The 203,623-nt window shown below is 59.3% G+C and overlaps 5 protein-coding genes across 23 annotated transcripts; 4 read left to right on the top strand and 1 right to left on the bottom strand.

Moving 5' to 3' along the window:
* The first annotated feature begins 65,862 nt into the window (after positions 1 to 65,862).
* Positions 65,863 to 147,826, top strand: NOTCH1 (notch receptor 1). Its single transcript, XM_053282216.1, is given in 38 exon segments — positions 65,863 to 66,329; positions 74,996 to 75,077; positions 105,347 to 105,609; positions 106,538 to 106,876; positions 110,606 to 110,728; positions 111,045 to 111,278; positions 111,886 to 112,041; positions 112,736 to 112,921; positions 113,858 to 113,971; positions 117,140 to 117,253; positions 119,134 to 119,367; positions 119,953 to 120,063; positions 120,151 to 120,343; positions 120,865 to 121,010; positions 122,162 to 122,275; positions 123,670 to 123,789; positions 126,229 to 126,381; positions 127,383 to 127,611; positions 128,033 to 128,234; positions 129,136 to 129,289; positions 129,591 to 129,775; positions 130,514 to 130,646; positions 131,857 to 132,111; positions 132,475 to 132,587; positions 133,073 to 133,163; positions 133,166 to 133,422; positions 133,424 to 133,641; positions 134,344 to 134,476; positions 134,478 to 134,716; positions 134,718 to 134,789; positions 135,832 to 135,980; positions 137,617 to 137,833; positions 140,226 to 140,316; positions 141,007 to 141,172; positions 142,162 to 142,457; positions 143,058 to 143,205; positions 143,327 to 143,424; positions 143,915 to 147,826. Coding segments are annotated over 38 exon segments (7,650 nt in total). The 5' UTR covers positions 65,863 to 66,238; the 3' UTR covers positions 145,346 to 147,826.
* Positions 147,827 to 149,389: 1,563 nt separating this feature from the next.
* SEC16A (SEC16 homolog A, endoplasmic reticulum export factor) lies at positions 149,390 to 179,619 on the top strand. 9 transcript variants are annotated; one of them, XM_053282201.1, is made up of 33 exons: positions 149,390 to 149,685; positions 149,983 to 150,074; positions 152,747 to 156,423; positions 158,273 to 158,409; positions 158,575 to 158,663; positions 159,802 to 159,931; positions 160,656 to 160,851; positions 161,336 to 161,510; positions 162,120 to 162,262; positions 163,194 to 163,255; positions 163,755 to 163,893; positions 164,702 to 164,944; positions 165,711 to 165,808; positions 166,277 to 166,358; positions 166,550 to 166,667; positions 167,489 to 167,600; positions 168,295 to 168,400; positions 168,772 to 168,912; positions 169,180 to 169,293; positions 170,245 to 170,449; positions 170,770 to 170,985; positions 171,186 to 171,274; positions 171,714 to 171,761; positions 171,937 to 172,107; positions 172,259 to 172,333; positions 172,544 to 172,600; positions 173,119 to 173,230; positions 173,743 to 173,886; positions 174,343 to 174,440; positions 174,698 to 174,772; positions 175,446 to 175,505; positions 177,107 to 177,169; positions 178,018 to 179,619. In XM_053282201.1, the coding sequence occupies exons 3-33, from the start codon at positions 152,824 to 152,826 to the stop codon at positions 178,084 to 178,086; spliced, it is 7,167 nt and encodes a 2,388-aa protein (XP_053138176.1). In that variant the 5' UTR covers positions 149,390 to 149,685; positions 149,983 to 150,074; positions 152,747 to 152,823; the 3' UTR covers positions 178,087 to 179,619. The 9 variants fall into 9 exon arrangements, with proteins under 9 accessions (XP_053138176.1, XP_053138175.1, XP_053138177.1 ...); XM_053282200.1 differs by having other exon boundaries at positions 149,390 to 149,694; XM_053282202.1 differs by lacking the exons at positions 149,390 to 149,685; positions 149,983 to 150,074 and adding an exon at positions 150,352 to 150,478 and having other exon boundaries at positions 171,189 to 171,274.
* Positions 179,620 to 180,284: 665 nt separating this feature from the next.
* On the top strand, positions 180,285 to 189,126 carry INPP5E (inositol polyphosphate-5-phosphatase E). 5 transcript variants are annotated; one of them, XM_053282098.1, is made up of 11 exons: positions 180,297 to 180,546; positions 181,504 to 182,438; positions 183,012 to 183,135; positions 183,360 to 183,421; positions 183,770 to 183,894; positions 184,045 to 184,164; positions 184,528 to 184,635; positions 185,306 to 185,467; positions 186,178 to 186,293; positions 186,778 to 186,914; positions 188,225 to 189,126. In XM_053282098.1, exons 2-11 carry the CDS (start codon positions 181,639 to 181,641, stop codon positions 188,355 to 188,357), a joined length of 1,887 nt encoding a protein of 628 aa, XP_053138073.1. In that variant the 5' UTR covers positions 180,297 to 180,546; positions 181,504 to 181,638; the 3' UTR covers positions 188,358 to 189,126. The 5 variants fall into 5 exon arrangements, 3 of the variants coding, with proteins under 3 accessions (XP_053138074.1, XP_053138073.1, XP_053138072.1); XM_053282097.1 differs by having other exon boundaries at positions 180,299 to 180,546; positions 183,360 to 183,457; XM_053282099.1 differs by lacking the exons at positions 186,778 to 186,914; positions 188,225 to 189,126 and adding an exon at positions 186,006 to 186,110 and having other exon boundaries at positions 180,285 to 180,546; positions 183,360 to 183,457; positions 186,192 to 186,273.
* Positions 189,127 to 189,843: 717 nt separating this feature from the next.
* PMPCA (peptidase, mitochondrial processing subunit alpha) lies at positions 189,844 to 197,244 on the bottom strand. The gene is made up of 13 exons (XM_053282108.1): positions 197,120 to 197,244; positions 195,578 to 195,780; positions 195,262 to 195,341; positions 194,836 to 194,918; positions 194,576 to 194,670; positions 194,142 to 194,242; positions 192,834 to 193,097; positions 192,214 to 192,306; positions 192,003 to 192,121; positions 191,114 to 191,204; positions 190,872 to 190,934; positions 190,425 to 190,569; positions 189,844 to 190,288 (listed from the first exon to the last, which is right to left on the bottom strand). The coding sequence occupies exons 1-13, from the start codon at positions 197,164 to 197,166 to the stop codon at positions 190,119 to 190,121; spliced, it is 1,554 nt and encodes a 517-aa protein (XP_053138083.1). The 5' UTR covers positions 197,167 to 197,244; the 3' UTR covers positions 189,844 to 190,118.
* On the top strand, positions 190,565 to 203,394 carry ENTR1 (endosome associated trafficking regulator 1). Of its 7 annotated transcripts, none has more exons than XM_053282107.1 (10): positions 190,565 to 191,009; positions 198,345 to 198,502; positions 198,650 to 198,887; positions 198,965 to 199,089; positions 199,182 to 199,556; positions 200,895 to 200,968; positions 201,213 to 201,324; positions 201,999 to 202,061; positions 202,336 to 202,475; positions 202,838 to 203,394. In XM_053282107.1, the coding sequence occupies exons 1-10, from the start codon at positions 190,961 to 190,963 to the stop codon at positions 202,929 to 202,931; spliced, it is 1,428 nt and encodes a 475-aa protein (XP_053138082.1). In that variant the 5' UTR covers positions 190,565 to 190,960; the 3' UTR covers positions 202,932 to 203,394. The 7 variants fall into 7 exon arrangements, with proteins under 7 accessions (XP_053138082.1, XP_053138077.1, XP_053138075.1 ...); XM_053282100.1 differs by lacking the exon at positions 190,565 to 191,009 and adding an exon at positions 195,833 to 197,310; XM_053282106.1 differs by lacking the exon at positions 190,565 to 191,009 and adding an exon at positions 197,696 to 197,921.
* Positions 203,395 to 203,623: the final 229 nt, after the last annotated feature.

Below are 203,623 nucleotides of genomic sequence, written 5' to 3'. Positions count from 1 at the left end.
GTGAGACGCAGAACAGGCCCTGCAGAGAGAAGCAGAATGCATCCCTCCCCTCCCCTCCCCGAGGGGGCACGGCAGCAACTTTGGCCAAGGGCCTCCCGAGGAGGAGGAGGAGGAGGAGGAGGAGGAGGAGGAGGAGAAGCAGTGGCCATTCAGGAGGCAGGTCCGCCCCGTCTTCATTCCTGCCCCCTCCTTCCCCAAGTGCTCTGCCTGGAACTCCAGAGTCAGGGCATATCATGGGCTCTTCAGGGAATCTGCATCACCCCAGCAAAGCCAGCCCTGCTGACAAGGGATCTCTGCCTTTATTTTATTCACTACTTTACACATCATCAAGCTCATGAAGGAGAGGAAAGCTGGCCTTGTGGCAGCAATTGTCCCCTTTGCTAAGCAGGGTCCACCCTGGTTCCCATTTGAATGGGAGACTACACGTGTGAGCACTGCAAGAGATTCCCCTGAGGGGATGGAGTTGCTCTGAGAAGAGCACCTGCCTGCTTGCATGCAGAAGGTTCCTAGTTCCCTCCCTGGCAGCATCTCCAAGATCAGGCTGGGAGAGACTCCTGCCTGCAACCTGGGAGAAGCCGCTGGGTGGACAGTACTGAGGTAGATGGACCAAGGGGCTGACTCGGTATATGGCAGCTTCCTATGTGCCTATTAGTACTTTCTGGGAAGAGAAAAGGGGCAATTTACAGCCATCCTTGCTGGAATTTGATGCCCACTCACATGGGCTAGTCTGGACACCTCTGTTTTGTGAGGAAATAAATAGCACCTCTGGTGCCGAAAAGGGGATTTCCGATCTGCAGCTCTGTTATTAAGAAGGGCTAATGGCTGTGAACAAGCTCAGACCGTGCAGAGGCGGGCTGAGAAGAGGGGCCAAGGAGGCCGATGCAGCCGGTCCTAAAGAGCCCGGGTGCAGCGGTGGGGGGGGGCTTGGCTTGCCCCTCCTGCAGCTCCTCCCCTCTCTCTTGCTCTTTCTCTCGCTCCTGCTCTGCCAGAGCGCAGCTCCCCCCTGGGTAGAGGCCTCCAAGCAGAGGCTGGCCAGACACTTCAACCTGGGAGAAGCCGCTGCCAGTCTGTGAAGACAATACTGGGCTAGATAGACCAAGGGTCTGACTCAGTAGATGGCAGCTTCCGGTGTAACTGCTGGAGACGCTCCAGCTCTGGACTCCCTGCACTGGGCAGCAGGTTGCCCTAGAGGGGAAGCAAGCGATGGTGCTTTGCCAGCACGATAGGAACCATCTCCTTCCCACCCCGCCACACACCCTGCTCACTGTCTGCCAGGGATGGGGAAATGCAGGTCCCCACGTCACCAGCTTCCCAGCTGCACAGGAGCAGGGAGACCAGGGCCAGCAGCAGCCCCCAGCTCCTGCCTCCCGGGGGGGATGCCTGGTCTGGCCATGGGCAGTTTGGGGAGGACGGCCGGGTCCCAGCTCCTTGGCCCCGGAGGCTGCCCACACCGCCCCCCCAGGCCAGGCCTTGCGTCCCAGGCCCAAGCAGAGCACAGCCCCGAGGCGGGCCTCCCTAGTCCGGGCTTCGGGCCAGGCAAGCAGGAAGCCGGCCTGGGCATCGGGGCAGAGAGGCCGCCCGGCTGCATCAGAGAGCAGCTGGGCACAGGCCGCCCGCTCGCTTCGCTGCTTCCCTCCTCCTGCTTCTCACTCTCTCGCGGGAGCAGCAGCTCCAGGATTCCAGCCGTCAGGGCAGGGGCCGGGCTCTGCCCAGGCATGCCCCACCAGTGTGCTGGGCCCTCCCGCAGCCTGCCCTGCCCTCCTCCAGACTGGGGGATGCTGTGCAAAAAGGGCCCCCCCCCCGTGGTCTCCCTTTGCTTACTGAAGGCTGGGGGGGGGGCTTCCACGGCCAGGCCTTTCCCCTCTCCAGCTGGAGAAACGGCTGGCTGCCCCTCCTTGCCACCTTCTTGCCTTCCACACACAGGACTTGGCCTACTAAAGGGAGTGTGTGTGGATGTCTCCACCTGCAAATGCCCTTTCCCGCCTCTGGCTTTGCCCTCCAGAAAGAGCTGCGGTGCCCACATCCTGAGGGGGTCTTGATGCTCTCTCACTCCTCTCACCTGGCCATGGAGTTAACCCCTCGCTTGCAGGCTGGTTGTTCACTGAGTTAAGAAACTGGTCTCCCCGGAGCAGAGTTCCCTCTAAGGTGTGTGCACATGTGCGTGCGCTCACAAGGTTTTGGATGTCCACTCAGTCGATTTTAGATCCTGCCCTGCCCTGAGGCTCACTGACCTCCCACCCCGACCCCTCTGAAACCTCTCGTACCAGCCTGCACTGCTCTCTTATGATCTCGTGCTCACTGGAACCCTTTTCTCTGACACACCAGCTTCCTATATGGAGAGGACTTTCCTTTTTTGAATGGAGGCACATTCAGGCCTAAGCCACCCACTGGATCTGTGATCAGGAGGCCTCGAGAGAGAGAGAGAAGGGGACCTTCTCTCTCTTCCCCCACATTCTCAGGGATCACCCCAAAGCAGAGCCCACACCTTCTGCCTCTGCAGCTCTGCCATCCTGTCCTGTGTGGACTCAGCACCATAGAGAGCTCCATGGGAGAAGTTGCTCCTACAGCAGCCAGAGGTCGACTGCGGCCTTCAAGATCTCTGGGGCCAGATTCCACCCTTGTGTCCTGGAGGTTCGGCCCTGCCTGGATGACTCGCCTTTTTGCCACCAGAGGTTGGCAACCCTGCTGAGGAGGGGCTGACCCAGTGACCAGGGCTCATCTTCAAGGGGTCCCTCCCCGAGCTTCTAAGAGCCACAGTGAAAGGGATGCTCCAGCTCCAGGCGGCCCCATCGCTTGGTTCCTCGTGTGCTTCCAACAGGCTTTCTTGGCAGAGTGGAGGAGAGCTGGCCTTGTGGTTGTGTTGTGTTGTGCCGTCAAGTTGGTGTCAACTCTTGGTGCCCACAGGGCCATGTGGTTGTCTTGAGTCGAATCCAGGAGGGGTTGACCATGGCCTCCTCCCGCACAGTCTGAGATGATGCCTTTCAGCACCTTCCTATATCGCTACTGCCCGATAGAGGTGTTTCCCCATATTCTGGGAAACAGACCAGCGGGGATTCAAACCGGCAACCTCTTGCTCCCTAGGCAAGTTGCTTCCCTGCTGTGCCACTAGGTGGCTGGTTTTGTGGTAGCAAGCAGGAATTGTCCCCTTGGCTAAACAGGTTTGCATTTGACTGGGAGACTACATGTGGGAACACTGTAAGAGATTCCCCTTAGGGATGGGGCCACTCTGGGAAGAGCTCCTGCCTGCTTGCATGTAGAAGGCTCCAAGTTCCCTCCCTGGCAGCATCTCCAGATAAGGCTAAGAAAGACTCCTGCCTGCAATATTGGAGAAGCTGCTGCCAGTCTGTGAAGACAATGTTGACCTAGATGGGCCAATGATCCAATTCAGGATAAAGCAGTTTTCTATGTTCCTAAGTTTTATGCCTCTCCGGACTGTGATTTGAACACAGGTCTGGGCACAAGACCACTTAGTGCAGTAAGCATCTTCTTCTCCTCGACACAATCAGCTGCTCCTTGTCAAGAAGGGAGGTTTTGCTTTTCCGCTACTTTTAGGGAGGAATTCCTCACGTCATCTTTGGCGGTGTCTGGCTGTCTGTGTGAACTGGAAGTGGTCTTCCCACTTCTGCTTCCAAATGCATGCATCAGAGCCTCCCTGAAGAGGCCTGGGAAGGAAACCCATCTTGACCTTGAGGGCAGCATCAGCAGCTTCCAGGAAGAGGGCCCTGGCTGTCCCCAGATCTTTTGCAGCCAGCCACATATCCTGAGTGGGGCGGCCCAGGATTCCTTCCTGCATTGCAAAGGATTCCTGTGTGGACAGCCCTGCATGGCCTGAGAGTTGTGCATCTTTGCAGGCCTCCCGAGAAGAGATGAGACCCGTGTGTGTGTTTGCTTTCCGATGTGTAGATTTCACCATCAGCCTCAAGGCTGTGTACAACATGAAATATACAATGATCTAAGAGCAATAAGAAACAAAAATAAAACCATGCAAAATAAAAACAAACACTGCATCAGCAGCATCGGAAAGAGTAAGCAAAGCCCGCGAGTTACAGCCAGGCCCCCTCGCTGCAAAGACCTGCATAAAGACCTCCCACCCTGATATCTGGGATTGCCCCACATTGGCCATGGCTGGCATTTAGGAGAATCCCTCTTTCAGGTCATGACCTTGGATGACAAGATGTCCAGCCCCAGAGACACTACAGCAGCCAGCAAGGGGACTGTCAAGCCACTGAGATCTGTTTCTGCGGGGTTCCCCTACACTAGGCCTCCCCCCAGCTGTTTTGGGACTACAAATCCCCAGACACAGTGGCCAATAGCCAGGGATTATGGGCGTGGTAGGCCAACCTCTGCAGGGGGGCTGGAGTTGAGCAGGCCTGACCCAGGCAAATAGCGGCGGGTGTGCAAAGACATTGACAGAAAAGCCGTCCATCTCCTCCTTCACCATGAGCTCCGTCCAGATAGGCTGACTTTGGATTGGGTGGTTTGATTTTGCGATAAATTCATCCCAGGGAACTGAAGGCCAGGAAATCTGGGGTCAACGAAAGGAAGTTGTTAGGGGGATGGGGCAAATGCATCCCATCCTTCACTTGCCTTGCCCATATGCTGCCCATTCCTCTTTTATTAGAAATTGAAGTCAACAGCACACGCCGCCTGCACTGTTTTTGACCATGGCAGCTGTATTTATACTGCTCTGCTTTAATGCTACCACTAAGCCTAATTTGTGTTTTCCCAAAGCACATGGAGTCATTTTTTAAAAACAAGTTACCATAATTAAGCAGGCACTGAATATTCATTGGCTTCAGGGGTGGCCAACTGGGAGGGCTCTCTAGCTGTTGCTGGACTACAACTCCCATCATCCCCTGCCACCATACTTTGTGGTGGGGATGATGGGAGCTGTAGTCCAAGAGCAGCTGGAGAGCCTCCAGTTGGTCACCCTGGGTAGGAGATGCAGTCAATAGACCAAAACTCTGCACTCCATAAATCACAGAATCTAAAATGGAAAACATTTCCCCTCAAAACATGATGCTTCTTTTGCACCGTCTAATCTGCTGTTATTGCATGATGCTCCCACTAATTATTTTGTTATATTGAGGACCTCTTGCTGACATTTTGGGCCCACCTGGCCCCAAATTAGACAAAAGGTCTAATTTAGGAACATAGGAAGATAGGAAGCTGCCTTCTACTGAGTCAGACCCTTGGCCCATCTAGCTCAGGATTGTCTGCACAGACTGGCAGCGGCTTCTCCCAGGTTGCAGGCAGGAATCTCTCTCTCAGCCCTATCTTGGAGATGCTGCCAGGGAGGGAACTGGGAACCTTCTGCTCTTCCCAGAGCGGCCCCATTATCCCCTGAGGGAAATATCTTCCAGTGCTCACAAATGTAGTCTCCCATTCAAAGGCAATCATGGGTGGACCCTGCTTAGCAAAGGGGGCGCTCAGGACGCTTCATGCTTGCTAGCACAAGACCGAGCTCTCTTCCCCACAGGACACTCTTAAACTGGCATTTGATAGCTGCTTCCCTCAGACACACGAGGAACTCTGAGGTACTCGTTTGGTTGGAACTGCAGAGAATGCTGTTCTGTGCCCGGAAGAGGAAGGCGACGGCCTTCTTCGCCCAACTGCCAATAACACGGGAGATCTGCGGAAGGGCTCGCCTTGGCACCCCAAAGATCCTGCAGCCACTGAGGCCAGCTGTGAAGCAGCCAACTACCCCGCCGGAGGGTTCCAGGTCTCTCTTTCCGCCCTTCAGCCGGCTTGGAGCTTTCGGAAGAGAACAAGTCTTGGGCGCACATCCAAGACTGGGAAATCAATCAGGGGCCAGCCTGAGCACGTCCTAAGAATGACGAACACACAATGGCTTCAATGTGCCTTTGCAGGCAGGTACCTCCGCCACACACATCAGCAAGGCCTGCGTTGCAAAAGCGTGCTTAGTACACGGAGCCTGCGTTTGACTCAGGGACCCCGTCAGCTCACCTGCCTCTCAGGTGTGGGGCCCCTCCTTGTTCAGAACAAGTGGCCCCTGCAGACCTGGGGTGTCCTCAGCCGGCGCAGTTCCCCCCCCCCCCAACCGCCACGAAGAAAAGGTGGCTGCCAGCCGCTGAATTTGGGCTCATCGTGAAGGCTGAGTTTCCAGCATAGACGGAAAGGAACCACCACACAGTTCCCACATGGTCATCATAAGAACATAAGAAGAGCCCTGCTGGGTCAGGCCCAAGAAGGCCTCTCTAGTTCAGCCTCCTGTTTCCCACAGTGGCCCACCAGATGCCTCTGGGGAGCCCACAGGCAAGAGGTCTGTTCATGCCCTCTCTCCTGCTGTTGCTCCCCTGCAACTGGTATTGAAAGGCATCTTGCCTTGGAGGCTGGAGGTGGCCTATAGCCACCAGGCTAGTAGCCATTGATAGCCCTGTCCTCCATGGATTTGCCCAAGCCTCTCTTCAAGCCATCCAGGCTGGGGACTATCTGTCACCCCATCCTGAGGCAGAGAATTCCATGGGTTAATTATGCGCTGTGTGGAAAAGTGCATCCTTTTGCTGGTCCTAAACTGCCTGGCCTTCAGTTTCATGGGATGGCCCCTGAGTCTGTTGGAGATGAACTTCCAGTGCATCGACCTTTTGCACCAACTGTCCTAATGACCACGAGGGGCAACGGGAGTAGAGACAGTGAGTGAGGGTCTCCCTATCTGTCCCTACTCTATGACCCCTGAACTGACTCTACAGCACTTGCTGTGCTCAGTCACAATCCTTCCTTTCCTCCTAGAGAGCAGATGGGAACATCTCTCTCTCTCTCTCCTTACCTATCCACTATGTAGTCCTTTAGATTAGAGATAGGTCTTTCCTGTCTAAGTGTATTTAACCAATAAATATTTAGTGTTTAGTCACACAAGGATCTCCATGTATTTTCTCTAAACAGCTGCAATATCCAAACCATCCTCTGCTACCTACTCTGTCACTGGAGTGTGTGCTCATTCCTGAGTGCTCTGCTGTTTCACCTATTGTGGGTAAAAATCAACCACCTCTAACAGATTCTAGTAGTGCAAGAGAGGGAGAGAAATGTCTCTCTGCACCCAGCACAAGCCTCTCTCCTGCCCTCGGCTTGCAAGCACGGCCGGGAAGGGTTTTGCTCAGGCATGTCCCTGAGAGCTGGGCCCAGTGGCTGCTACTGCGCACGGAAAGGGAGATTTCTCTTTGTGGGGAGGCATCCCAAGCGGACAGATTAGCTCTCTCTCTCCCTCTCACACACACACACAACACAAACACACAGCCTGGGTGTCGAGGCCTTCCCAGAGCGCCAGGGCCTTGGCCTTCCATCCCTGGCTCACCCTGATGCAACTGGAACTCCTTCCCTGCAATGGCTCCCTGCAGGTGAGGGAAACCTGCTTTAGCAAGCCTGCTGTAGGGCAGCTGCAGCACCCCCAAAGGACAGGAGGGTGCAAGTTGGTTGCCCATGAGGGTGCCCGGCACCCGCTCTCCTGCTTTCAGAGGAGGAAGGAGGGAGGGAGGGAGGCTCACCCACTCAGCTCTAAATGGCCACAGGTTGAGGTGACCAAATCATCCTCAGTCAGAGGGCCACAGACAGAGAGACTGTCTCTTTACTGGCCGGGGGGGGGGGCAGCCCCACCCCCAAAGAGCAGAAATCTCCGATTTGGCCCCAGCGTTGACTTGGGCCTCAAGCAAGACAAAGAATTGGTGGGCTCAGGGAGTGGCGGGGGGGGCACTTATTTCTTGCCTTTGCTCTCCATCTCCCTGAGATATTTGAAGGGGTGTGTGTGTGTGTGTGTGTGTGTGTGTGTGTGTTCCAGAGCAGGGCTTTTCATGATCCAGGGTTCTCAAGCCCAATCAGACTAGAGGCAGGCCTTGCGACTGGGGATGATGGGAGCTGTAGTCCAGCAACAACATCTGGGGGCCCCCGCTTTGAGAGCCCCGGTTTAGAGCATGTGCATCCGTACCTTGTCCGAGCCGAGCGGCGAGAAGGGCACGAGACACACACACAGCCTTCCGGTCTTTGCTGTGCTTTCAGGCTGAGCCACAGCGAAGGCACGAGGGTGCCGATGCCCTCGATGCTGCCGCTGCCGCCGCCGGAGGCCACACCTGTCCTTCCCTGGAGAGAAAGCCACCCAGCTCTTCGGCACCTGCCCCCTCCCAGAACGGACGCATCCACCTGCGAGTGCAGCACCTGGCCAGAGGCCAGGGCTCTGGTGGCTCCACAAGACGGAGCTGTTGCGGGGAGGAAGGGCCGTGCCGGATCGTGCTGCCGCCTCGGGAGGCCTCGTGCCTGCAGCCAGCCTGCAAACTGGCTCGGCAGCCTCCTGCCAGGGAGGCGGGATCCCCCCCCCACACCCCCACCTCGGGGCCTGGATTCCTGGCATGTCGCACTTGTCTCAGCCGACACAACCAGCCCCTGCCGGAACCCGGAGGCGGCAAGAGCGGGGTGAGCTGCAGGCGGAGGTGGGGAGAGGCCTCCGTCCGCCCTGCCGGTGGGAGGACCCAGGGGCGGGTGAAGGGAGGGCTGCAGGGGGGGGGGTCTGGACTGTGGGTTAGGGTCTCGGGGCTCCTCTCCTCAGGAAAGAGGTGGCGGCGGCAGGCATCTCTTTTGACAGACGCTGGGCCAGCCACAAGGCAGCTAGTGAGCCCCTGAGCTGGCGGGGGTGTGTGTGCTAGTGGGAACCAGACGATGCCTGCAGTGCGCCCCCCCCCTTATAACCAGGAGCCAAGCAGGCACCAAGTGGGGGCTGCAGTCTGGAAAGAGGCCTCCTCGCGGCCCATTGGTCAATATCCTTCTGCTTTCGCTGTCCCCGCTTCCTCCCGCAAAGCACTGGCGCTTCACAAGGGCCCCGAGCATCCCTCCCTTGGAGATGGCTGGACGACCAGGCCTGGGGTCACAACAGCCGGGGACCCAGTGCTGAGGAGAACCCTGGCTCACCGGCCTGGGTGCCTTCCAGGTGGCCCGCCCTCACAGTGCCGCTCGCGACGGCTCCTTGAAGTGTGTGTCCGTATTGCCTGTGTTTTGACATCGCAGCCCCTGCGTTGCAAGGAAGGTGCCGTGCACATTTCTGACGCCTCCTTTCGGATTGTGTCTTTGCACTGTCGTGCTGCAACCGTGCAAGGCCGTTGCAAAGAGAGAGAGAGAGAGAGCTGTGTTTGCCCATTGTAGGAGTCCTGTCCCCCACTTACAACGGATCGCTAATGCGCTTTGAATCCGGCTCCACAGAACAGTGCCGTTTACACTGCTTTTTGCGGTGTGAGGCTCATAATCTGGGAAGCGGCCTGGTCCAGAAGAACGACAGAGCCCAGAGTTCCGTGAGGGGAGGGTGGGAAGCGGAGTCTTCGGCCGGCTGGGGGTGGGGTCTGCTGCGGGGTGCCCCTTGCTGCCCGTGACTGCCAGCACTGTGCAAAGCTGTCCAGAGCTCTGGGGAGTCCAAGCCTCTCACCGCAGGCCAAGGGGGGCTGGAGCTCACCCGCCCAGGAAACATTGCCCGAGGACCTGGAATATCTTCCCTGGTGCGTGTGGAGCGAGCCTCTCTTGCAATTCCTCAGTGGGGAGAGGAATTCATTCATTCAACCACCACCACAACAAAGGATATGTATATACCGGTTTTCAACAAAAGTTCCCAAAGCGCTTTACAAAGATAAATAAAAATCAATCAAGATGGCTCCCTGTCCCCAAAGGGCTCACAATCTAAAAAGAAGCATAAGGCAGATCCCAGCAACAGCCACTGGAGGGATGCTGTGCCAGGGACGAAGAGGGCCAGTTGCTCTCCCCCCGCTCAACAAAGAAAAATCACCACTTCAAAAAGGTGCCTCTTGGCTCACTTCACAGGGGCATTCATGCATCCATTCGGTTTATAAACTGCCTAATAAAACCTCTCTAGGCAGTTTACATACAACGCAAAAGTCTGAAAACAACCAACAATGAAAACAAATAAAAACAATCAACATCTATATATAAATTAACTAAACATCTGAAGAAATGTGAGTGTCTTGAGGGCTTCCTTAAATGCATTCAGAGATGGAGAAGCTCTTCTTCTGACAGGGAGCTCATTCCAAAGTCCTGGGGAGGCCGCAGCGAAGGCTCAGCTCCGGGTCACCACCAAACGGGCCAGTGGCAACCTCAACTGGACCCGGCCCCTTGGTGCTCTCAGTGGGCGGCAGTGCACAGCAACACTAGTTCCCCCCACGCTCCCTTCCTCCGTCTGATTGAGTGATTGATCGATGAAGTGCCATCAAGTCGGTGTTGACTCTTAGCGACCACAGAGATGGATTCTTTCCAGGACGATCTGTCTTCAACTTCATTCTTCCATCGACTGCTGCATTAACCTTTGGCGCTGTATACAGATGCTGGGGTCGAAGTCTGAGCAAGTCTCGAGAGGCGGATCCTGACACAGGGCAGCATATCGGACAGGCTGGCCTAGCCCTCCGGGTCCCCAGGCTGCGCTTTCGGAATGACAGACTGACACACAGAACAGTAGCAGGCAAAACGTGCCCAGCTTTCCTGATGACACACCGTTCAGCAGTAAAATGCTTCAGTTGGCCGGATCATTTTGGACACTGCCTAGAGACGTACATATCAGGCGGTATGAAATATGATAGCTAGATAAATAAATAAATAACACATAAAACAGCTTGCACAACCCTCCCACAACAGGCAAATGCAGCTTTTTTATTATTTGCAACGCACATGCAACGTCATAGGGCGAAAACGCAAGGATGAAATCCGAATGAAGGCATCAGAGATGTGAATAGCACCTCGCTGACAGGGCAGGGACTGCGATGTCGAAATGCAGGCAGTACAGAAGCACACTTATTGCCCAGGAGCGACACTGGGGCAGTGTGCAATCTGGAAAGCGCCCAGGTGTGGAGCTGAAGTCAGCCAGGGTGGGGACCCAGAGGCTGCTCTGGCTGTGTGTCTGTGTGGGCTGCTGCTTCAGGCACAGGAGCAGGGCTAGGAAATGGAGCTGGTTGCCTTACTAGCTCGGAGAGCGATTATCTGTCTCGCTTCAGGGAACCTTGGCATGTCTGCTGGGGAGCTGGCAATGGGGCCCTTGCTTCTTGCAGAGGGTTGTAAAAGGAAGGAGGGCCCCCCCACCCCCCGGGAGGTCCTGGCCAAGCCCAGCAGCCTTCAGGAATCAAGAGCATGACCTGGAAAACACCCTGCACTCTCCCCTACAGATGGACACTGCAGGGCAAGGCCCATAGCAGCGGGGTAAGCCGAGCAAGCAGTCTCTCCAGAAAGTTCACTTGCCCCCTCCGGGCAATGAGGAACCCCTGACTGGTGTCCCAGGAGCCTCACCTTTACTCAGAGCTTGAGGACCCCCCCGCCCCCGCCCCCCCCGCACCCACTGCCTGGGCTAGAGCAAGAGTTCCTGATCTTGAGTCCCCCCCCAGATGTTGTTGGTATCATCATCCCCATTGCTGTCCCTGGGAACACACCTGGGCTAGAGAAGGAGAACGGAGGCTCCGGTTTGAACCAAGCTCCCCATCTTCACCCTCAAGGCAGGTCGAAGTTGCTGACTGGCCAACGTCAAGGCTGAACTCCGGTGCCGTTTGAAGGGAGCCCCCCTCCTTCTCCATGCACACCTGTGTCAGACAGGTGCAAAGGTGAGTTCCAGACAGGCACACACCGACAAGTTCTGAGTCATCCCAACATGCCCCTGCTTTGTGTTTCTGTTTAATTTCTCCTCATTTTTGTTCCAAGTAAGAAAATACCCATGGGATTTGAAAATCTGGCACGTTGAGGCCTGAAGGCTCAGTCCTCCCAGGGATGATGCAACACCCCCCTCGCTGGGGGGCCACCGTCCCTTGCTGCTTCTTGGCTTCGCTGATGGCAGCAAGACAGCAAGAAGGCTGGGGGGGGGGGCTGAAAGGGTCTGACATGGTACACCCGAGAGGCAAAAACACCCCCCCCACCCCCACCAGAACCCAAGAATGGTCACCCTGGGACTGAGCACTGTCCCGTCCTGCTCAACGGAGAGCATCAGATGTCTCAGGGCCAAACTACACAGATGCACCTTGAGAACATGGTCTGAACCCCAGAACAGAATTGGCCTGTTCAGAATTTAACGATGCACAGGGCCCAGCCCAGCCCAGGAGGCACATGGTGCGCGGTTTACCGTAAGCAGCGGTGTGTTGGAGGGGCCAGAGAGGGAGATGTGAAAGAAAGAACTCAGGAAGGCTCCTTTTCCTTGGATCAGCGGCCGTGTTCCCTGCAAGACGGAATCCCAGATGTTGTTGACTGCCGTTCCCAGAATCCCTAGCTGCAGTGAGCTTTGGCTGAGACTGCTGGGAGTTGCAGTCAAGAACATCTGGGATGTTCTGTTAGTTAGAGGGAACCCTGATCAGCAGCCACAGGAACTCTCTCTGGGGAAAGGGGTGGCTGTGGTGGGGACCGTTTCCCAGCACGGACAGCTCTCCCCCTAAGGTGACCCACAGACGGGGAAAAAGGGGGCGGCTGCTTCTGTGCTGATCTGATCCGAAGGGACCGGCAAGTGCAGCATTCCACAGCACAGAGATATCGACGTCCTCAGCCTGTCTTATCAACCCCCTTCAGTCGCTCCTGCAGAAGACACAGCCACAGCGGTTGGCTTAAAAGCTGGCAAGCCTATGAGGCGGAAGAGGCCTGAGCGTCCGTTCAGCAGGAGCAGATGGCTTGCTTGCCTTTGCTGTTGCCTGCCAGGGGCCGCCGCCCCCCCCCCCCCGAGAGGCACCCTTTCCGGGGCTCCCCACGTGACCATGATTCACGTCCCGTCAGAGGCCTCCTCCCCAGGCTGCCTCGGCACCTTGCGCGTGGGAACTGCTGGCCAGCCAATCTGCCACCTCTTTCCGCGCATCCTGTGCCAGTGAGTCACACAGGCCAAGCAGCACAGCCTCCTTCCGCGCGGTTTCCCCTCGCTGCCACCTACCTGCTTCTGGAGGTGTCCCTGTTGTGCTGCCTCAGCCTCCCCACTCCCCGGAGGGCAGAGGCCTTCCAGGGGTTTGCTGTAGCGCAGGGATGTGCCCCAACTGAGGGCCGTGCACTGGTCCGGCGCCCAGGCAGTTTGGACACGGTCCGGAGCGGTTCGGCATGTGGGGAGGGGAGCGGGGAGCAGGGGCCTCTCTTTCAAAGGAGGGCAGGCCTCTTCCTCCTCTCTGCTACCACATGCAGCAGCTTCTTGCTGGGGCAGAGCTTGTCCCAAGAACCCCCATGTGGCACCGGGACACTGCACATGGTGTCCGCGTAAGCACGGGTGCCATTTGTGTGGTCAGCATGGTGTGTGTCCTGGGAACGGAGGAAGCAGCCATGGACCGAGTCAGACCCTTGGTCCATCCAGCTCAGGATTGTCTGCCCAGACTGGCAGCGGCTTCTCCAAGGCTGCAGGCAGGGATTTCTCTCTCAGCCCTCTCTTGGGACCTTGTGCAGGCAAGCACGTAGATGATCTTTCACTGAGCTACGGCAGATCTTCCGGAGCGCTCACACAGTACTCTCCCCTCCAAATGCAAACCAGGGCAGACCCTGCTTAGCAAGGGGGCCCATTCGTGCTGGCTGCCCGCAGACCAGCCCTCCTCCCCAAAGGTGTCCTGGCCCCACAGGCGGGTTCCACGGCAGGAAGCTTCATGTGTTGGCAGAGAGCAGGAAGGGCCTGATCTCCGTTCCCCAAAGACCCCGCTGCCCACTGCCCGCCCGCCCCTCCAGCACCTCCCTCCTGCAGTGCGCCTTGGATCTGGCTCTCCTCAAATAGTTTGAGTAAATGGCATTAGAGTGATTGGGTTAAATAACACTTTCTGTGAAATGAGCTGTATTGTGTTGTTTCTGTTATGGGTAATTGACCTTAATAAACATTCATTCATTCATACATACATACACATGCAGATATAGGCTTTAGAAAGATCTCTCCCCCACCCCACCCCGCTTTGGCTAGAAGGAAAACACAGAGGCATGCCATGTGAATCGGTTTCAAAACAAAACCCCCCTACGAGAGCAGAGGGGAGGGGCGGCTTCCCTCAATGCCGCAAGTGGGATTCGAAGTGGCTTTGCTCAACGTTTACCCCGAAGCCTGAAGCCAGGTGGGAAGAACTCCCTGGGGGCCCAAGCTGAGAATGCTTGCATCCATCCAAGGTGGCCCTCGGCACCTTCCGCGTTTGGAGGCAACTGTGCTGAGTGGGCATGGGGGGGGGCGGGTTGGAGGCCGACTCTGCTGTGCAGGGTCTACAGACGCCCCCAGCAGGAGCTCGGCCACAGGCCAGACTCTTCTGCCCCTTGAGTCAGACCACTTGGCAAGGCTCCCTTGGCAGATCCGGTCCAGCTGTGCTGCTGGCGTGGAGGAGGAGGAGGAGAGCTGGGCTGGCCTTGTGGCTGCCGGCAGGGATGGCCCCCTTGGCTGAGCAGGGCCTGGTCTGCCTCTGGGTTGGATTGCGTGGGGGGCTCCTACTATCAGGGAGTGGCATCTACCAAGATATTCCCCTGAGGGGAGGGGGCCCCAGCTCAGAGGCAGAGCATTTGCTTTGCGTCTGCAGAAGGTCCCAGGCAGGCAGCGTCTCCAGGGAGGCCGGGAAAGCCTCCAGTCGGAACCCTGGGAGAGCTGCTGCCGGTCAGTGTGAACAGTGCTGAGCTAGATGGGCCAAGGGCCAGACTCTGTATACAGCAACCTCCTGGGTGGCTGCGCGTTTGACTGCAACATGCATCCGCCTTTGCTGACGGATGAATCCTGAGAGTTGGAAGCCATTCCCACTGTGACGGAATCTGGGATTGGCATGGTTGTCATTCATTCCCACCCAGGTGGCCTTGGGGACCTTGTGGGAAGACGTCACAGGCCGCTGCCGACTGAGCAAAGAGGCACCGTTTTAAAGTGGCGATGTTTTTATGATTTGGCAGTGGGGGGAGCAACTGGCCCTGTCCATCCCCAGCACAGCATCCCTCCAGGGGCTGTTGCTGGTGTCTCTCATATGTTTCTTTTTGAGATGGTGAGCCCTTTGGGGACAGAGAGACATTTGATTTATCGATGGATCGCTATGTAAACCGCTTGGGGGACTTTTGTTGAAAAGCTGTCTATCAATATTCGGGGGCTGTGTGTGTGTGCTGGTCCATGGGCCACCAGAGAAGAAGAACCCCTTCCGGTCTCATGGCTGCCGAATGGCCTCTTCCTTCCCATCAACATGACCCAACAGGAGGGGGAGAGCAGGAGCAAGCGGGGGGGCGGGGGGGCGCGTTCCGGGCTCACTTTTCTTGCCCCTGCAGTAAAACTCCCCGACCTTGGGAAATGGCAAGGAAGGGTTCACCTGCCGAAGGAAAGTGCCAGGTTCCCACAGGATTCAAAATGAAATGGATTCAGGCCAAGACTTTCGACGTGAAGATTTGTGGCCCCAGGGCATCCTTGTAACGTTGGAGGGAGTGGGAGGCTGGGGTGTGTGTGTGTGTTGTTTTTTAAGGGGGGAAATAATACAGTCTAGTTGGCGGGGGGGGGGTGCAGCCAAAGGACATTTTCTCAAATAATTTGCTGCTCTTGCATCAGAGGCTGTAATTAGTCAGACGTGCCTCCACGGGCGGGCGGCTGCCCGGCAGTGGGCTGCCACCTCCCCAGTTTGGCAAGAAGGCAGCTTCGGGCTTCTTCCCCTGCTGCTTGAGCGTGCAGGCAGCATCCTGCGAAGCCAGCCAGTTCGTGCAGGGCTCCGTCGGCCCTGGGGCCAGCCGGGTCTCCGACACCCCCCCCCCCACTGGGACCGGGCTGGCACCGTCTCTCCTTTCTGCAGCCCCCTGGCAGCCTCTCGCCCCAGGGGAAGAGGCCCCTCCCAACAGGGGGCAGGAGGAGCGAGCCCTTCTGGCCCCTCTCCCGCGCTGCCAGGTTGCCGGTTCGACTCCCCGCTGGTACTGTATCGGGCAGCAGCGATACAGGAAGATGCGGAAAGGCATCCTCTCAGACTGGGTGGGAGGCAGCCATGGCCAGCCCCTCCTGTCTTCGACCCAAGACAACCACAGGGCTAGTCTGTGGGCGCCAGGAGTCGGAATCGACTCGACGGCACACTTTCCTTGGTTCCCCGTAGCCACCTGCATGTGAATGTCGGCTGCTGCCTGTGGGAGGGAGTCTCTGGGCTGGCCGAGGCTCCTGCTCCGCCCTGCGCCTTGAGCTCGGAGGCAGCAGCCGCAGCAGCCTCCCTCCTCGCCTCCTCGCCAGCGGGCGGCTGCCTGCAGAGGCCTCCCGTGGCCCAAGCAGCAGCCAGGGCAACCCCCAAGCCCCGGCCTGGTCTAGACCTTCTGCGTGGGGCGAGGGTTGCGACAACATCCGGCCGGCATCTCCCTCCGCCTTCCTCTTTCCCGGCACGCAGAGGAGGGCTCAGGGGCGAAAATGGGGAAGAGAGAGTGGGGTGACCCAGGTCACCAGGCCACGGGGCAGACTCGGGAGGAGCCGAGGCAAATCACACGCACCTTCCTCGTTGTCTGGAGAACTCAGGGGGTGCGGGGCTCCCTCCCTTTGCAGCGGCCACGGAATGGCACCTCCCACCCCCTCTGGAAGTGGGTCCGCTCCATGGCCTTCGGGCGGAGTTCATAAGAACAGAAGCACAGCCCTGCTGGATCAGGCCCAAGGAGGCCCATCTAGTCCAGCATCCTGTTTCGCACAGTGGCCCACCAGATGCCGCTGGGGAGCCTACAGTCAGGAGTTGAGGGCATGCCCTCTCACCTGCCATTACTCCCCTGCAACTGGTACTCAGAGGCACCCTGCCTCCGAGGCTGGAAGTGGCCTACAGCCCTCCGACTAGTAGCCATTGATAGACCTCTGCTCCATGAAGTCATCCAAACCCCTCTTAAAGCCATCCAGGTTGTTGGCTGTCACCACATCCTGTGGCAGAGAGTTCCACAAGTGGATCACGCTCCTGCTCAGGGGTGCCCAAAGCCCCTCTGCTCTGCCCCCGCCTCCTCCTCGGGGAAAGGCGGCCAGTTGTGGTGCACAGCACACATCCCTGGAGGATGGCTCCCCACAGGGCCAAGCGCTGCCTGCCGTCTGCAGCCACGGGTCGGGGGGGGGGGCTCCCACCAAGGTCTGCTCCAGGCCAGCCCAGCAGGAGTCGGCTGGCTGCTGGGAGCTGTGGCTTGCTTCAGGGCCCCCCCTCCGCTTCCTCCAGCATCCATCCAGAGCGGGGTCTGCTACCACCACCATTGGTAAGCCTGCTTTCCCACAAAGAGTGCTCCACGTGGTTTACATCGGGAGTGGGTGCTAAGCAAATGTCCCCAAAGGGCTCACCGTCTCCGCAGAAACAGGAGCGGCCGCCCGCCCGCCCGTCCCTCGGTCCCTCTCCCACTGCTACATACAAAGAGTCTCACCTGTCCTGGCCCAGCTAGCAGCAGGGGTCCCCTGGGCTGCTGCCTGCGGCGTCTGACGGGCCACCCCGTTCTGCCTGGTTGCTCCCGAGTCTCCCTTTTCTGTGGCGGGGAAGGAGGACCTTGAGGGAGGCTGGGTCCTTGGGCGGGGCTGGAGGATGCCGTGAAGGGCACAGCTGCCCCACAGGCCTGGCCAGGTGCCTGCTTTTGCCACAGCCAGCAGGGTATCCCAGCCTGTCTCCAGCTGTGTGGCCTGCTGCCGCCAGGGGACCCCCCCTCCCTTGCCCCCCGCCAAGTTGAGTGGGAAACTGTGAAGTTGCAGGAGGAGAGACAAGCCACCCGTGGTGGTTTTTTGGCTGGGGAGGGCCAAGGAATTCCAGCCAGGACATCAAAAGGAGCTGAGAGGACGAGGTAATGCAGCGAGGAGGAATTATCGGCATTATCACCTTCCAGCAGCCCCTGGAAGTCGGTTGGATCAGGATCTCGGGAAGGGAGTGCCTCCCCTCCTCATGATTCATCAGTGGGAGAGGTGTGGGAACGGGGGGGGGGGAGAGAGCAGTGTGGTCCCCCCCCCCCGAGAGCAATGAAGCAGGAAGGAGACACCCAGAGAGAGGCTTGGAGTGAGAGGCCTGCTGGGGGGGTGAGTCACGCCACACGGCTGGCTGAGAGTGTGCTCACTAACTCAACGGCTCTTTAAGAAATCATTGACTTGCCCTCCGGTTAAAAAAAGGCAGCACCAACCAGACACACCTCGGGATTAGGTAACTCGGCCCTGGAGGGCCCAGCCTCCCCCGGGAAAACAAGGGCACCTGCCCTGGCACCCCCAGGGACTTCACATAACGCCGCCTCCTCCGAGCGGAACACACACAGGTCCTGGTGCTGGTGGCGGCGTGGGCTGAGTCTGCAAACCGGGAGCCCACTGTCACCCCTGGCTGGCCGCAACAAGCGAACGGCATGCAGGGTAGCCAGGGCGGGTGGACGGACGGAGGCACATCTGCCTGGAAGGCTGAGAGGGCTGCTTTTGTGGCCAGGGCCCTCTCTGGCCCAAGGGTGTTGCCGAAGAGCCCGGCCCCCCAGCTCCACCCCTCCCTACTTTCTCCATGATCTCCCACACTCGGAGGGGCCTCTGGGGAGAGGGGCGGACGCGGGCCCCCTCTCCCTTAGCGATGGCCCTGCTCTGCACCCCCCCCCCCCACATGCAGAATGAAGAGGCTGGAGACACAGAGCACAATATTGCCTGGAGGGAGAACTACCCCGCTTGCGGGACACTCCGTGGTTCCTGCCTCGCACTGTCACCACGCTTTTGAAACAAAACCTGCGCTGTCTGTTTGACCACGGGGTGGAGCCAGGGCTCTTAAGCAGGGAGGGGGCCCCTCTGGCCAGTGGTTTCCTGAGACAATTGCACAGCCAAGGGCACAGCCAGGAACTCTTTTGCAAGACTGGTTGTGCGCTCTCTCTCTTCTCTCTCTTCTCTCTCCCTCTTGCACAAAAGGTTGTGCAAGAGGAGGCTGGAATGGCCCAAGCCGACTAGTCAACACGAGCTCCAGTAGCCTTCAGGGCAGAGCGACCAGACCAGGGACTCGGTGGGGGGAGCAGCCCCTCTTCTTCCCCTTTTCAGCGCAGGAAGTTGACAAGGTCAAAGCAGCCTCTCGGTTCTCGACAACACGGTGGCAACAGCAGCGGACGGGTCCCAAATAGGAAATGCTGAGCCAGGGAAGGAGAGGCCTGAAAGTGAAGCTGGCCAGGAGGCCGAGCTGGGGCAAGAAGTGGCCGCACGCCTCTCACTCACCCCCTTGCCCAGGAGCCCTGTTCCCAAGGACACCCCCACACAGCCCCGAGCCCCTCGTGCTGCCCCACGGAGGGCAAGCTCTCCTCCACTTTGCCAGCTCGGCTCCCTGCCTTTCGCCCCTTTGGAAGGGAAGAGGCCTCTGCAGACGGTTGTGGTGCTGATGGAGGGGATTTCTGCTGGGGGGCCCTTTCGTGAGGCAAGCTGAGGTGGCCCCCAGAGCTCCCTGCAACGGGGTCCCCGGATGCTGTTGGCTACCCCTCCCATTCTCCAAAAGCTGTTGCAGCCCGAGTCAACCACCTTTGGGAAGCCCTGTGTGGCAGGGAACAGGCAGCAGGTGGCTGGGGTGCCAGTGGGGGGGAGAGAAGCCTTCCTGCCCCCCACTTTAGAAAAGGGGCACTTGCAATGGGGCGTCCTGCCTCGGGGCCGTGGAAGTCCTGAGCAGCGGCTGTATTTATGCATCCCTTTTCAACAGAAAGTCCTTAAAGTGGTTTGCCTAGAAAGAGGAAGCAGAGGACGCCTTCTCCTCAAGGGGACCCCAGTCTCAAAAGGAAGGCGAATTAGGCACCACCAGCAGCCTCCTGGAAAGGCACTGCACTGGTGGTGCTGGAGAGAGACAATTGCCCCCCCACCCCCACTAAAAATAAGAACTCCCCCCCTTGAAAAAGGGCTTCTCGGCTCCCTCCCCATTTCTCTTGCCCTCCTCCTCTGGGCCTGTCCCCGCTTAGCAGCGGCATCCTTTTCAAAATGTGGGGCCAGAACTGGCCCCGGATTCTGAATGAGACCTTAAAAGGGCAGGACAGTGGAGGGGGGCATTTTGCAGGCTTCTTCCCGTGCAGAGGTGCCCCTAGGTAATTTTGGAGCCTGGCCCTTTGGAGGCCACCCCACCACCACTGCAAGTGAAGCGTCATTTTCTAACACGTCATTTTCTAACACGTAGGTTCTGGAGGGCACCAACCACACCACCCAGGTGACACACTAGGGAGAACTGGCGGGGGGGGAGGGAGTGTGGAGGCCCTAGACTTCAGCCCCACAGTCCTGGGGCAAGAGCGCCTCTGTTCCCATGACCAAAAGGTGGGCAGGGCAAGTGCTCCCCATTTCTGATTGTGTGGTTTTGGGTTGTGTGGTCGTGTGCCGCCCTCCTCAGCACCTCAGCCCAGCTGTTCAACGAGGCCAGAGGGAAATTCCTTCCCAGTGTGAATCTCCCACCCGGTCACTGCCCCTCCCTCCTCCCTAGGTTTTTCCTCGCACACGGTCAAAAAGGCTTGCCCGAGCCCCGTCTGGGGTTGTGAGAACCAGCCTTCCCTGCCCCTGTCCCAGGCTGCACTTAGGCTTTTCTTTTTAGCAGCTACAGAACTGGTAGCCAAAGGCTGGTTGTGTCGCTGCTGCCGGCCCGGTTTGATCTCCAGAAGCAGTCTCTTGGCTGGGCCTTCTGCTGCTCCTGGGTCCTCCATGAATGGCCCCAGCCCGGCTTCCTTCCCAGGGATGCCGTGCGGTGTGTGTGTGTGGGGGGGGGGGACAGCATCGATCCCTGCTCACAAGCCTAGTGCTGGGAGAGAGAAGGAACGCCTGCACTCTCTTTCTTGCTGACAGATGTTGTTTTTCAAAGCCACGTTGTAGCCCAGAGGTAGCCAATCCCCAGCCTGCGTCCTTTGAAACGCACCAATGGGGAGCCTGCATCAACCTGTTGGTGTCACCTGCTCCCATTACTACCTGCCACAGGTACGGTCTTGCAGTGCCGGGGGTTTCCCTGCTGCACTGAAGGCAGAGGGGAGCTCAGGGAAGGGAGCACACAGCCACACCCCACCGTGGAAGCAGGGCGCCAGCCAGCCAGGGGGTGGATGGCAGCCGGGAGGCACAGGAGCGAGGGGTGGTGTGTTTTTTAAAGAGCAAAGGTGGTACGTGCCGACCGGTTTGCCAGCCCTCGCCTCGCCTGATGCTCTCATTTCCAGGCCCTTTAAAGAGGCACGTGATGTGCACTATTAAACATAATTGCCTTGCCGAAAGAGCAGGAGGGCGTTGCCTCCGAGGAGGGCAAGTGTGCCTCACCCAAAGGTAGCAACATTTGGAGAGCTGGGGATACACGGCCAGCGCCAGCAGAAGCAGAGGCTTCTTGCCGGGTTGAGGGGGGGGGGAAGCAAGTACATTCCCTTCTACCCCTCTGGCCCATGGCAGTGGATGGAAAGGTTCAGAGAAGGCTGCATCTCAGGCGCCAGCCAGTTGCTGAGCTCCTTAGCCAGCTGCAGTCTATCACCAACCCGCCATTGTGGCCAGCCAGCAGTGCTTGGCACCAGTGCTCCCTGGATCAGGGGTTCCCAGATGGCGTTGGCTACAGCTCCTGTAATTCCCAGCTGCAGGGGCCTTGTGCAGTCAACAACATCTGGGAATCCCTAATGCGGGGAACACTGCCTGGCACCTCCGGCTCCCCGAAGCCAGAGGGGCTTGCTGTCAGGTTGGACAGAGGCAAACCTCGCCCTTGTCTAACCTTCATGCTCATATTTTCACCCGAGCCAGAGATGGCCCTTGCTCTATGCCCTGGAACGTGAGGAGAGAGCAGGACCCCTGAGTGCATGCAGAGTTCTTCCCCTTGCCACCACAGCCAGCCCCCACACATCTTAGCACAGGAGGAGAGATCCCAGACCCCCACTCCCTGCATCCCCCGTCTCTCTGAGGCTGGAGGAGGAACTCTGTGGCCTGCTCTGGCAAGCCCCCCCCCCCAGGCTTCTCCAGGTCCTACTGGGAACAGGGCGCATAGCACCAGCTCCTGCGACTGGCAGGATGCAGCCGCCCGAGGAGTTTGGTCCTCGTCTCAGCAAAACAGCCGCCCTGCAGTGCCTTCTTCTCATGCTTCTTTTCAGCTCTCACTTTCCCTCACAGGAGCCCTTCAAGGGGTGGGGGAAGTTGGTCCACTCCGGGCCTGCCTTCGGGCTTGTTTTGCATGTTGAGTGCAGCACACAGAGACCGCTGCTGGTAGGTCGGAGGGGAAATCCTGCTTCAGAAGTGGAAATTCTGGTGCGCGTGCAGGCAAATCTGATGAGGCAACAGTGCCGCTGGCACCCAGTGGGGCCGACCTCCTGCCTCTCTGGGCCAATCAGAACCCGCCCCCCACAGGGACGCTGTGGAGATGGAGACCACAGAGCCTGCCTGCCCCCTTGCACCCAATGGGGCTCTGCTTCTGTCACCGGAGCCCTGACTGAAGGCGAGCCCAGTGCCCCCCCCCATTTTGGAATGCAGCCTCGACACCGAAGGAGACGGGGGCCCAGACCAAGTCCCGGCAGGGTGTGCTGGAGGGTCAGCTCCCATTTTGGCCAGGGCAGCTTTAATGCACATGAGGGAGAGGTCGAGGCGGGCAGATCAGGACCTACTGAGAGGTCTCTGGGTGAGGTTCAGCAGTCGGACTGCAAAGGCATCTTCCTGAAACAACCCAGCTACTTAACAATGGCAAGTTAAAGGAGAAGTTGCCATGACCAGCTTCATACTAATTGCTTCGATCTCAGGATTCCTCGTGGTGGGAACAGGAGTACTATTTGGCTGCCTGTGGCCAGGTCTTGGAAGAGCTCCGGTGATCAGTTTTGGAATGTTGTGCTAGAATCCCTGGTCTTGAGAGGTGCTTGCACGTAGTCGTCATACCTATCTATCATGAGACTTGCTGGGTGACTCTGGGCCAGTCACTTCTCTCTCAGCCTAACCTACTCCACAGGGTCGTTGTGAGGAGAAACTTAAGTATGTCGTACACCACTCTGGGCTCCTAGGAGGAAGAGCGGGATAGAAAATGTCAAATAAATAATAATAATAAAATTATACTGCCCTTCATCCAACGGCAGTGTACAACAATCTAAAAACATCACACTATAAACACACACCAAAATAATCAGATTAATGACAGCATAACAGCAATCACTAAAACAGTCCAGGAGCAGAGAAGAGCTATACCCCTAACGACTGGATCTGCAAGAAAAGTAAGGGCCCCCTCCCCACACCCACCGATGCATTGAGCCCCTAACCATTATTGGCTCAATGGTGCCTCTGAGAGGTTCTGCCGTTACTGGAACTGGGTTGAGCCCAGGCCGATCATGACCTCTGTGCACTGCCCTGCAAAGAAGCGTGTTTGTTTGCCTGCAATAAAAAGTGAGTAGGCGCTTGTTTCTTCCTGGAACATGGAATCCTCTTCCAAACAGGTCACGGGGGGGGGGGAGGTAACTGAGTCTGAGCCCCCGAGCCTCCATTTTGCTCCTCCTGGCTGTCTCCAGTTGCTGAACCCTGGGGGCTCCGTTGAAAAAAACAGATGGATCCAGCAAGCCTGAAGGCTGCCCATGCCTGGAAGAGACCCTGCAGAGGGAAGACTTTGATGCACGCCACTGCCTCAAACCACTACAGCATAGCATAGTGGTTAAAGCATTGGACTAGGACCGGGAAGACATGAGTTCGAATCCCCCTTCAGCCATGAAACTGACTGGGTGGCTCGGGGCCAGTCATGTATCTCTCAGCCTAACCTACCTCACAGGCTTGTTGTGAGGATAAAAATAACTATGTCCACTGCTCTGAGCTCCCCGGAAGAAGAGTGGGATATAAATGTAAACAATAAATAAAATAAATGTCTTTATCTGCAACCCAGTTGCTGGAGTTCAAGTGCAAACTTGGTGGGAATAACTGGCATTTGTCATTGTTGCTCTTTAAAATGTGTACATTTTTTCAACAAAAGAAGTGCTTGGTGAGGCAGGGCCTCTATTTTTTGCTCTGCCAAGTGCTGTGGCTCAGCGTGAAATAAGCCACAGAAAATAAAATAAAAAGGGAAATCAGCTTCTTGATGGTGATGCTTCTGGCCACCCAAGGGATGCGGTGTTGGAGGCAGGATGCTTCAAGAGAGCCAAGCTTCACAGGGGATAGCTGGGGGTGTTTTCTGAATGTGTTCAAAACAACCCGTTGGGTCGTGGGCCGTGGCCTCCCTCGATGGCTATAATTAGCTGTCAGGATAAGCGCTGGGGAGAAAATGCGCTCATGTATACCATCTCCTGGAAAGAAAAGGCGGGCCAGTGTCCACCGTACTGCACACACTTCCGGAGGGAGCCCGTCCAACGCGCAGAAGACTGCCCCTTTTGAGAAGCCGTCAGGGCGAGCTCATAATCAGCACGTTGTCTGTGGCGCCGCGGCAGAGATAGTGTGGGGTCATTGCTTTCTGTGGGGAACGCACATCTGTTCTAGTTCAATCACCTTCCTTCACTGGAGCAACGGAACGCCGTTTCCGACACACTTGCCAAAAAGCAGCCCAGGGGCTTTTTGTTCCCACCAGAATCTACGCCTCGTTGAGGAAAACACATGTCCTTTTCGTTATTTTTTTGAAAAAATGGGGATCTTGCCGTTTAGGCTGTGAAGTCAGCCTCCGCTTGGGGACCAGGAGGGCAGTGGAAACCCTGACTCCCGTGGCAGAGAATCTGCGCCTTCTCAAGGCTGCAGCCGGGTTAATCGCGTCGGTTGTGGCTACAGGCCTCTTTGTTCCCTTGGGTCGTCGGGGAGGGGGCTCTGTGCATGCGCTTATGACCAGCCAGGGCCTTTTTCTTCGTGGCCCCTCCCCTGTGGAACAGTCTCCCCAGAGAACCCACCCAACTAGCACTGGCTGCCTGCCACCAAAGCCCTTTTACGTCTGAATCCGCTGCTCACTTTTGTGGCTGCTTCCCCAGCTTGCTTTATTACTGTTTGCACGTTACTTTTCAGCAAAACACCCCCAAAGCCCCTCAGAGTCCGTTTTAAATGCAGTTAAGCACAATCATATTAAAACAAAAATTAAGAGCAGCAAAAAGCAGGAGCTGCAAAAGAACACAAATCAGCAGAGAAGAGGAAATGTTCCTTCTTCAGGGACACCAAAACATCAAGCCCCCCCAAATGTTCACCCAGACAAAGTGACCTTCACTGGTTTACGAAAGACTGACCGGGAAATAGGGGCAGTCATCGAAAGGGGGTGTGACTGAGACACTGGGGCGAGGCGGGGGGACCATGGCCAGATCTGCCTTCAGCTGGCCCCTCACTCGGCCATCCGGGAGCAAGGCTGAGTCCAGGAGCAGCTACACACGATGAAGCTGATTCTTCAGAGGAGTGAGGCGACTCCATCCAAACTGGCTTCAGACCTATCGTTTATCTTTGCCATCTTCTTTTTGGAGTATGTACACAATTTGGACATTTTTATTGGAAACTCAGCCTGCAAGTGGTGTAAACAGATAAATCCATTGCTGTTGCCATGCTGTTGCAGTATTAAAGCATGCATCAGATGTCCTCTGTCATTTATCCTGACATGAGCCCAGCAAAGGAGGCCATTAGCGGTCCTGTTGTATACCTTGAGAAGTGACAGGTGATGTCCCTGAAGAGTTGAATCTATTCCTGAGACCAGCCTGCTTAGCCTAGAACATCTGAAGCGAGGGGGAGTTTGAAAGGGACACCCACCACCCGAAGGCAGGAGTAGACACCGCCGCCTTCCTGGGTGCTCCGAGCTCAGATCCAGCCCCCTTCCCCAACGGGAGGGTGAGGTGGGCAGTTCAGGGGGTGGGGCAGGGTGGGAAGAACTTTTGACTCAGACACCAGGTGGCCCCGAGCTGCCAAGCTCTCCCACCCCAGAACGTCCAGAGGACCCTGCCTTCTGGCCCAGAACATAAAGGTAGGGCCGTGTCCTTGGCCCCATCAGAACCCAAGGACACAACCCTGCCTTCCAACCCTGAGTCAAAAGAGTCCCTTGATGACCTGCCCGCTCAAGTAGAGATCCTGGCATACTGCCAGTGCCAGTGCTTAGAAAATCAGGCAAAGGCCCTTTAGGAAATGGAGCCTCCCCTAGGGAAAAGAGGGGGCCGCTTCCCTCTGCCTGGGCAGCAGCCATAAAGATGAGCAGGCTGCCCCAAGCAGCCACTAGAGTGCCATCCCTCTCAGGCGGCTGGACCCAGCTCTCCTGGGCTCCTGCTCGGAGCTATCCAAGGTCCTGACCTCTTTCCTCGGGGAGCTGTCCGGGGTCTCTCTCTATCCCTCCCAGATCCCTGCCTCAGTGGAAACACCAGCTTGGCCTAGAACAGGCTACTAGGGTTGCCAGTGTTTTGACTGGTCTGTGCTCCTGGGCCTTGGATAAACAGTGCCTCTGCAGACATTTTCATTCACCCAGGGGGAACAAATCTACAAAGGAGGAGTGGGACCATTTGGCAGGCCCTATGCCTGACCTACATGTATCCAGCTGAAGGTCAGAAACAGGAACACAGCCTCTGTGTGTATAACTGTGTGCATTTCATCTACTGGTAAAAACAGGCAGGGTTACCAACTGGCCAGGAAAGAAAACAACCTGTCTTGCTTGTGTGCTGTTGAGAGAGTTTTGCTATGCAGAAACCAGCAGGTGAGGTGTTTCAAGGCCTGGCACTCGACATGCCCACCTGCTTGAAGGGCCCGTGTGGAGGGATGGTTCAAAAGTCTACATATATGACATATAAGATACCCATGCAAAGTGCTGCTGTTATCAGGGATGTGATGTTTAGCTGATTGATTGGATGTCTTAACTTTAGGATTCCCAACTTTGATTCCCCAAATGTTGTTGGACTACAACTGCCATCATCCCCAGCCACAATGACCAGGGGATGATGGGTGTTGTAGTCCACCATCATCCAGAGCCCCAAGCTTGGCAACCCCTGGATTGATCAATTCCAATTTTTTTTATTGATTTTAAAAGGTGCCCAGGTTAACTGGAACAGCAGATGTTTAAAAGATTTTTTTTTTTTTTAATTGTTGTTGGTGCGAAAATGGTGCCAGTGACCAAGTGAGAAGAGGTATTCTCCTGTCTCTCCCACAAGGGAATCCCTCTTCCAAAATGATGCCTCCCTTCATCTAAACAACATCTTTTCTTCTTCAGAGTTATTGGTGTATGCAAATGTATGCACATTTAATTAATTGGCTGATGAAAGGGTACATGACTCATTAGTGAGGATTTCCTCAGCTCTGTGACAGAGCCCCAGTTATGACGACTAGCTTCTGGGGGGCTGCCCCTTTGGGCAACAGAACGTGGCCGGATCCTGCCTCTTGCAGCATGTGGAACAGGTCAGCTGGCCAGCCTGCCTTGTATGGGAGTCACAGTTCACAGGGCCAAAGGAACAGTTGCTCAGCCAAACTCTTCTGGGCTTTGTGCATTGTGAATGATGGACACCTCCCCGCTGGCCAAAGCTGCCACTCACATGGACAGCAGGCTTGGCTTGGCGTGGCGTGGCCAGCTGCATCTGCCTCTTTCCAGAAATCCTCTGGGACGGCTGGGCATGAGAATGGCGCTGCCTTGGACTGGAGGGTGGTGGGCACCCAGGACGGGCACCACACCACTCTTGGGCCCATTGGGCGGCCTCCTCATGATGAGCACTCAGGGCTGTGAGCGGAAAGAACCGCCCCCAAGCTCAATGTATCCACAGCCAGGATCTCTCCCTCTCTCCAGGGTCTGTTCTGTAGTTCTGCATTCCAGCCAGCCCCAAGCATGATCAAAATGAAAACAAACGCTTGCCTTTGTGTGCCTGGTTTCTGTTTGGGACTCGAGGAGGCTGCAGTCCAGTTCATGTGGATCGTAACTGACTGGGAGCCTCTCCAGCGGCACCCATCCGAGCAAGTACGGCGAGGACCGGACTGGGAGTCGCAGGGTTCGAACTAACTTGTGCCGTTGGCTTCAGCGGGACTCAGTAGAATCCCAGAACGTCCGGGTGGGAAGGGTCCCTCCCTGGAGGCCTCCTAGTCCAACCTCCCCACCCCCCACCCCACCCCACACACACTCAGGGCAGGAAATTGCTACAGCAGACACATTTCCGACTTGAGCTGAATAGGCAGGGCTGGCTCCAGGTCTGAGGGTGTCTCTTCAAATGGGAGGCTGGCTTTTATGGGGCAGAGAGTCCTGCAGGAGTGAGCAGCAGCAGTGGGACTGCCCCCAACCCCATGGCCCAAGGTGGCTGGCACCCGAGGCAAAGCGCCCGATGGAGCCTTGCCCCACACCCCTGGCAAGCTTTGGAAGTGCTGAACCAGCAGGGCCAGTGACATCGTGGGCTGTGGGCCTCCCCAGGCAGGGCTGGGCAGCCCCCTGTTGGGGGTGCTCCAGCTCTGGAGTTCCTGCAGCAAGTGGGGGGGTGTGTGTGTGGACTAGATGGCCTCCAAGCCCCCTTGCAACTCCCGGATGCGATGATTCCAACTTTTGTTCTTGCAGTCTATGCAGCTGAGGCCGACACGGCAATATTTTTTGCAAGCTGCTTTGGATTCCTTCCTTTAAAGGAAGTGGGAAACAAATCTGAGATAAATCCTGACAGCAAGTAGTAGCCAAGCCAGAGTGTCTGTGGTTTTGAGGTTTCACCGCCAGAAACGGGGCCGTTGGACCTGGCCTGAACGATCCGTCTGGCTGCAGTGAGGCACGTTTGCAGCCAAGCCCTAATAAAGCTCCTCTTGAACAATTAGCAGTCTAATCAGCATATTTTGAAATGAAATCATTTGCAGATGATCTGGAAATGCCTCTAGGACCAGGAGAGCTTTCTCATTGCAAAACTGAGGAGCAGAATCCCGGTTCCCTGAAAGCAGGAAATCCGAAGAGCACCACTGCGCTGATTCTTGGCACTTGGAGCATCCAGACGATATGTGCAACTTGGACCTTTCATTATGGTAAAGTCGGTCCCTGTAGTCGTTGGGAGTTTTGCTTTCTTCCAGCCAATATAAATTCCTCAGCAACAGGAAAGCAATCACTTTGGGTCAGGGTAGGTAAGCTTTGGCCCTCTGCCTGTTGTTGAACTACAAATCCCATCATCCCCAGCCAGGAGCTGCAGTTCGGCAACAGTGGGAGGGCCAAGGGTTGCCTAAAGGTCAAGTGTGCCGTCAAGTCAGTTCCGACTCCTGGAGCCCACAGAGCCCTGTGGTTGTCTTTTGGGAGAATCCAGGAGGAAAAACAACACCTTTTTAACGCCGGATATACGACATCCTAGCTCTATATCGCAGCAATGGAATTCGAAACAAGGCCTTGGCAATGTGGACAGCCCCCTGCTGTCCGTGTAGGGACTGCGTTGTCGACGCAGGAAGTGTGGAAGCCCGCTCCCGAGATCTGCCGTGACCCCGTTGCAGGGTCTAATCTGGAAAGCGCCCGGGGGAGAGCAACTGGCCCTCTCCGTCCCCAGCACAGCATCCCTCCAGTGGCTGTTGCTGGGGTCTATCTTAGGTTTCTTTTTCAGATTGTGAGCCCTCAGGGGACAGGGAGCCCTCTTATTTATGTATGTATATCTATGTAAACCGCTTTGGGTTTTCAACAAAAGTAAACCACTTTTTGTTGAAAAGCGGTATATAAAGATCCGTCATCTTCGTCTTCCAACTTGAACACTCTGGTCAGCAGCACAGCCAGGTCCACAGGGTGTGTTTTGCATGAAGCCTGTCATTAGCCGTGGTGGGCTTCGCTTTCGTTCTACATCAAAATCGTTAGAATGTAAAAGCGAGATAGAGACCACTGCAGCAGAGTCGTGTGTGTGTGTGTGTGTGGCTTTCACCCGACCCTCCTGCCATGGTCCCAATCCAGATCGGGAGGGGGGGGGCTGCAGCTGCTGCTTGTCAGAGACCAACACCTCCCTCTGCAAGTAGTTCAAAGCACAGCAGAATGCAAAGCCAGATCTCCAGCAAGTCTCCGCTGGGTGCCTTCTTGTGTCTCTTCCGTTCAGTTCACCAGAGGCAAGAGGTCCAAATGCCACTCTTGGGGAAATGCATGCATACTGATGCCGTGGGCATGTGGGAAGCAAGCAGCCCTCCTCGACTCTCTTGCATTGCTGCCATCCCCGGAGAAGGGAGTCCCAGAGCAGGGGAAGCACCAGAAATCCCACACTTCCTCTCGCTCCCTCCAAAATCTGCTGGGAACTTGGGGAAAGAAGAGAGCCTTGTGCAAATCCATCAGGACCCGGCCTCTCTCCTCCCTACCCTGGCCCCTCCCAGCCCCAGCCCCCTGCATCCTTTCCTTTGTAACTGTCCAGAGGAAAAACGGCCTCATGCTAGCCTACGACTTCAAGCCACTCCAGCCGCCCACATGCTCCAGAATCAGGGGCCCGTGGTGGCACAAATGCAGTGACGTGAATGCACTGCCCTAAGTGTGCATGGGGAGGAGCAGAGAATACAGCAGGAGGATCGGGTGGCTCCTCCAAGAACTTGCGCCTTCATTTAAAAAAGAAATAAGCTTCTAGTCATCTAAGTCCTCATTGGTAAACGCCACCTAATGGCCCAGCGGGGAAGTAACTTGCTTAGGGAGCAAGAGGTGGCTGGTTTGAATCCCTGCTGGTGTGTTTTCCAGACTATGGGAAACGCCTATATTACTGGGCAGCAGCGATCTGGAAGATGCTGAAAGGCCTCATCTCAGACTGCGTGGGAGGAGGCCATGGCAACCCCTCCTGGATTCTAGCAAAGAAAACCCCAGGGCTCTGTGGGCGCCAGGAGTCGAGAGCGACTCGACGGCACACCTTTACCTTTTTACCTCATTGATAGAGAAGAAGTACTTGAACTGGAGCAAGGCTGGCCAGAACATGGCAGTACGAAACAATCAGGTTAAACAGGCAAGTACATTTGGGTCAAACTTACAAACCGCAAAAGCAGTCTGACAACTGGGCGTGTCGTTGTGGTCATCTGGCCGGCCAGCTTTCCTGCACCTTTTCCCAAGAAGAGCAGGACAGGCCCAAGAATTCCGCTGCCCTGTCTGTGTGGTCATCAAGGCCTGTCCTCTCCTGGGTGTTTTGCAGCAGTCTAGCCACAAGTGCACAGTGGTCCCAGGCATGGTGAGGACAGACCTGAACCGGCCTCCCTGGAATGGCAGTGCTGAGCTGCTGCCCTCCAGATGCTGCAGAATCCTGTGGGGATGCAATGGCGGCAGGAGGGGGGCAGTGAGTGGAGGAGGAGTGCCGGCCACCCCGTGGCTGCTCCGTGCTGGGCCCTCCCGGCCTCCGGCCCTCTTGCCGTTGTCCTGCCCGGGTTGGAATCTGGAATTCGGTTCTGCACAGCTGCACATTCTCCCCACCAACTGGTCCCTCCCTGGTATGTCCCTTAAAGTGTCTCTCCTGCCCAGAGGAGGACGCGAGAGAGCAGCCCACATCCGTTGTCCCCACTGCAGGCCATCTTAATCGTCTGCCCCCAGAGGAAAAGGGGGGCAGCAGGGTGTGGGTCCGGCCACATCTTCCACTTGCAGCGGCAAACTCCCACCAGCCCCTCCGTGCCTGCCCCAGTCTTTTGGCTTGGGGCGGGGGGCGCGGGGCGCGGGGGGCGTTGTCCAGACAACAAGAAATCCTTGTTCAGTTCGGGGGCTGCCGCCGACCGTGGCTGTTTCCCACAGTGCCTTTGCGGGGCTGGCTCTGCTGCGAGAGGCTGTCTGGGATTTCTCAGGCCGGAGCAGCTGGAGGGAGAGGGAGAGGGCGAGCAGGAGAGGGGGCTGCAGGAGAGGAAGAGGGGCCCCTCCGGTGGGCCGTGTCCATGGCGGCTCTTGGAAGCAGGGCTTGGACGGGGGCAGGAACTCTCTGGAGAAGCCAAGCGGGAAAGCAAGAAGTGTGGGAGCCAGCAGGAAGAAGGCTCCTCGGCAGGCAAGGCAGAGAGCAGCCGCCGCCGCCGCTTCACGGAGAGGGAAGTGAGGACGGCCGTGTGGCCGGCAACGGCTTGATTCCCACACCCAGGCGAGGCCCACGTCTTGAGGGTTGCTGATGCCTCCCCTGCCCTTCCTCCTGGTAGCTCACACACGTGGGACACGTGGGATGGTGTTGTCCTCACAACCACCCTGTGAGGCAGGCTAGGCTGAGAGGAAGCGGCTGGCCCAGAGTCACTCAGGGAGCATCCAGGCTGAGCGGGTGGGGCCCAGGCCTCCCCACGCCCAGCCCGGCACTCTAACCCCACCACCACCACATTGTCCCTCTGCGAGAGCTGGCCTCCCGTGGTTTAAGAGCAAAGGAGGTCCTTTCAGTTAATGCTAGGAAAAGGGAACTCTTCTCTATAATCAAAACTATTCACTCTTGGGACCAGCTGCACCATTTGAACCAGCGGGCTGCGTACTGACTGTGCACCAATCGCCTATCCATGCACTTGTGTTTACGGGGATGTGCACCAGAGAAAAGAGGCATCCTCCACCAGCACACCCCTCAGAGGCTTCAGGGAACTGAAATTTCTAGCAACATATGCGGGCCTTAAACACACACACACACACACTGGCATTGCCCAAATAACAAAATATGGAGTGGGTGTTACCATGGACAGGTACTAGCCAATCAGAGCTGCACCTAACCAAAAGGGCCCATTGGAGCAGCCGGAAATTGCAGAGGAGGGGGAAGATCGGGCATCTCTGGGGCCGTCTCCCAAGCCCCACCGGCTCCTTGTACCCCCCCCCGCCCGCCCCACCAGGCCTGCGCCAGCCATGCCTTCAGAAGCAGCAGCAGCAGCAGCAGCCCCCCTCCTAAGAGGAGGAGGAGGAGGTGGCGGTGTTGATTCAGCTGCCGCCCGCCGCGCTTGTATCTCCAAAGGTCTGCTGTCTTTTTTCCAAGAGGTGCCTGGGAAAGGAAATGATCCCAAGGCCCGCAGATCTTGATGGCTCCAGCCCGCCCGCCCGCCCGCCACCTCTTCAGGGTGATAACAAATCCAGGGCTTGCCTGGCTCCTCCAGCCGGCCTGGATGGCGGACACACCCCTTCCAAATCAGGGTGGGAGAAGGAGCCTCCCCGCCAGCCCCAGGGCGCTGAGGAGAGCAAGAAAGAAGGTGGCCTGTGGGGAGGAGCGGAGGGGCCAGCCAGCCCACTCGGCCAGCACCACGCTCCCCCGCCCCCGCCCCCGCCTGACCTGGAGCAGGGGTCCTCCCACCTCCAGGTCCCCGGCTGCCATGGCCTGGGTGACAGGAGCCGTAGCCCAACCACACCTGCGGAGAAGAACTCCTGGCCTAAGCAGCAGCACCTCTGCCTGCCAGCTGGGGTGGCCGGCAAGCCCCCGGGGCGGGGTGATGGCCCTGAGAGTTGCAGTCTGGCTGAGAGCCACAGTGGCCAGGAGTTCCTGGGGCCAGCAGCGCTTGGCACGGTGTGGTGGCCACTCTGGCCTCTCCGCAAGGCAGCCCGGCTCAGTCAGCTCCCCCACCCGCCCACGGGTGCCCCCGCTGGGCCTTGAGCCCCACTTCCCAGGGGAAAGCTGGGCTCCCGCTGAGCAGCGCCCCTCCTCCCACTCCTTGCGGGGCTCCCACCACCTGGGGCCCCCCCAAATCCTCTTTAGTCTGTCCCAGGTAGTGTGGTTACCAGGCTGAGCATGAGGAGGCTTAATTTTCAAAGGCCTTGAGGTCCAGGCTCCAAAATTACCTAGGGGCACCTCTGGCAAGGAGCTTCATGTGCACCAGACGCCTGCTTGAACCAAGGTATGGAATCTGCCCATGTGTACAATTGCCCAGTTCAACAACAACAACAAATGTTTATATACTGCTTTTCAACAAATGTTTCCAAAGTCATTTACATAGAGAAATAACAAGCAAATAAGATGGCTCCCTGTCCCCAAAGGGCTCACAATCTAAAAAGAAGCACAAGATAGACGTCAGCGTCACTGGAGGTGCTGTGCCTGGGGTGGATCGGGCCAGCTGCTCTCCTCCTGCTCAGTAAAGAGAATCGCCACGTTAAAAGGTGCCTCTTTGCCCAGTTAGCAGGGGCCTGGACTTCCAAGGAGGACTTCCTCTGCTCCTCCTCACCCCAGTCCTTCCATGGTGGTGCTGGGAGCCTGTGAGGTTCCTTTGGGAGCCCGGAGTCCGTGCCTGAATGGGGCTCCAGTGGCGAGGCCAAGCAAGGTAGGGAGGAGATCAGGTGGAAGTGAGTAGGCAAGAAGGCAGGCACCATGTGCAGAGGTCCAGGAAGAGGAGGAAGAGCAAAGCCGGGGTATTCTAAGCAAATCAGGCCCTGTGGCTGTCATCAGATTTGCCTGCCTGCCGGGGCTTCCTCCACAGAACAACAGAACTGCCGAAACCTTGTTTACACCTAGCCCGAGGAGGAAGAGATTTATGCAACTCCCAGGTTTGCATAGCACACTCTGAACACTGGTTGGTCCTCAACGGGCAGCATCTCCGCTCATTCCTTTCACGAAAGCAGCTGCTCCAGATTTCCTCTTGACTCTCCCAGGACGTTTATTGCCAGAGAGCTGTGTTTGCCGTTGCAGGCGCAATCTCTGCTGCCCTGCAAGCGTGACTCTCACAGGCTTCTCCTCTGGCTTCTCCAAGTCACCACGCGCTAGCGTTTCCCCCCCTCTTTCTTGCCTTTTCGCTGGCAATCGTGCCATTAAAGCCTTGATCGTTTCCAAAACCTTTCTTGAGGAAAGAGTTGCCATCCAATGCTGCCTAAGCGACACGAAGCAGATTTTTAGATTTCTCTGCAGGGGGAACATCCTGTGACTTCCGAGAGAAGTTTAAAAACACAGCGCCAATAAGACTAGTGAAAAATTCCTTAGAAGAGTTCCACACCAGCCCGGCATGGATGTTCTTTTCTCCAGGGTGGAGAAGAAGGGGGAATGCTGACATGGAGAAGGTCAGCCACCAGATTTCCCGGTGCCCCCTGGGCCCCAGAAGTCTGTAAGAAATGCCCCGGAACCCACTTTGTGGCGCTGGGCCAGTCACTTCTCTTTCAGCCTAGCTTACCTCACAGGGTTGTTGTGAGGAGAAACATAACCATCTCTGGGCTCCTCGGAGGAAAAATGGGATCTAAATGTATAAACACAAAACAAGACAAGAAAGATCTGCCCCTCCAGGTCCTCTCTCTGGGTGCACAGCAAGGCTAGCGGGCTCTCCAACGGAATGGCACAAGCACACCCTCTGTTGTGTTCAGAGTTGCCCCTGAATTTCACCCCATGAAAGTTCCTCTTCTGATTCATGTCCCAGGAAAAGATGGGACCCTTTTGCTAAGACTGGAGGAGCTGCTCAGGGCAGCAGCTGGCCCTAACAAGCGAGGGGAGCCCCCACCTCCCTCTCTCTCCCCCGCATCCTTTTGTGCCCCACCACCACCACCAGCAGTCCATTGGGACAGGCCCCGGCTGCCTTGACTGGTGCACATCTTTCCTTGAACCCTGCCAGGTCTGAGGAGCCAAGGGCTGCTTTCCATGGAAAGCCTCACTGGGCGTGGGGGGGTGGATTTCTGGTGGGGAAAGAGAACCACGTTTAAGGAGAGCAGGCAGGGGGTGGGACTAGCAACCTCCCGTGTTCATCCCTCAGGAGCTGGGGGCCCGTGTTCTTTGAACCCTTTCGCTCAATTAGAGCTACGCCCCTGTTCCAGCGCTAAGGCTCTCGGGAGACCAACCTCCCCTTTGCTGGTCCCCTTCGCTAAGCAGGGTCTGCCCTGGTTGTATTTGAAGGGGAGACTAGAAGTGTGAGCCCTGGAAGAGATTCCCCTTCTTAGGGGATGGAGCCGCCACTCTGGGAAGAGCAGAAGATTCCCAGTTCCCTCCTTGGCAGCAGCATCTCCGAGAGAGAGACTCCTGCCTGCTGATAGCCTTGGGTTTGGAGCAAGCAAGTGCCCACTCCGCTGCAGCCCAACCCCAGTTGTGACCCCACGGCAGCCCCAGGGCTCTGCCTTCCCTCTCCGGCCAGTGACAGCTTCCAGGCTTCCTCCTCCTCCTCCTCCTCGCAGCTATCAGCCTGACGCCATGACAGGGCCTTCCGAGGAAACACAGCCCCACAATGGATGTCTATCGCGGGGACCCAACAGACGGCCAAGGGCACTGATAGCCCGCTTCCTCCTCCGAGAGACTGTGCGGTTCCAGCGATGACTCCAGGGCCGGAGAAAGGGAGCAGGATGGCCAGAGGGCCGGAACATAAGAAACATACAGTAGACACCATCCACTGGAGGGGTGCTGTGCTGGGTTGGAGAGGGCCGGTTGCTCTCCCCCTGCTAAATACCAGAGAACCACCCCTCGAAAAGGGGTCTCTTTGCTCACTTAGCAGGGTTCGCTAGTGGTCCCGGCGAGGGTCTTCTGTTGCAGGGGACATTTTCCTCTCCCCACAAACGACACCCAGAATGCGAGGTCCAAAGAGGACCACCCCTTGCTTTGACAGAGCAGTGACTTTGAGTTGCGGCCAGGGAGCTTCTTTGGCTGGCGAATCCGCTCGCTCGGGGCCACCATTCCAGCGACTGCGCCCCACTCCGGTTTCCGTTCCGCTCCCCCCTCCGCCCCCCCCGCTACATCTGCACATGTTGAGACTCTCTCCAGGGCTGCTGCGAGGGCTTCGGCAGGTGTTCCAGGTTTCCACCTGTTGACTCATGTTTCACTCCAAGAACACACAGCCTGGAGACAGGGACTTGGAAGCGCAGTGGTGGGAACCGGCCTCTCTCTCCGGTTCCACAGAGCTCCCGGGATAGGTCTGGGCAGATTCCGCTCAGCAAAGAATATTTGCCCTCCAGGAGCCTTGTGGGTTTCCAGGCGTGATGTGAAGAGAGGGCTGGGATGAGGGAAGTGGCTGCTGGTCAGGTCGCCACCTGCCAGCCAGGGTTTGCACAGGAGGGCTTTTCTCCAGGGGTGGGGCATAGGAAAAGCCTCTCCCTGGGCGGCAGCAGAGGCCTGAAGGCGGCGGGGGGGGGGGGGTGGAAGGGAGGGAGAGCCATCCCAGGGACTGGGTGCTGCAGGGGGAGCTGGGGAGCCTGGGTCCCCCACGGCTCAGCACCAAAGGGTCTCACTGGGTGGCCTTCTTCTGCAGCTCCCGGCCAGGGGAAGAAAAGAAAAAAGATTATGAAAGATCTGCCACCCAGGATGAGCTGTGAGGATCGATGGCCAAAGGATTCCAAAGCATCTTGAAGGTGCTATAGACCTTAGGAGGCGACTCAGAGTAAATGTGATGCATACCGGAGCCAAAGAAACACCCCAACTCCACATGTACACTGATGGGGTCCGAGCGATCAGTAACTGACCAGGAGAGAGATCTTGGGGTCCTGGTGGACAGCTCATTGGAAGTGTCAGCGCTGTGCACGGAAGCTGTGAGAAAGGCCAGTTCCATGCTAGGGATCAGTAGGAAGGGGACTGAAAATAAACATGCTAATATTACAGGGCCCTTGTACAAATTGATGGTGTGCCACATCTGGAGTACTGTGTGCAGTTCTGGTCACCGTACCGCGGAAAGGACGTTGTAGAACTGGGAGAGGTGCAGAAGAGAGAGGGCAACCAGGATGGTCAGGGGCGCCTGCAGCCCCTTTGCAGGTGCTTTCCAGACTAACCCCTATAACAGTGTCCCAAACATATCTGCTGCGTGTGCTTCCTGTGTTGTGGCACCAGAGTCCCTACGCGGTCAGCAGGGTGCCGCTCACATTCCGGATGCCTCGTTTCAGAGTTTATCGCTGCGATTTAGTGCTATAACATTGTATGTCCGTTGCAAAAAAAATAGCTGCCTTTTCCGTTGTAGATTCTGGGGGGTCATTGTCAATGCGATCTTGCCAAGTCGAAGCATTTTACCCCTGTTTAGAATGTAACCTGGAAAGTGCCTCTATGAAGAGCAGCTACAACGTTTGGGAGCTGTTTAGAGCCAAGGGGACTGATAGGGGGACATGACTGAGGCATTTAAAAAATGCCTGGTATGCAGACAGTGGGGAGAGAGAAGGTTTTCTCCTTCTAGGGAGTCATCCCATGAAACTGACTTAGGGCCGACAAAAGGAAGTGCTTTTTCATACAGTGCATCATTGATCTGTGGAATTCACTGCCACGGGATTTGACACTGACCACTAGATTTAGCTGGCCACCTAATGGTGCAGCGAAATGACTTGACTAGCAAGCCAGAGGTTGCCAGTTCACATCCCCGCTGGTCTATTTCCCAGACTAAGGGAAACACCTATATCAGGCAGGAGCGATATAGGAAGGTGCTGAAAGGCATCATCATCTCATACTGTGTGGGAGATAGCAATGGTCAACCCCTCCTGTATTCTACCAAAGACAACCACAGGGCTCTGTGGGCACCCGGAGTCGACACCAACTGAACGGCACACTTTACCTTTACTAGCTTTAGAGAGCTTTAAAAGAGCATTAGACAAATTCACGATCTATCCATGGCTACTAGCCAAGGTGGCCAGGGACTGAGCAGGGCCCTCCTGCAAAGTGCAAATCAGAACTTTCCTCAGGAGGGCCTCGGGCCAGTCACTGCCCTGTCGCCTCGCAGGGCTGTTGTGAGGGGAAAGCAGTGAGGACCCCCCACTGCCCTGAGAGAGGGTGGGAGGTGATGCCCCTCAGCGTTAGGCTCTGGGCTTCTCTTTCTTTTGTAACCTGGAGGAGGTTTTCCTTCACATGGAGGCAGCATTGAGGGAGGGAGGCTCTGGAGTCACCTGGAGATGCGGGCACCCAAGACGGGCGCTCTGTCTGTAGCAGGGGCGCCATGGAGGGACCTGGGCCAGCTGCCAGTCAAGCCCACGCGAGGCTGCAGCAGGAAGGCCGATTGCTAGCATGTGGCCAGATCCTGCCATTCCAAATCGGGGGGGGGGGGGGGGCTAATGTGCATATTATGTAAAGAGGCTGGAAAATCATTTCTGAGCAGAAGAGAGACTGCACATTTTGCTCTACAACTCCGCTTCTACAAGGCCTGGAGCTTAGCTTTCTTGCTTGCTTGCTTTTTTTAAAAATGAAAGCTGAAATCCGGGCAAATCTGGGTGGGCGAAGCAATCTGGGCGAGGTGCTTAAAATCCAGGTGAAATCTGGACTTCCGAGGGGCCTGGCCACTCTACCGATTGCCCACGGCTGCTTCCGAGCAGAAGCCAGTAGCCACTGCGGAGCCTGGAAGTTCTGTGCAGAGGCCTGCCTGGGTCCTTTCCTGCCTGCCCCCAGCCAAAGGCAATGCAGGCAGGACTCCTTCCCGGGCAGGCGGGGGGGGGAGGCCTGGAGGGGCCTGAGCAGCAGTGGAGGCCCTCAAGGGTGGAGGGGACTTTCCTTCCCGGGAGAGAAGCTCCTTCTGCTTGAACATGGCAGCAAGGAGGCGCTGGAGGCCCAGTTCTGTCATTTGAAATAGACCAGGGTCTGGGCAGGGGATGATGGGGTTTGTAGTCCAACACTGTCCGGGTCTTCAAGCCTGAGAACCCCTGGCATAGATTCACCCAAGCCAAGGAGGAGAGCAGGGAAGAGAGAAGAAACAATCCTTTCCCCCAACTGGCCATGCAGAGGTGAGAAAAGTGGCACCTGCCTGCAGAAATCCCCTCTTCTCCTGAAAGCGGCAGAGAGCCTGCAGTTCTGCGTGATGCCTGGTCACCCTCCCTGGGCAAATGCCTTCTTTCCTCAGGCACACCCAAATAGTGTGTGTGTGTGTGTGTGTGTGTGTGTCTTTGATTCTGCTTCCCTGTGGATGGGGAAAGCCTGGTTCCTCCCTCCCACCACCTCCACCAGTGACCCCATTAAAAGCTGGCTGGCTCCCCAGGCAGTCACGAAAGCCGTCGTCTGACCCCCCCCCCATTCCCTTCAGTGCTCCCCACACGGCACTTTCAGGTCCCCTGCATTTGCAAGCGGAGGGGGGCATAAGCAAGCAGGCCCGTTTTATTTCCTCTCCATCCACCACCCCCCCCCAGATAATAGCCAGGAGTTGGATTTAATGAGGTTAGCCAACTCCGGGCTGGCTGGCAGCGTCCTCGCCCTGCAAGCTGATGGCGAAGGCAGCGGTGGCGGGCAAGGCGGCTGGGACAATGGGGGCCTTTGTCCCTCCGGCTCCAGGCCTGTCTGCCAAGACTCGGTGGAGCTGAATGAGGCCTGCTCCCACCCTGGCTGGGGAGGGGGTGTGCCTTGTCCTCTTTCCGAGATGCATCTCTCACCCGTCTCATGCAAAGCTCCGGAGAGCTGGCAATTCACACCGAAGTCACAACACCCGCCATTCCAGAAAGCACAAGCAACAAAATTGCAAACCCGTCAAAGGTCCTGAGCAGCAGCCATGATGACCTGACCGCAGCTCCCACGGCCTGCCTGGAGAAGAAGGGGTCTCTCGGCTGCCCCAAAGGCCTTCAGGGACACACTTCCGTAAAGCTCCCTCCGAAGGGCTGTTTCCCAGCCCCAAAGCCACCACCAAACAGGCCCTGCTCCTTCCTGAGGCCACCTTGACCCTTCCTGAGGCCACCTTGACCTTGTGCAGCAAAGACACACAGAGCATGCCCCCCCCCCATTCTGTATCTTTTCGCAGGGAGCGGTTTATCCCATCTCAACCGCAGGCAAAAATCCCTGAGGATCCTGGCTGGTCCTTGGGTGAGGCTCTGCCCTCCGTTGCCCACCACGTGGAGCGAGATGGCCTTTGCCGCCGTGACACCCAGGTCCTTTGGCCCCCCCCCCCTCACCTTCCAGCGATCTAGGAAGACCTGCCTGCTTCAGAAGGCATTTGGGACTGGGGACTTGGAAAGATGCTGAAACTCAGTCCTGCGCGGGCTTCCCTTCTCTGTCAGTCTTTCTGCTGCTTTTGCCTCTGAGGCTTCTGCTGTCCTGCTGAATTCGTTTCCGGTGCTGGGGCCTTGGGAACATGTGAAGCTGCTTCATACGGAGTCAGACGACTGGTCCAGTGGGCTCAGCATTGTCTACACTGACTGGCAGCAGCTCTTTCAGGCAGGAGTCTTTTGCAGCCCTACCTGGAGATGCTGCCAGGGAGTGAACCTGGGACCTTCTTGCTGTTCCACTGAACTGCGGCCCCATATCTTGCAGTGCTCACGCATGTCGTCTCCCATCCAAATGCAAGCCAAGGCAGACCCTGCTTAGCAAAGGGGGGCGTTCATGCTCTCTCCCACAAGACCAGCCTCCTCCCCTTCCTCCCCTCTCAACAGGATAAGGCCGCTAAGAATGCTTGCAAGGTGCTACTTGCTCTGGAGGGGTCAGACCCTCTGCCTGAGAAGGAGTGCTGGGTAGCTCCAAAGCTTGCATACTTCCTGGGCCAGCAGAGCTGCATGTCATCATCAGAGGGGAGCTCATGAAGGAAAGGGGGGAATGGAAAGGGCAGGCTGGCCCTGTGGCAGCTGCTCTCCTCTCTCCCACACCCTTCCTCTTCCAAGGCCCCTTTCATCTTCTCTAGGGCCAGGCAGATGACAACACTGCTCCACCCAAGCCAAGGTGGTGCCTTCTGCAAAGGTCAGCTTCGGGGAGGTGCCTCCGAAGGGAGCCCTGAGGCCATGCGGCTGAGCAGACCTTTGGAAGGAAGGAAGGAAGGAAGGAATGGGGCTGGCTGGCTGGTCTGGAACTGGGCAGAAGGAAGCTCCCTGAGCCACCTCAGGACAGCGTCTGTTTCCAGGCAGGAGTCCCTCTTCTGCAAGACTGTCTCAGCTCTCAGGCCACTGGAGAGACCTGCCTGCCTGCCTGGGATGCCTAGTGCCAGGCCAGCCCCCTCTCCCCGGTGAGGCAAATGTCCGCCCCCCCCCCGCCCCCACTTCTCACTTACCCGTCAAGATGCCTCTGCTTCCTGGCATTTGAAGCCTGGCCGGAGGGGGGGGGCTGCTTCCCAGTGTGACTTTTCGCTCTGGGGTGAGAGCTGCTTTGAGGAGGGCAGCCCAGGGTGTGAGGATCCCAAGACGCCTGAGCACGGGGGGGGGCTGCAAGTGTGCTCCTTCTCCCTGTCTGGGGACTGGGGTCGTGTGTGTGGCTGTGGACCCCCTGGCTACACGGCCAGAAGCATCGCCACTGCCCAGGAAAAAAGGGCCCCAGCCCAGAGGGCCAGATGCCGGGAGGCCACATGAACTGGGCTGCACAGAGGATGCCGGCTGCTGGCTGTCATGCTGGGAAGCGATGGAGGAAACTTCGCGGTCTAACTTTGAGGGCAGGGCAGAGCGAAGCAGACTGCCCTCCTGTCTGGGGCCAAAGCTCAGCCCTCCCCGTTTAACTCCCCGCCCTCCTCCAGCCTGCCAAACAAAAGCTGGGTCTCCAAAGGCTGAGGAACCCTGAACAAACGAAAAGTAGGGGGAACAGCAGGCCTTGCCAAGTAGAGTTGGCTGGGCAGATCTGTGGAGGAGAGATTCAGGAGAGAAACGGGAGCCTCTCCTCTTGGCAAGAGGCCTGGCCCGCTGGGGGGCGGGTTGTGAGTCTCCACCTGGGCACAAGCCACGTTTGCCCAGCTGAAATTGCATCTCCTGTGAGCACCAGGCTGACGGATCAGGCGCCTCCGCCCAGATAGGAGAGAGGGCCCTTCTCACCCTCTACAGTTACAAACAGAATTCTCCCCGGCCGGGTTCTGGAATGTGCTTTAAAGTGATTTAACTTGGGATCCTCCATGATACATCCGGTGCTCCTGCTGTCCGAAAGTCAAGAGGGGTTTCTGCCCGGCCGGCCTCTTTGCACTCAGGGCTGTGCGTTCTGGGTGTCGCGAGAAAGTCATGCAAAGAGCTTTCTTCGAGAGCAGCCCTGGTTTGTGCCTCTTTTCCTTGAGAGGGATGATGAGGATGCCGGCTGAGCAGGATCCAAACCGAGGATCCCAAGTGGCAGGACACACTTGTCTCTGTTGGCTGGTGGGAACCCTCAAGGCATGTTTCAAAGTTAAACATCAGTCTCTGCTGCGCTATTTTTCCACTCCACACAGAAAGTTCCACATCCTTTTCATTCCTCCCCTGCAAAGGGTTCCACAACCAAAACAAATGACTGCTACAAACCGTTTTCTCGTTTTATCTCCCATTATTTTGGTAAGCAGAAGCTAACAGTAAGTGTGTTTGTTGACTTTCCTGCCCAAGTGGAAATAAACACAGATTAGATGAAAGTAAAAGCGGAAGTATAAAGGAGCCCACTCCTGAATGTGCACAGAGGATCTCTCCATCTCAAAAGCCACCCCAGGATACCAGACAGCAGGCTGTGGGTCTCCAACTCTTGCTGGAGTCGGCCTCCAACATCCCCATCAGCTCCTCACCACCTTAAGGCCAGCTGGGAAAGCTCTGGTCTTGTGTCTCTTTTGACAACAAGCCCATGGATGTAGGAAGCTGGTGCTTCAATTTCTGCCTTGTCTGCTGCATAGTTTGGTTTGTATCAATCCCAACTTTGTTTTGATTGAATGCAGTGCAGTGGCCACACACAATTAAACCAATCTCGTTCTTGGGAAGGTGTTGAGAATTCTCTGGATTCACAAGAAATGTAGCCCTTGTAGTCATGAGACACGGGGTGGGGGGGGCACCCCCGGGCATTTTGGTCACAGCCTCCCCCAGAGAGCGTTGCCCAGAGAGAGCCACCCTAAGAGTGGGTGGCTCACCTGACCTTTTTCTCCTAGAGGCACAGGACGAAGATCTCGCAGAGGGCAACTCCATTCAGACAGGAGAGCTGCTAAGGTCTCCGTCCAGAGCTGTTCTCCCAGGGGAAGCCCTTGAGTGGGCGGCTGCCCCCATGGTTATGGGTCCCCCTGCCACACTGTCATTCTCTTGGGCTTGAAGCCCAAGGATCATCAGTGAAGCTTCTACTTGCATTGCTTAACCCCTTCCATTTGCTTTCTCCTGCCCGATCTCCGGCTGCCGAACGTCAGTCTGCTTGTTTGAAAAGCCCTTCGGGCAGGCCCTCACCGCTGGCCTTAGGCAAGCCTCCAGGGAAGGGGGAGCCTGTTCAAAGCTCTCGTGCGCTGAGCAGGGGCTCAGGGATCCCAGAACCTGGGTCCCCAACTCTTGCTGGATTACAACTCCCAATGGCAGGTGGGGACAATGATGGGAGTTGTAGTCCCTGCGAAGTCCCTTGTTCCAACTCTCACATGCTCGTGCCCTGTGAGTTTAGGGGCAGCAGCACCTTCTCCGCATTTGACCTTGGAAGGCCGTGATGGTGGCTTCTTCGTTAAGCTGCGTGGCAGTCCTTAAGTGAGGCCTCTCGCCGCATCACTTGAGCGGCAACCTAGTCTGGGCCCAGCGGCGCTCTCTGGAGCAGCCACACGTCAGCGGCAGGAGCTCTGGGGAGCGTGGCCAGCATAGCAGGAAGGAGAGCCCCCAGGGGCTGCGCCCTTCTCCCCGCTTACAGTGAACTTGTGGGGTGTGATTGGGGGAACTGGTGACCTCCAGCCTCTGCTCACCAAAACACCCCCCCCCCGCCCTCAGAACACTCCCAAAGCTACTCTGCAAGACTTGGGCATGTGCAGAGATGTCCCAGAGCAGACGTTGTCCGTGGATGCCCCAGCAAGGAGGTTCAGCAGCAGTCATTCCCTGGGGGTGGGGCCACAAGTGGCAGAGTCCCTGCTTTGCGCCCAGAAGGTCTCAGGTTTGATCTCCAGGGAGGGCTGGGAGAGACGCCTCCTGGACACCTCGGGGAAGCCGCTGCCAGTCAGGGTAGGCAATATTGATTGAGCTAGAGATGGACCACGGGTCGGACTCAGCAGAAGGTTAGGCAGCTGCCTAGGTTCCTCCATTGGTGTTCAGGGAAATGCCAAAGGCTGTTCTGATGGGGAGGAGAGCTGGTCTTGTGGTCGCAAGCATGACTTGTCCCCATAGCTAAGCAGGGTCTGCCCTGGTTTGCATATGAATGTGAGGCTTGATGTGTGAGCACTGCAAGATATTCACCTCAGGGGATGAAGCTGCAGAAGGTTTCAAGTTCCCTCCCTGGCTTCTCCAAGATAGGACAAGATTTTTATTTATTTATTTATTTTAATAGGACAAGATTTTTTAGGGCTGAGAGAGATTCCTGCCTGCAACCTTGGAGAAGCCGCTGCCAGTCTGTGAAGACAATAGTGAGCTAGGTGGACCAAGGGTCTGACTCAGTATATGGCAGCTTCCTATGTTCCTATGTTCCTATGGGGTTGATGGGTTCACCATCTGGGAACCTGAGGGCAAGCGACAGCTGCTCTAAGGCTACCCAGCTAAGCCATGAGCAAAGCAGGACTGAGCACCAGAGAGCCCGGCTCCCTGGACCGGCCAGGCAGACCATTTCATCTCCCACCTCGGCTTGATTTTTCAGCTGTGTGAAGTGGAGCCACCAGCAGTTTCTCTTGCAGAAGCCCTCCGGGTGAAATTACGGAGTGTTTCTCCACTGGCGGAAGGAAAAAAACCTCCAGAGGAAACCCTTTTCTTGTGCAGTTGTGAAATGAAACAAAACCCAGCATCTTGTTTATTTCCTGGTTCAATTGTGTACCGGGGGGGTGAGGCGGTGGGGGGGTGCAAAAGAGGCCAGGCCTGCCCTCCCTCCTTAACTCTCTCGCTGCTGCTGCTGCTGCTGCTGCAGGCTCCTCCGGGGCCCCCACTTCCTGCAATAGAAGGAGGAGACCCGGCGGCTGGGCCCCCTCCCCTCCCCTCCTGATTTATGCTCAATATGAAAACCTGGAGGGTCATAAATAAAGTCCACTGGCGTGTGAAGTCTGGGAACCAGGAAGTCAGCTCCTGCCCTCCCCCCACTCCCAGCCCCCAGCCGCCCCAGGCCGAACTCAGAAGGCGCCTGGCCGAGCAGCAGGAGGAGGAGGAGGAGAGGAATTCTGCTGCCACCGGCTCGGGCCCGGACTCCCTTCTGCGCCCAGCTTCTGCAACCCACCCTGCGGAGAGGAAGTGTGGCCAGCCGTTCTGGGTCTGCCAGATGTGGGGCTTGCTAGGGTTACCAACAGTCCCTTGTTAGCAGGGACGTCCTTGATTTCAGCTGCAATCAAGTGGCACAAACCTTACGTGGCGCAGCAGGGAAGTGCTTGACTAACAAGCAGGAGGTTGCCGGTTTGAATCCCTGCTGCTGGTACTAGATCGGGCAGCAGCAATAGAGGAAGAGGCAGAAAGGCATCATCCTCTCACAATCATCCTGGTCAACCCCTCCTGGATTCTACCAGAGAAAACCACAGGGCCCTGTGGGCGCCAGGAGTCGACACCGACCTGACGGCACAACTTTACCTTTACCCTGATTTCAGCCCCAAATTGGCTCCAACCAGTTACTTCCACTAATAATTAAATAATTAATGGGGAGGCTTGCTGGCCTTGTGGCAGCCAGCATGAATTGCCCCCCTTTGCTAAGCAGGGTCCTGGTTGCATTTGAACAGGAGACTACATGTGCGAGCACTGGAAGGTCTTGCCCGGAGGGGATAATGGAGCCGCTCTGGGAAGAGCATCTTGGTCCCAGGTCCCCTCCCTGGCAGCATCTCCAAGAGAGGGCTGGGAGAGACTCCTGCCTGCCGCCTGGGAGAAGCTGCTGCCAGCCTGGGTAGACAAGACTGAGTTAGATGGAACAAGGCTCTGACCCTGTAAAAGGCAGCTTCCTAGGACATGAGCCCCCTTCCCCTTCTCCATCCCTACCAGAGTGCTCTGTGGTTCTGGAGGACTGCAGGGTTACGTGGCCAACAGCCCCATGCTGGGGACATTAACAAAAACATTAACATGAGCAGCCATCAAGGACTAGACTAGTGTAGCATCCTCCAGGTATCAGGATCATAGAACTCATGCCAGCGATGATGGCTAGAGAGTGCTGCTCATGGCTGAAACGGATTTCAAACTTACTGGCTTCTCTTTCCAGGAGCAAAATGACATCGCACCCAGTTTGGCTGGCCATGGTTAGAGCAATAGGCAGAGCACAGACGCCATGATTTGTGTTGCAACTGGCTCAGGCATTTACACGGGGAAAGGGGTGAACGCCGCACAGACAGCACCCAGGTTCCTCCACACCCTGCCTGACGTCCCTTACTCGGGCAGTGGGATGTTGGCAGCCTCCGGGGCTTCGGAGACCGTCTGATGCTGCTGGAGTGTCTCCCCGGAGCAAGCCAAGGCTTCCATTATCTGCCCAATCCTTATCAGGGGCTGCCCCAGGGACTAAGGCCAGGCGCCAAAATGCTGCTTCCCATGATACCTGCCCCGCCCCTTGGGGGCCAGCCCCTTTCCAGAGGGGCCCTTGCAAGCTCTGGGTCTGCTGCATGGAAGGGGCAGGGAGGAGGGCGGGTTGCCAGCAGTGCTTCTTGGCAACGGGTTTGGAGAGAGGGGCTCGCTGCAAAGCTGAGCACTGGGTCTGAGCACTCCCAGGAGGTGCCCCGGTGGCGCCCCCACAATCTGCTCTCAGAGGAGGGAACGGCCTCATCTTGGCTCCTGAAAGGGCCATCCCCTCAGAACCACTCCGTAGGGTTGGGCCAGTATTGCCTTCAGATCTCCTTCAGAGGCCCTCCTAAGGGTGCCCCTGCCAAACCAGCTGAGGTGGGTGGCTACCAAGGAGAGGGCCTTTTCGGTGTTGGCACCCTGTTTACAGAACAGCCATAAAGTGAGGTGGCAAGGAAAGGAGACCCCCTCATCTCACACAGGGGAGGGACCGGGGTCTCACTGATGGGACAGATAAGTAGGGCATGAAATATCTTGATCAAGAAATAAAGATGATTCCGATCGGAGGAGCAACTGTCGGGGCGCAGAGTAGGTGTGCATGTCTCCTTGGAGTAAGACTGGAGCAGAGATGGCAAACTTGAGTCATCTCTAGCCTGGGGCCCGAATCATCCACATCTATTACAGATGGTCCAAGTGTATCAGGAAGATCATCCCCGCCCCCAGCAATGAGGGGTTCAAGATATGGGGTGCCTGTGTGGATGGCGCACCCAGAGAGGTCAAGAGGCTTCTCGAAAGATCTCCCCGCAAAGCAGGCTGGCTGCAGGCTTGTTGAGGAGGCAGCCATATTCTGAAAGGTGCAGGAAGTGCATCTCCAGTTGCATTGCCTCCTTTCTGCATGTGCCAAAGAAATGGAAGGATTTTGTTTTGAACCGGCGGCTCGGCCGACATTTCTTGGTAGGGCTTCACAAAGTCGCCGGGCACATCCCTGCCCGAGAGGCTGCAGCAGATGGTGTGCTCTCTGCACGGGACAGCCAGTGGCTGGGCCCAAGGGGGGGGGGGTTCTATTGCCTGGGATTCCACAGGGCAGGGGCCTCTCCGGATCTTGCATGAGGCCCTTTGCTTTCCGAAAAAGAGCATTTCAAGCCCCACAGAAAAGGGGCAGTGGCAGAAAGAGGGACAGAAATGTCCTTTTGTTCAGCCCACAAAGGGGCTTTGAGCGGTTTATCTGTTGGGCAGCAGCAGCAAGAGGAGGGAGACCTTTGGGTGGTGCCAGCAGCAGGCTTCGGTGTCAGAGGAGGAGGAGGAGGAGGGAGGGCAGCCGGGAAGGTGCTCCGTGCCTCCCAGCCATGTGAAACAGGAGCCCGTCCATCAGATCAGTCTCCCGATAACAGACAATGATCGCTCCAGGCATTCCTTCTCTTGCGCAGACTGACGGGGTCCCAGTGAAGGACTCCCAATGAAGGACTCCACCTGGAGGGAGCCGGAGCAGCCCGGTTGCCAAAAGGCCCCCCCCCGGCACAGTTCTCGCCGGCACCAGGGTGGCAACGAGCCCAGGGGGGTCACAACTTGCCATGCAGGGGAGGCAGCATTGGGAGCATCATGAGCTTGAGGCTCCTCTGATGGGAGTATCGTCCTCATGACCCTGGCCGCAAACTGGCCCCTCTGGGCTCAGGGGAGGCAGAAGCCCAAGGACTTCATGGATCCATTCTGCAGGCTGCAAAGAGCCACGAAGGGGGGTGCGTGAGCTGAAGGGCCTCGCTGGGGCTGGGCGTGAGCTTTTGACATCAGGAGCAGCCAAAGGTTGCTCACCGGAGCTTTGTGCGGGGGGGGGGAGCATCTCCCCTCCCCAGGCTTGGGGCTTTGCACGGCCTGCTCCTTCTCCCTCCACCCTGTCACCTCGCAGGGCTCAGCCACAAGGGAGCTCCAGGCACCCCTGCACAGCGGAGGACGGTGCCAGGTGAATCCCAGCCCGTCCTCCTTGGAACGGCCGTAGCTCAGAGGAGGGACTGGGAAAGACCAGCCCTTCCTGGAACTCCGAGAAGCCGCTGCCAGCCAGTGCAGATAAGACTGAGCTCGATGGTGGCCCAGCGGCCCCGCCTGGACCCTCCCTGCGGTGCCACATGCACACATGGCCAAAGAGCACACGGGATGTATGGGGGTGCTTGGCTCTTGGGGGCGGAGGTGCTGCGGCGGGCACCTTCCTCTGTGGGCACCGGGCGGACCCTTGGCCCTTTCCCCAGTCAGGCTCCTGGGCATCAATCCCTCCCAAGCCGCCCAGAGCTCCCTTTCCCCTCCCTCCTCCGAGATGGACAGAGTGACGGAGGGCAGTCCTGGCAGCCTTGTCCTGCAGCAAGAGGGAGGGGCCCCCTCTTCCGCCCCCCCCGGGGAAAGGCATTTCCAGGCCTGGGGGGTGGCCCCGAGAGCAGCTGAGCACATTCCGAGGGGGGGGGCGGGTCCCACATGCAAGCCCTGGAGGTCGAAGCGGAGGCTTGAATGTCTGCCTCTTCAGCAGGACTGCCAGCCCGGCTGCTGCCACACCAATTAAGCCGGGGTGGGGGGGCCTTGACTGCACCCTCCTTGTAGTCCTGCCTGGGGAGGGAAGCAGCTGCGGTGCTAAGTGGGGACTGGAAGCCAGCATGTGGCCGGCCCCCTCTGCGGCCCAAGGTCAGCGGCACAAAGCTGCCCTTCTGGAGTGGAAGGTGGTGGCGGGTTCTCGTTGGACGCAAGCAATCTCTGGGTGCAACCAGGCAGCACGACCCTGAGGGGAAGGGAGCATCCTCAGATTTGCCCGTTTCCAAAAAGTGTACGAGGACACCTCCATCCTGCTGAGATTGCCCCACCGGCCAGGCCAGAGTGGGCGTGTGGACCCTTCCCCAGCCGGAATCTCTGACTCCTGCTCTGCCGGAGGAAACAGGTGCCTGCCCCTAAGGCTGGGTGTGGAAGTTGTCACTGGGGGGACGGCAGAACTGGGTGGGGAGGGAGGGCTGCCCCCCTGCCCCGGCACAGGGCAGGGGAAGGTGCCTTCGATGGAGTCAGACCCTCGGTCCATCTGGCTCCGTCGTTTCCAACTCAGGACTGCACACCAGCCTGCAGGTGTTGGGCTCCAACTCCCATCGCCCCGGACTTCAGGCCCCTGGGGCTGGGGCTGATGGGAGCTGTAGTCCAAACGCGGCTGGAGGGCTGAGGTTCTGCAGCCCTGCCTACTCTGACTGGCAGCAGCTGTGGCAGGGGTCTCTCCCGGCTCTTCCTGGAGTTGCTCATGCTGCCAAGGAGTGGACAACCTGGGGCCTTCTGCATGGTGAGCAGATGCTAGTCGATGGCACTATGGCTGCATCCCCGAAGGAGAATCTCTCGCAGGAGCCAGCGCTCACATGCAGCCACTCATCCCAATTCAGACCCTGCTTAGCAAAGGGGCCGATTCATGCTCGCTCCCCAAAACGTGTCCGGCTCCACCGCATTACACTTTCCTACTCAGCAGGAAATCTAAGGACGGTTATAGGGATTCTAATCTGCTAACTTAGGGGTGTCCCAACCTTACATCCCTGGTGGTTGTGGGACTACAGCTCCCATTGTCCAGCATTTGGGCTGGGGATGGTGGGAGTTGTATTCCAGCGGGGACAAGAGGTTGGGCATCCTTGAATTAACTGACTGAAGTTTGCATAATTTGCATGGAAGTAAAAGAAGAATTCTGAAGACGTGAAGTCTTTGTTCTGAGATGATGGAAGTGTGTGTTGCAGCTGGAGCCATCCTGGAAGAGCCCCCCCGCCGCCCACCCCAGCAGGAGACAGAAGAGGAATGCCATCTTGGGGGTGGGGTGGGGAAGTGCCAAAAAAGGGGGGGAAGACCTTTCTGCCCCTGTCCCAGAGGGAGCCAAGGCCTCTCTGTCCCGTTATTCTGGGCACATGGAGAGCTCCCACCCAGCCTCAGAGAGAGGGGCTGAGGCTACTAGTGGGAGCTTTAACTTTGGATAAGTGCTTATTGGGGGTGTGACTTTTGGTTCTGCCTCTTTGGGCTGGGGTTGTTTCTCTCCCCCCACCCTCTCACTTTCATTAGCCCAGGGCTTTGATTGCATTTGAGTTGTTGTGATCGACTGTGTAAGCCACCTTTGAGCTTTCCTTGGAACTGGGCAGGCGGGAGGAGGATCGAAGCCTGTCCGAACCCAACAAGCTGCCCTTGGCTGACCTCCTCATCCTTCCCTGCTCATCTCCAGGGGGTCCGAATATATGGTGAGTGGAAGGAGTTCTCCTCCTTAGGGTGGGATCTAGGAAGCTGCCTGGCCGAGTCAGACCCTTACTCCATCTCGCTCAGTGTTGCCTACACAGGCTGGCAGCGGCTTCTCTTTGGGGTTGCCAACCCTGCATAATTGGCCTGGAGTCTCCAGGAATCAGCCATCTCCAGGGGGCTCTTGAAAGCAAGCCTGGAGGTTTTCAGGGCTTGAGGTGGTGAAAAATATTGGAGGAAAATATTCAGGGGGGAAAGGAGAACTTCCAGGAACAGCTTCAGTCAGAACGTGGCAGCCCTGAATGTGGCAGACACAGAGGTTCTGCTGCCCCACTGAGGTGTGATGGCCCACTTTTGGTGCTTCTGGTTGTTGTTTTTTTGGGGGGGGCAAATGGAATGCAAAGAGCCAGCTTGGACAGAAGGCAGTGGGGAGAGAGGAGTCAGCCCTACCCACCCACCCCGCCCCATCCTGCTCTCGCCAGCCCCCCAGGAGAGGAGTTGGTATTTTTACACTTGCTGGAGCAAGTGCGCCAATTGGTAGAGCAGGCCTGGGTTGCAACAGATGACCGGGGCGAAGGAATGCCAAGAATGTCTTGTGAACACAATCATCTTTGGGAAGCCAGTGCCCAAGGTCAACACTCCCTGGCTGCTTCTAATCCAAGCTGAGCCTGCAGGGTGGACTTTCTTCTGCCTTTTTGTGTTGCTTCTCACAGAAATAATCCCTGAATGCTGGAGCTGCCCCGGCACTGAATCCAGAAGGCGTTTCCTTTCCTGGTTCACACCCTGTCTCCTTCCCATTCCGATGCCATTCAAAACAGGTTTCTTGCAAGCGTGCTCCGTGCATCAGAGGATGGCCAGAAATGTCACAGCACACACCAGTCTGCTGTGCAAAGTGCACACAGGACAACATAGGGGTCTAGGAAGCTGCCTTATGCAGCGTCTGGCCCTTGGTCCATCTAGCTCAGTCTTGTCTACCCAGGCTGGCAGCAGCTGTCCAAGGTTTCAGGCTGAGGAGTCTCTCCCAGCCCTATCTGGAGATGCTGCCAGGGATCGGACCTGGGACCTTCTGCATGCCAAGGAGATGATCTACCCCGAGGGGCAGCCCCATCCCACTTTCTTTCTAGGGTTTGTATTTGTCGACAGCTGACCTTTGGAGGCCTTTGATGACTAGTAGTGACTCCAAGTCAATGGAATGTATGTCACACCCCTGACAGCTTCAGTTCCTCCAGCCAGAGAAATGGAATGGTTGAAAAGTCTCCCATCATAGGCTGGAGTGATGCCACCACAGTGGGAAGCTGTTGGGGCAGAGCTTTGCCACTTTGGGCTGGCCAGAGATCTTAGCCACCGACAAGGGCCAATTGCACTGGGGCCACCAGCCCGGCCTTCACAGAACGCTGCGATCTTTGCCAGGTGGGCTCTGGTGCTTCACGCCTCTGCTGCTCCAATGGATTAGCAAGCTGGGCGAGGATGCATAGATAGGGCAGGGAGCCAGGAGACCCCCGGAGTCCCCGTAGCTGGGGCTTCTTCTGCTGGGGGACTCCTGTTGGGGAGGTCACTCTGCTCCCACTCGGATTCTCCCAGACTGGCTGCAGGAGGCCCTCAAGTGTGGCCGAGGCGAGCAGCTGTGGGGGCCAGGGGTCAGGGGGCCGTTGGCTGGTCCAGGAGCCCTTCAGCTAAGCAGCCTTGGGTGTCTTCTTCAGAGAGGCGGTGAGGGAGGCAGCCAGAGCAGGGTGGAGACGAAGACAGCTGGATCCTGTCCCAAAGGTACCTGCCAAGCAGCAGGAGGACATAGGGACATAGGAAGCTGCCATATGCTGAGTCAGACCCTTGGTCCACCTAGCTGAGTATTGTCTTCACAGACTGGCAGCGGCTTCTCCAAGGTTGCAGGCAGGAGTCTTGGAGATGCTGCCAGGGAGGGGACTTGGGGCCTTCTGCTCTTCCCAGAGCGGCTCCATCCCCTGAGGGGAATCTCTTGCAGTGCTCAGACATCCAATCTCCCATTCAGACGCAACCAGGGCAGACCCTGCTTAGCTATGGGGACCAGTCAAGCTACCACAAGGCCAGCTCTCCTCTTCTGCTGGCAGGAGAGCTGCCTGTTCCTCTTGGAGGGGCGGCCAGCCGGAGAGCCAGGCAAGCGGAGGCAGAGCCCTCCAGGAGGTCCTCCTCGGGAGTGGGGAGCGTGTCCCAGCCAGGAGTCCACCAGGGTCAAGGATGGACACGCTGCTGTGGCACCTGGCAAGGGCCAGGAGGGAACACCCTCCACGTCACGGTGGCATCTGCCGGGGAAGAGGCGCCAGTTTCGGTGGGTGCCACTGCTTATGAGGCACCGCTCTGCCACGCTCACCTTCTTGGGAAAGTGTCCCTTCCCACAGAAGCAGCTCTCATTAAAAGGCCCCAGGAGGCAGGGAGGAGTGTGTGGAAGAACCCAGTTGCAGCAAAGTGATTCCCATGATGCAAAGGGGAGCCTCTCGAGTCGAGACCCTGGAGTGCTGCCAAAGGAGACGGGATTGAGTCCCAGAGGGGAGAGGCGGTGTCATCCTGCACCCCAGCAGGGCACAAAGGCGGTGGCTGTCCTTGGTTTGTCCCCAGGGCCTGGTATTCAGAGGTAGACTGCCTCTAGACCTGGAGGCTCCATCTGCTGTCCTCCCGTTGAGTGAGTCAGGGGTTCTCAGACTGGGGTCCCCAAAGCCTACAGCGCCCATGATCCCTTTGGCCACCGTGGCTGGGGGTGGGCATGGGCGTTCTGGTAGCACAACAGCTGGGCACCTATGGCTGAGAACCCCTGCCTGGCGTAAGGACTGCATGGCTCAGCTCCAGCCTCGGAGAAGTGTGGGGACTTGGCAGAGAATGGCATTGCTGGATGGAAGAGTCAGGGCTTCCAGAACGGGAAGGATTTCCGGAGAAGCCAGCCGGTGGTGCCAAACGTCACCCAAAAAGGACCGAGCAACGTCTGGACGGCCTGACATGTCATGGGGACGGAGGGGGCAGCTGCCCCGGGTCTGCCAGATGCCCTCCGGAGGGCCCTGGGGTTGGTGCACTTGCTGTGGTGAGGCGCCTTCCGCGGCACCCAAGGTCACAGTCAGAAGCCCCGGCTGGCTCCTTCCCAGGCACTTCCTGGACCCTGCAGGAGGAGGAGGAGGCCACTCAGCCATCCCGTAATCGGATTAGGTGGCCTCCTCTCTCTCTCTCTCTCTCTCTCCCACCTAATCTTGTCAGGAGGGCAAGAGTCAAGTCCGAACAAAGGGGGGCCTTGCTGGGAGGGACCCGGCAAGCCTCCCCCCCACCCCTCCTTCTGGGCCCTCCCCTGCACTCATCCTGGTGCTAGAGGGGGTGATGGGGAAGGGGGCGCCCCTCCCTCCTTCTCGGGGTGGCTGGACAGAGCGTCTCTGCAGCTGCCCTCCGCCTGCTGAAGTGGATGCTGCAGCCTGCAGATCACAGCCACCCCTGGTGGGGTGGGGTGGGGTGGGGTGGGGGGCACAGGACCCTGAGACCAGCTCTTTGCCCACAAGCAGAACTGACCATTTCCCAGCCCCCAGCAGCCAGGAGCGGGAGGAGGCGATCTGCACACCTGAGGCTGGTGCCTGGTGACCTTTCCGGAGGCAAGTCAGAGCCCCAGCGGGGGGGCGGGGGGGCGGGATGGACTCACCCCAGAGGACTTCAGCCTGCCTGGCAAAGCACTTGGCTGGAGTTCTCTTTCCTGGGGGGACAGGGGGGTTGCTTTGAATCCAAGAGCAGGCTGGTGTTGACGCATGCAGAGTGGAAGGGACCAGTCCTGGGACCAGCATGATGGGACTTCTTGAGTCCAGGGAGAAGGATAGTGAACATTGTTACTTGGTGATGACCATTAGTTCTGTGCCAACCAAGAGCGACCATCTTTTGATACTTTGATTCTTCTTCTTCTTCATTTCTTCTTCATTTCCTCTTCTTTTCTTCTTCTTCTTCTTCTTCTTCTTCTTCTTCTTCTTCTTCTTCTTCTTCTTCTTCTTCTTCTTCTTCTTCTTCTTCTTCATTTCTTCTTCTTTTCTTCTCCTCCTCCTCCTCCCCCCCATGCAGGCTTTTTGGGGCTTGTGATCATTCGGGGGACCTGGGCAGCTCTGCATCTCTGGGACACAGCTTCTTCTTTTCTTGAGCTCCCAGGCTGACTCTTGTTTCCCCCTGGACAACCCTGCCCGTCTTGTTTGTCCACCGCTTCCTGTTTATTGTCTCCCCTAACAAATGGACTTTGATGTCCCTTTTTGTTCTTTTTGCATGCAGGGCTGTTTCCTGCATTGCAGCGAGGCCTCCTACTATGTGTGTGCGCTGTAGTGCCAGACTGCAAGGGTTCGAGCGCATCCACCTCCTGCACGTAGCTCAGTGGAGAAGCATCGGCTTTGCATGCAGAAGGTGCCCTCGGTCCTTTCCTTGCTGGCAGCATCCCCAGGAGGCTTGACGCACAGGGCTTCTGCCTTGCATCTCCTTCAGAGGGGAGCCTGCGTATTCACACACCAGCCAAACTTACCCCGAAGTCCCTTCGAGATTCTTGGACCCACTCGCTCCACACACAAATCGGGCTTTGTGATGTGAATTCTAGCTTATCTCAATGTATTTCCAGATTTTTGAAATGCTGGTTTTAAGCTAATTTTTCTGAAAATGCCCGGAGCGAATAAGGAGAGGCACTGATGTAGAACCATTAGCATGATAAGAGGGATGTTCTCTTTAGACATGGAGATATCGGTCTTTAGGAAGCTCACTCTCTCTCTCCCTGCCCCCATTGGCTAGAAGGAAAACACAGAGCATGCCATGTGAACTTGTCTCCAAACAAAACATGAGAGCAGAGGGGAGGGGCGGCTTCCCTCAATGCCACCAGTGGCATACTTCAAAGTGGCTTCGCTCAACATTGACCCCACAGCATGAAGCCATGTACACTCAATTCCCAGGCAGGGCTGGGAATGGAGGCCCATCTGAGACCCTCGAGAGCAGGACCACCAGCCATTAGAGGCAATGGCGACCCAGAGGGACCATAGGGCCACCTCCTCTGGAGCAACAAATGCTGCAGACCCCTCTGTGGATTCCAAAGGCCTGGAGGATCTCTAAAGCAGGTTTAGTGATGCTGTTGGTGGGACCGTTGGTGGGACATTCACAGAGAGGCTCGTTCACATCCTTCTGACAAGTTGTTCATCCTTTCTTCTTAAGGCACCCTTGAGCGTTGGGAAAGAAGCCGTTGGAGGCCCTTGCCTGGGCATGCAGCCGAGGAATGGAGCTGACGACTTTCTTGGCTCTTTGGCGGCTGCCAGCAGTGGATAGTTGCTGCTGTGTTTTGAAAGGAAGCACCCAATCCTGCCGTTCCCACACACCTGGGATTTCCGTCTCCACCAATGGAAGTGTTTAGACGGCAGGCTCAAAAACAAATATCGTTCAACAAATATCCCTACCCCCCCGTTCCCTCCAAGTTCACTGTACTTTGGTTTCCACCAGTTCCAGGAGCAGCCAAAGCCAGGCATTCCCAGCCTTGGGTTCCCAGATGTTGAACTACAATGCCCATCATCCACAGTCCCATGGCCTTCAGATGATGGGAGTTGTAGGCCAACACCATCAGGGGAACCAAGGTTAGGAACGCCTGGCCTAGACCAGTACTTCCTAAACATTTGGTAGCTGATGAGCCCCGCTTTTGCTGAGTTAAAACTACTGTAGAGTCACCATTCAGAGGCTGCATTCACACGTAACGCAGAACCACGATTTTGCTCACCACTCCCACCCAGCTTTCCTGTCCGCATTCGGATGAAATGGAGAGCAGGCTCTCTGCAGTCAGGGAGACTGAAGAAAGGAGGGGGAACTGGCGGTGTGGGCTTGCTTCTTGCTTGAAGGACAGCCCGCACAGCCAATCACGGCCGGAATGAGGGAGCAGCGTCCTCTCTCAACTCCAGCTGAAGCTAATGCAGCCTCCAGTGCTGCATTCAGATGAAACACTCTGCAACTGGAACCCAGTTATGAGCAGCGAAACCCACTACAAACCAAGGGTTTGAATTGGAGTTTGCAGAGCTCAACCTTGTGTCACTTTAGAAACGAGACTGGAGTTGCATTGGAGAGGAGAGCTGGTCTTGTGGTCGCAAGCATGACTTGTCCCCTTTGCTAAGCAGGGTCTGCCTGGTTTGCATATGAAAGGGAGACTTGATGTGTGAGCACTGGAAGAGATTCCCCTCTTAGGGAATGGAGCTGCTTTGGGAAGAGCACCTAGGTTCCAAGTTCCCTCCCTGGCAGCATCTCCAAGATAGTGCTGAGAGAGATTCCTGCCTGCAACCTGGGAGAAGCCACTGCCAGTCTGTGAAGACAATACTGAGCTAGATGGACCAATGGTCTGACTCAGTATATGGCAGCTTCCTATGTTCCCATGTTCCACTCGGATGTTAGGGAGACCTGTGGTCTCTGCAACTCCAGTTCCATGTTACATGCAAATGCGGTCAGACTTTCACCTGAAAAGAAGGTTTGTTGATTGAAATGTAGTAGAGTAAGAATTACCCTCCAGGTGATGATGTCGGGGGGGGGCAGGGGCCAAGCACCCCTCCCCCCAGACAAATAGCTCCCCTCTCATTCCTGGAGCAGTTGTGCCTAAACTGGAAATTAAAAGAAGGTTGCAGTCCTAAGGATGAGGGTGAAAGGAGGGACCTCCTCAAAGGGCAGGGGAAGCCGGTGCACCACTGCCCAGAGCTTCACCACCAGTGCAAAGATGTGGCAGATGACAGACCCACCCCCTCCCCCCCCAGCAAAGGCGGCTTGGAAGGGGTCAGGCCAGAGCTGGGACTCACGCCATGGGCACCCTCTTCTGTGGGTGGGAGCTGGTACTGAGTCTTAATGGCCCTTTGCTGAAAGACCTCCTTTAAGCTTCCACACACCTCTCTTGATGCATCTTTGTCTTCTGTATGAAGATGTCACCTTAAGAGGCGCAGCAGGGAAATGCTTGACTAACAAGCAGAAGGTTGCCATTTCAAATCCCTGCTGGTACTAGATCGGGCAGCAGCGATATAGGAAAATGCTGAAAGGCTTCATCATCTCAGACTGCGCGGGAGGAGATGGCCATGGTCAACCCCTCCTGGAGTCTACCAGAGAAAACCACAGGGCTCTGTGGGCGCCAGGAGTCCACACCGACTTGACGGCACACTTTATGACAGATTCACTGATCACTTACAGTCAGAGATATGTGTCCCACCACGGCTGGCTTTCCCCCAGAACCCCATCCTTGCTGTTTCTCTTCGTTCTCTGCTGGTCTTTGTGCCTCCAGAACGCAAGACAGTCCAAGTGTATTCAGGAACATCCAGGGCCATTTTCTTTTGTGGCTCAAGTGGTGATGCCTGGCGTCTGCTCCTGCTCAGAAGTGGGGCTGCCCATGAGATGCCAGCCTGGCCTTTGCGCATCGGGTCAGAGATCCATTCATCCAGAGAGACCGGCGTGCGCTTCGGCAACGTCTGTTTCGGAGACTGGTCAGATGCTCAGCCTCCCGGCAACAGATCCTGGCTGGAATAAGGAGAGCCTTGTGGAAGGGGCGTGTGTTTTCCATGCCATTTTAATTAGCAGCAACCACCGATAAACAAAAATGTTGTTCCTGCAACTCATCATATGACATTCCATTGAAAATCAACAATGTGGCTTTTAAACTTATTGCAGGGATGGGATCAGAATCGCTTAGAGCTCCTTTAAATTTAGCATGTTTTAATTTTATATCCGGGAAAAGCATACGAATATCTGAACAGCCTGGCTGGGGCAGACGCCAGCATTCTTTTTCTGGCAAGGGCAAGCCAGAGGCCTCTAGGGCAGGCTGGTTAAGCTGAAGTTCTTCAGCTGTTGCTGGACTACAATAAAATGTGGCTGGAGGTGATGGGAATTGTAGTCCTACAACTGTGGGAGAGCCTCAGCTTGACCACCCCTTCTCTGGAAGCTCATTGTCCTCAACACCTGGTATTCAGAGGTAGACTGTCTCTGAATAGGGAGGTTCCACTTAGCTGTGGCTAACTGTGGACAGGCCTAATTTCCGTGAATGTGTCCAAGCCCTTTTTTAAGCCTTCTAAGCTGGTGGTCCTGGTCATGTGTTGTGGTAGCAAATGCCATAAATTAGTTGCCAGTTTGGTGAAGCAGGGCATGCTTTCCTCTGTCCTGATGGGAAGGAGGGAAACCCAGCGCTTAGCCACCTGGAGAGATCCAAGAGAAAGCCTCCCGGGAGGATGGAAAGCCCACCAGAACATTGCAAACCAAAAAGATTTGGTTTTTGCAGCCAACATTGCAGCCAAAAGACACACAAGAGACGTTCGAAGCCTAATTCTGGGGACAGGGCTGTAGCTCAGCGGAAGAGGGTCTGCTCTGCATGCAGGGAGTCCCAGGTTCAAATCCTGGCAGGAAGGACAGGAAAAGACCCTACTGGCGGCGGCTGCTGCTGCCAGTCCGTGTGGACAAGGAGCCATGGTCTATCTCGGCACAACACAGCAGCCCCGCAAGAAGAGCCCTGAGGCTTCCAGCTGGTGATTACAGAGAGCAGCCAGATCAGGGGGCCCTGCGGATGGGGGCCATGGCAGGCAGCAAGGGGACTCTGACTCTCTCACGGCCCCAATCTTCAGAGGGCCCGGTCCGGCTACTGACCCCGGGGCGGGGGGAGATCCCATTGGCACCCAAGGGTGAGCTAAAAAAGGTCCCGTAGCCTCTAGATGAGGAGGACCATGGTGGTGGCAGCGGGGCAGGGTTAAAGCCTCCCCCCCACTATGGCCCCACTCCCTGAGGGGCCTGAGCCAGCAGCTATGAACTAAAGAACAAATGCCAGTCGGCCCCAAGGCTTGGGTGGCTGGCAGAAGCCTCTTGGCTGTGTGCTGCTGTGTCCTTTGGTTGATGCTGCTGCTGTGAAAAGAGGTGGAGGCAATTGAGAGGACTACACAAATAGGACTCCAAGGTCTCCCCGCTTGCCCCCTGCAGCCGTAGGATGCTGCTGCAGGCAGGACAGACAATTCAGCCTGCTTGGCCCCCAGGCCCTGGCCCCTGCACAGCAGCTAAGCTCCCAACACGGCCTGTGCGAATCCCCACTGCAGGCTCAGGTTGTGTACTCTGGCACTGAGCAGCTGAATATCTATGAGGTCAGACCATTGGCCCATTTAGCTTGGCACTCTCAACCCTGACTGGCAGCAGCTCCCCGAGATCTCAGGCAGAGGAAGGTTTTCCCCAGCCCTCCAGTCTGAGATCCCAGGGTCTGAGCCTTGCCATCTGCATGCAGCCCCCGTGCTTCCACACAGAGCAATAGCCACTCCCAGAGCCCATGCTTTTGCAAAACCCCTTATTCCTTGAGCCCACTGAAGCTCTCTTTCTGGGCCTGTCTGAATTGAAGAAGGCGTTTTCTTTAGCGGCAGCAAAGGCTGCCTCTGTGGGACCATATGTGGGTGTCAGGTCAGGGCTGTCCTTATAGAGCCCAGTGAGTGGGTGGGGCTTCCAGTTAATTCTAAAGTGAGTTAAAAGAGCAGGGCCTGGGGCGGTCGCCCTGCTTGCCCTGCCCTAAGGACAGCCCTGTGTTAGGCCATCCGAGATCCCTCCTGAACTTGGAAGGCTTCAGCCAGCCAGAGCAGGCAAAGGGATGCAAAATAAATAAATAAAATAAAATAAACCCAGCTAGGGAAAGCAAGGAAAATCAAGTTTGACGGCTGCCTTTTGGGGTCCCGCTTCCAGCATGCCAAACCTTTGCAAGCAAAAATATGGATTGTGATGATAAAGAGATGAAAGTGACAGGGATGGAAGAGCCTTCACTGCCCGCCTTTGGGTGGCTGTCGGAGTGCAGCTGAACCCGCATTTGCCAGTGAAAAGCGGCTGGTTCTATTTAAATAGCCTGGGGCAAATTTCTCACTAAACCAACTTTCCCACGCTGGGACTCTCCTCAGCCTGCACATTTTGGCAATTTTTTGTTCCCTGAGCTGTCAGGACAAAATATATAAGCATGCTGGTTTCACTTAGAGGGTTTTTTTTTCCTGCCCCTCGGGACATGAAAATAATTTACAGATGTGTGTTACCTGTTTATATTTGCATTAAGTTTTCCTTAGTGAACATATTTCCTAGCTTGCAGGAGCAAAAAAAAAAAAAAAAAGATCCCACGGTGGTTTTTCTTATCCGTTTTATTTTAATTTGCACAAAAACCCTAATTTTGTTTTTAAAAAAACCAAAAAGACATCCAACCCCAAGCCCAAGCCCAAGACATGTTTAAATGTGTCCGGGCGGGGGGCGGGGGAAGTTGCAAAGAACAACGAATCGTATGGAGGCTTGCCAATGTTCCATTAAGACAGACTGAACAATCGTTTATTTTTAAATGCCTAAAGTCCTGCTGTTTTAACCCAAAACATCAATTCAAACTGCTCTTTTTATACAGATGGCCCGGCACTCATGCTCATAAATACATCTCTCCAAAGCATCTTTTTTCCCCTTTTTAAAAATTAAGCATATATGTGAAAAAGTGTGCAGCAGTGGTGGGGTGCCTAACGAGGCAGCTCAGGTTTCTTCTCTGTCTGTCCAAGAGCTGCGCTGCTGCCTGCAGGTTGGCCATTCATCAGGTAGAGCTGTGCAATGAACTTTACACACAAACCCCAAGTGCGGAGAAAGGCACATTTTAACAAGGGTCATCAGGGACCTTCTTACAACTCTCCATGTTCTCTGTGGCAAAGAAGCTCACACTGCTCTCTTTCTCAAAACAAGCCCAGGCAAAACTCTGAACGGTATTTTAAAATCCAGAGACTAGAGATGGCGAATAGCACCTGGCCAAAGGCATTCTGGGAAGGGGGCTGAGGAGGGAGAGTGTAGAGGAAGCAAAGAATAAGATTTGTGTGCAGGGTGTGGGGGGAGACAGAGAAAGCTGCCGTATAGTGAGTCAGACCATTGGTCTATCGAGCTCAGTATTATCTTCACAGACTGGCAGCGGCTTTTCCAAGGTTCCAAGGCAGGAGTCTCTCTCCAAGCCCTATCTCGTTGGGGATGCTGCCAGGGAGGGAACTGGGAACCTTCTGCTCTTCCCAGAGCGGCTCCAGCCCCTGAGGAGGGGAATCTCTTCCAGTGCTCACACTTCTAGTCTCCCATTCATATGCAACCAGGGTGAACCCTGCTTAGCTAAAGGGACAAGTCATGCTTGCTACCTCAAGACTAGCTGTCCTCTCTAAAAAGGACGTAGGAATATAGGAAGCTGCCATATACTGAGTCAGACCCTTGGTCCATCTAGCTCAGTATTGTCTTCACAGACTGGCAGCGGCTTCTCCCAGGTTGCAGGCAGGACTCTCTCTCAGTCCTCTATCTTGGAGATGCTGCCAGGGAGGGAACTTGGAACCTAGACGCTCTTCTCAGAGTGGCTCCATCCCCTGAGGGGAAGATCTTCCAGTGCTCACACTTCTAGTCTCCCTTTCATATGCAACCAGGGCGGACCCTGCTTAGCTAAGGGGACAAGTCATGCTTGCGACCACCAGACCAGCTCTCTTCCACTTCAGTCTGTCCTGTGTGGTGTGGTCACCTGGCAGAGCATGATGATGCTTAATTTGCAAAATTACCTAGGTGCACCTCTGCCGGAGACTCAACCCTCAGCTCTGCTCCCGAACCTCCACGCCCATCTCCTTGGCCAGTGTCTGGGCTGCCAGCTTGGCTCCAGGTGCCCCCCACAGCTGGACGGCTTGCCTAGTGCCAACCCTGACTGGCAGCCAACTCTGCCTCCCGCTATGAGGTCTGGAGGGGCGGGCGGGGGGGAGGCTCAGCCCTGCTGGCAGCGGCTTCTTGCAGCTCGAACCCTGAGCCAAGCACTTCCTCTCTGCACCTTCAGCCACCCCCTTCTCAGCAATATGGGGAGGATCCCGGGGCATCCTCACAGGGCTGCTTAAGGAGGATTGGGGAGATGGCGGAGAGCAGGAGATCCCAGCCTGGGGTCCCCTCCCCTGGTGTCGCTGGACTACAACTCCCATCACCCCCAGAGGCCTTGGAGGGAGGGGTAGTCCAGACCAGGGACACCTGGGGGCCCAAGGTGGAGAGCCCACCGTGCTGTGGAGAGAGCAGCGCCCCCGGCTTGAAGGGTGCGATGATACACCAAGGAAGATGTACCCCCGGCTGGCAACTAGCCACACTGGCAGGCCCCTTGAGGAGGGGAGGGGAGGCCAAGCGGGGGTCCGAGCCACTGGCCTGGAGGCCGTCCCTCCTCGGAAGAGAGCGCAGCAGCAGCAGCAGCAACCACAGAGGGGGAGCCGAGAGGAGAGGGGGGCCGTGGCTCCGCGGCAGAGGGCCCCAGGCTCAGCCCCTCAAGGGCGGCCCTTTCGCGAGGCAAGGTGAGGCCGTCCCTCGGGAGGAGATCGCTGGGGTGCCACCCCCTCTGGAGCAGCTCTTGGGGGGACCCCCCTGGCCCTTGCAAGCCTCTCCTCACTGTGCACTCCCCGCCCCCCCGCTGCAAAACAACCAAGAAGCACAAGGAGGGGAGGGGAGAGGCTGCCGGCAACCTTCCCCCCCACCCCCCGTGTCACTTTCAACACTTGCAAGGGGGGTCCGTTTGGGAGCATTTGGCCTCACCTCAGGCGCCGCCACCCCGGCAGGGTCTCCAGGCAGGGATAGAATGCACCAGCCTACCGAGTTGCCTGGGGGGCTGGTGAGGGGGAGCACTCGCCGGCCGGGGGGGGCGTCTCTGTGCCCCGATGCCAGCCAGGCCCCTTGCGCTGGCCCCAGAAGCACATGGAGGCAGTGGCCGCAGGAGGGAGGCCCCCTAGCTGGTGCCCAGACCACACCCTGCTCCGCCGTGGCCCTGCCCCTGCTCTCTGCGCAGCCCCCCTCCAGCCGGCCAGCCCCTTCTGCCCCACTCCATCCCCACTGCGGTGCTGCTCTCCCCATTTCCTGACCTCCAGAGGAGCTCTCTGGGCGGGGAGGGGGCCTGCCAGCCCCCCTCAGCTGGTGGTGCCAGACTACGGAGTTGCTGGGACTGGGGAGGGGGGGCCAGTTCCCGGATGGGGCCTTTTCCTTTCTTTTAACTGCCCCCCTGAGAGGCTGAACTTGCCTCCCTCTTCCTGGAATCGCTTCCAGTTGGGCAGAGACAAAGCGGGATGGCGAGATTTCCTTTTCCCTCTCTAATTCTCATTGAAACAGAGGGAAGTAGGAAGTGGGGTCCCCCAGGGGTCGGTACTGGGACCAGTGCTCTTTAACTTGTTCATCAGTGATCTAGATGTTGGGGGTAAGCAGCAAAGTGGCCAAATTTGCAGATGACACTAAACAATAGGGTAGTGAAATCCAAAACAGATTGTGAGGAGCTCCAAAAGGAGTGGGTGACAAAATGGCAAATGCGGTTCAATGTTGGCAAGTGTAAAGTGATGCCCATTGGGTCGAAAAACCCCAACTTCAAGTTTACGCTGATGGGATCTGGGCTGTCGGTGAAAGACCAGGAAAGGGATCTTGGGGTCGTGGTGGACAGCTCGTTGAAAGTGTCTGCTCAATGTGCAGCAGCTGTGAAAAAGGCCAATTCCATGCTAGGGATCGTTAGGAAGGGGACTGAAAATAAAACGGCTAATATTATAATGCCCTTATACAAAACTACGGTGCGACCACACTTGGAGTACTGCGTACAATTCTGGTCACCACATCTTAAAAAGGACATTGTTGAACTGGAAAAGGTGCAGAAGAGGGCAACCCAGATGATCAGGGGCCTGGAGCACCTTCCCGATGAGGCAAGACTACAACACCTGGGGCTTTTTAGTTTAGAAAAAAGACGACTGCGGGGAGACATGATAGAGGTCTATAAAATCATGCCTGGAGAGGGTGGACAGAGAGAAATTTTTCTCCTTCTTTCGCAACACTAGAACCAGAGGTCACCCCAGGAAACGGAAGGTCGGGAAATTTAGGACTTTAATTTAAGAGGAAGTACTTTTTCACACAGTGCATAATTAATCTATGGAATTCCTTGCCATGGGATGTGGTGATGGCCACCAGCTTGGACGGCTATAAAAGGGGCTTAGACAGATTCATGGCGGCGAGCACTACGTTAACCTCATCTTTTTGCTCGTGTGTTGCTGCAGCGTGCGGCAACACACGAGTAGACCCCCGACCAGGAGGCTGCAAGCAGCCTCCCAGGCTCGGGAGTCTCTCCAGAATGCCCTGCACACTCAGGAGGGGCATCCTGGAACGTCCGGGAGCCATGTGGCCCCCGATCCCTGCATCCCACGTGACGGAGCCGGCATTTGTGTGGGCAGCCGATCCAGCCACCCAGGGCTGCCGCTTGATTGCCTACGGAGAGAGTGGGCTAAGCCCGATCTCCCCGCAAACCCCCTTACAGCTTTTCACACTGATCGTGTGAAGAGCCTCAATGTGTATGAGCACTGTAAGGTATTCCCCTTTGGGGAGGGGGCCTCTCTGGGAAAAGCAGAAGGTCCCAGGTTCCCTCCCTGGCAGCATCTCCAGGATGGGACAGAGAGAGACTCCTGCCTGCAACCTTGGAGAAGCGGCTGCCAGTCTGGGTAGACAATACTGAGCTAGATGGACCAATGGTCTGACTCAGTATATGGCAGCTTCCTCTGTTCCTAAAGTGGCCGCTTGCTTGAGAAACAGCAAAGCTCACTGGCCTACATGATATGCTATGTGTGTGTGCATGAAGTTGCAGTGTCAAACTGGCCAACAGCAACTTCATTTCTGGGAAGGGGAAAGCAGGTGGAGGCAGCAGAGAGGTGCCTGGACTGCCCCTAGTCCATGCCCAAGCGGCTCGTACTGGGCTTAACCTGCGCTGCCTTTGGCGAGCCCGTGGTGGCAGGGAGTTCCAGGGCCGCGGTCAGGGGCGGGGCGCTGAGGCGCTGCGCAGCGCCGGCTGGCCCCCCGAGGCATCTTCCCCCCCGCCCGTCGGGCTTCCCTCTCTTTGGAAGGAAGGGGCGGGGGCGGAGCAGGGGACGGGGCCACCCGGCAGGCCCCTCCCCAGCTCCCTCCGCCCCGCGCGCGCCCCCGCCCGCCAAACTTTCGGGCAAGCAGCAGCCGCGAGCCGCGCGCGAGTGGAGCTGCTGCCGCCTCGACGGAAACGACTCCAGCCCTCAGCCCGCCGCCTCTTTGCGCCCTGCGGCCACTTCGCACCTGGCGGCTGGGCCGGGCGGGGCGCGGCGAGCGTCGCTGACAAAGGGCCCGCTCCCTGCCGCCGCCGCCGCCGCCACACACTCGCAGCCGCCCCGAGCCGAACAAGGCAGCCGCGCGCCACTCGCCTCCTTCCGCCTGCTGAGCCGCCCTGCCAGGGACGGACGACGACGGCGCGCTCGCCCGCCCGCCCGCCCGCCGCGCCTTGGGAAAGTTGGACGACTTCGCCGCGGGACCGGCGCGCGGGAGGAGCCGCTCCGTCAAGCGCCGGGATGCGGCGCTGCTGCAGCCGCCGCCGCCGCCGCCTCCTCGGAGTCCCGCTGTGGGTGCTGCTGCTGGCGTCGCTGCCCGTCCTGACGCGAGGTATGCGGGGCGAGGAGGCGGGAGGGCAGCCCAGCCCGGCGGCGGCGGCGGCGGCGGGGTCTCGCGAGGGCCGGGCCTGGTGGAGCCTCCCCGAGCAGCGGCAGTGTGCCTCAGGCGAGCGGCGCTGCTCTCGCGCCCTGCCCGGCGAAGGGGGGCCTCTTCCTGGGAGCGCCGCTGACCCGCGCTTCACCCGGAGGAGAGCCGGGCTCCTGCGTGCGCGCCGCGCGGGCGTGTGCCGGAGCTGCTCCTGGGCGGGTGAAACCGAACAGACCGGCTCGGCGGGCGGGCGGGCGGGCGGGCAGGCAGGTTGGCTGGCGAGGGCTTCCGGCGAGGAGGCTTCGCCTGCGCGGGAGAGCGGAGAGAAGTTCTGCGCCCTTTTGGTGGGCGCGCGCGCGCGCTGTGCGGGGCGGGGGGCGACCGGGGGCCCTCCTCGGCCATCCCCACGGCCCACTCGAGGGGTCTGTGTGTGTGTGTGCCTTGCGCGCGCGGGGTGTGTGTGTGTGTGGTCTGAGGAGAAGCCTCCGAAGGCGGGGCGGCCCCAGCACTGCCCTCGGCGGGGAGTCGGACCGTGACTGCCGCCTCTCTGCAGCCGCCCGGCCGGGTCTCGCCGGGCGGGCGGGCAGGCGGGCGACTCGAGCGAGCTCGGCTGGGCTGGAGTCGCCCGCAGAGGGCCGGCTCGGTTGCGCTTGCGCCCCGTGGGAGGGGGTGGCCGGGCCGCCCGGCCTTTGCCAGTGCCTGCGAAGGGGCCGTGGGAAGCTCTCGCCCGGGCACCGCCCCCCCTTTCATTTCTGCCGCCTTGGGAAGCAATGGAGATGAGGCCGATTTCCTGTATTCGGGGCAGCAGCAGCAGCGCCGCCGCCGCCGCGTTACATTCTGGGGGAGGCTGTCAAGAGCTCCGAGGCTGTTGGTGCGCCGCCTCCTTCTCTGGAGGGCGCAGGGATCTTGCGGGGGGCCGTGGAGTGGAAACTTCATCGAACCTCCAACTTCCAGCCCTGGAAGTTTTCTCCAGCTGGGAGAAGCGGCTCCTCTTCAGGCATCCCCTTCCTCCCTGCAGCGTGTAGAAAGGGGTGTGTGCGCGCGTCGGGGCCTCCTTGAGCAGTCACAATTCTGTGTTTTGCTTTGGTTCTTGCAGGCAGAGCAGACATTCCCTGGTACTTGTCACTTATGGGAAAGGACAAGCGGGTGGTAGGAATTTCTCCCCCGGTTCGTGGTGGAGGGTCTTGCCCTTCCCCCTCGAACCCTGTCGGTGTGGTTTGGTATGCTTAGGGAGCTCACCCAACTTCTGCTGGGAGCAAAGCCGAGTTCCCTGCAAGAGGGGTGCCCAGATGTTGTTGACTGCAACTCCCAGAATCACCCGCCAAAGGCTGTTGCCGCTGAGAGCAATGGTTGCAGTTGTCCTCATTTGGGGACTGCAGGGGACACTGCTGCAGAGGAGTCTGAGATGGGTTCAGGGCAAGAAGAAGCCCCCACCCCTCTGAAGAACATAAGAACAGCCCTGCTGGATCAGGCCCATGCAGTCCAGCATCCTGTCTCCCCACAGTGGACTCCGAGAAGCCCACAGGCCAGAGGTGGCGGCCTGCCCTCTCTCCTGCTGTGGCTCCCCTGCAGCCGGCATTCAGGGACATCCTGCCTCTGAGCCTGGAGGCAACCGATAGCCACCAGGACTAGTAGCCATTGGTAGGCCTGCCCTCCTTGAGTCTGCCTTGGCCCCTTGGAAAGCCATCCAAGCTAGTGGCCATCACCACATCCCGTGGCAGAGAGCTCCGTCGATTATGTGCCGAGTGGGAAAGTGCTTCCTTTCGGTCGGTCCTAAATTCCCTGGCCGCCACTTTCATGGGAGGACCCCCGGTTCTGGGGTTGAGAGAGGCGGGGTGGGGGGGGAAAGAGAGATTTCCCTCAGTCCACTCTCTCTGCTCCATGCATCGTCTTGTCCACCTCTGTCCTGTCTCTCCCCGTAGTAGTTGCCTCTTTTCCAAACGGAAGAGCCCCTGCAGATGCTGCCGCCGCTGTGCCTCTCACCCTGACCCTCTGCCCTTGCCTGACTCCAGCAGGTCTGTTTCTGATGCCGCCACCAGTGCCTTTGCTAGGCTGAGCTGCAAGAGGAGCTCTGCTCTGGCCCGTTTCTCTCACATTGGTTCACGCTGAGGGAAGGTCTGGCGCTCTGATGCCAGCCAGCCGGGCCGGGTGCCGGAGATGCCAGTGTGTCTGTGCCAAGGTGAGGCGAGGCCGGTCATGCTCCTGAGTGCACGAGCTTCAGCCTGCAGCAAAAGAAGCCAGTCTCCGGTTTGTGTTTGTCGTGTGTCACCCAGCAAGGATGCAGCCATCCCTCCCGGAGGCCGGCCGGCCGGTGAGGTCTCTGGGGACATCTCTTTGCCCACCTGTTGCCCAAGTAGATGCGTGGCCATTTTAAGCCAGTGGGGAGACCTGGGTTCAAATCCTGGCTGAGATCCCCCAGTGAATGCAGGCAGGCTTCAGACTGTGGCATGAACTGCAGCATCCTCCCGCTTGGGGTTGCCGTGAAGGTCTTCAGAGTGGAGGTAGGGCTAGCTGGCTGGCTGCCCCCCAGAATACATTCCCAGTGGTGCCTGGCAGCTCGAAGGTTCTTGGCAATACCCTTCTGAAGCAGTCTCCCCTTATATTGGGTTGCTCTGGGGAAGCCTTGCAGGTGGGACACACAAGGTCTCGCACACACCTGTGTCACGTGGATGCCCTGAAACCAGGAAAAGAACTGTTTCTAGCCCCTGCCCCCCACACCCAGGGGCTGTGCCTGGTCACCTGGGAGTGGCTCTCACTCACCCCAGGCGAGTGTGCCCTGGCTTCGTGGTGGCCACGAGAGGGTGGTCCTCTAGAAAGAGCGGCCTGACTTCATATATTGGAATGCCATTGGGACAGAATGCATCGGGGGGGGGGTTATCCTCCTAACAGCCCTGTGAGGTAGGCTGAGAGGCAGTGACCCAGTGAGGGGGGCGGACTGCATGAAGGATTGGTTCCTTGGGCCTTGGGTTCCCCCCAGCCAAGCTCTCCTCGGGGCCTGGGGAAGAAATGCCTCCATCCCTGCTGAGCTCTACAGAGACCCACTTGGGCATGGCACGCGTGGCCTCCTGAAGCCCCAGTGGGGGGCCATGTGGAGCTGGCTCCTGCTCTCAGGGGCCAGAGAGTGTCCTGGTGCTCAGGGAGCGGAGCCATGTGCAGTCCACTTTCTGTGAGGGAAGGGAAGTTGTCTGTCTGTCTGTCCGGGGCTGAAAGAGCACAGAGGGTGGCAAGTCCTGCTCCTGGGAGGAGGCAGGGAGAGCCAAGGGACACGGACAGGGTGTGAGGCAGAAATCCTGCGCGGGAGGGGCTGGAAACAGGGTGGCTTGAGCCCTGGGCACCTCCATCCTGCCACATGTGGCTTCTGTGACCTGGCAGCCCTGGGCGGGGGCAGTGATGGGCCAAGACCACCCTTGGGGGTGGGGGCTGCCCATTGGCTGGAACCAACCAGCCCCTTCTTTGGCTGGGGGCTCCCCGTCACTTCCCCCTGGCACTGCAGACCAAGCCATGCACCAGCTTTCCATTGCCTGAGAGAGAGCCTCCACTCTTGCAGCGGTCTGTTCAAATGTGGGGTGTGTGTGTGTATGTGCACACGTGCATGTGTGAGCCAGCTCACCGGAAGACCTGCAGGGCCTTTGAAAAAGTCTGGGCCCCCAGTCTCGAAGGAGGAGGAGGGCGGCTGCCTCAAGTCAGTGGCCCTCGGGTGCTGTGCTCTGGCAGCCTCTTCTTAGTCATAACACTGCAGAGTCATTTTGGCCCTGCCTTCCGGGAAGCGGGGGGGGGGGAGGAGGAGCCCCCCCTTGTCCTTTTGGGGCTTGTGTTTGGTTTCACTTTGCCTCTCCAGGCTGCAGTCCTAGCCACACAGTCGAGTTTCGGAGGCGGGGTGGCGGGTTGGAGTGTGTGTACATACGTATGTGTATGTGTGTGAGTATACATGGCAGTGCCGTGGGGGGGGGGGGCGGGCAGTCTGAGGGCTCCAGTCTGGCTCAGTTAGAAGCAGGCAGGTATGGCGTCCCGAGGAGCTGATCTGGCCCTGCAGTCAATGCACGGAGAGGTCTCTTTGGCCTCCGACAATGGGCGGCTCTGATTTCCCCCCTTTGTGTGGGGTGGGGAGAGGGCTCTGCTCTGCAGCTGTTGCTTTTTCCCACGGGGAGCGGGGAGGGGCTGTCCTCCCCGTCTGCGGCGGCTTTACAACTCTCTCTTCTCCCCTCCCTGGCAGCCCCTCTCCTCTCCCTCTTCGAAATAATGAATCTCTGAGCAGCCAGACGGTTCAGGAGTAGCTTTGTCAGTCCTGTGCGTCTCTCTTTCCCCCGCCCTCCTCCTCCTTGAGAGCGGGATGGAGGCTGCATGTCTGTCCTCCGGAGAGAGAGAGAGAGAGAAAAGAGGCGAGAACTGGATAGCTGTGAATCAAAGCGAGATCTGGTTTCCTCCCAGCCTGAGGAATGAGGATTTGCTCGGAAGCCTGCAGCGTGGCCGGGTGCTGGGACGGTCTTATCCAGCTCTAGCCTTGGTCCATGGGAGCTGAGAACGTAGTGAGCATTTAACTTGGCTGAGTTCAGCTTTGGGGCTCGGTCTGTTGTTGCAGCTTCTTGAGGCCGGAAACCCACTTCCGTCTTGTGTCCCTCCTCTCGGTAACGCGGTCCGAGCAGGACCTGGGGTCGAGTGGCCGAGCTGGGCCCACCTCGCAGAGGACTGAGCTGAAATGAAATGGGCATATATTTCATTTGTTTGTAGAGAAACTCCGTTCCCTCGGGGCAGTGCTTAATCTAGCTTGATTTCACCCTCTCTCTTTTTTCTCACAACAGCCCTGTGGTGTGGGGTAGATGGTGGGGAGAGAGAGATGCACGCCCAGGGAGAGCTGCACTGCTGCATGCGACGCATTCTCCGCCTAGTTGCACACACAGCCGTGAGAGCAGAGCATCCATCCGCCCCTGTGTCCCTCCAGTGGGGTGCGTCACTGGCATCAGAAGAAAGAGCCACCAGCTCTTTTCTAGTAAACCATTCCCTGCTTGCTCGTCTGGAGGTGAGCCTTGCTCGCCGCAGGTGATCAGATGCATATCTGCCTTATTATTTATACAGTGCCCTCCACTTCCTTGGTGTGTAGTGGGGGGAGGATGCGGGAGGCAGGCTCTGCCCCAAAGACCTTTCAGCTTGCTGGACCCCACGGGCCTGCTCTCCTGCATGCTGGCAGCGAACACGTCGCCCTCTCAATAGTCCTGTGAAGGAGGTTAGCAGCACATTCCTCTTGTTTGCAGAGAGAGGCTGCCTTGCGGCTGAAACGGGACTCTGAGGCCATTCCTGGAAGGACAGCACAGCCCCGGCTGCCCAGCCTCTTGTGTGGAAGCCGTGGCTCGGGTGTGTCTGCTGGGAAGCCATTGTGGGGGATGGCCCCTGACCGCCCGCTGCTGTTGGTTCCGCGCCCCCTCCTCGGAATCGCCACGCCTTCTTCGGCCCTGGTCCACATTCCTTGGCAGAACCCTACCGATGCTGCAAGAACGACTAAGGCAACCTTGCAAAGAGTTTTCTAACCCGGAGCCCTGGGGAAACCCGAGTTCTGCTGTCACCCAGGAATTTCGACCCTTCCCCAGTTTTTGCAAAGAAGGCTTGGCCGCTACACGCGGGATGTTGACTCCTCCTCCACACGCTTGGTTGCCAGCTCTTTCCAGAAGTTGAGAAACCTCGAAAGTCTTGGCTGCTAGCAGAAAGGTCTAAGGCACCTGGGTGCCAAGGATTTTTTCCATCCTGGAGCAGAACTGGGAAGCTCTTTGCCGTGTTGCGTGGGGGTGTTTGCAGTGCAGGAAGGGTTTTGTGTCTCTGTTTGCATGCACGGTGCATGGTTGTCTCTCTCTCTTGGGACACTCACCGCAGGAATCCCCTTCCTTCTTCTGGAAGAAAGGAGCATGTCTTCTTCCGAAGGACCCGTCTTCACAACACTTTGTGCTCCCCCCGCCGCCGCCCCAGACATCTTTCGATGACGGCCCACCCAGCAGTCAGAGAATGTTGTGCCGCTCGGTTTCGCTTTGCAGAGCCGGCCCTTGTGCCTCTTTCTAGTGGTTTCTCTTCAGCAGAGTTGACTCTGAGATCTCTCTGCTGATTAACCCAACCGTGGCTTGTTGCCCTGCGCCTTGCAGGGTTGCATGCTGTGCTCTTGCTGGCATATGCCGCAGGCCCTTCTGGGAGGGCTGCGTCTCCCGCCCCAGAATCGGGCACTGTAGAATTGGCCGTCCTGAGAACCCGGCGGGCTCCTTGTGGAGGCTGCGGGGACTCTTGAATGGGCAAAGGTGTGGGCAGGCCTTCCTGGGGCCGTGGGGCAGGGCAGGACCCTGGAATGGCTCCCCGCGGCTTCCTGCCCACCGGTCAGGCTCCTGAGGCCCTGAAGCGGAGCTTGGAGAGTGGAGCACATTGTGCCAACCTGGCTCCCCAGGTGTGGTGGGCCGCAAGGGGCCTCCACTCCCACTACAGCCAGCAGGGGTGACGGGCATTGTAGGCCCACCACACCTGGAGACCCCAGGCGGAGAACCCTTGGATTTTCTGTTCTAATTTCTTTGTACAGTTGATCATTTCTATCAGGAAGCTGCCTTGTAGTATGTCAGACCCTTGGTCTATCCAGCCCAGAGTTGTCTACCCAGACTGGCAGCAGCTTCTCCAAGGTTGCAGGCAGGAGTCTCTCTCTGTCCCATCCTGGAGATGCTGCCAGGGAGGGAACCTGGGACCACCTTCTTCCTCTTTCTTTGCTGCTGCTGCTGCTACTACTAGGTAAAGGTAAAGTTGTGCCGTCGAGTCGGTGTCGACCCCTGCTGACCAAAGAGCCCTGTGGCTGTCTTTGGTAGAATACAGGAGGGGTTGACCATTGCTATCTCCCACACAGTATGAGATGATGATGCCTTTCAGCATCTTCCTAGATCGCTGCTGCCCGATAGAGGAGTTTCCCATAGTCGGAAACAGACCAGCGGGGATTCGAACCGGCAACCTCTGGCTTGCTAGTCAAGCCATTTCCCCGCTGTGCCGTTAGGTGGCAGCGGCGGCGACTACTACTATTATTTATATACTGCTTTTTGGTTTACATAGGAAGATAAATGAATAATTAAGATGGTTCCCAAAGGGCTCACAGTCCTAAATGGAAGAGAAGGTAGACACCAACAGCAGCCCCACTGGAGGGATGCTGTGCGAGGGTTGGAGAGGGCCAGTTGCTCTCCCTCTGCTCAGTGTAAGAGAACCACCCACTTAGGAGGTGCCGCCTGGCCCAGCTAGCTGGGGCTTGCTAACTGCCTGCCAAGGGCGCCTTCTGCATGCCAAGCAGATGCTGAGCTGCAGCCCCCTCCCCATTGACCCTGGCTGTGGGTCTCCCCTGGCTTCTGCTCAGCGCCTGTCCATGTGAACAGGCGTCTTCCATGCCTGTTCTGGTGGCATGAAACCAGACGCCCAGGAAGCCCCCCAGAAGAGTCCCTCAGTGAAGAGCCCTCCCGGTTGACACAGAGCTCCTTCCACAGGGCCTTGGCTGCAGCAGCAGAAGATGGCGGGCCATTTGTCACCGTGGGGTGGGGTGGTCTGCAAGTCTGCGGAATGCCCTTGCTACCCAGTGGGCCTGACCTCCTACAAGTTAACCCTCCATCCGGACTGCCTGAACTCCAACGGAATTGCTGTGATATCAGATTGTGGTTCCGTATCGCACAGCAGCACGGGGCAGCCATCAAAACGAAAATCTCCTGGGGCTGGCTGAGGGGGGCCTGGCGTGTGGGTCGCGAGAAGTCGCCGTTCTGTTTCGCGCTGGCTGGGGCTCACTGGGAGCCTAGTTCTGGGCCCCACATCTGGACCCTGATATCCTGGCTCAGAGAGGAGGGTGGCCAAGATGGCGAGGGGTCTGGAAGTCAAGGCCCAGGAAGAAGGGGCAGTTGAAGGGGCTGGCTGTGTTTAGCTTGGAGTTGACTAAGCCCCCGCTTATGACGGCTGCCTTCAAGCATCTGAAGGGACATCATGGAGGAAGAGGAGGAGGGGGCTTGTTCTCTGTGACTCCCGAGGGCAGGACTAGAGCCAGTGGGTGGAAATGACAAGGACGCAGATTTTGGCTAGACATTAGGAGGGATTTTCTCTGACTGCAGTAGCTGCTAGACAGTGGAACAGCCTGCCACAGGAAGCTTCTCAAACATGGTTGGGGAGCCATCTGCTGGGGATGCTATAGCAGTTTCCTGCACTGAGCAAGGGGGCAGACTATAGGACCTCAAAGGGCCTCCCTCCCCAGCGCTGTGATTCTCTGGTGGACTTTGCATTTGTTTTGAAAATGGGTTTGAGAGGCAGAGGTCTATTTCATCGTGGATAGATGATTGTAGCGCTGGGGTTTCAGCCGGTGCCCAGCTCAGTAGGTGGCTTCGAAGCAGCCCCCGGCTCTCAGGCTCAGTTCCTTGTCTGTAAAATGGGCATAAGGCTCTGTTACCTTGTGGAGCTGTGTTGGCATTGTGAGGAAAGACAAGACGCATAATTGACAGAGAATGGCTGTACTTGCATTTAACATCAAACCGTATGGAAACGTTAGACCGGCAGCTCCGTCTATGACAGCAAACTGTGTGATCTCCCCCCCACCCCCCCACTGCATCCCGTGTGCCATTTCTCTGGGCTAACTCTCTGTGCTCTCCTTGCAGGCTTCCGATGCAGCCAGCCCTTTGAAAACTGCTTAAATGGAGGGAAGTGTGAAACCTACCCCAACGGAACCGGAGTGTGCTTGTGAGTATAACACGGCACTTTGCAGAAGTGGCCATTCATGTACACCTGGACGGGTGGGGGGGGCACTGGAGGGGGGACGGGACTTCTTCTTTCTGTTTCCACACGAGGGATGCTGTGTGGCTTGCTGCCTGGCGCCGTTTTTGCCGAGGGAGTGGGGGCGAGCTGGCAAGAGGGTTTGTTTCCTGTCATGGTGAGCGGACTCTACGAAAAGGTCGGCGGGCTTCTGCCGGGCACAAGGCCGGCTGGAGGGACCTTTGGAGCCCTTTCTGACTCTGAGGGCAGATCCTGGCGCTCTGGAGCCCCACTGGGGCCTGACTGGCGCTTGCTGTGGTGTGGAGGCTCCACTTGTGTGATGCGGCAAGGATGTGCTGGCCAACTGTGGTCCTCGGGGTGTTGTCTCCTCCCCCCCCCACCCCGTCTTTGGCGAGGTGCGCTCTGGATGTTTCCAGCAGATACGTGGGCAGAGTTCAAGCGCAAGGAGTACCCTCCAGCCACGGCGTAGGGAGGCCTGAGCCTTGAGAGCTGGGCTCAGCGCCCAGGCCCCCGAGTTGCTTCTCTCTGGAATGGGGACCCTACCGCCTGCCTTAAGGAGCCCTTCTCGGGAGACAGGAGAGCGAGCGCCTCCCCGCCTGGCCCTGAACTTTCGGGCTGCTGTGGTGGCATCGGACTGCCTGCCGAAAGCCAGCCAGAGACGCAGGCGCCGAGGCGTGGGGGCGGTTCTCAGGGCAACGGTGCCAGAGCAGCCCCCTGTCCGCAAGCGCGGCTGTCCCGTGGGATGGTGGGGGGGGGTCTGGGGGGAAAGGGCTGGGGTCCGTACGGAAGCTGGGCTGGGCGGTGGGTGCCGTGAGATGGTGTCTGCTGCTTGGGCTCTTTGATGATCAGAATAACCAGAGGAGACTGAGATGACTCTGGTCCGCCAGGAAAGGTGGTGGCGGCAGGCGGGAACTCGCCGTTTCGTTTCCCCCCTCTGTGATGAATCATTCCTGCCAAGGCGGCTCTCTAGACCTGTCTCGAGGAGGCGTGAGCAGAAAGCAAGGGGTGTGCCTGTGACTTCAGACAGGAAGCAAGAGGAAGGAGCAGCCGCCGCCCTCCGGGTGTCTTCTCTAAGCCCTGCCTGCTGGTGCCTTCGCGGGACACGCAAGGGGCCGCCCCTGGCCCTCGCTGGCTTGTGTGTTTCTCCACAAATGGCGGGACCCATGGCGATCCTCCCGCCAGTGCTCCTCCGTTGCTGGGCTCATTGACACCAGAGAGCGAGAGCAGTTAGCCAAGTGGGCGCAGTGGAGGGCAGGAATCCCCAGCCTTGGGTCTCTGGGTGATGTCGGACGGCAACTCCCATCACCCCTGCCCCTGTGGCCAATGGAGGGTGGGAGTTGTAGCCCAGCCATAGCTGGAGGCCCGAGGCTGGGAGCCCTGGTGGGGTGTGCTGCCGTGGAGGCCACCGGGCTGGAAACGAGCCCTTGGCGTCTAGGAGGCTCTGGTGAGGTCACCCCAGAGACGCATCCGGCAATGCAGTCCTGTGGAGGGCAGGGGCCGCTGGTCTCCATCCTGGGAAGCCCAGCAGGTGCTGGGAGCGAGCGGTTCCTGTCTGCCCGGGCGGAAGGCTACAGGCCGCTCATCTCGCCGAAGCGCTGCGGTGAAGATGCGCTGGCATCTGCCCCAGACAGAACCTGGGGGCCCAGTGTGGGGCTTGCAGGGAAGCTGCCGAGCCCTTGACCTTGCCGTTGACCTCCTCCACCCAGGCCCACAGTGCACAGAGGCCAGTTGGGCTGGCCCCGCTCCCTTCGTGTGCCTCAGATGTCTTCCGTGGAAGAGCGAAAGGTAGTGGCCCCCTTGGCAGGCACCAAGCGGGTTGGGTGGAACTGGCATCGGGCTGGGAGCGGTTCTGCTCCGCCTCGTAGAGGCCAAGGCCGCCTCGGAGCCTTCCGAATGCTGCTGCTCCCCCCCCCCCCCGATGGCATTTCTGATCCCAACTGTTGAATGGCAGATTTGGGGCTGGGGTGTGTGTGCTAGTCTGCTCCAGTTCTTTCACTCTGGCCCCATTTGGCGTCTCCTGCTTGCCCAGGGGAGGGAGAGCGAGGAACCTTCAGCAAATTAATCGGGCACAGGAGCAATTTAATGGACAAAGGGTGGACTCCTTTGTGAGGCACTAATGAATGCACGCCACAGTCCCCCCCCCTCCCCACAGAAGCCTTACCAACGCTTGACGCTCTAAATCTTGTTTTCTTTCATTCAAAGAGCGACAGCTGGGATTCGGTCGAAATTCGGCAGCTATTGTTGAGGGAGGCAGATTAATGCTATGTGACTAATCGCGGAGGGCTTCCCAGAATGCATAACTCTCTCCTCTTCTCATCCTGCCCCCCCCCCGCACACACATGCCCCATTTCCCCCCCTCTTCTGGTCATTCTTTCTCTCACTCTTTCTTCTCTTTAAAAAGCCCCCTTGTATCTTTCTGATTTACATTGGATGTACAGATGGCAGTGGAATCTAATTAGGTGTGATGCGCGTGAGCTCTCTCTCTCTCTCTTGCGCGCGTGCGCATGCTCTCTTGGAAAAATTGCTGCGGAGCGGTCCCACTTGTAGAGTTCAGGGGGAAGAGAAGTTTTCAGGGGCTGAGAGATGTCAGGCGTTTCCTTCTGGATTACCACTGCTGTATTTATGCACTGCTTTTCCACAACAAAAGTTTTCAGAGCTGTATACATGGAGAAATAAGAATAAGGAGAAAACGGTCCCCAGTTCCCAAAGGGCTCACAGTAGAAAAAGAAGCCCCGGGGAGTTGACAGCAGCTGCAGCTGCCACAGGAGGGTGGCTGGGCTGGGCTGGGCTGGGCTGGGCTGGATAGGGCTGGTTGCTCTGTCCCTGCTTTAGTAGGAAAGACCGGCCAGTGCCAAAGGTGTCTCTTGGCCCAGGGAGCAGGATTACGGGTCCCCAAGACAGCCTGGCCATCTCTGCAGAACGCGTTCTTCTTTGCAGCAGCCTTTGGGGGCTGTGGTCTGCAAGCCTCTTCCTCCGAGGTGGTGCACGACTAAGCAGTCACGAGGAGCATTGCGTGGCTGTGGGTGGCATTATGGAGGACTTGGTGTCTGCAGCACCGCCCTAGTCTGTCCAGCCGGGTATCCGATGCAGCCGAATATTTCCCCACGAGGAGGAACAACACCTCCCTGCATTCCTTCTGCCTCCATTGACTCCTCTGTACGAACAGCAGTGGGCAGTTGTGTCTGTGCTGGGTTGGCTGCACCTGTTTTGTGCCATTCAAGAAGGAGCTTGGCTAGGAAAGCCGTGCAGGCTGCAGGCACGGATCCAGCCAGCCTGTGCAGCTTCCCTGCGCCAGAGCTGGAGTTGGTGGATCTTGTCCAGACCAGCGCCTCTCCGAGTCAGCCTTGGACGGAGCAGAGGGCCTCTCCTCAGGGGAGCGAGAAGCAGCAAGCTGCTCGGCATGTGTGGCAGCGCGAGAACTTGGGTCGGGGTGTGTTTCACCCCAGAGAACCCACGAGGAGGAATAGCTGTTGCTTGCTCTTCCGTGCAGCGCTCTCCAGAAGCTACGCATCTTCCCATAGCTGTGGCACGTACTCATCAGAAGCTGCCTTATACTGAGTCCAGCCCTTGGTTGGACTCAGCGGTGTCTACTCTGACTGGCAGCAGCTCTCCAGGGTTTCAGGCTCAGGGGTCTCTCCCAGCCCTACCTGGAGATGCTGCCAAGGAGGGAACCTGGGACCTTCTGCATGCAAAGCAGATACTCTGCCACCGAGCCGTGGCCCCATCCCCTCAGGGAGAAAGCCTTACAGTGCTCCCAGATGTAGTCTCCCATCCAAATGCAAGCCAAGGCAGACCCTGCTTAGCAGAGGAGACCATTCATGCAGATCTCCTCCCCAAGGATGCCATAGATTCCTTTTGCTGCCTTGTGAGTGTTTCTGAGTCCCCGAAGGCAGACGGGAGCCGCCTTGTAAATACCCACTTGCCTGGCCACTGGTAGCAAAGAGGCAGGTTAACGTGGCAAAAGTGGTTGCGTCCTTTTAGCTGCCCCCTTTTAAAAAACTAGCTCCGCTGCAGAAACTGGCGGTGCTTTGTGGCCCAGGAGAAGCAGCGGCCACTCTCAAGATGCCCGTCCTGGTTGCCTGGAGAAGGTTCTCCGTTTGCTTCCCAGGCGAGCAGCTCTGAACTGTCAGGCGGTTCTGCAGTGGGTGGTCCTTGCAGACATCGGCCCAGAAGCGCTCAGGGCTTGAGAGCCTCGATAAGGAGATACGGGCGAGGGGCGGGCATGGTTTTGTGCCAGCCATCGCTGCTACTGGCGGGTTCAGTTTTCTGCCACCAAAGTGTGGGTTTGTGGTGGCGAGTGTTAACGGCAGCTTTACCCAGGGGGCCCCCTCCCTCACGCGAGGCAGATTTTCCCAGCCCGGATGAAAAGCTTTCTCGGAGGATCATGTAGCCTTGCAGTGATAGGTACTCATTAAACCTTGGCATGGCTCTGCCCTGGGACTGGCACCCCGCCCCCCCGGCCCCCCCGCAGCTGAAAAGGCACTGGGCTTTCTCCGACTGCGGTGACACGGGACGCCACTTTCCCAGGAACTCCCTGGCTTAGTTAGAAGCAGATGGTGCCACTGGAGGGTGCCTGAGGATTGAGGCAGGACTGTGTTCCTCCGGCTCCCACAGGAGGGCTGGCTGCCGCTTCCTCTGGCCCGTCGTCACCGGGCTTGTTCAAGAGCGCCTTAAGGCAGAGCCCCCTGAGGTGGTGGGGGCCAGAGGGGCTTGCAGGAGGAAGAGGAGAGGGGTGCGGGCGAGAGCAGCGTGCGGCCATCCCCTCGTGGCCCGCCCTCCCTTTCTTTCTTTCTTTCTTTCTTTCTTTCTTTCTTTCTTTCTTTCTTTCTTTCTTTCTTTCACATTTTTTATCCCGCTCTTCCTCCAAGGAGCCCAGAGCGGTGTACTCCATACTTAGGTTTCTCCTCGCAACAACCACCCTGTGAAGTAGGCTAGGCTGAGAGGGAAGTGACTGGCCCAGAGAGTCACCCATCAAGTCTCACAAGGCTGAATGGGGATTTGAACTCGGGTCTCCCCGGTCCTAGTCCGGCACTCTAGCCACTGCACCACACTGGCTCTCTCGCTTTTGTAACGCTCTGGGCTGGGGTCGCTTTTACAAGCCTCTCTTGCTTCCTGGGCCACGGGAGCCAAACTTTGCAGTAGTGCCGTCGAGATGGAACGTCTTCCCAGCCTCCCGATTTCCCGAGCCCTCGTGTTCTGGGAGGAGAGCTGGTCCTGTGGCAGCGAGCTTGAATTGCCGAGGCCACCCTGGTTTGCATTTGAATGGGAGACGACAAGCCTCACCCTCTTATTTATTTATATTTATTTGGGGACTTTTGTTGAAAAGTGGTATATAAATATTTGTTGTCTTCCTAGGTTTTGTTGTATTCCTGTAAGAGGAATTCCCCTTAGTGGGTGGGGAATCCTCTCTGGGAAGAGCCCCTGCCTGCTTGCATGCGGAAGGTTCCGAGTTCCCTCCAAGACAGGGCTTGAGAGAGAGAGACTCCTGCCTGCAGCCTGGGAGAAGCCGCTGCCAGCCTGGGCAGGCAATACTGAGCTAGGGGGACCAGTGGTCAGACTCGGTAGACGGCCGCTTCCTGTGGGCTCTGCTTCTCTCTAGGGTCTGGGCAGGAGCAGCAGCCTCTTGCCAGCCGCGGCTCTGTGGGCGGAGAGTGAAGAAGCGTTCCAGGGCCAAGAGGCAGAAGGGGCAGGTGGCCCAGGGCGGGCAAGGGCGGCTCCTGCTCCTTTGGGGGCCTTTGCTTTCCGGTCCATCCTGCGGGAGCCACCATTGTGAGGAATGGGTGGGGGAGAATGGCCCAGGGGGAAGGGAGCCCCTCCATTGCTCATCATAGCCAGAGACCCTCCCTCTCCGTGGGGCTGAGGGGGCATCTCGGCCCAGTTGCTGGTCCAAGCAACAGGGAGATGCTGATAGGAAGGAGAGGTTGCAGGTGAGACCGGACGGAGTGACGTGGATCGGGCCCGGTGGACCAGCCATTTTTCGTCCCCCAGTGTGTGTGGCATGGGCGGGTGGAGGCCCAGTTGTCCAAAGGTGGCACAACTGGGCTTGGTGGGAGACTTCCAGGCTCGGGACTGTCGTCCTGGTCCTGTTCTCAACGGCCTCTCCTGGCGGCTGCTGGCGGTCCCACCGCCCTTGCTGCTGGGCTGCTCTGCTCCTGCCAGGTCGCCAGCTTCTGGTGCCAAGCGCATGGCTACCCTTGCCATATGTGGCAGCGGGGATTTGAGAGTGGGCAGCGCTGGGTGGGGAAGGCTGGGCAATCTTCCCCTTCCTACCCCAGGGCCGTTGGGCGAGGGCCCTGCTTGGCATGGCGGTGGTGTGCGCCATGGGATCTGGGGCCTCTTTCGGAAGCCTGCTTCCCGTGGAACTCCCTGCCCAAGGACGCGTGCCTGGCCAGCTTGCTCACGGCTTTGAAGAGGCTGGAGTCTTGTCTTGGGGGTGTTTGGGGGTTTGTGTTGCTTCTTCTGCATTGTTGTTCTCACATTCTTCTGCTTTTGTTGTACTGTGGTGCTCTAAAGAGCATTAGCTACTTCAGGAGCCCGAAGGGCTGTGTGAAGGTGTTGCAAGGATCTCCCAGATCTCCCCAGGCACCCTGAAATATCAGCAGATATTCTGATGCTGGCAGGAGCCCTGTGGTCCTTGGGGGGTGGGGTGCATCCGTGGTGTTCTGTCTGGTGGGAGGCGGCCACCTTTTGGGACTCTGTGGCTCTCACTGAACTCTGTGGCTCGCACAATGGATGTGTTGCTTTCCTGGGGTTTTAGGTAAGGCTGATCGGCCTGGGGTGTGTGGAGAAAGGATCCAGGGAGAGAGGAGAGAAGCCTTGGGTGGAAAGGACTCCTCTGGTGGAAGGCAGAAATCCAGAGGCACAATCCGGTTGGGTTGGGTTGGTTGCTTGGTGGTTTCTCTGACTTTCTGTGGCATGGAGGTTATGCAACTCCTGAGGTCATGGTGGCTGCCTTTAAAGGACGGGAGTTTGTTTCTCCTTGCCCGCCCCCTTACTTTAGCCTGGCATGATTTCTATGGACTAACAAAAGGGAGGAGGGGGAAGGAAAGCCTTGCGCTGGACAGGAAGAGGGTGGGGTGTTGAAACAGCCGGAGGAAGTCCGTAGAGGAAGAGGAACGGGCCAGCTGGGACCCTGCCGTGGTTTGGGTCCTTCTGCTCTTCTGTGCCTGTTTGTTTGCAGAAGAAGGGTGTGTGTGTGTCTGTCTGTCTGTCTGTGGCATTTGCATGTTGTAGATGGCAGCGGCATGGAGGGTGAAAGATGCTGCTTCAAAGCACCGCCGTTTGCCTTGCAGGCGCGTTCCGTGCCGGCTTCCAGGAAGTGGGCTCTGTTCAGCAAATCCCAGCTCCTCCGCTCCGCCTTCTGTGCCCCCCCCCGGAGTGTGCGACTGGAGTCCAGCAACGGTTCTCAGCCTTCCGGGCTCCAGGGACCCTCCCTGCCTGCATCTTGCCGAGGACTTGCAGGCCTGTCTTGGAGGCACACGCCGAGTTCCTCTGGGGCACAGCTAGCCCTCCCCTGGGGCTGCGCACGGTGGTGAGGCCAGAATGGCGGTGCTGGTCCTTCTCTTGTTGGAGGAACCTCCTTCCTCACCGCTGCTGCTGCTGCTGCTGCTCCTCTTGGACTGGAGGAGCCGCCAAGGGGGTTGCAGGAGCCCCCGAGCAGCGCTTAGCAGCCATGTCCTGGCGCCTTGAGCTTCTGTGGAATTTCTGCCCAGGGCGGGGAGGCCGAGCTGGGACCAGCACCCTGGGATGCCACGGAGGAGAAGTGAGTGACCCCCGCGGTTGGGGCAAAGGGGCACCTTGGCAGGGGCTGCCCGCTTCTGTTTCGCAGCAGGGGGCAACAGCCCCCCCCACTTTGGCCCAGCACCTGCTCCCCCCCCCAGTGGCGGCAGCTGCTTCACATGTCTCCCTTGGGCCTCTTTTGTCTTTTGCTTGCTGGCCCTTTGGGGACCATTAACCATCCTTTCATTTCTTCTGCTTTGGAGCTGCGTTGGGGCTGTTTAGTTTAGAAAAAAAGATGACTGCGGGGAGACAAGATAGAGCCACTCCTCCTGGTGCAGGGGGGCAGCTGGCAGGGCTGGGGAGAAGGCAGCCCCCCCCCCCCCCCGCCGAATGTTGGGCTTGGGCATTGCTTGCCTTTTGCCACGCTTGGAAAGAGCTCCAAAGTTCAGCCCGGACACTTATTTACTGACTTCCTTAAAATATTTTTAAATCTAGAAAAACCACTTACACAACGCACTGGAGCAGTGTGAAAGCATAAACAAACATGCTCCAGTTGCTAAATAAAGCCGGTCTTGCCAGGGCTGTCAACACTGACAAGGGTGTAGGGCTTGGGGCCAGTCAGCCAGTGTGGGGCCCCTTCCATTTGATTTTGAGGGGGGGGTATAAGAGAAAGGCCCAGGGTGGTCGCCCTGCTTGCCCTGCCCCGAGGACAGCCCTGGGCACTCCTCTGATGCGCCCCTTCCCCAAAAAACAACCTTGGACGGGAGGGGGGCTCTTGATGAAGACCTCAGCTGGGGGGCTGGGTACATTGTGCATGTGGGCCCAGGAGGTCCTCGCGGTCACTTGGTCCCCCATGATGCCCCTCAAAGCAACTTCCCCAATCCCACCCCCAAATTTACTTGCCTGCACAAGTTTTAAAAGTTTTGCACTAACTGAAATTTCTGGACAGTAGTGCATTGCAGTCATCTAATATAGCTGTGACTGATGCATGGATCACTGATTCTAGATCCGATTTTTCTAGGGAAGGCTGCAGTTGGCAAATCAGTGGAAGTTGATAAAAGGTGCTCCTGAGTCACCTGCTACCCAGGGCCAACATGGTGTCTAGGAGACCCCAGGCCCAGACTGCATCTTCAAGGGCACCAATGGGATCCCTAACCAGCTGTGCCTCTGTTTTTGTCTGGATTAAGTTTGTTTGCTGCACCCAGCCCAGAACGGCTGCTGGGCACTGGTACAGGGTTTCTGTTGCCTCTCGGGGATCAGCTGGTGGAAATGAGAAGTAGAGCTGGGAGGTGTCAGCATCCTGGGGTCACCCCACTCCAGACCTTCTCGGGGCTTCATGGAGGTGTTGAACAGCACAGGGGATGCAGTGGAGCCCTGGGGCACCTTATGAGCCAGCGGCCCTTGGGCAGAGCTCAAATGCCCCAGCATTCCCTCTAAGGTGTGTGCGCACCCTCACATGTTTTCTGATGTCTGCTCAGTTAATTTTAGATCCTGCTCAGGTTGAATGAGGAAGGCCCCACTCTGAAGGCAGATGGTGTGCAGGCACACACGGCCTTGATCCTGCTGCCCAGAACAAAACTTATTCTGCACACAGGTGGAAAAAACTGGAGAGACCACTGCCCAGCACTACCCTCTGGGTGCAGCCCACCTGCCAGCAGTGGGAAGCAAGGGCTCCCTGCCTAATCCCTTGCCCTGTGTCCAGGGCCCCTGCATTCCTGGTGCCCCCAAGAGCCAGCTGGATGTGTCCCCCTCCCTCCCAACCATCAGGGGGCCAATCCTTGGCCTGCAGCTAGCCTGGCCGCCCTAGCCCATCCTGGGGCTCTGCCGTCGTCTTTGCTTCTGCGTTGCTTTCTCTCCCTCCACGGTGGCTCAGCAGAGCTCTGGGGGGTAGCTTACGACAAATAGATCCAACAGCTTGAAGGAAATCTAGAGCCGTTCTGCAATGATGGTGAATCAAGCAGCCAAGCACACACAATCATTGATACACATGCCTATTATGCACACAATTCTCAGCACTGGCGGCTAAGTTGCCTGGGAGGAGGTGGTGCTCAGGCCACGTCTTCAAAGGCTCTGTGCCGAAAAGGAGCCTTGCAATGCTTCCCTAAAATTGGAGGCAGGAAATGCCTGACAAAGGTGGCGCTGCTGGCATATGGGATTTGGCTGCCGGCCTCGCTGTTTGGAGAGCCTTGTCTGGGAGTGGTTGCTCCTGGAGGGGACCCTGGAGGGGCTGCAAGAGCAGGTGTGCGTGGCCGGCCCCCTCCCCAGCCCTGCAGGAAGTTGGGGCCGTGGCATTCCTGAAGGCTGCTTGTAAATCAAAGGTGATGGTGACCCAAACAAAGAGGGGGCCTTGGAAAACAAAAGGCTTCCTTGCCTGAGTGCTGGAGAGACCTTTCTGCAAACCCCCATCTCCAGGATGTCTTTTATGGGGGTGGGGGTGGCTTGGTGGCTTCCTGCTTCCTCCAGTAGCTTCAGCCATTCAGTGGTGTGTGCTGGTTAGTGGGGCTGAGAATTAAGAGCACTCCTCATATTTTGGTGAAAAATCCCAGCGAGGGAGAGCCCACCACAGCCAAAAAGAAAAAGACCCCTCCTCTCGTATCTCCCTCTCTCCCCTTAGCCTTCTCTTCCCCAGGATAATCGTAAAGACGCCTCTGTTCACCTAGGCTTTTAATTAAATATTGTTTTAATAGTTTTAATACTGTTTTAACAATTATTTAAAAGAAATTGTAACGTTTTAATTTCTTGTTTTTGTTCTAAGTCATGTTTTACTTTTTTGGTTTTTACTTTGTTGTAAACTGCCCGGAGACATATGTTTTGGGCAGTATAAAAGTATGTTAAATTAAAAAAATAGAATAAACCATTCCTCATAGGACTTGGTTTCCAGACCCTGCCCCATCTTCGTTGCCCTCCCTGGACCTGTTCCATTTTATCAACGTTGTCCTTAAAATGCAGGGCCCATTTTGCTCTCTTGTCAAGCAGGATGTTTTGGAGGCTTTGTCAGATGCTTTGCTGAAACCAAGATAGACTATGTCCATGGCATTCCCATGATCTACTAAACATAGTAACCTTAAAAAGGGGGGAAGATGTGAATAGTCTAGCATGACGAACTCTTCTTGACAAATCCGAGTTGGCTCCTACTAATCACCACCTTCTTTTGTAAATGCTCACAGACTGGGTGGCTTAATAATCTTGCCAGATATTGACGTCAAGCTAAGCAGTTTGTCATTTCCTGACTCCTCCTCCCCGCCTCCTTTCTGAACACAGAAGCTCACTCATTCTCCAGGAGTTCTCGGAGACTGCAGACAAGGCTCTGAGCAAACCCTCAAGTTCCTTCAGGAGCTGCCTGGGATGTAATTCATCTGGCTCTGGGGACTTGAATTCATTGGAAGTGGCCCCGTCTTCTCTTAGCATCTCTTTACCGGTGTTCCCTCTAAGGTGTGTGTGTGTGTGTGTGTGCGCGCATGCGATCACCCTTTTTAAATGTCTGCTCAGTTAATTTCGGATCCTGCCCAGGAAGGCCCCACTCTGAACGCACATGGTGCACACATGATACTGCCGCCCAGAACAAAACCAGTTCCGCATAACATTAGAGAGAACCCTGCTCTTCACCCATCTTGAGTTTCAGGTCTCCTTTATTTGTTAGTGCAGGGCTTCTGGAACTTGTGGACCTGCAGATGCTGTTGGATGACAACACCCATCATCCCCTTTGGCTGTTGTGGTGGGGGGTGATGGGAGTTGTCGTCCAACAACATCTGGAGACTCAAGTTTGGGAAGCCCTGCATTAGTCTGCCGGTTGCCACGTTTTCCTCGTGGGAGGAGACGGATGCAAAATAGGGAGACCAGCAGCTCTGCCTCCCTTCTATCACAGTTTCGCCATCTTCTCCCAGCAGACTTGTCCGAAGAACCCTTCCTCTGCTTTTGGTCTCCGTCCCAAGCGTTGGTTTCCTTGACGCCATCTTCCATGAAGCCTTCTCCGCTTCGGTTTGTGTGTTTCTGCGACTCCTGTGGACCCCAGGGAAGATGCAGGCTGGGCATTGGCTTAATGCTGCTCCAAGGGCCGTTGCTTTGCCGGGCAAATGCAAGATTGCCACTCGGTGCCCTGGGCAGGGAGCCAGGGGAGTCCCGGCTTTCTAGAGGGTAGCTGTTTGAGATGCACGTTTAGGATTGCAGTTTCCATGGTACACTTCTAGGCATTTCTATTTTAGCTATACGTAAGAGACCAGAGCTGCACAACTTCAGCCCTCCTGCAGGTGTTGGACTGCAACTCCCATCATACCTGGCTACTGGCCACTGGGGATTATGGAAGTTGTAGTCCAAAGCAGCCGGAAGGCTGAAGTTGTGCAGCCCAGTAATAGGTGAAGAAGTACCAGCCTTTGCTTCGGGAAATGGAAATGGCTTTTCCAAGTCCCAGAACAGAATTCTGTCTCCCCTGAGTGGCTCCTGTGTCTTCTCGATGGCCCTGTACCCAGTTCAGCTGCTTTGCAGGTGTCCCAACACGGCAGTGCTAGGAAGTTCCTGGCAGCAACTTCGCTGTAAAGCGCGGGGTGGCTAATCCACAAGCACGTGGCCAGCATTAGCACTCCAAAGCCACATCTGGTGAAGGGTTGGCTGCTCAGTTAGACAGCTGGAACTAGCTTGGGGAGAAGCTCCTGTCCTGCCCAGTCCAGAGGGCGGGTTCCTGGGCATGAAGCAGAAGGCAGACGCCAGCCTAGCAGCCTCTTCCTTACTTGGGCCCAGGAGCTTTCATGGGGCTGGGCTGCACATGCCAGTCCTACTCCAGTAAGCCAAGCACCCAACAAAGTCACTTTGATTTTATTAGCTTCTGTCCTGCAAGATCACGCTACACCGGCCTTCCCAAGCAGAAGTTCTCCAGATGTTGCTAAGCTACAACTCATTGTGTCTGGGGACACTTGGAGTTGCGCCATTGGAGTTGGCAACCCCCGCGCTAAACTATTCCCTAGATGTTGATTTGACACGGGCTCGGCTTGCTATTCTCTGCTTACATGATCAAGGTTAATCCAGTGACCTAGACCAGGGTTAGGGTGGTGGTACTCTGGCTATGGCTGAACTATGACTCCCATAATCCCCAGCCATAATAACTTGTAGCTGGAGGTGATGGGAGTTGTAGTTCAGCAACATCTGGAGGACCACCAGTTGGGAACCCCCAACACAGACGAAGTAATTCTCCTAGAGTGACGTACACCCACAGGAAGACCGGCAATATTAATCTGGTTGCTACTCTGTCTGCGAGCTGCTGAGACGGCACAGACTAGGCCTTGCTGTCCAGCCTGATGCGAGAAGACTGGAGATTTGCTAGCCAGGAGGCAGCTTAATAGGGGGAAATGGGCCCATTTCAAAGCAGAGTGCTCTTCCCTGGGGGGTGAAGCAACTGTGGCTTCTTCCTATGGTGAAGTGCTTTCTCTCTTGAAGCATGATTCCCAGATGTTGGAGAGGAGAGCTGGTCTGGTGGTCGCAGGCATGACTTGTCCCCTTAGCTAAGCAGGGTCTGCCCTGGTTGCATTTGAATGGGAGACTAGAAGCCTGAGCACTGCAAGATATTCCCCTTCTTAGGGGATGGAGCCGCTCTGGGAAGACCATCTAGGTTCCCAGTTCCCTCCCTGGCAGCATCTCCAGGATAGGGCTGAGAGAGACTCCTGCCCATAACCTTGGAGAAGCCGCTGCCAGTCTGGGTAGACAATCCTGAGCTAGATGGACCAAGGGTCTGTCTCAGTATGTGGCAGCTTCCTATGTTCCTTTGTTGGGCTGCGGCCAGGTGGGGCGCCCTTAAACTGTCTCCTGCCCCTAGCAGAGCTCCTTGGTTTTGCTGGGGCGGCCACCTCCCGGCTTCTGGCCTGTTTCTGTGGAAGGCTTCTTGGTGCCAGCGGATGGTCTCCGGGTTTGGCCAGAGCCAAGACTGCTGCTCCTGGGTCTCTGCTTGACTTCCTTGGGGGCCGAGGGCTTTGCTACCCGCCTCAAAGGCTGCTGCAGGTGTGATGGACTCTGTGCTGTTGCAAAGGCGGCTGCGGGTCCTGGGCTGGTGTGAAAACCTCCCGAGGCCCACAGCAGCCGCTCTTCTGAGCAACTTTCTGCAGGGGTGTTTTGCAAAGTGTGTGCATTTGGGCAGCGGGGGATTTGGCTCTCGCTCTCTCTGAAAGAATTGACACCACTTGGAGAATCTGACAGCCCTTGGCTCTCTTCCTTGTTTGGCCGGGGCATTCGGAGGGGGATCGGCCTTGTTGCCTTCTCACCCTTCCCTGCTAGCAGCCTTTGGAGCTTCATCCTGCCTGAGCAGCTGCACTCCTTAGAGCCGCGTATCGGTCCGAAATAGGCAGGGCTGCGTGGCGGCTGGCCAAAAAAACAACCTCCCCAAACCTAATCAATGTGGCACCAAGAATCTTTGCACCCTGCACATTTATTTTATTCAGTCTATATACTGCCCTTCCTTAAGCGGCTTGGGGTGGTGCACATTAAAATCAAAAGCACACGCAATAAAACAATTAGAATTTTAAAATCAACCCACACATTTAAACCAGATTAAAACTCATTAAAATGACAATTAGAATGAGATATCATTGAAAGCCAGGCGAGAAAGATGGGTTTTTGCGGCACTCCTGGCAGAGACGCCTGCAAGGGACGGACTGCACGTGCCTCTGCCGACTGCCCCTCTGCCCTCCTTCTGTCCTGTGAGGCAGGGCGGCTGCGAGACGTCCCAAAGTCACCCAGCCCGCTTCGTGACTTGAACCCGAGTCTTTGTCGTCAGCATCCAGGCTCTAATGCCTGCCGGGTGGGATTTGGGCGTATTTGCAGGGGGGCAGTGCCCACCCGCTCCTTGCAAACCCAGGGGTGCTCAAGCTGGCATCCCTCGTTTGAGGGCGTTGGACTACAGTGCCCAATATCTCCAGCCGCAATGGAAGCTGCAGTCCGACAGCATCTGGGGACTCCAGTTTAAGAACCTCTGCTTTAACCCATCGCCACCCGCCTTCAGCTGGGGTCAGAGTGGGGCCTTCCTGATTCAACTGAGCAGGATCTAAAATTAACTGAGCGGACATCAGAAAACTTGTGAGTGTGTGCACCTGCGCACGCCTTAGAGGGAACTGTGCCCCAATAGTGGCCAGGAGTCCCAGTAGTGCAAGCTCTGCCCCATGCCTTCCTGCAGAGGGCTGGACCCCCAGGTGATTTCTGTCTGATTTTAATTCCTTCATGGCCTCTCCTGTAGCAGACACCTGGATGCTGAACGGAAGGGCCACCTTCGCTGGGGTGCAGAATCTGCACTGAGCAGCTGGCTCAGTTGAAGTGTTGCTGCAAAATATTCCGCAGCTTGGGGAAACGGGGAAAGCTTGCAGCCCAGCTTCTGTGGGGGAATGGAAAGTTGTCAGTTTGTCTGGGATGAAAACTCACACAGAGTGGGGTGGGAAGAAGTGCTGGGATCAGTGTTCCCTCGAGCAGGGAATTCCAGATGTTGTTGACTACAACTCCCGCAATTCCTAGCCAAAGGCCATCACAGCTGGGGATGCTGGGAGTTGTAGTTAACAACATCTGGAATTCCCTGCTCGAGGGAATGCTGCCTGGGATGCACAAAAGCTAAGAGAGGAGAAGTCTCAGAGGCTGCAGGAAGGTGTGGAGCGAGGAAAAAGGACCTGAAGGAAAGGAATGAGAGTTTTGAGGAATTAGGTGCATAATTCATGCGAGAATGGACTTAACTGGAGAGCCGGCTCTGAGGAATCCCGCAGGGCTGAAGATGAGGACGGGCTGTGTGCTGCCGGGGGTGGAAAAGAGGAACAAGGTGGCTGAAGGAAGTGGGGGCCCAGTCAGCAGTGGCGACCGGAGCAAACCGTGCATGGAGATGCTGAGGCAAGCAGGATGGGGCAGAGCTACACCCCCCGGGGTTTAGAGGCAGAAAGGGCAAGAAGGAAGGAAGTGGGTGGGGCCGGGGGCCTCTGGTAACCAGGGCTGGCGTCCCCGGGAGTCCCCCTCTCTGCCAGCTGGGCAGCAACGGGCACCTGCCAAGGTCTGTGCTGTTTCCAGGAGAGGCCTTCCTTTTCTGGCGCTGCGAGGGCAGGAAATGCCTCCCAGGCGCTGCACGCAGGTTGTGTGGGCGGGGGAATCTCGGTTGTGCGGCTTGTTCCGATGCCGAGAAGCCACTGCCGCCGCTGCCCCCTCCGCCTCCTGACCCCGGCTGCCTTTCTGCTTGAACCCATTCGGAGGTCAAATGAGGGGACGTCCATCGCGTCGGCTCAACGTCCCCCACGAATGGCTGAGAGAGGACGCAAGGAGTCGGGCTTTAACGGGGAAGTGTCATGCTTGGCTGGGTTGCAGCCATGTTGTGGGGCATCCGCCGATCCTTTCTTCACGGGTTTTGCCCCAGGCTTGTTGGGGTTTTTGAAAAAACTGTTCACTCTCAGGAGGCACCCACAGAGCTGGAGCAGCACTGCCCCACTTCAGCCCCCCAGGAGCCGTGGGACTACAGCTCCCATCACCACCGCTGGCAAGGGAAGGAATCTTGATCTCCCTACCAGAGAGAACAGGAGCTGTGACTGCCGCAAGGGCGACCTGGGAGAGGTGGCAAATGGCCTTGAGGTGCTCCTTCCTACACAGAGACTCAGACATCCACAAACCCACTTGCCAGCTCGCCAGGGGCGAGTGCGACCAGTCCACTGGCAAGCAGGACACCCAGCAGCACACAGAGGGGGGCTCATTTCCACTGCCCTTTTGGAGAAGGCCAGAAATCCCTTTGGAGCAGTCGGAGAAGCCTCCCCCTGTTTCTCTAACCCCTCCGTCTCCCAGCACAAATAACGAATTTCCTCCTTCTCTCCTAAGCACTCTGCTGTGAGAAAAGGGTCGGCGGGAGAGTGGGGTTGGTGGCCACCACAAATATGATGGCTAGCTGTCAGGAGCTGAGCCCCCATGTGTGGGTCCCTGCTGCTGCTGCGGCTTGTCAGAGGAGAGGAGCTGCTCCTGGCCAGACCTCAGGAGCTCTGCAGGAAGGTACAGAGGGCAGAGAAATCCCCTGGACAGTGCCCTCCTTGCAGGAGCAGGAAAGTCAGAAGACGCTCAGCGCTGCTGCTGGGGAGGAGCAATCAGGATGCGGCCGCCCCCAGCTGCCTGGACACGGGTTGCCATCCCAGGCTCCACGGAACAGGGTGGAAGACCCTTGGTCCCCCACAGATTCAAGGAGTCCAGCCACCCCCCCGAGGAGGAGGAGGAGACGTGTGGGGCTGGTGGGGGTGCCTCTGCTGAGAGGGACAGAGGCAGCTACATGAAGACCAGAGGGGTCCTTGAGGGAGGGCCGTGGTCTTGGCAGGACACGCACCCAGGGCCTCACGGAGAGGGGGCACAGACCTGTCAGGCCCACTGGCTGCTCCCTTTCCCTGCTGGGATGGATGATATATCCAGAAGGAGCCCCGAATGGAACTTGAGAGACACACAGCTCTTGAGGGGGGGGGCGCACTGGGGGGTGTTCCTGCTGCCCTCTCCCTTGGAGGCCAGGGCACAGGGAGAAGCAGCTGGCTATGAAGGAGGCGTCACCGGGAAGCGCTCGGATGCTTGGCCTGGGCTAGTGAGAGGAAGGGCCTGCCCTGGCCACAGACTGGTTGCCCCTCGCGAGGCCTGGGAAGAAGGAAGGGGACTCTACGCTGTGGCCCGAGGGGGAGAGAAGCCCAGGACCAAGCGCCAGGCCCAGGCGTGTGTGTGCCGAAGGTCAGAAGCGGGGCAGAGGTGGTGCTCATTCAGAAGTATGCCAGAAGCGGCTGCAGAGGAGGTGAGACCCCCAGTTTCCGATGACTCTACAATGTTTCTCAACCTTTTTGGAGTCAAGGACTGCTAAATTCTTCGTGCGGAGTTTCAAGGACCGCTACATTCTTTGTGCGCAGTTTTCCGGACCACCTGTTAGTAAAGGGGTTTCATGTTTATCTATTAGTACTATACTACAGGCATGCACAACTCAAATGACCTGGTGGGCCAAAACTGACCGTGACTTGGCTCATGGGGGCTGATTTTTAGCGTGCTGATTTTTAAAGTAACACTTAATATCAATCAATTAATTAAATCAAATTAAAGTGAAATTAATTAAAATGAATTTAATCAAAATTTAACTTTTGAAGTTCTAGAAGGCCAAGATTAATTTGAATTAAAATAAAATAAATTGAATTAATTAAAATTTCTAATAAAATAAACACAATAAAATCTGTACAAAATCCCTGCCCTTTGCCATAAGCCCCCCTCCCTTTATGCATAGTCAAATCAGCTTTCCTTTGACTGGCTGGAACGCAGTAGTCATCTTGAAAAACTGCCCCTCTCATTGGATGGCTCCTAAAGCGCATGCAAATGAAGAGCCTCCCCTCTTCTCTCCCCCATGTGTATTACTGTGATGAGAATTTTCAGACAGTAACTTTACACGTCTCTTACTATAAGCAAATAGTTCCAAGCCCCCACCCCTTTGTATTTATCATGGGGCAAGATTCTGCAGTTCCACCTTTGAGCTAAAGAGAGTTCTGAGTCTTCTTGGATCTGTTCTGGGCGGAGGGAGGGAGGGAAAGGAAGCAAGAAAGGCTTTGGAGGCACGGACCGGCACTCAACTCTTCGCGGACCGGCACCGGTCCCCGGACCGGCTGTTGAGAAACAGTGCGCTACATGAACACACACACAGTCTGGGAAGCCAGATGACGTTGAAACCCTGATGCAGGCAGGCAGCTCTGACCTGATGGACGTCACCAACATCTGGTGGGATGGGGCTCTTGGTTGGCGTCTAGAGCTTGGCTGGCCAGGATTGAGCAGGGCGAGGTGAGGAGCGGCCCCCGAGGCGAGCCCTGACGCCTCTGAGGATGGGAGTCTAGCGAGAGAAGCCCCAGGCAGAGTGGAGCACGGGCCCCCTGGCCAAGCAGAAGGCACGGGGGAGGCTTCCCTGGGGCGGGAGCAGAGGCCCCCCTTCCAAGAAGGCAGCTGGTGCAGCTGGTGATGGCAGGCTTCCGTTCTCTTCTGGCAGCAAACCCGGCTGAGAGGGGCTGGTGCGGGAAGCCCTTGGCCGGCCTTGCTGGCGACTTGGGAAGGCTCCAAGGCCCCTGCCTGGCATCTCGGAGACAGGGCTGGGGGCAGGGTTCTCTCTCCTCTGTGTGCGGAAGGAGGTTTGGTCTGGGCGACGGCATCAAGGCAATGTGTGAGCACCATCTGCATTCGGAGCAGGGCCTTCCTGATTCCACCTGGGCAGGATCTAACATTGAGCAGACACCAAAAAATCTGTGAGCAGCACACACCTTGGAGGGAACCCTGGCCGGGAGTGGCTCGTTACAGCCACTAAGCCCTCCAAGTGGCCACCCCTGCCAGTGGCATCTGTCTGAAAGTTGTCACTCCCCTTGTGACCAGAGCCCTTTCTCCGGCCTGGCCGCCTGGGGGCGATCCACTCTCTGTGCAGCTGGGGCAGCCCATGAGAACGGGGTGGGGTGGGGGGCTTGTGACAGGAGCGCTGCTTAACTACCCTCCTCGAGTAGCCGGAGCCTGCTGTTCCCCATAAAAGGGGGGTTCCTAAGAGACACCGTGGAAGAATGCCGGAGGGCAGAGGGGCCCCCCTCAACCCGCCAGAAGTTCCTCTTTAGCTGCAGTGGTTGAGACAAACCCTGGCGGATGGAGGGTTTTCTCCGTGCTCATGCTTGCTGTTGGCTGGATCTCTTTGGCTGCCCTCGGTGCCGTTGGCTTCCTCCTCTCAGTTTGATGCACAGTTCAGGCAGCGGCTTTGCAGGGCTGGCTTTCTGCTGTGGAAAGATCCAGCAGCATTGGAACCCGCCTCCAAGACCCAGTTTGGCTTCTGGGAGGAAATATGCCAAGCCTGGCCAGCTGGCGAGACGGGTTTGGGGAGGCAAAACATTGCATTCTCTGTGCTCTGCTAGGCTGGAAAGGAGGCCACATCGCTCTCCATGGGGAGAGGGGCTTGAGGGGGCTGCTGTGGAAGCCGGGATGGGGATGCTGAGGATGTCAGCAGCAAAGGATGCTGGGAGATTGGCTGCTGCATGGAGGGGGCTCGTTTTGGAGAGGTGGTGGGGGAAGGAGCAGGGCCCAGCCTCTTCTCTCCCGGCCCCGGACAGCCTGTCTAAGTCTCGCCTCCCTTCCCCTCTCCTGGGTTGTGACCCCTCGCTTGGTGCTGCCAACCCCCTGCACTCCCAAACTGTTCCTTGAGACCTGCAAACTTGTTCCCCCTTTTTTTAAAGCAAGCAAGCGAACCATCTGCAAGGATAGCCAGTTGGGCACCAGGCAGCAGAACAGACCCAGTTAACATCAAGAGCCTCCAAAACAAAAGGTTCTTCTTCTCCGTAGAGATGCAAGTGATCGCCCTGATCCCTTCTGCTGGCAAGGCAGCCGGGCCTCTGTTGGGAATGGGACTTGGTCCCTGCCCCATTGAAAAGCAGCCCCTTTCTCTTCCATTCAGAAACAGCATCTCATCTTGCCTTGCCCATCCATGTGGCAGCGCTTCTGTCTTGCCTGCAGGAGGTCCTGGGTTCAGTCCCTGGCAGCCTCTCCAGGTACGGCTGGGAAAGATCCCCTGAGCCTGGGACCTTGGAGAGCTGCTGGAGTTGGATGGACCAAGGGACTGACTCGGCAGGAGGCCACTTCCGGTGTGCCTGGGACTCCTGTGGATGTCAGAAGTCTTGTGTCGCAAGCTCCAGGCTTGCCTCTGCTCCTGTGGCTAGGCTGGGCCTGCCCTGAGCCAAGCAGCTGGTGCTGGTCCTCCTCCTCTCAGAGAGTCCTGGCCAGCCAAAAGCCACCGGGGCTTCTTGTGGGAGTCTCTTTTCAGGACGCCTCTGCAGAAGAGTCCCCCGTGCACTTGAGCTGGTGTCCGTAGGGACCCAGGGCAGCTGCTTCAGGGTCCTGGTCCAGAGTGCATCTGCGGGGGGGGGGGGGGGGAGGGAGCTAGAACTTGGCTGCAGCAAGCTGGTGGCCCAGCACTCTCCGTCCCAGTAGGGCTGGCTCCCTCGACCTTGGATATGGGCTAGGCCTGGGGGGTTGTGGCCCTGAGGCCCCAGCTGCCGTTGAGCCACGCTGCCCGTCATCCAGAGGTCTCACACTTGCCTGTCCTTCCCAGGGGCTGATCCCTGTGTCTTTCGGCGTGGGTTGATGCTCCGTTGGCATTGGCCGACCAGTGGCTGTTTGACTGCACAAGCTCGGATTGTATCTGTTCCGTTGATATCCACCCCAGCAACGGGGAGGCACCCCTGGGTTTCCCCAGCCATCTTTGGGGGGCCGCTGTTGCTTGCAGGGGACAGGTGCAGGGGGAGTGCTTGTTCTGGGTTTATTCAGGGTCACGGTTCCTTCCTGGGGGCTTTTGCCAGGCAGGGTTGCAGGAGAGAAGCAGCATCTCTCCACCCTTTCCCCCCTTCGTGCCCCCTTTGTGGTGGTGGAGCTCAAGAGGAGGCTGTTTGTGGAGAGCAGCGGTTCCCTTCCTGAAGGGGGCCATCAAATCCTGGCTGATCGGTTGGCTGGCCTCCTTCGCCTTCGGGTGTAGGAAGCCCTTGCCTGGTTTCCCGGCGCTGGGGCCTGAAGCACGTCCTCCCCTTTTAATCTTTAAACCCAAGAGCCCTGCCAGGGTGCCTTGGATGATTTCCAGGGGGCAGCCAATGATGCTCTCTATTGACTTTCCAAACCGCTTCAAACTTTGAGCCTTCCGAGCTGGGATGGGGACCAGTCAATCATTAAGCGCTGCAGATAGGAGGCTGGCCGGCCAGTCCATAAAACAACCCGGGCGGCCTTTCTCATCTCCAGCAGGTGAGACCTGCAATCAGCAGGGAGGGCCAGCTGTCAGCTGCAGCCTCACCTGGGAGCCTCCCCTGTGGTCAGCAGGGAGAGGAGTGGGGGCCCTGTTTAATTAATGCAGAGGCAGGGGGCCTAGTGAAAGCCCCTGACCTTGTTCCGAGCAGACTTTCCCATGGCTGCTCTTGCCACGGGGAGCCGAGGGGGGAGGGAAGAGGGAGCAGTTATGATTCCAGCAGGCCAGACCAGGGCCGCCGGAGACGGGGAGGGAGCGGCTGGGTCTGGTGCTCAGAGCAGGGCCTTCCGAGGGCTGGCAGGCAACTGCTTCAGACACTGGGGACCAGCATCTGGGAGCGGAGGAGCCATGGACGGCTGCTGCAGAGCATTTGCCGGAGGCTGCGTCCCTGGAACCTTCTTCTCTTCCCTGGCTGGCGGTGGGCATTTGTGGAAGAAGCAATGACTGAAGCTGCTAACCAAGATTGAATGTCCAGAAATAACATGACCAGCCCCCTTTTTTAATAACAATCCTGCAGCTTAGGGCTGGTTGGATAGGATTTGACAGTGTTACGCATGCAAACTTGTTCAGATTTCTCCCGCCCCTTGGTTCGTTCATAGGGGGCCCAAGTGGTTGGCTCCTTGAGCCGCTGGTGGATTGCTGTGGGGTGGCCGCGGGTCACTCCCCCCCCCGTGTCTCTAGGCCATGGGTCAGAAAAGCAGCCTCCATTGCTCACACAGACACGCCTCCCCCAGATGTCAAGACCCCAGATGTGCTGGAATCAATCCGAGTCCTCTGGAAGTCAGGATCCCGACCCAGAACGGCTTCAGGCGACATTTTGTGATGAGGGAGCTCAAGCAAGACCAGCCCGTGTTGAGTAGCTCAGCCCCTCCCTAACCCACACGCCCCGTTGCCTTTTATCTCTGCTGCGGTCCAACACGCTCTTGACCTCCATTCCTACTCGCAGGTTGAAGAACAGATCCGCGGCAGACTTTCCCAGCGGGAGGGGGGGCTCTTCTAAGGGGAGTCAAGCCCGGGGGTGGGGGTGCCTCTGGAGCATTGGGGCCCCCTGGGTAGGCTTCTGCTCTCTCGGGAACGGGGGCGGGGGTCTGGGAACATGTCAGCCCCACTCTTCCCCCTCCAAATCCCAGCCGCCTCTTAGCTCTGGGTTTGCGCCCAACTGGCGTTGATCTTCTCCTTAGTAATGTGGGGAGGGGGGCTCTCTCTCTCCCCCCCTATTTTGGGAGGGGGAGAGGCCGAAGAAAGTGGAGGGGGCGGCGGCCACCCCCTTTGCGTGGCATCTGTCCCTGGGGTGGCAGATGGGAGCTGGCGGCTCTGAAAGGAGACCGGCAAACCTCCTGAATCAATCGGGGGGTGAAAGGTCAGTGGACCATCTGCCTGGGGAGCTGTTTGGGGCAGCATTTCTATAGAGGGAGAGCGCAGGCAAGACAAAACCTGTTGCTGGTAGGGTGGCAGGAAAGCTCCAAAACAGAAATGCTGGAGGGGTGGAACAAAAGCCGGGGCGGGGGGAGGCGTTTGTCAAGCAGACTCTGAGCACCCTCCTGCAGGCGGCTGCCTCTGGCCCTACGGACACCCCCCCACCCTGGGGACTCTGGAATGTGGTGGTGGTGGGTCTCCCTCGGTGGAGAAAGCAACAGGCATCCCTCTGGCTCGAAATGCCTGCGCTGAGAGGTGGCCGGCAAGGTCTGTGCCTTCCGCCTGTTGCGATCCAGTGGGCCCAGCAAAGGGCCGTTCTTGCAAGAGACCCACCGAAGAAAGAGAGCCGGCGGCTGTCTAGACTTGTGTGGCTACCGACACCCATGAGCCATCGGGATGGACATGTGTACCGTTGGGGAGAACTGATCCCCTCCTGGGGCTTTTGGAATCCACCCTGATGGACCTACGATGGCCTCGGGGTGGCATGGATGGGGTGGGTGGGTGGGCAGCTCTCCGTGGCCCGGGGTGGGGGTGGGGAGACGAACCACAGATCCTCTTCGGCGGAAGGCAGTTGGGCATGTTCGGCATCCATTTAAGCCCCTTGAGAGTCCCGTGGTGAGTCAGGAGGAATCTCGGCATGTCGGCATGTGATCAGCGGCAAAGTTGGTTGCATGGAATCATGTGATGAAAGTGGCCCAGATCCAGACAGGCAGGGCTCTCCACCGCCTGGCTGGTTCCACGCAGTGGCATGTTCACATATCTCGGGTCCTGTCTGGTTCTGAGGACTCTGCAGCCGCCTGGTTAGAGGCAGACCGGCAGCCTTGTGCCGTGCCTTGGCGCACTTTCATGAGCTCCAGCAGTCCTGTGGCCTGTAGACCAGTGTTCCCGCTACTGGGGATTCCCAGATGTCGTTGACTACAACTCCCAGCATCCCTGGCTGCAGTGGCTTTTGCTTGGGGATGCTGGGAGTTGTAGTCAACAACATCTGGGAATCCCTGGGAGAGGGAACCTTGCTGTAGAATGGGGGCCCAAGCCTTGGGCCCCCAAATGTTGCTGGACTACAACTCCCATCACTCCCTGCCACCATTTGGGAACCCAAGGTGTTGGGAGCCCCTGCTGCAGACTCCGCTGCAAACCCAGAAGCCCCTGGCTCAGGCTTGCTGCTGCTTCGAATTCACGTGGGGGCCTGAAGCCATGAAGCCATGCCTGCACAGTGAGTGGCCGGCCAGCAGCCACCTCTGGTAGCCGCAAGGCACGGCAGGCCCCCCCCCCCGCCCCGGATCCCGCAGGCAGCCCAAACGAGGGGTTTCTAGAGCAGTGTTCCCTCGAAGGCGTGTGCGCTTGCGATGTCTGCTCAGTTCATTTCAGATCCTAACCCTGCTCAGGTGGCATCCGGAAGGCCCCCCTCAGACTGCATGTGCCTTGAAACTCATTCCGCACACAGGTGAAAAGGACCGGAGAGCAGAGTGCTTGAGAGCCCTGGCGGGGTGGTGCGGAGAAGGCGGGAAGGGTGCCTGCTGCCTGGGAGGAAGGATGGCGGCGTGGAAAGATGGGTCTTGCTTTTCGGCCCCTGGCTTCTGCTGCTGACTCCTGGCTGCGGAGAGCATGTGGTGAGCCAGCTGGGGGCCGACACCCTGAAATGTCCGCACGTTGGGTGCCGTGTGTGGCTCCACGGCCGGCACCCTCCTCCCTCCCCCTTTGCCCTCTGACTGGCTGAGCCCCCCCAGAGGCAGGCCAGCGCCAGGGGGGCGACCTTCTCTTTCTGCTCTCCTCCCGTGGCTGAGAGTCCATCCTGAAAGGGCCGGCGCTGGTCCTTGACTAGCCCGGGGCCTTGCGCGCTGGGGCCGGCATCCCCCCCCCCCCGCCGTGCCGGGCAGTGCTTGTTCTTGCAGAGTGGGGTGCCTCCTGTCCCCAAGCTTGGGCAGGCAAGCAGCTGCTCTTGCCCTATGCAAAGGCTGCTGCTGCCGCCGGGGGACATTCAAGCCAGCAGCTTGTGGGGAGGGGCGAGTCTCGCTGCCCCCCACGGGTGCAAAGGAAACGGATGAATAACGCAGGCGGTGGCAGCAGCAGCAGCAGCAGCAGCGGAGGGCTTCCACGCTGTGCAGCAGCCGCTCTTCCGCCGCCTCAGCTGCTTTTTCCTCTCGTGGGCAAGCCGCCCACTGCTTTGTGGAAAAGGGTGACTCTCCCACCACGTTTCTGGGGCCGCCTCTCCTCCCGACTGCCATGGGGTTCGGAGGCAGCAGTTTTCCACCCTGCTCCCTCACGAGCCTCGCCACGCGGCAAGTACCTGGCCGTCGGCGAGGGCTGAGACGGCACCGGCCGCGGTCCTGGCCCTTCTCAGCCCCGCCTGCCTTGAGAAGAGCCTCCTCAGGAGCCCTCCGGCACACGCAAGGTGCTCCCGGGAGAAGGGCGGCAAATCGGGGCCGCTTGCACGCGCCTGGAAGTGCCTTGTAGCGCTGCCCCAAGCCGGCCGCGTGGGCCACTTGCCCGTGTGGGCCAGCAGCAGCTCCCCGGAGCATGTCTGCGGTGTGCTCACAGTTGCCCATTGATGCGCTGTGAGAGTCTATTCAGCTTGCAGACGTCTTGGCGTCCCCCTGCAAGGCAGCCTCCTGCATGCCGAATATTTTGTTTGCACAATGTGAGCTTTCAGAGAGGAGAGGATGCCGGGCCAGCGGGGCGGATGGGGAGAGAAGGAGGGCCCGTCCCCGGGCCTTTGCTCACTGGTGGCCATGAGCAGTGGCCCCACACGCCTTCACCCTCCCTCCCTGTGCCGCTGGGAGGGGCAGCCCTGGGTGGTGCCCCTGTTGCCAGAGAGAGAGAGAGAGAGAGAGAGAGAGAGCCTGGCCCAGCCGGCGCCCGCCCACCCGCCCTCCCTCCCCTCGCCAGCCCATTGGCTGAGGGCCGGTCTGCAGCTGCTGCCCTTTCATTGGGAGGCACACCTGCTCCCAGCAGCAGCACCCCTTTGTCTGCCCAGCAGATGCCCTCCTTTTGTCATGCCCATGTTTCCTTTCATTTGCTCTGGGTCCTGCCATCTCATTAACGGGAAATATCCTCAGAGCCCGGCAGATTCTCGCACAAGCCCCCAACAATGAAATCAGAACGGGGTTGGAGGCTGGGGGTGGGGACAGGCAACCCCACTTCCCTTTCCTCTCGGAGGGGGGGCATTCTGGGGGTCTGCGGCTGGCGATCTGAGGTCTCCCTCTTAGCTGCTGCTTGCTACGAGTTTGCTCCTGCCTTGGCTGGTTTCATCTGCGCCGCTGCTCCTAAAGTATATACGGCTCCACGGCAGTCTTCAAGGTGCTGGCAAAGACCACCCCAATTGGAGCACCTCTGAGTCCCGCAATGATTTCAGTGGGAGCTGTCTGGAAAGCAGAAAAGGCTGGAAGCAGGACCTTGGCATCCTTCCATGTGCTTAAAGTTGCAAGAGCCGAGCAATCAAGGCTGAGCTCTTTCCGTTACGCGGCCTGGCAGAAGGGTGCCGGGATCCCCCCCCCGCCCGCCCCGAAGCAAATAAGTAACAGCTGCACACATACTGTGCAGCGGGAATAAATGCTCCGGGGGGGGGGGGGCGCACAGGGCATTTTCACACACCACACAGCCCAAAGCGGCCGTTGTGGTTGGAGATGATGCGAGATGCAATCCAGCCACGTCTAGGGACCCAAGGTTGGGAACCCCGTTTTAGAAGATGGGGCTGGAATTCCTTCTCCTCCTCTTCAAAGTGTGGTGGGCAATATTTCGGGCATCTGGGTGTTGTGCTTCACAGCTCTCCCTCCCGCCAGCCACCTTCCAGTGTGTGGGGTCCCAACGCAACCCTCTAGCTGGAGAGCATTTTGCTCTTTGTAGGATGAAATGCAGGTGGGGAGCGAGCGAGAGGACAACCCAGTTCCCTGGCCACAGTGTGCCACGTGTATGCAGGGAGACTTCCCACACTGGCGACAAAGTTGGGTGCCCGAGTCTGGAGGAAAGGGCTCCTTCGGAAGCTGGGCAGAGGCGGCTTCCTCGCCACCATTGTCCAAAGCATCAAAGTGATCTGTTCCCTGCACAAGCAGGGAACTCGCCTCCCCTGCTTTGGGGCCATCGCAGCTGGGGATGCTGGGAGTTGTAGTCAACAACATCTGGAATCCTCTGTTAAGAGGGAATGGTGCTCCTGGTGCCGCCTCTGTGGGAGAAAGGACCGTCACAGCTCACCAGCTAGCAGAATGCGCTCCTGGGGTAGTGAGGATCTCGCTTCTCCTCTCCAATTCCGTTCTTTGCCTCAAGGCTCCAGGCTTGCTTTTTGTAAAAATGGAGCCTTGTGACTTCATGGACTTGAGGCCCCCTGGATGTGGCTATGGAAAGGCAAATGCTTGCCATGTGGCCGTAGCCATGCAGCAAGCCAGTGCGTCGACTCCATGGCTGAATGGACAGGGACATGTGCGAGCATTCACTCCTGCTCCTGCTCAAAGCAGACCGGTTTGTCTCTCTGACCAGTTGCTGCAGCAAGTGGGGTGGGTGTGTGCAAGGAAGTAACACACTGCCATTTTTTTTGGTGTTTATTTTAATGAGCCAGTTGGCAGAGACCCTTTTGGCTTCTGGTAACAGATGGTCAGGCCAATGGCCACTTGATGGATAGGCGTGCTGTTTGAAGGATGAAAGAGAGAGGAAGAAAACCCCCAAATGCTTAGATAAGAATCTTGCATGTGTCCGCCTTGAGGAGGCTGGCCGGCCCCATCCTCTTGCTTCTGAGCATAAAAAACCTTTGGAAAGGGGTTTTGTTTCTCTCTTCAGGCACAGATGAAGCAGTTGTTCTGGTGGGTTGTAATGGAGCAGGCAGCTGAGATTGGCATTGTCTGCCTCCAGACCCACACAGAGTGCCTGTAGACAAGGGAAACGTGGGACCCTCCTCGGACTTCTGCCGAGTTTAGGGTGCTGTGGGAATTAGGCCCTGCCTGCACGTTTCCCAAAATATTGTCACAAGGCTGAGGGCTAGAAGCTATAGAGGCTCCACGTGATTTCAGAACAGGTGGTTCTTCAGTTGATTTTCAACAAACTCGACACTCACTCACTTCTGTTTTGTTCCACTGTTGGTGAATATATAAATCTTCAAGAAGTGACTTGATTTTCCAAAAATTCAGCAGATACTTCCCCTTGAAAATAAAATACATTAAAAGCTATTTTAAGGAGGGACGACAGTTTTTAATTAAAACCTGAAACTTGTGTATTCTGTGCCAAATTATAGAGTGCTGCATGAAGTTAGGCATGGAAAAAGAAGTTACTGGCCCCCATGGCTATGTGTGGTCATTCATGAAAGTCCTAAAAGGAGGCGAAAAAGTGTGGTCATGGCTTGCCAAAGGGTTGGAACCCATCAGGAGCTCCAGTGAATGGTGTGCAAGAAGGTCCCCCCACTTGCTATTTCCCCCTCTGCCCCTTTTATCTGTTCCTATTCCCAGAGATGTTGGTTTTCTGGGGGTGGGGGAATTCACATGCAAATTTCCGCCTCATTTGCATAAAGTATGCATTAATTGTTTTCTAAAAAATTACTATACACATTTTCCTGATTCCCTAGATTGTGATTTGATCTGGCATGTCATTTAACCTGTTTATACAGTTAAAAAATACCTCTGCCATTTCCACTCGCTGCATCTCAAAAGTTTTTCGAGCAGCCAAGCAGAAATTCTAGAAATTGAAAATTTTCCACAGAAAAAATTAAGTATGGGATTTTCCCTCCAGAAAATGTTCTGTTTTTGAAAATCTTCTGCAGAAAACTTTCCACCCCAAATTTCTTCCCTTTCAACAGCCTCTTCCTGCCTAAATGCCCAGACATTCTGCAAAGGTCCTTGTTGGGCAAGTCTTAATGTGTTTGAGGTGAAACAAGCCACATTAGTTCCAAAAAGCAAACTCCAGCAGGGAGGAGCAGCCCTCTGGCACAGAGTGGCATCTAGGCTTCCGGCTCTCAAGCCACCATGGCCAAACTGGTAGCCCTGTCTGTTTTGCCCTCTGCACATCGGCTTGCCTTTGGAAGCCTTCCGTGCGCTGCTGGCTGAGTGTGGAAGCCACGAGGGCGAGATTCTCTCCTGGGTGCCAGGCTGTTCTCTCGGCTTGACCTTGGGGAGGGAACGTCCTTGAGATCTGGGGGCTGGGTGGCCCTGAGTAGTCCTGGGAAGGGTTGGGGGAGCCGCTGGCCCTGGGACCGGGGGGGGGGCTCAGGAGGACACCATACAGTACAGTACAGTACAGTGAATATTTATATACCGCTTTTCAAGGAAAGTTTCCAAAGCAGTTTACGCAGATATGAATGAATGAATGAAATGGATGGAGAGAAACGCTCCTGGACTGGAAGTCTCCTTGGGAAGCCAGCACTCTGGACAGTTGACTGATGAGTTACAATTCTTTAATGTCAGGGCACAGCAGGCACCCGCTGGGAGGGGGAACCGCAGCTGCCATCTGCAAAGATTCCCTGGGTGCCCCCCCACCCCGCTCCTTTAGGGGCTGAGGCCTGGCTCTGCTTGGGCATGTGCAAGGGCTTCTCTTGCTCTGGCAAACGCTTGCGGTGTGTTACACAATGCAGCTGACCGGCAGTGAGTTGGGGGGGGGGCACAAAAAACAGCATGGTGTGCAGTTGTGCAGGGGTGACCCGCGCTGCTGGAAGACCTGGTGATGGTCACTGCCTCTGGGCATCTTTTCAAGGCTATTCCTAGTTCTGGCAAATTCATAGAGGAGGGGGAGGGGTCTGCCATGGAACCTCCAGCTACAAGTGCAGTGTACCCCTGTATACCAGTTGCTCTGCGGGCAAGCCCTGAAGGGGGGCTCTTCCCTTTTATGCCTGGCTTGTGGGCTCTTCGGAAACATCTGGCTGGTCACGGTTGGAAAAGGGAAGGGATGATCCTGCTGAGCTTTTCTTTCTGTTTAGAAGCACTTTCAGCGCTGAAACTGGGGTGGTTTCATTGTGGCCCACCCTGAGCCTTTTGCATGGGGCAGGCTCGATAGCGAGAAGAAAGCCACAGATACTTGGATGCAGGGTTTCCCAGCCTTGGTTGTGTGCTCAGGTTGTGTTGGACTACAACTCCCATCATCTTGTGGCCTTTGGCCATTGTGTTGGGGAGGTGATGGAAGTTGTAGCCCAGCAACGGCTGGGGGGGGGGAAGGATCACCCTTCACTGGCTGCAAACTTACTGGGTGGCCCCTGGGAAGTGGCCACTCCCTCATCCCCAGTCCACTCCCTGCAAAAGCAAGTTGGCCTACCTTACAGGGCTGTTTTACGCATCCCTGACACCAGGTGGGGAAGGTGCGCTGAGCCCTTCAGGGAGTGCCCTGGAAATACCCAGCTGTGGTTAAGCCCCCCCCTCACGCCTCCCTCTGCCCTCTCTCCCCGCAGGTGCCCCAGAGACTACGTGGGCAGCCGGTGTGAGCTCCCCAACCCCTGCCTCAGCTCCCCCTGCAAGAACGCCGGCACCTGCCACGCTCTGGTCCGCGGAGGCAGCGTGGAGTACACCTGCGCCTGCCGGCTGGGCTTCACGGACCGGCTGTGCCTGACGCCCGAGGAGAACGCCTGCCTCAGCAGCCCCTGCCGCAATGGAGGCAGCTGCGACCTCGTCACCCTCACGGAGTACAAGTGCCGTTGCCCTCCGGGCTGGTCAGGTAAGGAGGCGCCCGGGGAGGGCCCACAGTCGCCCTGCTTTGGCCCTCCTGCAGGTGCTGGACTACAACTCCCATCATCCGTGACCATTGGTCACGGGGGCCGGGGATGATGGGGGCTGTAGTCCAGCAGCAGCAGCAGGGCCAAAGTTGCTCAGCTGTGGTCTGGGGGAGGCTGTCCGGGTGGAGGGGCGTGATTGCCGAGGGGCCACGGGACCGGATGGTGGTCCTAGACCCGGGCTGCTCAGTTTGGGCCCTCCTGCAGATGCTGGCCTCCAATTCCCACAGTCCCTGGCTATGGGCCACTGTGGCTGGGGATGATGGGAGCTGTAGTTCAGAAACCGCGGCAGGCGGGGGCTCGGTTGAGAAGGCCTGTTCTAGACCCCGGCAGCCTGCTTTTCAACACACGCGTTTCCATAGCAAAAGCAACAAGAGGGTTCCCAACAGGCTCACAGTCAAGAAGGAGATGCGGAGAGTGTAGCCGCCACCAGCCACAGCGGCCCCTCTCCTGGGGTCGGAAGGGGACAGGCGCTCTCCCCTTGCCAAATCCAAGAGAGCCCACCCCCGATAAGCTTAGCTAGCAGGGGGTTGATCCGCGGAGCCGTCCCTGATGAAAGCTGACCCCTTTTGGCCCAGAACCACGGAGAGGCACCGTAGAGGTCTCTCAGGGCGGCGGGATCTGCTCCGGCATCCCTGGCCATTGATCACCCCGCTGTGGGGCTGGGCCAAGTGCCTCGGACCCATGGCTCCCTCAAGGGGTGGGGCTCTCCTTGCTGAACGTTAGAAGGCTGGAGGGCCGGGCGCATTGGCGGCCCTCTGAGTGGTGTCCCCTTCCAAGTGAGCCCGAGAGCCGGCTGGGTACCCTTGGGGGGGGGGTCCCCTCCTCCGTGCCGGCCCGCTGACTGTGTATGTGTGGGTGTGGGTCCTCCAGGCAAGAGCTGCCAGCAGGCGGACCCCTGCGCCTCCAACCCCTGCGCCAACGGCGGCCAGTGCGTGCCCTTCGAGGCCAGCTACGTCTGCAAGTGTCCGGCCGGCTTCCACGGGGCCAGCTGCAAGGAGGACGTCAACGAGTGCAGCCGCACGCCGCCCGTCTGCAAGAACGGCGGGACCTGCCTCAACGAGGTCGGCTCCTACCAGTGCCGCTGCAAGCAGGCCTACGCCGGCCAGAACTGCGAGCACCTCTACGTGCCCTGCAACCCCTCCCCGTGCCAGAACGGGGGCACCTGCCGCCAGACGGGGGACACCACCTACGAGTGCACCTGCCTTCAAGGTAAGGCCCCCCCCACGCCCTTTGTCCTGCTTTGCCGGGAGGCCAGCCCTGCCTCTCCTCCCCCCCCCCACCGCCCCCTGGAGAACAGCCGTTGGGACTACTCAGAAGCAGGAGCCTCGTTTCTGCCCTCCTCCCTCTGTTTCTCTGAGCAGAGAGCAGGAGTAGCTGCCTCCCCTGCCAAGGCGAGACCTTCAAGTTGCTCTAGTTTGACTTCTGCTTGGAGTGTTTAGGGTGGGGCATTAAAATCCCCCCCCAACACACACACACACACACACATTCTACATATGCATGTACACATACAAACTTGCATTTACACTTTATTATTTATTATTCATCTCATATTTATTTATTATTTCTCTGTGCAAACCGCTTTGGAAACTTTTGTTGAAAAGCGGTATATAAATATTTGTTGTTGGTGGTGGTTGTCTGCGTTGTCGGGCCGGGTCCGGCAGTCCTTGAGCTGGCCAGCCCCTTGCTGTGGCCAAGGACCCCCCTTCCCATTCTGTTGCCCTCCCTTGGGCTCTGAGGGGCAGGTGGGCAAGGAAGTGGCCAGTAGTGGGTCACTCTGCGGCTGCCTGAAGGGTCCCTTCTTGCCCGCATGCAGCTCTGGATCCTGAGAAGTTTGTGGGGGGGGGTGCACGTCGGAGCCCCTGCCTAGTGACTGGAGGAGCGGCCAGGAGGGGCGGAGGCAGTCGGGCTTTGAGGCTGCTGCATTATTAGAGGAAGCCTCCTGTGTAGAGCTGCAGTGGTCTGAATAAGGGATGGAGGCCTCTCCTGGGACGGAAGAGGCCCTGATGTCACCCCGGGTGAGAGGGTAAAGCGAGCAAAGCTGATGGAGCTCTTCCATGAGGTCTAGCAGCATGCCCTGTCCAAGGCTTCTTGAAGCATTGACTTCCAACATTCTCAGCCGCCCAGAAGCATACCTACTCAGCTGGTGCTTTGCGGTGGTGTGGGGGGTGTCTCTGGTTTGTTGGTTGGCTTGTTTTATGTATTTTTATACCGCCCAAAACTTACGTCTCTGGGCGGTTTACAACAAAATAAAAACAACATTAAAACATTAGTTAAAAACAAAAACAAGAAATTTAAAATATGACCATTTAAAATTTCTAAAACAATATTCTAAAACAACATTAAAAACAATCAAAAAATTGTTGTTCCTTTTTGTTATTGAGCTGGTTATTCCAGCTCAGTGTGTCTGATTCCACACGGACAGCACAGTACAACATCGGCAGCTTCTGTTTGGCACCAATCCTGCTCTTCCCGCACCCCGGTGTGCTTCCTTCCTTCCTGGATCCTGCTTCCCACTCTGCTGGGTGGGTGCTCAGTTCCTGAACCTGTCTATGGGGCGTCCCGGCGCCTGGAGGCGTCAGACGTGTGTGTGAGAGAGAGAGAGCGAGCGAGTGAGAGCGCAGTTCCTTCCTCAAAAGCTGGAGTGGTGCTTCTGCATGCAAATGTGTCTCTGGGAGCAGAGGAAGTGCAGGGTGAGGAACCTAGAATTGAGGAAGTGGTTTCTTGCAGGGGGCCAACCAGCCTTCTGTATCCGTGCGGTTCTTGTTCGGGTCAAGGCAGAGAGGAGTGGGAAGCAAAATGAGACCGAACGGGTGTTAACATCCCCAGATTGGACTACTAGGGCTGATGGCTGATCTGGAAGCCCTCCCTGCAGGCCCAGGGCTGTACCGTTACCCTGTGATTAGGGACAGGCACTCTGTACCTGCTCAGGAGCATTTGAGTCTCTCCTCATTCCTGCCTTCTCTCGCTAAGGCCTCATGTGGACACCAGGTGCCGGAGCTGAGCTTGCCTGCAGGCCTGCTCACCTGTCTTGCTGATGGCATGAAAGGTGAACTGGATCCTTGCTTGGAGGAAGGGAAGGTGCTGGTCCTGACAGTGCACGCCATGCAGTCCGTCCAACAAACCTGTAGGGGAGGCCAGTGCTGATGCTGTCAGGTGGGGAGCAGAGAGGGAGCGCAGATTGCTCTAGAGCCGGGGTTCCGTTCCGCCGCAGGCTCCTCAGGAGATGTTGGGCTACGTCTCTCCTTGCCCTCTGCAAGCATGGCCATTGAAGGAGGCGGAAGGCGTTGCTGTTGCAGAGCGTTGTAGCGCAGCATCTTCTGGGGGCCCAGCTGCGGATGGGGACCCCGGCTTGAGAGCATGCACTAAGCTCTGGGCAGAAGCCAGACCCCAGTTGGGGACATCTCAGCCCACACTTGGCTGTGCTTCTCCCCAGAGCAGAACGCGGCAGTCCTTGGACTCTGCACGGAACGCTCTTCGTCCAGGCATTTCGTGGTCCATGGGCTGCCGCATTCTGCCTATGAGGTTGGGGCTGTGGTTGGGCGAGTGCTTAGCTCTCGGGAGCTGCGGCAAGGACGGAGGAGGCGCTCCCCTTCTCCCTGCTGCCTCGCTCAGGCTGTGCCGATAGCTCCGTTGGCCTGGCTTGGTGGCCCATTCCTGGCCCGCTGTTGGCTCGCGTGCTGGTGAGCAGTGGACCGATAGGCCGACGTGCTTCTGGGCAGCGGCACCCGACGACTTCCAGGTGATTCCAGTCAAGCTGCTGCTGCTCAACAGCGTTGAGCCAGGAGCGGTCGCAGCGGTTGCTTCACTGCAGCGGTGAGATTGTGCAGAGATTCCGGGGCCTCGCTTTGCACTCCACGATCCCAGCCAGCCCTTCCGCTGCATCCCCCCTGCTTGTGAGGATGCGGCCGGAGTGTCGAAAGCCAGGAAGAGCTGCTTGCTGGACGGTTCCCTGCCTTGTGGGACTGATCCCCTGTGTCTGAATTTGGCGCGCTGGGCGTCAGTCCCCGCCACCTCTGCCACTTTCCCCTCTGCAGTGCTGCACGTCCGTGATGATGAGCTTCCTTCTTCCGGGGAGGCAGCAGCAGACGGGGGAGAGGAAGCCAGTGCCGGGTGGGGGGGGGACTCAAGGAGTGCACCTCTCCGAAGGCGAAGGGGAGCATGGGTCCCTCCCACAGGGACAGCCCCTCCAGCTCAGTTTGTCACCTGCTGCAGGTGGGCTTTGCCTTGAGACGCGGTCCAAAGCGGGGAGGAGGAGCTGTGTGCTTCTCTTGGTGCAAATGGCAGCCGGGAGTTTTCCTGGATGAGCTGACCTTCATGAGAGCCGCCAGCCAGCTGGATGGTGTGCCCTCTGGTCTGCGTGTGTCCTTGGCGGCAGGGAAGGGTGGACCAGCTCACCTCCGAATGGGCAGAGCCGTGGCGAGCTTTCAATGATTCTGAAAGAGAACTGGTTTCTAGCATCGCTGTAGGGAAATAAGAATTGTTTTCATTTGTTGTAAACCACCCTGGGCCATTTTTGGAGGGGCGGTATATCAATCAATCAATCAATCAATCAATCAAATTAATAATAAATGAGTCATTTGCACCTCCTGTAGGAAGCTGCCACATTCGGAGTCAGTGACTTGGTCCATCCAACTCAGGGTTGTCCACACTTACTGAGGAGATTAGATTTGGTTGTGATAATACTTGGCAGTTATGTAGCACATGTCCAGGTGTTGAAAATACTTTCTCAGTCATCGTCACAACGTCCCTATAAGGTAGGCCAGTTACCCCAAAACTGTAGGTGTGGACGGAGGAGGTTAAGACAACAGTGATAAATGGGCACCCCTGCTTTGGTGGGGCAAGACTCCGCTGCATTCTGCCTCCCGGCCATTCGCACCTGTTGTTGGAAGGGGGCAGAACTGGGCATAATAGATCTCCCTCTCTCTCCCCAACTGGCAGGTTTTGCTGGTCAGAACTGTGAGGACAACCTTAACGATTGCCCAGGGAACAACTGCAAAAATGGAGGCACCTGTGTGGATGGCGTGAACACCTACAACTGTAAATGCCCACCTGAATGGACAGGTAAGGAGTGGATGCTGGGGGAGCTAAGCGCGATCTGCCCTGGTTTGCATTTGGATGGGAGACTACATGTGTGAGCACTGTAAGAGATTCCCCTCAGAGGATGGAGCCGCTCTGGGAAGAGCAGAAGGTGCCCACTTCCCTCCTGGGCAGACTCCTGCCTGCCACCTTGGAGAAGCCGCTGCCAGTCTGGGTGGCCATTACTGAGCTAGATGGACCCAGGGTCTGTCTCAGTGAATGGCAGCTTTCTCTGTTAGCCGCGAGGCCAGTCCACGGCAGCAGGCGTGGCCATCAGGCGGCTTCCTCTGTGCTCCCCTAGGCCAGTACTGCAGCGAGGACGTGGACGAGTGCCAGCTGATGCCCAACGCCTGCCAGAACGGGGGCACCTGCCACAACTCGCACGGGGGCTACAACTGCGTGTGTGTCAATGGCTGGACGGGCGAGGACTGCAGCGAGAACATTGACGACTGCGCCAGTGCGGCCTGCTTCACGGGGGCCACCTGCCACGACCGCGTGGCCTCCTTCTACTGCGAATGCCCCCATGGGCGGACAGGTGCGCCTCGAGGGAGCGGCTGGGGGGAGTGCGCGGAGGGGCCGGGCCAGCTCCCGTGGGTGGAAGGCGTTGCAAGCTGGCCGTCCGAACTGGAAGGAGGCACAGAGGACCCGGAGCGTGTGGGGGGGAGTTGCTTGGAGTCGCCCCTTCTTGTCCCGGGGGGAGAGTGTCCCGCCTCTTCCACTGTGCAGCCTGGAAAGGGGGGTGCTTCTTGGGCGCCCCCGGCTGCCTCAGCTGCAGGGGCAGGAGAGCCTCTTGCGGCAGGAGCAGGTCCTCAGGCTTCCTCTCCAAGGAGGTGCCCCTGCAGCAAGGGCCGGCAGGCGCTCCGTGCCCGGGATGGCCCAGGCGGGCCTCCCAGCTTCTTTGGCCCTCCTGCAGAGGCTGTGAGCCCCACACCGCTGGAGAGCCCCGGCTGCTCAGCCCTGCCCCCAGGGTGACCCTGGAGAGCTGGCCGGGCACCCTCCGGGCCTGCGGTGCGGCCAGGGCCGAGGCCGGTCTGAGCGGGGAGGCTGGGTGGGTCCTGCTGGGCGGAGCAGCCGAGCGAAGGGGGTCCTCTTCCCAGCCGGGGCCCCAACCTCCGTCTCCCCCCCCCCCCACTCGCCTCCAGGCCTGCTCTGCCATCTGGACGACGCCTGCATCAGCAACCCCTGCAATGAGGGCTCCAACTGCGACACCAACCCTGTGACGGGCAAGGCCATCTGCACTTGCCCCATGGGCTACATGGGCCCCGCCTGCAACCAGGACGTGGACGAGTGCTCGCTGGGTGAGCCCCCAGAGTGCCGGCGGCTGGGGCGGTGGGGGAGTCCCCGTTGAGAGTCGGGCCCGGGGAGGGGAGCGCTCACGGCCAAGCCCAGAGCAGGGGCCGGGCTTGGGAGAGGCTGGAGAGGCGAGGCGGAGTCGTCCGTGGTCGTCGTCTGTGGTGCGTGGGAAGACCTCCCCGGGGCAAAGTGGTGGGGCGGGGCTGCAGGGCCCTGGAGGGCCAGAGGTCAAGTGGCCCAGTGTCCAGGGGGGGAGGGCCCTTCAGGCAAGGCTGGCCAGACGTGGGGCCCGGGGTCGTGGCCTTTGGCTGTGGACACCTAGAGCCAAGGAATCACCCGACTAGCCCAGCAGGAGCAGGTGGGCAATCTCCCAAAGCTGCCGGTTGGCTTTGATTTCCAGAGCAGCCCCCGGAGAAGAGGAGGAGGAAGGGCCACTCTGAGCCGAGGGACAACCAAGGGGTGGGGGGGAGTGGAGGAAGGGGCTGAGAGGGGACAGGCCCAGCAGCACCTCTTTTTCTCCTTGCCCCCCCCCCCCCCCAACTTGTCCCCTCAGAGGGTCTCCTCCTGCGGCTGCTTTCCAAAGAAACAGCTGCTGGGAGGCTGCAGGGTTCGTCCGCTGTGTGGCGCCCAGTTTGGCCCCTGCGGAGGGCTAGCTTGGAGCAGCCGGGCTTGACTCCTCCTCCTCCTCCTCCTCCTCAGGAGCCAACCCTTGTGAGCACGCTGGCAAGTGCATCAACACAGAGGGCTCCTTCCAGTGCCAGTGCCAGCAGGGCTACTCGGGCCCTCGGTGCGAGATCGACGTGAATGAGTGCTCCTCGAACCCGTGCCAGAACGATGCCACCTGCTTGGACCAGATCGGGATCTTCCACTGTATCTGCATGCCCGGTAAGCCGAGTTGGGGTCCTCTCCTCTTCCCAACTGGCCCAGTTTGTAGCCTCTGCGTTCCCCAAGCCGTGCCCCCCACCCCGGCGGGAATTCAGTTTAAAGGCTTGCCTTGGGGAAAGCTGACGTTGAGGGTCTGGACCTGGACGTTTGGGAGAGTCACGGCCCAGGCATGGCCACTCTTCTCAGCTCTGGGGTTTCAGGAGAGAGCCGAGAAGCCCTCGCTCTGTGCTGCCCTGTTCCTCAGTTAAACCGTTCTTGCCGAGGCGGCTGATGTCCGTTCGGCGTGTGTCAGAGTTGTGCATCCAGAATTTCAACAACCCTCCATGTAAACCATTGTGTAGTAAAACCACCATCAACGGGAGGCTGGAATACACTTTCCTCAAAGCGGGAGGTGTCCTCCGTCTCCGGCGTGTTTCCACCAGTCCAGCCCAAGAGAGGGGTGGGAGGACACACCCGGCCACCGGCTAAGTCTGACGGAGGGTGTTTGGGTGGGTGGCTCAGGCCCCCAGAGGCAACACGGGAGAGACTGAGGCCTGTGGTGAAGCTGAGCAGGTGTGGGGCCGGTCAGGGCCCGGATGGGAGACCCCCGGGAAGCCCCTCTCTCGCTGTGGAAGGAGGGCGGGATATCGATGTAACCAAGCGGCAAGCGAGGAAGTAGCCTACAGTTTCCATTTGGGCAGAGGTGGGAGGAGAAAGGGGAGATGCGAGCCAAGGCAGGTCTGGTCTGTGGGCAGGCTTGTGGGCAGGGGAGCTGAGCAAGGTGGGCCCCATGTTGCCCATGCAGGGGAGGAGACAGTGGTCTCCAGGGCCGGTGGGGCCCCTGGCTTCCAGGGCCCGGCCCCTTTCTGCCTGGGGTGGGTGGGTGGGCTGTATCTCCAGCACGCACGGAGAAAGAGGCGCTTTTAAAGGACTCACACAGAATGGAACCACCTGCAGGCTACGAAGGCACTTACTGCGAAGTCAACACGGACGAGTGCGCCAGCAGCCCCTGCCTCCACAACGGGAAGTGCGTGGACAAGATCAACGAGTTCGCCTGCGAGTGCCCCATAGGTACTGGCGGGGAGGGGGGAGCCGGGGGGCTGGGATCGATCGCTTTGCCTTCAGCACAAAGCCTTTGTAGTGGATGCGCAGCCGAAATTAATCCGCCGCCCAGAGGCAAAGCCGGGCTGGTGGATTTAAATCCAGTCGAAGTGGGCAGCTCAGGGGAAATAATGGACTTTCTGCATGATACCTGCCTTCTCCTTCTGGCAACTCAAAGGGGGGTGTGTGTGTGTGCGCGTGCGTGTGCGAGAGAGAGAGAGAGCGTGTGCGCGCACAGGGGTGTGTGGAGAGCTTAACTTGACATACTGTTGCCCTCACTTTGTGGAAGTGTTTGGAAGCAGGACTGCTGCTCTGTTAGATGTGATTGAGCCTCCATGCTGAAAGGCAGTATACCTCTGGATACTAGACACTGGGGACAAGCAGCAGGGAAGAGCGAGGAGGAGGAGGAGGAGGAGACACTCTTTCCCTTCTCCATCATGCTAGAGCACAGGGTTGCCCCCAAAATGTACTCACAGCAGGTTCAGGACGGACAAAAGACTACCTGCCTTCATACAGCATGTCCATTAGCAGAGGGACTTGCTGTCACAGATTGCTGACACCGTAGGTGGTTTTTAGGCAGGAATGCAGAGACTAAGGGGAGAGGAGAGGTCCTCCGTGTCCAGCTGGAGAGGGCATTCCTGCCGGGCCAGGGCGGAGCCGCCTTCTGCTCTGGCGAGGCTGTTCCTGCCGTCTGCTCGGAGTCTCTCGGCACCTGCTAAGCATGGCCACTGAATGGGGCTTCTGTGTACAGAAACAACAAAGAATCTTCTTGTGGCACCACACAGAGGAGTGCATTTACTGCTGCAGTCATGCCAGTTGGTTGGCTTTAAGATGCCACCGGACTCTGCGTTTGCTGCCACGGACACATTGTTCCCAGGTGGTTTGCATAGCAAAAGGTGTGAGGAAAGGGTTCCTGTCCCCAGAGGGCTGACGGTCTTTTAAAAAAGGCCGCCCGACCTCTGAACAAGCTGGTTGATTTTTTGAAATTGGGAGGGAGCGTTCCAGGGCTTGGGAGAGAACGTCTCCCTCCCTCCTGGGCAGAGCTCTGGAGAGCACGTCGTCTCCCCCCACACGTGGGGCTGAGCTCTCTTCTATTCCTCGGGCTCTAACAATGCAGGGGGCCTCAAGTCCTCCAAGCAGAGGGGCTTGGACTACAGGCCCCTTCGCCTCCGGCCAAGCTCCCAGTGGCCCCCTATGCAGAACCCCTCTGGAAGCTCCGGTTAAAGGCAATTGTGGCAAAATACCACAGCAACTACCATGCATTAATTCTCCGGATGCTTTGGGTCAATTCATGGATGACACATGTTTAGGCATGCGCCCCCCCCCCATTTCTCTCTCTCTCTCTCTCTCTCTGTGTATATGCAAATGAAAGCAGCATATGTGTGGCCACATGGGGACCCTCTAGGCACTCACGGGGGAGCTGTGAGTGCCTGCAAAGCCCTGCCCGGGGTCTGTTCTGTGGCATGCCTAAGTGTGCCTTCCGTGGAGGGGTGGGCGAAATCTCCAACTAGCAGAACTAGCTCCGGGGGCCCCAGGCACATGAATATGGCCCTGGTGGCCTCTCTGTGCCTGAGAGGCTGGAGCAGGCTGTGCCCGCTTCAGAAGGAGCCCTGCACTCTCCTCCCTGCGTGGGCAAGGGCAAGGGCTCCTTCCGCCCCTTGGAGAGAAGCCGCCCCCCCCAACTCAGACATGTCAGATTGTGCATCTCAGCAGAGCTGCCCTTGCCACAGGCACAAAGAGCCCTTCCAGCGAAAACCCTCCTCCCCCTTGGAGAGAGAGTGAGGATCCCATTTAAAGAACAGCAACAACAAACTTTGCACTTGAAAGGGACCCTGGTTTGGGAATGGGCCGGGTGTGTGTGTGTCGCCGGGGAGGGACGCAGTCCGTGGGGCCGGGCGAGAGAATGGGAGAGAATAGGCGAAGAAGAAGAAGGCGGAGGGCAGCCTCCTCTAGAGATGCAAATCAGGCCTCCCCTTGCCATTCAGAGCCCCCAGTAGCCATCTCCATGGCGACGGAGAGCTGACCCAGCAAGAACTTGGCATGGGGAGGGAGCCTTCTCCCGATCTGCTGCCCCCCCACACCGGGGGCCATACGGAAACCAGTTGTGTGAAACCAGTTGTGCGGGGAATCCGTGCCCCCGAAGATCGCACCCCCACGCCGACATGGAGTTACTGCCGTGCTTGGACTTAGCTGGGGGCCGCGGCCAGGGATAGAGTGCGCTCTGTGTGTGTGTGTGTGTGTGTGTGAGAGAGAGAGAGAGAGATGGGGGGGGGGTTTCAGTCTCTCTTCATCTCCCCACCCGATGATGGGGAGTTCAAAGGCACCGAGGGGTCCCGGATGTCTGTGGAGTGAGGATGAGCTTGTGTGTTGAGCTGGACTCTGCCTTGGTCCTCGTTGGCTTCCCAGAGTGGAGAAGCCAGATGTGTCCGTGGGCTGCCTCCCTTGCCCCAGGCGGTGGGCCACGTGGGTGGGCCACGCGGGTCCCGGCAGGGCTTCCGAAGGCGCCGGGAAGAGCCTGGAAAGCATGTCCTCCCCCTCAGCTGGCTCTTCTGGAGAAGCCAGGGCCAAACAGAAAGGTGGCATTTCGGGACATTTTTGGAGGCAGCAGTTTGGGGGAAATCCCCTCATGGTTTAACGGTACCCAACAGGGGTTGGTCCTTCGGGCTCGGAAACAGCTGGAAAGAGGAGGTTTCCAGGCCGCCATGATCTGTTTTACTGTTCTCAAGTCCTGTTCTGCTTTGGGAAGATAGATGGGAAGGCCCCATGCCTCCCACACCCCACCACTGGGGGAAAACCCCTCCGGCTCACCCCCGTGACTGGGGGTCAGGGGGCAGGCCTGTCTCCCAGGCCCATAAAGCCTGCAGACGGACACTTCCCTGTCTCCGGTGCCTCTCGGGTTAGTTCGTTTGGGCCGGAAAGCAGAGCGAGCCCGAATTCCTCGAGGTTTCCTTCCTGGTGCCTTGCGGCGGCCTCTTCCTTGCACCTGGCCAGTGTCCAGGCATCCCGTGGCTGTTTCCAAGCCTGGTTTGGTCACCTCGGAGGTCTCCTCAGATGGAGGGAAACGACCATTGGGTGGGGGGGGTGGACCTGAGCCCGCAGTGCTCCTGGGCCAAGCTCACCCCGCTCTTCCCCCCGCAGGCTTCAACGGCCACCTGTGCCAGTATGACAATGACGAGTGTGCCAGCACCCCCTGCAAGAACGGGGCCAGGTGTGTGGACGGCCCCAACTCCTACACCTGCGAGTGCACTGAAGGTAGGTGGCCTGAGGAGTCCGGATCATGGCCAGAGGGCCACAGCCCACATGCGGTTCCGTGGGGGGTGGGGGGGTTTCTGGCCTCCTTTCCTGGGGGAGGCAGATGGCCATAAGCTGCAGTGGGCATCTGTGGGCGGGCTCTTCCTGCTCTGGGCAGGCTTCCTTAGCCGCCGCTCACGGGCCCCTCTGCCCCTGCTTGCAATGGTGCCCCTAATCCGTGGGCCTCGCCTGGATCGAGGCAGCCCGTCCTGTGGCCTGCTGAGCCAGTGGCAGCCCGTGAGCCGTATCCAGTGGCCTGCCGGGTCTTGGCCAGTCCCAGCACAGCCGGTGGCTTCCTCCTGGCCCCAGGCAGCCTCCCGACCCCGAGGCTGTGCTGCTGCAGAGGGGCCGGGGCAATCCTGCCTCTGGGGGGCGCGGCCTGGTTCCCCTCTGCCCCCTCTCTGGCTGTGTGCAGCAGTGCCCTCCCTCTCGGATCCGGGCGGGCATTCCTGGGGGCAGCAGGGCTCCAGGGCGTCTCCCTGCCGCCCGGCCCCTCGCCTCCGCCGCGGGGAGGAGAGCGCAGGGACGCAGCCGCCGCTCTGGCCCCCGTGGGGACCCGAACCCCCCGGGGCGGGGCTGTGTGTGCTGGAGGAGTGAAATCTGAGGAGCGCCTGGACAATGGCAGCGACAGGAGCCCCGGCAGCAAACAGTGGGGCTTTTGTGGGGCAGCTCCCGCCAGAAATCTTCCAGCTGAACAGTCTCGAATGAGTGTCTTGGTCAGGCTGGAGTGGCGATGAAAGGCTGGCCTGCGGATTCCGCGGGGGGCTCCGTCAAAGCCCCACTTTGTCCTCCTCCCCCCCCCCCCCGCCCTGCACTTCCCCGTTGGATAATGGGTGCTGCTATTGTCCCTCGGTGCGGGCAGCCACTCGTCCCGGCCCCTCCCTGCCCTCTCGGATCGGCCGATCCGAGCTGCAGGCAGACGAGCGGAGACAAGAGGCCGCCGGCTCTGGCCGCCAGTGAAAGGAAGAGAGAGAGAGAGAGCGCGCAAGCGAGGGCCGGCCAGCACCAGCGTTCCTGAGAGGGGGCTCATTGTGCCCTCGGGGGACAAAGCCAGCCTCTCTGCATGCGGGGGGAGGAGGAGGAGGAGGAGGAGGAGGAGGAGGAGGAGGAGGGCTCCTTCCTCGCCTCGGCCTCCCTCTCCTCCCCGCCAGCCAGCCCTTGGCCACGTGTGCAGCCGGTGCTTCTGCCAGGTCTCGCCCACATCTGCCTGGGGAGCGGTTGCAGGTGCCTGGCAGAAGCCCGGGGCTTGGCTTCCAGCGGCTGCCCCCCCCCCAGTGGGTGCCTCCTGCACGGCTGCAAGAGACCCCCCCCCCCGGCTTCTGCTGCTGCTGCCGCGGACCCGAGAGGGACTTGCCTCTTTCGGAACTCGGGAAGTCCGTACGAATCTGTAGAGCCCGAGGCTGTTCCGGGCCAGCTCCCTGAGGCTCTCCCACTGAATATACCCCCTGCCGCCCCATAGCCCGTGCCTCAATAAAGCCCCAGAGAGGGCAGGAGCTGGCGATCCAGAGAGCCTTCCACTCGGCCCTCCTCCCAGCCCGTCGGTCTCCCTTTGAGCAAACCTCTCGGCCACCACCCTGCAGCGTTCAGCACCCCAGATCCGTCGTCCAGAAGTGACTCACCCCCTCCCAGAATCCCTTTGCCTCCAGCCCTTCTCGGCTTTGACCAGGAACAGTGTGAGAAGCCTGCCTTAGGCTTGCTTGCCTGTCTGCCTGCTCCAGGGGTGTCCAGCTGCTGCCCAGGAATAGGTGGCCCGGCTTTTAGCCCGCTGCTGCCTGCCTGGGATGCACGGCTCTCTCTGCCTTGCTCTGACGTTCTGATGCAGAGCGTCCTTTCTGCCCCAGGTTTTTCCGGGCCCCACTGTGAGACGGACATTAACGACTGCGACCCAGACCCCTGCCACTACGGTACCTGCCAGGACCGCATTGCCACCTTCACGTGCCTCTGCCGGCCTGGGTACACTGGCCACCGCTGCGACATCAACATCAACGAGTGCCAAAGCCAGCCGTGTAGGAACGGCGGGACCTGCCAGGACAAGAACAACGCCTACAGCTGCCTGTGCCTCAAGGGGACGACGGGTGAGCGCAGGGGGAGGAGGCCTGAGCAGCGTGGCCCCTCCTCGCCGGCTGTTAGACACCCCTGCGGGGCGGGCTTTGGGCTGGAAACCAAGTCCCCAAGGCCAAGTCGGCCTGTTGAGGTGGGGCAAGCCAGAGGGTGGCCCGGTCCTGGGCGGGACTCTGCGTGTCCCCGTGCGGGGAGGGGGGTCCGGTCAAACGGCCAGGCCTGTGCCCGGACCATCAGATTCTGCTGGCGGCCATGCAGCTGGTAGCAGCTCATCCTTACCACCTTCGCAATGGCCGCAGAAACGAGCACTCTGGGGAGGAGGCCCGTGTGGTGCTGGGCGCCCTGCTCGCCAGAGGGCTGGGGGCACTCGCCATTGGCGAGCTGGCAAGTGGGTTTGTAGCTGCCTGCACAGACACGCAAGGGCCATGGTCACTGGGGGCTCAGCCCAGCATGGCCAAGGAACCTCTTTCCTCCTCCTCCTCCTCCTCCTCGAGCCACGTTCATTTCCAAAGCGTCTTCATGGTTGTATAGGAAGCCGCCCCCCAAATCAGTGGGCCCCCAGTTCTGCCCAGTTCGAATGCCGACTTTCTTTTTTGAAGGCCCCAACTGCGAAATCAACCTGGACGACTGCGCCAGCAACCCCTGTGACTACGGCAAGTGCATTGACAGAATCAACGGCTACGAGTGTGCCTGTGAGCCAGGATACACAGGTGAGTGGGCAGCCGGTGGGGCTAGTGCATGTGGGGCTTGGCAGCGAGGGGGCCGATGTTGCACCAACCTCTTCCCCGCCCCCGCAGGGAGGATGTGCAACGTCAACATTGACGAGTGTGCCAGCAACCCTTGCCACAATGGCGGCACCTGCCACGACCTCATCAACGGCTTCACCTGCACCTGCCCAGAAGGGTTCCATGACGGCACCTGCCTCTCGGAAGTCAACGAGTGCAACAGCAACCCTTGCATCCACGGGAGATGCAACGACGGGCTGAACGGGTATGTGTGCGGGGAGGCCACGGGTCCCACGGGGAGGGCCAGCCCAGACGTGCTGCTGACACGGGTGGGGCAGGGCCAGCAGAGTTGGGCCCTGGTGGGTCAGGCCAAGAAACAAGCCTGGCCCGGACCCACTTCTAGGGGGTCGGGCCAGACCTCCTGACTTGCTGTGCCCTCTTGCTACAAAGACAGGTTGGTCTCACGGATTTCCCTGCAGATCTCATCCCTCTAGCTATCCCTTGGGGCCCGGAGTCAGGACCCACTGTGGGTTCGAGTCCTCCTGACCCACACCAGCACACAGTCTGAAAGGTGTGGGGCAACTGCCAAGGAGGGAACTGCCACGACTGTGGGCAGCCCACGCGTGGGAAGATTGGGGGGCTGCCGGGCAGCCAGCTGGCCCTCCTGCTGGCTGTGCAGGACACACGCTCCGGGAGCAGACTCGCCGCCGCGCCCCACACCCTCCTCCCCCAAGGCCGAGCCGTCCGGCGGTGTGGCTCATGAGCCTTCTGCTCCTCCTCTCCAAGCTACAAGTGCGATTGTGACTCGGGATGGAGCGGGACCAACTGCGACATCAACAACAACGAGTGCGACTCCAATCCGTGCACGAACGGCGGGACCTGCAAGGACATGACGGGCGGCTACATCTGCACCTGCCAGGAGGGCTTCAGCGGTCAGTGCCTTGGGGAGGGGGACGGGCTGGGGGGGGCACGGCTGGCGACCTGCTTCGGCTGCTCTTCTCTGAAGACCCTCCAAAGAACGTCCTTTGTTCCTTTTCTTCAAAATGGCGTACGCTGAATGTGCCGGGAATATCGCAGGATCAAGTCCGTTGCAGGTGTGGGTGTTGAATTGGGTCGCACTGTGGTGGTCCCGCTTCCCTGTCAGTTCAGGAGCCTCACGTGGCCTCAAATGCCGCTGAGGGTTAGGTTCAAGATCGCCGCCCTTCTGGTCAGTGCCATGCCCAGCTGTGCGGAGGCACACGGGCTTTGTGGAGCTGAACGTGGATTTTCCCAGGCGGTGTGAGGGTGACTGCGGTCACCCGTTATTACAGCCCCCCCCTCCCTTGGAGACCTCCCCCAGTTTCATTCCCCACCTCAAGATCACCATCGGCCTTTGGATCAGGAGGCCCCAGTCACGGATGGCTTTGGGGGCCTGGTCTTGCCAGCCACTGCGGTTCTTCTGGGGAGGAGTCTAGTCTAGTCTTCCTCTGTCCTCACGGCTTCTCCCCAGTGCTCTGGGGCACCCTCCGGTCCTCCCACTGAGAGGCCGGTTCTTTGAAGACAGGCTTGCTGGGGGACGGGGCCTTCTTCTTCTTCTTCTTCTTCTTCTTCTTCTTCGCTGGCTCCCTCCCTGCCTGCTCTGTGACGCCCCACCCCGATTCCACCCTCCCGTCTTTTCTGCACCGCAGGGGCTCCCAACCCTGTGGCACCCCAGATCTGGCTCAACGGCAGTTCCCATCACCCCCGGCAAAAACAAGAGGTTGTGGCTGCAGCAGACGACGGGAGTTGTCGTTCCGCCACATCTGGGAGCCCCTGCCCTAGAGCATCTCCAGACCCCACCCCACGGATGCCCCCCGTGTTGGTGTGGAACCGAGCACCCCAGGTCCTCTGCCTTGGCTCAGAAGCCTTCCCCTCTTGGTCTCTTGCCTCTTTCCCACTGGTCACCCGACTGGCTCACACGGACCCATGGGTGCCTCCAGTTAAAAGGCTCTTGGGAGGCTGGGTGGGGAACAGTCCTGGGGGGGGGGGGAGACCCCACCACCCAGGCGGGAACTGTGGGCTGGAGGCTCTGATGGCGGGGTGGTCGGCCTCTCCTCCTCTCCAGGTCCCAACTGCCAGACCAACGTCAACGAATGTGCTTCCAATCCATGCCTGAACCAGGGGACCTGCATTGACGACGTTGCTGGCTACCAGTGCAACTGCCTGCCCCCGTATGCCGGTAAGAGGCTGCCTGCTGGCTGGACGCTGCCCCCACCAAGCCTCCAGCCCCTGCTTTGGGCACATGGATCGTGCCGGGGGAGGGGGCGCACAGGTGCCCCTCGCACTCGCTGGCCCTCCCTTCGGCCCTCTTGCACAGAAAAGAAGAGGCGGTTTGCACGTGGAGAACCTCAGTGCTGCCCCAGGGCCCCCCCGGCTGCTTGGACACGAAGCACACGCCTGCCCAGGTGGACTCCTGGCTTGCGCCCACTGAGGCCCCTTTGTCCCGCCTTGTCCCAGATCCTTGGAGACGGCAGAGGCCCCCTTGAAGCGCTTGGGCTAGAGGTTGGGAAGGGAGCCTCAAGGCCCTCCGGGTGGCGCAGAGCTCTTGCTTCCCTCTCTGCAGTTTAGCGCAGACATGCCCATCCAGGACACGGTCCCCCTTGGTTGGCTGTGGCGGGCGCGTCCTCTTCACCCTGACCTCTGGGGTGCTCTTTCAGAGAGCCTCCCCGGCTGGCCTTTGCTCAGCCTCGTTCCCTCCTTGCAAGCCGCCCCGTTGGTGCTTTTTTTGGAAAGGGGTCCGTCGGATCACCTGCCTAGCGGGCTGGTGGCTTCATGGGGTCGGAATTTCTGCTGAGGCGATTCCTCTCTGCCAGCTTCCTGCTTCCTCTAGCTGCACAAAATGGCAGCCTGTGCACAATTGGAGGAAGCCATGACTCCTTTCCTGCCTTCAGTGGTTGCCAAGGGAAGCAATTGGGAATGTGCAAGAGGGAGGGAGGGAGGGGAAGGCTCTGGCACACAGAGAAGCGCTTTAGATGATCCTGGCTGACAAGGAAGACGATGATAGCTGGGGATGATGTGGGCTTGGTCAACAGGAAGGCTGGTTGGCCCAGTGAGAGCCGAGGTGAAGGGAGAGAAAGGGGGGTGAGGTCGCCCCTCTCCAGCGCAGGTCCTCTTCTCTTGGCCAACCCAACAGGAGTTAGCAACCATGAACCCGTGAAGGGCAGGGCTGCCGGCTCCTTGGGAACGCACCTTTCCCAAATGCCCCTGAGCACGGAGAAGTTCAGGCCCTTCCCCCAGGAGGAAGTCTCTTGGAAGGGCTCCAGGGCAGCCCAGTTCTGACCCGGGCGGGGGGGGTGGGGGGAGCACAGGGAAGGCCCCATGGCTATTCATAGCCCATTGTGGGATCTGTGGGAATGGGGCGTTGTCTCTGGGAGGTGGTGGTGGCGGCGGTGGTGGTGGTGATGATGTCGGAAGCGCGGCTTGTAGCTGCACATGCGCTGGCGCCTGCCCAAGACTTCTTGGGAAGCGCAATCAAAACATGGGGTGTGCTCCTGCCATGGGGGGTTGGTGAGAGCGCAGCCCACTGACGGCGGGGGCGGGGTGTGTGTGTGTGTGTCTGTGCTTGGGTCACAGGGGTCACCTGCGGAGAGGTCCTGGCTCCCTGCGGACAGGGGCCCTGCAGGAACGGAGGCCAGTGCCGGGAGTCGGAGGACTACAAGAGCTTCTCCTGCGAGTGCCCTGCAGGCTGGCAAGGTAGGCATGGTCCCTGCTGGGGTGGGGGTGGCAAGGGGCGCGTGGGCCTCGCGGTGCCCTTGTCTGCCTTGATCCAGCCAGGGGAGGGAGAGGACAGGCCTGCTGCTGCTGCCGCCGCCCACTGCCTGCCTGTGTGGATTCGCAGCTCTGCTCCATGGCGCTGAGTGCTGCTGGCTCCCGAGCGGAATGTGCACAGGGCTTTGCCTTGGAAGGGCCAGAGAGCACGGGAGCAGCTCCCCTGCCACTGCCACAGCGCAGGCCTCCCCACCCCATCTTCCCCGTCCATCTGGCTCACGCTTGTCTACGCTGACTGGCAGCAGCTCGGCAGGGTTTCAGGCTCAGGGGTCTCGCCCTGCCCTGCCCTGCCCGGCCCGGCCTGGAGATGCTGCTGCCCGGGAGGGAACCTGGGACCTTCTGCACGCCCAGCAGATGCTCTGCCTCTGAGCTGTGGCCCCAGCCCTGAAGGGGAGCCGATGGTTCAACACCCAGTTTGCTTTCTTGGAAAGAACTCTGTTGGCAATGAAACAGCTTAGCAGTAGATACTTTCGGCAAATACTCAGTCAAGGTAAAGCTGTGCCGTCGAGTCAGTGTCGACTCCTGGCGCCCACAGAAAAGCCCTGCGGTTGTCTTTGGTGGAATCCCGGAGGGGTTTCCCACGGCTCTCTCCTCCCGCGCAGTAGGAGAGGATGATGCCTTTCAGCATCTTCCTAGATCGCTGCTGCTGCTGCTGCTGCCCGATATCGGTGCTTCCCATAGTCTGGGGAACAGACCAGCAGGGATTCGAACCAGCCACCTCTTGCTCCCTGGGCAAGTGACTTCCCCGCTGGGCCATTAGGCGGCTCAACTACTCAGCAAATATTTCAGCAACTACTCAAAGCGACAAATACTTTCGGTGCACCGTCATGCAGTAAGTGCCATGAACTGGTGGTGCTCAACTGTCGTAGCCCCCCTCTAAATGCAAACCGGGGCAGACCCTGCATAGCAAAGGGGACCATGCCGCTCCTCACCCCTGCAAGACCAGCTCTCCTCCCTCAGGTAGGCTGGTGTCTCCTGGGCTTTCTTGGAGTGGGGTAGCCGGGGGGTTCTTGCGCTTGGGCCCCCCAGACGCTGCTGAACTACCCAACTTCCGTCTTCCCCAGCCATGATATGGCCAAAAGTCCAGCAACATCTGGGGCCCCATGGTTGCCCCCCTCCCCTCGCCGGGCTAGTCAAGCGTCCAGCTTATTTCCAAAGGCAAAGACGTGGCCTGGGGTTCCTTAGAGGGGTTTTCCATTCAGGCCGACCCTCTGGGTGTTGAGCCCCTTTTGTTTCCGGGCACGTGTGCAGAGGCCGAAAGTGCCGGTTGAGCCTCCAGGATGGTGAGCTCCTCCTGGCCGATGATGCGGCTGAGAGGAGGGGGTGGAGTGTTCCCTCCTGCTCTCGAGAAAGAGGCCCGGAGCGGGGCCCAGGCCACCCCCTTCTCCTACTGCCGCGGCTTGATTTATAGCCTGACGTTGCAACCACGAACCTAGCCCTGGCTCACCCAGGATGCACCTGCCTCTGCACGCCGTGGGGAGCCGTTGCTCTTTCCCAGGCCTCTCCCCACCGCCATCCAGACTGATGGGCTGGGGGCTGGTCCCTGGCCTTGCTCGAAAGCCAGGCTCGCCCCCGTGTGCAGAAGACGTGCCCTTCTCTCGCGGAAGGACCTGGTGCTTCCCCTCGGGTGGCGCCATCCAGGGGCACATTCTGCCCTGGTGCCGTGATTCCAGGCCTGGCCCGTTTTCCGTGGGGTTTTCTGTGAGCCCAGACATCGCGGGGAAGGGACGGAGCTCGGGGGTGGAGGCTCTGTCTTGCCCGCAGGAGGCCCCCGGTTCATTTGCTGGCCGCATCTCCAGGGGGCGATGCTGGGAAAGACCCCTGAGCCGAAAAGCCTGGAGAGGGGCTGCTGCCAGCCAGTGTAGACACAGCGCTAAGTGGAGCCATGCAGCCATCGCGGGCTGGCAGAGCCCCAAGGTCAGTCCCTGGCCGCATCTCCAGGGAGGGCTGGAAAAGAGAGACACCCCCTTCCCCAGGTGAAGCCCTGGCCAGCTTGAATCATGGCTTGCTCTTACATCTGCCCCGATGCCAACCATGGTTAGTGCTAGCCAGGGTTTGCAGGCCCGCTGTGGGCCCTGCTTCCAGACTCCGATGAAGTCGAGACCTGGGTGTGCAGCGAAGCTTGCAGTGGGGTTCCAGCGGCCCCAGGCCTGCGCGGGTGACGTTTGTCATTGGTCCAAGTGTCGGGGGGTCCCACCCTCCCTTCCGTGCTCCCAAGCGGCACTGGTTTTGAGGATTTGGTTTGGCAAGATGCTCAGGTCTCTCACTTCCATTGATGTAATAGCGAGTTAAAAGCTGGGCAAGTGTTGGATGCTCTGAGCGCCAGGGGACAGCCTTTCCTAGAGGTCTGGATTCACTTTGCAGGGCAGACCTGTGAGATCGACATCAACGAATGCGTGAAGAATCCCTGCCGGAACGGCGCCAGCTGCCAGAACACGAACGGGAGCTACCGGTGCCTCTGCAGACCCGGCTTCGCAGGCGCCGTCTGCGAGACGGACATTGATGACTGCCAGCCCAGTAAGCATGGCTGCCGAGTGTGTGTGGGGGGGTGGGGGGGGCTTTGTCCAGGGAGCTGTGCAAAGTGGGGGGCGGCACAACGGCGAGGCGGAAGAGGTAGAAACGAGGGGGGCAAAACGGTTGATGGGTGAAAAGCGAGTCCCTCGGCGTTTCGAGGAATAGCCTCTTCTTCGGGGGAAGTCTTTATCCCGCAGAGTACAAAACGAGACTCTACTCCATCCAGTGCTCCCTACTATCAAGTAGCACAGCTTTGTTTCTTAGCCAGAAGGGCTCGCTGGATTCGGGGAGTTCCTCCGTGATGATGACTGGATTGATCGGGGAATTCCAGAAGTCGCGTGTGGGGCTGTGGTGTTCTAGTTTTGAGTCTCTGTATTCTTGTTATTGGCGGCCTTGCTTGGATTGGTATCCTTGCTTGGATTCTGGTCTCTGGCCGTAAAAAAGGAACTCTTACCAGTAGCGACTGGCCAGCCAATGGTTTTGCACCCGGTTTTGCACCAACCCACGGTTTTGCACCCTTGGCTGCTGCAGCCTCCTTCTTGCACATTGCCCCAAAGAGAGCCAGCTTAAGGGTCTGGCTAGGTCTGGGGAGACCCGGGTTCGGGAAAGCCCTCCTTGGCCACGCTGCTCGGTGAGCCGGCCTCGCCTTCCCGACAGGGCTGTTGTGAGGATAACAGTCGGGAGTACGAAGCACCCGCGTTGCCCTGAGCTCCTTGGAGAGGAGGAGGAGGAGGAGGTGCCAGTTGCTCACCTCCAGTGGGCAGAATGGCTGCTTGCATGGAAGAGCTCGGACCGGCTGCCGTCCCACACGGACCAGTGCGAGTCCCAGAATCTGCTGCATTTCCCCAACAAGCGAGGGCCCAACGGGGAGGAAGCCAAAGATTTTGCAGGCTGCTCTTCCTGAGTCCGGGGCGGGCCGAGAGGCCGGCTCTGGAGCAGCCAGACCGGCCGTGAGACCCGGCCGCCGCAGATGTGAGCCCCTCCCGTTCTCCCCCCACCTCCAGACCCCTGCCACAATGGCGGCTCCTGCTCCGACGGCGTCGACGCCTTTCTCTGCAAGTGCCTGGCCGGCTTCCAGGGCCCCAAGTGCGAGCAGGACATCAACGAGTGCGCCAGCAACCCCTGCAAGAACGGGGCCAACTGCACCGACTGCGTCAACAGCTACACCTGCACCTGCCCCTCCGGCTTCAGCGGGATCCACTGTGAGCTCAACACGCCCGACTGCACCGAGAGGTAGGCCCGGCTCGGCAGTGGGGCGCTGGGAGGGTCCTGCTGGGCGGCCCGGAGCAGATTGGGCCACAGCTGGGGGGTGAGGAGGAGTCCTGTGTGTGGCGGGAGAATCGGATGATGCCAAGGAGCGAATGCCGCCTTCTGCCCAGAATGGCAGGGTTGACGTGGCCGAGGGCTCGGGGTTCAGGCGGGCGAGGACTTGGCTTGTCAGCTGCCCTGTGTCGGTCTTAGGACTTGCGCGAGCGAGTGACGAGATGCAGGAGAGAGTTCTAGCCTGTGGCAGCAACGCCCGCCTGTCAACTGGTGAAACCTGGCAAAGGGCCCAGTGGCCCCACGGAGGCTGCCCCCCCCCCCCGCCGTGGAAGCCCTGCGCTTCCTGCTTCTGGCGGGGGTCACAATCCGCGCCCCCCTCCTGTGTCCTCAGCTCCTGCTTCAACGGCGGGACCTGCGTGGACGGCATCAACACCTTCACCTGCAAGTGCCGGCCGGGCTTCACGGGCATCTACTGCGAGCACGACATCAACGAGTGCGACTCCAAGCCCTGCCTGAACGGCGGCACCTGCCAGGACAGCTACGGGACCTACAAGTGCAGCTGCCCCCAGGGCTACACAGGGCCCAGCTGCCAGGTGAGCAGGAGGAGGAGCAGGCTGGCCAGCCACACATGCGCCACACCCCCCCCACACACACACTCGTCTCCCTCTGCCCCCCCCGGGCTCCTGCCCATGAAGCCCACCCTCTGGAAAAGCACCCAGCCTCCTCCTCCTGTCTGACTTGAGGTTTGGGGCGCTGGGTGTGGGCAGCATAGCTGGCGAGGAGCCAGGCGGGGTTGTGGGAGGGGGGGCGAGAGGAGGGCTCCGCAGTCTGGAGGGGGCTCCAGGCTGGGCTGGGCTGGGCGCCCTCCTTGGATCTTGCCCCCCAAGCCGTGGCGCCAGCCACCCCTGCCTCTGCCTTCCTGCCTCCAGGGGGGCCTTGGCAGGCGGGAGGGGGCGCACCGCCAGCCCCAGGAAGGAGGTTCCCCGCCTGCCAGGAACTCTGCCTCCTTCCAGCTGCGGCGCTTTTGCCGCCAAAGTTCCCCTTTGCAACGGCAAACAGGTTGGGGAGGCGCTGCGTTGGAGGTGGTCCAGCGGGAGCTGCCGAGCTCTGGGAAGGCGGAGGCTGCCGCGACCTGGACCTTGACATGCTGGCTGGGTCGCTGCAGCAGGAGGGGCCAGAGGGCGGGGCGGGGGCGGGGGGGGGCTGCCCCCTAAGTCCTTGGCCCCTGAGCCCTTCACAGCCTTCTGCCAGGAGTCCGTACAACGGGCCTGCGAGGGAGACTGGCGTGACGCCTGAAGGGCTGAGACGGGGAGTGTCTTGACGAGGCATCGCTGGCGAGCCAGTGGCCTCGACTGTGGCCGAGGCGGGACTTGAACCTGGCCCTCCCGGCCCCCCGCCCAGTCCCTCGGGGGCCCCCTTGTGCCCGCTGCAGGCACACGAGGAGCTGCCGGGCCACCCTCTCCTCCTCCTCCTCCTCTCCCTCCCCGCCCCCAGAACCTGGTGCACTGGTGCAGCTCCTTCCCCTGCAAGAACAACGGCAAGTGCCGGCAGAGGGACAACCGCTACGACTGCGAGTGCCCCAGCGGCTGGACCGGCTCCCACTGCGATGTCCCCAACGTCTCCTGCGAGGTGGCTGCCCGGCAGCAAGGTGCGGCCCCACTGGGTTAGGGTCCCACTCGCCTGCCTGCTTGCCGGGGGGGCTGCAGGTGTGGGGGGGGCGCCTTCCAAGCCAGGGCCCTGGCCCAAGTGGGGGCTGGCGCCTGGCGTGCAGAGGGTCCGTGGGGAGGGTCCTGGCCAGCCCAGCTGCGTCCTGCCCGCGGCTGTCTCCGACACTGGGAGGAGGAGGAGGCGCCGTGTGCTGTGCTGTGCTGGCGGCCGGGCCGGGCCTCCCTGCTCCTCCGCCTGCCTGCTGGGCCTGACCTCGGCCGCCTGGCCTTTGCTCCTTGCAGGGGTGGACGTCGGGCACCTGTGCAGGAACTCGGGCCAGTGCAGGGACCAGAACAACACCCACTTCTGCCGCTGCCAGGCCGGCTACACGGGCAGCTACTGTGAGGAGCAAGTGGACGAATGCTCCCCCAGCCCCTGCCAGAACGGGGCCACCTGCACCGACTACCTGGGAGGCTATTCCTGCGAGGTACGGCGGCGGGCCGGCAGGAGGGGTCCGTGTGCGTTCTGCCCCACAGGGAGGCCTCGGGACAGTGCCCGATACGAGGTGCCCGATACGAGGGAAGCCAGGCCTGCTGCCTGCGCACATGCGCACTGCTGGGAACAGAGAAGAGCCTCATGTCCCGCTCTGTCCCTCAAGGCAGGTCTGTGGACCGAGAAGCAGCCTGTGGGGATTCGCAGTGGGGCAGGGGCTGAGGCCAGGGGAGGCGATGGCACGATCCGCACCTCTGCGGGGCTGATGCAGGAAAGAGGGCCGGCCTCGCCCTCCTAGGCTGGAACGGCCGGGGGCAGATGATGGCGGCTGGACACGAGGCCAGCATGCTTCCTGGCCACAGGGGCGGGGGAGTCGTGGGCTCTCCCTCCCGGGATGCGCTCTCGCACTGTCAGTCCAGGGGGCTTCCTCGCCCAGCAGCGGCACGCAACCCCTCCCTTCCGTTCCCTGCCCAACGGATCCATCCCTCCCCTCACAAAAGCTGCCGTTTGGTCAACGGCTTCTTTGGTCCGAGTGTCCTTGCAAGGTGCTTGGACGTTCCGTGACATCACAGCAGCTCAGCCAGTCGCTGAGGAGAATGGGGGTGGCTGCCTTTCATCCCACAAGTGCGCAGGGGGCACAGAGGCCCGGTGGCAAGCGGCGAGAGCCGTAGCAGCGGCAGCACCCGTCTCAGGGAGCCTCACCGGTGCCCCCCCCCGTGCCCCCCTCTCGTAGTGCGTTGCCGGCTATCACGGCGTGAACTGCTCGGAGGAGATCAACGAGTGCCTCTCCCACCCCTGCCAGAACGGAGGGACTTGCATCGACCTCATCAACACCTACAAGTGCTCTTGTCCTCGAGGGACTCAAGGTGAGCAACGCGCCGCGAGCTGGGAGGCGGGGAAGGGGGGGTGCAGAGATGCCCACGCCTGGGGGGGGGCAGCAGCTGGAGTGGCTCTCCTAAGGGGGCACCAGAGGAGGCAGCTCAGGTGAGTCTCTCTCCCGTCCCACCCGAGAGCCACACTGCCTGCAGGTTCGTCAGGTAGAGTCACATGGCCAACCACACAGCGCTACCTGGCGAATGGCCGGCCTGCAGACTGTTGTGGCTCTCGGGCGGGATGGGGGGGGGGAGAGGAGGGACCTGAGCGGCTGCCAAGAAGCAGAGACCGCTGTGCCTCCTTCGCCCCCCCCCCCCGCAACTCATCAGGACTAGCTGCCTGGCTCAGTTTGCTGCTCCCCCTGGGGGTGTGAGTGTGGGGGGGGGACGGGACCCACTGCCGCTTGACTAAGAGTCCTGCCCAGAAAACCCTCCTTGCTGGGGGAGTGTGGGGGGGCAGGGCTGGGTGTCGCTGCAGTTCCAGGGGAGCAGGGAAGATGGCCTGCAGAAGGGGGGGGCTGCAACCCTCAGTCTTGTGGGGTGCATTTATTATCTCACTTATTTATTTAAAATATTTATGCCCCACATCTCCAACTCGGGGCGGCTCACAACATTAATAAAATAGACACGATATAAAATAAATAAATAAATAAAATAATAATAATAATAATTATTATTATTATTAAAATATTATATTATGATTAATAGTAATAATAATAATTACTACTAAATTAAATGAGTGAAAAGTCCAGGCTAAAACCACATTTAAAATTACAATTTTTTTTTATTTTTCGAGTTCCAAATGCAAAGTGATGAATAAGGCGCTTAAAACAGAGAGCTATAATGTTGTTTCCGCCGTGACATCCGCAGAGGCTTGGCTGTGGTGCGCACGCAGCGCGTGGGGGTCTCTCACACCTGGACCCCCCTGCCTTGCCCCCTGATGGTGGCTGTGTGGCCGAAATGTGTGGGGCTGGCCCCCTGCGAGGCCGGCCTGGAGCCGCAAGGCTGCTTGGGGGACTAGAACCGGGGCCTGGGAGGGCTGGCCCTGCAGCTCTGGAGGTGGCTCTGCACACGCCCGCCTCTGCGAGAGGAAGCTGGCGGGCTGTCCCGGGCTGGGGGGGGGGGCCCTTGCCGAGTGGCAGCCCCTCCCTCCCTCCCTCCCTCCAGCAGACCCCCCTCTCCCCCCTCTCCCCCCTCCCCACAGGGGTGCACTGCGAGATCAACGTGGACGACTGCCGCCTCTTTGACGCCAACGCCTCGGCGCCCAAGTGCTTCAACAACGGGAAGTGTGTCGACCGGGTGGGGGGCTACAGCTGCCTCTGCTCCCCGGGCTTCGTGGGGGAGCGCTGTGAGGGGGACGTCAACGAGTGCCTCTCCAACCCCTGCGACCCGCACGGCACCCAGAACTGCGTCCAGCGCATCAACAACTACAAGTGCGAGTGCCGGCCGGGCTATGCGGGTGAGTGGGGCTGCCGCTGTGGGGCCCCCCCCTTGCCCCGGGAGACGATGGGGGGGGCAGAGTTGGTCTCTGGGTGTGGAGCCCCCCACACACACACACACCCCAACCAGCCTCTGCCTGCCGTGTGCGCCGAGCGGGAGGGTGGGAGAGCCAGAGCTTTGGAGCCAAAGCAGTGGGACCCCTGTGCCCAGCGGCAGAGCCCCCGCCTGGCCTGCAGACGGCCCCAGGATCGTCTCCCAGCAGCCTCTCCAGGCAGGGCGGGGAAAGGTCCCTGGAGAGGCGCTGCCAGTCAGAGTCGGCCCGGCTGCGGTCTGGCTCGGCCCCTGCCCAACGAGCTCTTCTCCCCCCCCCCCGACCCTGCAGGGCGGCACTGCGAGACGGTGGTGGACAGCTGTCAGAACAAGCCCTGCAGGAATGGCGGGACGTGTGCCGTGGCCAGCAACACCCAGCGCGGCTTCATCTGCAAGTGCCCCCCGGTGGGTAGGGGGCCTTGGCTTCCGGGGGGTGGGGAGAAGGGCATGGCCACCGGGAGCCCGGCCAGGGAGGAGGGAGGAAGGGTGGTGGCCAGCCCCAAACAGGGCGCTGAGCACACTAGGTGGGGCTGACAGGCAATGCACTGGCGGGGCCTCGGTCCTGATTCGTGCCACCCCCACCCCACCCCACCCCACCCCACCCCACCCCACCCCACCCCAGTGACCGGAGCCCAGCCTCTGCACGCCAAGCCCTTCCGGGGACTAGCAGGAGGAGGGGTGGGAATCTCCCACAATGCCCTGCTGCTGGCCGCCGCCACCGCCGCCGCCGCGCTTCCCCGAGGCCTCCAGCAGGGCTGGTCCAGCTTGGCTTGTGGGCTGCCTGGCGGGGCCCGGCGGGCTCTTGTGGCAAACGGGGGGCCACACGTGGGGACCCTCCCTGGGACCGCTGGGTGTGTTCTGAGGCCGCCGCCGCCTTCTGCCGCCTGCAGGGCTTGGACGGGGCCACCTGCGAGAACGACGTGCGCAGCTGCGGGCCGCTGCGGTGCCTGAACGGCGGGACGTGCGTCTCCGGCCCGAAGAGCCCCGCTGCCTGTGCCTGGAGGGCTTCACGGGCCCCGCCTGCCAGTTCCCGGCCAGCAGCCCCTGCCACGCGGAGCCCTGCTACAACCGGGGCACCTGCCAGGCCACCCCGGAGGCGCCCCACTACCGCTGCCTCTGCCCGGCCAACTTCAACGGGCTCCACTGCCACATCCTGGACTTCGACTTCCGGGGGGGCGTCGGGCAGGACATCGCCCCGCCGGCCTTCGAGGAGGCCTGCGAGCTCCCCGCCTGCCCCCAGCCTGGCCGGCAACAAGTTCTGCGACGCCCAGTGCAACCACCACGCCTGCCACTGGGACGGGGGCGACTGCTCGCTCAACTTCAACGACCCCTGGAAGAACTGCTCCCAGGCCCTGCAGTGCTGGAAGTACTTCAACGACGGGAAGTGCGACGCCCAGTGCAACAACAGCGGCTGCCTCTACGACGGCTTCGACTGCCAGAAGGTGGAAGGCCAGTGCAAGTGAGTTCCGGCAGGATTGCTCCCCCCTCCGCCCGACCGCCCGCCAGGGAGTGGCTGGCAGGCCTCGGGCAGCCCTCAAGCACCTTCCTGGTGAGGCGGCGGCTTCTGGGCTCTTTACCTTGGAAACGAGGCAACCAGAGGGAGGAGCAGAGGGAGCTGCCGTCGGCTGAGTCAGACCCTCGGTCCCTCTAGCTCAGTATCGTCTACCCAGACTGGCAGCGCCTTCTCCAAGCTTGGAAAAGCCACATGAAACCGTTCCCCAGCCGTTGTGGGACTACAACTCCCATCGTGCCTTCGGCCGTTGTGGCTGGGGATGGTGGGAGTTGTAGTCCCACAGCAGCTGAGGACCCAAGGCCGGGAAACCTTGCCACCCACGATAGGGACAGAGGAAGCTGCCTTCTACTACCGAGTCAGGCCCTTGGTCCCTCTAGCTGAGCATTGTCTACCCAGACGGGGCAGCAGCTTCTCCCAGGTTGCAGGCAGGAGTCTCTCTTGGAGATGCCGCCAGGGAGGGAACCTGGGACCTTCCGCATGCAGGCAGAATACACGATGCTCTTCCCAGAGCGGCCCCGTTATCCCCCGAGAGGAGTATCTGGCAGTGCTGACCCCAGTCGCCCCCCCCCCCCCCGATTAGCAAAGGGGGGAATCGCGGAGATGCCTGCGGCGGCATCACGGCTTTCTCTCCCATTCCCCTCCGCCCAGCCCCCTCTACGACCAGTACTGCAAGGACCACTACTCCGACGGGCACTGCGACCAGGGGTGCAACAACGCCGAGTGTGAGTGGGACGGCCTGGACTGCGCCAACCACGTGCCGGAGAAGCTGGCCGAGGGCACCCCTGGTGGTGGTGGTGCTGACCCCGCCGGCCACCCTGCGGAACAACTCCCTGCACTTCCTGCGGGAGCTCAGCCGCGTCCTGCACACCAACGTGGTCTTCAAGAAGGACGCCAAGGGCGAGTTCATGATCTTCCCCTACTACGGGAACCCGGAGGAGCTCAAGAAGCACCACGTCAAGCGGTCCGTGGAGAGCTGGCCGGGCCTGCCCAGCGCGCTGAAGGCCTCGCTCTACTCGAGGGTCGGCGGGAGGCAGAAGAGGGGAACTGGACCAGATGGACGTCTGCGGGGTAAAGGGAGAGGCCCGCCGGGTTCCGTGCCGGGGCTGGCGTGCTGGGTGGAGCAGAAGCTGGCGGGCCAAGCCAGAAGGGCTCCGAGCCCCTCCAAGCCCCTCTGGCTGGGGAGGAGGGAGGGGCTGGAGAGCCCTTGGCCGGTGGGGCGGGGCTGCCCTGGAGCCGGGCGCATTGCCCGGCCTGCTTCCTAGAGCAGGCCTGTCCACCGCCCCCGTGCGATGGGGCACCCGGGCATTGCTTCCAGCTGGCCCGGCAGAGGACTGTCGAGCGAGACACCGGAGTCCTCTGCCTTGGACCCCCAAGTGCTTTTGGACGACATATCCCGTCGCCAGCTGCAGGAGCCAAAGGCTGCTGTGGCTGGAGATGGCACGGCTCGGGGGTCCAGCGGCCTCCGAGAACCAGAGCAGGTGCGGCTGCTGCTGCTGCTGCTTCTCCCCGCTTCTGGCTGGGCCCCCGAACCTCAGGCCACTTTGGGAGGGCCGTGGACACAGAGGCAGGGTCAGGCGGCTGCCCCCAGGGGGCGGGTTGTTGGGTGGTATCGTGCTGGTTGCCGCAGCGGTGGGGACAGGCCGGGCCTTTGCCAGAAGCGCCAGGAGAGAAGAGGCGGCTGCTGGGCACCTTCCTCCCCCGGCCCCGGCCCACCGCCGTGCCACTTCCAAAGCTTTGTGTAAGGCTCGGTTGTGGAGGGGGGGCCGGCCCCCATCGGGGGCCGTGGGGCAAGCCGGCCTTTGTCGGCCCCGCCGTATGTAGGGCCACCCCAGTGTGGGGAGGGAGGGGGGCTCGAGCCGTTCGGGGAGCCTTTGCTGCACACAGCACAGGGCCCTGAGCCGGCGCATTCCTAGGCCTGCCATGACATGCCCCCTTGCAAGTAGCGCCCCCCCCCCACCCCGCCCGTGGGTCCCGGGCTCCAGGGCCAGCAGCGAGGCCCTGACCCTAAGCCGGAGTGCGGCTGGAGGACTTGGGCTGGGCAGAGGTCCTGACACCCTGCGCGGGCAGAAGGCCCCGGCGTCGGTGTGGGCCCAGTGGCCGCGCTTCTCCCCTTGACCCCCTCCCTGACCCCTGCAGGTCGGTCATCCACCTGGAGATTGACAACCGCCAATGTGTCCAGTCGTCGTCCCAGTGCTTCCAGAGTACCACCGACGTGGCGGCTTTCCTGGGCGCTCTGGCCTCGCTGGGGAACCTGGACATCCCCTACAAGATCGAAGCCGTCAAGAGTAAGTGGCTGGAGAGGGCCGTGGCCGCCCTGCTGCTGCTGCTGCTGTGGCACGGGGAGCCGTCTCTTCACCGGTTTCCTTGAGCACAGAAAGGCTCCAGACAGAAGGAGCCATCCGCCTGCTCAGCGCAGGGACCACCCACTGCAGACTCAGGGGAGGGGGCGTCCAGGGGCGGCTCGGCAGGCCGCGTGCTGGGCTCTCTCGGGGCCTCCTTGGGGCCGGCTCCCTCTGCCCCCCCAGCCCACTCTCTGGGGAGGCCAGCCCAGGGCAAGCCCCAATGTCCTGGCGCCCCCAGCCGCTGGCTGCCTGCTGACCCGGCACGGGAAGCCAGCTGGGCATACGGCGGGTGTGCTTGGCTTGAGAGGATGCCCGGGCAGCAGGGACTGGGGGGGGGGAGGAGGTCGCCACGCAAGGACAGGTCCTGACCGGGCCTGAGGCGTGCTGGAAGGGTCCTGGGCTCTGACGGCCCTGAGACCTGAGCAATCCAAGGAAGGCAAGAGCGGGCTTAAGTTCCTAGTCCTGGAGGTGGCCGAGAGAGCCATCCACCGCCCTGGGCAGGTCCTGCTACACCCTCCTCCTCCTCGGGTACTGGTGGCAAGTGGAGACACACTTCCAGGAACCCAAACATCACCAAGGCACACACTTCAAAATGGAGAAAGCTTGTATTTGTCCGGCCGGCCGTTTGCCCTCCTGCCAGTTGGTCCTCCCTGCAGGGGGAGAGCCGTTGTCCAGCGGCCACTGGCGGGTGACTTTCTGCTGGGGACCGGAGCCACTTCTGTTTCTTTTGCCGGGAAGACCACTTTGAGAACTCCCCGTGGGTTGAGCCGAGAGGGGTGTCGAGAAGTTCCGAAGGACAGATTCCAGGGTCCTGGCCGGCGGAGACCCTGGGCGGAAGTGTTTGCCGCCAGAGTCGCTTGGGCCCCGCTGGGGCTGAACAGGAGGAGAGGAGGGCTCGGCGGCATCTGGAGGGCGGCCAGACGGGTCGCTTTGGCTGGACCAGAGCCCGCCTCTCACGAGGCCTCGAGTGCCCTCCGTGGGTGTCGAGAGAGAGGGAAGGGTGCCAGCCACGCCATGCAACCGATCCAGCCTGTGCAGTTGGTAGCTAACGAGGCCGAAAGCGCCCGCCCCGGACTGCCCGCGAAGAGAGCCGCCTCCCCTCGCTCCCCCTGCCTCTCATCCCGAGCTTATTCCAAAATCATTACTGCCGGCGGAGGGAGAGGGCGGGGGGGGGGCGCCCGAGAGCCGGCCCCGCCCCTTGCCGATCGATCCCTGACATGCGAAGTGTTGAAGTTTGCAGCTTCCAAATCCCCCCGCAATCCTTGGGACTTAGCAGCTCAATGCCAGTGCAACGATTTTGAAGTGGGCTAATCCTTTTCCCCTTCAAGGAGAGAGGCAGCAAAGCCGCCTCCCCCAGCGCAGCCCCAGCCCAGCGCCTGATGAGTCGTGCAGGAGATGACCTCCCCCCCCCCCGCCCTTTCCAGAGGGCTTTGCAGGAGTTTGGGGGTGGGGTTGGGGGTGCGCGGCAGAAGTGGAGGGGCCGGGCAGACGGCTGCTGGCTGCTCTGGCTGCCTGTTGTCTCCGTCTCCTCCGGCTGGGCGTGCACTTGACAGCACACCCCGCCTCTCTCTCTCTGCAGGTGAAACGACGGAGGCCTCCCAGAGCACCCCCTGGTATCCTATGTACATCGTGGTGGTCGTGGTCCCGCTGGTGCTCTTGATCGGTGTCGGCGTCTTGGCCTCGCGCAAGCGGCGGAGGGAACATGGGCAGCTCTGGTTCCCCGAGGGCTTCAAAGTGACGGACTCCAGCAAGAAGAAGCGCCGGGAGCCCCTGGGGGAGGATTCCGTGGGCCTGAAGTGAGTCTCCCTCTCTCTCTCTCCGCCCCCCCCCGCCCCAGGCCGCTGGGGTGACCAGGGAGGGCAGGGGAGAGCCGGGGGGGGTGTGTGTGTGTGGCCACGCTGGGGGGGTGGGCAGGGCGTTGGGGCGGGAGGAGAGTGCTCTTGGCTTGAGCTTTCCAGTCTGCCATTGGGCACCCCCAGAAGCTGAAGCTGTAGCGCCTGGCAGCCTGGCGGGGTCTCGTGTGAGGAGGGACGTCCTTGGACTCCCATCTTTGCATAGACATTGATCTCCCGTTCACCAGCTGGGGAGGCTTGGTACGTTGCTCCTCCACCTGTCCCGATCTGGGACCCCCTGACTGCTCTCCCTCCTAGATTTGGAAGAGGGTGGCACAGGATGCCCACACCTCTCAGGCGGAAATCCAGCAGGTGCCACTTCTCTGCCGCTGCGCCATTCCCTTTCCCTCTTCTGCACAGGCAGTAAGGGGAACCTAGGAAGCTGCCTTCTACTGAGTCAGACTCTTGGTCCATCTAGGTCAGGATTGTCTACCCAGACTGGCGGCAGCAGCTTCTCCAAGGATGCGGGCAGGAATGTCTCTCCCAGCCTTATCTTGGAGATGCTGCCAGGGAGGGAACTTGGGACCTTCTGCATGCACGCAGGCAGGGACTCTTTCCAGAGCGGCCCCATCCCCTCAGGGGAATCTCTCCCAGTGCTCACGCGGGCAGTCTCCCATTCAAATACAAACCAGGGCTGATCCTGCTTAGCAAAGGGGGCCATTCATTCGTGCTACCACAAGGCCAGCTCTCCTCCCAGGACAGGAGTCCGGCTGCATCTGGAGGGCTTTACTCCTCCTCTGAAAAAGGTCTCCCAACTAAAACAGAATCTGAGCCAGGACTTCTTTGAGACTGGCTAGAAGAAAAGCCTCCGAGTCAGAAGAGGCAACCCTGAGGAGGATCAGTCCCTGGGTTTACTGGTGCTGCTTTAGGTTCGTGGTGGTCTGTCCCAGGGCGGGGAGATGGGATGCTCTCTCTGGATCCCTCTTTTTGCAGTGTCTCTAACTGCTCAAGGCGATCTCTGGTTGTGAGCTCCAGTGTTCCTTCTAAATTTTTTCATCAGAGTGGAGTGAGTTTTGTTCTGGGCAGCAGTACCAAGGCAGTGTGCGCACATGTGCATTATGATGTGCTGCTATAGATTACCCCCACCCCACACACACTCACACACACCATAAATATGGAAGGAAAGAAGTGTACCTGACCATCCTGCTTATCTGTCTTCTGTTTTAATAGCAATTATGTTGGCCATCGGTGGTTAAAAGTGGCCTATAAAATAATAAAGAGCTGTCTAAGTTTGGTTTGTTTAAATTTGAGTTCATCCTTGCTTTCTTCAGCTGTAAAATGTTGATTCCCTGACCCTGAGTGTTAGTTGCCCCTGTAATCGGATAGCTAGTCCCAGGAGGCTTCCCGTTTCCTTCCAGATATCCTGGGGAGTGGAGCTAACACATGCCTTGGCTTAGCCCAACTAGCTGCTTGCCAAAATCAGAGTGTTGAATAAGGGCTTTAACTGTAGATTGATTAATTTGTACATGTTTGGTCCCATCCCTTGGAGCTGATTCAAACCTTAAGGCAGGTAATACTATCAGAAATTGATAGATAAATAAACATAGGAACCTAGGAAGCTGCCACATGTTACTGAGTCAGACCCTTGGTCCATCTAGCCCAGTATTGTCTACCTAGACTGGCAGCGGCTTCTCCAAGGTTGCAGGCAGGAGTCTCTCTCGGCCCGATCTTGGAGATGGAAGAAAAAACACAAGCAAACTGCCTTTCAAATGGACACAGGCACATAGACAGCCTGGGAGGAAAGAAACACGTACACTAATCAGTGGAAATGTTTAGGTGCGGGGGCTTCTCTCACATTTTGCACAGACGCGGTCCATGAAGGGGCGGGGGGAGAGAAACGCCGTGGCTTAAGCAAGGGGAACAAGTCAAAGTGAAGCACTGGGGCTGTTCTGTGTTACTTCCCTCGAGAGAGAGAGAGAGACCTCCAGCCAGCCCCATTCAAATGCTGCCGAAGGAGGCAGCTGGACCAGTTAGGCTGCTGCTCCTGCTAAGAGAGGGGGGGTCTAACCCGTTTCTAACCCTACTACTGCCAATCTCGCTCCTGTGCTGCGGGGGTAGAAGTGGCTGCACAGCTGAAAGGGGGCCAGGGTGATCTCCATGGCCTTTTTCAAGCATAGCACAATGTTTTGGTGCTGCTGCTGCTTGCATAACGTCAGAAATGTCACCGGGACAGGGAGACTTGGTTTGGGGTGGGGGAGTCCTCGGATTACTGGCTTTGGTGACTAGCTTCGGAATTCAGGATGTGGCGTTCCTCGCAACTGTTCTGAAGCTCCATGCCTCTTTCTCCCTTTCCCAGACCCTTGAAAACGGCTTCCAACGGTACCCTGATGGATGACAACCAGAATGAATGGGGAGACGAAGAGACCTTGGACACCAAGAAGTTCCGGGTGAGCCCCTGGGATTCTGCGCTGGTCTCCTCGGTGTGCAGGAGCCAGCCTGGCCACCTGGTTGATCTGTGACCCCGCACTGGGCTGGATTTGTTGGGCGCTGCAGACCGTGGCTTCTGCTCTGCGGACACAGGTGTTAAGACCTGGGGGCAGAACCCCGTGGCTCCAGAAGGGATGCTGCAGTGTCCAAGAGGCTTCTTTGGCATGGGGCTTAATGGCCCAGCAGAGCTTTTCGCCAACAGGAACAAGGCAATTCCTGGGAGACACGGGAAGCATCTCCCGTGTTTCCCCACAGCAAGCAGGACTGCCTGCATATCAGCGGACTTGCCAGGCAAGTGCGGGTTTCACTGTCTGATGGCAGAGCATCTTCAGAATCCTGCTCTTCCTTTTTCCTTCTAAAGAAGCAAGATGCTAGTCCTCATGGTTGCAGAGGGAAATCTTACAGCAGCCTCTGCCCCTTCCTCCTCTGCCCTCCTTGTCCAACAGTTTCCCTGATTCCAAAATACTGGGAAACCTGATTATGAAAAACAAAGCACACCTAATCCTGAGGGTTTCCTGGTTACCAAATGTGATTTCATAGTGTGGATGTGTTTGGGGGGGTGAATGTACAACCCTGTGCTCAACCAAGGCGTGTGGTGGGTGGCCACGGGCTCCTCTCCCACCCTCATGAGCTCTGGCCTTCCCTTGCAGGTGGAGGAGCAGGCCGCACTGTGCGACCTGGACGGCCAGACGGACCACAGGCAGTGGACCCAGCAGCACCTGGATGCGGCCGACCTGCGCATTTCTTCCATGGCCCCCACCCCGCCTCAAGGTGAAATTGATGCCGACTGCATGGATGTCAACGTGCGGGGACCAGGTAGGGGTGGAAACGTCTCTCTCGTTGATTTTGCCGTGGGACAAAGCCAGGAGGGTGGGTAGCCTGGCTGCATCAGGGGATTTGGGACGCGGCAGGGCAGCCCAGGGACGGGGAAACCGGACTCCTTGCGATGTTGGCGTGCACAGAAAAGCAGTGGCCAGCGTGTTGCATGACGCTGCGCTCACGGGAGAAAGGCCTGACGGCAGCACAACATTCCTGCGTGGCTGACTAGGGCTCCCGCTGGGATAGTCTGGGAAATAGGCGAAGACACTGCGTAACCTGTGCACTTTGGGGTCCAGGCTGCACTTGTGCTACCCAAGGTGTGCAAGTGTCCTGCGTGGGCATTTGAACACAAGACTGCAAGGATCCTTTCTGGGATCTCTCCAGAGAACCGTGATTATGAGGCAGCTGGCAAATGAAGTGGTCTCCTCCGCTTGGCACTTGCCGGGATCCCCGGATTCCGCCTCGCACAACCTTGGCCAATATATACTATACATTCAGAGTTTCAAAGCATGTGCTGTCCTTGGCCCCCAGAATCCTTACAACAGCCCTTCAGGGTAGATCAGTCCTAATATCTCCGTCTTGCAGGTGGGAGCAGGATGCAGGCTGAGAGATGTGCATCCCACGTCTCTCAGGCGGCTCCCTTCTCTGCAGTCTTCTCTCTGCCGCCAGATGTGGCCACACCCGGCTCTCTGCGGATCTAAATGGGGACAGGGAGAGGGCAGTGTTCCCTCTAAGGTGTGCGCATGTGCGGGCACTCAGAAGTTCTTGGATGTCCGCTCAGGTTGAATCAGGAAGGCCCCATTCTGAATGCACCTGGTGCGCACACACTGCCTGGATACATTCTGCACAGAGATAGAGAAAAATTAGAGGGGCCACTGGGAGTGGGGTGCCCCGTGGCCTCAGGGTCCAGAGGTCCCCAGGCCCACTGCGTGTCCAGGAGGCCTCTGCTTCTGCGGGGCTGATGGGCTTCCTCCGTGTCTTTGCAGACGGGTTCACTCCGCTGATGATTGCCTCGTGCAGCGGAGGCGGGCTGGAGACGGGCAACAGCGAGGAGGAGGAGGAGGCCCCGGCGGTCATTTCCGACTTCATCTACCAGGGGGCCAGTCTGCACAACCAGACGGACCGCACAGGGGAGACGGCCCTCCACCTGGCCGCCCGCTACTCCCGCTCGGACGCTGCCAAGAGGCTGCTGGAAGCCAGCGCCGATGCCAACATCCAGGACCACACGGGGAAGACGCCGCTTCACGCTGCCATCTCCGCCGACGCGCAGGGCGTCTTCCAGGCAAGGACGGCATCCTGGGGAGCTCTGGCTGGCTCTGCCCGGTCGCCCCCCGAGAGTTGGGCCCCTTCTCCTTCCTTGGGCAGGGAGCCCCCCTCAGCCTGGCGGAGGCTTCCCCAGGAATCCTGCTCCCTTCAAGGCCCCGAGCGCTGAGCCAGTCGGGGTGGGGGGAGACGGGCCCGGCTGATCCTGGCAGGCAGCTCCGGGCTTAGCGGCCCTCCTTCTTGCCCGTGAAGCTCCGCTGGGGGGGGGGCAGCGCTGGCCAGGCCGTGCTGGTGCAGGGTGAGGCCTTTGCTTCCTCCGCCCCCAGAGCAGTGCTTGGCATATGGGGCTCCGATCCGGCTGGGTAAGGCCCTGCCCTTCCTCCGACATGATCTTGTATGTCCCGGAGAGCAGCAGCTTGTCAACGCTTAGAGAGAAAGACGAGGTGGCCGAGGAGAGGATTGCCAGGCTGGACGCCGTGAGCAGCTCCTTTCGCAGCTGAGCTCTTGGCGTCCTGGTTGGCCGAGGGGCTTTGGGGAGTGGAGTGAAGACTCCCCCTCCCTCTTCGCCGGGCTGCCAGTCACCGGGAGTCTCCCTCCCCCCTCCTCCTTCCCGGGACAGATTCTGATCAGGAACAGGGCCACCGACCTGGACGCACGCATGCACGATGGGACGACGCCCCTGATCCTGGCTGCCCGTCTGGCCGTGGAAGGGATGCTGGAGGACCTCATCAGCTGCCACGCGGACGTCAACGCGGTGGATGATCTCGGTACTGGCTTCGGAGAGCATGCCGGGGGCGGGGGGAGGACAGGCCAGGCAGGGCTGCCGAGGGCTCCTGTGGGGCTGCCGGGTTCTTGCCTCCCGCTTGATGCTCCCCTCTCCCTCCCCAGGGAAGTCTGCTCTGCACTGGGCCGCTGCCGTGAATAACATTGAAGCGGCCACCGTGCTGCTGAAGAACGGGGCCAACAAGGACATGCAGAACAACAAGGTCAGAGCTGGGCTTTGGGGCTGCAGGGCGTGTGGGGTAGCGGTTGGTGGGGGTCCGTGGGGCTGGAGCCCTCGCTCTGGAAGGCAGATGCCCGGGGGGGCTCACTGTGCTGTGTGCTCCCACCTTCCAGGCACGGAGGTCCGCCCAACAGCTCTTGGGGCTCCGAGAGTCCGGCATTCCCAGAGATGGGGCGGGAAGCTTCTTGGGGGGGCGGCCAGCGGGAGCATTGCTCTTGCTGCATTTCCTGGGACAGAAGTTCCTCCCTTGATCTGCGAGGGAGGGAAGGGGGCAGGAGAACAGGCTGGGGAGCCAATGCAGAAGGGATGCTAGCTAGAGGACTCTCTCTTGGCCGGTTCAGCGGCGGGAGCCAGGCATCGGAGCACTCCTGGGCGCGCCTCTCCCTGCGTCCCCGTTCCGCTCCGCCCTCCTGCCTGCCCGCCCGCTTGTGGGGAGGCCTCTGACCGGCCCTGCGGTGCTCTTGCCTCCCCAGGAGGAGACCCCCTTGTTCCTGGCGGCCAGGGAAGGGAGCTACGAGACGGCCAAGGCCCTGCTGGACCACTTTGCCAACCGGGACATCACCGACCACATGGACCGGCTGCCCCGCGACATTGCCCAGGAGCGCATGCACCACGACATCGTGCGCCTGCTGGACGAGTACAACCTGGTGCGCAGCCCGCCCCTGCACCACGGGCCCCTGGGGGCGGCCACGCTCTCCCCGCCCCTCTGCTCGCCCAGCGGCTACATCGGCAACCTGAAGCCGGCCCTGCAGGGCAAGAAGGCCCGGAAGCCCAGCGCCAAGGGGCTCAGCTGCAACGGGAAGGAGGCCAAGGACCTGAAGGCCCGCCGGAAGAAGGCCCAGGAGGGCAAGGGCTGCCTGCTGGATGGCTCCGGGGCCCTCTCGCCCGTCGACTCCTTGGAGTCGCCCCGGGGGTACCTCTCGGACGTGGCCTCCCCTCCCCTGCTGCCCTCTCCCTTTCAGCCGTCCCTCGGCCACCTGCCCGGCATGCCTGATGCCCACCTGGGCCTCAGCCACCTGGGCCTGGCGGGCAAGCCGGACCTGGGCCTGGGCGGGGCCGGCCGGCTGCAGCCCTTCGACGCGGGGCCCCCCCGCCTCTCCCACCTGCCCGTCTCCAGCCCCAACACGGTCATGGGGTCCGGGGGGCCGCTGAGCTTCGCCGTGAGTGGGGGCCCCGGCCTGACGGGACAGTGCGACTGGCTGAGCAGGCTGCAAAACGGGCTGCTGCAGAACCCCTACAGCCCCATGCGGAGCGGGCTGCAGCCAGCGGGGCACCCGCCCGGCCAGGCCCTGCAGCACGGCCTGATGGCCCCCTTGCACAACGGCCTGCCCACCACCCCGCTCTCCCAGATGATGAGCTACCAGGCCATCCCCAACGGCCGCCTGCAGGCCCCCGCCCAGCCCCACCTGCTGCAGGCCCAGCAGCTGCAGCAGATCCAGCAGCAGCAGCAGCAAAACATGCAGCCGCTGCCGCAAGCCCAGCAGCCCCACAGCGCCGCCTCCAGCACCGGCACCCACACCGTCGGCCAAAGCTTCCTGGGGAGCGAGCTGGGCCAGCCCGACCTGCAGCAAGTGACCGGGGGTGCTCTGGCCGCCCACGCCATCATGCCTCAAGACACACAGGTCCTGGCCACCTCGCTGCCGCCCACCCTCACCCAGCCCATGACCACCACCCAGTTCCTGACCCCGCCCTCCCAGCACAGCTACTCCTCCCCTCTGGACAACACCCCCAGCCACCAGCTGCAGGTGCCCGACCACCCCTTCCTGACCCCGTCCCCCGAGTCACCGGACCAGTGGTCAAGCTCCTCTCCGCATTCCAACCACTCGGATTGGTCGGAAGGCGTCTCCAGCCCGCCCACTAGCATGCCCTCGCAAATGGGCCACATCCCAGAAGCCTTCAAGTGAGTCGGGCGGGTGGGGGGCCCTCCTTGACCTTCAAGGCCGGCGCGGCTGCCTGGGGTGTCTCCTGGTGGCTGGACTGGAGTCTCTTTTTTAGAAAAGAATATTTTTACATACCAAGTAAGGTGGACAATTCATTTCCCCCCTCTTTTTTTTTTTAGTATTTATTTATGTACTTTTAATTTTACATGGAAACACTGCCTTTTTATTTATGTTCTGTTAAGAACTCGACGGGATGCATTTTTGTGTTCCGAGAAATATAAAATCTATTAATGGGATCTCCTTTTTTTTTTTTTTTTTGGCTTGCTTTCTCTCTCTTTTTTTAAAATGAGGGATTTTTTACACTTTTGTATCATTTTGTTATTTTGTAGGGAGCTTTCTTTCTGTAAAGCTATAAGCAAAGATCCATTATTCGTAAATGCCATTTATTTATTGATCAGGTTTTTCCCCCTGTTTGTTTTTAAAAAGCTGTTAAAGTTGGAAAAGGGTTAGGGAGGGATGAAAATGTTTGAGGAAAAATGATTTAAATACATTTTTTTAAATGTGCTGTTTCCTTGGATGCTGACGGACAGAGCAGAGGACCTTTTTAGGGTCCCGGCCATGAATCTTTGTTTAAAAGTTCCAGTATTACCTAGTTACTCATTTTGTCTTTTTGCATAATAGCAGCTCTTGCTCTTTTATATTTATTTAAATTCTGCCTATGATCAAATATCCGGATCACAGGTTCTAAGCTACAAATCCAGATGTTTCCTCCCCACCACCACAAAGAGGCCAGAGTTGTGCCCAGTCCTGGTGTGAAGTTCAGATAAAAGAGAACCAGCCAAGGATTTGGTGCCTAGGATCACTCCAGGATCTTTCTGGGTTTTAAAAAACTGAACTGTTTCAGTAGCCACCAATAACCGCCTCTGGCTCTTTCAAAACGACCCTGGGTACCATTTTTTAGAACCACATCCTTGCTGTGAAAAGGCTAGCCAGGTGCTCAGTCACCATCGGTGTGTGCACAGGCGTGGACCTAGGACTCGAAATCCTGGGGTGATGATGATGATCCTGGGGCTGAGTATGCGCAGTGCACAGCCACACCTTTTGCAGGCTGGCTCACGCCCAGACATCCCCCTGTGGGATCCTGTCGGGGAGACCCTCAGCCAGGCTAGCTGCCGTTGGGAGGAGGGCAGCCTTTGCTCTCGAGGCAAGCTGCCCACCCGTAGGGGAGTTCGTAGAAGCCAGCCCACGCGGGCGGCTGTTTCTGGACCATGCTGCAGCGTGGAGAGAGGGCTGGTGGGCAGCAAAAGAGCTGGAGAGATTCCCTGCATTGTAAGGCGGGCCTGGGATGCTGGACACTCTGCCTGCAAATAAGACTGGTGCAGCACAAGCCTCGCCAAAGCCCCAGCCCTTCTCCGCATGCTGCAGGCAGCTTCCAAGCCCCAGGCAGTCTTTGGAAAGCCTTGATCGGCCTAGGAAGCGGGGAGATGGGGACTGGCTCTGGTAGACAGCTCAGAGCCCTCCTTGGATGTGGGCACGGGAGGCGGGAACTGCTTGGCCGCCTCCGATGGGAAGAGAAGGGAGGGGGCAGCCACAAGAGCGAAGATTGCCACGGGGAGAAACCAGCAAGCTGGCCACTTCCCCTTGTTCTCCCCAACGTCCGCACAGCTTTTAGGCACCAAGGACAGCTTTGGGTTTTCCAATTGGCTCTGGGTGGGGCTCCCTAATGGGAGAAGAGCCCCCCCCCCCATCACAAGGCACGAGCGAAGAGTCACGTTTTTGGAACACTTGCTACACTTCAGGAAGAGCCCGTGGAGGTGTTAACCGTGGATGTGGGCTCTTGGGTGACCAGGAGAAAGGGCTGGGCAGGATTGGATGCTGTAAACAAAGCAAAAATAAACAGAGTATAAGCCTGTGGCAAAGCAAATGTTCTGTAAATAAGGGTGGATTTTGTTTAAAAAATCTAAATGGTTTGAGTCTAAAAACAAACACTGCGCTGGTGTGAGGTGTCAGAGTTGCTCAAGAGAGGCACAGACCTCTGGGAAGTTCTCCTGCCTGAGACCCATTGACGCGATGAGCGGCCCCAGAGCTCTTGTGCAGGAGAGCTTCCCAGGGGATCGTGCCCTAAAGCTAAAGTCCTATGTGCACCCCTGTACAATGCAGTGCAGAAACTGCCTCTCAAGTTAATTGAGATGCCATGTCTAATGGGAATGCTTGGATGCACAGGATCCCTCTTTTTTGGGGGGTCTCTTGAGCACCCACCTCTTAGGAAACACAGTGAAGTGCTGATATTGGGGCATCCCTAAAGCAATTTTTAAACACCCTCTGGTGTTAAATCTTTTTATGTTTTATAAACTAGAGTAGTTTATAAGGGGGGTGGGGGAGATGATAAAGCAACCTTCTGTAATAAAATGTTCATGCAAAATTGTAGTTTGCAAAAATGATGTATTTTTGTGGTTAATGGATTTGCAATAAATGGTGCCCAAAAGCATCTAGAATTTTACTAAATGTTGACTATGGTACTGCTTTCCCCCACTCCCCTTTTCTTACTCTTATTCTCAACTCAGGGCTTCCCTCATTGAGGGAAAAGGATTTGATGCAGCACCATAGCTGGAAAGGGGGGAGGTCAGGGGGGCTCCGATCTTCCATTTAAAGGAGCCAAGTGCCCAACGAGTGGGGTATATTAATGTTTTACGGCATGGGTAGTGTTGTCCTGATGTGTCAGCAAGTGAAGAGGACCGACCTCACTTTTCCTTTAGACTACACCTGAGTCGGGCCTGGGCCCTGCAGGTACCCTGGGGTGGCTCACTCCCTCCCATGGGAAAGCTCCAAGCGCTGTATTTTTATTTCACAGTATCTGTTTAATTTCTGCATATATATCTTGCTCTTCATTCAAAGAGCCCAGAGCAATGTATGTGGTCATCCTCACAACAACCCTGTGAGGTAGGGTTAGGCTGAGACAAAAGTGACTGGTCCAGAATCACCCAGTGAGTTCCGTGGCTGAACAGGGATCTGAACTTGGGTCTCCTGTGTCCCAATCCAACACTTAACTACTACATGCCAGAAAGAAAATTTAAAAATATATTATAATTCGATTTCTATAGTACTCTTCCAAAAATGGCTCGGGGCAGTTTACACAGCGAAATAATGAATAAATAAGATGGTTCCCTGTCCCCAAAGGGCTCACAACCTAAAAGGAAACATAAGACAGACACCAGTAACAGCCACTGGAGGTCCTGTGCTGGGGGTGGATCGGGCCAGTTGCTCTCCGCCTGCTCAATGAAGAGAATCGCCATGTTAAAAAGGTGCCTCTTTGCCCAGTTAGCAGGGGTTAAGTCACCGTCATATAAAACATCACAATCTGAAAAGGAAAAACCATCTCCTCGATTAGAAGGCTACCAAGGTAGACACCAGGGAGGCAGTCCTGGGGCTGGATGGGTCCGCTGCTCCCCCGCTGCGCAATACAAGGAGAACTGCCTCTCCGCCCAGCGGCTTCAGGAAGGCCCCGCGTGCCGGGCTCCCGCAGCCCTCCGGGCGAGGACACCATGCCTGGCCGCGGGGTTGGGCTACACGGCTCAGCAGCCCCCCCCCCCCGCGCCGCCCCGGGCTAGGCAGCAGCAGCCGCCGCACGTGCTCCGCACCCCGGCCTGGGCGGCTCCGCCCCTTGCGGCCCAGGCCGCCTCCCACTTCCGGCCTGGTGGGGGAGCAAAACATGGCGGCTCCCAGGCTAAGGCGGAAGTCCCCCGCCGAGGGACAAGGGTGCGTCGTCACGCCGCCGTTGCCGCCGCGCTCTGCCCCTGGGCGGCAGTCTTCGCCTCTCTGCCCGCCGGAGAAAGCCGAGCCTTCGCGAAGGAGGAGCTGCCGGAGGCGGCGGACAGCAACCTCGGCGCCCTCCCTCCTTCGCAGACGCAACGACGCCAGGAACCATAGACCCTACTATGGCATAGAGACGCGCCAAGGGAGCGTCACCACAAGCCTCACTTCCGGACCGAGCGGGGCCCAGCGTGACGCGGCGGCTTAGGACAGGACCGGAAGCCCTAGTTGCCACCGGATGGTCGGTGGGGTGGAAGACACGCCCGGAAGTGACGTAGGGGGCAAGGCTGGGGTTGGCGTGCTGTTGCTGCAGCTCTCACCGAGTTGGAGTAGCTCCCTACTGTGGAGTCTACCTCGCAGGGTTCTTGTGAGGATGATAGGGGAGAGGAGAAGCCTTCCCCAGTGCACCTGCAGCTCCTGCGCTCAAAAAGCAGCCCACGACTAGTGTTTGTCAGCGAGCCGAGAGGAGGTGGTCTTGGGGGCGCAAGCAAGACTGGTCCCCTTATAGCTAAGCAGGGTCCGCCTGGTTTGCATATGAAAGAGAGACTACATGTGTGAGCAATGTAAGATATCCCCCCCGAGGGGATGGAGCCGCTCTGGGAAGAGCAGAAGGTTCCCAGTTCCCTCCCTGGCAGCATCTCCAACGAGACAGGGCTGGGGGAGAGACTCCAGCCTGCAACCTTGGAGAAGCCGCCGCCAGTCTGGGTTGACAGCGCTGAGCTAGATGGACCAAGGGTCTGACTCGCTATACAGCAGCATCCTCTGTTCCTATGACGTTCACTGGGGTGGGGGGCATTATTATTATTATAATTATTATAATATTTATATTTGTATCCTGCTCTTCCTCCAAGGAGCCCAGAGCGGTGTACTCCAGTTTCTCCTCACCACAACCCTGTGAAGGAGGCTAGGCTGAGAGAGAGAAGGGACCGGCCAGAGTCACCCAGTAAGTCTCCTGGCTGAATGGGGATTTGAACTCGGGCATCCTCGGCCCTAGTCCAGCCCTGTTGCCCAACAGGGTCCGCGCTCGCCCCTCTGCTGCCGACGGGGCTCTGCGTGGCGGGCAGAAATCTCGGCCCGGCTCGACCAGACAAAACGAAAGCCATTTGGCCTCCCGTTGCCCTGGCAACCCCCGCCGGCCGGGGCCGCTTCCGGGTCTGGCTGACGCGCGTGCGCGGTGACGTCATGCGCACGGGGGCGTGCGTGACACGTCGGCGCCGGCGGTGGCCGCTGGAGCCGGATGTCCCAAGATGGCGGCGACGGCGGCGGCCGCTCGGGCTCGCAGGGGAGGCGGAGGCGCCGGCTGCGGGTGTCGGCTCGGCCGCCGCTGCGGCTGAGCGGGCGGAGAAGGTGACCTCCCCGGGGGGCAGCGAGGGGGAGGCGGAGGCCTGGAATTGAGGGGCGCCGGAGCGGGCGAGCCCGGGTCGCCCCAGAGAGCCTCCACGCGCAGGGGCAGTCTACCTTGGGGGGCCCTGCCCTGCGCGGGTCAGTCGCGAGCGGCCCGAAGTGCCTCTCGCGTATGGGGCTGGGGTGGGGGCAACCGCAAGCCTGGCCCCGGGCATGTGAACTGCTGCCGCGCCTTTTGGCAGCAGGGGGGGCTTGGGGCGCCCCAAGAGCAGCGGGGCGGGGGTAGGTCCGGATCCAGCGGGGCAGGCTCTGCAGTGGGGCTGGTGGGTGGGGGGCCTCATGAACCCCGCTCAGGCAGCAGCAGCAGCAGCAGGAGTATCTCTTGGCCTAGCAAGTGAGCTTTTGCCCATCATCCGTCTGCTTTGGTGCCAAGCAAAGCCTTCACCGGTTTGATTTCCGCCCATCAGGCGGCTGGCAGCCCCGCAGGTCAAGGGGGCAGCAGTCAGTACAGGCCCCGAGCAGAAAGGAGGGCTTCCTTTCTGGACCAGACCCAAAGTTCATCCCGGCCCAGCGCTCTGATTGCAACAGCAGCCTGCCAGATCCTCCGTGCTGGGGGCCGGGCCAGAGGAGGAGGAGCCTCTCACCATGTTGATATTATTATTATTATTATTATTATTCATTAATCAGTCACTCGGTTTATTTAGCCATAGCCATAACAAAAAGCGTCCAAACACTGGACAGATTTTTATTGCTGCCGCTGCTGCTGTTTGTTAAACTTTAATACTGCCTAATCCAGATGGCTCTAGGCACTTAATGTGAATAATCAATAAGCAAATAGCCCATTAAAACAATTAAAAATAGCAATTAATAACTAAATAGCCATTTGACAAACTTAACAGAGTTGGGAAATTAGGTTTGGGGTTTCTGACATGAATATGGCGGGATGCTGAAATGCTGCCAAGGAGAGTGCGCTGAGCGGCCGGATTGGCAGCTGAAGCTTCTCTCGGCCAGCGGCTGTTCAGTTATAGTGATGCCGTCCGGCTCAGAAGAAGATCACTGACTGGATCTGCATCGTGCATTGCTCAGATCTCCCGTGTGAGTGGCAGCATGCCGTTTTAAGGTGGCTCAGGGCTTGGCAAATGCCAGGCACCAGGGAACCATGGTGCCTAGACATTTAACCGTGGTGCCTAGACTGGGGCATGCAGAGGCATTTAATAGCGTCTGTATTTGTCCCAAGCAGCCCTCTTTCTGTTCTAAACATGGCACTTGTAAAGGGGGTAAAGAAAAGCCCCTGTACCCTCCTGCTCTACAGTGTCTGTCCCTAAGTCTGGTAACTTTGTCTCGGGCTCATTGCCTGGCTCCTAAATTTTGGGAGTGGCTCCTAGATGCAAAGGAAGCTTGGGAAGGCTTGAGAGTTTCCTAGTTGCCAGTCTTTGTTCAAGCCACAGAGCGCACCAGCCTCGTGTAGCTGGCTGTGGATCACTGCCTTGCTTTGTTTAGAGGCTGAGCTTGCAGTGATGTGGCCTGAGATGGAGGACTCTTCTGAGCTCCCGTTCCTAAAAGTCTGTGACTTCTCGCTTCCTCGCTGCTGTATTCCCAGCACACCCTACCAAAGGAACCGGTCCAGTTGTAGCCCTGGTCTGGCCCAGAGTTGGTTAGTTTACATCTGTGTGCCAGGCTGGGCTTGAGTCAGGGGTCTGGCTGACCTTGGTAGCCAAGCCAAGACTCATGGATGCCAGGAGCCTCCCTCGTCCCTGCCTCCCCCTTCTCAGCTCCACGCTTGGAGTGGGAGGAGAGGGTGTGGATCATTCCCACGGTTGTGGCGGCCCAGGGCAGCCGTGGAAGGATCCTCACCACCACAGCCTTTCCTTTCCAATGCGGAACGGGGGGCGGGGGGAGCTGCACAGGTGTTGGGCTTCTGCCGGCGTGTTCAGAGGCCCCTTCCAGGCTGGAGAGAGAGGCAGGGGCCCCCTTCCCATGCCCACCACGGGGAGTGGGCCTGTGGACCTCTGGCCAGTGTCCTGTTTACAACCAGGTAAAATGTAAACCACGTGCGAAAAAACCAGGCAGTGAAAAGGTCCCTTTAGCCAGTGTGGCTGTTGTGTTCACAGTGTCCCTGTTGGGGAAAGAAATCGCTTAGTGAGCGCTTTGTGGACTGTACAGTTTTCCGTTAAGACAGACGCCAAATGTTGCAAGTGCTTAATTTGCGCTTCTTGGGGAACGGGAGGTCCCTTACTCTCTCTCTCTCGCTCTCTGTTGTCTCCCTTGCAGGGTGAGCAGCGACAAAGCAGCCCCTCGTGTCCTCCTGCATTCCTCCGAGTGACATCTGACGCGGCGGGCAGTTGGACATGCAGCCTCCGCCCCAGGCCGTCCCTCCCAGGGCAGGAGGCCCCCCTCCTCTGGCCACGGCACGGAATGCATACTGGCGGAATGGCCCCTTCGGCAGGAGGGGCAACACACAGGTCTCCTCAGCGGCTGGCCCGGTGCCGCCTGTGACGGACCCCTTTGCCTTCGGCAGGCAAGCGCTGCCCCAGGGCTCCCTGCTGGGCAACGCACCCAAAGGCAACCCCCCAGCGATGCCGGGATTTCCTCCGATGACCTTTGCTCCGGCGGCGGCAGCTCCTCCTCCACACGCTGGGGACAATCCGCATGGCCTGCCCCCGCCTTGGCCTGCCCCTCTCTCTCAGCCCGGGGCAAGCGGCACACCCTTGACTATGGGGGGCCCCCTGCCGGCCTTGCCGGCACACATTACGAACAGCAGTGCTCAGGGGCATCCTCGCGTCGAGCGGGGCGGAGCCAGCCCTCCAGGACCCGCTCATTCCCTGGGAGGCGCCGCCCTTGAGCAGTCTGCCGGTGGCTATGCAGGCTTGGCTTGGGTGCCAGGCAGGCCTCTGAGTCCGCAAGAAGTGGGCAGGAGCTCCAGCCACCCCAGCGCAGCAGGCCCCGCCTCCGCGCCCCTCTTCCCTCCTGCCCAGCAAACGGTGCCTCAGTGGAAGCCTCTCCAAGGGAGTGGGCAGCCCCCAGGGCCTGCCCCTGCTCCCTACGCGGATCCGTCGCCCCCCCTGGCCTTCTACTCGGCTCCTCCTCAGTCTGGGGCTGACACGTCCCGGCTGGGTCCCCACCCGAGTCCTCCACTGCAGCCCCCAGCTGTTCCAAACGCCACCCAGGCACCACGGATGTTTGAGGAGGCGCCCAGCATGGCCGGCCCCCACAGCTCAGCCCAGAATTCGGCTTGGCAAAGCGCAGGCGTGGCCAGTCCCTGGCAAGGCCAGTTCCCTCAAGAGCACTTTTATCTGCAGCCGCTGGAAACCACCCGCACCCTCAGCCACGCCCCCACTCAGGAAAGCCGCCCCTCGGCGCAGCCTCCTGGCGTGTCCGAAGCAGCCAGTGGGCCGGGCCCGGCGGAGGCAGATTCAGGGACAATCTCGATGTTTTTCAAAGGGGACGAGGCGGAGAACGAGGAGATCCTTTCGCTGGAAAAAACCGATCCGGCTGGCCAAGCGGAGCCCGGCGCTTTCCAGCAGACGATGGGGCACACGTATTACCAGCCACTGCACCCCCAGCAGCTCCCAGCGGCTGCTCTCTCTCAGGCGCAAGCGAATCCCGTGTCGACAGCTGAAACGCTGCAAAGGGGGGCGGACGCCCTGCATCCCCCCAGAACTGCATATGGGCAACGTGATCTCCAGGCCACTCCGCGTCCCGCCTGCTTCCCTGAAGACAAGGCGGGCCTGCCTGAAGCACGCGGCCAGTACGAGAACAATGAAAACCTGGAGTACGTTCAGAACCAAGAAGTGCTGCCAAGCGAGCTGCCGGCCCACAGCCGTTCGCCCCCCAGCGTGCCTTCAGACCCGTACCGCTACGCCTCCTTGCTGGCCCCCTTGCCGCCAAAGAACAGCCCGACGAACCACCTGGAAGGAGGGCCGAACCTCGAAGCGCCCGACTCGTTACCTCAGCCCGTCCGGCCTGACAGCGTCTCTTCCAGCTACAGTAACTTGAGCCACCGGAGCGTCTCCGGCTCGGCGCGGCCTCAGGAGCCGGGCACGTTCATTCAGCAGGAAAGCGGGAAGCCCGAGGAGGAGGCCTCGGCCGGGTTCTTCATGCAGATCGACTCCTCCCCGCTGAGCCTTGCCGGCGAGCCGAACCCAGCCTACCCCAGGGGCCTCTCCCCGAGGCCCACGCCAAGCCCGCCGAAACCCACGGGCGTGTTCCAGCCCAGTGCAAACAGTTCGTTTGAGCCGGTCCGGTCCCACGGGCCGGGCGTGAGGGGTGTGGAGGTGGACCAGGCCAAGATGGTGGTGGAGCTGCGGGGGAGTCGCCCCAACCAAAGGAGCTCCAAGAAGAGCCCAGCCGCGCCGGCTGCCTTTCCGGGGAACCTCGAGCAGCCTCCCGACAACCTGGAGACCCTTTTCCCGCCCCAGGCCCAGCCCTTGCCTCTGACGCTTGCCGGGGATGCCGCCAGTGTGCTGGTGCCGCCCAGCGTGGGGGGACCCCTGGGGGAGAACGCACAGCCGGCCCCCGAGAAGAGGCCGTCGGCCAGGGCGCAGGGAGCCACCAAGAAGTGCGAGTCTCCGGCCACAACGCTTTGGGCCCAGAACGAGCTGCCCCACTTTGGAGGCAACGTGCTCCTCGCCCCAGCCGCCCCTGCGGTCTACGTGCCAGCCAAGCCGGTGGTCCAGCCCCCCGATGAAGGGGCGCCAAGCCAGTCGCTGGGCAAGCCAGGGGCCCTTCCCCACCCACCGCCGCCTCCGGCCGGGACCGCCGCCTCCTCTGAGAACCAGGAAAACCCTCCCAAGATGGGGGCTGAGGAGGCCCTTCGCCCGCAGGCCAGCTCGGGTTACGCCAGCCTCCTCTCCTCCCCGCCCACGGAGGCTCTGCAGAACCCGCCGGTCTTGATTGCCCAGCCGCATCAAAGCGCAGCCTTGCCTCAGCCGGTGAATTTCTCCCTTGCCAATCAGCAGCGGCACAAGAGTGGCTCTAGTCCCTTGGCGAAAGATCCCGCCGTGAGCCATCCGCCCTTCGTCAGCACGCACCGTAGCGCCAGCCCTTTGGCGGGAAACCTCCGGGCAGCGCAGCAGCCCGGCTCCTTGGGGCACCCGCCTGCCTCTGCCCAGACCAATCCGTGGGATTCGTTCCCAAGCCCTCTGGGCGCTTCGGAAGCGACTCCGCCATCGGCGGGCTTGCTGGCCCAGCCTGCCTCTCAAGGCCCACTCAACTTGGCGGCGGAGAGTCGGAAGGCCCCCCCTTGGGAAGGGCTGCCTCTGGAGTTGGCGAGCAAGCCCGGCTCGAATGCTCCTGGGTCCCCGGGCACCAGGGAGCCGCCCCAGAGCCCTCCCCATCAGCCCCACAGTCAAGAGCCTCCCCGAGTGCTGGACACCAAGACCCCGGAGCAGAGTGGTGTGGGCAGTGGTGCCCAGGGGCCGGACCCGCCGCTTCCCAGTCATGCCAGCCTGGGGGAGCCTCCGCCTCGCGGCCAGCAGCACTTCTACCCACAAGTCACGAAAGACACCCACCCTCCGGTGGGGGCGCCATCCCAGAGAGCCTTGCAGCAGCAGCAGACGGCGTCATCGTTGCCGAGCGGCCTCCCTCCGCAGGGGCCTCTGGCTCCTCCAAGCCACCAGGCCCCTCCTGGCCTGGCCCCCGACCACAGGCCTGGCCCGGCTGGCCCCCTCGGAGGGGCTTCCTCAGCAGAGCCCCCAGCTAGCCAGCCGGGCCCTTCTCCGGCTCCCACCGGCCAGCCTTCTGCCTCCACGTCTGCTGGCGCCGGCCACCCGGCTGGACCCCCCTCGCAGCCAGAGCTGCAGCAGCCCCACCCTGCCCAGAATGCCTTTGGGCCCCCGCCCCACCCGTACTACTACTACTACCACCGGCCCCCTCCCGATGCCTATGCAGTGCCCTACCCAGCGCCCTATCCTCCCGTGGATCCCAGGACCGCTCAGCTCTACTATCAGGTGAGGGGCGCCGCTCCCGCTTCTCCCCCCCCAGCCCTTTCTCTGGGTGGGTGGGTGGGTGAGATGGGCAGGGTGAGCTTGCTGGCTGAGAGCCAGGAGCACAGCAGCAGCCAGGGGGGCGGTGTGTGTGTGTGTTGCTTCACGCTGTCCCCGTTTGGGGTGGGGAACGGGAGGCCGTCCTCCTGTGGTGAGGGGGCCTTGGCTCAACTGAGTTCCTCCCCAGATGTTGGCTTGTGCGTTTGGGGAGGCGGAGGGGGAAAGGGGGTTGCCTTCGTGCCCTCTTCTTGGTGGGTTTTGCAGTGGCATCCAGCTGACCAGTGCTGGAAACAGGATGCTGGGCTAGAGGGACCCACTTTGACCTCATCCCGAAGGGCTCTTGTGGTCTTCCCAGAGTCATCTGGAGCCCCCTTAGGAACCGAGGAAGCGGCCAAGATGAGTCTGACCCTTGGTCCATCTAGCTCAGGCAGCGGCTTCTCCGAGGCTGCAGGCAGGAGTCTCTCTCAGCCCTATCTGGAGATGCTGCCAGGGAAGGGACTGGGAACCTTCTGCATGGATCAGGCCCCCCAAGGAAGCCCACGTGGTCCAGCATCCTGTTTCACACCGTGGCCCTCCCTCCTGCTGTCGCTCCCCTGCAACGGGTACTTGGAGGCATCCTGCCTTGAGGCTGGAGGTGGCCTGCAGCATGCAGGTGCCTTTCCCAGAGCGGCCCCATCATCCCCTAAGAGGGGAAGACCTCCCAGAGCTCACCCAGGGAGTCTCCCATTCAGGTGCCACCAGGGCGGACCCTGCTTAGCCAAGGGGAGCTCTCCTCCCTGGGATGTGATGTGCCTCATTCTCTCCTCCTCTTCTATCATCTGGGTTTCGTAGGAGGGTCAATGTGTCTTGTTAGCGTGGATCAACGCATGGAGGAATTTGGCCTGGGGACGGAGATGTTCTTTGAATCTGTCTCCACACATTGATCCTGTGATGCGGGGCGGGGGGGGGCGTGGTCTCCCCAATTAAATAAGTTTGAGTTGATGCATTGGGGAATTAGTGGATTGCGTTCTCAGCTCAGCATAGGCTGCCTCCCCTTCTTGATAGGAAAGGTGACCCTTCCTAACACCTTGTTCCCTGAACCAAAATAGCTTTCTCAAATCAACAAGCCAGCTCTAAGCCCCTTCGGAAGGTGTATTTAGTTGCTCAGCAAATGACTCCTGCTTTAACGGTCCTATTTCTACTAGAACTTGTTAGCTCTGAAACAGTCCCTTGCCACAAGCAGAAGGACTCAGCGGAGCCATTTATTGGGAACCGTCTCCCAGAGTTGCCCACTGTCACTTCCAGAAATAAGGGGGATGTGGGGAATTTGGCATTCAGCTCCCCCATGCAATGACCCAGCGAGAACCAGCCGCTGCGCAGGGGAGAGCATGAGCAGCTGCCTCCGGCTGAAGAGCGACTCTGCTGAGGCTCGGCTTGCAGGCCCCATGCCTGGCCCAGGGAGAACTTCCCGCCGGTGCTTTTGCTTTAGATTTGCTTGCCCAGCCCACCAGAGGTGAAGCGAGGCAGGAGGGCCGTGAGGTGGCTGCTGAAACTCATCTTGTGGCAGGAGGAGTGATTTGGAGGGACCTTTGGAAGGGTCTCATGCAGGGGCCTCCAACTGGTGCTACTCCAGGTGCTGCTGGACTACAACTCCCATCACCCTGAGCTAGCTGGGGATGGTGGGAGTTGTAGTCCAGCAAGATCTGGAGTTCCACAGGTTGGGAGCCCCTGTTCCGATGCCTCTGGGTGGTCTGGGAGTGGAAGGGGGTGGGGATCTGGGCAGGCTGGAAGGCGGGCGCTTGCTGCGGAGTAACACAACCCCTCTTGCCTCTAGGAGGATGCCTACGGCAGATATGACTACCAGCCCTACAACAGCAGCGCAGCCTACACGGGCCCCGCCGACTACCACTACATGGAGCCCGAGCGGCCCAGCTCCAGAGCCAGCCACGCCTCCGACAGGCCTCCGTCCAGGTGTGCAGTTCTGCAGGGCTGGTGTGTCCTGGTGGTGGGGTCGGTTCTCATGCAGCTCGGCCATCGCCCTCGGCCTTTCTGTGGCTAGGGTTCTCCTCTCTCCATCTGCTGGTTCTGTCTCCCTCAAAGCTATCACTGACGCACCACGCCGTTCCCCTTTTCCAGGCAGGGGTATCCTGAGGATTATTACAGCGCCAAAAGCGGGTGGAACGATTACTACGCGGGCTACTATGCGAATCCCTACGAATATGGAGGTAGGGCCTTGCCTCCTCTCTCCTCCTTTCCACAGGGACTCCCCAGTTCAGAAACGGGTTGTGTTCCAAAAGCTTGTTTGTAAGTTGGGTGTTCATAACTCAGAACCCGTCTAGTTCCTGTGAGGGACAGCTTGCTTGTATGTGCAGGTTGGGGTTGGTGAGTTGGGGACCTCCTTCATGCCACACCTTGTGGAACTTGGTGAGTGGGGGATGTTTGTCAGCCAGGGGATGCCTGTCTGGTCACAGACTAACATGAGAGTCTCCTCCTCCAAAGGCCAGACCAGTGGCAGGCTCTGTCTGTGGGGAAGATCCTGGCTGGTTAGGCCTCTTAATCCCAGGACCCCCTGCCTACCAAGCAGGCTGACTGTATCCCTCCTTGATCCCGGCAGAGGCAGCCGTAAGGTTTCTGGGCAGCAGGTAGAATGGGGATGGCCCCAGCCAGGGTGTGGGGCGGGGGGAGCCCACCCCACCCCCCTCAGTATGGTGGGTGTTAGTGATGATCAGCTGATTCCCTCCCTGTATGGGAAGGAAGACCAATAGTCCAAAGAGAGTCACGAGGATGTGGTTTCTGTGGAGCTTACTCGTGAGGGTCTGGAATGATAATAAAAGATGAGTTAATATGCCAGGGTTAGGGTTCGGGCTCTAACCAGCCTTGTAGAAAACATTTCAATTTCGTGATGAGAGAGAGAGAGAGTGTCTTGGGGCAACCTGGCCAAATTGCTTTGGGAACACGCATCCCTGGGAGCAAGTTCCGGTTGGACTGGGTGAGACTTTCTTCCTGGGAGACATGCATAGGATCTGGCTACAGACTGGCACAACCTATTTCTTCCCCGCCCAAGAGAGGTCGTGTTACAGCCTCTCATGGACTGGAACACCCTCCTCCTTGGAAACCGCAGTCCTGGGGCTTCAGGGGCAAGGATGCAGTCCTGCTCTTTGTGGTGGCCCAAACCTCCCCAAGGTCACCCGGCTCTTGGACCCCTTTCCCATTCAGTCCTAGGAATGTTGCATTTAAAGGGGATGTTGGCACGCTTCTTGTCTACATGCCTGTGGACTTGTGCCATAAAGTACTAGCAGGCGTTGCGGGTGATGTGTGCAAGGCTTCCAGGATGCCTGGTCCTCCTCTCCTTGTCTCTTCCAGATCCAAACCGCTTGGACCGTTATCCCTCGGCCTACGATGCCCGGTTCAGAGACCCCAGGACCTATGACCAGAGGTACTGGTGTGATGCTGATCAGCGCCTCTACCAGAAGAGAGAGGCTTATGGAAACAGGTGTGTCCATCTTGGGGCTCTCCCAGGGCTGGCAGGGCAGGTGTTGACACGGCCACTCTGGGTGGTTTTCCTGGAAGCTCTCCATTCCTCCAGGAGGGTGAGACCAAGCCTCTTGAACCCGAGGTTCAGTGGTCCGATGGCCGAGCTAGGCCTGGTGGTGGCGGCAGCAGCAGCAGGGCCCTTGCACCTGCAGGAAGGAGTGTTTCAACTCCGTTGTGGGTCTCCTTGAAGGTTTCTGTGGGCATCAATGGCTGTAGTCCTTTCGCTGGACTTTGCCTGCCTGCCTGCCCTTTGCAGTCTTGTAAAACTCACGTTCACGGTAGAAACGTGGTTGCTCCTCCCACCTTCATTTCACTCGCCTGGAGAGCAGGTTGGGATCTGTGTCCACAAGCAGGCATTGGGATCTTGTGACCAGTGGAAGGTGACGGTCATGAGCCTTCGTTCTCCTGGGCCGTGCGACGGCCGGCTGATGCCGTTTGCCCGCTGCCATGTCAGGCTTCCAGCTTCCAAGATGGAGTCTGCTGCCTGCGTGACTCACACAGGCCGTGAAGCGTCCAGGAGAGCTCCTGCTTCCTGTGAGCGGCTTGGTTTTGAGCACGCCGCGGCAGCGCTTCTCCTGCACGCTGCCCAGCCCTGGCAGGGAAAGGCCGAGTGCCCGTTTGCATCGGGACGCCTGCCCGCCCGCCCTGCCTCACGGCTCTCTCGTGTCCGGCTTGCCTCGTAGTCAGGACCGGTACGACCCCTGGCAGTACGACCCCCGTTTCGCCGGCAGCTTCGATGACGACCTGGAGCCTCGCCGGGATCCGTACGGGGAGGACTTTGACCGGCGCAGCGTCCACAGCGAGCACTCTGGCCACAGCCTGCGCAGCTCCCACAGCGTCCACAGCCGCCAGAGCAGCTTCAGCTCTCGCTCCCAGCAGGTCAGGTGGCCCCCTTGGCCCTGCCGGGGCTCTGTGCGCAGCCTCCAGCGGTGCTGCCTGTGTGGCTCTTGCCCAGGCTCCTCTGCTGTGCCGTGCTTGCTGGCTGGGTTGGGACAAACGCCCTGGGCTGGGCAAGGTGCGGGGGGCGCCTTGCACGGGGCCGGCCTGAGCGCGGGGCTGGGTCCCTGCCTGGCTGGAAATCTCCAGATCGGGGCCTTGGGAATTGTCGCACTCAAGGCTTTGAGATGGCCCTCCCGGGAAGTATGTCGAACAGTCTGTTCAGGCGTGGCTGCCCAACACAGGTGGGCTCCTTTGCCTGGGAAGTGGCCTCGGAGGCTCCCGGCCCGGCCAGCCCAGCCCGGGGAAGCCTTTTCTTTGGCTCCCGCTGCCAGGCGGCCGGGCTTGGCTCGGGCCCCGGCTCAGAGGGCTGCTTGGTCCCAGGCCGCCCCCTTGCTTGACAGCCGCCCGTCTCTCCCTGCTCCAGAGCCAGCTCTACCGGAGCAGCCACGACCTGACAGCCGGTGCCTATGAGGTTGTGCCCCAGCCAGCTTCGCTCCACACGGAGTACTCCTACGGGGGCTACGACCACTTGGACAGCCAGCCCCCTTTCACGGATTACAGCTACTCGGCCCACACGGCCTGGCCCGCTGCAGAGCAAGGTAGGGCCGCGCAGGGGCTCGGGGTCGCCCTCTTGCCTGGGGAAGCCCCGTTGGCAGCCTCTCTGCCGAGCTTCTGCTGCTGGCGGGTTCTCTCTCGCATCCCGGATGGGTGTCCCTCCCAGCCATTCCAGGGGCAGGACTTGGGCTAATTCGGCCCGGCTCGCACTTTGGCTGGGCACTTGCTCGCAGCTCTCTCGGCCCGCCTCTCCTTCACCGGGCCCCGTGGGGCTCCCCCTCCTGGGTTCCAGAGCCAGCCCTGCTTTCCTTGGGGGGGGGCGGACCTTTCCCCCTGAGGGTCCCGAGGAAGCTTGGCTGAGCTCCAGAGCCCGTCTCTGTGAATCGTCTCTTCCGGGTGAAGCCGCCGCACGTCCTTGCTCGCTGCAGCAGCAGCACAAGAATTCCTGCCTGGCAAGAGGGTGGGGGGAGAGGCCGAGGGGCCATTCTGGAGCTGCCTTTGGCGCTGGGAAGCCTTTGGCGCTCTGTGGCCAAGAGCATCGGCTGCCCTGGGCTGTGGAAGGGAGACGTCAGCCCTGCAAGGCCGTGAGCTGGTGGCCGGTCGGGGTCAGTCTTTCTCCGTCTCCTCTCCCCCCCCCCCCACCGCCATTGCAGTCCCTTCCAGGCCTCTGACGCCAGAGAAGTTTTCCGTGCCTCACGTCTGTGCGCGGTTCGGCCCTGGCGGCTACCTCATCAAGGTCCTGCCCAACGTGCCCTCGGACGGACAGCCGGCTCTGGCTGAGATTCACAGCATGGAGGTATGAGAGGGGAGCTGGCCTGGGGCCAGAATGGTGCTGGGGGGGTGTGGGGGGGTGTCTGGCCATTGCAAGCCAGGGGTGCTCGCTTTCCAGCTGTGCGGCTTCGCCATGTACCTTGTGGACACGTGGCGGAGACTGGGGGAAGGTGGCCCACTGGTCTTGCAAGGAGATGGTGGTTGGAGCCCGTCCTCCTGTGGGCTCCCCCACCCCACCCCGCCGAGCCTGCTCTCTTTTTTGATGGTGCTTCAGGGTCCCCTGCCCTTGCTGGGGAGATCAGCCCCCTCCCCAGCAGGCAGCCCAGCCCCTAGGAGGATACAGACACTGCTCTGCTCCTGGAATAGAAAACGGATCCGTTCGGCCTAAGCAGAAGGGAGGAGGTGAACTCTTTGCGGTGGGGGATGGAGGTCCCGACGCCTTTGAGGTTTGCCTCTCAAGGCCGCTCACGAGATCTGGCTGGCAAGAGCTGCGAGAGCAACCCAGACCCCAAGAGAACCAGGGCGCCTCTCTGGCCGCCCCTCCTCTAACCTCAGAAGGCAGGGGCCTCTGGAGCAGGGTCTTTGAGGGGCGGCGGGAGCACGTGGGAGGAGGGGGCCTTTCAGAGGCCAGAGCGAAAGCCACTGAGCCCCCAAACACAGCAGCGGAGCTCTTGGGATCCTGGCAGCCCACGGCTGAGTTGGTGGCCCAAGGAGAAGCCGCTCTGTCGGAAGCACTTCTCCCATTTGCTGGACCTGTCTGGAGGAGAGACTCTGTGTCCAGGCGAGCTTCCGCTTCCCATCTGGCACTGGCGCTCTGGGCATTGCATGCTGTCAGGGCCCCCCGCCCCGCCCCGCTCCGAGGGACTTGCTCCCGAACCCGCCGGCTTTGTGTTGCAGCCTGCGAGACCCGGCGCGGCCTGCCCTGCCCCTGATTCTTGCCTGCTCTTGTTTCCCAGATGGTGATGCAGCATTCTTCGGAGCAAGAGGAGATGAGAGCATTCCCGGGCCCGCTAACCAAGTATGTGCCCTGGGGCCGAAGAACCGGGGTTTGCCCTGCAGCCAGCATGGGCAGGACGGAATGTGGCAACTCCCCCTGCTGGAGGAAATGGGCCTCTGGGGGTCAGATGTGGCCACTGAAGCTGGCGGCCTCTTTGTGTGATTCCCGCCCCCCCCCCGCCCCTTCACAGCTTTGTAACTTTTGCTTGTTCTGCTGCACGGCTGTTGTGCTAAAGCTAGGAATGCGGAGGGTGGGGGAGAAGGGAGAGCCACAGGTGGGTCCCAAAGACCCGCTCGGCTTTCCTGGCATGTGGGGAAGAGAGTGCCCGTTGGACCAAGGGGTGCGGGAAGGAAGGAGTTGGCCAGCCCCCTGGGAGACCTGGAGGAGCGCCCACAGACCTGCCCGCAGGGGGAGCGTGGCGCTCCTCACAGCCCTCCGTGCGTGGCCTGCTGCTCCCTGAGAGGAGCCTGTCTCCTCCTCCTCGGCCTCTCTCTCACTGCCGCCTTCTCTCTCCTGGCAGAGACGACACCCACAAAGTGGACGTCATTAACTTTGCCCAGAAGAAAGCCACCAAGTGCTCTCAGGACGACTCTCTGATCGACAAGGCGTCTGCGCGGCTCCTCTGGGACTTCGTGGTCCTCCTCTGCCGACAAAACGGGGTAGGGTGACCTTTGGGCCCGCTCCTGTTCCTGGGGGGTCTTTCCGAATCCACTTCAGCTGTTCAGTCACCTCTTAGGACTTAGAAGTTCAAAGCTGGCCCAAGAGGGGAGCCAGGGTGAGGCCTGGAGTCAGGCTTGGCCTGCTTGGCTGCCCTCAGCGGAGGCCCGGCCTCTCGGGGCTCTTTCGAGAAGAAGGGCCCGGAGGCCCCCTTGCCCGTCCCCTGGACTCGGGAGACACGCCCGCCTGCCTGCCCCTCCCTCAGATGAAAGGAGAGGGTGCCCGGGGGGGGGGGGCGGGGGGGCTGGTAGGGCAGAGCTCAGTCGGGTGACTCTGCTAAGGACAAGGCTGGGTTTGGGGTGCTGTTCACAGCAGCAGCAAAGGAGACCTACAGGGCTGCTCCGCTGTGGTGACCCGTCTCCCGGGGAGTTAGGGTCCTGCACAGATCCCGCTGGGCCAGGCAGGAGCTTGGCAGTAGGCCGCGCTTGCTCAGTTCAGTGAGGTGTGCACAAGGGAGCTTCCTGGGTGGTGGATTGGGCCCCATTGGGGTGGGGGAGGGAGGGAGGGAGGAGGAGGACTCTGCTCAGAAGGAGCTTGAATCAGCCTCTGGCCGCTGCCGGCACGGGCTGCCAATGGAGACGTTCCCTGCCCAGAGTTGCGCCTGAGCCTGCCTGCCGTCCCAGGGCGGGCTGGTTCAGGATGAGCCGCCTCCTGGGTCCCTGGAACGTGCCCTGGGCCAAGCCCCGCTCCCAAGAGTGCCGCCGCCGCCACCGCCTCCTCCTCCTCCTCCTCCTCCTCTCTGCTCTGTAGACAGTGGTGGGCACCGACCTTGCTGAGCTGCTGCTGCGGGATCATAAGACCGTGTGGCTGCCGGGGAAGTCGCCCCACGAAGCCAACTTGATTGACTTCACCAACGAGGCTCTGGAGCGCGTGGAAGAGGAGTCCGGGGAGGCGCAGCTGTCCTTCCTCACCGACAGCCTCCTTGCCACCATCGACGGCCTGGAGAAGGAGACGGAGAGGTTCCGAGAGCTCCTGCTCTACGGGCGGAAGAAGGTGAGCCCGTGGGCGCCCCGGAGCGCTCAGGGATGCTGGAGCCGATGCCTGCAGGGAGGTCTGGCCTCCTGGGTCTCCGCAAGTCCCACCCCTGCAGGGGCTGTCCCAGCGTTGTCAGGTTCTCCTGTGACTGGGAAGCAGAACTGGCGGGGGGTGGGGGGGGGCTCACCAGGAGCAGGGAGCCGGCTAGCCTCCCACCCAAACTGTGCTGCCCCCGCCAGGGCGTGAACCTGGGCTACCTTCAGGGTGCGGGCCAGCAGGTGCCCCCCCCCCCCCCGAGGGGAGTGTCTTCCAGTGCTGACACACGTCGTCTCCCTCCCACAGGGAAACCAAGGCCGGCCCTGCTTAGCCAGGGGGGCCATTCATGCCCAGGCTGCCCCGGGGGGCCAGCTCTCCTCCTCCCCCCATATGCACACACACACACACCCCCGCTGTCTCCCAGACAAACGAGCAGCTGCCGTCCTCTGCACTGTGGGGAACAACGGAGGTGGGGCCGCCACCCACCCCGTCTCCAGCCGTGATGCTGGGCAGCCTGGTTGCGGGGCTGGGCTGCCGATGCCCAGCTGTGCTGCCCCCCAGAGCCTTGAGCCGCCTGAGAATCGCCGGGAGTGGGACTGGCCTCCGCTGGCCTGAAGGGGGAGGAGGGCCCAGCCGGCCCGGCCCCCACTGACCCAGGGCCCCCTCGGCAGCTGGGGGAAGGAAGCTCTTGCCAGCCCCCTGGCGTGGGTGTGGCCGGCTTGGCAGCCTGTCCTCTCCGTCTCCACAGGACGCCCTGGAGTCGGCCATGAAGCACGGCCTCTGGGGCCACGCCCTGCTGCTTGCCAGCAAGATGGACAGCCGGACGCACGCCAGAGTGATGACCAGGTCAGGGGTGCCTCTCCCTCCCTCCCTCCCCCCCCCCCTTTCTCCCGACCGGCATGGAGAGCCGCCAGCTCGGTCCTCTGGCTCCCGCTCGCTGCTCTCCGCGCATCCCCCGCCTGCCACTGCCCAGGCCAGGCCACGTTTGCCTCTGGAAGGGGCAGGGGGACTCTCTGGGGTCTCTTTCAGCCAAGACCGCGCAGAGTCCGGGTGTGTCCAAGGGTCTTGGACACACTCACGGAGGACGGGCCCACCAGTGGCTGCTCGTCTGGGGGCTACAGGCCACCTCCAGGCCCCCAGAGGCAGGCCGGGGAGCAATGCTGGGAGAGGGGGCCTGCCTTCGTCTGGGGGCCACCAGTGTGGGGCTGGGCTAGAGTGGCGGCCTTGGGCCTGATCCAGCAAGGCTGAGCTTCGGTTCTCCGCTTTCCTTCTTGAAATCTCCTGTGCCTGAATTCTTCTTCCTCGTTGTGTTAGGTTTGCCAACAGCCTTCCGATTAATGACCCCCTGCAGACGGTTTACCAGCTTATGTCCGGGAGAATGCCGGCGGCGTCCACAGTAAGTCCGAAGAGGCAGCTGCTGCTCCTCTCCTGGGCAGTCTCTGTCTTCCAGCTGAAGCGCCCTCTCCGAGCTGCACCGGGAGCCGTGCCGTTGTCCCTTGGGGGTTGTCGGTGGGGTTGTGCTCCTTGCAGACGTGTCCCCCTGACCCCTCTGGTGGCCTGCTAAGCCAGCCCCTCCTCTCTTCCTAGTGCTGTGGAGATGAGCGATGGGGAGACTGGAGACCCCACTTGGCCATGGTCCTGTCCAACCTGACCAATAACATGGACGTGGAGTCGAGGACCATCACCACCATGGGCGACACGCTGGGTAACCGCTTGAGGCGCAGGAGCTGGGAGTTGGTCTCTGCGGATGGGGGGGGGGGTCCTGCATCCAGCTGTGCCTCACTAGCCAAGGCCCGCTTGGGTGGCCGTGATAGCTGATGGCCAGGATCGTCGTAGCTGGCTGGAAGTCTCTGCATAGCTGGTGTCTGCTCGCTCTTCTGAAAAGTCAAAGTGGCTCTCCCAAGCAAGAGCTGCAGCCTCCTCAGCGGAGCCCCATTGCAACCTCTGCCGGTGTTGGCAGGAACCTTTCCTGCCCAGCAAGAGGGGAGCTCCTCTCCGGCCGTGTCCACTTCCAGTGGTGGGGGTGTCTGCCTGCCTGCCTGGGTTTCCTTTTGAGGCCGGGAGGGGCTGCCCAGGGGGCTTGGCTTTGGGGCCAGCTTCTCGTTGGCTCCTGGCCTTCAGGGTGGGAGGTCTTGTGAGCCAGCCTCAGGACCACACAGTTTAGCCCCCGCTCTCCAGAGCCGCCGTAGGGGGCCTTGCTGGGGCTGCTGGCAGGCAGGGAAACCGAACGGGTCTGCGTGTCCCCCTGCCCTGGCTGGAGCCACGCCACCCAGGTGGGGCGTGAGGCGTGGAGGAGGAGGGAGGGCTCGCTCTGCCGCGTTGATCCAGCAGCAGGGCAGGGGAGCGGCTGGCCCACTGAACCCCACGGGCCACCCCTACTCATGCCAAAGGGATGCGCCTTCCTGGGTGGGCATTGATTGGGGCAGGCGATGGCTGGAGCGGCCCCCATGTCTGCAGCCTGCTCTGGTGAGCACCGCTCGGGTGCAGCTCCTCGAAGGGTTCTCCTTGTTCTGTGCTCTGTGGCAGCTTCGAAGGGCCTCCTGGACGCCGCCCACTTCTGCTACCTGATGGCCCAGGTCGGCTTTGGCGTGTACACCAAGAAGACCACCAAGCTGGTGCTGCTCGGCTCCAATCACAGGTGTGGCGGGGAGAGGGGCTGCCTGGCAGTGCTGCCTCCCCCCTCGGACCAGACTCCTGCCTCCGGCGCTGCCCCCTCACCCACCTGTTCGGAAGAGAAGCCGGGGCCTGGCCCCCTGCCCCAGCTCCCGGAGCAAGGCCTGATCTCCCTGTGGCTAAGTTGTAGGCATTGGTGCCGCCCAACCCCGTTGCAGCGGCTGACTCCCCTGCTGTGCCACTGAAGTTCACGCAACTCAGACAGCACTGCTCTGGGAAGAGCATCCAGGGGCCAAGTCCCCTCCCTGGCAGCAGCATCTCCAACGAGAGAGGACTGGGAGAGAGACTCCTGCCTGCGACCCGGGAGAAGCCGCTGCCAGTCTGGGTGGACAATGCTGACCAGGGGTCTGACTCAGTAGAAGGCAGCTTCCTGGGTTGCTAGTGGGGGCAGCGACAGCCCCTGGAAGGCTGCTAAGCTGGCTGAAAAGACGCCGCGTGGTCCAGTGAGTAGGGGTGATTCCCAAGCTGTGGGAATCACCAAGGTGGCCAGGAGGTGGTTCCCTCGCCCAGTCTAGAAAGAGGAAGGCAAGGGAGGCGGACGCTCTCCTGGGCTCCCCCCCCCCCCCCCCGCCTGCCAGACAGAAGAGGGTCCCGATTTGGGAAAGAGCCCTTTGGCCCCCTTAGCAGGGGCTGAGGCCTTTCCTGTCTCGCTCTCTCAGCTTGCCCTTCTTGAAGTTTGCCACCAACGAAGCCATTCGGAGGACAGAAGCCTACGAGTACGCGCACTCCCTGGGCCCTCAGCCGTGCTGCTTGCCCAACTTCCAGGTCTGGATCTCCGTTGCCTTCTCCCCTTGGGGGTCAGCTGGTCTGGCTGGTTGCGGCACTTGCGCCTGGTCAAGCCGTGCAGCTCTCAGTGCCTTGGGGTGTGTGTGTGTGTGTGTGTGTGTGTGTGTGTGTGTGTGTGTGTGTGTGTGTGTGTGTCCCCGTCCCCACCCACCCCCACCCCGCCAACAGCTTAGTACAGGCATAAGCCCAGAAACCCCCTGACTGCACATGTGCGGAGGAGGGAGGGAGCCTGCCTGCGGGCCCGGCCAGAAGCGGCCCCCGGAGGGCTCCCCTTGGGCTGGAAGAAGAGGGGGCTCTGGGACTCCTCCTCCGAAGCCAGCGACAGCCTCGACTCCTCTTGGGTCCGGCAGGTGTTCAAGTTCATCTACGCTTGTCGGCTGGCCGAGGTGGGCCTTGCTGCCCAAGCCTTCCATTACTGCGAAGTGATCTCCAAAGCCATCCTGAGAAGTCCCTGCTACTATTCGCCTGTTCTGGTCAGCCAGCTGATCCAGGTGCGGCATGGACCAGAGCAGCCTCCAGGGGGTCTTTTTATCGGGGGGCGGGTGAGGGGGGGTGTCTTTCCCTCCAGCATGTGGGTTGGCCAGTCTTCCCACCTGCTGCAGCGCTGGGACACTGCCCTCCGAGAGACGGCCCAGGGAAGTGGGGTGAGGAGGGCCAAGGGGCTGGCTGGTTGAGAATCGACGGGCCAGTCCTGGCGGCTTCTCCTGGCTGGGGCTCTTGCTGGGTCTGCTTCTGACTCCCCCCACTTTGCTTCACAGACCTCTGCTCGGTTACGGCTCTTTGACCCTCAGATGAAGGAGAAGCCCGAGCAGGAGCTCTTCATTGAGCCCGACTGGCTAGTCCGGCTTCGACACTTGGACGGGCAGATCAAGGTGCGGGTGTGTCCTCTTCCTCCTCCCCCCCCCACACCCCCCTGAGACCGTGTGCTCCCAAGCCTGTTGGCTCCGAATTAAAAGCCCCACGGAGTGCCCTCCCTGGGGCACGGGCGGGTTCTCCTTCAAGGGGGCCCCGGGAGCAAGAGGCAAGGTGGATTCAGCCCAGCTGCCTTGTCCTTCGCCTGTTGTGCCGTCCAGTTGCCCAGTGCTGGGCATCTGCCTGCCTTGAGCGCGGCAGCGAGGAGGAGGGGGGATTTGGCCCCTCCTCTGCAGGCCACAGCTGTGGGCAATCTCCTCCTCCTCCTCCTCCTCCTCCTCCTCCTCCTCGTCTCTGCTTGGGCCGCCCATCCTGGAGCCGGGAGATGGCCGTGTGCTCTCGAGTCTCCCTAGGTCTGGCTCTTCCTCCCGTTTGGGGTGGGTGCTGGCACAGAGAGCTGCTCCTTGGCGAGCCAGCCGAGGCTGCAGGCCTTGGTGTTTGGAAACACGGCACGTTTGCTTTCCCTGCGTAGGGAATCTGGGCCTCCGGGAACTCCCCCCATGACTCTGCTTCAGTTTGCACCTAGAGCAGCTTTTTAGGAATGGGGCGTGTGCCCCCGCGAGCCGCTTGGCTGCCCCCACGCCCCTCTCCCTAGAGCTCCTGCCAGCCCTGCGTAAGGGGCACTGCCCTCTGGGCACGCTCCAGGCGGATGCAGGGCCGTCCAAGACTCCAGGCAACACACAGCTGCTTCTGGGCAGTGGAGAGGAGGAGGAGGAGGAGGGAACTCGAGGACTCGCTCGCCCTGTTCAGCAGACGCTCTGTCGTAGGGGCCACTGCAGGGACCAGCCCTTTCCCAGCATCAGCCCACCCTGTCGAGGGGAAGGGGGCCCCTGGGCCTGATTGGAGGCCTGGCTGGCTGTCTCGGCTCTCGGGGGGGGGGGATGTCCTGACCGGCCTCCTTCTCGCTGCAGGAGGGCTCCATCGCGTACAGCGCCGGCAGGTCCACACCCCAGCAGTACGCCTGCAGCACGCCCAGCTCCGAGCTGGACCAGGCGAGTCCACACGAGGGGCTGGGAGCTGGCCCGGAAGCGAGCTCCGGCCCGGAGAACCCGCTGCTGGCCTCCTTGCTGCCGAGCATGGGGCACCCCCTGCAGAGCGTCCAGCTGATGCCTTCCGGTGGGTCCTCCCGCTTCTCTCCTTGGGGGGCTGTGAGTCCTTGGCCGGACCCCACTGGCGGGGCACAGGGACGGGCTGCCCGTCTCGAGCTTCAGGCCTGCCCTCCTTGGCGTGGGGAGCTTGCCCCCTGGTCCGAGCCAGCTGGGGGCTGGAGGTTCTGGGGCTAGGAGTGGCCCAGTCTGGGCTCTCTAGCTGGGCGGCCCCGGTGGTGGTGAACTACGGCTCCCGTCCTGCTGGGCCACAGTGGAGGCGCTTGGGGGTTGGAGTCCGTCCCCCACCCCTGGGCTGGGGAGGCTGACGCTGCCACTTCTCCTTGGCAGCTCCTCAGGCCATGCTGGACAGCTCGAGCTCCCAACACGAGCCGTGGGGCCCTGCTCCGTTCGGCTCCATGGCGGGGCCGGGACCCGGCTTTCCAAACGCCCAGCCGGCTGAACAGGGCCTGCCTCCGTCCCTGCGGGCGCAGGGGGGGCCCCTCGCTGGCTCGCCGGCTCAGGCGCAGGAACTGCCGCTCCAGGAGCAGATCAGCCAGGAAGCAGGTTGGTTTGGCCTGTGGGGTGCGGCGTGGGTCAGCAGAGGGGCTGGGCCGAGGGGAAGAGATTCGGCCTGCAGCCCCCCCCCCCCCCCGGGGCTGCTCTGGCTCCCTACTGGTGGAGGGTGGTCCCCTGGCCCGGCTGGCGTGACGGAGCTGGCGCCCTCTCCTTTCCGCTCCGTGGCAGAATCGCTTTCTGTCTCTCAGCAGTGCAGGGCGTCTCTCGGGATTCTCCGCTTTGGAAGGCCGCGCCGGAGCCCCGGAAGGAGGATTTCTACGAGCAGATGGCCAACATGGTATCTGCGTGGGGGGGGGGCAGTGGGGCAGCTCCATTTGGGCCACTGGGAGGCGGCTTACACACACACACACACACACACACACACACACACACGCCCCCTGCAGATCCCTGGCCTGTCTGGTGGCCCTGCTAGCAGCATCTTGTAGCCAGTCCTCGGTGGGGCGGGGGGGGACACCTTGGAGCACGTGGCTGACACCCCAGACGCTGCTAGCCCTGGGCCTGATGGGCGTCGTCCCCTCCTGGGCCTAGTCATCCCGGCTGGACCAATGGGGCCCCCAAGGCCCTCTGCTCCCCCCGACCCCCAGAGAGGGAGGAGCTCCGGGCAGGGTGCCTTGCGCATCTCCCGTGCCCCCAGCTGCTGCGGGAGCGGCACAGGCCCAGCCTGGCCCCCTGTGCGGAAGTGGGCTTTCTCACCTGCCGGCTTTGTATCCCACCAGGGCGCAGGCTGGCGATCCCGCTCTGCCTCCCAGTCGTCCGCCCACATGGTAGGCCACCAGTTGACTTCTTCCCCCTCCATCTCCCCCGCCCCTTCTTCCCTTCATCCCGTCCCATCTCCCCGTGGTGGGTTTGCCGGCTTCCCCACCCCTTTCCCCGGCACGGGCGGCCAGTGTCCCCTCCGCCCACGAGCCCCAAGGGACTTGGTTGCCTGTCCTCACGCAGGGCTTTGGGCGGCGATCCCGGACCACCTCGGAGTCCTCCGTGCATTCTGTCGGCCGCGAGCGCAGGAACTCGGCCACCAAGCCGCAGCAGCAGCCCTCTCCGCCCCCGCCAGCCATCCCCGAAGGGCAGGAGAGCAAAAAGCAGGCCACCAAGCAGCCGGCGTACCAAAAGGTAGGCCTCCCTGGCCCCAGCGCTGGGCTTCTCAGCTCCACGCGGGGCCCTCTGAGTGCTCCCTGACCGGGGATGCTGTAAGGAAGGGGCCCGGACAGGAAGGGGCCATGTGAAGAAGAGTCGGCTAGCTGCGGTCCGTGTCTGTCTTTAGGGGGGCTCGACGTGGTTTCAGTGGCTGTGGAAAAGCAAGAACGAAGCCCACCTCCCCGACGACAAGAACAAATCCGTGAGTGCTGGGAGCCCCGGGCTGGGGGGGGGGATGTGGCACCTGCCTGGGCATCGGCCCGGGGTCTCTCTCTTGCGCGTGATCCAGGCATGGCGGTGCCCACCCCTCTGGGGCACTTGGCCTTCCCGAGGAGATCCGAGAGGGGCTCTGCGCTCCCACCAGGAGACGCCGCAGCTGCTCCTGACGCTCCTTGTGGCTCTTCTTGTTCAGATTGTCTGGGATGAAAAGAAGCAGCGCTGGGTGAACTTGGATGAGCCAGAAGAAGAAGTGAGTCGGAGCCTGTCCCGCCTGGATTGGGGCCAGTGTCGCTGCCTTGCCAGTTGAGAGCTGGGAATTCCCAGACCAGCACCCACCCCACCCACCCACCCCCGGCCAGCCGGCCGGCCGGCCACCTTCACCCCCAGCTGCCTTCAGCCGTTGGCCCTTCAGCCGTTGTGGCGGGGGATGGTGGGACTTGTAGTCCAAGAGCCAAGGGGGAGCCCCACGCTCCCGGCAGGGAAGCCCTCTTGCCACAGCCTCCAGTGCGGCCACCCCTCGAGGGACCGTCCTCCAGCTCCTGTCCCCTCTCCATGAAGCTCTCGCAGGGGCCCCTCCAGGTCCACGCCTCAGGAGAGCCTCCTTGGCCCGCCATAAAAGGAGGCGTGTGGAGTGGCAGACGCCCCGCCCGGCCTGGAGCTGCTCCTGTGGCCAGCCCCCCCCCCCCCGGGCAAGCCACACCCACTGCAAGCTGGAGCGAGTGGGGGAGAGCCGGGGATTCGAGCCGGGCCTTTGGCGTTCCCTTCCAGAGCAAGCCGCCCCCGCCGCCTCCAATGGGCTTCCCTCAGGCGCCACAGGCAGCCCCCTCTGGAGCAGGCAGCCCTCCCGGGGCCTCCGTCAACTCCTTCTACAGGAAAGCAGGTGAGAGTCCCGGGGAGCCCAGGAAGCGGCAGCCCAGCCATGCTCAGGCCCGGGCCAGGGAGAGGCCCTTCCCGGCCCTGCCGCTGAAGAGCCTTTTGCCTAGAGAGGTGGGGAGCTGCGCCTGGGACCCCCCCGTGCCCGCCTGCCCTCCTCTCCCTGGCGGCCTGTGTCCAGCCACCCGCCCCCGGGCTCTCCTTCGCAGGCTGCCGCTTTCCATGGCCACCCTGAGTGTGGCAGGGGAGCTGGTCTGCTCCGCCTTGCCTGCACTGGCCAGCAGGAGTCCCCCCAGCCCTGCCTGGAGAGGCTGCCAAGGGCGGCGCCTGGGCCATGCCAAGCAGGGGCTGCTGGCCCCAGAGCCCTGTGGAGCAGCAGGCCAGGCAGGCGCCCTGTCCCCTGGCCGCAGGGCTTGTGCGGGCTCCTGGGGGCTCCCCCTCCCGGGACCCGGCCCCCTCCAGGCCTGCACCCCAGCACAGCCGCCTGCCCCACTCCCCTCTCCCTCTGCCTTTCCCCAGCGGGCAGCAGAGCGCGCTACGTGGACTTCCTGAACCCCGGCGGGGCCAAGGTGCCTGCTGCTGGCCCCCCGCTGGCCCCCGCAGACCTCTTTGCCCCCCTGGCCCCCATGCCCATCCCGGCAAGCCTGCTGGCGCCGAGCTCAGGTGAGTCAAAGGGGGGGGGTGGCGGGCACGGGCTTCCAGAGGGCTCCCACCTGGCATCCCTGCTTCCCTTTCCGCAAGGCTCTGAGGGAGGGCGGGCAGCAGAGAGAACTAGCAAGCCGCCATCTGGAAGTCAGGTGCCACTGGCAAGGGCATCATTGACTAGTCAGGTGGCATCTAAACACACCGGGGGGGGAGAGATCGGGGTGTTCTTCTGTTTGCAGTCTCCTGAACTGTTGCCTTACCATTCCAGCTGCCGCCTCAGTGCCGTTGCTGCTGCTTGAGAACAGCAGGCTGGGTGCTTGAAAGGCAGGGGGGCCACATTTCCCCTCGCCCCAAGTGCAGAGCAGAGGCGCTGCTCCGTCTTGGGGGGGGGGTTGCCTGTTTCTGGGGCACGTGCCCCCTAGCCTGCTTTGTTTGCTGAGCTGGGGCTTCCTGTTCCTCCTCCTCCTTCTCCAGTTCCAGAAGAGCAGCAGCAGCCCATGGAAGGCCAGACGGCAGAAGAGCAGATGACGCCGGGAAGCCAAAGCACCCCCGAAGTAGCTGCAGGGCCCCCCGTAAGTTGGGGCTGCCAATGCTCCTGATTAACAAGTTAGCGGGGGGGGGGGTTCTGGAGCCACCGAGGAAGACTCATGTGGTTTTGCCCCTTGGCCAGATTTCTGCTTAGCAAAACTGGAGTGACCCCACTTCAATGCCGGACCTTTGGGGGCGTCCTTCTGAGCAGCCGTGCGAGCGCTGCGTTGGGCCTTGTCTCCGTCCCGGGGCTTCCCCCGCTGTCCAGCTAGTTCATTCTTTCTGGCTTCTTTCCTCCTAGTACTTGAATTCTGCCTCGTTTCCACCCGGCTCTGAGCTGCCTCCCTCCAACCCTGACGGTTCCCCGTCCGGAGAGGTAGGTCTGAGGCAGCCTGGGGACTCCCCGGCTTTCTCTGGGCCCGCCTGCACCCTCAGTGGTATCCTCGTCACTCTTTGAAACAGCAGGTGACTTGGTTGAGGACTCATGCCCACACTAGGGAACTTGTCGCCCCCTCTGAAATCAGAGGGGCGGAGACTGGTCCGATGTGGGTGGGTGTCTGGCCCTTGGATGATCCCCGCCGTGGCTGCTGGCCCCGCTCTGCCTGCGCGCCGTTCCCTCCCTGCGAATGGTGTGCAGCCGTTGATTTCCAGGCAGATGAGCCACCCGACCAGACGCTCTCGGCAGGTTCTGCCCGAAAGTGGTTTCAGAAGCCAGGGCTCAGCAGGGTTCCTGGGAAGGCGTTTCTCTCTTCTGCTCTGCACGCTTTTGGTTGAGCTCCTGCTACGTTGTGCCGTGCGAGAGCAACCCGGAGTCTGCAGCAGGCCTTCTCCCGAGCTGCCTCCTTATGACCCAGGAAGCCCTTTTGGATTTGAGCTCACTTGCATTGGGTAGTTTGGACCGTTTAACCTTCGGCGCCGTCGTTTATTAAGTTTCGTTTTTGTTTTTTTAACGGAATAGGAGAACTGACAGCTTGAGGCAGTGGCCTGCATGACGACTTTTTGATTCCGTTTTTTGTTTGTGTGTGTTGTGTGTTTTTGCTGTTTTGTAGCTTTCGCGCTCTAGTTCCCTGAGTTCATTATCCCGTGAAGTAAGCCAGCATTTTAAGCAGGTACATTCGGCTGGCTGTTCTCACACTGGCTACCCTTTTTATTTTACTCCTCCTCCTCCTCCTCCTCACTGACCACCTTCTTATTTTATATTTTCTCAGCACCTTTGCTATCTAATATTGCCTTGCGTCATCTTCTCCCCACTCCATTTCACAGAACTAGCATGAGACCATAAAAGATGAAGCGTTCCTTCCACTCCTCCGTAGGTCTTCAGGGAATCACGTTGGATGAAACTGCTCTTGACTCCGTCGAGTCATTTCCCGACTGAGTCCATTTCTCTTGTTTAATTCCCCCCAACCCCACCCGCCCGAAAGAATGGTTAAGTCTTGGAGTGCCTGGGATGTCTCCCCACAATGTGGGAACAAACTGCTTTGGAGTTGTAGCCCAGCATAACAGCTCGGGACTGAGGTTCCCTTGAGTCCTTCTGGCTCTTGGGTAGCAAGTTAAGATCATGGCATCGGAAGAGGCAAAAAGCCCACCTGGTCCAATTTCTCCTGCTTGCAGAGGGTGGCTTGAGCTTAGGGCACCTGCAGCTGTTACTCTGCCTCAGGGGAGGCAAAATCATGCTGTTGCTCTGCCTGGGAGAAAACGCCTCCCGGCTGGTCTACTTAAATACTTCAAGGCCGTTTCAAACTCCTCTAAAACATAATAATGAGCCCAACATTACACAGCTGAACAAAAAATCATTACTTAAGGGATATGTGAAGTAGTATCCGTAGGAAACGGGTTAAATTGCCATGATTTAAGTGGAGCTGCCCTGGTTTTTAGCCATCCTCCAAAGCCTCTCTAAGGAGAGGGGGAGGCAATCGGTGAGCTCTAGAGGTGCGTCTTCCCCAAGGAAAGGTTTCGTTGTGGCCGTCTTTGGTGCCCTTGGAGAGAGAGGGAGAGCAGCTGGCCAGGACTCCTGGGTTCGCCTGCATGGCTGCACAGCAGATCTGTGGATGTCAGCTGACACCGAGGCGTTTTGCTGAGGGTCCGAGAGGAGAGCTAGGCTGCCTCTGCCCAGCCCCTCGTCGTCGTGTGGTAGCGCAGAGCCGGGAGGAAGCGTTCTCCTTTGGGCCAGCTGGTCTCTGGAATGCCAGGAACACAGACCTCTTCCCCACCCAGCCAGCTGCTCTGGAAAGGAGCACAGGGCTTCGCCTTTCTCTGCTTTCCCGTCGGGGGCTGCCCCGATAACCCTGAGAGGGAAGCCGCGTCGTGTGGGTTCTCGAGCAAGGCATGAGGCTTACTAACGCAGCCCGCTGGGCCCCCTCACCTCTCTGCTCTTCCTCTTGCATGCCTGTCCCCGAGGTGCCTCCCGCCCACCATGAGCCGTGTCGAGGGGTGTGTGTGTGTGTGTGCGTGAGCAAGCACTTTGTTTGGCCCCAACCTGTGTTGCTGTGGGTAACCTGGACCTTTCCTCCCAACGGCGGAGCCCTGTGGATTTCTGCGCTGCGTTTCTTGCATCTGTGTGTAGAGAGCCTGCTGCTCCGTAGCCGGTGGGGGCGCCAGTGGTGGTGTGCACTCTCTTCCTTCGTCAGCCAAGTCGACAGAACTGCTTGGCAGGCAACGTGGCTCGAGCTCTTTGCTGTATCTCACTAATGGGAGCTTCTCTCCTTTGTAGCCCCCTTTGGGAGGACCCCCCGCCGGAACTGTCCAGTTCTACAACCCTTCTCAGTTCTCACAGGTAAGGGCCCTGACAGAATGTAGCTTCCCAACTAGCCTGTGAGGGGGAACCACCTTCTCTTCACCCCTGTTTTGCAAAAGCAGGCCCTGAGGCCTGCAGAAGAGGTCCTTGCAGAAGCCCATCTAGAATGTGCTTCAGAGGCCATCTCAAGGGTGGAAAGTATTGCGATTCATCTCCGCTGCTGGGAATGTTCTTGTACAAGCCTGGGACCTCTCAGCTTTGGGGATCTGAGATGGAGCTGGGTTACTGCAGTGTGCTCTACGTGGGGCTTCCTTTGAAGGAGGTTCGGAAGCTTCAAGGGGTCCAGAAGGCTGCCGCAAGGATGCTTCACAGGTATTACACTCATCCTGCAGTCGCTTCACTGGTTACCAGTTTGCTTCTGGTCTAGAACATACACAAGAACAGCCCTGCTGGGTCAGGCCCACCAAGGCCTCTCTAGTCCAGCATCCTGCTTCTTCCCACATGGGGATGGAGGCATGCCCTCTCCCCTGCAACTGGTATTGAGAGGCAGCTTGCCTCTGAGGCTGGAGGTGGCCTGTAGCCACCAGGCTAGTAGCTAGTAACTATATTGGCTGCTAACTTCAAAGTGCTGGTCTTGACCATTAGAGTGACATGATTTGGGCACAGGTATCTGCCAGGCTGTGTTCACTCACATGGACCCCCAGGGCCCTCCGCCCTGCCTGTGGGCCCCCCCCCCACTGCCATTGACTGAGGCCCAGTTGGTGGGGACCAGAGAGAGGACCTTCTCAGTTGTGGCCCCTCAGATTCAGAGTGACCTTCTGGACAAGGTTCACCATGCTCCCTTCCCCAGGGAACTTGAATTTAAATGTGCCGTCTTGTCTTTTCAGTCTGCTGCAGCTCCAGGAAGCTCAAGACTGGGCAGAATTGGACAGAGAAAATACCCCACCTTAAAATAGCATCTTCTGTCTGGGCCGACATGTATGGATTTCCAAGGAATGACTCAAGATCCCCTGGCACATAGAATGCACTCTTTCTCATGCTAAGAGGATGACCGAGTGGTGTGGGTTTCCCACTGAGGCTCTTGCCTGCACAAATGGCCCGACACACGCCCTGTTACGTCAACCCTGGTTGGCACGTTCTGACTTGGGAGGCACGAAGCAAGGGGTGGGCCACCAGCCAGTGGCTCACCTGCGCGCCATTGTACGAATCAGACGGAAAGCACAGGGCTGGTCTTTCCTTTCGGCTGATGATGTTGCTAGAATTTGGATACGCTTCAATTATTTGTGTATTCCTTAAAAAGAGAAGAAAAGAAAGGGCCTTTTCCTAATATGTAGGGAATACACATCACCTTTTAACATTACAGTCTGTGGCCTTACAGGGACTGGGGCACAATTTTTATGCATATAAACCATCCTCTGGGTGGTATTGATCGGAAGCATTAAGATATTTGGCTGGGATTTTCTTCAAACATTGACCTTCCCGCCCCTCTTGGGAGGGAAATATAGCTCATCCAAATAAACAGACAGACATTTAATGAATGAGAAAAACAAAACTGTGATCTGTAATCTTAAGATTTAATTGGAAGTGGGTTTTCTCTCGTATGTATGTGGTTTGTGTTTAGGCTCCTTGTAAAGCAAACTGTATAGTCTGAAACAGAAGCTCTTTGTATAGTAGCCATGTTGTTCTCTTTCTGACGCGTCCCCTTGAAGTGCAATATGGCTCCTTCTCCTCTCTGTCCAACATCTGCAAACTCAACCCAAGGCAGTGACAGCTCATAGGGATTTTGTGTTGGGGTGGTTGTTTTTTTTAAGTGTTTCTGCTCTTCTGTCTCCAACTCCTTCCGTTTTCAGAATGACTGAGATCATAATTGGCTAACAAATTGTCCTTTTACTAAATGGAGTAGATCTGCATTCAGCAAGCCTTCTCAGTGACAGGTCTGAGACCTTTTTTCTGTTCTATGCAGGACATTTCCCAAGCTTTCAAGGTACAGAACTTTCCTATCTACTTAAAAGCCTGAACAACCCAACAAGAGGTGACTAAATATTTATGTGTTGGGGTTAAGGTTTGCTCTGGAAGCCAATTCACTCGACTACCACTATTGCTTAATGTGGATTCATTAAAGTTGACTGTTGACTCTTCTTGTGGGTTTAGCCCCACCACCTATCTGGAATGTGGAAAGCCTTAAATTCGTTAAAAGGGGACTGTTTGCGTTTGGAAGAAATCGGTAGCAATCCCCAGTAAAGACCCGCTGCTTGTCTTGACAGCCTGTGGCTTCTCTGTCAGCGAGCCTTCTTGGACCCCCCCCCCCCCGTTTTATTTCACAATCTCACTCCCTTTTCTTCCCCTTCCCGATTCTGTCTTTCCTCTCCATGTAGACCGCCAAACATCTTTCAGTTCATGATGGCTTCCTCAGAGTGGAGAGCCACTCTCTGTCCTCAATGTTAGAATTGACACTGTAAATTCTTAAATAAAATATTTTGCGCTCTGGAGCACTTTTCACATTTTACTTGGCTTGTGCTTATTGGGGTGTCCCTGCCCGTCTGGTGGTGGGCGGGGGTTCTGCGCTGTTGACTCTTGAGGCCAGAGGAAGGACTGGAGTGGGCGCGGGGCTCCCCCGTGGCGCCCCTTTCAGACGGGGGAGAACCAGCACACGTGTTGCCAAAAAAAAAAAAGCCACGCCGAGGAGGGGCCGAAGAAGCTCTTCAAGGGAAAGCGCTGCCTACACGGGGGGGGGGGGAGGGGGGGCACCCAGCCCGCAGCCAGCCCGCCCCACTCTCCCCGCCGGCCTTCGTCATGCACCGGGCAGGTGCCCCCTCCCCGCGCCCCCGCTGCCGGCTCTTCCGGCCTCCCTCCTCCTCCGCCGCCGCCGCCACAAGCGCCTTCCCGGAGTTTCTCTTCCCGTCGAATAGCCAAAGGAATCGTCCGGGCTCCGAATCATCGCGAGAACTCCGCCCGCCGCGCCACCTCCCCTCCCCCCCGTTGTCCGCCTCAATGGACTCGTCGCCCGGGCCTGAACGTTCTGCCCCGCCTCCGCGGTCCACTCCGCACCAATGGGAACGTTTCCAGCGTTACCAACGAGTAGGACGCGACCATTCCAGAGGCTGAACCGGGGGAGGACAGAGGCGGGGAGGATCCCAGGCGCCGCCTGCCCGCCAGATGCTGCTGGGCCACAACTCCCATCAGCCGCAGCCCCCGCTGGGGATTGGCTGGATGTTCCTGGAGGAGGAGGAGCCTCGCTCGGCTGAAGAGGACTACTACAACTCCCAGCATTCCCGGACAAGCCTTGGCGGCTGGGGACGGCGGGAGTTGTAGTCCACGGGAAGCGGCGGCGGCGGGTGGGAGCCCCGCTTCTTCCCCTCCCCCCCGCTGAGGCGGGGGAGGCCGGAGGAAAGCCCGGCCAGCCGGCCCGCGAGAAGGTGAGCAAGAGGCGGCCAGGCCAGCCCTCCCCAGCCCCCCCCTCCTCCCCGCCCCGGCCTCTGCCACTTCCCTCAGTCACAACAGCCCTGCCAGGTGGGCCGGCGATGGACAGACTCCCCGCCCCCCGGCTGGCCGGGAAAACCCCGCCAAAGAGCCCCGGTGGGAGCCCCGCCATTCGGGCCCGTCAGAGTGGGGTGGGTGTGTGGGTCGGTGGACTACAGTGCCCATCACCCCAGCCACAGGGGCCTGGCCATTGTGGCGGGGGGTGCTGGGCGTTGTAGTGGTAGCCCCACGGCCCCTGGGCACCCCGGGCTAGAAAAAGAGGCTGGGAGCTGCAGCGACCCCCCCCCCCTCAGGCAGCTGAGCCTGGCGACCCCCGAGCCCGCCTGGGGGTCTCTCTCTCTCTCTCTCTCTCTCTGCCCGGCGTGTGTCCAGAAGGCAGAAGCCCTTCGCCGCAGGCCGCAGAGGGCAGCCGGCCCCGGCCCAGAAGGACTGCCCGGTCTGCCCAGGCAACTTGTGGTTCCCAAGCGTTGCCGTGATGCTCACCCCTGGGGTGTGGCCAGCTGGGCCAGTAGCCAAGGCTGTGCTTGTTGGGCCCATCTGCTGCCCTGAGGCCCCGGCTTCCAAAGAAGGGGAGGAGGGCGGAGGCAGAGACTGTGTGTGTGCGGTGGGGGGGTGCCGGGGGGGGGGCTACCACCAGGGCATGGCCGCTGGAAGCCGAGTCCGGCACCTCCCTGGCATGGGGGAGTCACTCGGTTCTGTTGTGCGAGCTGCCTTGGGAGTGAAAGGAAGGACCCCAAACTTGAGAAGAAATCAGCGGATCCAGGATGGGACATGGGGAGGGTCATGGGGGCGGGGGAAGAGACAGTGCCCGGGGAGGGTCATCTCGGGGGCCCTTCAGCGGAGGAGCCTGCGGTGCCCTTGAAAGGCTCGCCTGCCAACTTCCTTCTCTGCAGGCCAGCCCCAGCCATGTCTCTTCTCTGGAGTTTCCTCCCCGCCTGTGAAGAAGAAGAAGAAGAAGAAGCTGACGCCTGAGGCTGCTGAGGCCGGTGGGGGCCCTTCCCTGACTGGCCCGTGGCCAGTGCACCACGATGAGGATGAACCCCCCGGACGGGTTCCCCCCGCAGACGAGGGAGCACCCCTCCAGCGCCGAGGGCAGAGTCCCGCAGAGCCTGCCCCCCAAGACCGGGGCTGGCCGGACTGCAAGGAGGGAGGCGGGCGACAGCGGGGACCTCCCCTCGGAGGACCGGCCGGAAAGCGAGGCCGCCTCCTTCTTCCGCGACCCGCTGAGATGCCCAGCAGGAGGAGGAGGAGGGCTGCCCGCCGGCCTGGGGTTCAAGTCCTTCACCCCCAAGCCGCCCCACAAACCGCGGCTCGAGCGGACCTCCTCTCTGGATGAGCTGTTCTGGCGGCGGCGGCAGCGGCACTTCCGGGCGAGCCAGGAGAGCCTGCCGGACCCCGCCGAGATGAGCTCCTCCAGCGGGTGCCTGCAGGGCAGCCCCCCCGCCGGCCGCCGGGCCCTCCCTGGTGGCCAGCGCCACCACCACGACCCGCTGCCTCTGCACGGCCTGCACAAGGCCTGTGAGCCCCCCCGCCCCAGGCAGGGCACGTCAGGCCTCTTGGGCCTGCAGCTGTCCCCGGCCCAGGCTCTGCCCCCCGGGGGCCTGGAGGGCTCCTTCCCGGCGCTGAGGACGGCTAAGAGGATCGACCTGGATTGTGCGGATTACCGGCCTCCTTCCCGGAGCGGCTTGGCCAGGGCCAGCAGCAGCTGCAGCAGCAGCGACGCCCGGCTGCCCAGCCGAGGGATGGTCTGCGACAACTGCTCCACCGCCTCCATGAAGTCCGGCTTCAGCCTCCTGGCGCCCATCCGGGTCAGGGACGTCCGCAGCAGGTGCGCTCCTCGCAGTGGCAGCAGCGGGGCCCTCGCAGGGAGATGCCGGCCCCACTGCTGGGGTGGGATCCTGTCTTGCAGGGGTAGTGGCTGAGATTTGCAGTGGGGGGCTCTCCCTGGCTCACCGCCTCTCTGGTCTCTCAGCTGCCATGCTGCGCTGCAGTGGCTGTGGGAGCGGGGGCTACGCATAAACCCCGTCCCAAATGCTCTGTGGCGGCTACTGCAAGCCTCACCCCACTGCTCCTGAGGAGAATTCCCGGCCTGCTACTTCCCTTGTGAATGGTCAGCGACGTGGCCTCTGCATCCAGAAACCACCTGGCTGTCAGCTGCGGGGGGTGGGGGGCCTTCTCCGTCCTCTGGTGCCATGGTGTGGCCCGGCCGTGCTCTGATGCTTCGGTGCAGCAGCATTCGCGGGGAGAGGCTCCCCTGCGCTGCTTCCTGCCCCTAGAAACGGCCATGGGAGTGACCTGTGTGCAGCTTCCCGGGTGGGTGTCCTCGCAACCCTTCCGCCGCGTCCTTGGGGGCGTTTCGGGATTGCGGAGACGGGAAAGAGAGCCTGCCCTTTCCCCACAGGAGCTATTTGGAAGGCAGCCTCCTGGCTAGTGGTGCGTTGCTGGGAGCAGAAGAGCTGGACCGATACTTTCCCGACCGGAGCCTTGGCGTCTTTGTGGCCACCTGGAACATGCAGGGCCAGAAGGTGAGGGGGGCCGGGTTGAGGGGGGCTGCTGCTGGGGGCCACAGAATGGCCACGTGGAAAAGGAGCCTCTTGGTCCAGCTAGCAGGGGGAGGCAGAGCTGCTCACACCCGCTGCACGGAGGCAGGGGACTGGCTCCCGGGCGTGTCTCCAGCTGGCCCGTCTGCCGCGTGGCCGGCCATCTCCTCCTCCTCCTCTCCCTTTGAGATGCCCTCCCTGTCTTGCAGGAGCTCCCCGAGGCGCTGGATGATCTCCTGCTGCCCTCCGACCCCGACTACGCCCAGGACATGTACGTGATCGGGATCCAAGAAGGCTGCCCCGACAGGTGTGCCGGCCGGAGGGAGCCGCTCCCCCCCCGCCGGGGTCTTCCCTGGGCCCAGCAAGCCCTTGCCCGGCTGCCTCGGGCCGTTCTCTGGCAAGGAGAGCAGGCGGGAGGCTCTGGGCTCCCTGCCGAGTGGGGCAGCGTCAGGCCTTCTCCTGGGGGCCCCCTGCTGCGCTGCCTCCTCCATCCTGGCTTCTCCCTGCCCAGCAGCAGCAGAGTCCAGAGGCCATTTGGGTAGAGGCCCCCCCCCCCCCGCCTCCAGGGAGGAGGAGGAGGAGGAGCCGGCGCTGAGCCCTTCCTATGCTTCCCTTCCAGGCGTGAGTGGGAGATCCGCCTGCAGGAGACGCTGGGCCCCCACTACGTCATGCTGGGCGCCGCCGCCCACGGCGTGCTCTACCTGGCGGTCTTCCTGCGCAGGGACCTGATCTGGTTCTGCTCCGGTGGGTCCCCCCAGGCAGGCCTCGCCGTGCTGGGAGCCTGGCGCTGGTGGGCAGGGGGGCTCCCGTTGCTCCCCCTGGAAGTGCCGGCGGCCAGACGTTGGCTCCGGGCCGCCTTGGCCGGGCCCTCCTGACCAGCTGCCCTCCCTGCAGAGGTGGAATGCGCCACGGTGACCACGCGGATCGTCTCTCAGATCAAGACCAAGGGCGCCCTGGGGCTTGGCTTCACCTTCTTCGGCACGTCCTTCCTCTTCATCACTTCCCACTTTACGTGTGAGTAGCTTGCCAGGCGTGGGGGCATTGGGCAGGGAGCGGGACCCCTCCTGCGGCGGGTGCTCCCTGCGTCTGCTCTGAAGATGTAGGGTGGACTTCGGGGATGGGTGGCCCTGGAGGGAAGATCAGCCTGGAAACGCTTCCTCCTGGTTAAGTCTCAGCAGCGCCGGGAGCGGAGAGGAGGGCTGAGCTGGCCGGGCAGAGGGGTCGGTTCCTGCCCTTGCTCCTCCTCCCCCCCCCCCCCGAAGCCTCACAGTGAGGTTCCAGCCTCCATCTGGGCCAAGGGGTGGGGAGGACGCCCTCCGCCTCCTGCGGGGTCCGTGAGCTCTCCCTCGTGCTGAGCGGTGCCGTCTTCCCTTCCAGCCGGAGACAGCAGAGTGTACGAGCGGGTGCTGGACTACAAGAAGACCATCCAGGCCTTGGCTCTGCCCAGGAGCATTCCGGACACCAACCCCTACCGCTCCAGCCCAGGTGAGGAACTGGGCAGCCTGCAGGAGTGTCTTGACTGAGGATGGTGGGAGTTGTAGTCCAGCTGCATCTGGGAGCCCAAGGTTAAGGAACCCGGTTCTGTAGGAAGTGCAGGTGCAGGGCCCGGGCCCCATTTGACCGCCTCCCTGGCCGCCTGTGTGCGGGGAAGGAGTGCGCCCAGGGTCAGAGGGGGCCAGCAGGCAGGCGGGGCTTAGAGGCAGCTCAGCTGCTTGACGGGGTGGTCCTGAGCCTGCCGCATTCCAGCCCACCAGGGAGGGGACAGACACGGCGTTCCTGATCTGTCTCTCCCCCGCCATCCCTGCCCTCCCACCCAGAGGGGCAGAGCCGTGGCAGCGGCGTGGACTCCATGTCTGCTAGCAACAGCCACCCTGAGCAGCTGTGGAGTGTGGACACCCAGCCGGCTTCCTGGCTCCGGCATTGGACCCCTTGACTGCACAGGGGTGCCTGGCTAGGCGTAATGCACACTCCGTGGCGGACCGGTCTGTTGTGCAGGCAGTGTGGGCTGTGGGGTGCCTTGTGCCACTGTCGCTGGGGGTGATGGGAGTTGTAGTCCGGCGACGGCTGGAAGGCCGCAGTTGTGCAGCCCTGAATCTTGCTCTTCAGCAAGCCCAGCACCCGCCTTCCTCTGACGGCTGCTCCTCTCACCTGGCAGCGGATGTCACCACCCGCTTTGACGACGTCTTCTGGTTCGGGGACTTCAATTTCCGCCTGAACGAGGACCGGGAGGTGGTGGAGCAGCTCCTCAAGCGAGACGGGGAGGTGGACGTGGCCCCACTGCTGCAGCACGACCAGCTGCTCCAGGAGATGGAGAAGGGTGAGGGCAGCCGAGGGCCCCGGCTTCCGCCCAAGAGCCCAAGAAGCCTTTTAGCCGCCGCGCCCGGCCCCGTGGGACTCCTTGGCTGGCCGCAGGGCCGGGACAGCCAAGCCAGGGACTCCGGCAGGCCGAGCAGCAGCCTCCCTCGCTCAGAGGCAGCCCGGAGCCCTCAGTCGGTTTCCAGGGAAGTGGACAAGCTCGGCCCTCCCTGCTCTGTCCCAATATGCCCATTTCCTGTTCTGCTTCCAGAGGGAAAGCAAAGTGTGCTGTCGAGTCGGTGTCGACTCCTGGCGCCCACCGACCCCTGCGGTTGTCTTGGGTAGCATCCAGGAGAGATTTCCCCTGGCCGTCTCCAGGCAGAAGGAGATGATGGTGCCTTTCAGCACCTTCCTAGATCGCTGCTGCCCGATGTAGTCTGGGAAACGGACCAGCAGGGATTCGAACCGGCAACCTCTGGCTTGCGAGTCAAGTCATTTCCCCGCTGCGCCACTGAAGGGGACAGAAGAGCCCCCCTAGAAACGTCTCTCTGCAATCCCAGGGCCGTCTGGAGCTGTGCTTCAGGGCTGCAATCTCTTGCTGTCTCTCGTGCCTGGTGTTCTGAGTGGTTTTGAGCAACCTGCTGAGAAGACGCGTTTCCCACGAGGTGGGATTTGGAGATGGGCCACCGGGGGAGGGAAGAGGTTGACCCTCCCCCTCCCCGCCTCTCACAGGGTCTGTTTTCAAGGGGTTCCATGAAGCGCCCGTCCTTTTCCGTCCTTCCTACAAGTTTGACGTTGGGCAGGACACCTACGACACAACCTCCAAGCAGAGGACGCCCTCGTACACGGTGAGCACCTCCCGCCTGGGGGGCTGCCTGCCTGCCTGCCTGCCTGCCTCTGGAAGCAGGAGCTCAGGCTGTGGTGGGGCGAACCCAGGATGGTGCTCTGCTCACGCTCAAGACGGCAGCCTTGGGCCTGTGCTGGGCAGTCGGGGGTCACCCCGTTCAGCCGGCTGGGTGGACAAAAGGAAGCGCTTTCTCCCCCAGCGCATCCTGGGATTCTCGGCTCAGAGGCATCCCAGCTGCAGGGGAGCAATGGTGGGCTGCCCAGAGGCATCTGGTGGGCACGGCCCTCGCCTGGCTGCGGCTCCAGCAGAGCTCTCTTTACCTGCTCACGTGCTGCTGCTGCTGCTGCTGCTTCCATGGAGGCGAAAGCAGAGAGGAGAGAGCCTCCTGGCCCGGCTAAGGGCGTCCTCGTCCATCAGCCTCTGCCAGGCAACCACTGGCCATTTCTTCCCATTGTGACCCCCCCCCCCGCCCCTTGTCTTCTCAGGATCGCGTGATCTACCGGAGCCGTCACAAGGATGACATCCATGCTGTGAAATACTCTTCCTGTCTGGAGATCAGAACGTCGGACCACCGGCCTGTGTATGGGTTGTTCCGCGTCAAAGTGAGACCTGGAAGAGACAAGTGAGTCCCACCCCACAGGGGCCGTCCTCGGGGAGCCGTGGGCTAGAGGAGCCGCTCTGGGGCTCTCAGCAGGCCTGGGAATGGAGCTCAGCTCCAGGGGTCCCTTGGCAGAGTGGCCGGGAGCACAAGCCTCGCTCTGTGGTCCCTGGAGAGGGAGCCACAGCCTGGTAGGCCAGCTGGAGGGACCGGTGGCTGTGCAGACTGACTCCCGCGGCAGGATTCCTGCCGCCGCTGGTTGGGTGTAGGCACTGGGTGGGTGTAGGTCCCTGGAGTAGGTCCCTGGAGGGAGGAGAGGAAGAAGTGGGCTGCCTCTGTGGTGGGCCATTTCCAGGGGCTGGAAACCATGCAGCTGGGAAGGGAAATGGGTGCCAGTCCTGGCAGCTGCCCATCGCCCAGCATCTGGCCAGGTGGGGAAGTGCCTGGAGGAAAGATTCCCTTGCCAGTCTCTCTCTAGTTCGAGGATCTGGACAAAACCTGGCTGGCGTGGCGTCAGCATTTCCTGGCAGGACTCTCCAGCAAGTGGGGTCCATGAGAAGAAAGAGGGTTCTGTTGGAGATGGGGTCTACCTGGCTGGAAGCATCTTCTGATGTGGGCAGGGGGCATCAAGTGATTCGGGGTGGTGGGATACTCTGGGCTCTAGAAGGGCCTTTCCAAAGGTGGGCGGGCAGGTAGCCAGATGGGCAAGGAAGGCTCAGTGGCAGCTGCATGGGTCAAGTGAAGCACATTTGGGGCAAAAAGGCTTTAAAAATCCAAGCTTCCCATGTGTCACTGACTGGGTCTGAACTGGCAAGAGTTAGCCAGGAAAGGGAGCGTGGAGTTGTGGGAAACATAACTCTCAGTTCCAGCTGCAGTTCGGATTTAGATTGGGGGGGGGGGGAGATGCTGTTTACAGAGCGATGTCTTCCACGCCGTGTCCAGTGCTGGGCACGTGCCTCGGGCTCTCCATTTGCCCTGTCATTATGCCCCTAGCTTTGAAACCTGTTTGGCAGTCTAGTCGAAGTTCACAAAGGATGGGACCCTTGCAGCTCCATGCAGTCCTGGTCCACCAGAACTCAACCGTACTGGGTTGGAGGTCTTGGGCGGTTGGACCGGATGGCCAAGTGGACTCTGTGTGCCTGACTTGTGGCCAAGAGGGCTTGCAGGACGCCCGGGCTGTATGCGGATGCCCGGGGCTGCCTGCCTGGCTCCAGAATCCCCTGGGAACGAGGGGGCAGAGCCGTGGAGCCCAGCCCCCCTCCCTCGCATTAGGCCACCCTTTGTAGGGCGGCGTTTCTCTGGTGGGGTGGCAGCGGCGTCTCTGTCTCCCCCAGCATTCCACTCGCGGCCGGCCAGTTTGACCGAGAGCTGTATCTGATTGGCATCAAGAGACGGATCACACGGGAGCTTCAGAAGAAGCGGGCTCTGAAGGACCAGAAGTCCAGCGCTGTCTGTTCCGTGGCCTGAGCGAAGGGCCATCCCAGGAGGCAGGCAGGCAGGCAGGCACCGGGGGCTCTTCAGGAGCATCGTGGCTGCTCAGGTGGATGTGAGCCAAACACCCGTTTGCCCAGAGGCCAAGGGGGCTCTTCCCTGGCTGGGCTGCGCCTAGAGCCGCTGCTGCTGCTCTCTGGAGCTTCTGCCGCCGGGGCTCTGGGCAGCCTTTGCCCTTGGAGCCGAAGACTCCTCTCTGGGGACCAGCTGGGGGAGCCAAGGCAAGCTCTGCAGCCAGCTTGGGCGTTTCCAGTCAGGAATGGGCAGGAGCCACTGGATGGGATGCCAGCTGCCATCCCCCAGGGACCTTGTTTTCTGAACTCCAGCAGGCATCCCTTTTGCCATTCTGCTGGAGTAGCAATGCCAGCGGGGCGTGCTGAGGAAGGAGAGCTGCTGCTGCTCCAACCCCTGTGGCATGCTGCTAGGGGGCGGCTGGCGGGGGCAGCGCTCCCTGTGGCAGGGATCCCTCAATGTTTTTGACAACAACTCCCATCGCTCCCATGGCCTTGGGCTGGGGATTCTGGGAGCTGTAGTCCACGGCATCCAGGAGTCCCTGGCGCAGGGAAGACGGATGTCGAGGTGCCTCCTTGGTTCCCAGACCAGGACAAGCCAACCGATGCTGGTTTGTGGCACTTGAAGATCCAGGGGGCAGTGGAGGGTGGTGCTGCCTTTCCTCGGGTTCTGGGTGATGTTTGTTTTCAGAACCCGTTTTCACAAATAAAACAAGACCCAGATGTTTTAACAACATGTGTGGCACGTTCTTCAGCTGTCCTTCTCCGTGGCTTCCTCACACCCCTTAGCCAAAGCACCAGAGAGCAGTTCCTTCCCCGTTGTGGGATTATGCCGAAGGCTGCACTCAGAATAAGCTAATAATTTACAGATGGCTGGTTAGGGTAAGAAGAACCTGAGGCATCCGTGAAATGGGATGTTGGACAGGCCAACATGTGTTCTAGAGCAGGGGTTCTCAACCTTGGGGTCCCCAGATGTTATTGGACTCCAACTCCCATAATCCCCAGCCCCAATGGCCCTTTGGTTGGGGATTATGGGAGTTGAAGTCCAACATCTGGGGACCCAGGGTTGAGTATCCCTGCTCTTGAGCACTCTAGCACCCCAACACAGCCTAGAACCTTCAGCCAGCCTAGACCCCGCACCCATGCCTGCTTTGCTTTTAGCCTGTAACATCTGGTGGGTGATTTTATTTGTTGCGCGAATGATAGAAAGAACTGTTCAGAAGTCAATCTGTGCATAGGGTCACCAACTCAACTCTATCCATCGCTAAGGTGCCACGCAGGACTTGTTTTGCTGCAAAGGCTTCAGCGGCGCTCTAGATCCCGAACCACCACCACCACCACGGCAGCCCTTCTGAGCAAAGTAAGATTGCCCAAGGTACTACTACCCTGTCCCCACTACCCTCTAGCAGTCTGGTGACCCCATGAAAGCCAAGCTGCCGTGTCAAGGGAGACCTGGGCCATGGAACTCTTTATTTGCGTTCTCTACGGGGGAACTTTGCTGCCTGTCTTGGGCACTGAGCTGCAGCCATACAGTGGGCCGTTCTTTGGGCGGAGGGCCCCTGCCTTCCTCCTGGCATGCAGCCCCCCCAAGTCTCTTGCAGAAGAGCAGGTGGTGTCCAGGGCCGCGGTGCCGTCGCGGTGGCAAAGGCCTCCAGTGGCCTGGTGCGTGAGCTGCCATTTCTGCAGGCCAACCAGGGTCTCCCCAGCAGCAGCAGCAGCCGGAGGCTTAACGGAAGAGTCTGTACACACGGGGGAGACGCCCGTCCTTGCTGGCGAGAGCGGCCTGGATGTGCTCGTAACTGGGCAGCTCCGCCAAGTTCCCCAGGGCGGCCACGGCAGGCTTGTTCCGCAGCATCTTCGTCACCACCCGCTTGATGTCACTGGCGCTGACTTTGCCTGCGGGGAAGGGAACCAACGCCATGAGCCACGGGCTGTGAGTCTGTGGGATGTGCCCACCCGGCCTTGATCGTGCCTCCCAGAAGCAAACTCTCCCCTCTTCTCTCCGTGATAAAACTGAGAGGGGCCGACTCACCAATCAGGACGCAGAGCTCGTGGGGCAGCTTCCGGCTGCCGGTTGCCAGCACTTGCCTCCCCACATCCTCGAAAATAACCGGCCGGGACTCCAGGTTCATCATGAGCATGGACTGCAGCTGGGTCTTGGCTCGCTCGAGCTCAACCTGGCGGAGCAGGAGCAGGAGGAGCTTGGATCCCTGGGCTCCGAGAGTCCCTGAGCATTCACACCAAGGCCCGCTGCACATGCACAGCGCCCGTCCTCTCACTTCCCCCCTCGAGTTGAGCCACGCACTGCAAGCAAGGCTGGAGACGGCCACGATCAGTGACCAGTCTGGCCTGGCGAGTGTTTGGCAAACACGGAAGGAAACCAGAATATCCCGGGTGGCAAAAGCTGCCCCAGGAATCTTCCCAGGCGGCCCACTGCAGAGACCATTTCCCAAGTCTGGGGAATCTGGGGGCAACTCACCTCCCCGACTGTTCCTGCCATCAAAATGAATTCCCGGGTAATTATTTCCACCATTTCCCGGACCTGCAAAGAAGCAAGAAGTGGAGGAGATGTCTGAAGAGCAGCAGGAGGGCGGCAGGCAAGGCAAGGCAAGGCAAGGTAAGTCCTCTCCAGGGCTGATCCAAGGGCAAGTGGGGAGAGAGGCAGGTGCTGGGTGGCTTGCTTGGAGAGCACGCCCCACCCTCTCGGACCAGGGCACCCACCTGCCTGGGGTCTGCACTGGCGTGGATGCACAGGAGGCCGGTGTCCTCGTAGCTGTGGTGGTAGGAGGTGGCGTTGTACATCCAGTGGTGCCTGAAGGACGAGAGCATGCAGGAGGGGAGGGGAGTGCCCGTGGCCCTCCCACAAACACCAGGCCAGAGGGAGCTAGAGGCAGCCACTGCCACCGCAAAGCAAGCTGGAAGCCTCCCAGCTGGCAGGGAATGTGCAACCACCTTCCAAATAATACCCCTTCCAATCATTCTGGTTTGAGTGGGCAAGCCAGCTCCCACCTGCCACACGAGCATCAGAGGACCCGTGAGCCATGGCGTCCAAGTGCCCAGGCTTCCTTCCGGACATGCCTGCTCAGGCAGCCTCAGCCCTTTGGCGTGCCTTCCGGGGCTTCTGCAGGCACCAAGCCATTGAGCTGTGCTGGTGTGGGGTCCCCAGTGACCTGTTCATGCCCAAATCCACCCCCAGCCGGCCACACCAGCTGCAGTCACCAGAGAGAGGCAGCAGGCAGGGGCTCCATGTTGGTGGGCTGACACACTTACTGGAAGCGGAAGGTCTCCCACGGGAGGACCTGCCCCAGGGAAGAAGAAGGGACCGGCAGCCGGCTTGGCCTCGAACTGGCTCGCACTCGAGGCGGACCAGGGCCTGTCTCGAGTGTGCACCAAAGCGGGCTGGACTGGACTTTGTTGGAGTCTGGTTCTCCTCGAACCGGGTTTTCGGGTTTTGTGCACACCCCTAACCCCAGCAAAGACCTGCGGGCCCCCATCCGGTGGGGCTTGGCCTTCCCCGCCCTTGGGAGGAAGAAGCTGCCCATCTCCCACTGAGCCCTTCCCAGGGAGGAAGTTGCGAGGCGCTCCCGCCGCCCCTCGAGAGGCCGCTTACCGGTTGAGGACGTTGAGGTACAGGCGGGTGAACATGCCCTTGCCAGGCCCGCCGGCAGAGAAGGAGCCCCCTCCCCCCATCATCATGTTCAGGACCGCAAAAGGGATGAAGTCTTCCTCCTGGGCCGAGCGGGGAGAAGAAGAGGGTCAAGGGCCGCCTTGCAGGGACCCGCAGCAGGTGGGCAGCAAGGGCCCCGGGGAGCCGGGCTTACCAGGAAGGAGCAGCTTTCCAGGCCAATCATGATGTGGGTCAGCTCTGGGATGGGGGTGGGCCCCAAACTCACGTCCGACATGTCTTTTTCAAGCTGCGGGGGCGGGGGGGGTGGAGAGAAAATCATCCCGGCTTTGGCTTTCTGACACCAGACGGTGAACTACTAAAAACTGGGCCTGCAATACCTCCAGGCCACCGGGGGCGGGGGGGGGGAGGTGCCGTGCCAAGCCCCTGCCCCCCTCTCTCTGGGGAGCTCCTTGCCAGAAGCTGCCCGGCAGGACCGCAGCTCCCGGGCAAGTCCTCATGCTGTTGATGGGGCCTTTGGGGTCTAGAAGGGCCGGCAAGGAAGCAGCCGCTCAGGGCCCTGAGGCCGGCTGGAGACGCTGGACCGGATGCAGCCGACTGGGAGACACCTGGGAGAAGCCGTGGGGGGTCTGGCGAGGAGACATGCAGGGCACTGGAGCTGGCCAGAGGCTTCCCTGCAGCCCACCCTCGGGGCGAGGACCAGAGGTCTTTTCTCCAGCTGACTGGAGGCAAGGCAGAGGCCGAGGCACCCCGCATGCGCCAGAGCCCAGCCTCCAGCCCTCTCCCGGGCCGGCCGCCTTCCTTGGCTGCTCCTACCTTGAGGATCCCCCCAGTGTACTGGGCCACGGACTGGTCCAGCTGCTTGGCCTTCCCGTCCCCCCACACCGGCTCCACGCCCAGGAGGTACTTCCGGGCACAGTCCACCAGCTGCTCGTGCTCAATGCCCACGCCGGCCAGCACCATCCGGCTGGGCGTGTAGTAATTCCGCAGGTACGAATGGAGGACGTTCCTGTCGATGGCGTCGACGTTCTCGGCTGGGCAGAACCGGTTCAGTCCGACGGTGTTGTCTCTGTACGCTGCCTGTGGAAAGCAAAGCAGGTATGGATGGAGCCATTCTCTTTGGAAAAGCAAGCCTGTGGCGGCCCCCGGGGGGCGATCTGCATTTCCGTTCTTCAGAGTCAGAGAAGTGTGGCAGGGGAGACAAGTCACTCCTCGGCGAAATAAACAAATGCCGCCCGGTGAGTTCCCAAATACGGTACTGCAGGGCTTACACCCCACCCCCAAACAAAACTCAGGGCAACAGGAACCAGGGAGGCAGCCAGTGCAGAAAACGCCGTCAGAATGAGGTGACTTCAGCGACCCTCCTACCGACTGGGGTTGTGTGTGTGTGTTCAGGTTGCAAGTAAGAAGCAGTTCGTAGCCACAAGAACTGGCTGTGCCTTGGAAGAGTTAACTGGGGGGCTGCCCTTCAGCGTGATCCTCAGTGGGTCCAAGGATCCAGTGCCAGATTAAAGGATGGTCAGGCCAACTGGAACCCACCTAGCAGGCATCTTCCCTGGAAGGCCACGAAACGCAGATTTAACCCAAAGCAGAGCAGCTGCACAGACCGTTCCTCGCCACCATGGAAGCCTCTCCTCTGGCTTCCTGGGCACAATTCAAAGCACTTGTATTCCCCACAGCACTCCTTATGGCCCAGGAGCAGACCCTCTTAAGGAACCGCCTGGGCCCACCCCAGAAACAGCCTTGGGTCGCCTTGCCCCAGGTACCCCTTCCTTCATCCAAGCCACCCCGTGAAATAGGGCAGCCACTTGGTCTCGGCACGGCCTAAGGCCTCCCAGGGGACATGAAGCCAGGTATCTGGGACCCTAGTGCCCCACATTATCAGCTACACAACAGTGAGGTCATTCACACCAGTGGCTGTTGCTGGCGTCTACCTTATGCTGCTTTTTAAACTGAGCGCCCTTTTGGGACAGAGAGTCACCTTTATTTCTTATTTCTCTGTGCAAACTGCTTTGAGAACTTTGCTGAAGAGCAGCACATAAATATTTGTAGCAGTGGTTGTCTGATTTCAGCCTCAAAAAGCCACATATCCTTGAAAGAGAGTCAAGAGAAGCCCTTGCTTACTGCGTGAATCATCTCGGTGAGCAAGGGCTCTGGATCCGGCCTCATGTTCAGGTCCTCCAGCTCAAAGCGAACCGCCATGCGAGTCATCTCGATCTCCTCGTCTGCCCCAAGAGAAGAAGCCAAGAGTGAGGCCTACACTCTGACCAAGGCAACAGCCAATCGGAGGTGCAGGAAACTTCCTCCCTGCGCCACAGAATGCGAACCCAAGACCACAAGCCCAACCCAAACCCACAGGCCATGCTGACCGCGACCCATCAGAGGCCCGTCACCCTCTTTCCTGCCCCTGACAGGCCATGCTCCCGCTGCTGTGCTTCTCTGCTGCACCTGCCTACGTCGTCGTCTTTAGTGCTGGCGACTCACGACACCAGCCCGACAGCCCTGGCTGTGCCGGCTCACAGGACATGCTCCTCTCTTCCAGATCTGCATCATCTCACCTGATAATCTGGGCTGCAGCACCACATCAGCCAGCAAACTCGCTACCGTGTCCAGGCCTTTTGCGTCTGCAGAAACGGCATACATGGTGGTATCCCTGGAAAGTTTGATTTTACACACAGCTGAGGACACGTGGCCTTATTGGAGCTGTTGCCCAAGAGACACTTCCTACAGCCACATTGTATGGGGATTTCACGCCCCTGCGGTCTGAACATTTTCAGCTTGGTTTGCACAGCACACTTAAATGAAGCAAGAACAGTACCTTGAAGCCTGGCAGTCACAGATGCCACCATGCTTTTCCAAGGTTAGGAGGATCTCATCCTTGCTGCCAAACTGGGCTGTCGACTAAGCTCGAAAGGAGAGAGAGAAAAAGTCAAGGAATCTGGTTTAAACAACACTTTAGCATCTGTCTCCTGGGGCTGCACCCCCACAGATGCAACCAGCCCCTGATGGTTTGGAAGCATTAAAGGTAGATGAAGAGGGGGGTAGGCAGGAAACACATCAGGCGCTGGTGGATTATGAGGGCACACACCACCCCCCAGCCTTCCTCATACCCATGCTATGGGTCACAGGCCTTATAAAATTCCTGCAGCCAGCCTTTTAAAAGCAAAGGATCAACATCTCTGCTCTCCATGGTTTGAAAGAGAGAGAGGAGTTCAAGCACACAATGGTCACCCATGTTACTTACAGAAAAAGCCAGCTTTTCCAAAAAGTGTGAAATGCCACCATTATATTTTGCTTCATATCTTGATCCTGAATTTATGAGAACTACCAGAAAGGGAGGAAGGGAGAAGAGCATCAGTTTTTGTCTTGACCTCCCATGTCTCCCAAGAGAACTCCCACTGAAGTGAAAGCAGACTATTCAGACTAGCCTGAGCAGGGCAGCAGTGGACCCTGGATCAGGCCCAGTCCTAGTCCTTTGCTCCTCCCACCCCACCTCTCCTCCTCCTCTTAATCCCTGGGCACTGCAGCACCCGGCTCAACTGACGTGGAGTCTCACTTACTCCCAACGGTGCAGAACTGCCCAAACTTCTTCTGAGAAGCCACCTGCAGCCCATTCTCCAGGACAGTCACTTTGGTCTCAAAGCCCTCCTGACTGTCCACGGTGGCAAAGACAGGCTTGGGGACGCCGGGCAGAGGAGCCGTCAGGGGGACGCCGGGGTAGCCACCCCCACTGCTGTACCTTCGGTAAGCGACCAGCCCAAACCTGGAGGGGGACAGAGGAGGAGCGGGGGGGGGGGATCCAGGTATGCTGGGCTTTGGGTTGCCAGTGCCTCACAAGTGGCCTAGAGCAGAGCCGTACAACTTTGGCCCTCCAGGTGTTTTGGGACTACAACTCCCATCACTCCCAGCCACAGTGACCAACCATCAGTTAAGATGGAAGTTGTAGTCCAACATCCTGGAGTCTCCAGGTACCAGGAAGAGAGCTGGTAGCAAGTGTGACTTGTCCCCTTAGCCAAGCAGGGTCTGCCCTGGTTGCATTTGAATGCGAGACTGTGTGAGCACTGTAAAAGATTCCCCTTAGGGCATGGGGCCAGAGCTCAGTGGAAGAGCACCAGCCTGCTTGCATGCAGAAGGTTCCCAGTTCCCTCCCTGGCAGCATCTCCAAGATAGGGCTCGGAGACACTCCTGCCTGCAGTCTTGGAGAAGCCGCTGCCAGTCTGTGAAGACAATACTGAGCTATATGCTTCCTATTTTCCAGGATCAATTTCCAGGAGACTCTTGAAAACTCCAGATTTTAATGGTTTGGTAAGATGAAAACTATTGGGGATGAAGTCTCCAGGAATGTGAGAACTGGCAGCCCTGAAATTAATGAAAACCAGGCCATATGGGTGAACTTTACTTTCTGTTATTTTGCTTGCATGCTGCAGCTGTCATAACGAATGTCTGCTGAGTGATCCTATGCCTACTGCCTTGGTAGGAAGCCCCTTTGGGCTCAGCCAGACATACTTTGGGATTTAGGGAATCCAGGATTCCATACCCACCTCCAGGTGAGTCTTGAAAGCCAGCCTGGAGATTGCAGTGGCTTGAAGCCACGAAAAGTACTGGACAATGTTGCGGGAACAGAAGTCTCTCGGGAGGACTCCAGCCAGAGTGGGCAAGGAGATCTGCTCTGATGGCGGCACTGAATGGGCCCCTTTGCTATGCAGGGCCTGCTGTGGTTTGCATTTGGATGGGAGGCTACATGTCGGCATCCTAGGCTCCTAGCCCACCATGCATCTGACCCAGCCCTTGGGATTCCCAGAGGCTGCTGACTACAACTCCCAGCATCCCTCACTGCAATGTCCTTTGGCTAAGGATTATGGGAGTTGTAGTCAGCAACCTCTGGGAATTACTGGCAGCAGCATGCAGGGGACTCCCGCTGCCGTCACAACAGCCCTGCGAGGGAGGGAGGACCGCCAGCCCTGCAGGGCTAGGCTGAGCTCTCCTGGAACCGGCCTCCGCCTCCAGGGGGCGCTCCAGGGCCCGGGCGGAGATCCAGGAGGGCCCGAGGGGGGTGGGGTGGGGCTCCCGGACCTGCCTACCCTCCCTCCCCCGGGCCTCACCTCCGGCCGGCTCCCCAGGCGCCCCGCCGCACCACGTTGGCCGCCATCTTGGCTCCCCTCAGCGGCCACGCCTGATTGGCTATCCCCGTGGTCCCGCCCCGGAATGACGCCACCAGCGGGGACTGGAGGAAAGAGAGTCAGTCGCACACTTCCGCTTGGAAGTTACTCGCTCCAGGGACACCTCCCCCGCGGTGGGTAGCCATGGCAACGAATGCCCGCAGCAATGCCATGGGGTCCGGCCTGGGCTGCCTCCTCCCACCCCTGCTGCCGCCTTCAGGAGCCGGACGCTGCCAAGGGTGTCGATGCCCCCTCCCGGCGAGGCGGTTGGACTACAACTCCCATCACCCTCAGCAAAAATGGCCTTCTTGGGTGGGGCTGATGGGAGTTGTGGTCCAGCCGCATCTGGGTGGGAGCCCCGGCCCTGCTGCAGGCTTGGGATTGCTCGAAAGCTCTGCGCCCCAAAGCCGCTGTTCCTTCCGTGAAGATATAGAGAGGTTGGGGCAGAGCGGCGCCGTAGCGCGGCGCTTCCGGTGGTAAACGTCTTCCACGATTCCTGGACACGCCCCCCAGGTCCGGCAAGAGCCGCGGTGCTGATTGGCTGGGTTCCTCAACCGGGCGGGGCCCTGGCCTCTAAGCCACGCCTCCTCAGCCAGCCTCTGTCCTGGACTCCCTTCAGCCTGCTCGGGGCAGGGAACTGGGGTCTTCCGTCCCGTTATCCCGATGGCGGGGCGCGCCCGCTTCTCGGCCGGTCCCGTTGCCGCCACTGCCGGAAGCCCCGAGGAGTGCTGGGGGGGCGCCCGCGGTGAGAGCAGGAGCGAAAGCACCGCCTCGAGCATGTGCGGAGTGCGGGGAAAGTTCTTCCTTGAGCAGGGTGGGGAGAAGGTTGGGGCTGGGGCTCACGGGCATGTTACCTTTTTAAAAAACTTTTAAAATAACTTTTGGTGATTTAAAACTTAACTCTGATTGTGGCTTTAGCCTGGCTTTTAGTCTGTCTATTTAATTGGGTTGACTTTATTAGTTTTATTTTACATTGCATCTATTTTATGATTCTGAGCTGCCCGAGCAGCAGTGTACTGGAGCTGGTGGGGTATGCGTATTGTAAATAAATAAAATGGGATCTCTGAGCATGTCCAGAGTACCCCAAGGGAATGATAGCAGTGGGACTTCTGTTGTGAGGGGTTGTTCCTCTTCTGCTCCTCACCACCCTGCGGTTCTTCTCCCCCAGCTGATGCCCTCATCAGCCCAGGCGAGGAAGCCAACCCCTTTTCCTTCAAGGAGTTTGTGCGGAGCAAGAAGCAGAGCGCCGTGCTGGGCAGCCAGCCGGTCCGGGATGTCGGCCTGGAGCCCCAGGGAGGAGGCGGCAGCAGCAGCAGCAGCCCCAAGGTGAGGGGTTGGGTTCTTTGGCACCAGGCATGGGGTGTGCCCTGCGCCCTCCACCCTGAAGCCCTCTTGGCCATCACTCCTGGTTGGGGGACGCTGGGGGTGGTGGATTTCCTGCTGACCTCTTGCTGTGCCGCTCTTTCCCTAAAGACTCTGGCTGACCTGACGCCTGGTGGCAACACAGCCAAAGGCATCTGGCTGCTGTACACAGAAGCAGCCGCACCACTGTCCCGACTGGCAGGCTGGGTCCCCGCCGTTTTTTCTGTTTGCTTCCACGGGAGAAACTATGAAACGCCACGGGAGAAACGCAGTCTCCACAACCACCTGTCGGAACAGCAGTGCCGCTGCTTCTGGGTGGATGTCTTCCTGTCCGCCAATGCATGCTCAGGTGGAAATGTGCTGTTTCTTATAAATGGGATGTGTTTGGGTTTGCAGGCCAGGAGCTCAGTTTTGTCTCTATTCAAGGAAACTTCCAGGAGTGCAAAGCAGGTGCGTGGCTGTCTCTCCCAGGAGGCCACTTGTTGCCACTTGAAGGGCAAGTCATTCGGAGCATAGCCGGAGAGAAGTGTGGCTTTCCAGCTGTGTCCAGGGCAAGTGCGGCTGCTAACGGAGGGTTGCTCGTGACCCTAAAGTGAGGTCTGGCTTCTCTCTGGAGCCTGAATGGTTTTCTCTGTTGCCTTAGGAGTCCTCCAGATTCTCGTTCCGACTGGACAGCGAGGCTTCATCTCCGGAACTGCTGGGACTGAGCTTGGAGTTCCGAGAACCGTTTTTCCCAGACCCGGTGGCTGAGAGCTCCTTACTGGAAGACGAAGAGGAGGACTGGAGTAGCACCTACCAGCCCTCGGCTGTGGAAGAGGCCCACTCGGCCAGGGCTTCCGGCACCTTGCTGAGCAGCACCTCTGACCTGTCTGATCTCCAGACGTTTTCTCCGTGGCAGCTGGGAGGAAGCAGCTCGCTTCCACACGCCCCCCTTGGAAAAGAGGAGCAAAGCTTGCCTGTGGATGGAGCAGCCCTGGGAGAGGACGTGTACCCGCCTCTGCGGCAGAGTTACGAAGAAGTGAGGGGCTCGGAAGCTCTTGGGGGTCTCTTCCTAACACTCCTTCCTTCCTCACTTTCCTGCTGGGAGACCGGCATGGAGTGGGCGCCTCCCCTAGCAAGCTGCGAGGCCAGAATCCACACTGGCCCTTGTGAAATGTGGGTCTCCCAGTGGCCTTTCTGGGACCCTCTGCTGGGCGAGTGCTGGCTGGCTCCGCGCCTTCCTGGGGTCCAGCCGAAAGGGGTGGCCCCTCCCGGCTGCCCTCCTCGCGTGCTCTGCTTCCTCTTCATCTGCCAGCCATTTCATTTGCAACCGGAGAGCGAGGCGCCTCTCCTCGTTTCCAGTACTTTTCTGGCCTAGGCTTTTCACAATAGGTTTGCAAGCAGGCTGTGTCTCTTAGCCTTTCTCACGGAGCCTGCTGATATTCTTATCTGTGGGTTGATTGTGAAGGTTTGCAGTGTGTTGTCTGGGTCAGAACTGATCATGGGAGGTCTCTTTCCAGACAAGACGAGAGCGTGGCCTTCCTGGTTGCGAAGGAAGACACAAAACTCTGTGGATGGTGTCTGGGATCCAGAGAGCCACTTCAGTGTGCACCGAAATCCTGGATGCACCTGATGGCCTTCTAGGTTTCTTCCTTTAGCGTCCAAGACCCCACATTTCTCAAAGACTTGCTGTGTGGCAGCTGTTCAGGAAACCGGTTCGGCACTCCTGTGAGTGCACAGAACCAGCTGTGTGTTTAACATAGGAAGCTGCCTTCTCCCTAGTCAGAGCCGTCTGGCTCAGGATTGTCTACATAGACTGGCAGCAGCTTCTCCAAGGTTTTAGGCAGGAGTCTTTCCCGGCCCTTCCTGGAGATGCTGCCAGGGAGTGAACTGGGGACCTTCTGCATGCCAAGCAGATGCTCTGCCACTGAGCTACGGCCCCATCCCTGAAGGGGGATATCTCCCTGCGCTCACGTGTAGTTGCCCATCTAGATGCAAACCAGGACATGCCCTGCACAGCAAAGGGGACAGTTCCTGCTCACTACCACAAGACCAGTTCTCCTCCAGCCCAGAAACCAGGAGGGTGAGCTGTGTGGGGCTGAAGTGCCTTACACAGTTGCCTCCAGTTTCTTCCTTCCTTCCTTCCTCCTTTCTCTCTGGAATGCCAAGTTATTTGAAAATATATATCTTGGGGGCAGAACTAATTTTCCAACAAATGCAAATACCGTAAAAATGCACTTGATTTGCATACTGCTGAATGTGGGGCTTTTACCTTGCATGTGTGCAGCCTCATCCTTACCCCAGTGGGGCTGTGGGGCACTAAGAGGGAAGCTTTTGTCAGAGCTAAGCAACTGTTCTCTCCCCCACCTTTTGGTAGCTAAAACAAGAAAATGCCAAGCTGAGAAATCTCATCTGCCATCTCCAAGCAGTTTCTGAAACTCAAGCAGAGAGGTACGTCAGCAGCAGCACTGTGTGTGTGTGTGTGTGTGTGTGCGCGCGCAGCATTTGGAGTGCCCAAAGCGGTTCTCCCCGTTGGGTCCCCAGATGATGCTGTGGTTGGACTGCTGCCCCGCTGCTCCCCAGCCACTTTGGCCACTGGGAGGCAGCACGTGTCAGGCGGGTCTCCTTGCTTCGAGTTGGGGGGCAGCAGGGAGGATCCAGGCGCGGGCTTCCTCCTTGCCGTCTCTCCGACTAGAGTGAAGCAGCTGGAAAGAACGCTGGAGGAGAGCAAGCGGAAGGAAGCCCAAGAAGCCCAAGACCTGGAGGCCATGGTGCAGCAGGTGGAAGAGAACCTCCAGCTCATGACTGTGAGTGCCAACCTGCCCCGGGGCCAAGGGGAGACGCTCTGCCGGGAGGCGGCCTGGTCACAGGAGCACCTCTGGGCTGGGCTCCCCACCGCCTTCTCCTGTCCCATGAATGATGCCTGGTTCTCCAGGAGATGAGCCCTCAGTTCTCAGGGACCGCCCTGGGGGAAGAGCCAACCTCCTCCTCCTCCCTGCCCCAGGCCCCTCTTTTGGTCTTGGAGCAGGCTGCGCAGCTGAGAGGCTGCTGCTTTTTCTTGGCCCGTCCTGGCGGCCTGCAGGCTAGTAGAGAGAGGCGGCCCCCAGATGCAGTCCTGTTTAAGGCCAGGCTGGGAACGAGCACAGGGAGGCCCCCTCCTCCCTCTGCAAAAGGTATTGCCCCTCCCCACCCTCCCTGAGCAGCAAGGGGGCCACCACCCAGAGCCATCAAGAGGGAAGGGAAGGGGGCCCAGAGTCACGTGGGTGGGGGGAGCGCTGGGCCAGAAGCTGAACTGGGGCCGCTCCAGCCCCCCTCCCAGTGGGTCCCCATGCTGTGTGTGAGGCCCTCTCCCTCCTGTCGGGGGCGTGTCTCCCTCCCTCCCCTAGACCCTGAATCTTTCCGGACACGGCCTGTGGGTCCTTTCCGCTTGCACGATTCCCCCCCTTGCAGAATAAGCCGTCTTCCTCCGCTTCTCTTCCAGAAACGGGCCATGAAAGCAGAAAGTAGTGCTGTGAAGCTGAAGCAGGAGAACGCACTTCTTCAGGTACGAGCTGCACTGCGTCTCGGTGACCCTGCTGGGGCCGACCTTTTCAAATAAACACCCTCGGTTTCACCCTGTGAACAGTTTCATTCTAAACTAATCCAAATTGTAGATTGTACTGTTAGTTCGTTAGGCACCAAGTTCAAAGTAGTCTTATGTTGGTTTTTGAGTTCTAAATGGATGTTGCCCTCTACTTCTGGTTAGACTCTGTTTGCTTTTTATCCAGATACTGTACTAGGGACGCTGCTGTCACAAGCCTCTCTTTGACTCCCTAAAGGTTCAGATGGAAAACTGCACGCTGGAGAAGGAGAACTTGAGGGCCAGCCATTCGGCCAACTTGGCCGTAATGAAACAGAACGCAGATATTGCCTTGCAGAACCTTCTCACGGTTGTATCAAAGTCTCGATCCTCAATCAAGTAAGTTCCAGATCGGTCAGCAGGTAGCTGACTAGGGAGAATAGCCGTGTTCTATGCAGTGGCGTTTGGAGAGCTTTCTGAAGACTGCATGTGGATCTCTGCCGGCTTCCAATCCTGGTGCCTCCCTATTTTAATGCGTTGGTTGACTTAAATTTCCAAACCCAAACAATCCTCCTGAAAAAGAGCTGTGGGGGCAGCAAGCAGGGACGGGAGTGCAAGAAGAGGGCATCGTTGCCATTCTCTGCCTTCTGTCTACCAGAATCCAGGTCCTGTGTTGGCCGCAGTAACTTGCTGAAGCGCCTGACTTGAATGTCTCCTCTGCACAATTTCCTTTTGTTTACTGCCTTCCTCTTTCATTGCAGGCAGCTGCTCTCTGGTGCAGAAGCATTGCAGCTTGTGGCTGAACTCTTGAAGTCTATAGACAAAATATCCGAGATACCAAAAGACTCACCATGAAAACCACTACATTAAGCAGAGAAACTTGGAAATCAATATTTAAAGGATGTCTTGTTGTAATATTTCACATCTCCTGGCTTTCTAGAAGGATGAACTGGTCCAGGGTTAACACTTTCTTAACCCATTTGTACAGGGTCCAGGTAGTGAAACTCTCTCACCTGCTTAGACTCTGGGGCAAACAATCATTTCAGACTTTTGGGCTCCCATCCAGACTGTTGGCTCAGCTCCTGGGTTGCTTAAAACATGTGTGTACATTGTGTTTCTTTCTGGAAGATATGTTTGTCTTAAAGCTGACAGCTATGTGTGAAACAAGACAGAGGCCTTTTATCACTTTTTGCACAGCAACAAAACTGAAGTATGAAAGACTTAACAAACATTTCCTAAATATGTATTATGAAGCTTTTTAATTCCACTAGGTTTTGTAATAGCATTATTTTTAAATTAAAACAAAATTGCAAGTGTGTTCTTCTGTTTGGTTTACTTTTTTTAAAAAAAAGTAACACTACTTTTGTGTGTGAACACACATGGTGGCCAGCAGCCTCCTGCCATCCACAGGCTACCTTCATACCTTCCAGAGTTTGCTGCTGAAAATGGGGTCCCCAGGTGAAAGAGCTCACAATGGTAACCTTTCATGTTGCGTGTTTTCAAGAGACTAAACTGCTGCCTAGTGGGTACATACATTATTATTAGGA

Source organism: Hemicordylus capensis, chromosome 17 (assembly GCF_027244095.1).
Source record: "Hemicordylus capensis ecotype Gifberg chromosome 17, rHemCap1.1.pri, whole genome shotgun sequence".
In the NCBI taxonomy this organism is placed as follows: Eukaryota; Metazoa; Chordata; class Lepidosauria; order Squamata; family Cordylidae; genus Hemicordylus; species Hemicordylus capensis.
Note: the sequence above shows the minus strand (reverse complement) of the source record. Positions and strands in the feature narration are given on the sequence as shown.

What these genes read in the sequence shown, in the direction of transcription:
- SEC16A (XM_053282201.1), top strand. Translation starts at nt 152,824, where the DNA reads ATGCAGCCTCCGCCCCAGGCCGTCCCTCCCAGGGCAGGAGGCCCCCCT. An exon ending in GCTGCTTGCCCAACTTCCAG is followed by an intron (nt 168,401 to 168,771) that starts GTCTGGATCTCC and finishes TGGGTCCGGCAG; the next exon opens with GTGTTCAAGTTCATCTACGC. An exon ending in CGTCCAGCTGATGCCTTCCG is followed by an intron (nt 170,450 to 170,769) that starts GTGGGTCCTCCC and finishes TCTCCTTGGCAG; the next exon opens with CTCCTCAGGCCATGCTGGAC.
- INPP5E (XM_053282097.1), top strand. Translation starts at nt 181,639, where the DNA reads ATGAGGATGAACCCCCCGGACGGGTTCCCCCCGCAGACGAGGGAGCAC. An exon ending in CATCACTTCCCACTTTACGT is followed by an intron (nt 184,165 to 184,527) that starts GTGAGTAGCTTG and finishes CTTCCCTTCCAG; the next exon opens with CCGGAGACAGCAGAGTGTAC. An exon ending in GCTCCAGGAGATGGAGAAGG is followed by an intron (nt 185,468 to 186,177) that starts GTGAGGGCAGCC and finishes CGCCTCTCACAG; the next exon opens with GGTCTGTTTTCAAGGGGTTC.
- ENTR1 (XM_053282100.1), top strand. Translation starts at nt 196,788, where the DNA reads ATGCATCTGACCCAGCCCTTGGGATTCCCAGAGGCTGCTGACTACAAC. An exon ending in TGCGGCAGAGTTACGAAGAA is followed by an intron (nt 199,557 to 200,894) that starts GTGAGGGGCTCG and finishes ACCTTTTGGTAG; the next exon opens with CTAAAACAAGAAAATGCCAA. An exon ending in AGAACCTCCAGCTCATGACT is followed by an intron (nt 201,325 to 201,998) that starts GTGAGTGCCAAC and finishes CTTCTCTTCCAG; the next exon opens with AAACGGGCCATGAAAGCAGA.
- PMPCA (XM_053282108.1), bottom strand. Translation starts at nt 197,166, where the DNA reads ATGGCGGCCAACGTGGTGCGGCGGGGCGCCTGGGGAGCCGGCCGGAG. An exon ending in TGGAAAAGCTGGCTTTTTCT is followed by an intron (nt 194,919 to 195,261) that starts GTAAGTAACATG and finishes TTTCGAGCTTAG; the next exon opens with TCGACAGCCCAGTTTGGCAG. An exon ending in CCAGTGCAGACCCCAGGCAG is followed by an intron (nt 190,935 to 191,113) that starts GTGGGTGCCCTG and finishes GCTTCTTTGCAG; the next exon opens with GTCCGGGAAATGGTGGAAAT.